This window comes from Phlebotomus papatasi, chromosome 1 (genome assembly GCF_024763615.1).
Source record: "Phlebotomus papatasi isolate M1 chromosome 1, Ppap_2.1, whole genome shotgun sequence".
In the NCBI taxonomy this organism is placed as follows: Eukaryota; Metazoa; Arthropoda; class Insecta; order Diptera; family Psychodidae; genus Phlebotomus; species Phlebotomus papatasi.
The window spans coordinates 41,360,773-41,613,871 of NC_077222.1; the positions used below are offsets into that span (position 1 = coordinate 41,360,773).

The 253,099-nt window shown below is 33.0% G+C and overlaps 3 protein-coding genes across 15 annotated transcripts; 1 reads left to right on the forward strand and 2 right to left on the reverse strand.

Annotated features, from left to right (window-relative positions):
* The first annotated feature begins 15,196 nt into the window (after positions 1-15,196).
* LOC129799756 (sex determination protein fruitless) lies at positions 15,197-220,876 on the forward strand. Of its 9 annotated transcripts, none has more exons than XM_055843954.1 (7): positions 15,197-15,920; positions 68,106-69,125; positions 161,977-162,127; positions 162,600-162,800; positions 169,264-169,578; positions 175,768-175,947; positions 177,005-177,752. In XM_055843954.1, the coding sequence occupies exons 3-7, from the start codon at positions 161,999-162,001 to the stop codon at positions 177,632-177,634; spliced, it is 1,455 nt and encodes a 484-aa protein (XP_055699929.1). In that variant the 5' UTR covers positions 15,197-15,920; positions 68,106-69,125; positions 161,977-161,998; the 3' UTR covers positions 177,635-177,752. The 9 variants fall into 9 exon arrangements, with proteins under 9 accessions (XP_055699929.1, XP_055699936.1, XP_055699933.1 ...); XM_055843958.1 differs by lacking the exons at positions 15,197-15,920; positions 68,106-69,125; positions 177,005-177,752 and adding exons at positions 127,367-127,666; positions 185,923-186,046; positions 215,865-220,876; XM_055843957.1 differs by lacking the exons at positions 15,197-15,920; positions 68,106-69,125; positions 177,005-177,752 and adding exons at positions 127,367-127,666; positions 185,923-186,046; positions 194,212-194,770.
* LOC129810293 (uncharacterized) lies at positions 88,894-92,912 on the reverse strand. Its single transcript, XM_055860700.1, has 2 exons — positions 89,014-92,912; positions 88,894-88,942 (listed from the first exon to the last, which is right to left on the reverse strand). Exon 1 carries the CDS (start codon positions 92,910-92,912, stop codon positions 89,520-89,522), a length of 3,393 nt encoding a protein of 1,130 aa, XP_055716675.1. The 3' UTR covers positions 88,894-88,942; positions 89,014-89,519.
* A 2,824-nt stretch (positions 220,877-223,700) lies between the features above and the next one.
* LOC129799758 (progestin and adipoQ receptor family member 4) lies at positions 223,701-251,617 on the reverse strand. 5 transcript variants are annotated; one of them, XM_055843964.1, is made up of 10 exons: positions 251,284-251,617; positions 246,540-246,670; positions 246,098-246,463; positions 240,144-240,254; positions 239,921-240,025; positions 231,998-232,101; positions 231,536-231,673; positions 231,426-231,456; positions 231,086-231,195; positions 223,701-225,491 (listed from the first exon to the last, which is right to left on the reverse strand). In XM_055843964.1, coding segments are annotated over exons 2-10 (1,074 nt in total). In that variant the 5' UTR covers positions 246,541-246,670; positions 251,284-251,617; the 3' UTR covers positions 223,701-225,383. The 5 variants fall into 5 exon arrangements, with proteins under 5 accessions (XP_055699939.1, XP_055699938.1, XP_055699940.1 ...); XM_055843963.1 differs by having other exon boundaries at positions 251,088-251,617; XM_055843965.1 differs by having other exon boundaries at positions 251,070-251,617.
* Positions 251,618-253,099: the final 1,482 nt, after the last annotated feature.

A 253,099-nucleotide genomic window follows, 5' to 3' on the forward strand; every position in this document is an offset into this window, starting at 1 on the left:
TTACCTTTTGAAATTTATAGAATACCAAATACTCGCCATAAACTCAATTTTTCTGTGTGTCTCGTCCCGATCCGTCCGTAATTCAAATGCATCTAATTTAAGAATGAAAACAAAATGAATATAGAAAGGTGCGGTAACCGGATCGTTTTCTGTAGAGTGCTACTTAAACGCTTGTTTTTGGACTGATGAAATTCTTTTTTACTTCTTCTAAATCCATAGAATTATCCGCTGTTTTATTAAAAAACATTACATGAAAAAATTTATCAAAAATATTAAAGAAAATTTATAAAATAATGATAATACCGACATAAGTTAGCATTAACTAAGTGGATCGCTTGTTCGCTAATTGGCTCAGATGGTCTTTTAATTGGATCACTTAATTTACAATAATATTCTCGAAAATGCTGAAACCATTCCGTGAGATCTTCAGCAGTAACCACAGCCCTTTTCAATGAGAAGGACTTTGGCTTGCACATGCTGAGCTCTGGATGACGCTCGAGAAAATTCTTGAACTAAGCATCTCCAGGCCTTTGTTCCTTTCCGATGGAATGCCAACCATCCGCACATCCCAGGATCGACATGACAAGTTCTTCTTCTTGTTCTTTTGTAAGCGTGGCGTCGTTGGCCTGCCATTGGGGCACTCTTCCGGGTATCTGCCAGACAATTTGTTGTACAATGTCGCCCATGGTACATCAAATGTTTTGGATGCATAGGTTATGTTAGAACCATATCGTACACACTTCAGGGCATTCTTTAGATCTTCCTTAGAATAAGGTTTGTTCTTAGACATTCCTTTGTTCGCTTCGGCATCTGACATAGTAAAACAGTGCTGAAAAATGCGATTCCCGGAAAAAAATAGATTTGCAAAGCGCCCATTTTAGAGCAAAATGTAAACAGCCACAAATTCACTAATTTATTTATAAAATATGATTATTTCATGAAAATAATTCACTCACCTTGTAGGAGAATGATTGCACTTCATTTTTAATTAAACCTTTGCATTTAAAATATTTTTTTCACAAGGAAAAAAAACAATAAATTTTTTCAATCAAGCTGTAGCTTAATGTTTCCTTATTTAAAATAAACAGCATCTAGGGTCGAAGGAACATGTATCGGCACTTTAAGAAATCGAATCGTGACCTATTGACACCCTATTTTCTATCATTTGGGATAGGAAATTTGAACATCTATCCTTACAGAAAAAGGAAGTTTAATGAAAAACCGTCATATTACTTGTATTTTATTAGACACAGTAGGAGAAAACGCGCTACCTTCGGACGAATCAAGTTTCGGACAATTCAATTTTTTCTCTATGTTCCTTATGGATTTCACCCATAGCTTTTTTCTGAAAGTTTGAGGCATTGGACTACCTATTAAACTACAATATTGAAATTGATCAAATTCACTTATAACACATTGAAAAAAAAAATGATTTGTGCGATGCATAAATCGTCCGAAAGTGCGCGATTTCCCCTAATTTTAATACTTTCACTAAATTGCCAAAATTGTCAAAATACTTCTGCAGTGTAACTATTTCAGAAAAGAATTTGTATCTTGGAATTCAAATTATGAAAGAAAATAAACGAAAATATTTATCAAAATTGAGGCGATGTCAAATTTTCCGTGCTTTAGTGCACAAACTCCGCGAAGTAATCAAAGAACAACATAATGTTTTTATACTTTTGTCGGGTTATTTTCTCTTCTTATTGAAGAACTAAATAAAATGAAAATTATTTCTTGGCTGCAAATTGGATATCGATTAATCAGGAATAAAAGATCTAAAATCGTTTATTATTCGTATAAAAGCCGTTAGCCTATAACTGTTTAAGGATTTCAACGAAATTTTAGTACTCTGTATCTACGGCCAATCTCTCCAATTCCAACGATAGTTTACATATCTTTCCAGCCCACCACACTTTATCTTTATCCTTAGGCGGATTCAGACTAGAGGTTTAGCCCAGTTCCCAAAATTTTCAAAATCCTCAATAGCGAGCAATTTTATTGCTTTTTGAGAATCTATAGGTTTCTTATCTTTAATAATACAATCCTAAGTTAAATTTTTCCAAAAAATCGTTATTGATAAGAAATTAGAGCAGTTAAGCCATATGGCTAAGTCTTAGGTCTGAAGCCCGTCTTACTGTAGCGAAATTAATCGGAGTTTATTTCTAATGTTTATGGTTTCGGCACACCTTTTATTAGATCACGAAAATTTTATAAAGCCTTATAAACCTTATTTATGTCTATCCTACTCTTTCGCACTCTTCTTCTTCTTCTTTTAAACATCACACTAAATTAAATTTAATTCAGACAATTTTTGAGACCGCAAGAGCAGGATAGACTTGTGCAAATCTTTTGAAAAAGAAAGAGAAGTAAATTTTGATTTCATGAAATTATTCAGAATCAAAAGGTGTGGTGAAAGCATTATGACTAATTTCTATCAATATATTTTCTTACGCAATGACCAGTGATAAACCTAGATAGGCTGAAATTATTTCCTTATGGCGCTGACACACCTTTTCAATTGAGTAAAATTCAATCGATTGAAATTTTACCTCTTATTCTTTCAAACTGAAATCAAATACAGCTGTCTCTTTCTGTCAAATGAAATTTCAAATTGAAATTGAAAATGAAATTGAAATTTCAATTTTCATTTAACAGAAAAAGACAAATATATCTTATTTCACTTTGAAAGAGCAAGAGGTAAAATTTCAATCGATTGAATTTCACTAAATTGAAAAGGTGTGCCAGCGCCATTAGACTTGCGTGGTTGCAATATGCGCGAAAATTCAATTGAGAATAGAATTTTGGGGTAAACGGATCGCGACTAGCCAATTTCATCCATTTTGGATGTCACAGGACGCTTTTGCTTGACGCGATTCTTTACCTCCAATATATAACTTCTCATAGCTAAACTCGCACCACAACTTGCGAGTAATAATTTGGGAAAGTTTGAGCCAGATCGAAAATCATGAGATATTTATAGTGAAAGCAATAGTTGTTATTATTAAGAATCGCACTAAAATAAGAAAGTATAAATCTCTTCACCAGGAATATTTTTGTTAAGAATGGTGTAATGTCGAAGAATTTATCGTTTTAATCAAAATAATCAATAGTTTTTAAATGGATCTGTTAAAATGTCTGAAATTTTCTCAATACCACCGCAAAGTTCGCCATATGCTAATAACGAGAACACGTTAGGGCAGCACTATTCTCTCCAAAAATTGGTCATTTTATAGATATATTTTAAATGTAAGACGAGGAGTAATGTAAATAGTCGAGAGATATTAACTTTTCAGCATTTGGTACAAATTATCAGTCACAGTTTAGTCAGAATGTCCTCATGGATGTTTAAGACTATAATTTTCATGCTGGAAAATTACACAATTTCCTCAAAAAATTTCCAACATTTCTGAGTAATCTTCCACATCAGTGAAATTGCAGAGAGAATCATCCTCCATTGAAAAAGTTTTCCAAAGCATTTTTTCTCATGTAAAAGTTGACTTTCAAGTGAAATTCGGGCAGTTATTTGTAAATGGAAAGTAAGACTTGATCCGGATGATCGTTTGGATTTAGAATGAGATGTGAGGGACTCTGTCTGAAGAGACGATTAAAAATGAGATAGAATTGTGACACTCTTGGAAGAAAAATTCATGATGTAAATTTCTTCCTCACTAGAATTTTTTTTTCATTTTATGGAGCATGTTGAGCTTATATTCAAATTCTATTAAGTGGTTGAAACTTGCTAGCAGTTTGCGTGAATCATTAATAACAGCACTACATGATTTAATCGCGCCCAGAGACAATTTCTCTCTAAAACCTCATTGTATAATATATGGGATTTGGTTGAGGATAATGATCGTGACGTATTGGTTCCCTATATAGATATTATGTACTCATACGTTTATGCAAAACTGTGTAAATGAAGGCGTTTGAGTAATAGAGTATGCTTGGTGTTTCAATACAAATTTTCCGAAAAAGCCCAGATAAGCTTATTGTAGCTGAGATTCTTTAAAAGCTACTTTGGATACTTGCAATTCAGAATACCTGTAATGAGTTGAATTTTGGAGAAAAAATCGCATTAGGGTGAGTGTGCCAAATTCCGGCCAGCTTGCAATTTCGGCCACCTTTTTTGTTCTTCGAATTTCCATTAACCTTTAGATTTTACGTACTCTAGAGATTATATAATGCAAAAGAATAACAAAAAATGTAGCTTCGACATACGAGATGACGTGAAAAAGATATTGGAAGAATTCCCGAAGGGCAAGGAACTATGAGAATGAAGGTGGCCGAAATAGGGCACCAAAGCTATGTCTATATTTTTATTCATTTTAAAATGTATTAAGAATGATTTTAGAGTAAATAAAGACGGTAAACTCTTTACAAGGTTCCAAGCAACACTCTTACAAAGGAAAGAATACAAAAAATCAATTTGTATTTAAAATATTACATGAGACTTTAAAAAAATTAAAATTTTACTTGAGACTTTGACGCTTGCATGCAACTATGCCGAAATTTGGCACACTTACCCTAAGTAAACCAATTTCGATAATCAAAACAGTTATAAAGGACTCTATACAATGCTTCTTCCCCAAAATTCAATTTATTATTTTTTTATTATTATTATTTATTTATTATCATCTCTCTATTTCTTTTTTGACCCCCGTGCGGCCATCGCCGTCTTAGCGTTGGTTCCAACCTACTCCGGGATGAAAACGATGGAAAATCCCTTCTCAGGTTGTATATTTTGTGATCATACATATGCAATCGAATTAATAAGTTTGGAGTAATATTCTGAATTACCAACACTCTCCAAATTAATATAAAAAATATGAGCTACTAACTAGCTAATTTAGTTTCCATAAAACAAAAACAATTAATAGTCATCGATATGCATCGGCGATAGCATCTGTTCAAGTGTAGCTCGGATCTGATATACAGTGAGTGTCAATAGTTCGTTGCCTAATGGATGTTTGAGAAATCAAGTGAAAAAAATGATAGAAAAAAATACTTTTCCAAAATTTTCTTTTTGCAGATGAGTTCCTTGTAATCCGTAGATATTATTTATAGTTTTCAAAAAAAATAATTAATTTTATTTCATATCAAAAATAATTATTTTCCAAAAGTTGGTCATTTTTGAAAAATCAAAAGTTTGTTGCCTCATTAAATAAACTAATTCAAAATGGTGAAAACGTGCAACCAACTTTATGTAAACCGGTTACATTTTGAGCTTTTGTCATTTGATAGGCAAATGGTGGATTTGTACATTTTTAAGGCTGTCAATGTTAAATATATAGGTGTAAGAGTGATGATAATTAACAAGAAAAAAATCAGTTTTTTGATAATTCATAATTTAGGTTATAATGTCAAATTACAAAAAGTTGAAAGGTGGGATATTGTCCAGAGATACTGCTGGAAGGAATCGGCGTCGCTTAATTGCCAAATTTTATGGAAATTCATGAAAAGTTATACATAAAATGGTCCAATATTATAGTTATGAGGCACGAGTACATCTGAAAAACGCTACTGGTAGACCCAGGGTTTCGACTCAGAAAGTCGATAACCGCATTCTAGGTATCTCTGATAGTAACCCCATGATGTTTGCTTCAAAAATTCAGAGTCGGCTGGTTACAGAAGGCATACAGGCTTCAAAACCAACCGCAATTTAATGAAAGTGGTAAGAATAATTACTTGGTTTGCAGGTTTCCATTGGTAAACAAAACCAATCTGGTTAAAAGGTTGTAAATTCACTTGGAGCATGCTAAAAACGTAAAAATACAACCTCTTACGCAGTTTGGTTTTGCTTACCAATGAAATCTTGCGAGCCAAGTACCTATTCTTATATTTTCTTTCATTTTGAGTTTGATGTTCGAAGCATTTGAAGCCTGTATGCCTTCTGTAACCAGCCGACTTTGAATTTTTGAAGCAAACATCATGGGGTTACTATCAGAGATACCTAGAATGCGGTTATCGAGTTTCTGAGTCGAAACCCTGGGTCTACCAGTAGCGTTTTTCAGATGTACTCGTGCCTCATAACTATAATATTTGACCATTTTATGTATAACTTTTCATGAATTTCCATAAAATTTGGCAATTAAGCGACGCCGATTCCTTCAACAGTATCTCTGGAAAATATCCCACCTTTCAACTTTTTGTAATTTCCCAATGTAACCTAGATTATGAATTATCAAAAAACTGATTATTTCTTGTTATTTATCATCACTCTTACACCTATATATTTACCATTGACAGCCTTAAAAATGTACAAATCCACCATTTGCCTCTCAAATGACATAAGCTTAAAATGTAACCGGTTTACATAAAGTTGGTTGCACGTTTTCACCATTTTGAATTAGTTTATTTAATGAGGCAACAAACTTTTGATTTTTCAAAAATGACCAACTTTTGGAAAATAATTATTTTTGATATGAAATAAAATTAATTATTTTTTTTGAAAACTATAAATAATATCTATGGATTACAAGGAACTCATCTGCAAAAAGAAAATTTTGGAAAAGTATTTTTTTCTATCATTTTTTTCACTTGATTTCTCAAACATCCATTAGGCAACAAACTATTGACACTCACTGTAAGTACATTGAGAGACTACAAAAAGTGATTCATTACTAGAAAAGTATTACATTATACTAAAATTTCATCGAAATGGTGATTTCCAGATACTCGTTATGGACTTTTCGGTTAGGGTACAACAAGTGAAAGCTGCAGCCTATCGTTTGGAAGTTTCAGTCTTAGATACAACATACTAAACTTCATTAAAATGCATTGCCTATCCAGGGACTTCAAGGTGATGAACTCCTTAAGGAAAACACAAATTCCTTTTTAACTAAGGCTTTTGTGCTTTATTGTTCTTTTGACTTATTCGGAGGGAATCCATCTCCTTGATGTGCTTGATTACTATCAAAGTCAGCATCTCCAACAGCGTATGTCTAGTTTTTGAATTTTTAAAATAATTTTTGGAAATCGGTTTTTCAGTTCTCGCGCCTATAGTCGGGTGGTCGTAGTGTTCTTAAAAGTTGTAGCGTTTTACAAGTGCTTTCCACATAACCCAAAGTCTGAATTCTGAAAATCAGAACGGAAATTTTTGTCCTTAAGATTAATTCTTAGACCCATTATAGTTTTGGGTCAAGGATCGGAAGGTATCAAGTTCTATTTCTAATCGAACGATCTTAGGTCCGTATTATCTACTCAGTTACTTAACTGGCGTTGCAATCAATTTCTGGTTCTGGCCTAATCCAGGAAAAATCGCCGCTCGAGCCTGTTACGGGCTACTGATCTTTAATTCCTCATCCTTAATGAGATGGCGCCCTAGGTTTATCGGAAACGGATCAAGCTAGTTTTCTTAAAGCATTGAGTGTGCTTATAAAAGCTTTTCAGGATGGGCTGTCTTGATTCTTGCAAATCGGATGATTAGCCTACCGGAGTTTATTGAGGCGTATTTGCTTGACGACACTTACCTCCCCTAGCTTCACCAACCCGCCGAAAATCCTGGGATCCCGAAAATCCCGGGTCCTCAAAAATCCCAGAAATCCCTGGAACCCGCGTGCTTTTTGATGTCGGGATCCCGAAATTCAGGATTAGTGAAATATTTAAATTCCGGAATCACGAAATTTAAAAAAATCCTAACGTTTTTGACGAATACGTTAAGATAGTTGGATTTGACATCACCATTCAATATTTTATCTTTACCGAAAACTGCTTGTTGGTATTTCGTTCTCTCTCCAGAAGCATTTGTACCACACAGAAACGGACAACCAGCCAGGCTACCGGAAAGTCGATTTATAGCGGGTATCATATTCGTTATCTATGAGTGTCGAAATATGTAAACACAAAGTTTTGGATCGATCTGGCGAGGTCGGTTTTCACCTGGTTCAACAGAAGCTGAGATTATGAAGAATTTCAGCTAAAATTTCTAATTTCTTCCAAAAAATATCCCTTTAGTGGCAATTTCTTTTTCTATGCATCACCCCATTTTCACTGCCATAGAGATTGTGTTGGTCAAAGGACAGAATTTATTGAATTGGCCTCAAGGCTTGTGCGTCCATCACAAGCCCTGCTAGTATTGATTACAGTTCACCATCCACAGCTTTCATCTCATGCTTCTATCCATTTCATTAAGATTGTAATAAACGCCCTGTGGAAGATTGTAAAATAATCTCTCGAGGATTTTCCTATCCATTCGCATTGGCACATTAAGCGGAAAGAGGAAAAGAAAAATAAAAGTAGTGCAGAATGTTTAATTTACATGTATGAACAAGTTAACCAAGAGCTTTTCTTTGTGAATCATTTGTGGAGGAAAATCTATCGCTCCACAATGTAATATCCCCGTTGGCTATTGCAATGCAATAAAATTATTCACGATTAATAACAAGATTGCATATTTTTTATGACAAACAATTATAAAGAAAGTTATTGCTCTTTTGCACAATATTTCATTCAATAACTCAATGTTAAATTTTCTATCTATTTTTTTTATTGTAGGGTTTATGGTTTAGATGATAGGAATCGATGACTATTCGGTTACGAATTTTAGATTTGTCAGCTCCAGATTATCCTCATGTCGTTAGAGTCTCGTATTCGTCCAGGGAATTATTGTAAATAATGCCAATACATTAGTGAAAACAAACCGCCTTAAGTGTTAAAGTTTGCATAAAAATGAGTTTCAATATGAAGATAGAAGTTACTCTGCTATTTGATCCAGAAAAAAATCAGGAGTCTTCCATGCTCCTGGATTATTACTTAAAAAACGTTACAAAAATTACTGTTTATTTCAAGAATATTACTGTTTGAACTCAAGGAGAGATCAGTTATATAATTCGCATTTTTTTCAATTTTTCACCACTCTGGAGCTTAAACGGTAATAGATATTAACGTTTGGTCTTCAGTGACCTCCAATAAAAAAATATTATTTCAAAATGTATGTTGTTTTCCTTTTCCCATTATACTCCCTTCCATTCTCTTCGAAACCATAAATTTTGGTTAATTTCAAAACAGAACTATATGTTTCTTTTATTTTAGGATATGTTTTAGAGGCAGTGTAGGTGAACATTTCGTCCATGCATACCTATGACCGGAAAGATCAATTACTTGGAAGGGCTCATTTTTTAACCCTTTCAGGACGAGAGGGTCAAAAACTAAGGGTCAGAAAAAATCACCTTTTCTGTCTTTTAGAGCAAAACCGAACTTTAGAAGGCCATAGAAAAAACTCATTTTTGGGTCACCGGTAACCCAATCTTTCTTAAAGGGTTAACCGATTTAGTTGAATTTGGATTTTTTGGAAAGGTATTGTAATTCCAAACCCGGCTATGTCAGTCCTAATAGCTAATGAATCGACATACACCCAAAAATCATGCGAAAAGTTAATCTACATAGCTCTATTCCGTGAGTTTGAGTATTCCGCAAAGTTGGGGCGCTTGGCCATTTTTTTAATAAATTATAAATTATTAATAATAAATTCTTTTTGCTTAATTCAATTGTCAATAAATTATTATTAATACCTATGTTGTATATGCGTATGTACTATATAAATAAATATCACTCTTTTAATAATATTTTCAATGAAACTTTGAAAAAGTCGCTTAGAAAGTAAATGAGGGATTAGAAATCCTAAAATTTAGGAGACTCATTAGAATAAACTTTTTAAGTTAAAACCTAATTCGAATAGTTAAAATCTAAAGATCGAAAAGTCAACTTGAAATCTTTATCGCGAGAATGTCTTACTCTATAGCGTGTTGTGCCTTGTCATTATTAAATATTATTCAAAATTTTAAAAATTACTAAATATAAAGTCTTGATTGTTTACTGGATTGTTTTTGTTTATACCTCTTTCTATTTGCTAGGCAAATCATATATGTTGTGAATTGTTGAATTTAACAATAGTATCAAATTAAATATGCTATTGTGAAATGAAAATAATTTTCCAATAATAGTGTAATTGGATTATATGACCAGTGAACAGTGTTTTCAGCCGTCTTATCAGGGACATTAGTCGTGAAGTCGTTGGTAGAAACAGATGAATTGAGAGAAATAAAATTTATTACTATTATTATCAGTAGGGTGGAATCACCACTTCACGCCAGTGCCCCAGTTCTCGCCACCTATATTGAAATCGCTATTTTTCACGATTTATGAAATAAATGAGCCGCAAAGTTATTTGTATTCTTATTGCTGCTACGTCTAGAGTCAAAAAATAACAATTGTTCGTTTTGTATTTAAAATTTTGAGCATTTTTTAGAGAAATATTTTAAGCAAGTGCATCGAATCCAATATTTCTTACCAAATATAACAAGTGCCATCAAATTTTCATCGAACAAAATTTACGTTTTTGGATAAATAATCTATCTGTTGCATATTTAATTGCATTCGTAGAATACATAAAATTTGTATTTAGTTTATTAATATTTCATTTAATATTATTTTTATGTAAAAATGAGGCATGGCGGAAAGTGGTAATGTTTTAAATTGATTTTACCACCTGTCGCCATTGCTTTTTAATATGCGACGCTAACTTCACTTCGTAGATTCTCAATTGTCAAATCTGATTTGTTTACTTTCTGCAATAGACCTATAATTTGATTTCTCAAATGAAAGTGAAGGAAAATCGTTTAAAGTGAGTAATAATAAGGTGGTCATGAGGAAAAAGAAATGCTGAATATATTCTTTGCATAATATTGCCCAAAATAATCGAGTTTGGACGTTTTCAAGAGGGTAGCGAGAAGTGGTTACAAAACTGGCGAAAAGTGGTAAAAAGTGGCGACGAAGTGGTTATTTTTGCATTGTTAATAAAAGACAGTTTTTTAAGTAGCCGGGCGTTAAATTGGAGTACTACTTTTTTGACGAATCTGGAGTCAATACATCTCAGTAATTTTGTGTCAAATTTGAGATATCTTATAATAAGGTGTCAAAAGTTATAATCAAATTAATTTCACATTTTTCTAAAAGTGGCGATAAGTGGTTACTCCACCCTATCCTTTTATAATTGTGGCAAAATAAAACAAAAAAAGATAGGAAAAATATAAGAAAAGTTTCTTTAGGGATAGATTGATATAGTTAACGTAGGATGATTTTTGTTTTGCATATATGTTCTTGGAACTACGTGAGTGAGAGAGGTGTGTGTATCACGGTCTCACACAGTTACATTGAAATTAAAAAAGAAAAAACAAATGTCAAACACACAATAGTTTCCGTCTTATGCCCAGCGCACAATACCTTTTGTTTGTATACATGTTTTCAAAATTTCCCATGAGAATGAGCGAGATGACTAGATCTAGATCTCACTCACTCTCATTGAAATGTCAAAAACATGTTTACTAAATAAAAGTTATTGTGCGTTGGGCATTAGGGACATTAATTTTCCTAGTGTGTAGAGGTCATTAGGCATTAAGAGCAAAATTACATAATTGATTATTATACTTTGAATGTATCAAGAGAGTTGAAAAACTTGAGAAAAATTACCACAGAGCCCCTCTTGTCTCTACATTTAATTTAAAACCTTATAAGTTTAGGTAATAACTGAATGTTTGCAAGAAAAGTTTAGAACAACAGTAAGAAAATTAAAGTATAAAGTTCGTGAAAGAAGTTTTTAAGGGTGGAAACTCGCACAACATCAATGCATGACCTCGTATACCCAACTGTCACTAAGGGTTTCTTGGTCACACATAAAACTGTAATGCAAAGTTATATCGTGACTAGTCTTTCCGTGTGACTTAATATGTCCCTAATTGCCAATCACTCCTCTAAAGCATTAATAGCATTTTAAGGGTGCTGCAAGTTTACGTGATAGAGTCCTTTTGCTGTAGCATCGATCGTGGGACGGAAATGCAACCCTGACAAACTTGGTACATACATGTACATCGAGTTGGTAAACAATCTTACAAATGCTTTGTGTAAATCACGTATAAAGGGAGACTTAATTAGGCGCGAAGAGAATTAGCGGTGAAATAGTACATTTTGTGAACTCACAGTGAAAATTGTTGGCGGAAAATTGTAACCATATGGTGACAATTCCTCATGTGGGGCCTCACCCTGACGCCCATATCGCGAACGCGTGCTGTGGCATCCCACATTTCGTCGTCATTCTGGGTTGGTGGAAATAGGGAAAAAGAGGAAAAAGTAACCCCCAAACCCTTGTCATGTGTCGTCAACGGCACCGCTGACGCCGTTCTGGTGGTAGCAACAAAACAGAAGCCCTAACCATCCTCACGGTACCATGGTGTGTGGTGGTACCCAAACCCGATATAGTGTGCTGGTTGGCTACCATGGATGTCTGTGTAAACGAGAGATCACTTCGGGACAACTTCGGCTACCATCTAGAATGCACTTCCGCCTCCCCAATGGTTGGCCTGGGTGGGTGGATGATTCGGTCCGGGATGGTGGTGCAAACCACACACAAGCTCATTCCTGTGTATGCTTCCATGAAAGTTTTACACACTCAGGCGTCCTACATTGTGGGAATGTCTGTCTGTGTGTAGGCTGCTACCACCCTTTTTGGCACCCCCCAACTTATAGCATTGTGTGCGTTTTGTGCAACCACCACGGCGCACATTGCCATGGTAAGTGACTACTTGGGTATGTGTGCAGTCTTTGGACACCCTCCACTGAAGGTAACCTGACAATTCTGTTGCATGTGTGCGGAAAATATGATACAGTTGCGATGAGTAACATTGCAACGGCTTGTAAAGAGATTTTCCCAGAAATTTTATAATTCTATTATAATGAAGGGTGTATTCAAAGAACATTTAAGTTGGATGTCATGTTTGTGTTATTCTCTGTGTATCCTTAAATTCCTAGGAATTAGGAATTCTCTTTCACATTACAATATATTACATGAATATGAAACATTTTAGAAAATGTAAAAGGAATGTAAATTAGTTATCCCCCAAAAGATTACATTATATCTTAAAAGAATTTTGGAAAATAAATGCGCGAAAAATTACGTCAAGCTATGCGTCTGTCAGAGTCGCAAGAGCATAAGTAGACATATAGGCCAAATAAGTTGGTAATGGGGACCTGGTAATGGGGACCTTTTCATAAGTCGACCTTATTGATTTGACCAGAGTATGAATTCTGTGATGCGTGAGTTACTCACGTGAGGAATTCACGCCTCTGAGATCAGCCTTAGTTAGCGTTTTGTAAAGCTATCGTAAGAGCTATACTGTAAAGCAGAGGCGTGCAAGAACTGTTGAAACCGAATAAACGTCAAATGAAACATGTACGTCAATGGTCAAAACGCTACTATTACAAACTTATTTTGACGTTAATTCGGTTTCAACGGTTTTTGCACACCTCTGCTGTAAAGTGTAATTCTTAGGTGCATTAAGTGTTTCACATGGTGATACTTAACATGAAAACTTAACGAAACTCTTACAGCCTCAGTGGATCAGTTGGTAGAGTAGTGTCTCTATGACTGTGAGGTCTCGGGTTCGAAACTCGGCAGCTGCAGATTTTTCAGCAGCCGTATCGAATTAGTCCAGTGAATGGATGAAAAAGTAATGCCTAATGCATTGACAATGAACCGCCTAAACAAGAGAGGCTGGAAGAGAAATGAGTTCGGCATAAAGAGATCTGTCGATACAAATACACATTCACTGCAACTGATCCAACAAAGGCTGGTCTGCCGCAATATAGAAACGGCACTGTATGTGTACCTTAGGCATACAGAAGCCGAGATATGGTGCTGGAGGACCGCCTTGGGGGTTAAGATAGAATGGAGTAATGGGGAGTGTATAATGGGTCCAAATAAGTGGCCTGGGTGCAGCGGAACCGATAAAGGTTAAAGCCGACCCATAGACAAATCTTAATCTTAACGAAACTCTTACAAAAGACGATCCAAAAGTCGTAAGTTTCTCACGTGAAAAACTCACGTATCTCAGAATTCATACCCAGGGCTCCAAAACACCATTAAAGCACCGGTCCTGTCGCACCACCCATTCAGGAAGGACAATAAAAGATCTATTCCAAATTCAAACAAAGATTTGAACTACAAGTGACCTGATAAGCTACAGTATTTGCCTGATTAACTTCCAGTCATTTCTTTCTGTACTGAACCTTGAAGCAATTCTTTCATGGAAACATTTTTTTCTCGAATGCAGAACAAATATTTTAGAAGCATATTTATTGTCCTTGTAGAGCGTATGGCCTATTCGACACATGTCAGCCCAGTCGACTGCCTTGACTCACCAATCCTAATGCTTTATTCCTTTGACACGCCCAACCTCTACCATTTTTATGGGTGCTGAAAGGTTGCTTTGGGGCTCTTATCGTTTCACTCTCATGACGGTTCACTCTCATAAAGTGAAAAATGCGTGGCACCTTCACTTCTCCAATTTCCCTCTAAGTTTATATTTTATTTAGGTGAGCGGTGAGCCCCATCAGGGCTTATATCCTAAAATTATTAGTTATGCACATTGAAGTCAGAGGGAATTGCTTAGAAGCAAAAAATTATTTTTCATTTCCAGTCCGCGGACTTATCAGTCAATTTGAATTGCTGAAATCTACTGGATGATTTCCATAAAAGCTCCTAAGCAAATCTTTAAGCTGTTCACATTTTTTAGACAAAAAGCTGTCATAAGAACTCGTGAGGAATCTCCCTAGAAACTGGAAAAAAATGGTGCAGTACTATGGCTTTTCCGTAGAAACTTCAATGAATGGAATTCGCTTGAATGTAACACGGATATTTCTAGATCTCAATGTGAAACCTACCATCCTCTTTTAGATTATTTCAAAACACGTTTAATGAGGATGCATATTTATAGCTCCTGTTGATTACAGCTGTTTTGGATACTGCTTCGGATTAATACCTATATGATTTCCAAATTTAAGGATCCGAATTCTTATGGGGATATATCCTAATTAAATTTTTGTAAAATAGTAAATGTGACAATTTTTTCAAACGGCACTGTAAGCCCTGCTGTGTATGCAATGCATCCTGCACAATCGTCTATCCCACTAGACTAACTGTGTAGATGGATATGCTTTTTATACGATGGAGAACTTCCACTTGTGCATGTAAATAGCATTGGGGTAATGCGGGTATTTGGGAGGTTTGGGAGGATGCAATGAAGGGGTAGCAAAAAGGGTGGAAGTTTTCCATGCATTCACCAATACATGCATCTATGCCATTCTCTAATAACTTTTGGGAAAATCATCATCGGGTTGGAAACAGAGTCAGTAATGTTGTTTTCAGTACAACGCGACATCTCTGACGGTGAGGACACAAAAGTGCTCCAATATCACCTTCAGGGAGAAGAGAGAGAAAACTCTTGTATATTTTCAATCACTATTGAGATAGCTGATAACACATTTCACACCATCCAGTTTCAACTTATTTTTTTCCGTCTGCCACAAGTCTAGAGTCTCAGCCAATTCGACATAGTTTTTCGTTCAATGTATATCACAAATGTGTTTTACTTTTGTCCTTTGGTTCATCGTTCAATTGAGCTTATTTAAAAGAAAATAGAGACTTTTCTGTTGATTTCTCTCTCTCTGCAATTCACGAGTGAAGCTCTGGCGTGTTTTTCAATTTTCGTGAATTCATGAACTATCACAAAAGAACTTTAGGAGAAAGGGTCGGTTGGCAAGAATAAGTCCAGGAAACACATTCCGACGCTGATGTTCTTGCCAAATGCATAGAATCCTCGTGTTATGTAACGAACCGGTTTCAAGGAAAACTCTCAAGAATTTCACACAAGACACTTTTCAGTTATCTCAAAGTCTTTAAAAGCATTTTTTTTTGGTGCACAAAATACACCGCAATGAACACTTAAGTGTTTTGATGAAGTGATTTAGAAGTGTTAACATTTTGGGCTGAATACACAACAAAAGACACTATATATTCGCGATACTTAGGCTCTGAGTGTTTGAAAATAATTTGCATACTACCCACCAGAAGATTTACTAGCATACAGGTAAGACAATAATTTTATTTAACTTATCGTCTACCAGCACAATGAATTTGCCACGGAAGACGAAATGCATAAAGTGGATTTTACATGAGTAATATTGATTGTTGAGAGAGCATGTGAAATTCACGGTGTTAGTCTCAAACATTTTCACACTGTATTTTGGTGTGATAATCTTCCATGGAAGACAAACAATTTTCACGCTGTGATATTTCATCCTTGCTAGCTCTCTTCAACTGTTGGAATTATCTCTATTTTTCCAATTACACTTAATCCACACATCCTCACCGCCATTAATATATAATTCACATGCCATTGAGAGGAATTTTAGCCGAGAATGCTTTAGCGTCATATTAGGTATACCTTAATTATCATAAATAGTGCCGATATTGGATATATGTGAAATATCCAAATTAATTGACAAAAAAATCTTATATACATTGGCACTGATTTGAAAATACAACTTTAAAAATTTCTCTTAAAGTTCTCATAATTTTCTTCTCAGTGATTTTCTTTTTGGCAACATTGTCTGACATGAAAGACTTCCGAAAGCCCTGAAGATATTGTGTTCGATGAGACAAAAGAATGGTACTTCATTTTGGGTTCGAGGACAACTGTTTATAAAAAAAAAAAAATATTGAAAATTACTACAATACCCAATAAATTTCCTGCAGAAATAGTCAATTTTCTCCTGTATTTGCTTGAATATTATTCATTTGGCATTCAGCTCATTAAACTCTAAGGAAAACTTATTTTATTTAGTGTTTGGTGCCATCTGAACCCATAAAACGCGGTTGTTGCAAAATGTAAAGAGCTTTTACAAGTGAAAGTTGAAGCCACAAAAGCTGTTTCAAATTACCAAATGTTTGCAAAATTCTATTTGATTTTGGTGCTCACTAAATAACTTTAGGAATTTAGTAAAATGTTCTTACACTCTATTTTACGTTAATTTTGAACTTAGACTAACCAAATACTTCAGATCTTTTTTTATAATTGACCGAGTTTAATGATTTACAAAAAAATTGCCTTTTCCCAAATTTACTTCTTCACTAAAAGAAACTCTTTAAATAACTAATTATCAAGGCAATCATCTCCCAGATGGACCCCTAAATAAAAAAAGATAACTAATACAACTAGTGAATATTGCAAAAGGTTTTTAAAGTTTCACCGTTATAAAATGAAATAAAATATGCTGGCACACATCCCACGTCGGAACTAGGCCTTCCTGTAATCCAGATTTCTTGATATGAATTGTTATTTTTTTGTTAGGGCTGGGATTGGGACTGTCAATTTAAAGCCCCATGGAATTAAATTCAGTCAAGCTCAATGGATGAAATTCGAACAAGCTGAATGTTAAAAAAATCCTGGTGATGTAAAGAAGATTTGAACTCGGAACACTTACATCTAGAAGCGCGTTTTCTACCATCCAATCCACTGAGTACTTAAAAAACATTTTTATATTGCTATATTTCTTTAATATTCGTGTCTCGATTTTAAGAAAAGAGGTTCTTGTTTTTGGCCAAGTGCTTTTGATTTCCCTTTGAATCCAGAAACTCCGTTTGCAGTTCAAAAATTAATTTAATTTATTAAGAAAACCACAACAAATAGGGTGCAACCCTCTTACAAATGTGTGGCAGTGAAAGAAGATAAAGATAATTAATAACCGATGGCACTGCAATGGTTTAAAAATTCAAATTTATTTTTTCAAAATCGGATTTATGTAAGTTACCAATTTTTCTTTTAGTATTGTTGAGTAATGTCCTAAACACACTTACGACTGAAGCAGAGAGACAATGTAACGTAATTATAATCAAAATAATGACTAGTTTACATTTCTGTCAGTTTCTAGCTGAATCTGCCTCTTGGCTTAAGCCGAGAAGCGACTTAGTGGGAAACTGATGCGAATTTCTTCTAATAATTATTTTGATTATAATCACGTTAAGCTGTCTCTTTTAGGTTAAGTCGTAGGTTTATCAAGAAATTGTGCAATTTTCTTGAGGTTTCTATTTATTAGTAAGGTATTGAGAGTCAAATTTTGAGAAATTTAAAGAACCTTTATCACGCTCAAGCAATCCAGTAAATTGTAATTTACTTCCAACACTTTCAGGGATTATCTGTAAAGCTTTTCCGCCATAAATTTCCTGGACAATACCTATTGATGAAATGTAATTGGGTATAGGGACACACTCAGAAGCCTTAAATTTACGCGGATACTATATTGCATTAGGATTAGAAACTATTGATTTCAGCAACTTATCCTCGTGAACCATTACTTTTACGAGCATTCCATTTTCCAGGAACTTTTAAATTCCAACGGATCCTTTAACAGAAAAATTTTTACCTTTGTTTATGCTTCAAGTTGTTTGAAATTGTGGAATAACCCCTGATTCTTCACTAAAAATATTAGGCACCAAAACATTTATTAAATTTTTTCACATTTAAAATCCAGTGATCTAGATTTTAATCAAAATTTCCTATATCCTTTCTTATACTTATTACTTTGATGCGTAAGTTGTAATAATATATTTAGGAGAATATTATACTTGTAGATAAGAAAAAAGAAATTTTAATAAAAATATGCTCTAATTTTTTAACGCTTTCTTCTAAACATTATCGTTATCAAAAAAAATTCAGAAGCACTCCTAATTGCATTCTTGCCATTGTATATGATTTTCCTCTCAATTCACTTTTTAGTTATTTCGGTTTAATGAAAAATATTGCATTTTGAAATGATAATCCGGTGATCGTCGGATGAGAGAGAAATCCGACCAGATTTAGGGCAGAATCACATTGACAATAAAATGCTTGCCGTGGCCTCACCGAATTTAAATTTCCTTATATTTATTTTCACCTAGTGCCACCGAGTACGAGATAAGGTAATACGGTAATCGAGAATTTGCGTAAAAATTTCAATGAAAATACGAAAATTAAAGAAATACGGTGAGCATTTTACTGTCAATGTGATTCTGCCCTTAAAGTTCTTTTCCCCATTTATTCAAAAATTTGGCTAAAAATGCTTGCATTACTTCCTGCAATTCTGTTTCCAAATAGAATTTACATGTATTCCCAATTGGCCTTCATTAAGAATCTCATCGATATAAGCCGAGCTTTAGGCTTATTATGGATTTACTATAAAATACATTTTTAATTGAAATAAGGTAAGATGTTCTCACTGTTTCAGATGGTCGAAGAAAAACACAAAGAAGTAGGGTGAAAGGAACGTCTATTGACACTTTAAGAACTCGCGTCAGCACCTATTGACACCCTACTCTGTATCATTTGGGATATGAACTTTGAACATCTCTGTTTATAGTAAAAGGTATATTACAGAAAAAACGTTATATTACTCATATTTTACTAGATACATAATTTTCAACATTTTGACAAAAGTGTCAATAGGGGTTCCCGGTCGAACAGACGTTCCTCCGACCCTAAGACTTTACATTCAAGAGTACTTCTTCGTTATTTTTTCCTTTTACCATCTAAAACTGTAAGGAAATCTTAAAGTTTCAAATTGTTAGCTTATCATCAATTATTGTTAATTACGTGATAATTATGTGTAAATCTCTTGGAAAAATTAAAAAAAAAATCACATTATTCGAAGATCTGAACGTTCGAAGGGAGACTACCTTCCTCTAGGTCTAGATAATAAAATTCAATACAAAACTAAAAGAGAAAATAGTATAAACCATATTGATTCTAGAGACAACTCATCTAGTTAAAAAAAATGTAATTTTCTGTGTCCTTTGACATGTGGAGTGGCAACATTTTTAAATAAAAAAAAACATTGCCTGTTTTTTAGTTACATTTACCAAGTTACTTTTTAAATAAACCCAAAATTAACTACACTAATGGCACTATTTATATAACAAAATTATTTTTTTCAAAACTTTTCTCTTTTTTAAAAATAATTTTATGCAATTAGGACTAGTAAAGGCAAATAAAATCGCATTATAGTGTGTTTTTGGATGTCATATCAAAAATTGTGTGTATTCATACAACTCCAATTAATATACTAATTTAATTATATTCAGGGATTAAACGTTTTTGGTGGGCAAAATATGATGTTTAGTTGAACGTAAATTTTATCACAAAATACTTTAAAAATCTGGAATATTAATACGACTGATAACTTCTTTCTTTATATTTTTATATCTGTTATTAGTCCCTTCACTGACTGAGAGAAATCCGAAAAAGTTAAAATAACATTCCGGAAATGTTTCTTTTACCCTGCAGTATTGATCCGAAATCGGTGTAAATATTATGCTTTTGATGTGTGTTAGGTGTTAAAGTTACACTTTTTCATATTAATTTTACCCGTAAAAAGGTGTATAATTAACACTAAAAAATGTTGATATATTTTTACGCCTAAAAAGTGTTAAGTTATGAGGAAAAAAGTTAATCGCACCCTCGTTTTTTTCTCAGTATTAGATTAGACGATAAGAGATAGAGACTTTGAGTATGTAGGGGACCCCTTCATAAGTTTCTCTTTTCAAATACAATATGTGCATTATTATTAATTAGTGATATTATAGCTTCTTGAAAAGAATTAATACTTCAGGAGAGGTTTGGGTTTAAATGGATTTAAGCTCGTTAGTTTAGTTCAAATAAAAAAATTGTACATAAACCGTAAACTTAAAAGAAAAGTACATTTGTACAAAAATTTTAAGTAATAAAATAATCTGAGAAGGACATTTTCTCCAAAACAGTCACTTTACAAGACATTTATAAAATTAATTTCACTTGTCTTCTAAAAAGTGTAAATTTTAATTTACTGGAAGCGGAATATAAATTAAATCATTTCTGACTTAATTAGCTTCAAAAAATTATGTACATTTTTACATATTTTTGCAGCAAGGAAAGGGTAGTGAAAAGAAGAATTCAGAGTACTAGCATAATTAATATATTTCCTCATAGAGACTATTAGAAAATCTTGTTAGGAAATGATGTGAGTTTATTAAATGAAAGGCTGTATTTTATTATGTAGGTTTATTTTTAAAGTGATAAAACAATTGTTCTCCCCAATTAAATTTAAAATTTATCGTTTTAATAGATATACCATTGTAAAATACCATGTGCCATTAAGTAAGACTGATCGGTTGCAATTTTAGTTTCCACACATTGTGTCAATATTTGGGGTGGGCGTGAGGTTATGAAAGTACCATTTTCACAAACATTTAGTGTGGTCAAACAGTTGGTGATAATTAATATTAGTAAGTTATGCCAAAGAGGTTAATAAATGGAGTTAAATGGAGCTGTTTTTGTATCATGCAAGTGTATTTACATATCTATCATATTGCAACATATTTTCCAAATGGTTTTCTTCCTAATTACCGATAAGGCTATTTTCAATGCATAATTTTACATAGTGTAAGTCAGATATATTATTTCATGTTAATGTTTTCCTAATACTCGTTATTTTTTTAAGGAAAGAGATTTAGGTTCCGTTGAAATACTTGAACTTTACAGTATAAGAAATATTATTTGTTTTAAGAGAAATCTTTGCAGCTTCGTACAGAAAATAAAGTCCGAGTTTCAAGATTTTATACCGTAGTAAAACAAAAACATGAATGAAAATGAAGTCTCATTTTGATGTGGAAGTGCTTGTTTTTTTTTCGAGTTTTTCGTGAAAAATGTTTGTTATCTTTCTAAGTTATATGAAGTATTCTAAAGAATCCATCGATTAGTCAAATATGCCAGAGCTGCTTGCGCAGTGTGGCCCAAAGCAGTGAAGAATTCCCAAATGCGGTGCTCAATACGTACTTTTCCAAAGCTGCAAAAGCCCAATTTTCCCGAGCTGCCAAAATAGTAGGGTTTGTGAGTTATTCACAGAAACACAAAAACAGCTCCCTTCGAGCAAAAGATTTTTATATAAATATAAACACTAATAACCCACTATAACTCGTAATAGTTGCTTTTTCCTAGAAGATACTTGAAATTCAGTAAAATATATACATAAAATACATAAAATATTACACATCAAAATTATAGTTTTTGTTTTAATTTTCACTTCTTGACCTTAGGGAACAAGCCCTAGGCTCCCATTTTTTTTTCAAAATATGTGAGGTGTTTGGCAAGCTATTAGATATACTAAAAATTTAGTGATTACGAGGCTTCCAATGGTATCAAGCATGGGCACTTTCCCTTATCTGTAGATCCTTCGCTACGTTTTAACTCAACTGAAAAAGGTGTTGTATAGAATTCTTTTATCATATACTAGAACATTTATTAAACACATTTGATTTTAAATACATAATTTAACAGATTAGGGTGTATTTGGGCAAATTCAGACAGGTGAAATGTTTTTTTAAGACTCCACGTTAATGAACTGTAATTGTGGTAACTTTAACTCAGATAATTTCTTTTGAGCATTGAGTGTTTGATAATGTGTTGCATATTTTTCACAGATTAATTTATAATTAAAGTCATGCATGCGTGAAATTAGCTCACCCTCCCCTATACCGGCATTAAAAGTCTTCGATTTATATCCATTGATATTTACTATACTTTATTGCACATGGTTTGGGACTGACAAACTCGACAAACTCATTACTTACATAATGACATAATATTACATTAAAACTCTCGCTCTTGATATGGCCTAGGCTCTTTACTAGATATTGTGATACACTATTATTGTTATCTATTGTTTGAAATAATGAGTATAAAATAAATATAGATTCTTTTGAACCAAGGATATATAATATATACAGTGGCGGCCAAAATAATAGAATCACTTTGCAAAGCTTATATATATTTTTTAACTTCTGTATTTTTTCCCCAATTTGCTGATTTAATTCTGAAAAATAATTCAAATTATTAGAATCGTAGAATAAGGATTGCTTTGGACGCTAGAGGTCACTATTTTACACAGGATACGTCAATATTGAAATTCAGTTCGTCCAAAAAGAAATGGAAAAGTGTCGTTTATGGTTTCTAAATATGAGTTTATTTAAACTTATTCGATATATAGACCACATTCTTTAATTTAAATAAAAGTGATCTTATCGTATTGTTCAAATCAAATTTCACTATTGACGTATTCTGTGAAAAACTGAGACCTCTAGCGGCCAAAACAATGCTTATTTGACGTAAGGTAATTATTTGAACATTTCTATATTAAAATTATCTCAATGAATTGGAATAAACAAAAATGCTAAATATGTAAAACAGTGGTCTTTGTGGAGCTGATTCTATTATTTTGGCCTCCACTGTATATATGCTGATATAGATATCTTTTATGATTTATCGAATGTTTTCCATAAAATTTTCTGTCCAGAAACAAGAGATCCTGAATAAATCGAAGCTAGCACTTTTTCGGTATTGTTCAATTAAATTTAATATCATTACTATAATAAAGATAGTGTATCTTGCATTACTAAGCAGTTTAACCTACAATTTAAATTACAATAATTGTATGAAATCGACGAATATTTGGAAACTAGTCTCTGACATGTTAATCTCAATGAAAGATGTTATCAATGAAATGCACAAGAAGAGATTAGATACTCTGTGAGGACTTATCAGAGAAATTCTACCACATTTCTCGTCGTTGAAATGAAGAAGGATAGCTCTTAATTTAGGTGGGTTTGTTGTTTATGAGATTGGTTCTTGTTTTTCATCAATGATAGCCCCTTGGTGTTTTTCATAGCAAAACAGTTGGATAAGTTAGAGGACGGAAATGGAAGAAAATTCACACAAAATGTGCATGCAAAAGGTGGTAAAATGCAGATGTATGTATGTAATCATGGGATGGTGTACAGAAATACTCCACCTTGTGCAAAAAAAAGCCATTCAGTTTGAGGCTGCACGAGCAGCAAAGCATCAAGGAAAAATGTTAATAAATTCGCTTTGCACAAGAGTCACACAGACTTGTCTTCCACTTTCTGAGGTGGATTTTTCCACCATAGAGGACGAAAAGATGTGACCACTTATGTAATTGTTGGAAATAATATGCATAGTGGTAATTTATTTGTAGTTGCATAAATAGTGACAGGTTTCTTTATGAATTTTAATATTAAATTGTCTGTTCTTGTGTGATTCTCTATAAATTAACTTCTCACGGCCGTAATTGAAATTTCGCACCGGAAATACTTCCTCTTATTGCCACCCCATCAAAAACAAACAACACAAATATTCCATTCTTTATATTCTACTTGTTCTCTTCTTAAATTATGAAAACAGAGTGAGGTTAGGAATAAATGTTCAAACAGGATACGATTATTACTCAGAAAATTCTGTATTTACTTCCGGGAAAAAGTTCAAATTTTTAATATCTTTATTTAGTTAGTTTGAAATATAGTTTTAGTTTGAAAGGCTTTGTATATATCTTAAATAAATGAGACTTGTTAGTCATCTAAAATAAGGAAAACTTATTCATCACCTTATTCAGTTGAATTTTTAAAATATTAATTTTCCTCAGAGTTCTCGGAGTCTCTAACAGGTTGTCAGAGATATGTATGGCCTGGTGTTGTTCTGATGAAACACAATGTCCTTATTATTGGCTAATTCTGGACGCTGTTCATCCAAGATTAAATATATTGGACGTTAAAAGTAGCACAGTAGATGATTTTCTTCCAAATCTTTTGGCAGTTACCCTTGGATTGGTATTCATTGGAGTTTCTTCGTGGGTCCTCGCTTTTAACCCTTTAAGGACGATTGGAACACCGGTGTCCCATAAAGAAAATAATTTTTCCTGACTACCTAAGTTATTTTTTCTTAATGTTTATACGTAATTGCAAAGGAGAAGGTTGAAGGAATCTAGGATATTTTCTGGAAGACTCCAGCTATTTGCTATATAGTAAATTTGTAAGCTCAAAAATGACGAATTTTTAAATTCTCATAATGAAAATAAATTTTAAATATTTTTTATACTTCCAATTTTTTTTAAGCAAAACCTTTTTGGGAAAAAAAACTACAATACTCAAACATAATATTTTTCATTAGATAGAAAATTATCATTCATTAGTATTGTCAAAAAAAATACTTAAATTTTTAGGCTATTTTTGTCCCTATCGTTCATAGAGACAAAAAATACACCAAATCAGACTCTATTGGCTTTTCGAAGGTCAGATATAAGACCTTTTACTGGATTTGTTCATTGGTTTAATTTTTATTGATGATTTTCGGTCCGCGAAAACTGTCTCGTCGTTAAAGGGTTAATCGGTTTCGAACAACATAATCTCAGATCATGTAATGGAAATGGTAAACCAGCTCTTAGCAAACAAAGAGAAAATTCGAATCTTTTGAACGTTCACTGTGTGCGAACTACGCCTACATTTCCCTATGATAATGTCATTTATCTTCACAATTGGTTTGTTGAGCTAGATTGCGTGAATTCTAGTTCCGTTTAAGAAGAGGAGAAAAAAGTCGTATATTTCAAAGGTACCCCAGTTCAAGGGTGCCCTATTTTCTCCTACCAAAAAAGCTAAAAACTTTATCTAAAAATGATAGTTTATCTGCTTTAAATTATCGAAATTAAATGATCTTGACTAATATGAAAAGGTCTCAGAACCACAACAATTTAATCCATGTGATACGTTCAGCACGTGACAACGCCTAGAGACCAAACGGATAGAATAAGAGACTTGGAATCTTTGGGGCACACTTATATAGATCGACCCAAGAAACGTTAACATGACCCTCGTTTTTCCCGCACTCCTCGCCTGCCCCTTCAAAACCAAGTTTATTGGGATTATTTGAAAACGCATCGTCCAATTTTTTCTTAGGTTGCCTAGCCGAATATTTCGTCCAATAAAATACTTTTAAGTCTTTCCTGATAACGGTTTTCCAAGACTAAATGCAAAAAAGCTTATACAGAGCGTTTTCTCAATCTAATGGTTCATCTTTGGATTTGTTAGAAAGGTCTTGGAATTTCAGATGAAGTCTAAATTAAGATTGTACCCAACCGATTACAAACCGTTTATTTATTCTTAAATATAATTTATTTTTATCATAAATTCAATTGTATTACACCTAAGGTATTAATGGAAGAACTTTTGAGTGATTTGAAATCGGTTCAAATCAGTCGTAAACCGGTAAACGGTAAATGACTTTCTGTAGTGTCTAAATTACAAATTCGAGCATTTCGCAAAGCGTAGGATGCTTCGGCACCTGATTTTTTAGACAACTGATATGGTACTTAAACATTCTGTTCAGCTCTTTCGTTTATTAGGTTGCTTTCAAATAATAACTCTTAAGACATCCTTAATCTATTCAAAGTACAAAAAGAAACAGAGTTGTAAAAAATTAAATTTGGTCTGAAAAATCACATTTAATTTTGCACTGCTTATTAACTTTTGTCTTTCGAAACATGTATAAGTAAAAAATTATTTTCTTACTCATATATTTTCTAAATACTTGAGCTTAAAGGATTAGGGTAAGTGTGCCAAATTTCGGCATAGTTGCATGCAAACGTCAAAGTCTCAAGTTTGAAATGTAATATTTTAAATTCAAATTGATTTTTTTTATTCTTTCTTCTTAAAGAGTGTTGCTTGGAACCTTGTAAATGGTTCACCGTCTTTATTTACTCTAAAATCATTCTTAATACATTTTAAAATAAAGAAAAATATAGACATAGCTTTGGTGCCCTATTTCGGCCACCTTCGTTCTCATAATTCCTTGGCCTTCGGGAATTCTTCTAATTCACGTCATCTCGTTTGTCGAAGCTACATTTTTTGTTATTCTTTTGCATTGTATAATCTCTAGAGTACGTAAAATCTAAAAGTTCATGGAAATTCGAAGAACAAAAAAAGTGGCCGAAATTGCAAGCTGGCCGGAATTTGTCACACTTACTCAAATACTGGTCTTCAGAGAGGTTTACAATATAATTTTATTAATACCAGCAGCACCAGCAGTTATTCGCGTCATTTAGATGTGCAGAGTTTAGTGTGTCGAACATTTTAACTGATTCTGCTTAGGGGGAATCGAGGTAAAATTACCCATAGGTAGGATTAGACTGATAACTGTTATAGTTTGTCTTAGAAACAATATTGAGCAAATCACTTATTTATTCAGAATAATTAAATTCTTCTCTACGGAAGGAAAAAAAATAATATGTGGTCTAAATCTGCCTCGGCCTCCTCCAAAAGAGTGATTAACAAGATTTCACACTGAACGATGAAGAATTTTGAAAAAAAAATGCGAATTCCGATTTTAGTAAACTCCATTTTAATGTTCGAACTTTACCGAGAGAGTAGTTTATATAATTCCTCGATGTTTTGACCCCCCTAAACTCTCCCCCTCTTACTTCCGGGGATTATTTCGACGCTTTCATTCCATACTATGCTATCTCAGAATGACAACATTTCAGGAGACGCTTGAAATTGGCGATTTCTATGCTGCGTGGGTAATTTTTTTTTTTTTTTTGAAAAAAATGGATTATCTCGTTACCCGGATGTCGGATGACCACAAAATTTTCACTAGTTGTAGATCTCGGAACAACATATTTTTCGGAGTAATAAAATACTAAGTTGACTTAGCATAGTATGGAATGGAGCCGTCTATTTGTCTAACCATATCTTCGCATTACAGACGATTTCTGAGGAATCGTCTATAAATCAGAAATAAGAAATCAGAGGTCAAACAGTTAGAGACAGCAACTTGAAACCTTCGGGGAATCCTGTATAAGTCCATTCAAGGACCATTAATATGACCTTTATTTCCCCTGCAAAGACATGTTTTTCTGTAAAATTAAATAAAATATTATTGCTTTCAATTGCGTTAGTTGTAGAATCCAAGAAAAATAGTGAAATAGGAAGGAATTTACTGTTGCAATGTGAAACATGTTGTTTAAATTATTGTACTTATAGAAAAATAATTTTCACTCTACCCACACAACTTAGTTGTATTAATAGAGAAATAATATTTTCCAGCACGTCTTATTGTGTTGAATGATTGAAAATCTTTCAATCTTCTTATGCAAACATATCGCTGATAAGTTTTTAAATGTTGTTTTTCACTCAATTCCTTCCAATTCCCTTATTTGTCTTTTTTCAAATCGCATTCAAACCAACTTGAGCTTTTTCACCATCTCAACCACTTTAAATCCCTTTCTGCAGTGTCTTCATTCTATTGTTGCATCTGAAATTTTTCTGCACACTAAGTATATATTTGCCACAATCAGTCAATAGAATGGCTGCAAGGAGTGAAAACAAGTGGAAAGCAGAAAACTTTGGCGCTTTTTTATGTTTCTTCCTCATTTTATATTCGAATTTATACGGCATTTGAGCAAAGGTTTCACAATTGGTTGATAAATGTTAAGAATATATTGATTTATGACTTGAAATCTAAAACCTTCATGTATCTTTTCTTTTAAGATATATTCTCTTCGAATTGTGTACAAATATTACTCAATTTCTAGTTAATTAGTTAACTTCTAGAAAGCTTGTAATGCTATAATTGCACTTTTCATGAAGTGTACTTTTTTATTTCTTATTCATTCCTGGGCTTAAAATCACCAAATAGCATGATGAAATTGCTAGGCCGATTAAAAAACAAGTTAAATACATAATTCTTAAAAAAAAAGTACTAGAATGACATATTCTTAGGAGGAATGGAGTATTTCATAACACTTTCGTTTTATCACATTAGGGTAAGATGAGATAATTTGAAATCATGTCTAATTTGGAACCTTGAGACTTCCTAACACTTTTAGATGACGAAAGGAAAAACAACAAAGAAGTACTCTTGAACAAAGTCTTGTACTTCTTTGCGCTTTCCTTTTTCTATTTGACTATCTGAAATAGTGAGGAAATCTCAGAATTCCAAAATAGATGCATGATTCCGAATTACCTCATCTTTCTCTGAAGCTGCAATTCTCGAATGTAAAGGCCCAAAAAGACTCAAGTTGATTCTCAAGACTTTGTCTGTAATATTTGGCTGCAAAGATTTATTACAAATTATCACACACGTAATCCTCTATTGCGAAATTTTATAGACTAAATATAATCGAGGATTAGCCTGAGTCTATATATGGGCCTTAGGATGATAAAATTTTAAGAGGATCCCACAGGCTAAAGAGGATCCCACCTTGAAAGAATCCGTAGTCTTTTGCCATTCGGTCAATGTTGTAAGGGTATTTCTTGAATAACAGATCAAAATCACGGATTATAGAATATTCTGATATTTTTTTCTGTTTGGCGTGAAAGCAAATTCAATTTTCCATGGTGGCGAAGTGTTATATAATATTCTTTATAGAGGTCAGATTTTGTATATGGTATGGTTCTATCTCATGGTCAATAGACCAGCGAGATAAATAAACATTAGAGTTGATAAATTACAAAGATAAAATGACCAGTAAATTGCCAAATTTTCAACTATTGTCAAGTAAAGTAGGGTACACACCGAAAGAAAATAATTCTGCAAGTTTGTGAAATAAAATCATACATTTTGCTCTCAAGTTGACGGGGAAAGATTGTATGGTTGTACTCCAGAATTCAATCTTCCCCGCGAAAACAATGTTTCGCAAGTAATACCTCATATCTTATCACGTATGAGACACAAGGACAATATTTGTTAAAAAGGATATTTTAATTTTGCACGAGCTCCCTGAAAATTTGATAGATTTATGATGAGCCTATCAGAACTCTCGTCGAGAATCGGTCAAGCTCTGCAGTTATGAGGGAGCTTGGCAGAAGTATTGTGAGGAAAGCCGATCTTAGTCGTTCGGCTAAATTATTATCGGTTTTCTAAGCTGTTTCATTCCTATTCTCACCTATGGCCATGAGATTTGGGTAATGACCGAAAAAGTAAGATCGCGAGTAGGGGAAAGTGCCCATGCTTGATAACATTGGAAACTTCGTAATGATTAAATTTTTCCTATGTTTCTCAATAAACTGGACTCCGCAATATATTTTAAAAACTGGCCAATTTCCCATAGTTTTTAAAATATGGTTGCGATGAGTTACATATAATATTGTGAAACATAGAAAATTTAGTCATTACGAAGCTTCCAATGGTATCAAGCATGGGCACTTTCCCCTCAACTGTATAAAAGCTCTCAACTGTATATGCAGCTTTGATTGGAGCTGATGACATCATGGATGATCGATGATTTTTTCAAAGAAACACCAGAAAAACGAGATACAAATTTAAAAATATCTAACGGACAAAATTAAAATAAAAAAAAGAAACCGTTCCTCAACCTCTGGACTGCCAAAGAGTTTAGTGCGAACAAAGAAGAGATCCCAGGAGCCTCTAACATTCCTATTAATTGTAAATTTGTTTCCAAAATAGTGAAAAAGTATTGTAGTATTGTTGAAAACGTGCCCCCACATTGTCCATATGCCCTGTACCTATAGTGTTGACGTTAATTGTTTTGAACGAATCTCAGGAGAGAAATATTAGACTCGAGTAAGTTGGGAAAAAAGAACTATGAAAAGTATGAATAAAGAATGGCTCTCTCTCTTTTGCTCCAGTCACTGGTGAAGGCTCGGAGCCTGAGCCGAAAGCTTTGAGAAAAGTTGATGAGTTTTCCTTGAGAGATCCCATTTCCCGACGACTTCCGGTTTCCCCATCAATATAGTTATCCTCACGTCGGTTTTTGCATCACAACTATTGTGAGGAGGCGTCGACCTCGATAGACAGACCTAGGACAAGGCGGCTGAGTCAAATTCAGGATCTTGCCTAGGAGCGTCTTGGGATCAAGCTCGAATATCTTCCTGAAGTGGCGGAGGATCGATAGGCGTGGGCTGTTAACCTTGATGACATAGGTCCGCGACCTCAATAACGGTTGAAAATGATGATGATGATATGATGAGTCTATACTTAAAGGAAATTTACCACTTTACAATTTTCCTGAATACCACTTCCCTCTATTTAAAAAAGAATGTACTTCTCAAACAATTTCTAGAAGTGGATATGATTAAAACTGCTGGGGCAAATTTAGTCAAGCTTTGGATAATCTGTAAGGTTTTATTCCTGTACGACTTTGAAGAAGATAATTTTTGTCTATCCTAACAAGAAAAGTACTTAAATTAAGTGTGTTAAAAATATTCCATAACCAAGGCTCAAATTTTCAATGGTTTTTTTTGTATATCCAAAATAAATTCTTGAATTTTTTAAAAACTTTATATGATTAAGGGGGTTCATGTTTCTGTTATCTTGCAAAATATCGGATTTTGAAATTTTCTCTTTGACAAGTTTTGTTCCATTATTCCCTACACTTATTTTTCAAGACACTTCTTCGCATTTTAGGTGGAGAGGCCAAATTCTCCATTCAGTAAATCAACAGTAAACGGCCGAAAATTTTGTCTGGTTACATTCGCCAAATTGCAGTCGTGACTTGAACAATTACAACACTAATTTCAGAACCTGTCTTGAACTTTAACAGAGGCTATAGCAGATTGGGCAACATTTTGATAAAAATCGTCAGTGAAAATGAGATTTGGTTAGTATTGGTACATAATCAAAACGGAAATAGAAAATTGTTAATTCTTAAAAAAAAAAAACAAAAAATATTACCGGCAAAGAAAAAGCTAAGGTGTTATGAAACATCGTGGAACTGTCAGTTTGATTTAAAGGGATTTCCGATTGCTTTTCACTAATCAAAATGGATTTTATTCACCAATATTGTTTTTTCTGCATTAGACAAGATCATGCAATGGTTTGTTATTGCTTCTTTTAACTAAACTTGTCGATCTGCTAACTTTGGACTTATAAGCTTGAATATTCTATAATGAGAACGTAGCATTATATCGTTGTGGAACTGCCTAAAACCCTAAAAAAACAGAGACAAAAAATATGCTAAAGAAAGTTGGAAAATATGGACTATTCATTACTTGATCAACAAAAGGTTACTTGGAAAATGTGTTAAAAGTTCGAAAAGAATGGAAAGGCACTAAAAAAGTGAAAAATAATTTTATTACCATTGTTTTTATTATATATAAATATTGATTACAATTAATACGAGGAAGACTTCAATTGCAATTGCCAAAAGAACTGCAGGCAACATTTTTATATACAGAAGTATACTTTATGTTTCAAAAGGGTTCGAATTACATCCTTTCTGGCAAGTTTTTGGCACTTGTCCCACATGGAAAGTTGTGCTGTATACATTGTACTCTGTTTGCTGTAAAACTTGGCAATATCTACACAATTCTGTATTATGTATATAACACAGTATGTGCCGAATTTTGCCTTACAAATTAAGGGGGTTATTTAACTTTGCAAATTTTTTGCTTAAATTATTACTATGATACAGAGAAACCATCGTTTGGCAAAAAGATTGATTTGATTTATTTTTTGTTTAAAGTCTGCCCATAAAGATCAAGTAAAAAGTACATAAACGTTGCTATACCTTTTGTTATGCTCCTTCAAAGTATTTTTTCAATCATTAAAGTCATTCTCACAAATTTTCACAAATTGACTTTTTGAAAAGAACAACACTTAATCATAATTCAGGAGAAAAGGGGTACAAACAATTTTCTAAATATAATTCCTTGCCAAGAAGAGCAGGACTATATAAAGGAAAACTTCTCTATCTCAAGTAATTCTTCCAAAATTAATCTGAAATACTTCGGTAGATCCGACTCCTAGGAGCTTTTCCTAAAACTAGAGGCTATTGATAATTTCTGCTTAGAATATTTTGTAACTTGAGAATTAACAGAAAGATTGATGTTAATAATCAATACTTTTACCACTTTTAAATACAGATTTCTAGAAAACAATTTTTTTTACTGCTTGAACTCCACAAAGAGAGCAGTATAATCCATTGATTTTGAGCTCTTTCGACTTTTTACTTACACCCTAAGGAGTCGTATTATGGTAAAATTTTGGAAATCTGAAGTTTTGTTTTGACTTTAAGCAGTTTGCCCGTTCGTCCGTCCGTCCGTCTATTCGCCCGTCTGTCTGTCCGTCTATCAGTCAGTCTGTCTGTCCGTTCGTCTGTCTGTCCGTCTGTCCGTCCGTCTATCCATCCTGTTATCACCAGCTCTAGAAGCCAAACGGTTGGAGATAGAGACTTGGGACCCTCGAGGACCCTCCCATAAGTCAACCCAAAGATCATTAACATGCCCCACATCTTCCCCCATCCTTCCCCTTCCTCTCTAAAATCATGTTTTTGGGCTTTTGTATCGTGTTTGGGCTCTTTGGAAATACGTTAGAATTTCTGACAAGAATGAACCGATGCAAATCGGTTCTGAACTGGTTCATCAATCAATTTTATTATTTCTCAGATATTTTTAGATATTCATGAAACCGCTAAGTTAAGTAGCCCCCTTATTTGTCTCATTATTATTGATTATACTAACATGGGAGTGTCCATGTCCAAAATATATTATCCATTCCCATTATTTCCTTCAAAAACATTTTTTTGGCAATTAGTGTGATTTCCTTTGCTTTTTTTGCAGAATTCTGTTGGTATTTTTTATATACAGTGGGTAACTGCTAATTGTGTACTTGAAATATGATTCGCTTTAAAAATCTTTATAAGTTTGATTACATGAATTATAAAGGCCAATGGAGGATTTCCAGAAAATGCCACTTGTAACACAATGAAACACAAAGAATTTCGTTTTTGTACTTATTTGTTAAATAATATTGTTTAATTAAGTCTTTTCATTAAAAAAGAGGAGAGAGACATTAAATGTAAATTCAAGAAATAATCCTTCAGCATTTTCCCGAAATTGAATTTTTCACAATGAAAAGGTTTTATATAACTTTCAGCTTCTTTTAGGGATGCTCTATAAAAATTCTCATGATAGGGAAATTACATTCTCTCGATTTTATAGGAAAACAATAATAATTAAATATGTTTCAAAATATTTTTAGCCATAATATATTTTACAATAAAAACAACATTCTCAATTAGATGATTAGATAGTAACAATTAAACTATTGTTTAGATTTATAGCCTGTATTGATACTTGAAATAATAAATCAACATAAAATATGTTTGACTGTTTAATACATTAATATAGAATAGCATTTACATTTACCACGAATTAAATTAAACGGTAATCAGTTTCATAAATTTAATAAAAACTTGTATAGGGAAAAGGGTTAAATATATGTTTCTATTTTACAAAATTAGAGGTTTATTTTTAAGCTAAATATATTTGAGATTATTTAAACAATTTTTACATTCAGTATTTTTTAAGTATAATTAATATCCTTATAATTTTGTAATAAGGCAACATAGAAAAATATAAATCCTGATTTAGCAAAAATTTTTCCGTATATTTTAACCCTTTAAGGACGATTGGGTCACCGGGTGACCCAAAAATGAAATTTTTTCTACGGCCATCTAAAGCTGTGTTTTGTCCTAAAGAGTGAGAAAAAACGTTTTTTGCTGACCCACAAATTTTGACCCTCTCGTCCTTAAAGGGTTAATAAGAAATTATTTTTAAATTCTGAGATTTATCACGAGCAATAATATTTATAAGTTTTAAAATTACTTCGCAAATAGCTCAAATTTATAATTTAAATGTGAAGTCCCTTATAGTTGTTTATATTTTGTTCTGAGTAATAAAAATTGGTTTGCAATGAATGACCTTATGATATTGAACTAAAGCGAAAAGGAAGGTCAGTAGATTGAAATCCTGCCGAAGGTTTACCAAATGTGTAAATGCCAAATAGCCAATTAATCTGCAATTTAGTCCCATACAATAAATTGTATCTTCACAACTGATATGCCAAAATAAAAATCTAATGATAAGAGCAGATAAGCTTATGGGTAGATTTGGGCAGGCAACCTCGAAATAAATGCAAAAACCAAGAATAAAGTCGAAAAAATTAAAATCAATGGTCGAACTGATAGGGTGAAGTGGGGCAACTTTGAAAGTGGGCATCTTTGAAATTCGAATTTTGCTTCTATGTTAAAATGGAACTGATCCATATCATAATGTAATTTAGCTTCTCAATCTATTTATGCAGCTAAATTATATCACGATAAGGCTCAATTTTATTTAAAAGTAGGTGAAAAATCCCAATTTCAAATGTTGTGCCCCACTTCCTCCTACTGAGTAGCAAGTATTCAAAAGTCGTCTAATAAAGAATCTTATCTGATGGGTTTATTAATGGTGATTGTCTATTTAAAAAAATATGGAAAATATAAAAAACATAAAAAAAGAAAAAAAGAATTTTATAGAAATTAGTTAATAAGCGCTAGAGACAGACTGGTCTATTTCTATATATAATAAGAGTCGGGGTACTTTGAAATGGTGTGGAGAGAATTCGAAAGGCCTCGATCTCAGATACTACATACTAAAATTTAATCGAAATTTATTAATAAACTCCAAAGATTTAGCTCACTCGAGTTATTTTTAGTTCAGTTCGAGTTAGGGTTTTATTTAAGGGTTCGGAAAAATTGACCTATTTTAGAAGCAATTCATTGGAAAGGTCGCGACTTAAAGTAAAACCTTCAAAATCGATCTCCCGATTTTAGCGCCATTGGCGATGATAGCAAAAAAGTGGGATGTTCTATGGTTTTACTGTTAATTAATATTTAATAAAAATTATAATTAATGATTGAATACCAACAATTACAAAATGGGTTATGTTTATTTGAGAATTCATTTCATTTGGATGCCTCTACTACTGGCCAACAGTTTCGAGGACAGCCTACGATCTATTAGCATATTTAAAATTCATCGAAATGAAAATAGGAATATAGAAATATTCCCAAAATATTGCTTTTTCAGTAACTCGACCCTCGTAATTTAAATCGAATTAAAGATGTAAAATACTAATCCGGACTTTAGAGTATTTGGTCAAACAAAGTTTAATTCCCTAAAATGTCCCTGACCTGAAATATAGGACGTACAAATATTAATTAAAACCATAAGTTCTTAACTTCTTAAAGTTTTCCTTAATCCTTAATAATTTTGTCATATCATTTTACCGAATAATAACTTAATTCACAGACTTTTTTGTTTCGTATTGTTCTTCTATTGAAATTTTTGTTCAGACTAATGAAAGTAGAGAAACAAGAGATAATCCCAAAAGAAGCTTATAGTACATGACTTACATAGCTCTTACTTGTAGCTTGCTACTAAATATGTAACAATAAAATGAGAAATGCACACTTCATTATCTGTATTCGATAATAAATCAATGGATTTCATTGTTTTTCGAACTAGTCCCTTTATAAATTCTAAAACAATCGAGACAATCCCTCACATTACATGCCGGTATCGTATCAGCACTATATTACATACACTGTAAAAATTAGAAGATATTTCGAATGATCGTTACAAACAATAATTCAATATGATGCTTTCAAAAAATAATATTTAACGAGAAAGTTAAAAAAATTAAATTTTTGCTATCTCTTATAGTTATCGGTTCGTTTCCAATCAAAGATTGAATTTTACATGATTTTATCATTTTCAAATTCAATGAAAAGTATTCAACTATGGAAATTTCACCTCGTTCTTGTACTGTGTACAGAAATAGGGGGAAGTAGGGCACCTTTAAAAGTGGTCCACTTTGAAATTGGGATTTTTCACCTATGTTTAAGTGGAACTGAGCCATATCAGAATGTAATTTAGCTTCTCAATCTGTTTGTGCAGCTAAATTATATTACGATAAGGCTAAATTTTATTTAAAAATAGGTGAAAAATCCCAATTTCAAAGGTGCCCCACTTTCAAAGGTGCCCCACTTTCAAAGGAGCCCCACTTACCCCTACAATGAAATTTAAACATTTTGATTTGAATGCTACTAAATAAAACTTTCTAAATAAAACATTTCAATTCCTTTTTCTATGGGTAATGTTCTGCACAAAAGTGAGCCAATTATGTTTTATACATCATTTCTGAGAATAGCCCAATATCAAATTTACAATAAAATTGATTAAATAGCTTATTAATCACAATTATACCGCATTCCATTGTTTTTAGCACGGTTAGAAATAATATAATAATTGTTGCAAAATCCAATTGGCAACACATAATTTGTTCTATATTGGTACACAAAGAGATATTTTTGAAAACTTTGTTTATCAAAATTAAAGCTTAATGACAAATAAATTTCAGTTATGGAAAATTAAACGTTATTCTTGATAAATAAATAAGGTATATATTTTATGATAAAAACACGAAACGAATTAGCAAAAAATGAAATTTCCTGGAATACGAAGTTTTCGGGATACGAGAAATATTAACAAAAGAATAAAACAAACACATTATTACAATATGTAAAATAGAATAAGTTTCCAAATCTCAATTGATTAATTTCATTGGTTCTAAAGCTCCGAATTTAATATCTTTCAGAAAAAGGGATCAACGCTTCATTTTTTCATTTCCCCCACCCCTTCTGCTTCTCTTCTAAAACCATGCTTTTTGTTTTTCTCAAAATTGGTCCAAGTTTTTTCAATGATTTTCGGATATGTTTTAGGGTTAATCTAGACGAATATGCCGTCCAAACATACCTATGACCGGAAAATTCCCCATTTCGAATTATTGAAGGTCAAATGTAAATTACCTTTAAGGGTTCATTTTTTAAACTATATGTGGTTAAATTTGGGTTTTTTGGAAAGTATTGAAATTACGATCCCGGATGCATCGGTCTTCATCGGTAATGAATCGATTAAGTACGGATTTTGATTTTTTTTTTTAGGAAATTATGATTTATTTGTCCTAAAGTTTGTTCACGAGCTAGAAGTCAAACGGACTTTTGATCTTCGATAACCCCTCCATACGGGGAAATGATCTCGGACGATCTTTTTATTTTTTCCCCTATCCCCCTCCAACCGCTCCAAAACCGGAAATATAAAGAAAATTATAAAAATCATTCATCAAATCGGGAATATGAAAATTCGTCACTTTTGAGCTTCAATATTTACTGTGTAGAAAATAATTGGAGATTTGTAGAAAATATTCTAGTTTTCTACAACCTTCTATTTCACGACCACGTACAAATATTAGAACGAAATAACTTTAGGTAGTCAGGAAAAATTATTTTCTCTATGGATCAAGGGTGACCCAATCGTCCTTAAAGGGTTAAGATATCGAATTATTTATTTTTTTATTATCTTGAAAAATGATGTAAAAGAAATATGCATTTTTTCTGCGTGATCCACGTAATTCCTTAAAGAAGAACATTTACTTTTGAAATAGAGGGAAATAGTTTTCAGCAAAGTTGGAAAGTAAATAGGTTTTCTATAACAGAGTTATGATTATAAACCTCTTGGGTCTTATGGCAGCCAGCGAAAAACTGAATTATCCATTTTGTGACTTTTAGCCCCAATTTTTGATGTATAGTGAATTACTTTTTTACTGAATGAAATTAAATTTTCACTGACAGAAAACATTGACAAAAGTAATTAATGGATTAATTGGTTGAAGTAGGGTATACAATTCAAATGATATATTTGGTAGGTTGACATTATAGGTAGTGTACATAATTTAATGTGATCATGGCTTGGTTACTAAAATAATTATACTGTGATGGTGCAATGATCCAAGAAGACATAGTGAAAACCCGATAAATACAAAGTGTAAACAAACACTGGGCAGATTAAGGCTGGGAACAAATCTCGGGTGTCATTACGTGTTTGTTGTGCCTGCAGACGGGCGTGTACTTGAGCATATAGCTTCCGAATTGGATAAATAACCCAAATTCTCCCATAGTCATCCCAGTACTATTTTACATGCACATCATATGGGTTTTGCCATCGAAATCCTGTCTGTGTCTCCAACCCATTCACTAAGTTCTGCCATCCTGTGCCAACAACACGCCGATGATATTGATCCATGTGAAGGATTTACTGAAAGAGTGCCAACAGTAAGGGGTGCATTGGGTGTTGTTGAGACAACTGCTGCCACTATCCGTACAGGATTACATTACTGAATCATTCCTATTACTTTGCGCCAAGAGGCAGAAGATGTCAGGATGGCGTGTCACGCTGGCCCGCAACTATAATGTGGTGGTGTATGAAAGAGAAATGACAAGGATTCAACTTCACCAACTTCACCTTTGGAACTGTATTCAGTTGGGTGGTTTTTAGCTCCGTTGGGAGGCAAAATTCAAGTTGAAAAGGAGAGAAAATGAGTTCTGTCGAGAATTATATTTCACTTTTTCCCCATCACCTCTATGAAATTCTCATTGAATCTTGTTCCAAGTACAAGCAGAACCAATACTCAAATATACCTACCCAAAAAAAAATCTCATCTTGCGGAAAATCTAATTTAAGCATTGAAATTAATTACCCAACACCACAGAGTGGGAGAAGTTATGAGAATTTTGTGAAAAGGATGCAAAAAAAGAATTTCTTTTTCTGTCGCGCGCGAAAACTTTTCCACCTTTACATCCTTGTACTTCATAATTATTTTGAGTAGCCTAATGAAAATGGAATGCAAAACGGGGCAAATTAATAAACATCACCAAGAACCATAACTGTAACTGCAGTTTTCACCTAATAACTGTATGAGAAACAAAATGTGATGTAGCTGATCTGAGAAGGTAGAGTTGAAAATATTGTGAGTGACTTAAAATGCTTAAAAATCATTGTAAAAAATACGTTAATATGTTTTTGTTCAAAAAGATTTGGTATTCAACTTCCGTCAAAAATTCATATTAACTGACGCACTCTTCATGCGAGTTTTCGCTTTTTTCGTAAGTTGTTACCCTCGAAATTATGGCCCAAGCCTTTTTGAATTATTTTTTAAATATGTTTTGGAAATTACTTAGGCAAACCTTTCATACACATATGACTTACATCACCAGACTACAACATCATTATTTTAAACCGCTTAGCCCTATTGGGGTCGCTGGCCCATGACATCCAAATTAGCAACCAACGCCTGTCGATCGTCCTCCACTTCAGGAGATGTTCGTATTCGATCTCAAGGCGCTCCAAGGCAAGATCCTGAATTTGATTCAGCCACCTAGTCCTAGGTCAGTCCCGAGGTCTACGCCTCCTCACAATAGCTTTCATAACTTTTTTTGGGGCAATACTATTACTAGAAAATTTGTTATTTAAATTTCTTGAAGACCAAAGTTTCTTGAGACCATATTTCTTAACGGACTTATTTGGATTTGACTTTTTTGATCTGCAAATATTATTTACTGAACCTTACATGTTCCCGAACTGGAGATCAAACGTGAAATATCTTCTTCCGGTCTTCGGTGACTCTTCTCATAAAGTGGGCATTATACCGTGCGTTATTTCCACCCTCCTATCACTTCTTTTTCCACGAGAATTCTTTTTTTTTATTCTGAGGTTTTAGATAGGCTAGAAGGGCGAGAATTACATTAATTTATACCTTTGACCGCATTATTCGAAATTTGGAGTCGTTAAAGCTGAGCTTTAATTTATTTCTAATTAACAATAGAACTACACTAAAAAAAATCCAATCCCTATGCATTTGAGCGTGTTGAAAAATCAATAAAATCTTTGATTATCTTGTCCATTTCTGAACCGATTTCAACGATTTTGACGGGTTATAAACAACGGTACAAAAACGTTTTTATGGATCTCAGTAATTTTTTAAATGTATTTTTACCCTGAGAATCATGTTCCTAAGTAAATGTTCTTGGACCAAAAAAGACCTTAGGATTTACTTGAAAAATTGGTGGTATAAATCCCATTTTAATTCAATTTTGATGTTCTTAACTTTTAGTTCGGATAACTGTTTTTTCATTGTTTTTCGAGGAGTAAATTTTTTAAAAATTTTTTTTAAAGAAAACTTCTAATAGCATTCTTTGACATTTTCTTGGAAATTCTTAATAAGCTTTCTGAAAAAAATCTATTTCTACAAGAAATTTTTATGAACTTAAATTACTTGTAAAGACGAAAACATTTCCACAAAAATTGCCTATAATATTTTCAAATGGACTTTTCTTGGCGAATTGCCATCTTTGTTTTATGACCAAAAATTGCCATACTAAGGATTCAAGTTGAATAATTTTACAGGGCTTATTTCTCAAGTAATTTGATAAGAATTCTTTTTAATTGAAACGCTTTGCAGTTTTCAATATAATTGCGATAGTTTGAAATGGTTGTAATATCGACTATTTAACTTTTATTATTAATTCAATTTAGGATACGATTATTTAATTTTGAGAGGGTTTTTAAATTTTCAATGAACTGATTTAAATCGGTAGTAAAACAGCGTTAATTCAAAAACCCGTAAATGAGTAACTGACAAGCCAGTTTACCCCATATTCATAAAGTATATTAAAAAAAAACAAGCTCCTGAGGCATCAACAGCAGTGATGTTTTATGGAAAAATGTTTACTATTCAAAGATTTTAAATATAAAAGGATATTTTATAAATTACTAATTACATAGAACAAATACAAGGTATTTCATACAGCTTAATATATAACCATGCTTTCATTAAACATTCTCGCGTCTTTGAGAAATGCAAAATTATTACATTGTATTTAATCTTTACAAATATCATTAAATAACACGAATATAGTTTCAAGAATTTCTATTTGAGTGTCTGAATGAGCTCCACACTTAAGAGTTTATTTATATACATGTATATTTTGAACGATTTCTGTCTGATGATTGTAGCAAAGGACGCATAAATAGAACCTTTTTGATTTCTTCTTCCAGATTTAATTAAAAAAATCGAGGAAGTTTATTTTGCATATACTTCCTTCTATAAATCTATGTAAATAAATTATGTATTATCGATATGCATATAATTCTCCCAATTTTCCTGATTTCCCCTTTGGCTCAAGTGCAACCACCGCAGAATCTCGCATGAGCGAGAAAGTGCGGTTTGGGTGATTGAAATAGTTGCAAGAAATAACACCCTCAAGAATTTCCATGTAACAGATTACATTTTCTGCAACTAAATAGGATGTTAATGATGGTTTCCGGGAATTGCAATAAATCCCATGCTGGAACATCTGGTTTGCCCCCATAAGTGCAAATTCTTACACCAGAAATTCCTTAAATCACACGCAATATTGCCTTGGCGAACTGTTTCCTAATGTACATATAATAGGGGATGCTTGGGTAGCTCTGAATATGGGCAATTTCAAATTCAAAAAACTGCACTTTTCATTAGTCACTTCACTGAGAAAAAAAGAGGGTGCGATTAACATTATTTCCTCATAACTTTAACACCTTTTAGGTGTAAAAATATATCAACATTTTTTAATGTTAATTTTACACCATTTAAGGGTAAAATTTAAATAGAAAAGGGTAACTTTAACCCCCAATACACCTAAAAAGGGTAATATTTACACCGAATTTGGATCAATAATGCAGGGTAAAATTAACTTTTCCGGAATGTTATTTTAACTTTTTCGGATTTCTCTCACTCAGTGTTTTTACTATCAAAAAAAAACTACCCAAAAAATTAAATGAAGGAAGTATATCGAAACTAAAAAATGGTGTTTGATAAGTAAAATTATGTGAGATATAATATTATATAATAATTTGATATTGCCTTGATTACCTAAAATAGGTATGCCTAGATGATCAAATGATAAAAAATTAAATTCTAAAATTATCCGCAGATCTAAGTGATTTAAAAACAAACTTTTAAGATAACAAATAAAAGATAAAAGATAAAAGTAATTTTTCCTAAAATTAGTGCAATTTTCTTAAAGGGATTTAGGGAGCGTATTTCTCAATGGCTCTAGGAAACACATTTGCCATTCTAACGAGGTCATATTTCAGTTCGTTGGAAAGGTCTTGGAATTTCTAAAATGTCTGAAGCCGTTCCAATCGCTTCTGAACCGGTTGATAACCGGTAACTATTCTTTACCCGAAAATTTATTTTATTACTCTAAGTTACTTTGGGCAATCTTTTGCGTTATTTATGAATCGGCTTAAATCGGTTGTGAACCGGTAAACGATAAATCATGCGAAAGTATTTTTGAGCTATAACATCTAAGACATGAATTCGAGCACTTTGCATAGTCTGGAACGCTTTGTCACCGCTTTTTCATATCTTTTTAAAAATTGGCATCAAATAATGCATGACACTAAAAGGTTACTCTACCCAATCTGTTACAGATATTTGTTGACAAATAGAAAAAGTATAATAACACTTTTTATTTCTCTTGAAAATTGAGTTATAATAATAACAATAAACATTTATTCATGCACCAAGCAAAGCCTTTTACATGGCACCATACGGACTATACACAAAATTTTTTCATTTTAGAATATAATCCGAAAAAGTTGTTACGCAGAAACAAAACATTTAGAGGTGACAAATATAAATAAGTTGATTTATATATTAACTTTACAGAATGTTTCTTTGCCTACCCTGGCTTACCTAGATAGTGAGCTCAGGAACATTTTATTAAAATTCAGTATTCTTAAAAAATCAAATCAGAATCGTATCATTCAAAATTGTGCGGTGCTGCCCCAGTTACCCCTTCTCCTACGTCCAAAGTCACTGAAGAAAACCTTAGAAATGAACTTGCAATTAGCTGTTCTTATTCGTACTAATTGCAACATGTGCAGTGCAATTAATAGTAGAGCTTGTTGAATGAGAGAAAATGTATTTTGTATGAGTGAGTAAATGTCAGTCAAAAACTTGGAACGCTTTTCATGTTTACTCTGCACTTTCTACCAAATTACACCACAATTCTTCTTATACGTGCAGTAAATAGTGGTCTGGAGATTTCTGGCAAAGTCCAGATTCATTGAAATTTTTTTGTAAATTGCATACTTTTTTTTGATTTTGATATGGAAGAACTTCTACTGGGATACATAAAGTGCATAAAGTATTACGGAATGGAAAACCCAGTAAAAATTTCAATTTATAAAATGAAATTTGAGATGGAAGCTTAATTTGAATGCCAAATGTTCACACACCCGATTTCTTGTAAAGCAACTAATAATTTATCCGAAGCTTGATGCAATTGAGCATAATATGTTAAGATCTTTTGATCAGTGTTTGTGCACAATTCTAGAGACGACAATCACTATGTAAAGTATGTACGTGCGCACCATATCCATCATCCATCCAGAAGGCAAACAGATTTCCATTTCCTTAATTTAATTGCATAGCATTAGAATTCTTAGGCTCACCGTCAATTACGTGCATGTAACTTATTTATGCTTTGCATATATCCTTACACTGAGAAGAAAAAAAAACAAAGAAACATAAAATATGGTTTTTGACCATACGTTTGGGAAAAAATTGGGATTAAGGGAAAGTTTGTTGGTAAATATTTTGTATATCAACAATTATCTCTTTTAAACAACTATGGTTAATGTTCGGAATTAAAATTGGGGTCCAGTCTTGATGAATGTTTTATTTTTTTCGTTTTATTTTCAATCTAAATTAAGTGCAAAATGGTGAAAGATAGAGACTTGGGACCTTCGGGGGACCACCCCCCATGAGTTGGCCCTGGGGCCATTAATATGTCTCTACTTTCCCCCCCGCCTCTTCCCTTCCCTTGAAAAATTCGTACGACATATTATCGACCTATCCTAAAAAACATGGTTGTGGCGGGGGTAAATGAGGGACATATTAATGGCCCCATGGCCAACTTATGGGGGGGGGGTCCCCGAAGGTTCCAAGTCCCTATCTCTAACCATTTAGCACTTAGATATCGGAACACATAGAAAACGAGGATGTTTTTTTAATTGGTCATTTTGCAAAATCAGAGCAATAAAAAATTACATATCGGTAATAACTGTTGATTCCTTGTGCATACTAAAAATTTAGAACAAATTCTAGCCTGCAATGTTAATCACAGTTCGATTTTTAGTAATGAACTATCTACCGGAGATTTTGAAAGGAGAAGAAAACGTGGAAAAGGACATCTTCAACACATCGATTCCTCAGCTTACCATCGACGTAAAATCCCCATATTATCCCTGAACATGGAGGATAGTTCATACATAAGATATTTGCAAATAACAAAAACATTCTCTGAAACCATTCCTTAATCCCTAGTTTTTACCCAAACGTACGACTTATTTCGGAACGTAGGGAATTAAACCTTTGACTTTCAATACTTCAAAGTTCAAACACTTCAAAATGGCGATTTTTCTGGTCATAGTTATGTTCGGACGAAAAGCTCAACTAGGCTACCTCTAAAAAACTTTCGAAAATTAAAAGGAAGTTGATACCTTTTACCCCTTAATCCCCAGATCGGTGACAAGTTTGCAAAAAAGCGGACTATAATAACTGCTCTTCCTGCTCTTTCATTGAGTTCGTGAAGTAAAATTAAGGGAAAATAAACCATCATGTTTGGAAAATTATTAAAACTGATTTTTCTCTCAGATTTCGACTGTTCAGCCCTGGACTTTTGATGTGCAGCAAATTTGTTGGCAAAACCCTTGATGGTAACTTAGGAAGAATTTTCTTGAGATCTGTCCATTGTGCTTCTTTAGAGTCAAAAAGAATCCAGAAAAGAATTTTTCGAAGCTCTTTTAAATATTGCCTCAGTGATGCAAAATCCGATGAGCGTCGGGGAAAGAAATTTTCATACAATTACTGGGACTTTTATATTAAAATTTGCCTAATTGCCAACTTGCACGAATTTCTAATAAAACGTTTACAATACTTTTTACACAATCTGAAAATGGATACTCAAAAAAAAGTTCGCACTGAACTGAGACTTTTTGCAAAGCATATACAGACTAAGGATATAATTGACTACAAATAGGATGCACATGGAAATTAGTTGGTATTTTCATTAAAATCTTCCACTATCTATGTTCTAAGTGTGTTTGTAAAACACGAGACAAGTTTGTATCTCATGTGTTTGCTTTATAATAAGAGTTAATTTGCATTATTTCACTTGGTGTCGTCTTTTTGGGGAAAGTCGCACCAGTTTCCATAATCCAGAGGATCTATTCAAAAGAGAGGAATGAATATTTATTGAGGAAAACACAATTCCAGTAATTCTCTATCAATTTTCTTATGCACCGTATTGAGATATGTTTTTTTTTACTTTACTCCCAACTTGAGCAAGTGAACCCTCTAATGCAGCTTAATGAAACATTTCATTATCTCAATTTGATCCTCAAAAAACAACTATAAGAGATACACTTTTTCTCTTTACACAAAACTTTCCATATTATAAGGAACTCCCAAAACACTCATGGCGACGGATGGTGACTATCAAAGTGAATCACTTTCAAAAATTATGTATACTGTTCAAGAGAGAATCAATTGGGTCCCTAAGTTGTACATGAAATGTGCTTATACTTAATATAATCCACAGTTTTTGATGGTTTCTAACTTTAGATTGCAGTAACTAAACAAGTTAATAAATATTAATTTATTCATAACAATCAGATCTGCTGTTATGCTGAAGATATTATTGATTTACCTCCGATCGAACTTATAAATCCAAAATTAGCTGACTAACGTATCAATTTTTGAAATTAGCTTGCGAATACTTTTGTCATTCGAAAGCTAATTTCAGAAATTGATACGTTAGATCAATCATAAAAAGATTCCCCAGAAAAGCTATGGAAGCTATTGTAAGAAGGCGTCGACCTCGAGACAGACCTAGGACAAGGTGGCTGAATCAGATTCAGAATCTTACCTTGTAACGCATTGGTATCAAACCCGAACATTTTCCTGAAGTGGCGGAGTATCGGCAAGCTGGACTGCTAATTTGGGTGTCATGGGTCTGCGACCCCAATAGGGATAAGCGGTTGAAAATAAGTGAATGAATAAATACTTTTATCATAAGGAACTGGGGTGATATGAAATGTGGGGTAATTGTATCTCTGTGATTTTTTAAATTAAATATTAAGCCAGGGGCCTCTAGACATTTCATTTTTCCATACGTTTATGCATAGAGGCACTGAAGACTATTGGCAAGTTTTTTCTTAAAGAGAATTGACTTATCAGTCTGATAATTCACTTTCGAAATTATGCATTAAAAGCTATCTAAAAATACATATTTCATAATGCTCGCCGAAATAATACAAGAACTACGAGCAAATTTGTTTAAGTCGCGGTGCAATAACTGCAAAATTTTTATAAGGCAAAGTGAAAAATATCTTCACTTTTTATTAGGCTTGGTGGGCCCCTGAATAGGCTTTAGAGGACTTGTTGTATAAGAATTCATGGATACTATACGGATCCTTGTCCACTGATGAAGTGGCAACATAAGTTCAAGTAGTGAAGAAATAAAAATCAGTGTTTACACTTCCCCAGTTACCCCTAGCTATTTAATAAATTACAAGAATAATTACCGAGTAAATCATGTTTTACAATTTTTTTTTCATAATTTTACTGCGGAAACAAAATTTCAATTTTTTTTTTGTATTTTTGTAATAATTTTAACATGTTGTAGGCTATTTTAAAAATCTTTTTAATACATATTTTTCTCATAAAAATCATCGACTTGTTGTTTACAATTATTTAAAAATATTTCATGTCACCAGAGCTCGTAATGGGTGCTAGCGTCACCATGGGTTCCGAGATTACGCACATTTTCGCGTAAATGGCTTAACCCTTTAAGGACGTTTTGGTAACCGGTGTCCCAAAAATGAAATTTTTTCTACGGCCATAGGGGAAATGCTCATAATTTTGTCCAGTTTCTTATTTTGGACACTTTAAGGATAACATTGGACACTAAAAATAAATTGATTAAAATGATGGATTTTTATTCCAATATTTGATGAATAATGAATTCTATCTAAATATTTGTTCTTTTTGGAAGATTTTAACACTAAATACGTTAAAATTTGAATATGATTTGAGTTGAAATTGCTTTGTTGAAAATTCAGTGTGAGCAATTGCTTACGAGAAATATGACAGAACTTCGTGGCTTACTTCAGTCTTATTTAGTTTTGGTGAAGTACTAACAAAGTTTGTTCGCTGTTTTTGAGTGATATTATTGAATATTCATTGAATATTGTGTTGATTCACGTTACTGATGATTTGTACATTTGACCTGAAGTGAGATTTGCCTTGTGAATTACATTTTTCGTGTGAAAAATGGGAAATTTTTTAAGACATTTACCAGTGAGGTGATACTCCTTATTTTGGACAGGTGTTTTTCTCACGAAATTTCGTGAAGTTTTAGCTTTTGTGATGACTAGGTTGGACAAATGCCTGGAGAAACAAAGGAGCATCATCTCTACGAAAGAGATTTAGCGAGAAATGCCTTGAAAGGCTCCCGGAAAGGTCAGGGAATGAGCGAATCCGCACGTACTTGGAGTATCGAAGTCAACTCACTTTAATGAATGATATGGAAAGTTTCCGGGCTTCTGTGACATTCTACGTTTCCCTTACATGAACAGGAAGAGGACTTGGTAAGATTGGTTCATCAAATGAAGAACAATGGGCATCCTATTGAGGCGGATTAGCTGTCCAAATTTACAGTCAAGTTGGCCAAATTAATAAACAAGTTGTCCAAAATAAGAGCCAAGGTCACCTCTACTTATCAATTCATTTTTAAACGTATTAAAACTAATTTTAATAAAAATAAGACGATAAATAGCTTGCTAAGTTTCTAAACAACCCCTCTGAAAAGAGAGTAACAAGAAATGTCAATTAGTATAGAAAATATCGCACTTCAAACTTGGAACTTCGATGCTTATAAGCAGACTGTCCAAAATTATGAGCACTTCCCCTACAAAGTTGTGTTTTGCTCTAAAAAGTCAGAAACGATTTTTTCTGACCCTCAATTTTTGACCTTTTCGTCCTTAAAGGGTTAATGTTCCCAGAACTTTTATATTCCTGCAGGAGATTGTTACAGGAATGCCGTAATTTATACAATACATTTTTGGCAAAATGTTTTTTGCCAATTTTGAGCATAAACTTTTCATAATATCTCCGTACCTTTTAGATCGGTAAAATTTCATGAAAGCAAAATTTTCTAATTTAATTTAAAGTATTTGAACACTAATACTACAATTAAAGCATTTGAGTTTATAAATATGTTTTTGGTTTTCGGTTTAAAAGATCGTTGCGAAACAGGAACAGAGTGGAAGATGTGACGTGCAAACATGTGAAACTGATAGATTGTTTGCTTATCAGACTCCAATGAATTCTCGCTGAACGATTTGAGGTATATGGCCAGGTTGGTGAGAAGTTTTAAAGAATGGCACGAAGTTGAGCAAAATTGTTTATTGGCAAATACTTGGCATTTTCTCTGCCACATTTTCCAACATGTGTTGAGACTATGTACAGAGTTACTTGTCCAAAATATCGTTCGTGATTCTCGTAATAATCACAAACACTAACTTTTCCACATATAGAAACATGTTCCTCAGATGGTTATTTTTTTCTACTTCTTCTTCATCTCATGGAATTTCACCTCAAATGTGCTAATATTTTTTCTTTCCTTTGCTAAATACAACATTTTCTCTCCCACTTGAACCACTGTATACCAATTCGCGGTAAACCACATTGTTTTCCACAAATCCCATTTGTACGTAGTCTTTGCTATTGAGATACTCCTTTTGGTGCATCAAAAGTATCGGGCTACATGAACGATGTTAAACAGTTGAGCCACATGAACTTTCTCTTCCCAACACTCCATCCTTCTCAACATTCCACTGAAATGGTCAAAATATTCTGCTGGTATACACATGAAGTTAGAAGAAGTGAACAAGCATGTTCGCGAACTAGAATTGATTTATGTGGCTAAGTGTTGGGCGGTAGGAGGACGTTGCTTACGTTGCTTACCATCCAAAATGAAAACTTTCCCAAATGCTCCATTGGCCACATGAAGTGTTAGTTCATGACCACAGGGGCAGCATCCACGTGAGATGCAAGGAGACTAAATAGTTTTGACTTTGATCTCATTGTCGGGTTTTATTGAGTGATTGGGAGGAATGAGCACAAGTGTTCACACGAGACTTGATGAGATTACATTCGACCAAACTGACAGAGTTGAAATTATCACCTGACAGATTAAATTGATTTAAAAAAAACAAGATGTATAAATATTTGGTATTTATAATGACTATGACAGCCTTCAATAATTTATTTAGTATATAATCAGGTGATAATTTTAGTCTTTGACTATCTACAAATACTATAAAAGGTGATCTATTATTCGCAATATTTACCGGGTGACTTTTACCCCCTCCAGTTCGCAAGCTTTTCTATAATTCTAATATTTGAGAACGGTTTTCATCCATCAGACATGGTAGATTGGATCGGTAAAGACCATCCTTAAGTTCTAGAAGTAAAGAAAAGCTTACGAACAGGAGGGTGTCAAAGTCACCCGCACTTACGGTATGTAGGTTTATGGTATAATTTTTGTTATAAAATCTAGTTGAACTAAGATTTACAAACATACAAAAATTTACGTAATATTTGGAGCTTTTAACTTTGGGAAAATTAAAGTTTTACCTATCTTCTTTCTGATAAAAAACTCAACAATTAATTAAATTTGGTAAGTAAGAGGATGAGTATGTTTGACTTCGATTCCCTTTTTGGAAATTACAAAATCTGTCTTGAAATTTCGATCGGTGTATCACCAAACGATTTGTGTGATATATATGTATATTTGAATCTAACGTTTGGATTTTGACTGATTGATTGTTTAAAATGTAGACTTTACCCAGAAAAAATGGTATAAATTGACTTAAAACATAAAATATGTTTTAACTTTAATAAATTTATACAAATAAAATAATCTTCACAATTTGCAAAGCTCTTTGAACTATTGAGCAGCTCAGAGAAAAAAACACTATTTTAATAGGGAAATGCATACGACTTAGATTTTTTTTTCTCTGAGCGCCTCTATTGATAAAAGACACCCCATCCTTAAAGGCCATATTACTGCGCATTTCAATTGTTACTCCGAGAAATTAAGGATCTTTTTAGATATGATTTTATTTCACAAGAAAATCAAATTTAATTACTAAAGTTTTGAAAACACATCTTAAACAATTTGTCCGAAATTTCCAAAAGGATGGTTTGAATGTGACATGAAATGAAAAACACTTTTCCCTCTGTTTACTTTCAATATTGCAGATATACACATTTCTTATTCACGGTGAATAATTCACCTTATGAAAGGTTGTATTTCCGTTGATTTTCACTGCATACTCATTAATAATTTACAAATTATGCCGAAAATTCAAGCAAAATACTTTGATATTTATTAGCAAATTCCATAAGAAACAGAAATAGAACACAGAAATAGAAAAGATAAACCCCGTGTTAAAGTTATGAAGTTCCTGCATTAATGGATTTTTCAAGTGCTTTTTGTGAGTCACTTTTTCATTGTAAAATTACACCATTTACTCTTTCAGTTAGGGGAATGTAGGCATGGTTCGCACAGAGTGAACTTTCAAACGATGTGAATTTTGCTGTTTGTAAGGATCTAACTTACAATTTCTCATCTCATTTCATGAACTTAATAATTATCTATCTTATGGCTAAGAAATGACGAACTAGCTCTTTGTAAACAAAGAGAAAATTTGCGTTGTTTGAAGGTTCACAAGTTAAATTAATTACTTTATAGTTTTGTGGTTTATTAAATTTTAAGAAAAAATGGGTGGACGAGTAGAGGAACCCCAGGCGGTCGAGTAGGGGCACTCTGATATCAAAGTAGCCGAATGGGTCGAATAGAGGAACACTTAGCATTTTTAAAACATTTTTTTTTCTAATTTTAAATTATATTATGGCTAAATGAAGTTCACAGTTAGATAGATAAATATCTATTCTATAGTTTTAGGTAAAAACCCTATCAATAAATACAAGTTATAACTGTTTTTTCATAAGTTTTTCACAAAATCTATACACAAGTGGTCGACATAGGGTACTTTACCTTACTTATCCGAAAGGTTTAGTCCGTTTTTATGCTCTGTTTCCCTTTTAAAAATGTACTCTACATCGTTTGCCCAGTAATATCAATATTTTCAATACAATGATAATGTTTAATTGAAATTAATTCAATGTTTAAACAGTTCTTCGCCTTTTTAAACTAGTTTTCTGGATTGTCCGTCGTTTATAAACTTATTCTCTGCTACATCATCTCTCACCTGTAATACTGATCCATAATTTAACGGAAAAATCATTACTAAAGACCTCCACAAATTCGGGTTTGGAACAGAGACTTAAGGCCTCTACACATTGCGACCAATTTTCGTCAAATTTGTATTTTTGATAGAAATTTGACCTTTCTATCTACAGTATTTTAGGCAATTTCGTTCAAAAAAGAAATTTTTGATGAAACTTATTTCCAATGTGTAGAGGCCTTTAGGGGTAGCACTGCAGCTTCGTACGGAAAATATGTTAATGTTTTTTAATCACACCTACTATAAGTAGATTTAGTCTTATGCCCAGCCCACAATAACTTTTGTTTTTAACATTTTAATGAGAGTAAATAAAACCTAAATCTAGTCATCTCGCTCACTCTCATAGGCAATTTTGAAAATATATTTACAAACAAAAGTTATTGTGCGTTTGGCATTAGTATTTGATTTAATAGAAGCTAAGCAAAAATATCTTATGAAGTCCCATTTTGATGTGGAAGTTTGTGTTTTCCTTTCGTGAAAATTGTTTAATATCCCAAATTGCTTGTTAACTTATTCAATGGAATCTCTGTATGGGTCAAATATTCCAGGACAGCGTGGACAGTATGAAGCAAAACAATGAGGAATACCCAAAGTCTGTGGTCAATAATTTTGACAGATGTTTTTGGGAAGCCGCAAACTTCAATTTTCCTGCGGTGTGAAATTGGGAATATTCGTAAATTTTCCCCCACCCACAAAAACGACCCCATGCGAGCAATAGATTTTCACGGTAAATATTAACCGCGACAAACCCTCTATAACTTCTGTAAACCCTGATGGGAAAATAAGGTTGTCACCCTTGAGAGAACTACTTGAGAGTGAACTGTCCACAGTGACTGATGTTCAGTCACTGATGTACTGGTATTAATTGTCACAAACTGAAGAGCACCATATAACAACCTTTAGCATCCGTCTTAAGATTGTAGATGTTGGACGTGTCAAAAATTTGGATTGGTGGGATACAACTGTCGACAGGGTTGACATGTGTCGAATAGGCCGCACGCTCTACACTTCTAATAACTGTTTTTTTTTTTTTTGAAAAGACACTTGAAATGTGAAAAAATGCATAAAATATTACACATCAAAATTGTAAATTAAGGCCCATTTTTTTGCTTTATGAACCCGGGAAAAAGGCCTAGGCCCCAAATTCGTCAGGAAATGTGAGGTTCTGGTATATCTAAGCCATGGATGAGATTCATTTAATAACTTAGAAAAAAAAAACTTTTGCTCAGTAGTACCATTACGAAGCTGCAAAACCTTCCCTAATATGCAGATGCCAATGCAGTTATATTTCAACAGGGAACTTTTGTTAGATTTTTATTTGGAAATTGTGAAAAATTATGGATGATTTTGCATATTAAATGATAAAACAATTTGAGAAGCTCTAAAGTTGAAATTTACGAATTTATAAGCACAATGTTTAGCTTCATGAGTTAAACTGCGAAACAACTTTAATTACTCCAACGTTCCAAATGCAACCAATATACAGTGTATAACATCGAATTCATGGCTTGAAACGTTCAAACAATTGTTTATCACTTAGCCAACCCTTTTAATTTAAGAGTCTCAATTTTCTCTCGTTTACTCTGCTATATACTCCTAAATACGAAAAATTTATTACTATAATCGGAAAGCAATTCAGAACGTTTTTGTCAATTTATCGCCAAGAGGCCTGGCAACAAATCTATTCTGCCTTTATCTTAATTGGTTTGACCCTGCAAATATCTCAATTCAATCTAGATGTACGTGATAATATTTTCTATCAACTCTACTTCTGTGTCATCTATTCAATGTGGCAATAGCTTATGTGTAAGAAAAAAGGAGGTAAATGCAATAAAAGAATTCAACAGTGAAAAAGAAATTTAGAGATTTTTTTTTCATATTCCTCGTTGCTTTTTTTCTTCACATTTTCCGGTATTGCGCTTCTACTTTTTGCCTTCAACTACGGTTTACCGTGGTGAAGGGTGGCTTTCTTTTACTGGCCAGCAATTGTGGGTGATATTGTGGGCGACTGCTGTTTATTTAATGTTTTCCCATTTTCCGCTCATTTCCCTTCTTCTCACGCTTACAATTGGTCGATGATGGCCAGACGGTAGAAGGTTGTTGGGGGTTGTTTGTATATGATATCTAAGCAATTCTCTATGCAATTGAACAATTTCTCGAAAAAGCCTCGACGTCATGGAAGTAGAAGGTTTTGATGCTTCAGTCATTTTATGTGACAAAGGAAAATTATTTAAGACAAACGAAAAAAAAGAATGTATATGCAATGAAAGTTTTAATAATTATTCGCATGTCTACTTATTTCAATTTTAAAGTTTATTAATATTACTTCGTTGTAAATTTCATATAATTACAATTTTCCACTATGAAATGATGATACTAATTGTTCTCGTTGCGTTACAGAAAACGTTTCATACAACTTTTGTCAAGTGTACTCAACAAACAAAATCATTGACTTGTACGTTCTCTACAATTTAAACATCATTATATGTTTTTCATGTTAAAACTAAACACGTAGTTTCTCTTTATAAAGATGATTATTCCCTTCTTTCATTCTGTATGAGTTGCATGAAAATTCGGGCAATGCTATTAAAAGTTATATATTTTTGATAGATATTTTAATCGGAATATTTATATGGGTTCGATAGTTGTAACTCGAACAGAGCATGATAGGGCAATGGGGTAATATTTCGGACAGCTGCATATCGACGGAACCATTCCAATATTTTAAGTCAATTTCTATCGAATTCTACCGTGAAAATTTCGTATTTCGGAGTTACGAGTACGACCTGTCAGTCCAACGAGGTCATATTTGGGCTCGCTGGAAAGGTCTTGAAATTTCTAACAATTATGAATCGGTTACCAATTATGAGCCGATTAGTAATTTTTGTCCGAAAATCAAGTGTATTAATTCAAAACAATTTAATGCCATCTTTCGAGTTGTTTCTGAATCGAATCCAATCGGTTGCGATCCGTTGAATGATAAATTATGCAGACGTATTTTTGAGACATTCCATAGAAGTAATGAATTCGAGCACTTCGCAAAGAATATAACGCTTATGCATCTCTTTTTTACTGACCATCCATTTCGTATTTTATTGCCAGAATTCTACAGATGGAGCAAAATAAGACACTCTCTGTAATATATTACATATTTCGACATTGTAATTTATTGTTTCTTCATAAGTTTCTTTTTTTCAGAAGTTTCTGTTTAATGTGAAATTATTCTTTAAACACTTTAAGACAATGTTTTGAGTAATATTACTTATCGGTTTATTGCAAACTATTCGACTTTATATAATTTATTTCTGTGTAACTGATATCTGAATTGCTCGCTCGAGAAAAATTATTTACATTAGTCCTTCAATGATGTAGTAAAATAGCCCAACAGTAGTAGAAATAAATTTTGTTACACTTTTCTCTTTTCGCAAAAAGTTACACAAAGTTTGAGCACGTAGTTAGTCACGGATAGTTCAGCATCAACTCGATTTTGATAATATTTTGCTTAATTTTCTCTCAATATTTGAATTCTAGGAGACAAATTTATGTCTTATACAGTTACTCTACTGATATAAATTGTTTTTGAAGACATTCAATGTAAAGAATTCAAATTCAGTGACCGCGATAAAACGCGTGTTTGATTAGCTTCCTTAAGTAATATATATTTCTGTTTTCACAATTAATCATCCATTAATTTATTAGGAACAAATTAGAAAATATGAATAGGGGAGACCGCGGCAGATTAGCCACCAATTTTTTTTGCCAAAAATTTGTGAAAAACATGTTTCAATCAGACTGAAGAATATTTCAATGAGTAAATAGGGAGTTAATCACTCTGAATAAGAACTAGTTTGCTCAATATCCTTTATACGGAAGACGTGGAAAAATTCAGTCCCTTACAAAACTATATTATTTGAATCTTAGTATTAAGGTTTTAAATACTGATGCTACCTATAGCTGAGTAAAGCCTTAACACTGAGGCCCCCTTACCAGGACCCTATTGGTGGAGTCCCTTCCCTGTTCGCGGGAAATTCAGGGAACACAAAAGGTTTTTTTTCTGGTAGTATAGATCTATTACCTATCGTGTGGGGTATTGCCTTACAGAAGACACTACCAATCAGTCAGTATAATATGGCCTGGAAGCGTTCGAATAGGGACACATAGCTGGGTCGCTGCAGGATCATTGGGCGTGATAAGCCTTATACAGGCTTCAGACCTAAGGCTCAGCCATATGGCTTAACTGCTCTAATTTCTTATCAATAACGATTTTGTAGAAAAATCTACCTTAAAATTGAATTATTCAAGATAAATAAACTATTAAGTTCTCAAAAAGCAATAACACTCGCTATTTAAGATTTTGATACCTTTGCGAACTAGGCTAAGCCTCTACTCTGAAGATCGCTTTAGTCTCCCTTAGAATTCTTTCAGAGCAAAAGCCCGACTGATTTATCATCGGTTGGAACTAATGAAGTTAGTTTAAAAAAAAGTTTAGCGGAATAAAGATATGGGGGTAGAAAACCAAAATCTAGATAATACCGGTATTTGGAGGGGTCATCGAAAGCTAGATGTCTATATCTGTTACTGCTTTACGATTGTTCCATTAATTTTATAGATAAATGGAAATTCAAAATCGATGGATTGCTCTTGCTTTGACTTCCTCCAATGAAATAGCAATATGTCTCGGATGATGGAGCCTTACCCTTTCAATGCCTCTTTTGTAGTGATTACGAAAGGATTGAGTTTATGAAAGCAATTAAATTCATTTGAATAATAAATCATTCAGAAAAATCTGTGCAAAGTTGAAAAATTAAAACGAACAAAGGGTATATACAAGAAATGGGAATAAAATTTAAATATCTCAATAGATTTCTTCAAGACAAAATGGACTGTCAGGAGAAAGTAAAGAGATAAAAAAATCTCGACAGAACTTCATAATTTCCCATCGCCGCAAAAGTGATGTTGAAGATGGAGAAGTGCTTGATATGTGAGAGATTGTGAAGCCAAGTCCAAGGAAAATGACAGAGGAAATGAGAGGAGAAAGCTTCAAGAAAAAAAAGAACTACGGAAACTCACATTTAGTTCGATATTAGCATAATTGAATGGGTTTTGACCTTTTTATGCATGCTGTCTTAATCTTTCTTCCTTCATTAGAAACCTTTTGCTTCAATGCATAATAACTTTTTTTTATAATCACCCTAACCGAACACAGACTGACCCCGACAAGTCGTTTACCACAAGTCATAACAATTTCTTTACTCTTGAGTTGACCAAAAAGAACCAAAAATGACAAAATCTAAAAGCAACCAACATTGTCCAAATTTAATATTTAACTACATGAATAAAGGTGCTCTTTAATATTAATTAAGAAGTAGAAGTGACTCTTGATTTCAAATTTAGTTTAAATTTTCTTTCGGTCAGAGATGATCTGTTTAAAAGTTTCTTCACATAATATAGGAGTATGCTTTGAAAACTTAAGAAAAGATAAAAATGACGCATTGTATGGATAAATGTAGCATTTACTTTTTGTAATAAGAAAAAATTACATGAGAGACAATTTAAGTTTCATCATGATGCTATTCCAAATGAAGAATTAACATTTTTACGACACTTTAGACTAAGATGGTGTAATTCGGAATAATCTCTAATTTCGAATTTTGAGATTTACTCACTGTTTCGGATAGTCAAAGAAAAAAAAACAAAACGATGAAGAGTATAAAACTTTACATTTGAGAGTACTTTTTCGTTGTTTTTATTTTTTTTGCCATCTAAAACTATAAACTAATCTCAAAGTTCCAAATTTTCTCATGATTCCAAATTACCCCATCTTACCCTACTGTCCTCAAGTGCTTATATATAGTCTACTTTTCCTTGTGTTGGCTGTCACGACTGTTTGCTGGTTTTAGAACAACGGCGAGAACTAAGGAAAAGAGTCAAGACAGGAACCAACACAAAAAGGCGATAATGCAGATGAATTTGAAAATAGTAAAGTGCTAAATAGTAAAGTGTGTCCGGGATAAAGATTTACCCTTTTTCATTTTTCATTGGAATAGCACCATTAATGGTGAAATTACGTCCAATTACGACAAATATGAATGTAAATTTGAAAAAATAAAAACGCATTTGGCCCTTTTAAAAATTTTAAAGTAATAGTTTTGTCAATAGATAATTTTCTAATTTAGCCTGAATAAATTTAACAATCAATTAGTCTGTTTGATGCACTTTTTTACTATTTTAGAGGCACAAAATATAATTTTGCTATAGTATAGTACTGTATTTGTGATTCCCGTGAATGAGCACGCTCCCTATCACACTGCTTATTATTCGTTCTAATATTCTTTGCGAATTCAAAGACTGTCAGGAAATACTGGAAATTGTAATTGTATGACAAATGCTTCACGAATTTCTCAAGAGTTGTCTTAAGGTAGAAAATTCATATTACATATACAGAAATTACACTTATAAAAATATAAGGCAATATAGAGATGTTTTTCTACATTTATTATAGGTTTCTTAATATAATCTAGAACATTCCACTCAAACTGCACTGTTTTAATAAGAGCTTCTGACTGATTTAGCCCTTGTTCTCCTCTATGTAATGGTACAAGTCACGTTACAATTCGTAGATTATTATTAATAGGATTCATAAAGGAGAAAATTCCCTGGATCTTGAAGTACCATTCTCTGGACCATCATCTCGGAGCAAAAACAGTGATAACCCCAGATAAAGTTTTGGTAGCCGGGATTCCATATTGATGACATCGACGATTTTGCAGTTTTTGAGTTCAAAAGCGCATCGAGTAATTTGATATAATTTAGAAAAATAGATAAAATGAGCTAGGCGTGATTCTTTATTCGTAAGGGAATTTGCCAAAAAAAAACAAACAGTTTAAATAACATTTTAGCAAAATCAAACACAACATTCTAGAATGTCACCGAAATGGGTAAAGGTGGTGTTTCGAAAATTTCTCATATGGAAATTCGAATCTCGACTTCACGATTAAAGTACTCTTAGTGGTGGCTGTATAAAAATATGATATTATTTTACCTTTAGTTGAGTTACAGGGAATCCTGGGTTATGCACTTTGAGATTATGTATTTATAATGGTGTTGTAAAAACACGATTTATGCGGATTTGCCTGCCATTTCTAGTTAATTATGAAACCATTTTTGATTTATTCCTAAATATATATAGGGGGAACTGGGTCAGTATTAAATATTAGGTAGTCGTAAATGCTGCGATTTTGGAATTAGATATCAGAATTCAGAGGACGTGATCTATATGAATTAATACACTGGTAAAAATAAAAGGATCAAATTGATCCAAATTTGATCTTTCAAATTTCAAACTATGAATGCGCATTTATTATATTAGAACATGTTAATTTGATCTCTCCTTTGCAAAGGGATCAAATTTGGATCAATTTGATCCTTTTATTTTTACCAGTGTATAGATATTATAAGATACAATACACATTATACATTATACATATATACAAGATACATTATAAGAGTGTTTACAACTGCCCCATGTTCGCTATTGCCCCAGTTTTCCCTAAATATTTTTGATGCGGCAAAAGCTTTTTTTTTAATGGATTATGGTTTTGAAAATTGACTAAAAAACTAGCTTCGAAAATGTTTTGCATTATTAAGGCGTTTTTGTAACTTATTTGAAAGAAAAAATCTGTGCGTATACAAATTTGCTGGGTGCATGCCATTTCTCACGCAGTGTTTTTTTTTGTCCTGAAAACATGCATTATCGCGGAACGCCCTGCATACACATACGCATTCGAAAATTTCATTTTGGACGCCACATATATTTAGTTATACGTGCTTTAGACCTGAGGCTTAGCCATTTGGCTTAAATCCTTTGATTCCTTATTAACCCTTTAACGACGAGACACTTTTTACGGACTGAAAATTAATAATAAAAATTAAACTGAGAAACATAATCAATGATAAGTCTTACATCTAACCTTGGAAAGTCCAACAGAGTCTGATTCGATGTATTTTGTGCTTCTGTGAACGATAGGGACAAAAATAGCCCAAAACTTTAAGCAATTTTTCTGACAATACCAATGAATAATATTTTTCGCTTTAATGAAAAATATTACGTATGAGTATTGTAGTTTTTATTGCCAAAAAGGTTTTGCTTAGAAAGAATTGGAAGTATAAAAAAAAATAAAATCAGTTATGAATTTGAGAATTTAAAAATTCGCCATTTTTTAGCTTAAATATTTACTACATAGCAAATAGCTAGAGACTTGCAAATAATATTCTAGATTCCTTCAACCTCCTACTTTTCAATTATCTACAGACATAAGAAAAAAATAACTGTAAGTAGTCAGGAAAAATTATTTTCTTTATGGGACACCGGTGTTCCAATCGTCCTTAAAGGGTTAAGCAAGATTTTTGAAGAAATTGTTGCTTCGGATTCGATATTCGGATTGGATTAAGTGAGATTTGCTCAAGGGAAATCTTACTTCAGGTCAAATGTACGAATAACTTCTTACGTGAATCAACACAATATTCAATGAATATTCAATAATATCACTCAAAAAAAGCGAAGAAACATTGTTAGTACTTCACCACAGCTAAATAAAATTGAAGTAAACATAAATTTCTGTCATATTTCTCGTATGCAATTGCTCAGACTGAATTTTCAACAAAGCAATTTCAACTCAAATCATATTCAAAATTTAACGTATTTAGTGTTAAAATCATCCAAAAAGAACAAATATTTAGATAGAATTTATTATTCATCAAATATTGGAATAAAAATCCATCATTTTAATCACTTTATTTTTAGTGTCCAATTTTATCCTCAAAGTGTCCAAAATAAGAAACTGGACAAAATTATGAGCCTTTACCATATATCTCTTTCTGTACTTTGTCCATATTACTATTACCATATTAGTGCTGTAGTATTACCATATTAGTACAGTGTATGTATTAGGACCAAGCAATAGCGAATATCGATTAAAAAAGAGATTCTTTAGTGGGCCGATTTGACGAAATTGACTATTTTACGATTGAGTAGAACATCAGTTAAAATTAAACTAAATTTTCGGAATAAACCGCTCTAATTCTATGTAAAATCTTTCCTAACTTTAAGAAGCTCTTCCTTGTTTTCCCAAAATGCTAATGTTTGTCGCCTGTAATTTGGTGGTTATAGAGAGAACTTTCACACTCTTTAGGTCCATTCTGGAACATGAATATGGGAGGGTGAGGCAGTTTCAGAGATTCATAAATTTCTTATGTTCAATTAGAGAGTTTTTTGGATTTTGAAAATAGTTTATGAATGAATTCCTAAGAGAATGCGTCAATTGTCCGAAACTTAATTTAAATTAAATTAAATTTGCAATTTTAATGGAAGGTGAAAAAGATTCTTTCGGAGAATATGAGACCAATCAAACGACTGAGAGTTTTATTCGGGCTACATTATCTGTCATCATGGCAAAAACTTTATCATCTTTTGTAATAGTTCTTATAGTCATTCAGTATACTTTCAATGTACCCTGACTTTTGGTGAATGCAAACTTACAAACTTTGCAAACATTCAATTCTTCCAGCTCTGTTAACTCCATCTCTATTTTTCCCGAAGTAAAGAGATTTTAAGTTTAGTGAGAAATTAATTTGAAATATCTCCTAAGTTAAGTTATTTCGACATTACAAAAATATTTTTTCCACCTCAGACATGGCAACGTCAAGGGAGGTTTCTCTGTTGAATGGAGATGCACTTTTTTGAGTTCAGTGTTCCACAAGAAAATTAATATGTTAAGACAAGAGAACACGACAAAGAAAAAAAGCGAGAAAAAGGATAACAAGTTGATGATAATAAAGTCAAGCGATAATAAATTGATTTATTTACACATGGTGCTTCCATGCAAAGGAACTCTTACCCAATCACAATCTCATCATCTCGTCAGACTATTTTTTAACACTCTAACCATCGATCGCTTACGGAATTTGTGTTTTGGATTTAAAAAGCACCATGTTGCAAAATTAATGTACTTTTAGGAGAACTGATATAAACAAATTAAATTGAAAGTGACATTTTTGATATGAATAACATGTCGGAAATTTTACAAAAACAATATTGATTTTGAAATTGTTAAAAATGTAAAAATAAGCCTTACGAATATTAATATGTAGATTATATTTTACATTTAGTCAGGTCCAGATGTCACACGGATTAGCAACTGCTGTATACTAGGCCAGTAAATTAACAATTATCGTAACTTTATAGGGAAATATACAGCTTAAACGATTTGCCGATTTTGATTACAAGTTACGACAATTTCATAAACTTAAATTTATTTTAAGGTCCTAATTATTTTTTTTTTCGATTTATATAGATTTACTTAATATAAGTGAATAACCTCGAATTTATTTAACCGTTTAAGGACGTTAGGTCATCCGTGACCCATAGAGAAAATAATTTTTCCTGACTCGCTAAAGTTATTTCTTTTTAATGAAAAAATGTGCGACATTTTCGGAATAGAGGGAGTATAATTTATTTAAATATGGTTCATATTCGTTTTAAAAATAAATTGTGAAAAAACACAATTCCATATTTTCCCATGACGACTATACGTAACAGATGTTAATTTGGTGATACACACTAAACTCGAGTAATGAGATATCTTGGAATAATAAAGGTGGGAGGTAATATTTTTTTTTATTTATTTATTTCGATGTACCGGGCTTTTATTTCCATTTTGTACATTGTTCGGTTTACAAATGTTTTATTCGGTTTACAATGTTTCGTGAAAAATGTCCATTCAGACGCTTCAATCATTTGCACCGGGCGGGACTCGAACTCACAATTGTGACAGTCGAGTCAGGGGTCACACCGCCCAAGAGCCGCACGCTCTTACCAATTGCACCACGGACCCCCTGGTAGGTAATAAAGGGGCCACAAAAATAGATATGAAATCACAGAGGCAGCCAAAATCCCGAAAACCAAAATCCCGAACGCCAAAATCCCCAAAGGGTAAAAATGTCGAAAACCAAAATTCCGAATGTTCAAAATCCTGAAAGAGATGAAATTATATGGAGGATAATCTATAGAATAATTTTCTAAGTCCAATTTTTAGGACGAAATAATTTTATATGAGATTTAGCCTTATTTTTATTCGAATTTTCCTTTCATAGTTTCCTTCTAAAGGAGGTATTTTGTTTTCCGAAAAACGAAATAATCGCTTTGGTTAGTTTGAAGATAAAATAGGATGCAATGTATTTGTCTTTTATACAGTGAATTTTTTTCAATGTCCGCTGATATTCTAAAAATTGTACTACAGGGCAGAGGCACTTTTATTTCTGCAGCTTCTCTCTTTCTTTAAGCGTCACACCATTTTAACCTGAAGTGATGCAATTTAACCAGAAAGTTTTCTGGTGGAATGAGTGTGATTGAAAGGCATGGAAGATGAAAAAAGGTACAAGGATGAATGGGAAAACATTTAGAGAAATATGCATAAAAAGACTGTAAGAACTTTGTGAATGAACTATATCTCTTGCAGGAAAATTCTCTTATAAAATCCACCGAGGGAATGCATGAAGATACGATCCTGTTTGTTTGTCATTGAATAGATATTGGGAAAGTTCGTGATTGAAATTTTTCAGTTGGTGCTTAAAAGAGAGACGTCGTGCTGAGGTGTTGGGTGAAGGAATTGTATGAAACGTGAGAAAAGAAAAGGGAAGATGAGACATTGTAAAACCGTAATCTGATTTAGAACTTGAGTTATCTATGAATTTCTTATCTCATTCCACCATTTTCCACATGCTGATATGCGAGATATGCAATGCCAAGAGAACGCAACTTTCGACCACAAGTGCTGATGGTTGAGAAAATACTCCCACGCTATCTCATTTTCCGCAAAACCTTCTCAACTTTCGACCTCCTTATACCCAGTGCTTAAATTAAACGGACTTTGTCGAAGTTTCTTCTTTCATTTATTGACACTGACTTTCTTGCGTATTAATCCTTCATATGACCAAATGAATTTCAAGAACCCTTTACTTCAGAGAAAATCCACTTTGCAGGTCGACTGAAAAGTTCTATAAGAGCGCGACTTTCATAAATAAACGGATACCAATTTTTAGCATCATAATTCGTATAAACTAATAAACTTCTTTAATGACCTCTACACGTTAAAGAAAATTATGTCCATATTGAAGAGTTTCTCCTTTACAAGCATAGGGAATTTACTTCAATATGCACTGGGAAAAAAAAGGGTCAAATTGACCCTTTTCCAAAGGATGGATCATATTTGACTCTTTGAAAGGGTCACCAGGTACCCTTCGAAAGGGTCACGGTTTTGACATCTATTTAATTCCGGAATAATCGAATAAAAAAAACAATGAAAAAGTGATCTTTGGTGTTCGCTCAGATGAGAGAAATATGATATCAGTAATAAGTTTACAATAAAACATGATTATTCGTGATAAATGTGCATACTAAATTTCAAGAGATACAAAAGTGAAGCTTTCAAAGGGTCAAATACGATCCATCCTTTTAAAAAGGGTCAATTTGACCCTTTTATTTTTACCAGTGTGGACATAAATTTGCCTAGTGTGTAGAGACCATTAGACATGCGAGATAGAGCAACATTGTTTATCGTCAATATTAATAGATGATATTTTTGAAAAAAAAAACTGTGACTTAAGATTAATAACTCGTCAGAACTTTAAAATTTAATGGTCACAATTGCAGTTTAAAACCAGTGATAAGCCCAGATAAGCTTATGGTAGCTGAGATTCTTTACAGGTGACCTCGGAATGCGTGCAACTCGGGGTGTTTGCAACTCGGAATGCGTGAAAATTCGATTGTGAGTTGAATTTTGGGGGTAAAAAATCGCTTAGTTAGTTAACACTTAGTTATGATGTGATTTTGCATTATTAAAAAGTTTTAGTGCAATTTACAATAAGTATGAGTATCTCAACTTCATATGTGTACGCAGATGAACAAAAAATCGTTGCATTTCAAATAGTTGGAGTCCGTTTTTCTTTACAATTCGGGTGACATTTCGGTCCCAAATGCCCGAATTTGAAAGAGTGTACTGTATGTGAATTGATGTTACAGTAGACTCTCTCTCAATCAGGCATATGGGGCAAAATGTCATCCAAAGTATCCATAGACTTGGACGTTAAAGCCATTGTAAATTCCATGAAAAGCGGTCAATTATAAAGGATCACGATAAAATAAGAGGAACTACGGCAAATTTTAGCAAATTTGCTACAAAATCAAGCGTGGAAATTATCAACAAAATTTTTCGCTCGATTGAAAAAGAGCCGATTGAGCGAGAGTCCACTGTAATTGAGAAAATATCGACTTGTCAAAATATAAGTCGAATAAGTCGATTTTTACAGAATTCATTTTTTTTTCATTTTTAGGATACTCCTTAATACGCTCTACTTTCCCTGTGAATATAATACCGAAGAGTTAATTATTCCCAAAGTTAGAGTTCTCAAATCTTAAAAATCCTATACTCAGCATGTGTATAATTTCAGCCTGAAATAACGCTCCTGTTAAGTTGGGCATTCATGACTTATTCGTTTTATATTCTGAGTCGTCGATATATGAATTAATTTGTAGAAAAATTAGAAAAATATAAAATTAAATTTTAATTTCCGCTCTTAAAACTTTTCAGTCAACCCACTGATGATAAACATGTCAACATTGATAAATAAAATATTATTTGTTTGAGCATTAATATGTTGGAAAAATATTGTGAGTTTTTCCACATTTCCGGATTATAAAGCTCTTTGTGTTCTACCTTCACCTTGAGACGGATGCTGCTTGGGTATTTTCTCTCCCACCACAATCCTTGGTTTGTTTTTTCTGCAGTTTTCCACGACCAACAACTATTACACACTTTTTAACTTTTCAACACGACCCCAACTCTTCCACAACAATTCTCCCTCAAGTCCTTGGATCCGTTTTGACTTATGTATAAAGTGTAGGAAGTTGCGTTTATTCTTGTACTTGATACAGCTTAAAGGGGACGCTCAGTGATTGCACATTTTGTGCACTGAAGTTTAGTACACAATTTGAAGCTGGTGCAAGGTGTAGACAGTGAAGCGCACTCATGGTTAAAATTATGTGAGTGAACAAAAGCTCTTCAGCAGGAGAGCTTTTGAGTAACTGATTATTTCAAGAGAGCCAAGCAAGTGTTGGATAATCTCGCCGTATTATGATCCATTCATTTGCATAGCGGTGGTAAATGGGCAGAATGAGATAATCTGCTATGTGGGAAAAAGCTCTGAAATGCCGCTAAAAAAAAACTCACGCGTTAAATGCTTCAAATAATAGAAGGGTTTTTATTCAAATAGAGAAATTTCTTATAAGATCTACTATCAATTGATTTTTCACACAATCAAAGTTGAAAAACGAATATCAAATAAAAGAAGAGTTGTTTTGAGCAACTTGAAAAGTTCTGTGTAATAATTACAGGATAATAAACTTACATAAGATATATGATAAACAGAATGTAAGTACCCTTTTATAGCTATGACATATCTTTTGTATTACTTCAAGTAATCACCAATGTCATTTTGTTGGGAAAATTTGTCTGAGAAGCATATTAACAGTAGTAAAACATTGAACGACGCTGGTTAATGAATACGGGTCTTAGACTGAAGGTTTAGGTCACTTCCTGAATGTCTCGAAAAACTAAAAAAAAAAGAAAAAGTGGTTTTTTCAAAATCAAATAGATCATTTTCCATTATCCAATCTTAAGTCGAAATTTTCCAAAGAAAAATTGTTTAAATATAGGACTATAAAAGATGATAATTTGGTTAAATTTTAAGTCAGAAGCTTATATTCCACATACACTTTCCTATAAGATTTATAGGTAGAATTTTTTACAAATTCATCTATAAAATTACAAACTTTTACTTCTGTAATTTTTCTAAAGAAAATTTTTCTTTAGAAAAGGAGGATCTCTCATGAAAGTTTCAATGCTGCTTGAAATGTAATGTCTGTGACATTAAGTTACAACAAAAGCGCCAGAAGTTTCAGTATCCTTTACTAACTTGGAGCTTTGTATTTTATCGTAAGAGTAACAGAATTTGCCGATTTAACCGTTTGTGGCCGGGTTAACAATTGTCAAATAGGTCGCACTATTGATCGATTTTGTATAAGATCTCAAAAATGCTATAGCAAATATTAACAAGAATGGGGCAATTTGTAACATTTTGAGTAGCATTAGTACGGGCTATTGTAAATGAAAAAAAATCAATTCATATATTTTGATAGTTAATTTAACATTCTACAGCTTAGTTACAGATCATTTTTTGCACTGGAATCGAGTTTAACGATTTCTAATTATTTTGGAAAGATTTTCTTAACTCTTTCCGAACCACAACATATCCAGCGAACGATTTTCAGTTAAACTCACTTTATTGTAAGTCTTAGTGGTCAAATATGATACTTTTGTAGAGAAAGAATTTTTTCCGCCTCTGGGAAATTGGAAAACTCATGGGTACTCTCATCCCCAAAAGAACGAAAAGAAGACAAACTTCAATTTTCCAAAAGCCAATAATATCAATTTTGTGAATTATTTTTGCATGTCAACTAACTCTTTTACAAGGTTGATCGCTAAAACAAGTAGAATTATTGACCAGTATCATCTGGGATGTCCAGGAAGTGGTCAAGAAGACACCAAATTCCTACTTGGCAACAGATACCTCAACATATTTCACACAATAACACTTTAACACACATTTCTTTCAACACAATGTTATTGTAGACACGTCAAGCTTTCTTAAGAGCTAAAAAAAAACATTCCCTGGACAATCAGAATTCACCAAAATCAGGAAGAATAGGAAAAACTTCCCTGAAAGCAATCTCCCTCGCAGCCAAATGTGAAAATTATCGGCCATATTGGGAAAAATGTCGCTCCCGCTTGGAATTTTGTTACAAGGTCTACCTCTAAGGTGACCTCTAGATTTTTGTGGACGAGAGTACCCATAAAGTTTGAACAAGTTTTTTTTGAAAATTTAAGAAAAAATTGTTTTTCGAATTTATGTAATCTGTAATCGTTAGTTATCATACTTATTGACCCCGAGAGGTTTTTCCTTATTCTACTCTAGAAATATCAAAAAAAAGTCACAATATCTGCGAGGAAGCAGAAAATCGAAAATTTACGATTTTTGATCAAAAATATCTAAGCTCAGGAGTTCATTAGGATCCTGCAAAAAATATCCTAGATTTGGACATCCTTATAGTTTGTAATTATCCAGAAGAATCGGATATTTATCGATGCCATAATACTGTTATATTTTTAACTAAAATTTGTGTGTGTTATCTCTCTATTTGCAGAGCTTGAGAAGAGTAAGTGATCGCATAGAATGATGACTACTCCGGACATCTTCGGCAGCCCCTTTCCGCCGTATAGGTGTCAGCCGTTGGCTGTACTTCCACCACGTGATGATAGTCCGCCAATGCCGGCACTTGACCTCAAACGCTATCCCAGCACTGAGGTTCCTCCGGCATCAACAACACCTGTCCGTTTACCTGAACGTGAAATGCCGATGCCGCACCTGCGTCCATCTTCGGCACAAACACCACCTAGGTAGGTTCTACCTCCTGGGCGCTAGCCAAATTAGCAGGACACAGTGCGACAGACCACATCTGCATCTCTCAGGAGAAAAGTCTGCAATCAACTTGTCTCGCTGTGTCTTATGTACAGAATGGCATGGGGAAGTAGTGCGCTCCCCTGCCTTATTTCCTCATCCACTGTGAAAACCCTGATCCAATCCGCCATCCCTGCGTGAGCAACAACCTAACATACAAATTTCTTAAACATAAATCTAACACCAGAAGGTTTCTTTCAAATTATAAGCATGCGTCATTCTCACTGTTTAAAAGAAATACGAGATCCAGGATATGAGCAAGTGATACAGTACAAAAATAAAGAAGTTTCCGAGTATGGAAAATCTACAAAGATTTTTCCTTTGCAAAAAAAGTAACCAAAAAAAAATTGCAATCGCGGAGTGTTCAATATATTGCTCCGATAGTAACTTTTGTATGCAATATAGAAAAATTTCTACCGCCAGAATAAGGAAGAAATGTAGAGCAACAGGAGCAAAAATATAATAGTAGAAGAGTAGAAAAGTTTGCTAATGAAAGTCGAATTAGATAAACAAGAAATGACTTGAAGAAATTCAAATAGAAATGCTTTTTGCCAGTAATACCTATTTATTGCAATAGTCGTAAAGAATCATTATATTTTCAATCAACATTTGCCACGATTAACATGCATTTGAACAAAAATAAATCTACAATCAACATTCATCAATAACGGCCACGTGCCTCGAAAGAAACACACTATGGAATTTGGTAAGTGCATTGTTAGAAGTAAGGCATTTTCCACTTTTCTGAAAAGTAGTACATTGTATCTGTATTCCGGTGACTTCCCATAAAAAGGAATTCTTTTCAATCTTGGGGCATGTTTGACTTGTACAAGATGCAAGCACACCCCTGATGCCCAAGGTCCTCACGGTCTCTGTATATCAAAAGGATTCTCCAGAAAATGGCCAAAGGTTTATATATATTGAAATGCAGCTTCCTGCAGAATTTTCACGAAACAATTTTGAACATTTCATGGAGGTGGAGGAAGGGAAAATCGCCGCCAAGCATAAAAGCACTCTCTTGAGATGGATGTAAAATGCCAAGAGTTGCGCCCAAGAATCATACAATAGGGGCTTGAGTGTAATTTTGGACGGTATCAAACGTACAACACCCCCGTATGTTTCAACGTTTTCGAGCCTCACCACCTTGCACTTGTACTTCATGATGCCACTGAATAATACATCACCATCTCGTATTCATTTAATATCATTTTCCAATGTGAATCTTCGTCAGATTCCCTCGCGAGTGAATCTTTCATCAAGACTGTGATCTTGAGATCCTCCTATTTTAACTTCCGATTTTCATCATGTTCTTCTAAATTTCTCTGCAGAAGCATTTACTGCAAAAGCATAATTGAATTAAATCTCGATGATTTTCTAGGAGAGTTACTGAAATCTTTATGAGTACAAAAGGTGAACAGTGCACCCGAAGAAATGAAAAGCCTTAAAGCAGTGGTATAGTTTTATTTTTGTTCTACAGGGAATTGATCAATTTATGTAATCTCTTAATTTCAAAGTAACACTTTGGTCCAATCACAGCAGAATTTTATTTCTGCTTCCACATGTTCATCACTGACCTTTGAACAATTTTTTTTGAGTGAAAACAAAAATATTCAAAAAATGAATATACATTTTTGGGCAGTAAATTATTCCATTTTGGTCAGTAAATAACGTAACATTAACGACAAATTGCTATTAACTTTAAACATTCCTGAGATATCAAAATATGATTTATAACTTCTCTATTTTCCAATTGCCAAGAATATTTTATTAGTTCTATGCATTGAGAATGTGTGAATCCCATTTTAATGACTTGCCGAAATTTTTTTTTTTTAAATATTTTTACTTTAAGTAACATTACACCCTACTCAAATTCCTCAAATATTTTCAAAAACGTAATGTAAACTTGTAGAATTTGGTTTGTATATTACAAACCATAACGGCCATTATTTGAACACCGTGAGCCATTTTCCTTCAAGAGAAGGGGGTTGACGAGGACATGGTTGGCCGAAAACAGTGCGAGTACGGATATTTGATCGAAAAAGTGAACGTGTTGAACTTCTGGTCCGAGGCTTTTAGGAGGCAATATTACTTTATTCCAAAGCTTAGAAGAGCAATCTAATGCAACGTTTATTTTTTTGTGCAACTCGTCCGTTAAATTTACTAAGTAGCATTATAAATGTCTCTGTTTGGAGTGGGCCAAAGTATAACAATTTATTTAAGATGTAAAATTCAAAAATTTGTCTTTTTACTATAGATCCTTCGGTTTTATATTGTTGCATATGCTAAAAAAAGAAATTTTCTGAAATTTAAGTTAATCGTTAAACATGACACTTCCATAAAGGGTGTGGTCTACTTTTTATTTGCTAACTCAAAGTGAGAGAAAGCGTGAGGGAGAGAAAATATAATAAAATCGTTTTTAAACTTTATTCAATATCGTTAAAATTGGGCTAGTGGGGAAATGGTAAAAGATATTAACTTTTGATTTTCGGAGACCCATTCATGAGTTGACATAACCCACTGCAACAATTTATTTCAGGTTAAAATATAAAATTTAAGAAGCATCTAGAGCTGAATATTTCGTCCGTATTTGCCATTTATAGTCCTCTCGAACCATCTCGCACCCTATATGAAATAAATATGAAAAACTCAAAGTTTATTAATTTCGTACGTAGATAGGGTAAAGTACACTCCCTTCGAACGTTCATGCCTTCGAATAATGTGAATTTCTTTTACTTTTCCTAAGAGACGTGCACATAATTATCAATAATTGATAATAAGCTAACTAATATTTAATAGAAATATGTAAGTCTCTTGGGAAAACTAAAAGAAAATTCACATTATTCGGAGGCATGAACGTTCGAAGGGAGTGTACTTTACCCTATATTCCCTGATGACCACTCCAAGAACTGCAGATTGAATATGAATTATAGAGTTATTTCAAGATCAAAGGTCGAAGTGTAATTAAATACGCGGTTCTCATCCAATTTTCAATTTTCTTATGGTTTTCTGATAATTTATGAACCAGCTTAAAGAGATAGTATATTAGAATGAGCTTAAAAGCTACGAGAAAAAATAATTCATAGATAAGTCTATTTCGTGATTAGGGAAGTTTATTTTAAGGGCAAAATTTTACAATAATCTATTCTTCAAATATTGAAAATTCGAGTATTAATATTTCAATTTGGTTTATTTGTTGAACGGGTGGATAGGGGGTGGGGGAATCTAAGAAGGACAACCCATAATTATTAATAGGAAGAATTTTCTATTTTCATAAAATAGAAAATGTAAATCAAACAGAATGATTGAATTAGGGGAATGTTGGAATGGTTCGCACAGTGTGAACCTTCAAACAACGCAAATTTTCTCTTTGTTGACAAAGAGCTAGTTTGTTATTTCTTAGCCATAAGATAGATAATTATTAAGTTCATGAGACGAGATGAGAAATGGTAAGCCATCTCTTTGTAAACAAAGAGAAAATTCACATCGTTTGAAGGTACACTCTGTGCGAACCATGCCTACATTCCCCTACAATATTATATTGATAATAACGTTGTATTATCATGAAGACAAATTTGTATGCAGAAAAGTTTTAGTGCTTAATTAGTAGATTCTTTGACAGTTTCTTGGAATTCAGTTCAAATATTCTACTTCATTGTTTAAAACAATTAATTTACTTAATATAAACAAGTTAGACAATGTAATTTCAACCAATATTTCACATAAATACGTTTAATTTTATAGGATAATGTAATATTCCTAGATGTATAACAATCTGTTTATAAGACTAATTTTGAAGTTGAGAAAAGAAAATTGATATTATCTCATTGCTTTACACACATACATAATTAACAAGAACTACAATATCATGTACGAGATACATTATGTTTTTGATGAAAACTTTATCATGTACGAAATTCTGGAAGTTATGCCATTTAATTTGTATATTGAATTTAATAGTGTGGTATACTAGCATATATTTTAAATGTACATGGGAACAAAGATGTGATTGTGGTTTTGCACAAAAAAAATCTTCCTAACATCTCTTAATATATTAAACTCTAAGAAAATTGTTAATCGATACAAGTGACAGTCAAATCATCTAATCTTATCCGGAGTGGAGATAGGAAAATTCCGGTCTCCGCCCTGGGTTGATCTCATTTTCATTGTGTACTCCAAACAAATGACTCATTGGGTTACGAGAGTTGTAGACAGTATTGTGCGTACAATTAAGCCGATAGCCCATATGTTGACCAAGAATAGTTGGTTAGTTATCGGATCATAATCGGTCAATACTAGTTCAAAACGTATTGCAAACGGTTCAATTCAGAACCCAAAATTGCCCATATTGAAACGATCTTTTTTATCCCTCTTCTCCCTTGAATATGGGTATGATTATAGGGGAAACAGGGCACCTTTAAACTGGGAAGCTGTGAGATTAAGCTTTTTTTCTTCAGCATTGAACATCAGACTCCGAACCTAAACGACGAAACGGCTTTTTCACTGGCTGTGTATGTATTCTTTGTAGAATAATACGTACAAAATGAAGATTGTCACATTTTTCAAATCCAATATTAAAAGCTCATGATTTTTAGGAAATAAAATCCATATCAAGCGCTCGTCAATTTAGGAATGTTAGTTCACTTCACCACCCTGCTTTTCAATAGAAAGAAGAAAATATTTATATAAAGAGTCAAAAGTATTTAATTTTTAAAGTATCGCACTGAGATTTAATAATTCTGTAGTGTTTTTCTTATCCAAAAACAATAATGTTCATTGTGAAATCTGCTAGAGAATAATAATTAATAGAGAGAAGCATTGAAAAGAACTCATTTTAACAATTAAATTTTCCACCTGTGCAATTTTCCTTAGAATTGTCCATGTAATTCAATTGCCATACGTATTATATATGCATTTACAGTTTTCCTTTGGTCTGTAGAGATATAAATATAATTCTACTTACATATTCCATGTGTCCCTTATAGTCATTCTCTTCTAGAGTACACTCGTGTTTTTTGCATTTTTTCATGCTCAGGGGGACGTGGCAAAACACTTATTAAATGTACAAATGAGCTCTGAGGGTGTTTGGATAAAGAGAAACTCTTTAAAATAGCAACGATGAACGGTTGCGAATGAGAACAAAAAAAAACAGACATGTTCCATTACAATTCTTCAAATGAATTTTTTCCACTGCATTCTCAACAACTTTCAGAAGGGTGCAAATCTACCATGGAGATTTCTGGGTGCAATCCTGCTTTTTTTTTGCACTTCTCGACCATAAAGTGGAATTTATATAGCTCAGTGATTGAAAGTGATTCAAAATCTTGGTTGGTAAATTGAGAGTGCATTTAAAACTTCTTTAATCGCTCTTCAACATCAATAATTTAGATTAAATTGCTGTAAAAGGAATTTATGCTATCGATGAGATTATCTTACGAAATGTTACATATACATTAATAGGAAAGTTGAGATGAAATCATTCAATTAATTCAGTAAGAAGAAAAAGCTAGAAAAAATAGGGACTGAAATAAAAATTTAGTAGGATTTTGGTAAATTTGTTATTTAAATTAAAACATTCAATATTCATCAATATTATATGAATTCATTCCTATATAAATGAAAATTATAATTATAAATTGGCATGAAAAGAAATAATTGAAATAATATTACGCGGAAAATGCGTTGTAATAACTCTCGGATGTAAAGTGGCAATTAAAAATTTCACAGCATTTAATTTTATTTTTTTTTTGTAGTAGTAGTGGTAATTTAATTTAATTTAATTTATTTATATGTTTTTGTATAAATTGTATATTGTTAATTTGGTACAGAAAGAATATTTCTCACGAGAATTATTATAATTTACTGAGAATACACGGTCAAGTGTGTTAATCTCTAAAATATTAAATGACCAACTTAATAATCCTACCTTTCATAATAATCCTTGTAAAATTTTATATCCCTTGTTAGGACTCAAAGCATTCCAAAATAAATACCTAATTCTCGTAACTCCATGATCACGAATACTTTTGTTTTAGTATGTTCTTTTCTAAAAACTTTCCCGTCGTCTGTTTGTTTGCTCTTTTATTTTAAGTAATTCCAAAATAGGGATATCATCTATTTGCATTTTCCAACAAAGGGTTTATATTTATATCGAATGAAAGTAAGCAACTTGGTGGAATGCCCTCACTAAATCCACCGACGTCAAATATTTTGAAACCCCCCTTTTTCACATTAGCCCTATTATCACGATTATCAGCTTTACAATGCCACCAAATTCGGGGTTGTTCAATTTAGATTGACAGATGTTTGCTAATTTAGTGATAAAAAGTAATACTTAGTCCACAAAACACGTTTAAATATACTAAAATAACATAAATGTAGTTGCTCATTCATTTAAAAAATGAACTTGAATTTAATAAATTAACATATTAAAATTGCTCATTAATTTCAATTTTTGCAGTCAAATAACCAGTCTTTTGAGCCAAATTGTTTCAATTAAATTTATTTACTTGTAATTAATATTATTTGTGGTCAAAAAAAAAAAATAGAATAAATACAATAAATGAAAAACTTGTTACAAGCCTTATTATCGGAAGTAATATCTTAATTCCTCCAAAGTGATATGGAGAAAACTGTTGTATCAGATAATCTCCAGCAGGGGTGATTTCACATAGATTTTCCAGGATCTATTTGTACTGCTCGAACTCTAAATAAGAGAGAGCTGTTATTTAATCCACTTTTTTTCAACTTGTGACACGGCTAGAGGCCAAACGGTAAGAAATATCAACTTCCAGTCTTCGACACCCCCCCTCCATAAGTCAACATTATCTAGAACAGTCGTTTTCTTCCCCCCTCCTCTCCCTCCAAAACCATGTTTTTTTTTGTTTATTTCGATAACGGCTCCAACGATTTCTTTTAATTTTCGAATATGTTTAGAGGTAGTCAAGATGCATATTTCGTCCTTGCACGCCTATGTTCGCAAACCATTTCGATATCGAATTTTCGAAGATCAAAGTTTAATAACTTTGGACGGCGTATTTTTCAACCGATTTGCTTAAATTAGGATTGGACTTAATCAATAGTGAATCGGTAATATATCCGTTAACTGGTACCTTTCTCAGATTTAATTTTTATTTGTTCTAAAACCTATTTTTCTTAAGAAATTTTTTATTTTGGATTTTTTTTAAATTTATCAATCAATGTAATCGGTCTTAAAGCGGTATCTACTCAAAAAATATCCGAAAAGATAATACACGAATGGCTCTTTCCACGGAATTCGTGCTCTTTCTCGTGAGTTCGAACACTCTGCAAAGATGGGACGCTTTGCCATCTCTTTTACTACTCGAACTGCACAGAGGGAGTAGTATATGTAATTTCTCGATTTTGAGTTGCGTACATACATATATACCTCGTAAAGGGTCATATTTTAAAAATCCGAAGTTTCGAGTTTTTTTTTTTGGTGTCACACTGTTTGCGCGTCTTGCTGTCACTAGCCCTATAAGCGAGATGGTTAGAGATAGAGACTTCGAATTTTCAAGGGATCCCCTCATTAATCGACCCAAAGCATGTTAATATCCTTATCATTTTTCCTTACCCCTCCATCTAAGACCTTCTTTGGTTTTATTTCTTCTTTGGGATTATTTGAAAAGGTGTCCTGCGATTTTTTTTTCATTTTTGGATGTCTTTTAGAGGTTGCCCAAGTGGACATTTCTTTCATATACGAAAATACCGTTGAATCTTTCCTAATAACGGGTTTTTAAGGACAAAGGTTAAGGAGGAGCGTAATTCTTAACCGAGTTTATTTCTTTAACGAATGGGCTCGTAAGGGTTTTAAAATTTCTGACAATTTTGAACCGTTTCCAATGGGTTATGAATTAGTAAAAAATCAGTTACTAACCGATAAGCAACTTTCGTTCGAAAGTCAATTGCATTGGTCGAATAACTTATTTTAGGAGTTCTTTTGAGTGATTTATGATGAATTGATTCAAATTGATAGTGAATCGGTAAACCGTAAATAATAGTCGAAGCTCGTAAAAAGGTAACCGTAAATATAGCGTTTCTTGATTAATTATTGATGGATTGATTATGTTATAAGTTCAAGTATTTCACAGAGCATGGACAGCTTTGCTACTCCTTTCTTATCTATAGGTCTTTGTTTTAGCTCAGAGGATCATTAAAACAAATAAGTGATTAACGATAGATATTTTATGTAATATCATATATGGTCTAGCAACCACGCAGATGAAATGGAAGTGAATATCTCTTTTCCTTGACTTTCGTGACCGATCTTCGAATATATTTTGTTTGGCTGTGATCGCTGAAAAATATGCCCTGTAGGAGAATTGTGTAACGAGAATGTCATATGACAAATTCTCGTGGTAAATTCGAAAGTAGAAAAACATTGAAGGCTAGTTAGCACCAAATGGCCTTCATTGAGTGATGTGTCTTACATTTCGAATAAGTTTTCTCAAAATTACTACAACAGATGTAACTAAGGGTATATCAGGGCTGTTAAAGAAATCACTCGTCAAGATCGATTGAGGAACGTAGCCGTTCGTGAGAAGCTGCTTCTTTGTGTTGAGATATCACAACTTCGATGGTACGGCCATGTTCAGCGCGTGAAGGAAGAAAAATTCCTCAAAAAAGCTATGCAAGCCATAGTGAGGCGCCCTCGACCTCGGGAGAGTCCTAGAACAAGGTGGCTGAATCAAAATCAGAATCTTGCCTTGGAGCGCTTTGAGATCGAACCCGAACATCTTCCTAAAGTGGAGGCGTTTACTGAAATTTACTAATTTTCCCTTTCTAAAAGGTGTGCTGGAGCCACTATCACCAAAATTCAACTTACAATCGAATTTCATCGCATTTTGAGTTGCTAGTTATAGTCTAGATTGGGATGTTGCCAAAAACTGCGGTGGGTCTCCTTTTGATTTCAAGAGCAAGCGAAGATATGAAGGGCAAAAGTTGAGAAAGAACGAAAGAACGCTATATCTTCGGTTCCATTTGACCAAATTTGAATTATGTTTTTTACACGAAAGGCTTCTACATTGAGCTATAATACCTACTTTTCTATAGGCATAAACTATATTCAATATATGAATAATTGTCATCTTAAATGCAATAAATATTCTGCTGAATATTATACTCTGTCTATTGGAAAAATATTTCTTTATTGGTAAACCTGATAAAATAGTTGCACGATAAAGTGTGCTTCAATTTACCGATGCTTCAAGTGAAATTCCTGCTAGTAATATCCTTCTTCTCACTGGTGGTAGAGTCGTTGAGTGCAATAAAGTTGCGTACTTCAGACGCATGTACATGCAATTTACAGTGTGAAAATTTATTGCATGTTCTTGGTGAGTTTTTCCAACGTGCCTTTTTGCCTTGCCATTGAGTGTTTGTATCGTTGGTGGCCCTTGTATACTCAATTCTCGAATCACATTTATCGATTTTCCACTTGGCATGCATTACATAATGCAATATGTGAGAAGTCCATAAAATCAGCAATCGGTGACGATCTTCGGATCGGAAACACCATTAATGTCAATAAATTTTCCAATGAGATTTACTTCAGTTTCCCATATTATGTATTCTTTTGGATGTGGGTAGTTTTTAAATGTTTTGGGCAGGGAAATATGTTGTGAATTTCTTCATTTCAATTCGATTGCTAGTATAAATGGATCGTATAAAAGAAAATCAAATAGAAAACCGCCATATTTTAAAGTTTAAAAAATGCGATATGGGTAAATGCAAACAGAACATGTATGTTATCACAAAAACCACAGGCAGTTATTATATCCATCCAATTTTTTTTTCCTCTGATATGCATTTTCACCAAAATAAAAATTTTGCTGAAAAGTATGGGAGGTGAATGGTGAACCTGGAAAAAGAAGCATTCACTAAACTATTTACCGTCTCGGGAAAAAATATCATACACTCTTTCCAATTTTACGTGGCTTTTGAAGCAAGGGTGGATGACTGAATAGAAAAAGGAAAACGAATTATAGCCCCCCAACTAAATAATATGTCAATCAAAATAACATATATTTATGTGAGCCAAAATAAAGAAATTATTTAGATAACGAATATATTTGTAAAACACGTATTTTCACAAGTTCCAACAACATTTATTCGACAGTTCCTAGGGATCCTTTTCTCAGTGTACATATTTAATAACAACCCTGATACCTGGCTATCTAAAACCACAATGGTGAATGCTTGTTAAGTCAATTTCTTTGTTTAAATCATATCCAGTATATAGTTCTATGTAAAAAGTTTCAATCCATACGGAGATATAATCAGAGAGTTTCTAAAGGGCCATTTAAAGTTGGAAAGATCCACTGACTGCACTGACTGTAGAATTATTAATTTTTTTTAAATCGAATACTCTTGTTACCTAAAAGTCTAATAATTACCAAATTTTCACCAATTTGCAGAGCTCAGTGTCTGGAATAACTATATCTGGAAATAAGCTATATTCTAAAACAGCTTATCGAGCTTATCATATTATGGAATGGAACTGTCGATATATGTTTCCGTAGTGCAGTTGATTTGCTATATTTAAAGCATATTTGGTATGTCAAAGTCTATTTATTATATTTTGATATTCCATGCATTTGACACCTACATTTTTCACTCCTATATTACAACTCTCTGGTTTGCCGAGTCATTTTCCGACAATTTCCATCTTTCTGGATTTATCTTGAGATACGAATGGTATATAAGAGTGTAAAAACCTATATAGTAAGCCTAGATCACCTTTCATAAAATAGATACTTTATGTAAGACAATTTAGAATGCTTACAAATTAATATTGATATAGGGGTAAATGGGGCACCTTTGAATTGGAACACATGTAAAATTGGGCTTCTTTCCTATTTTTAAATGGAAGTCAACCTTATAATGATATTGCTTAGCTCCATAAATCAATTGTGAAGCTAACCTACTTTATGATAAACCTCAATTCGTTTTAAAAAGAACTGATAAACCGCCCCAACTTTGCAAAGTGATAGAACTCACGAGAAGAGCTCTCCGTGAAATATCATTTCGCATAGTTTTTGAGGGTGGTTTACATCGATTAAATTAATTCACAAAATAAAAAAAATGACAAAGCGTCACAGGCTTTGCTAAGTGCTCGAACTTGTTACTTATATGCTATACTTCAAAAGTATTTTCGCATGATTTATCTTTTACCGGTTTCTAGCCGATTTGAACTGATTAATAATCTACTCAAAAGATCATCCAAAATAGCTTAAGAGCAATAAAGTTGATTAGGTAATCTCTAAAACATCCAAAAAATCAAAAATAAATCGCACGACGCGTTTTCGAGCAATCCTAAAAAGAAACCTGGTTTTACAGGAAAAAGGAAGGGTGAGGAGTAAATGAAGGGCGTCTTAACGATCTTTGGGTCGACTTATGGGGATATTAGATTTAAATTTTAAATCTAAATCTATGGGGGGTTCCCCGAAGGTCCCTAGTCGCTATCTCTTACTGTTTGGCCTCTAAAGCTGGCGACAACCGGACGGATTAGCCGCACAGACGGACAGACGGACAAACAGCGTAACGTCATCTTATGAAAAGTGGTTTCCGGGAGGTGGATGGTGGAAATTTTGAGGGGAGAAAAATCTAGGGATTATAATACGAGTATACTTTACTCTCTGTGGAGTACTAGCAGTAAAAAAATAAAAATAATAATTTTATAAAACCATTGATGATAGATTTATCTTAAGTTATATTTTGTGAGACTTTATTTGTCCTGTAGGTTACTAAAATCAGCTTAATAAGATCGGAACTATAATGTTTTAAATTATGTCAAATTTGATCCCTGTGTATCTATAGTTTGCAATTACACCACTTTTTGGTACCATCTCTACCTTAACAAGAACAGCGTAAGTAGCGGTAAATTTTTAAACTGGTTGCCAGATAGTTCTGAGAAGTATATTAAATAAATTAGAACTAGGGTCGAAGTAATACTTTTTCACACTTTAAGAACTTGTGTTGTGTCGTGACCTATTGGCGCCCTATTGTTTTATAGTATCCGGAATTAAATGATGTTTTCTTAATTTTCTCATATTGCTCAGCTGTAAAAAAGGTAAAGAAGGTCTAGATTAAGAGCTGGATTATTCTCATTATGCTCTTCAACGTGTTACACTTGATTTTAATTTCCAACGGTAACGCGTATCTTGGCACGAGGGTGCCACACTGTCTTGAGTGGCTTTTGATGGTTTAGGAAACTTTTCACCTTTTGAGAAAATTGTGATGTAATAAGGTTTTCGACACATTGTTAGTCCTAATAAAATTTGTGCCAGCACGTGGGAGTTAAGTTGCATTTTTTAATAAAATTTTCTCCTTGCATTGGCGGTTGAATATTAAATAGTTGAAGCCGTGCAAGTTACAGAATGTTTCTCAGCTAAAATTGCCTAAAATACATACGACAAATTGTAAAGTTTAGCAAACTTTTTTCAGAAATAATGTAGTTTATTTTTTTACAATGATCCTTAATGTTTTATTTAATTAGTCTGTATTTAGTCGACAGAAAATAGCTCCCGTTGGGTCCTTAAGTAATCTTCACAAGGTTTTGTGGTAAATCTGCATGTGGACATCCCAAATAGATATTTCCTGATACAACAATTTCCTCCGAATGACTTCGTAACTAGACGAGCTATCCTCTTTTAATACAGGAACATATTTTCAAAATTGTTATCTACTCCACATTATTTATTTTATTTTTAAACAAAAATAATTTTAATTACAAATGAAGAATGTTAGTGGAGTTAAGCTGAATAAGGGCTGCTTGATTGACTGTAACTGTAAGAATTAATCTCATGGTTTTTACTGACCAAAATTTAATACTTAACTGGTTAAATTAAACTTTTGCTGATTTATTTTTTAGTTTCTCACTTGGAGTTTGCATTTTAAGGTAACTATTTTTTAAGCATAAGATCGGCTTTTTCTGCCTGAATAAAACAAAGATTAAGAGTTTTGTAGTGGCAGTTCTTTCGTTCGATTTCGATTTCGGATTTCATTTACCTGTTCAAATTGAAGACTACAAATTTTTGCCAAAACTGTCTCACCTTGGTATGGGTCTATTTTAATGGGTTAATAAAAACAGTTTTACAATTTTAAATTTCGTCTGCCGAGCTAGAACGATATTTTGCAACTTTAGCGTCTATTTGGGAAGTTTTCATTAAATTTTAGGCTAACTTTTTAAATAAAACATAAGAGTTTTGTAGAGCATATGGCCTATTCGATACATGTCAACCCAGTCGACTGCCATAACCCACCAATTCTAATCCTTTATTTGACTCACTCATCCCCTACCATCCTAATGGGTGCTGAAAGGTTGCCTTAGGGCTCTTATTGTTAGGTAAGTGTCCTTAGTCTTCAGTAAGAGAGCATCAGTAGCCGTGGAGGGTTCACTCTCATTAAGAGAAAAATGGGTAACATCTTCAGTTCTCCAATTTTCCTTCAAGTTATAATTTTATTTAGGTGAACTCCATCAGGGCTCATAGTTTACATAATTTAAAAGCCCAGAATAGGGCATTTGAATTAAGTTACTCACAGCAAAAGAAAGCATAATAACCAATACAATTTGCATTGGCTGTAGCCTTCTTTATTATTACTTTAATAATAAGTTTAAGTTCATAGTATAATAATCCCGTAAAATTGTGAATAACAATGTTTCAAAACGCTGCAATAGGCTCCCAATTGGTCATTTCATTAAGAATTCAATTTTAGCATTTCTGAAATTCGCATTCCAAAATATTGTTTTTAAATTAAATTTTCCCATTTTAAAATACTGAAAAATATCTCATAAAACTAAATGACGCTAAAGAATGTATACAGAGCCTGATTGCAGGACAAAATTTACAATGGTAAATGGTCCAGTGAGGCAAAAAGCGCATAAGAGCAGATATTCATATATTAAAGCAATATTGACCTTTTGGTGCAACATTACAATCTCAGAAGATAAAAATAAATTATCTTAGTAGATTTTTGCGCAATGCTAACAGGGTTGTCCAATTCTGATGTCCTATAAAGTCTTTTTGAATTCTCTGATCAAGTGAAGAAAGGGATTTACAAACAAACAAATTAATTAATTTGATAGCTTAAGTGGTTGCATATGACCTTTTTTATCACTGAGAGAAATCCGAAAAAATTAAAATAACATTCCGGAAATGTTAATTTTACCCTGCATTTTATCCGAAATCGGTGTAAATATTATGCTTTTTAGGTGTATTAGGGGTTAAAGTTACCCTTTTTCATGTTAATTTTACACTTAAAAAGGTGTAAAATAACATTAAAAAATGTTGATATATTTTTACACTTAAAAAGTGTTAAAGTTATGAGGAAAAAAAGCTAACCGCACCCCCTTTTTCTCAGTGATTAAATATAAAACTTTGTCACACATTGTTCAATTTTGATAATTTTTCTAACTAAATAGAAGCCCTGATAAGGCTTCTAAAAAAGGAAATGAAAAAAGGAAATAGAAGATTTGAAAGTGCCACCCATTTTTCATTTCATGCGAGTGAGCCATCCACGGCGCCTGGTGCTCACTCACTGAAAACTGAGGACAGTTACCTAGCAATAAGAGCCCCAATGCAACCTTTCAGCACCCAAGGAAGGTAGGACTTGGGTGTGTCAAAGGAATAAAGGATTAGAGAATTGATGGCTCCACGACCGTCGACTGGGGTGACATGTATCGAATAGGTCGTAGGCTCTACACAAATGAAAAGTCTTTTAAAATGCTTGAAAATTTTTGATGCAAATAATATTTCTCTGTCTAACATAAGAATAAAAGATTTAATTAGCTTTTTCTTGGAAACAAGGTTGATATTAGCATTTTGAAAATTAAGAGTACCGAAAATGCTAAAGAATAAATCACAGATTTTGAACATTATCATTCTCAAAAATTGTTACTTGAATTATACTTATGAGTATTACTTAAGACCATTCTTATTTATATTTGACATTAGAATAATTTATTGTTGGAATGAACATTGAAATCTGCTCTACAATCATCTTAGAATATCCGAAGCTAGTTACTTTATTATTGTGATAAAATCATTAAAAATTTTGATTGATTTTTTTTCGATATAACTACAATGCTTTTGAAAGAAAAATCTAGAAAGTTTTAGTTGCATGCAGTTTTATAAAACATTGTGTGGAACTCAAATGAAAAGCTTTAGGATGCTACCAGTTTTAAACGACATAAATATTATATTAGTAATATATAATAGTAAAATAAATATTTTAGATCGACTCTTTCGAAAATATAGAAATTTTTGACAAAATACAATTTTATTAGAGGTATCTATACCAATAAGGAAAATTTAGTTTTTTCTCTCCTTTGGATTTTTTTTCTCGTCAATTTTATATTTAATAATAACTACAGATGGTATTAACTGGCAATGTGTCTTTAAATCCTTCTACCACTCTAATTCACTCGACTAAATGATAATTTGAAAGAATTTTAAATAGCACTTTTTTTTAGTTTCTTTTCTGGAAAAATATATTCTGTACTAGTTTTACGACACTCAGATTATACCACCTTGTACAACATTCGAATAAACGAAAAAACTCTTATAAAAATTTCATTGTTTGCATCGAACAGATATACGGTTTTTGTGTTAATTTTAAAACTTTACAGTATTTCACTTTTGAAAAAAAAATAACATTCATTGAGCTTTAGATGTAATGTAATATGTTTGAAATAAATCGTTGAAATTGAATCCAAATTAAGTCCTTAGTGGAAAATTCGACAATTGTATTCCCCTAAAACTGAATTATTCTATTATTTTTGGTAAAATGAATAACAATAAGGGTGACAAATACATTAGTATTTTCCAAACATATGAAAATTTGAAAACGAAATATTTGTCACATCACATAATACCTAGCTCATTTGTTTATGTAATATTACATGTTGTTGTTTACTGTTTACCAATATCTCACCACATTAATTCTGTTTGAAAATTGAAGTGTGACACTGAAATTAGAAAGATGTGAATTATTGGACAACAGATTGATGCTATATATGGTATCTCTTGTTGATATATCTACCTTAAGAAGTGCACCACAATCTCCTGTAATTTATGCATTGCAAGACTCATTTGAATTCAATTGCTCATTTGTGTCTTGCCAAGGATTTTCTCTATTTATTCCTCTTCCTTTTGCTGCAGTGCATTGTCCCTGATATAATTAAAAGATGGGGAAATGGAAGATGGGGATACAAAAATTACATAATCTCGTATACCCATTCAGTTAAGTTTACATATAAGACATTCACACTGTAAAGGCTTTAATTTGGTAAAATAAATTAGATAAGCTTTTGTATTAAACAGGAGTATTTGTCGTTGCATTCACTGGGATTTTGGGTAATTGAAGGTTTAGGACGTGCTTGAATGACAGTGTATATTCAGTCATTTAGCAGTCTGTGAAAGGGACAGGTTTGATCAATAGGACAGATAGGGTTGTATGGTATGACTCACAATGCGAACAAATTCAAATTCATTGTTTTTTTTAATCACATAATTTTGAATTTACTACCAAATAAATATAAATTGATAGAAAATACAAAGGCACAACTGCAATGTCCGTTTCTTTAACAAACAAAAATCATAATTGATTATAAAATGAATTCTAGTTTTTCAAAGTCGAAGTAATGTTCTAATTTTAAAATGTTCCTCTATTTTTAGAAAAAAAAATTACAAAAATTAGAACATTGCGAGAGAACATTCCATCAACAATCTTAACTTTTAATATTCCCTTTTATAGTTTTCCGTGGTAAATGAGCACTTTTAGACGGTAATTTGAAAATTATCCACCGTTTGAGCAATGATAGTTTAAAAATTAAAAACTATTCTTTTCTCAAAATTTGTTCGGTACAAGTTTATCAAATTTCATACCAAAGTTTTATTTTAAAAGTTTCTAAATACTATGTAAAAGGGGGTTCAATGATCATAAAATTCGAAACGGTAGGGTTGAAGGAACACCTCTTGGACCGAGAACACTTTTTGGAAGATTCGTCTACATTTTGAAATTTACTTCATGTATTTACCTCTTCCTTTAAAGGGAAGTTCTCATATTTCATATCTTAAATGGTACTGAATTAATAAGTCATGACACAAGTTTTTATAGTGTTAATAGGTTTTCATTTTACCCTATATTTTGTAACATAAATTTCTTAATTCTACGCAAAATACAGGGAAAGTCTTTGGGTTATGAAAGTTCAAAGTGAAGACTTTGAATCGGGATATCTTCAAGTTTTATCAAACGATCTTATTCAATGATTACTCAATTGAAAGGTCTCGTTACACTATAAAATTTCAGTGACGATAAATTCGGAAAAAAGACCGCAAGAGATACTGAAGGTCAATAATCTTAGAACAATGAGACAAAGGTTTTTAGTTTCGAACCTATCCAATCGTTACAAATGAAATTATAATATTTTTGTAAGTTGTATTCTATGATCATATAATTTGTTTATTAACACTAAACCTACCGACCGTTTTTGTCGTTTTTCTTAGAACTCTCGGTCAAATGATATACCGCGGTAGCGGTGGCAGCCAAAATCCCGAAAGCCAAAATCCCGAATTTTCAAAATCCTGAAAGGGATGAAATTATGTAGAGGAAAATGTTTAGAATCATGTCCTAAGGCACAGAAGATTTCCCTTTGCCTCCAGCAAGCGCGGATGATATCGTTGGAGCAGCTGTGACACTTTTAAGAATTCGGGATTTTGGCTTTCGGGATTTTGACCCATTCGGGATTTTGGCTTTCGGGATTTTTGCTTTCGGGATTTTGTCGTTCGAGATTTTGACCGGGCCCCCCGCGGTAACAACAAATACTCAACAAATTTTTCTTGGAAAAAATAAAAAAAAATAAAATTTAAAGACTGAAAAATATGTTACATGCATATTTAAGATATTCATAAATTTTGATAGCGATATTGTACCGTTTAAATATGTGTTCATTTTAAAAAGTTTTTAAACTGATCAGTTTGGCCGGTCTTAGTACGTTTAGTGTTAACTATCGCAAAGGACCCTTTTGTCGGTTTCAAGTCAGATAGTTGTATTGAAAGCCGTCTTTCTGTATGAGGGTTACTAGACAAAACTGTTAAGTGGAGTATCTCATATTCGCGATAGCGTTCCCTAAACCTTGTCCCATGCCGATTTTAAATTTTCTTACCTTGTCTCTGAAAGTTTTATAATAGAAAGATCCTCATTTTGTACTGGGGCTACTAGAATAAGTGATGCGAGAAACATATAAAATGCATGGTCAAAGAGCCTTCCTTAAGCCTCAATCCTGTGCTAAGTTTCACACCTCTTCGCAAAGATCAGAGTAAAATTATAAATGATGAAGGTCCTCACTTTGTATGGAGTGGAGGCTATTATAGAGGAAAGGGAGGGTAGTGGGAATTATATATGCATAAAAAGCTCAAGTCCTATACTAGCTCCATTCCAAATATCAGCAAGATCACTTGTGATGTTCTTGGGTAAATCCTGTATCTCGTCTACCGTTTAGCCTTGCGTCAGTATCTACCAAACGCCTCTACTCTTTTTTCTGGCGAAAGTTGTTTCACTTGAAATTACTACATTGGGGTAAAGTGGTACAAGTTGGACAGGGCTTTTTTTCTTGATAAATTTAGTGCTTCATTTTTATTTGCATATTTTTAATGCTTTAGTTTTATAATTTGGTTCCTTGTGCTTAAAAAAAATGTAGTACTGTATTTATTAAGAAAAAATCCCTGTCCAACTTGTACCGGCGAATTGTCCGACTTGTAACACTATGTCCAACTTGTATCACTTTACCCTACGTCCAGCAACTTCAACTCCAATTTGAAGATACATGCATTTCGAAGTGGTTAACGTAAGAATCACACGTAGAATGAGCTAATATAGGGTTATGTCTGGCTTTCATTTTGGATTATGTGCATTAAAATACAATGAGTCTATCGACTGCTCATTTCCAGATCAATATGTAGATTTTGTGTTTGGAATGCCTGTTTAAGTGTTGAAGCATATGGGTGTCCCATTTCACTCTAGTTAATTCGGATGTTTAATACCTGTAATCTTCCGAGAATTACAAGTAGCTTATAAATTCACATATACATCGTACATTTACATTAAATTAATCACCTCAAAGTTAGGGGACAATTTGTTGTATTGGTACCAAACAGTCCATGACTTTGGACCGCACTATTCTCTAAAATAACTACCAATTGGGGTGTTAAGGGTTGAAGGTGTTGTTGCTCGAGAGTTATTTGTTTGTTTTTCTGTTTATTTCTCTTGTCCATGATAGGAATTTGCTGTGATGTGCAAAATAGGTAATGCTACTGCTGGACACTTATAGAACATTGTTGTGTCTAAACACCTGCAGGAGTTGAAACTGGTTGAAAGTGAGTGAGTGTGAACTAAGAGAAATTTTGCCAAACACAATGGGTGAGAATGAAGACGAGTGTACCATATGAAATTGAGAGGGTGATATGTGTACTTGACACCTTGAAAAAGAACATTTCAATTATGTATGCTTCTGTAGGCACACTAGTCATTTGGACACTCATGTACATATTAATTAGTGATCCCATGGGAAGAATGTCCGACGTGGTTCCTGTGGGGTCTCACGTAAATGGTGTGCAAAGAAGTATCTTTGGAAGATGGAATTGACAGGTGGCTTTATTGCAAATTTACCCCACCAAACTTCCAAGACTTGCATCCCACAACGAAATTCAAACCCAATTTGAATTTCCATTTGCATTAGTGCGAGATGCATTTACAGGGAAGTCATGTTTTGTCATGCCCTTCCAGCCTGCCTCACAGTACCAAAATCCAAAATTGAATTAAGGGTTTTCCAATGGGAAACTTTAATAAGATTTTCCTGCTACAAATTTACCCAAGATATTCCCTTTATCGAAGATTGTTTATAATTATTGCACTTGGGAATGTTACCATGTGGAAATGCCTGTTAAAAGCTTCTTCTTGCCTTCAGGACTTTATTTCTACATCAAATGACTATACTCACTAAAATTTCTGCGAGAATTACGTTCGCAAAGTTTAAGATTTCGTGTTTAAATTTCTAACATGTTGGGAATTAACAAAATTATTAGCATGGATAAAAGAGAACTTGCGTGACACGGAGGCTGGTTTGAAATACCGCGATTTTTCACACATTCTTTGAGTTAATAAGGGAGTTGAGACATTAGTATTAAATTTTAGAAGTTTAACTTCATAACAATTTTAATGATAATTATGATAACACAACAATTATACTGCATCAAGGTATTTCATACATAGGAACTAGGACTTCTCACAAGCGACATTTATAAACAATACTTAGTAATTACTTGTTCATGGACGAGAAAAATATTGTCGATAAAACTAGTTGCAAAGCAGGTCTTTGAGTACAATTAGAACTACACTCAAAAAAATCCACGGTTAAATGGGTGTTGGGGACAAACCTGTGGGTGAAACAGGGAATGGTTAACCTCAATTCTCCCGCTTTCCGGAAGAGTTTTCCTCCAATGATTTTACCTGGGGATAGTACAAAGAGAGTTTAATTCTTCTTCTCTGTCTGAAATGTTGTCCTCAACTCAGTAAAATACCTGCAATTAGACACAGGGGGGTTAATCCTGCTTGAAAGGATCAACGATGGCCCTCCTGTGATGATGATACAGCCAAATAAAAAACACTCTTTAACTTATTTACAAGAATTTTATTAGTTTTTTGACCACTTGCTTTACACATGTACTTTTTCTCACTTGACACAAAGAGAGTTATGGCTCCACTTCCCCTACTGTATTGCCTGATGGGCAGTGTCGCTAAGTTCGCCGCTTTCGGCGCAATCAAATTAGAGTTCAAATTTTCAACTAGCGCTTTTCACGCAATATTGTATGAGCGTGCGCGAACATGCTCCCCAGCGCATAAGTAAAGTGAAGCTTCACTTATGCGTCTCCAATAAAAATTTAGTAGGAAGTGGAAGTAATCATTAAGGTTTTACAATGGTTCAATTCATTTGTGATACAAAATTTAAATTCAATTGAGTTACAATAATGTTTGAGATTTGAAATCTTGAGCTTTGAATTCGAAAAACAAAAAGTGAAAAATAAATTTATTCTGGATTTTCATCAAAAGGAAGTTTTACTAATTGAGAAATGGGTCGCTTAATAATTCCCGACGAAGTCTTTATCTCAACAACGCGAACCCTTTGATCGATCCCAGGAAATGTCTGAATCACCCTTCCCATTGGCCAAATCGTAGAGGGACTTTGGTCATTCTTTACCAAAACTAAGTCTCCCACTTTCAAATCCGCGTGACTCTTGCACCATTTAGCTCTCTGCTGCAGGTTGTGTAGATACTCCATCTTCCAGCGTCTTGACAAATCTTGAGAAATCTTCTGGCACAATTGCCATCTTTTGAGACATCCATACTTTTCAGTGCCAAGATCTGGATCCGGAATTTGGCAAAGTGGTCTTCCAATGAGAAATGATCCAGGCGTCAGCACGTTCAAGTCTTCCACGTTTTCGGTTACTGGAGTCAGCGGACGGCTATTCAGTACTGCCTCAATTTGAATTAGGAGGGTACTGAGCTCCTCGAACGTCATGATGACATTTCCAGCTATCCTCTTCAGGTGATACTTAAAAGACTTGACGGCGGCTTCCCATAAACCACCATGATGGGGGGCATATGGGGGCTGGAATCTCCACTCAATGCTCATCTCCTCACATTGCCTGGCAACCAGTTCCTGATGATCACTTGATTGTAGAAGTCTCTTCAATTCATTGTCAGCGCCGACGAATGTCCGACCGTTGTCTGAGTAAATGTGGGAAGGAATTCCTCTCCTTGCAACAAATCGTCTAAGAGCAGCGATGAAGTTGTCCGTGTGAAGAGATGACACCAATTCCAAATGGACTGCTCTCACAGACAAACAAACAAACACCGCCACATACGCCTTGTCAGTGGAGTCACGTCGGATGCCCTTACGGATCAAGAGAGGGCCTGCAAAGTCCAATCCCACTGCCATGAATGGTCTGACATGGGTTACACGATGTTCTGGTAAACTCCCCATGACCTGCTCCTGCACGCGTGGATTCGCTCTAGTACACACCATACACTCCCTCACTATCTTTCTGGTGGCATTTCGTCCGTCTATGGGCCAATACTTTTGACGAAGTGAAGAAAGTAGGAGCTGTGGACCAGCATGCAGCAATCTCTCATGTTCTTCTTTGATGATGAGTTTAGCCAGTGGGCTTTTGGGAATGATGATGGGATGTTTCACGTCCTTTGATTCATGTGAGAAATGAAGTCGGCCACCAACTCGCAGAATACACTTGTTGTCGAGAAATGGTTTTAACTTCAACAGATACCTCACCTTCGGATTTGACTCTAACTTGTTGAACTGGACTGCTCGTAGTCCCTCGGACAAATAAATGGATTGATTCCAACGAAGCATCAACAATTCTGCATCTGACAAATAATTGTTTAGTGGATAATCACTCACTTTCTTACTGCTCCTGGTTGTGCGTTTTGTGGTAGTTCCCCAAAATTGAACGATGGCTAGAACTTGAGCAAGTATGCGTTTCATCCTTTGGAATCTGCTACACCTTGTGATGAGATGCTCAAAAATTGAAGGATAGTCATCTACATCATCGGAACGCCCTTTGGACACTTCTACTCTGCTGGTTACACAGGAACCGACATCCAGTCGTGAACTAGCAACGAATGCTGGAGGCCATTGATCAGAAGACTGTGACAACCAACTGGGTCCATTCCACCATAATTCAGAATCAATAAGTTGTTGGGACCCTGCACCACGGGAAATCAAATCAGCTGGGTTTTCCTTAGTGGGTACGTGTCTCCACTGATGAGCTTCAGAAACCTTTAGGATGTCAGTTACTCTTCTCGTGACAAAGACTTCACGTTTCCCATGAGGAGAATGGATTTGATGCAACACCACTGTGGCATCACACCAGAAGAAACAGTGTTCAGCTTCCAAAGACGATGATACAGTCTTCACCAACGTGGCCGCCATGAGTGCTCCACACAGTTCTGCTTTCGGAATTGTGAATGTTGATGCATGTTTGCCCTGCTTCAGCGGAGTGATTTTTGATTTTGACGTCAAAAGCCGAGCTGAACGATTTCCGATAGCATCTTCACAAACCACATATACAGCGGCACCATAAGCATCTCCGCTGGCATCACTGAAGCCATGTATCTCCATACGAGTAGGAAATTGAATATTTGATATCCATCTGGGGATCTCCATAGATTCCAATGGGGCAAGATCTTCTCTGAACTGAATCCACCTTTCACGCAATTCAGCACTTCCCTCATCGTCTCTTGATCCAAGTTCTGAATCCCAATCCAACTTCAAGATCCATGTTTCTTGAAATATGAGCCTTGCCTGAGTAAGGATGGGGCCTAGGAGCCCGATGGGGTCGAATATGCGTGCCAACATTGACAGAATGCTTCTTTTTGTTATCTTCTCCGAGTGATCGACATTGATTTTGAACTGGAACATGTCAGTACGAGGACACCAAATCATTCCAAGAGTTTTTGTTTGTTGATCACTGATTGGGACTTCAGACAATGGAAGAATGTTTTCTGAAGTATGTTGCATGATCTCTGGAACATTGGAGTTGAATTTTGAAAGTTCCATTCCTCCAGACTTCAATACCTCTATGAGCTCATTTTTGATGATTTCCATGTGAGATACTGAAGGAGCGGACACAAGACAATCATCGATATAGAAATTGTTTTGAATTACCTGTGCCGCGGTCGCGTACTTTTCTCCTTCTTCCATAGCCAACTGTACTAAGGATCGTGTGGCTAGGTACGGGGACGATTTGACGCCAAAACAAACCGTGCGAAATCGAAGATCCTTCAACCTTTCATCTGGACTTTCTCTCCAAACGAAGCGTTGGAAGTCTCGGTGGGGTGGATAAAGAAGTGTCTGAAGATACATTTTAACTATATCACATGTAAGTGCAACAGCACCTACACGAAATCTCCAAAGCACTGAAACTAACTCTGGTTGCACCACCGGACCTACTTTTAAGACATCGTTCAGACTTAAACCTGATCGGGATCTCGATGAAGCATTGAACACTATTCGCACTTTTGTTGAAACAGCCTGTGACTTTACCACGCAGTGATGGGGAAAATAATAGCACTTCTCAGAGAGCTCCTCATAAGGCACAATCTCCACTATTCCCAAATCCAGATACTCCTTGATGATATTGTTGTACTGATCCTTAAGATTCTGGTCAGACTTCATCTTTTTTTCCAAGGAATAATATTGCTGAACAGCAGATGATCGATTATTCTCCAAAAGAGACAAGTTTTCCTTGAAGGGCAGCTGGACCATGTATCTGCCTGATTCAGTTCGCACTGTGGTGTTCTTGAACTGTTCCTCAGCTTCTATAGACTCTGACTTCTCAGAAGATGTTTGCGGAACACTATCAATTTCCCAAAATTGACGGAGTGATGAATCGAAACTCTCCATATTTGATGGGCCCAAAGCAGCGAAGCAAGCAGAGGTAGTAGGATTTGATGGAATAGAAAAGGATCCCACTACAAGCCAACCTAACTGACTTTCCCTCAAAGTTGGTAAACCAGGTCCTAGGTCATGAGAGCCACACATAATAAGGTTCCAAAATAGCTGACTTCCAATCAAAAGATCAATGGATTGCTTCTCATACCAATGGGGGTCAGCAAGTTGGAAATGTTGAGGTATGTGGATCGATGACACATCGAGAGTGACACTTGGTTGCTCCCCAATGATGTTTGGTAATACAAGACAATTTAGAGGGAGCACACTTTGATCATCCTCTGGTCGCACCTGAATGTATACTTCTACATATTTTTTGGCGACACGAGTAGCAGCTCCAATTCCTTCGACGACAAAATTGGTTGATTTGGTTCTCAGTTTCAGGAATTGGCAAAGTCTACTTGAAATGAAGTTAATTTGCGATCCAGAATCCAATAGAGCTCTGCACGGATGAAAAATACCCTCACTATTGCGGATCAGGACTATGGCCGTGGAAAGCAAAACATTGGACCCATTTGATGAAAAATTGGATTCGCATTTCTGCACAGATGTTGAAAGAGCAAGATGATTGAATGGAGCTCTTTGGGATGAGAAACTGTTCGACGACGAAGAACTTGATGGTTGAGAAAGGGTTCCTGAAGTCGACGGTTCCACCGGGACTCTAGACTGAGATGCATTCACAATGGCATCATGAAGGAGTCTGTTGTGTTTTTGTGAGCAGTGAGAGCAAGGATTGTAGGCACATACATTCAAAGCGTGGGATTCTGAGAGACAATTCTTGCACAGCTTCAATTTATTGACAACGTCTAATCTTGAAGAAGCAGGCATCTTGAGAAACTCTCGACACCGAAACAACTTGTGAGAGTGCTTGTTACAATGTTTGCACAAATCACCAGTGCCAGTGTTAGTAACACCACACTTCGCCTTGGGGGGCTTTTTATCATTGCCAGTGGAAGAGGGGGGAGCCTTGGAATTAGTAGCACCAAATCCTTCCAAGGTCTTGTACCTCTCCCTTAGAAATTTGGAGAAATTGTCCCATGTGGTTATTTTCCTCGAACTGTGACGAGACCACAATTGCTGCGTTTCATTGTCAAGTTTTTTCAGAATTAAATTTATTAACCACGGGTCTCGGTCAGTGATTTTGATAGCTTCAAGGGCTTGCAGAAGAGAAGACGAAGTTGTCTGCAATCGACGAATTTCTGCAGCTGAGGGTTTTACAATCGCGGGTTGATTTAGAAAGGAGTCGATATATGCATTGGCAATGGAGAATTCATCTTCATACTTTTCTTGTAACATTTCCCAAGCTATTTTATAATTCGCATTACAAATGGGCAAATTATCAATAACTTGATGAGGCTCCCCTTTTACCGAAGTTTTTAAATAATGCATTTTCTCGGCATTTGTCAAATTTACTTTACTATCAACTACCGCGATAAATATGTCTTGAAACGATTTCCATTCAGAATATAATCCAGTGAATTGGGGGATTTTCAATGGCTCAAGATGAGAATTATCAGAGATTTTAGGTGTGGATTGATCTTGAGGATTGTCAAGAGAAAGCTGTTGTCTGAGGGACTGTAATTCTTTTTGTTGATCTTTAATTAGACTTACGAATGCAGCTTGCTGAGTCTTGAGTTGTTCGGCGAACGAATTCATCACTTGAGAAAAGTCTGCTGACGTCTCAGGAGTGTTAATAGATGTTCTTCTATCAGCATTTTTGGCTTTTACCTCGGCGATGAGACGCGAAATCTTGGTAGAAACGTCATCAATGTCGGCTAAAAACGTCTGCAATTCGTCCTCTTCAGCTTTCAACATCTCTGGGAGTGCATTAGAGATTATGGCAGTCTGCACATCCTGGTACCTCCTCTCAATCCTTTCCGCGGTGTCCTTGAATGTCAACAAGTCCGTCAATGCATTCTCAGACTCCAACTCCTCTGGATCATCGATATATTTCTCCAGTTGTCGCTTCAAGACAGTCAGTTGCCCCTTGTAAGCTGCTCTACTCTGGGCACTGGCATTGATATTTGTATTGGCCATGATGCTTGAGGGCGATGAATGTGCGCCTAAGGTCTGCTGGTGTTAGGCGAAAGGACCAATTTAATGTTGGGGACAAACCTGTGGGTGAAACAGGGAATGGTTAACCTCAATTCTCCCGCTTTCCGGAAGAGTTTTCCTCCAATGATTTTACCTGGGGATAGTACAAAGAGAGTTTAATTCTTCTTCTCTGTCTGAAATGTTGTCCTCAACTCAGTAAAATACCTGCAATTAGACACAGGGGGGTTAATCCTGCTTGAAAGGATCAACGATGGCCCTCCTGTGATGATGATACAGCCAAATAAAAAACACTCTTTAACTTATTTACAAGAATTTTATTAGTTTTTTGACCACTTGCTTTACACATGTACTTTTTCTCACTTGACACAAAGAGAGTTATGGCTCCACTTCCCCTACTGTATTGCCTGATGGGCAGTGTCGCTAAGTTCGCCGCTTTCGGCGCAATCAAATTAGAGTTCAAATTTTCAACTAGCGCTTTTCACGCAATATTGTATGAGCGTGCGCGAACAATGGGTATGTAAAACAGGGTTTGTCTATCAAACTGATGCCAAACCCTGTTTCAACCTAAACGTGACAAGGTTTGACGTACAAGTATTTTTTAAACCCTGTTTCAACCAAACCCTGAAAAGGTAGAAAGTCAAATCCTGTTATGGATATTGATTTACCTTGCCGTCAGTAAACCTTGGCAGGAATGAAGACCAATCCTCGTCACGATTATATTTTAAACCCTGTTTTCGTCAAACCCTGGCAAGAGTAAACCATAATCCTTGTCAGGGGTATATTTTAAAACCTTTTTCTCAGTAAACCTTGGCAAGAATGAAGACCAATCCTCGCCATGTTTATACCTTAAACCCTGTTTCGTCAAACCCTGGAAGGAGTATGGCTTAACCCGTAACACGGGTTACACTCAATCCTTGTTTCCATCAACCCCTGGCAAGCGGAAAAACAACCCTTGTCATGAGTTTATTCAAATCTCGCCTCCTTCAACCCCTGGATGACTATTTTTAACCCTTGTTAAGATTAAAATCAAATTTACTTGTAAAATAATTAAATAAAACTAGAAATTCTTATTATAATATTTTGCATCACTAAGGAAATAAAAAGTAACGGCTAGAATAAAAAGTTTATACTTTAGTCGTTATTTTCTTATTTTCTCAGTGAAGAAAAATATTATAAAAGGAATTTCTAAGCCTTATTTAATTGTTTTACATGTAAATTTGACTTAAATTCTAACACAGATTGAAAAATGATCTCCAAGAAGTTTACTTAAGTGAGATTTGAATTTCTCATATACATACATCAGTGTAGAAGTATAAAAAAATTATAATTAGGTTAAGTAAACATTTAGAATTTATTACAATAAAATAGTACTTGTTTCTCTAACAATATATCATTATAATTCCTTATTTTACTATTAAATAATTACAATTTAACACAAATATAAGAATTTATAACTCCTAGTTATTTCATTACTTTAAACTTAATTATATTATTATTTTTTAAGGTATTATAAAAATATCTGTTATGCTTTTTTAAACAATATTGGCAAAAACTAGGGAGTAAATTTTACAACAGCATGAGAAAAGTTATTTTCAAAATAATTAAGCAAAAACTTAAGAAAATCTATCAAGAAAAATTGACAGTATTTGTTTACCTATATATTCTTTTTCAATATTTAATCTTATCTCAATGAAAAATAAATAAATATATCTAGATTACCTTAACAGCTTTATGGCGTCTACACACTAGTAGATTTTTTTTTAAATGCCTTTTTTAAAAAATTCTGACGTTTCTTCCTACAAGGATATGGGAAATTTGCTTTAAAAAGGCATTTTTAAAAAAAATTTCTACTAGTGTGTATACGCCAGCATGGGGTATACACCCTAGTAGAAATTTTTTGTAGTATTGGAACTTTAAAAAAAAGTATATACATATTCTTTGATAACAAAGTACAACATGTGAAGAATATTTTCTCATCTCAAAGCTTCAAGCCAGTGAGAAATTTTAGGATAGAGCCTTTACAAATTTATTTAAAGCCAATTGAGAAGCATCAACTGTAAAAGCTCTTTTTAAAATCTCAATTTGTGAGATTTATATGCAAATTTTTTCGAAAACTAATGCATCAATTTCATCAAAAATTTGCATACTTCTAGAGTCGATTGTTTAAAACTTAAACAAGGATTGTTTTTTTTCCTTGATCATACCTTATTTTGTACGGCGAAATGTAGTGTAAAATACGCCATTTTTTTTCTTTTAAATAATGCTATTGAAAACAAATTTCATGTTTTTAAACTTTCGTTGAAATATAACTTTTACTCAACTGCTAATAGCAAATATTTAGTTTTCTGATTTCAGAGAAAAATTATGTGAGTTATGTCTCCGAAAATCATTTTAAAAGATCAGCCTCTTAAAATTTGTAAATGAAAATTTTAGAAAATATTGTTCTAATGTTGTACTTTTATGTTTCAGAGTTGGATTTGAAGAAATATTCTTTATTATATTTAAAAAAAATTAAAGAGGGCATATTATTTGGTTTCTGAAACCTACGTAATTCCTGAAATTAATCAATCCTGCTTCAGCCTGCACCACTTCAAAGGATGTGTAAGCAGGACGGTGACAATTATTTTATTTTGCTTTTTCCACTGCTCCCTGGCGTGCTTCTGCTCTCTGCTCTTGAAATTTTAGGTAGAATTTCCATGTTTCAGTATGATCCTCTCGTTCGAACTTCTGCAAATCTGGAGTTCCGACATCTAAGAAAAAATGGTAACATAAACTAAAATTACAAAATTTATCTTAACCGTTTAGACATGTAGATAGATAGATAGATAGTTGTTTATTAATTAGCAAAAAATGAGGCTAAATCCCGTGGAAAATAGAAAACGTATAAAACGGTTAACTCGAGATTAAAAAAAGAAGTTAAAACGTAATCTTGACACAGTTTAAAATTCAAAAGTCTTTAGAATATTTTGTGGTGAACAGCATTTCACAGTTTTTTCACTAAAATCACGAGAAATTTTATCGATTTTTTTAGAAAATAAAGATAAAGATAAGAAAATAATAATTTTTAAAATTTCGTGAAAATCCCGTTAAAAATACAGAAAACGCCGCACTTGAACTTTGGATGCGCACACTTTGCACCAATACTAACCGTGGCAAGGATGAAAATCAACCCTTGAGAGATTAAAACAGGGTCAAGGTTAAAACAGGGGTAAAATCCTAATCTTGACACGGTTTAAAATTTAGGCGTACGGAAAATCCTCAGTGAACAGCATTTTCACGCTTTTTCCACTAACACCTTCAAGAATTTCACCGGTATTTTTCATGAAAATTAATTTCTCACTGTTTATTTAGGCATTGATGGTGGAAAATTGGGATAAATTCTGTGAAAACTTGAGGAAACGCCGCACAATGGCTTTAGACGCGCACACATTGCACCAATACTAACCGTGGCAAGGATGAAAATCAACCCTTGAGAGATTAAAACACGGTTAACTCAAGGTTAAAACAGGGGTAAAATCCTAATCTTGACAGGGTTTAAAATTTAGGCGTGCGGATAATCCTCAGTGAACAGAATTTTCACGCTTTTTCCACTAAAATCTTCAAGAATTTCACCGAGATTTTTTTAGAAAATATATTGCTCACCATTTATTTACACATTTACGGTAAAATTAACCCTAAATTCAGTGAAAATCTCATGAAAAAGAGAGAAAACTCCGCACTTTGATTCTTGACGCGCACGTTTGGTTACAAACTTGAAAAGAAAATTAAGCACCACTTACCACAGAACTTTTCACAATTTACTCTTCTTGTCGCTGATATGTCCCTGGGTGGTCACTGTGGGGGCTCATATTGAGCCCCAATCCCAGAAATGTCAACGCGAATGCCTCCATTCTTTGAGGCACACTGAACACTAAACACCATTCTTCTCTTACTGATTCCACTTGACAAGTTTACACGAGAAACCCTTAAATGCATTAAGAATCTCGCCATGATAGAAATTTAAAACCATTCAAACCTTGCGCAAGATTTAAACCGATGTGTTAAGGTTAATAGTCAAATCCTTCACTAAAAAAAGGAGTTAAAATTGTTGAAACAGGGTTAACTCATGTTTACAGTTTAAAACCTTTTTAAAATCAAACCGTGACTAACCCTGTTTATAGTCGATTTTAAACCTTGCCTCAAATAAGCTCTTTTCTGAGTGTACCTACTGTAATGCCAGAAAATTTCTTATGAATCAAGGGGATGTAAATCTGGATCATTTGCGTGAGCGCCCTACTATTAAACTTTGTAATATGTCCAAGGTCACAATACTTTTTGTCAGACTGTTACCTTGACTTATTATTAATCGTATCGGAAAACTTTGTTACAATGTAATTATATTATATTGCTGTTGTATTCCGTGATGGAAGAATCCGCAAGGTCCATGTGTAGGTAGACTGCCCAGGAGCGCCTTCCCGCAGTGTGGATGCTTCTTCCACGCTACCAGAGTTTTTGGGCAGAGGCGGTGCATTTTATTAAGTTTTATTACAATAAAAAAGTCTTTTCCTGACATTCGGTTACTTGCACCGGGTGGGACTCGAATTCACAATTTTGCGAGTCGCTTCAGAGATCTCATCCGCCCAAGGCCCAACTGTCTTGCCTATTGCGCCACTGAGATCCCTTGACTGATTAATAATATGTTCACTGAGAAAAAACGGGGGTGCGATTAACTTTTTTTCGTCATAATTTTAACACTTTTTAGGTAACATTTTTTAATGTTAATTTTACACCTCTGTAAGGGTAAAATTAACATGAAAATGGGTAACTTTAACCCCTAATACACCTAAAAAGCATAATATTTACACCGATTTCGGATCAATACTGCAGGGCAAAATAAACATTTCCGGAATGTTATTTTAACTTTTTCGAATTTCTCTCAGTGTTTGTATAAGTTTAATTTCCTGTTTTGTAATATTAACTAATTAATAAATATATCCAAGCTAAAACCAAATGATAGTAAAATCAGGCTAAATTTACACCATTTGATGTTCTCTAGGAGCATTTGATATTCGTGGTGACTTTTCCCCCTGTTGTTCATAAGCCTTTTTTAATTCCAAGGTATAGATCATTTTTAAGTGCAAGAATTAAAGAAAAGCTTACGAACAGAAGGGGAGGACAGTCACCCTCAGTGGCCAAAGGCATCCACACCTACGGTACTGTTTACGATAGTTTTACATCGATTTACGGATCACATCAAGACTTTCATAAAACAGTGTAGAATCACAAAAGTTTATTAAAAAAAAACAAATAATTCAATGTTTTATCACCCTTTAAACATATTAATGCTCGATCTCAAAGAATAGTCATATAATTCGCTTAACTTAGCAATAATTACAAAATGTCATTGGTTCACCGTTGTAAAGGAAACACCATGTCATAAGGGACACTGAATTTGCCTTCGTAAAGAATCTCAGCTTTTACAAACTAATATGGGCTTATCAATGATTTTGATTTCAAGTGTGACTTGAATTTTTGGTGGCAAAGAATCGCGCAGTGCAATGCAAATAAATTACAAAACGACAAAATAGATAAAATTACCTCGACGTGATTTATTTCCTCCATTTAGAATTTCTTCAATTCAGAATTAAATGCACATTCGGAATTACAAGTACTCCGGAATTGCTTCAAAAGAACTTCAGCTACAATGAGTTCATTTAGGTTTCACCTAATGAAAAAAATCACCTAATGAATATTCACGCGCAGTTAGGCAGATAAACCTAGCTTATAAGAAAATGAAGAATCTCAAAATTTTGCTTCCACAAGTGAAGAAAATCCGTTTACCCATTGTTCTGAAGAGTCCTTGACACTCACAAAGCACAGACTTTCAAGGGAAGAGCTATTAAAGTGAAATCTTTCAGTTAAGGAAAATTCTTTCAATATGAATCACATTTTATTGCTGCGAAGCACCACGGAGAGAGAGAGTAATGCACAATCCCTTTATTTTGAGTTATATATCTCGACCTCTAACCTTCTAAAGAATAATATTTTGACCGTACTTCTAAGATAAAAAAGAGTTCAGGAACGTCCTATGTTGTTTGTTTTCTCGTCCACCCGTTACCTTGGTAAAGTCAAAAAGTCTAAAAGTTTGAGATAGCAAATTTTGATTTTCTGGAGACCTTTCATTTTTCCTCCATCACTTCCCTAACTCACCAGAATATTTATACATTTTCTTAAAGACATCATGCGAAGGATTCGAGATTCTCATTTATAAACCTCAATTACCAAATTCGGTGAAATAGAATTAAGTTATCAATCGGTCAAATTCAATTTTAGGAAATTTGACCCTCTATATATCTGGTTCTAGCCTAGACTACAACATCCTAAAATTTGATCAAAATGTACAATGGCGTCTTTGGTCAAATTTGAAATAAATTTAAAAATAAACAAAGAAAAAATAAATAACTAATCCGTTTAAAAAAATATGTGAGTCCCTTGTAACTGAGGTCAGGCAATCAGATAGAAAAAGTTTTTTTAATAGATAACTCTAGAGCTAAAACATACTAAAGAGCTCTTTTGATGCCATAGGGGCCGAACTATAAAGAAAGCAAAAATAGTGGTTTCTAAAATGGTGGAAGAAAGAGCGGGGCTAGGAGGTCAATACACCAAAATACAATTTTCACAAATTGCCGAGCACCGATATTTTTCTTATTTTGGGAGTTATTAAGATCGAAAACCTAATATTTTTAAGGAGTCTATAATGGTGTCTACACACTAGAAGCAATTTTCGTCAAAAATTGCCTTTTTTAAAAATTCTGACGTTTCTGTCTGAAAGGGTAAATTTTCTTTAAAAAGGCATTTAAAAAAAAATTTTAAAAAGTGTGTAGAGGCCATAACGTCTAATTGTAGAATTATGTTTGATATATAAATAACCAATTGTAAGAAGTGGGGTATCTTTAATTCGGGTTCCTTTGAAATAGGGCTTTTCTTCAATTTTTAAATGAAGCTGAAACTTACCATAATGTAATTTATCTTAAAGGTCTCTACACATTTGGAGCAATTTTCGTCAAAAATTGCATTTTTGACAGAATTTCGACGTATCCACCTAATGGCCTCAACACACTACAGAAATTTATGTACATATTAAAGCAAATTCCCTACGTTTGTGTAAGGAAAACTCTTCAATATGGACATGAATTTTTTTAATTTGGTTGAAAATTGCAAATTACAAAAAGTTAAAAGGAGGGAAATTGTCCAGATTTACTGCCGGATTCAATCTTCGTCGTCAATTGTTTAATTTTATGGAAAATTTCTACAAAATATACATAAAAGCGCCAAAATATATGATGATAAGGTACGACCACATCTAAAAAATATTACTGGCAGACCTAAGGTTTCGACTCAAAAGGTCGATAACAGCATTATAAGTATCACTGATAGTGACTCTATGATGTCTGCTTCAAAAATTCGCAGTCAGTTGGTTACTGAGGACACAGGTCCCTACTGTCATAAAAATCAACTGAAAATGGTCAGAATATATGGGAGACAAGCAGTATTCCCAATATTTCATTGGTTAGCTAGTCTAATCTGGATAAATGGTTGTAGTTTTACTTGTTCAACATGTTTCAAGTAAATCTACGACCTTTTATTCAGATTGATCTTGTTTACCAATGGAATAATGCGAGCCACCCAAACATTCTTACCATTTTCTTTCAATATGGGCTTGTTTTTGTAACAGTAAGGACCTGTGTTCCTTCAGCAACTATCTTTCTTTCAATTTATGAAGCAGACATCATTGGGTCAGTATCAGAGATACTTATAATGCTGTTATCAACCCTCTGAGTCGATACCCTAGGTCTGCCAGTAGCGTTTTTCAGATATACTCGTACCTAAAAACTATAATATTTGAATATCTAACGACGTAGATTCATTCCAGCAGTATCTCTGGACGATTTCATACCCTTTAACACCTTTTAACTTGCCATTTTAAACTCAATTATGAATTATCGAAAAACAGATTGTTACTGCAGTTGCATGTTTTTGACCACTTTGAGTAACTTTTCAAATAAGGCAACAAACTTTTGATTTTTCAAAAATGACCAACTTTTGGAAAACAATAATTTTTTATATGAAATTAAATTAAATAATTTTTCCGAAATACATAAATAAGATCTACAAATTACAGACAACTAATTTTCGAAAAGAAAAATTTAAAATGTAATTTTTTCTATCGTTTTTTGCACCGGTTTCTCGAACATACATGAGGCAACAAACTTTTGACACCTACTGTATATATGTAGTGTCGACATGTGCTTATTCAACTGATTGATTATTTTAATTAACAACTAAATTTGTAAGTATAAATTTTTGAGGTATAGCATCGAAATCACAAATTCGAGCATTCGGAGAAACTTAGATGCTTTGATACTCAGATTAGCATAATTTTGTTTAAATAAAAATTCTCACATATTAAATTAGTGGATTACAATGGAAACTATATTTTTTAGATAACGGGAATCCTGACTTTCACATCTCATTCTATATATATCTATCTTATTTATTTATGCAACTATACCTACATATCAGGGACAGGCATTTCCCAACGGAGACACTGTGGTAGAGGAAAGTTTTGTAAAATTTCAAGGCGTAAGTGTCTCAGTGGATTTCACATCACAAATCGAAATTTAATCAAAAGTTTCATGAAAATTATAATTTATATGACATAGTGTATTTGGAAGAAACTATTGGTGCAAATGCTCTTTTCATCTGCATACGAGAGAAACTTTTTATGCAATTACATCTCTCGTCCCCAAAATATCTATTGCTGTTGTATTTACTGGTGTTGTCACTAATTTTGTGGTATTAACAGTAGCCTTTCTGTGTCAATGAAAATCCTCACACAAGATTACCCAATAATTCTATGAGATTTTTCCAGCTCGAACGAAACTATAATGGTTTTAACTTTTAAATGAATTCTAATAAAATTCCTTAATAAGAACACTTGATTGCATTGCATACCGTGATCAAGTATTGACCCTATTGTATGTATATTCAAGTTGATTTGAAAAATTCTAATACGTATCCTTAAAGTAATAAAAAACAATACTTGGTCAGAAGAACCTAAAGTTTAACAAAAATGTATCTGAATTGGATAAATATTCTATAGAGGGAAATAGGGCTACCTTGAGCTGTGGAGCTACATTGATATTCGACTTTTTCGAATATTGATATTTCTAAAGGAAACTGAGCTTTAACGTAATGTAGTGTATTGCCCTTATGTAGACTGGTTTCTTAACTCGATCGGTAGAGGAGACAGGAGTAGAATTAGCCAGCAAATGAAGCTTTTTTTTCGCGCATGATTTGTGAAAAAATGATAAAGTTTGTCTAATGTTTTTATGTTTCATAAGTAGCATTAAGATATTGGCTGTATAAAACCGTATAGTTCAGAGCTCTCAAATCCTTGGTTTTTTCTAGAGAGGATAATGAAAAAAGTATGACACATTGGCTACACCTGCCCCGGCCTGGGTAGATTTAGCCACTTTCGGGGTGCTATTTGCCACCAGCTTTCCAGACGAAATTTTAAAAACTGGAAATACCAAGTGTTATTTCACTTGATCCACTGAAGCCCACTGATACTAAATAACTTAAACCTAATGAAAAAGACTTTAGCCGACTTTTTTATGACATTTTTGTAATTGCGGCAAAATTGATGAAAATATCCTGAAAAAATCTATTTCACAAATTTTTCATCCGAATGGCAATATTGCTTGGAATATCAATAGTACTCTTTCATCTAACAATTATCCATGTATTAGTGAAAAATCATTGATAGTTTTATCCGGCCACGGAAGAGTGGCTACAACTGCCCCGAGGGCTGTTTTAGTGTTTTTCATCTTATATAAAAAATTGGATAATTATTATCCAAGTGAAAAATATTTTTTAATTAGGTTTATGAAACCAGAAACGAGGTAAAACTATGAAATCTTGACTACAAACTCAGAAAACCAAATGCTGGTCCAAAAACTGAAACATCAAAACTGCAGTTTTATACCCATTTTATAAAAATGCTTCTAAATTGTAGGATAACAGGATCAGACTTATAAATATTTCTGGGAATATGGGGATGTGTTCCTACTTTCATTAAAAAATACTTTGCTCAAGGTACATTTTAAGGGAACCGAAAAAAATCCACTGTCTACTTCTGCCCCTGGCTAATTGTACCCCGGTCTCCCCTACAGTTATTTATTCAATTTATTTATATTTGGTATAATATTCAGCGTGTGGTCTAACATTACTAGGTTAATTATTCACGAATCAGTGACAATTTGATAAAAATTGACCATAAAACACTCAAAAATTGACCACCAGTTGAATCGAGGAACCGGTCGACTTGAGGACACTTTACCTTAATTTAGCTCTGCAAAACAATTGTGGATCTAAGTAACATAATTATACACTCTTAGAAAAATATAGTCCCAACTACCTCATATACAGTTATGGAAAGTGTAAAATATAGTAAGCATACACCCATCCATATATTTAGCTAGGGTAACTATATGAAATAGTTGACCAATATTAGTTACAGTATCTTTATTTAGTTATCATAACTAAATTAGATTAGTAACGGGTACTATAACATATTAGTTAGAATAACTAAATATATGCGGTTGATACCCATCTTATTGACTATAATAGCTATATCATATTAGTTGTGGTTACTATATAGCTCAAAAAGGCTTCAACACAAAAACCCACTCTTTACTATTGAAAATTGTCAGAACTTTATGAAAAAATAGACCCATTTATTTCCATTAGTTGTGAGAACTAAGAGGAATTAGTGATCAATATTAGTTGGGATATCGATTTCATTTAATTAGCACAAGCAAATATATTATATGAAACCATTATGAAATAATTGCTGCAACTTATTTACGTAAATATTGCCTTATGTTCTCAATACTAATAAATTTATTATGAGTAAAATCTTTTAAGATTATAAAAACTATTTTAAATAGATTTGATAATAATCACCCGATCAACTAATTTTCATTAGTAATGATGTCTAAACTTTTCTAACAGTGTAAGGCCCAGTTTCTTTTAGAAATATGCGAGAAAGTCGTATATCAATACAGCCCCACCTTCCCCTATATCTGTTAATTTTGCTCATAGAAAATTGAATTAAAAATTTTTTAAGCAGAAATTTGACCTATGTTCCCCTACCAAAAGCTCTTTATATTTAATTATATTTTTGTACAAATTTACAACGCTAGACATTTTTATCAAATAGCCGAAATTTTATTCCAATTGATAAAAAAACCCAATAAAATTTAATATTTCACACTAGATTCGTAATTAATGTAATTTTAAAAAAAATCCTTTATTCGAATTATACTGTTTCCAGCAATCGCTTTTCATCAATTAACTTCAATAATTTCACAATATTCTTTTTTAATTTGAATATTCTCTGGGTCGTCGCGCTCAATTTCCAATGTACATAACAAAGAAGCGAAATATCTACTACTATCTGTAGTTTAATTATATCCAAAAAGCAAATTTTTGTTGTGTTTTTTATATTATTTTGAAAATATGAATTCATTTCATTTCAGCCAATATAGGCTTATGGGTTCATCTTAAAATCATATTTTGGCAAAGTATAACCAAATTTATATTTTATTGTAGATTTTGTTATATTTTTCGAAGCAAATTACCAGTACAACAAAATTTTCGCCTGGAAATATAATTATATTTTGTAATTTTTGTTTTTATTAATATATAGGGGGAGTGAGGCATCATTGAGCTGTGTCTGCATTGATATACAATATTTTTTTGTATATTTCTAAAGAAAGCTGGGCGATACCACAATTTAATTTAATACCATGATTGTTTCATAGATTTAAAATACATTACGTTAAAGCCCTGTTTCCTTAAGATATATGCGAAAAAACATCATGTATCAATGTAGCCTTAGTTGAAGTAGTAGCCCCACTTTTCCCTATACTCTTGTCTTGATTGAGTATTAGGTAGAGTGGGCGGCATGTATTGTACTGTAACTTTTCTAGAACGGTTTATGTTTTAAGTTTTGAACTTCAAAATGAAATTTGTTATGGGAGACCGGGGCAGATTAGCCACCAAATTATTTTTTTTCCTTATAACTTATGGAAAATATATTGGATTCCGACTGATAAATATTTCAATGAATAGGGAGGAGGGAGGTAATTACCCGGAATAAATGGTAATTGGCTCAGTATTCTTTCTAGAGAAATCTAATATTACTCGACCGTCTAGTACTATCCATGGCTAATTCTGTCCCGGTTTCTCCTAGTATATACACTGGGAGAAGTTTTAGTGTTACTGGAACGCGAAATAAGTGTAATAAAACTGTAAATCCAAAACGAGATTCAATCAACCCTCAGATAAGGGTTGGGATTACACTCCATGGCTTGTTCTAACACTCACTGAGGTTATTCACAAGCTTCATAGAGTATAATGACCTAGATAAACTTACCACTTAAGCTCAGAGATGGCTTAGTGTAAATTGTAATCAAAATAATGATCAGGTCATAATTCCATTAGTTTCTGACTAAACCGTTTCTAGGCTTTAGCAGAGAAACGCCTTAGTTAGTGGAAAACTGATGGGAATTTAGTATTTAGTCAAATCATTATTTTGATTATAACTGCTTTAAACCGCATCTCTGCTAAAGTTGTAAATGTGTCTAGGGCGTAAGGATGAAAGGCTTATTTCAATTAAGGGCAGAGTTGTATCTTGCAATGCCAAATTTCCTTGAAATTCATCTTGAAAATCCATAATCAAATGTGAATCTGTAACAGCGTACCGGGTTCTCGTAATAAGGGCTATTATAATGTACCACCAGGAGCCTTAATTACATACGCTTTGTAAAATTTTGAGTGAAGTAAACTATAAAGGTTGTACAGATTTAACGAAAACCCTCAACCGTACTAAGCTCTCTACCTTATAAAATAGCTTTTGATAAATCTGTTCACTTTTCGCTTGAGTGTGCTCCAACATTTGACTCCTCAATGGGATTTATATTATTGTTGTAAATTTTTAAATAGCTCCAAGATTGTCGTTAAGCGGTGCTGTTATAGTTGAAAATCCCACCCTCGTGGGTGAACACAAGACACTGCATCCGGTGAAATGTTGGAAAGTAGGGTAGGTGGAAGCATGTAAATCACCTGCTAATGGAAGCGTGATATTATTGAACAAAAGACTCTTTTCCCATGAGGATTTACATCATTTACCAATATTTAATTTGACAGTACAAGTATCACAAAGTGCAGTGGGTGTATATAAACTTAAAATTATAATTTATTGAATATTCGAGAAGCAGATGACAATATTCTTGCATATTTTGACGAGATTTGTAAACTTTTACAATGGCACCGTTGCTTCGCGTTGTCATCGATTTCATGCTTTGTTGATGTGGAAATTCCCAGAAGTGGGTGCATCTTGAAAACCCACCATTTCCCAGTCTTCTTTTATCAACAATTTCACCCGATTCTTTCCTCGCGACGAGTAAATAAAATGTGGTTCAGTGGCTCCACTTTGACTGGACGAGAAAAGCTCTCCAGTTAAAGCTTAGAGGAATTTCACATAATGTGACATTCAAGTTTTCCTACTTTTACTCCCATTTCTTCCATTCTAAAAGTATGAAGAAATTTTCTCTGCAAGAAACGATAAGACCTTTGACTTGAAAAACAAAGATACTGCTGTAAAATCTGTTCAATCTTGCATATTTATCTAACTAAGTAAATTGATTAGCTACTGATTACAAAATTTTCTTTACAAAAAGTTTGATACTTTATACAATAGGACACTTCTTGCGATTTTGCATTAATAAATTCTTTACATTATTGTTCGAAATGTTTCCATTTTTATGTGTCTACTCCTTCGGGTATCATATTGTTAAAATAATGTTTACCAGAAAATTTGATAAAAGAGTGTTCAGAACAGAAATACTTCGCGTATTGATCGAACTTGTATATTTCAACCGACTGAATGAATAAGGTTGTTCAACAGTCCAATACATATTATTATACGCATTAGGCGAAGTCCCTTTACAATGCGTATGTTTTTATGTTTAGAGATTTACGACTAAACTAAATAATATATAACCCCATGACCAACTCAAAAAAAAACGTAGAATTAAATACAATTGAATTTTGAATAAAAATTAAATGGAATAGCATACAAGCTTTATAAGGATGCTCGAACTCAATAATAGACTGCCTTACTAAGTATATCTACTCAGTAAATTGTCTTTTCCGATCATTCTTCTGTCCGGCTCTCCAATCGCTTTTAAAAGGGAACCGGAATGAGATATTGACAAGGGGTTGTTATGGCGTTATCACACTTGCACATTAAAATTTTAATGTGATTCACATTAATTGTCACTTGTGAGCGTCCAAATATGTTATTTGTGTCTTTGAGTCACTTAATATTTGGGGTTTTTCTATTTATTGATAAAGAAGTGGACTTGGCCTGCAAAAATAAGTTTAAATTTACCTAAAGCATAAATATTTTTCACATTAAAAAATTAAAGAGAAAATCGCATTAATGCTATAAATCAATTTATATCAAATTTTGCGGGCCAAGTCTACCTTTTTATCAATAAATAGATCAAATTTTGAATATAAAATGATCCAAACACACAAATTACACATTTGGACTCTCACCAGCGACAATTAATGTGAATCATATTAAAATTTTAATATGCAAGTGTGATAACACAGTTAGGAAAGGTTGTATATTGTTTGGATGACATAAGATGACGATGTCAGATCCATTTTCAACCCCATAACGTCATTTACAATTCCCTTAAAATTTGTGATATGATCGGTTATTTAGTTCTACTTGACGGATTATGACCAGGGTTTGGATCCAAACGTTGTATGAAGCCAAGAAGTGAATAAATCCAAGCAGAGGTCACAATCAGTGTTTAAATTCCCTCAAAATTTCTTTTCTCATAAACAAAGCCCCAGTGGCATCTATCATCCTTCAAATTTAGTATGACTCCGATTCCCTGACCCTGACCCGTCCTATAAAGGATCAAAAATAAATTTTAAAATGACCATAACTCCCATTTTAATCGTCAGAATTTGATAGCCTTGAATGATATAAATAAGTCTCAGAGTAATGCAACTCCATGCATCTACTTCATCGAGCAATTTTATAGAAAATCTATTTTCAAAAATTAGACATAAAATATCTCGAAATATCCATTTTCTATTTTGGCAAGATTTTATTGTTTTTCTATCTGTAGTCGAAGTCTTTTCAACAAAAGTCCGAATCCTCCTGACTCTTTCTAATTGTACCCTGATCCTAACGTTGAAATGAACCAGACTTATCTTTCGTGTTTATTAAACGATTTTTATATTTTTTTTCCTTTTTTTGTTGGTAATCTGTATTTAAACTAATTTAAAATAAACTATGGCCAGTAATAAGTCCAAATAAGCTTATCGTAGCTGAGGTTCCTTACAAGTGACCTCGGACTGCTTGCGACTCGGAATACTTGCTATTCAGAATGCGTCAAAGTAGATTGTGAGGTGAGTTGAATTTTTGGGGTAGAAGTTTCTGCTGAACCAATTAGGGTAAGTGTGCCAAATTCCGGCCAGCTCATAATTTCGGCCACATTTTTTGTTCCTCGAATTTCAATGAATTTTTAGTTTTTGCGTACTCTAGAAATAATACAATGCAAAAAATAACGAAAATTGTCGATTAGACGAACAAGATGATTTGAAAAAGACATTCGAAGAATTCCGGAAGGGCAAGGAACTATGAAAATGAAAGTGGCCGAAATATGGCACCAATGTTATGTCAACATTTTTATTCATTTTAGAACGTATTAAGAATTAATTTAGAGAAAATAAAGACGATAGACTGTCTACAAGGTTCCAAGGAACACTCCTAACAAAAAAGTAACAAATAAATTCAATTTGTATTAAAAATATTACATTTCAAACTTGAGATTTTGGCGCTTGCATGCAACTATGCCGAAATTTGGCACACTTACCCAATATCCATTTAGTTTAGATCGTCAAGCTTACTTTACTCCGTGCAATTCTTTACTGCTTAAAATTCACTTATTCCGAATAGCAAATACTCCGCATTGGAAGTTCTTCAAGATCCTTACAGGTGACTGCTATCATAAGTTTTGTCTGGTTTTTTTTGGATCTATACGGGCCAATTACCATTTTAAACTTTATTTTATTTAAACTAGAACGTACTCATAAACTTAATTCGAACTATTCTTAATATAGGGTGTTGTAAAATAAGAAGAATTGCGGAAGTTAATTCCTCCATCAAGATTACAGCGGTCATAATTTGAAAATCGTGCGTCACTTCCCATCTCTAGAACGGTACCGCATAAGAGTGTTCATGGTGAGAGGGAGGCAGTCTTGGGAAGGCCACGAAGAAAGGAGTATCGAGCTCCGTGTTCTGGGACTTGGGATATGGATAATTAGATTTCCCAAAGCCCAGGACAATTATTTGACATTAAAAAATTGTAATAAGGAATGAATAGTTATTATATACCTCCTCGTGCATCATATCCTCGCCGACTCGCCCGCTGCATCCAGGCCTCCATTTGGGTCCCTTATGCATCCCCTTTAACGGTTATCCCTTACGGGTCTTGTGTATTGAGTATTAAGCCAGCCAGTCCTTCACTGAGAGAAATCTGAAAAAGTTAACATTCCGGAAATGTTAATTTTACCATGCAGTATTGATCCAAAATCGGTGTAAATATTACCCTTCTTAGGTGTATTGGGGGTTAAAGTTACCCTTTTTCATGTTAATTTTATCCTTAAAAAGGTGTAAAATTAACATTAAAAAATCTTGATATATTTTTACACCTAAAAAGTGTTAAAGTTATGAGGGAAAAAAGTTAATCGCACCCTCTTTTTTTCTCAGTGTTCGGATAAATTCCATTAGACGAGCCGGCTTCATATCATTCCAGTCCAGTACCATATACATACATAAGATAGGAGTTTAATTGAATTCTTCACAATATTTTCCACAAAAAGAAAAAAAAAACATTTCGAAAATTATGTTAAAAATACTTTTATCACTTTTTTATACATTTTTTTACGCTGACCTCATTTAAAGCAATGTTAAACCAAAGAGTAAAGTCAATAATAGTGCGAAAATATTTCACCTAAAAAATCTGAGCATGAAGGGATTGAAGATAGCAAATGTTTACTGTGCACTCCCAGAAAAAAATATCCATAAACGGATTCCCTCCGGATATATTACACTCCTGAGAATATTATTCCATGTGCAATGGGCGAATTTTGGCATGAATTTTTAACGATAATGCACACAATTTCACAAATTGCTCACAATATTAACAAAAGGGCGGAAAAATTACGGTGAGGTGGATTAATGCTATCCAGGAAATGAGGTAAAATTTTTGTTTGTTTCTATCAATTATGCATTGTGTTTCATTTCCAAATTACACGTTTCATCACGATATACCACAAAAATTTGCCTACGTCAATCTATGCATGTAATGGAAAAATTACTACATTTCAATGTTGTACTTTTTTTTACCCAGTAATTCTATTATGCTGTGAAAGTGAGCTAATTTCTAAATTTTTAAATAAAAATCACACAGATTTTAAAAAGTTATTTTGAATTTCATAGAAGAATTCAAAAGGAATATCTAATACTTGTTTATTGTTAGTTGGATTGCATTAAAAATTAATTTCAATTTTCATGAGAAATTTACAGCTATACATCATCCGCTTTAGTAGAAGATTAAAATTTCATTTGTATATGAACTGATTCCGGATATTGAATGACTAATAAGAGGTAGTAACATTTGCGAAATTATATATAAAAATCCTTCATGTAAGCCCTTGGTTGAATACTATCTTCCTGATTTGGTACAAATATTTGATATTCTAGGATAATGTAAATTATTTTAATAGTCCTGTATAATTGGCCTGAAAAACCAAATAGATTTCCCTAATCATAGTGTACGTATCATAACTAATCAAAAACTCATTACCTCAGGCTCTGGCTCAAATTTAAGTATATTATAGTTACATCAATTGCAGGTACTTTACCGATTCATTACCGTTTAAGTCTGATGCATCCGAGTTATAAATTTTAAAATTTGTCAAAAAATCCAAATATAAGCAAATCGGTTAAAAAATAGGCCCTCCAAAGTAATTATACTTTGACCTTCGAAAATTCGATATCGAAATTATTTTTGAGCATAGGGGTTTAAGTACGAAATATTCGCCTTGAATACCTGCAAAACATATTCGAAAATAATAAAAAAAAAAATCTAGGACCCGTTTTCGAAATAATAAAAAACATATGGTTTTGGAGGGAATGGAGGGGAAGGTGGGAAAAAGAAAAAAAAGATTGTCTTAGATAATGTTGTCTTATGGGGGGTCGTTGAAGACCTGCAGTCTATATCTCTTATTGTTTGCTCTCTAGCCGTGTCAGAAGTTGAAAAAAGTTGATCTCTCTTCGAGTTTGAGCAGTAATAATAATAACAGTAATGCAGAGTGAGTACAGTGAGCAAAGTCCCAATAGAGGCGAAACTATGTAAGAAGGGCGAACCCTGTTTGTTTGACATAAAATAGGCTGTAATGGGGCAGTTTCAGGCAATTAAAGTTTTTTGAAGATATTTTTAAATGTTTATGAAATGAACTAATTAAACTAAGTTCAACACTAGGTATAGGTATGGGAAAATTCACAGCACAAATGACATATTTAAATTTACGACTTCCAAGTTTTGTATTTTCCCCAGTGACAATCAGATCATCTAATTTTCTTGTCAGTGGAAATAGAAATTTTTTGGTCTCCACCCAAGGGTAATCTAAAGATCTATCGTATCCTAGATGAGTCCTCGAGCAATTGATATACACTACAAGCTCTGTTTGACTTGCAATATGACCTTAATCAATTTCATTGTGCACTTTAATCAAACGATTACACTCGAAATTACGTCGCAACCGTTGCGAGATTCGGAGACGGTATCGTGCGTACAATGTGGTCAGCCCATGGTGAAGGATAGATGATTAGTTATCGTTTCATAACCGATCAATACCGGCTCAGAACCTATTGTAGACGGTACATTCCAGAGCCCAAACAATTCACCTTTTTGGGTTAATATTTAAAACGGTTAGACAGACGAACGAATAGATAGATGGATGGATCGACAGACGGACAGACGCATAAACAGTTTGACGCCATTTTTCAGTAATCGTCAAAATTGCGAAGATATGTTGAGAAAAGTGGACCCTGAGGGGTGTAAGGTGGAAATTTTGGGGGGTGAAAAAAATCGAGGGAGTTATATACTGCTTTCTCCGTGGAGTTCGAGCAGTGAAATAGGTCTGTATAACGGAAATTGTTCTTATACATACCTATTTTATGCAAAAAAAATTCTAGGCTGAACGGACTTACACTCTACCCACACCATCCACTTCATACTACCATCTTAATTGAATTTCTTTGGGGTATATCAATACCAATTATGTATCCGTACGTGTCGCATATTGATATCATTGACTCCAAAATCTAGGAAACGAACAGTTATTGATATTTATGTCAAGTCTTTCAGTTTTCCCGGTTCTTCGCCATACATCAATCTCAGAATCATTAACATAACAACATCCACAATATTGTTTCCGGGTATATACACATACAGGGTGGCTGAAAAAAAAATGCAACAAACTAAGACGCTGCATTATCTTCATTATTTGTTTAACTTTTTCGAAATAAAAACAAAATGGTAGAAAATACATATAAATTTTATGATATTATCGGTTTTGTTCAATACGAGCTTATTTTGATTTTAAGATGGTCCGTGGTGCAACTGGTAAAAGCGTTCGGCTCTTGGGCGACGTGACCTCAGACTCGACTGTAACAGTTGTGTTGAGGCTATGTCCTGAATTAGGAGATTATAAAAATGAGCAGTTTTCGAGATTTAATTTATTTTTTTGAAAACAAAGAAACAGACAATCTTCTTAAAATTTAGGTGAAATTTTTAACAAACTCACATATTTTCGTATATGTTTATACATATTTGAATTGCTTAAGTTTTTTTTTTTCGAGAAAAAGATATTGCAAAATTGCGGACTAGAGCCTCGTCAAAGCCGTTCCTAATTGGCGGGAAATGTACAACTCGTAATTTTTATCTGAAAAATTAAATTTAAAAAAAAACATTTTAATAAGTAAGTTTCATATGTAGTTATGCTGTAAGCTAATCTGAAGAAAAACATGAAATCGGAACTGTTTATCAGGTTTTCTTTTAATAAGAATCTTTTGGGCAAAAAGTTGACTCTAACATTCTATAAAAGATTGAAAAAAAAGGTTTTGAACAATTTTTTTAGTTCAACCAAAAGAGAACTTAAAAATAAAGAGAATAAGCCATCATTCGTTTAATACGGTCCATTAGTTTTTCTTAATCTTTCCTGCTAATTCCATAAGAAATTTTAATAGTGAGAAGAGGAGAGAACGCGCTTCAAAGTCTTGGATATTCGCCCGAACGCTTGCAAATCAGCTTACCGCTCCATTACTTTCGTTCGTGTATCTTCGGAAATATTTCGAATTGGTTTTTGAAATTTTTATGATATATTCTTAGATAGCTTATCTATCAATTTAATCAAGAAAAAAATACAGACATTTTTTGACCCGGTAATTTAGAATACAGCCTTGAACTGGTTTTAATCGATTACAAAACATACCATTACGAAGCTGTAATAAACTGAAAATTAATTGTAAATTCAAAATTCAATTTCTTACACTGAGAAAAAAATGGCAGACCGATTAACTTTTCTTCCTCATAATTTTAACACTTTTTAGGTGTAAAAATATATCAACATTTTTTAATGTTAATTTTACACCTTTTTAGGGGTAAAATTAACATGAAAAAGGGTAACTTTAACCCCCAATATAAGCATAATATTTACACCGTTTTAGGATTAATACTGCAGGGTAAAATAAACATTTCCGGAATGTTATTTTAACTTTTTCGGATTCCTTTCAGTGTACCATTCTAAGTACATTGGGTTGGTTCAGAAACAATTGGCCGTACGGTTTAACTTGCTTGTAAAGGGGAAAATGGTGAAACGAGAAAAAAAATGATAAATGTATAGAACTTCACGATGTACTCGAGATGTCGTGACTATGATTCTTGGCCTTTATTCATCCAGCACCAACTTTATTCATCCAAAACTATGAATACGAAACAAATTTTCAGGGCGTAACATCCAACACATGAGTTTTGAGCATTTATATGCGATGTTTATTTGGCCACCCCTTTTATCAGCAATGTAAATATTATATATTTTTCAGTTTGCGTACGTTATGTTGAAATTAGAATCGAAAACATTTCGTGTTTTTGGTGCTTAGTGTTGGAAAACTGGATGGAATTTGGATTAAAATTGGGGACTAAGCATCTAAAATTTCAAGTGTATTAAAACAATAATTATCCTTTAATAAAATGTAAATTGTGTATAATTTGGAATTCATATACGAGTGTTATACAAGTATAGTGTTAGCTTATAAGCTAACTTAGTTAAATAAAATTATTCAATCATTTATATTTTGGCAAAAGAATCTTGGGGAGTTTCCTGCCAAAAAAGATTCTTTATGGTTTGACATTTTGGGGAATGGGTGAATATTTTGTAAATTCGGGAATTTGTAAAATTTACAACTAAGAAAAAAAAGGTATTTTGGATATTGTGCCGCATTATGAAGCCATAATTTGATGCTTAAGCTGAAGGCAGGATGACATTTATGACCCCTAAAATTGCCATGTGGATCACTCTATGCATCTTGGGCGTCTGTGCATCTCTGAAGAGAGCTTTCAGCCCCAGCATCTAGCGTGGCAGACGACAGTATACACAACAACAACAATTGTTAGTTGAGTGGGAAGAGTTTCTTGAAGCATGTGTAGGTTGTGAAGCAGTTTTCCATCGTTGTCTGGTGTCGCGTTGTGAATGTTAATGAAACGCGAAGTAGTGGAAATTTTCCAATGAGGGCGGAAGATGCTGGCTGAGGAATTTGAGAAAGATGGACTCTTGGTTTGTTTGCCAGAGTGCCTCGGAGTCACACAGCAAACACAGTCGTAATTGCACGGATCAAGTGGACTCATTTGAGAGTCTCTTGGTTCCTCTTCCCGTACCTCCCCATGCCTTGCGGGACATGATAGTAATTCGCACTTCCACAGACCACACTTGTATCAAATCATTTTTGAGATGATGATACATATGTTCATCTAATGACCTCCAGTCTGGAGTATTTAAAGCCTTTAGATATATTTATGCGTGCATTTCACATTCCTAAAATTTAATAGTTTCACGGACATTATTCAGGAGTGTTAAAAGACAAGTCATGCGATATTGAACTATAAATTTGTACCTCAATGTCCACATCTGTTTATTTACATCAACGTATAACGAACGAGTGGAAATCCATCAATATGTAGCACAAAAATACCAAACTATTTGGTTTTGCGAGGTTAAAAAGTTTAGTCTTACTTTGCACATATATGTATATATATTTAAAATTGTTTTACAAAACTTTCATGAAATTCCACAACTTTGAGGCTGCACTCTTGGTATAAAGCTTGTTTACAGCGATACAGAAAGTCATCATTTACTACTAAGTATCGTAAATATCACTTGAATAAAAACAAATATTTTATTATTTTATCCATTTCATCCAAAACTTTTAAAAGCATTTTAAAATAAAATTTAGAAAATAAGACTCCACTCACTAATTCGACTAAGAATTTATAAATACTAAGAAATATCATGAGTGGAAATCCCAAGACTAGTTGTTACAATTTTCCATTATCTCCCTACAGAATCTTAGCGCTCCCGGCTATGTAAGGGTTTCCTTTCAAAGTTTTCTGCTCCTTAGGCTCAATGTTTAGTAACTCTTTGGACATTCTCTGAGCTAGCATTCAGCAGATATGTTCAAATTAGATGATTTGAATTCTCATGCTAGCCATATAGTCTTTGTCATTATAAGTACTCCAACTTCATGATTCATTTAGATAATGGTTGCAATCGTTGTAATTATACAGAAAATTAAATTAAATTAGAAAATTTAGTGATTAAAACAACCACATTGGTTAGTAAATTATTTCAAAATCTAGTGACAAGGCTAGATCAGCTTTTTGTATATTAGATTTTTGGAAAATACTCCTTGTAATAAATAGCTCCCAAAGCTAAATAGGTCTAGGCTATATCAACGCTAGCTAGATAGGCCTACCAGAGCAACGACCATTTTAATCGATAGATGGCTAGAAGTAGGTGATATCAGACCCACCCCCTCCCCCCCCCACACCTTCCGCCATTTTGGCAATGCGAAATTTTATTTTCTCAATAACTACTCTGCCTCTATGGCATCAATCGATCTCAAATTTAAATAAGTTATAGGTAGATCTAAAAGACCTTCCGCTTAAAAAAATTTAAGTAACCAGTTCCAATTGTCAGAATTTGAAAAAAATTGGTATTTTGGAAAGCTTTCGTGGAGTACTACTACCTTTCTGACAACCCAACTTCATCAGATTTAATCGAACATTAGATTAATCGAAAAATCGATTTTCGAAATTTAGTTTTCGAATATTTTGTAGACCATATTTGTCTTTAAATTTAAGTATGTTGTAGCAGAATTCGAAAACTTTCTAACGGTGGATCGCACTCCTCTCTCGATGTTCCCTGATCTAAGCTTGGCTTTAACCAAAAATGTCCTGACCGGACTATATTTTCGGTGTTTATAAAGCGATTTCGATGAAATTTTAGTAATATTGTATCTGACATCGAGATCTTTCTAACGATGGGTTAGAACTGTAAACCGACCTTTAGTACAGTAGACTCTCCCTAATTCGGCTCTTTTAAGATCGGGATACTTTTTAATTCGGGCAGCAGTCATATTTGAAAAAAGTTTGTTGACATTTCTCAAGTTTGATCTTGATAATTGAATGAAGGAAATATGCTTAAATTTGCATTGGTTTGCCTTAGTTATGATGTGATTTTGCATTATTAAGGAATTTTTATGACATTAACAATAAATATGAGTAAATAAACTTAATGAGTGTGAAGATGAATAAAAAAAAGTCATTGCATTTCAAAAACTTTGTCGCCCGAATTTCTCTCAAATTCGGGTGACATTTAGGTCCCAAATGCCTGAATTTGAGAGAGTCTACTATATATCCAAATAGACGGGGACGGGACTCTATCTCTACTGCCCTATTACCCCCTAATATCTAGTGCACAATAACTTTTGTTTGTAAATATGTTTTTAAAATTTCCTATTAGAGTGGATGAAATGTAGATCCATCCAGTCATCTTGTTCTCTATCATAGGAATTTTTGAAAACTTACAAACAAAAGTTATTGTGCATCTGGCATAATATCAAATAATCTTAGAGGGTTTTTATTATAATTTCAGTTAATTATGAAGTTTTCTTTCTTAACCGTGAATTTCTTCCCTTATCTTGAAGTTCTTCAGCGGTCCAACTCGTTGGAAAGAGCATCGTGTTCACCAATTCAATAATTTCGCGAAGTGTCTTTCAAGAATGTTTTTTTTTGTATTATTCAGCAGTTGACAACTAATTTGAATAATTTTTTAAATAACTCGAAAGATCTTCAGAAATAGCTTAAGAGCAAAAAATTTAATTTCGATTAAAAAATAATTGTCATATGACATTAAATGGGATATAGAATTTAGTATTGTCATTACTCTATTCTTTTCTAAAAGTATTTTAAACCTCAAAACATAATTTAACGGTGACTTTATCATGAGTTATTTAGTATGACTGATGCTTTATCTGCCATAATAATACCTTGGCTATCGATTTTCAATTAATTCTAAATTTCAGTTGTATTAAAAGAGACATACATATGCATTTCAACTCAGCTAATAGGACAATTGCAATGACAAATCTGTAATTTTAGTTCCGTCCTAACTTAATTAAATCATTTTTTTTTAATTTAATGCTAGGTTTAGGTTTCAGTAAGAATTGTGCAATGATTATTTAATTTTCAATGTTCAAAATAATTCATGCAAAAGGGAAATAAAATCAATTTGAGAATATTGTTTTCTCAAGCACATATTCAGAATATAATAAGCCTTTATTGTTGGATCATATACAACATACAATTCATTGTGGAATATTGATATCAATAGCATATTTTTCATAAAACCCTCAATCGTCGCGTGATTAAGGGATATGCTTTTTGAGTGTAACTTAATCATGGCATTATTGTTTGACTGTTTATGTCGTTTATATTGATTTATACAAAATTCACAAACTGAAATAAAATAGCCAGAAAATGCTTTTGTTTATTTTTTTTTAATCACTGATACGTTTATTTTTTAATATTTTGTGTTTAGTGGAATTCCAATAAGAACAGTTATAAAATGGCAGATGATTTTATTTGGAACTAAATAAAAGAAAAGTCGTTGCAAATTTCTTATTATACGAAATCTCCAGAAAAGTCAATGAGATAGCAAAGTATCTAAGCTAACTTTTTAAATTTAAATATACAGAAAATGACGGTAGTTTCATCTTGAATAGTTTTATAGTAAAATCATTTAGTGAAGTCAAACTACTAGCACCACTAGGACTATAAAAGTTACTGATTTTAGTGGACGTTTCGAGTGGCTAACATACAGCTTTATGTTTTAGTAATATAAACATATTAATCCTTTCCTCTGAAAATATTGCGAAATACGAAACTGCCCCACTCTCTCCTACATCCTTAACTACAGTTCTAAAGTGAATTATGTACAAATCAGATATTCTGAGTTTATTCATATTAGACAAAAGGCTGACCTAGGGCTTATAATTAATTTAATATTTTCACAATATTCCAGTCGAGAAAAAGAGAAAACGGCTCGTTAAGGGCATAAAACAGAGCTTTCATGTAGGATTACTAGAAATAAATAACATAAGACTAAGCTGAATAAATTGATAAAATGTAATATGAATAGAGGATCACTATGTATAGGACATTGGATTTATAGGACATAGTAAAGGTCCCTAGTTCAATCGACGAACCACGCCCAGACCTTAGAAAAAAGATTGTTGAGCTGGTGTAACATAACTAATTAAGCACAACAAAACTTCATAAAGGGAGCGTTAAAGAACATCATTCATAGAAGAAGATGATTCTCCTTGGTTAATTGGATAATTCTTCCAATACGAGAATAATTCGAAACGAACGAACATTTCGCTCAACACAATTAATATTACTACGAAAGAATACCTATGCACACGTTTCATTACACCTCATTTGTATACTCTTTTGTGGATTATATCAGCGTCACGTTTTACGTGTACACCAAATAGTAACAATATATAGGGTAATGGGGTAATATTTTGGTCAACTTGCAATATCGGCCACTTGAGTGAAATATCGGACATTGCAACGAATCTGATCAAAATAACGGAATAATCTTCAAATGGAATGGTGTTGAATTTCAAAATATTTATTCCTCTTAGAAAACGTTAATATATAAATCCATCCGATTTTAAATTTGAATGTTCCATTGAAAATATTCGAAACAAAGTGTTCGATATTACTCAAAGAAATGTCTATCTATACAGTAGATTATCTCAAATTTGGGCTTTTGGGACTGAAATGTCATCCAAATTATTAAAAAAAAATCGAGCGTGAAACTGTTTAAAATCTAACGTTTTTCCCAGGAAATTAATCGAAAAATTTTCATTAATGAAAAATAATAATATAATGAAGAAAAACATGACTTTTTAAGCTTATATATGTCACTCGACAATGATAACCAAATTATAAAAAATATCAGCAAAGTTTTGTTTTAATGTAACTGCCTTTAATGTAACTTAAACTTACTAACGAGAGTCCACTATACACTGGTAAAAATAAAAGGGTCACTTGGGATCCTTTCAAAAGGGTCACGGCTTAAAAGAGTCATTTTCATCAAAGAAAAAGGGTGAAATTGATCATTCATTAAAGGATGCCTTCAGGGACCCATTGAAAGGATCACATGCAGTGACCCTTTCAAAGGTTCCTTGATTCGATCTTTTCAAAAAGGTCGACATTCTTCATGATTTTCCAGCCAAATTATTAAAGAAAAATAGTCCAAAAAGTATTTTCTGTGTTTGCTCAACAGAAATATAAAGCTAAACACCAAAATTTGTGTACTGCACTTCTTTTATATAGAGAAAATTGCGTGAAAAAAAAATCATTGAAATAAGACCCTTTCAAAAGGTTCAAAAATTTGACCCTTTTAATTTGATCAATTCTTGTGCGATTTTTTCATGAATTCTTCTACGTCATTTAAATAAAAAAAGCAGACGAAAATGTTTTTCGAGGATTTACTCGAGCGATAAAATATTGCTGCAAATGAAAATTTATTAGTTTTTGCATTGTGTCATGAGATATTATTGATTGAAATTCACATCAGAAAGTGAACATTTGAACATTTGAAAGGGTCACTTGAATTGCCTATTGACCGTTCGAGGTTTTCCTCTCCCACCACTATGTCAAAAGTCACGCCACCTCCATACGTCAGTCAGTGTCAAACAACGCGCAATAAGAGTCGGCAGTGAAAAAAATTATTCAGTTCGAGTGACAAAATTAGTGGCTCAAGTGATATTGGAGGTAAGTAAAAGTGATTATCGATGGAGAAATGAAAGAAAATTTAAGGAAAAAGTGTAAAATTGTGCGGCAATTGACTAGAAACAACACAGTTGAGTGGAATACAGAAACATGAAATGACACGAAATAGACGCTATGTTTTGTGTTTTGCTGTGAAAATTATTAGCTTTATTGTAGGAAAAACCTCCGTGTTTATCAGTCATCATCCTAAATTGATCGAAACCCAAAGGATATTGACTGATAAACGCGGTGCAATTGAGAAAAAATGCAAACAAAAAAAATCTTGTTGAGGGAATCCGGAGATGTGAAATGAATATTCCCGGAAACCCTTGCGCTGTGTATTTTAATTGTTTTGTTTTCTTTTTAGATCATTCCAGGTGAATTCAGAGATTATTTTCATCACTTCTGATTATCACCATTATCACTGATATCCAGGGATTATCAGGGTAAGTTTCTTTTTAGTTTTCTTTCAACTGTTGGGATTCTTTCTCAATCACAGCTATTGTAATACTGCGACTTGACCGGGCGGATTCCAATTCTCTCTCAATTGGACATTTGAGGCAAAATGCCATCCGAATTATCGAGAGGTTTATGCGTAAAAGCCCAATTATAAAGAATTACGATAAAAATAAGAGGAATTACAGCGAATTTGAGCAAACTGCTTTTTTTTTTAGCCATATTGCTCACTATCATAGGCAATTGTGAAAACATGTTGAGTAAAACAAAAGCTATTGTGTGTTGTAAGCATGTATTCAAAATTTTCTTTAAGAGTGAGCGAGATGACTATATATAGGTCTCACATACACTCAATGAAATGTAAAAAACATACTTACTAAACAAAAATTATTGTGCGTTAGACATAAGTTTTGCGAATTATTTTGATTAACGCTACATGAAAAAAAAAATATATATATATATATAATATATATATTATTTAAAATTTAAAGTTATTTCCTAAAAATAAACATTAAAATTTTCTCTCAATAATATTAAAATGAATAACTAATAATTAAATATTATATACATAAAATAAATAAATATACGGATAAATAAATAAATAAAAAATACAGAAAGCCACACGGAAAAACTAAAATAAAATTACCTCACATATTAACGACTGTATTTCATTTACATTTTTGTATAATAATTATAATTTCAGCTACTTTTGGACTTCGAGTCAAAATATGGATCTAAAAATGTCCGTTCAAGTCTCACAGCAATGTTGGGAAATATTGATCAAGAGTACAAGATGCTTCCGGAAAACAGAAAGAAAAATAATAATGAATATATTGAGGGTAACTCAGTTGAAAAATTTACATAATATTTTTTTTAATCCACGTTTTTCTTTTTTCTAGAATGGCCCCCAACAATTCGAGGATTTCTCAAAATTCTCTCCTTCTTCCCTCCGGTAAATACAGACAAAGAAAACAAAAGGGCGACTATTAAACAATCTCTTCAATCCTTCCTGATGTTATATCCACTGGGAACCCCCCCGTCTGAGATTATCACAGAAATTAATAACACTGGACCAGAGATTCAACTCTTCGCAGAGGGCGGAAATAAAAAGTCAATCTCCAATTTTTACGTGAAAGTCGACAACACAATCTTAAAAGTTAAAGCTGTCGACTTCATCGATGCTTTTGATTTTTATTTCAAAATTTATTTTTCTTTAAATATTGAGTATAAGAAATGTCATGTTTCTTTCTTTAAGTTCTTCCAAAAATATGTATATAAAATTGAAATCGAAAAAGTCTCACCAACAATGAAGAATTTGGCAATACGCCTACGATAGGATTAAAAAAACAACAAGATAAAAAACTTCGATTTAAAAAAAAGGACTTTATTTACAATTAAAAAAATATTCATTTTTTTCAGTAAAATAAAATTTGGAAAAATGACAAATTGTCTTTTTATTTTTATATTCAAGGAGAAGCTCGAATTACACAATGGTATAATTCGCAAAAAATACAACTTTTGCAGCAGATTTTATTCCTCTTAAAATTATTTTAAGGAGATAAATGCTCTACCAAAATATTTTTACAATTCCAGAACCTTATTTCGAAAAAGAAAAGAAAAATGTGAGTAATGATATATTGTTAAAAGTGACCATATTAAAAGTTCCATTTAACCTATTTAAAAGCGTCATTAGATGACCCTTTTGAAAAGGATCCCCAAAGTGACTCTTTCAAAGTCTCAAAATTTGACCCTTTCGCAAATGGTCAATTTGATCTTTCAAAGACAGATCAAATTGAACAATTTGAAATGGTGGATCGTATTTGACCCCCCAAAAGGATCGCGAAAGGGTCAATTTGACACTTTTTTTTTTACCAGTGTATTCTTATTGATTTTTAAATGTATTAAGAACAATATTTGTGAAATATAATTATGGCCAAGGGTCAGGGTCTTGGACAGGGTTGTAAGAAACACTATTGAAAAAGAAATTTCATTAAAAGGGTGGCAGAGCATTACAGGTTTTGTGAACTGTTCGAACTCGTGACTTTAGATGCTATATCTCAAAAATACTTTCGCATCATTTGCTGTTTACGGGTTCTCAACCTATTTAAACCGAATTATAAATCACTCAAAAAATCGTTCAAAATAACTTGAAATTCAAATTATAATTGAAATTCGGAAAATAAATTAGTTATCGGTTATAAGCAAGGTTATGAGAAGGTCCATAATCGATGCATAACTAGTAGAATCGGTTCAGGCTTATCAGGAATTTCAATATCTTTCCAATGAGCCGAAACATGATACCATTCGGTAGAGAAATGTGCCCCTCCCTAGAGCCTTTTATACCTTTGACCTTGAAAATTTTTTTTATTAAGAATGATTCGAGGGTTTTTCATATATGGATAAAATTTCCGCATAGGCAACCTCTAAAACGTGCTTGAAAATTATAAAATTGCACAACGCGTTTTCAAGCAATCCCAGAAAAACATGGTTTTTGGCGTGAAATGTCTTTTTTATTTCGTAGGGGAGACTGGGGCAAAAAGTCACAAAACGGATATTTTATTTTTTTACAAGCTACTCGAGCGCTTCGAAAATTTGTAATTAGCGCAGTTTTATAGGAAATTTACCGCTCTACAACTTTGTGAAAGTAATATTCGTCTATTTTGTAAGGAAATACGTTTATCGAGCCAATTTCTAAAAGGTAATTTTGTAACTATTCTCAAAAATGCTGGGGCAAATAGTACCAGACATTGGGTATTATCATATTTTGATTCGCTTCATTGCAGGCTTCCGTAAATTTGAAAAAAATACCTAGAGATCATATTTTCATAGAAAATTTATTTATTCATCTACACCTTTGTAAAACACCGTTTAATCTGCGAGAAAGGTGAGAAAACGAGAAAAGCACTTTTTAAGCTATTTTAGAAAAACACACAAAAGATTGCAAATCGTTTGACCACGGCAAACAACAAGCGGTGAGACATGATAATGACGTTTTTTTTTCGCCGTGAGACATCAGAAATTGCTTCGCTTTTTTGTTAATTTTTGCTTTATACCTTTTGTTACTTTTTACCCCAAGTGGCCATTTTTAATAAAAGGATTTCTGGAGAAAAGAACTTTTGTGAAATTCTAAAATAGATAGCGGATTCGTATTCAAAGAATCCAAATTATTTAGAAAATATTCACCAGTACATTAATTTTTGGAAAATAAGTAAATAATTGTTATCTTCTGCAAGGAAAATATTTCAAAAAACAGGGCTAAAAATTGCGATATTTTTTATTTTCTAAATTCCTTGTTCGAATTCTAAGAAACTTATGTTATTGAAGAAGGTCTATGGAGGCTATCTATAGAAAAAAATTTGAGCCGCTATCTTTTTTACCTTGAAAGATATTGAATTTAGAATTTTTCGATTTGTGACTTTTTGCCCCAGTCTCCCCTATATATTATATAAAAAAATTTCAAACTTAGGATTTTGATTCTCATATCCGACATGTCCGAAACTTGGCATAGCTCCCCTAGCATATTTTCCCACAAAAATTTTTGCGGAAAGCTCTAGGTATAATATTTCATAAATTGCCGGAAATATTTCATCACCCTTATCTCGTTTAACAATAGGCTAAGCACCACGAGTACAACACAGAATTTTAATTTTTTTTAATATACTTGAAAATCCACGAATTTTCCTCATCTGGCATTTTGGGAATAACATTTAGAGAACCGGAAGTGGTGGTATGTGGACTTGTTGTCAGAATAAGGGCAAAATAAATAGTAATAGAGAAAAAAATCGAATCATTTTGGCAAGAATATTGTGGAGATATATTGGGGAGGAAAATCTGTAAAATGAATAAAATAGCAAAGCATAAGATAGGTAGCCAATCAACTAACCACAAAATATATTACTTCACTATTTGCTGCAATTGCCAATGGATTGAAAATTTGTGCATGAATCTTCAGTGAAGAATTATTACACAGTCATTTATTTGGCCATAGTTGTGGGTATATGGAAAAATTTGTAAGAGGAAAAAGCTGAAAAGGGGCGTGAATAATATATTGAATCACTTATTTGAGTGAAAATCTTCTCAAAAACAATAAATCTTCTGTAGGGAAACATGTGATGAGAATTTGCGCGCGCTTTTTCTAGCCTCACTTTAATGCCTACACGTGAGCTTTCCGGAGCGGGAGACTATTGAGTGGAATGGGGGATCACGATGTGGAAAATGCTGTGAGCCCGAGTGTCTGTCATAAGTGGTCAAAAGTCGACCCGATAGTATCTTCGTGTCCATCCGATTGTGGAATCTAATCACATTTCGCACAAGAGAACGCAAATAGTGTATACAAGTGGGGGGATACTGTGCAAAAATTTTTCGCACCGATTTAAAACATAATATTTTCCACACAGCAACCACCCTCTCTGACTGGGGAGTGAATTGGAGGGTTTGCATTTTGGGGCTGGGGTGTGATATACATTGAAGTATAGTGACTTTCTGGTGAAAAATTTATGAGATAAAATAAGTTATTTGAAGGAGATTTGCTGTGACCAATACTGTACATGCATGCCACTCGCCATCTAGACTCACACATGCGAAAGCTTCCCAAAAGTAAGTTCTGTGATGGCAAATATATTTTCGCAAGAGGTGAGTTTCTCAAAGATTTTCACGACTTTTCCACCCAAATTCACCCAGAGCCCATACCGTGTGGGTGGAATGAGTGAATGACCGGTGATTAGTGCTGTATTGCGACCTTGTGAATATCTCACCAGCTTTTTGCCAAGAATCTACTTAGTCGCCAAGTGGGCCTCTCTTCACCTACTCCCCTCCAAATCCCCGTGCCGATCTCATCGGCACATGAACAGCCCATCTAAACTTCAACTTTTCCAACTCAATCACCCTTCCGCCCTATGACACCCCACCGTAATTGCAACTTTCAAGGTATACCATCATCCCACCAAAGCCCCAGCCCCATCAGGGCTCTCATATCTCATTCACTCATACATACACTAAGGCCCCAAACCCATTTGCTTGTATTTGAAGAAATTCCACTGTGGCACATTTCGCGATAGCAGGTAGAATGACGTTGATTGTCCAGGTTCAGCCCTTGGTCTTCTTCCTCAATTTATTGCTCGATTCCACGTAACATCAAAATTCCACAGTCCCTACCATTACTAAAGGCTTAAGGGCAATTGCTCTAAAAGTTTGCATCATCATTTTTATGACCACGACAACTCAAATACAAAAAAAAAATGCCCAGAGATTAGAAAAAAAATCTCATTATGATGAGCGCGATATTCAGCATTTCAGTGAAATTTTTAAAAAGTTTTACAATGTTGAGTGTCAGATTTCATTCTGGGCATTCTGGGAGCTGAGCATGCAGAAATTTCACAGTTTAATAGATTGAAATGTTATCAAGAATCTCGTTTTTCACTCTGATGCTTTCTGCTTCTTCATTCTCCATCCATTCTATATAGAATCTTCTGCCTAATTTTTTTTGTTAAAGTATATGAACAATTTTCAAAAAGGTGAATGATTAAGCATGGTATTCTATTAACAAATTAATTTTTTAACGGTCCTTTTAACTGAAATTTGGATTAGAAATCGAATTTTTTGTTTTGTTTGTCGGGTTTGTCAAATTTTCGTCGTTCTCTTAGCGGTCAAAACTTCCTTAACCCTTTAAGGACGATTGGAACACCGGTGTCCCATAAAGAAAAGTATTTTTTCCTGACTACCTAATGTTATTTTTTTCTTCTGTCTGTACATAATTGTAAAGTAGAAGGTTGAAGGAATCTAGAATATTTTTTGCAAGTCTGTAGCTATTTGCTATGTATTAAATATAATTAATGCTATGTATTAAATATAAAAATAGCGAATTTTTAAATTCTCAAATTCATAATTTATTTTATTTATTTTTATACTTCCATTTTTTTAAGCAAAACCCTTTTAGCAATAAAAACTACAATACTCATACGTAATATTTTTTATTTAAGCAAAAATATCCATTGGTATTGTCAAAAAAATTACCTTAATTTTTGTGCTATTTTTGTCCCTATTGTTCATAGAAGCACAAAATACACCGAATCAGACTCTCTTGGACTTTCCAAGTTTAGATGTAAGACTTATCATTGATTATGTTTCTCAGTTTAATTTTTATTGTTGATTTTCAGTCCGTAAGAAGTGTCTCGTCGTTAAAGGGTTAACTAAATATTTCACGTAAATTCTAAAACAACATAAATTAATTACAAACTGTTTCTTATAATTCACATAAGTGAAAAGATCATTATAAAGGTCCTATAATATTGCTAGCTTATGAGAATATTTTTGGTCTGAACTTTTTAATTCAAAATCTTTTCATATCAGTTGCTTAACAGATGGTACGGACTCTATGATTTTCAATAGGTCTTGCTCGTTTTTCGAGGATATTATCGCTACAAAATAGACATGTTATCACACGCCATCCTTATGGTTTTTTTTTTTTAAATGTACTAATAAGAAAATTAAACAATACTGGGAAATTTAGATAAATAGATATGGTGTCTTTTATATAAGTCTTGTTTAAGTCCTTCGCAAGAAATCGGTCTTTGACGTCAACATCCTACAACGTATTGTTTCTAATATAAAACAAGCCAAACTTTTTCTTTATTAAAACTTTAAAAAGAACTTGTTAAGAATCTCTTATATTGTTCAGCTACGGAACAATCGAGATAGAAGACATTAAAACTAATGGTTTCTACACACTAGAGAAATTCATGTCCATATTCCAGAGTTTTTCCTCACAAGCGTAGGTAATTTACTTCAATATGGACATTAATATCTCTAGTATGTAGAGCCCATAACGGTAAAAAGATAGAGATTCAGTAGATAGAGATTTTCTAATGAGAGACAGAGATTAAAGATTTTCGACAGACCCTCCTATAAGACGACTCCATGACTTTTAACATGCCCCTTATTCTCTCCCACCTTCCTCAAGTGATTCCTCAAAATTGCTTCGTGCGATGTTTTTTTTTTAATTTTCGGATGTTAGATCCAAGCGGACATTTCGTCCATCAACAAAAATACCCGTTGAATCAATCCTAATAATAATTGTGAGTACGAGCCCCGCCCGGTGCAAAGATCTGAATGTTTAGAAAAAGACATTTTCACTGTGATATAACGTAATAAAAATGCATCGCCTCTGCCAAAAAAAAAAAAAAAAAACTCCGGAAGCATGGAAGAAGCATTCACATCACGGGGAAGGCGCTCCTGGGCGGTCTACACATGGACTTAGCGGATTCTTCCAACATGGGATACAACAGCAGCAATATAACATGATTACATTGTAACAAGTATTCCGACGCGATTAATAATAATAATAATCCTAATAACGACTTTTCAAGGTCAAAGGTTAAAAAAGGCCCTAGAGAACATTTTTCTCAACTCTAGAGCCTCTAGAGAACGTTTTGGGCCTATGAAAAAGCTCTTAAAAACGATAATGAACCGTTTATGTATCGATAATTAATTTTATTCGAAATTCAAGCTTCTAATTTAAACTCCTAATTTAACCTATTTTAGGCGATCTTTTGAGTGAATTATCAATTGGTTCAAAGTGAATCGGTAAAAGGTATATGATGCGAAAGTATTTTTGAGGTATAACATCTAAGTCACGAGTTCGAACATTTCGCAAAGCATGGGACGCTTTGCCAACCCTTTTAATTAAAAGTGTTCCCATTTGGAACAAGTTCTAAATTAGGCTATTAATTTCTAACGGTATATTTGGGTCTCACAGAGATATTGATATTATGGAAATGATAGATACAAAAGGCACTATATCGAGCCTGATTATCAATTATCAAATTTACAATCTACAATTTTGAGAAGCTTTATTAGGTGTGAGTCTTACATAATAACACCTATCTTAAGACTTAATGGACATAATAGAACCTTGATCATGATGTACTATAAATTTTATTTACTATTTTAATCTGAGATTCATTACAATCTTAGTTTTTATAACATTATGTGCAAGATGAGTCTCTTTGTAATTCCCTCCCAGGTGACGTACAGCACTACAGGTAATGAAGAGACATTTCCAAACATTCCTAGCAGTTGTTAGGATCTCATTCTCACTTTTTTTCTTTTTCCAAACTTTTTCTAATTTTCCTTGTTTTTGATTAATATTTGACACGTATTTGGTAGCGAGTTAAACAAAATTTGTTGTGATTTTTTTTTATAAATAAAAGGAACTTTAAATACAGGCTTCTGCACATTGTGAAACATTTACGTTTATGATTCGGCATTTTGAAGTAAGTCGCTTTTGATTTATTAAAATAATTTGCTCATTTCAAAATGCTAAATTTTGACATTAAATGACAATGCGTATAACAGAATTTAAAGCACAAAAAGAATTTGGAAAAAAGTATCAAAACCAAATATCTAACGTCTTTGCACGTTACATTTATAATTAACCTTTTATTTACGATTAAAGCACCAGTATCCCAAATTTTTTTCCTACGACCAAAGTCATGTTTCGCTCTAAAAAGTCAGAAAAAGTTATTTTTACCACCGATTTTGGACTCTTTCATCCTTAAAGAGTTAATGAGATTTTCAAGGACATTTAAAATCGGTAATTGTTTAATATTTTGAAGTCATAGTGTAGAAGTCAGTTCTTTTATAAAATGGTAGCTGTCATAATTTTTTAAAATTCACGAGTTAATTCCTTTTACTAGAAGGGAATGGAGAGGGGAGAATTCGTGGCGAGAGTCAGGCAGTCTTGGTCGGAGCGTAGAAGAGGATGCTTCGGGCTCCGTGCCCTGAGTCTGATAAGGTGGATAATGGCATATCCCAAGGCCCAGGGCAACAATAGTACATGTAAACTTTATTTTTTTTTCTGTGTATTCTATCCGCGTATCAAAGGAAATATTATCCTTAGAGCTCTTAGACAGGGGTCAAGGATGAGATATGAATCTACTACCCGTTCCCTCATTCAACTAGATCTAGTATCTCGTCTGCATGTGCTCATACCGCTCATGCCCTTCCAAGTCCACGTTTAATCACTAACTAACTGTCTCTATTAGCGATCAATCCTAAAGTCCAGGGGAATCAAACCCTAAGACCGGCTTCAGACTGGAGGTTTAGCCTAGTTCCCGAAGGTCTCAAAAATCTAAATAGTAAGCAATTTCAATGATTTTTCAAAATCTAATGGATAATTTGCCCTTAATACCCAATTCTAAACAACAATTTCTTAAAAAATCGTGCTTGATAAGGAATTAGAAGAGTTAAGCCAGATGGCTAAGCCATAGGTCTGAAGCCCGTATAATGCCCTAGACACACTTACGACTTAAGCCGACAGATGGCTTAACGTAATTATAATCAAAATAATTATAAGACTACCTGCCCATTAGTTGCTCACTAAGCCGTCTCTCAGCTACCCTAAGGGCTTTGACAGACCTGAAGATTAGCCGAGAGACGGCTTAGCGTAATTATATTAGAAATAAAGGTTAAACTACATTTCCATCATTTTCCACTAAGTCGTCTCTAGACTTAAGTCGTAAGTGTGGCTAGGGCATAAGTCTGTATAGGGCATAAACCACGTATGCATACAAGAGGGAACTAGATTGGTATAATGCTATGAAGTTATCCCATCACAACAAAGTTGCATAGAAGTATTTACCGCTTATTTTTGTCTCATAAACTATATGTTAATTTTATTTTTGTACTACTATAGATATTTTAAGGATTCAGTTAAAATTCATACATTTAAGGCTAAAAAGAACGGTTGGTGCAAATTTAAACAAAAGAAAAAACAAACCAGATTTCAGCTGGAGACAAAAGAAAGTGGGAAAGAGAAAGAAACCATCACACAATAAAATCATAATTTCACAAAACCTAATAACATATTTTTTACATTAGAGTAAGGCAAAGCTTAATTTTAAGGATTAGTATTACATAGTTTAAGGGTGGGAGCAAAACTCTTAATGTTTGGTTTGTGTTCAGCGATTTTAAACACTTTTTGTTAGACATTTTTGAGTTTATCCGTTCAAAATGTCGAAAAGTTTGATAAACTTTTTGAAACGCACATAAGAGTGAACGACATTACTATAAGTAGATTTCACTAACTTTCACTGAAATGTCAAAAATATGTTTACAAAGCAAAAGTGATTGTACGTTGGGCATTACATAATCTACGTAGCGTATCATCTTCAATATATGATAATCGAATTTTATTTCGATTTTAAAATATTCCCAAACCTATATTTTTCGATTTTGATCTTAATCTGGAGCTAAGAAATGAGATCATATTATGTGCAATTATTTTAAAAGGTCTGAATTGGTCATTTTCTAAGATTATCAGGGTCTAGATAAATATGCACTGGTGGCAGAAATAAAGAAAAAAATATTGGAATAAAATACCAATGTATTTTTTCAGTGTAAAGTGGATATATTTTGCGATATTTAAAGTGCAACAATCTAATGCACAAATTATAGTCTAACAAAACTATCTACAACATTAAAATGGCTAATTAGTCGTTCAAATGCTTTTACAAAAAAGTTCCTAAGTGCTCACAGGTTCATTTATTTGGACAGGTAACGTCAGCAATCATGCATAATTTTAATTGCTTAAGTACATCATGTTAATCGAGCTTTTAGCCGCAAAAATTTACTAAAATTTTGTGTTTGTGTGTGTGTGTTAAAAACGGGGCCTGACATATTATGCAAACAAAAATTCACTTATGAAAACACATCCAAGGTCTTGGCAGAATTTTTTTTTTGACTGTGCTTTGTAACCCAATAGTTCGCAGAAATTTTTATCACTGAAGTACGGCAATTTCCAAAATGATTGAAGAAAGTTCTGAAACAGTTTTATTTAGTGGCGGATGTAGGACATTTCTTCTCTTGATATAACTGGGCTTGACTGTTGGGTTGACGCTTGATCTAAAATGCAAAGTAAATGCAGCGCAGTGTGAATCCGCTTTCCTAACAGTGGAAAATTTGGTAAAATTCGTACAAATTTTAGTATAGATACTGGTTTCGAAAACAGCTCTAATTTATTCTATGCCATTCAAAATTTCACCACATTTGATCACGTGAATTGAAGGATTAATATGCGTTTGGCATTAAGAATGGGAGCAAATGTTCCTCTTGGTAATTTTAAGCAAATTTAAACTACATGATGACAATGTATCATACCATCTTCTTGCATGGAGTTTCCTTACGACACAGATTAATTCTTAAATATACAATTGTGAACCAAAATACTTGATGAATAGTTAATGGAGATATGCAGTGGAAACAAATAAGTGATACATGGTGAAATCCAACAGGGATTTATAATTTTTTTCTCCATTTGATGAGGCAAATGTTTAGAATAACAGCAAGAAGCAACGGCCACTGTCAAATGATGGTGAGATTTATTTCCATGGAGGCGGTTTTTGAGTACAAGTCGTAAATGGTGAAAATGTTTAGATGCAACAAGTTGCTTGGATGATTGAAAATAAAATAGATGAGAATGTAATACTCCTCCGAAGAGTGTCCGGTATGGTGAGTTCCGCAGTGGCGGAAGATCAAGTGGTAGAGGGCAGGTATGGAGATTCACGGCTTGCAGATGAAATCTCTCCCGTGTTTCTTGCAACTCTTAACGGAACACAGTGGAAGAACAGTTAAATTGAAAAGGCGCGCGCCAACCATCGTTCTTAGTCCATGCTCCAAAGTGGATGATGGAGAAGAGATTGGTAATTTGTCTCTTGAGCGGGTTTTCTTGCCCAAGAAATGCCCAACATTATATGATGGCACTGCGCGGCGTGGAGGGTGATCGTAAAGTAGCTGGGAAAAAGACCTCCTGGTTGGGATGCATATAAGGGGGCCCATAGTATAACGTATTAGATCTTCTACCGCACATAACTTTAATGGCTTATTATACACTAGTAAGAGAGAGAGGAAATTTTTAACCAGGAGGATAGAAGATTTTTGCCAAACTTGTTTCGCACAAAACAGTTGGTCATAGCCTCAAGCGATCGTAAGTTGATCTTTTTTCCCATTCAATATACTATCTTTATTATTGTAATTGTATGAAAGGGGACAACAAGGGGAGAGAGATACACCGTGATTTTACAATCTTAACGCATCACCTCAATCTTCAATTCGACATAGTTCAAATTGGGCTACTTAAAAAAAATACGATTCGCATACGGGCCTAACTCATCATTCTGAACATGATCATCTAATATTTTTATTACTATTACTAATAGTCGTATTGAGAATTCCGATTCATCCATTCAACATTCCTTCAATTGGAATTATTAAATTTACTCATTTGGATTTCCTGCACTCAACCGTAGATACAAGATAAATCGCTCATCAGCCCTTATATAATTACATTATGTCATAAAAACGACTATCTAGGTGCATTTTGAAATACTGGAAAGCTATTTAATATTGTCCTGTTGGATTTAAATCTGGAGCTTTTGTGTCTAAAACTTCGTCCATTAAGTTACAGTGGTTGGAAAAATTGTCCGAATGTTTTACAATTCTCTATGAGAGATTGAAACGATTTAACACATTTTCCACTACAGTCTAGGTTCATATTTTGGGCAAGAGCATTTTTTAGTAAAATATTCTACTTTGGTCAGTAAAAAACTGTCAAGTAAGATGACATTTAGTTTGCTCTTTGGAAACAATATTTGACTATTATCATTTACTGAAAATGCAATATTTAACATTAACACATAATGATCAATAGAAATTCAATTTGGTCAGTAATATTTCCGGCACACCTTCTAGGTCAGGAAGATTACATAAAGCCAAAATTCGCATCCCTTTTTTCTTAAAAGTTCTGCATTATGTCTGTGTTACTTTTTCATACTCTTTTTGCACATCACACCAAATTAAATTCAATTCAGCCCAATTTTGTGTTCGAAAGAATGGGATACACTTATGCAAATCTTTTGAGAAAGAAAGAGACGGAAAATTTGATTTCATAAATTTCTACCGACCTAAAAGCTGTGTCGAAGGCATAAAAAAATCTACTTTAGCAAGTAAAAAACACATCGATTTTGGTCAGTAGAAGTTCAAAGTTGATTATCAAAAGTACCAAACTTGGTCAGTAAAATTGCAAATTCAGTAATGGCTCCGGCACACCTTTTAGATTAGGAAAATTTCATGGAATCGAAATTCACTTCCCTTTCTTTTCCAAAAGTATTTCACATATTTGGCCTACTCTTCTGCATTCTTCTTATTTTTTTTAACGTCATGACGAAATCAATTTAGTTCAATTCAATTTTAAGTGCACAGGAATTCAACAGACATATGCAAAATGTTTGAGGGATAAAGCATTTTTGATATGTGAAATAGACAATTTGGCCAATAAAAAAAATCAAAATAGTCAGTTGTTATGTCATAATGAGCAGTAAAAAATCAGTTTTGACAGTAAATAAATCAGATTTTCAGTAGAAAATCAATTTTAATTAATAGAAAATAGAATATAATTATGAAAAAAATCAAATTTGTCTAGTAAAAAGTCAATTTTGGGCAGTAAAAATATTCAATTTTAGGCAGTAAAAAATCTATGTTGATCGATATAAAATAGAATTCGATCACTAAAACAGTCGAATTTGGTCAATCATTCAGAGATCTATCGCCTAAAAATGAAGCAATGAGCTTTCGTGGTCAATTAGTAATTGAAACCTTTCAGACATTTGCCGTTCCTTTCCTATTATCGCCACACATTTTTTGGCAAAATTTGTTTTGCTAACAATTCACTAAGAACCACTAAAATATCCAAGAAATATCCCTCCTTGGTAACCCACTACATATTTATTCGCCATTGCTTACAGTTTATTAATTGTCAGACACCTCAACGGCAATTCACCGTCAGGGTGCCACATGCAAATCTGATCTGCATTTTTTAGTGAAATTGAATAGTCGAAATTCATGGACCTAATTTGTCACAACAAATTAAACTTGGATCTGTGCGACAGTGCGAAAGAGTGAAATAGAAATATACAACATGTTTCAGAAAGAAAGAGATGGAAATTTCGATCGCGTGAAATTCTCTCGATCTAAAAGGTATGCCGAGGGCATTAGCAGTAAAAAAAAATCCTCTTTTAGCAGATCAGCTAATCTGGTACTTGGATAAAGTGTTTCTGAAAAAAATTAAATTTTCGGTCATTTTTTTTTCAACAAATAATTAGAATGGATAACCCGAATGATGCCACTCACTACCCCATTTGATGCCACCATGAATAAATGGGTATGTCTAATTAAGACTAATTAAGTTATCAGCGCCGGTCCCCGTTCAAAAAATTACGATATAATTGAAACAATTTTGCTAGCCACTGTATTTAGTTGTCTCCTTTTGATATCGTGTATGTGGTATCACGTGATTGAAGATGTATAACAAATATTTTGCAATATTGAAATTATCGTGATCTCTCCCTGATGATCATTAATGAATCAGCAATAAAACCAGTACGATCGAACGTCCTTACATCCGATCACCCTCTTTCATAGTCTACTTCCTCTTTTGTCGTACTGACTTTGAGAAGACGAAAAAAAAGCTTTTCCAACAATCGTAACAATAATATAGATGACTTATTGATCGTCTCAATAGTGTTCAGAAGACATGTGAATGTGTATATGCTTGAACGAACAGTAAGCCAAAAGACGATCATATAGCATACAAATTGCCGTATTGCTTCAACATAACTGATAATACTTGGATTGATAGATAAAAACCTATTGGTTTCTTATTGGTTGAAATAAGCTTGGCGGTTTGCGAGATGGGAATTGCAAAAGGGAAGGTTGGAGAGGTATAGCTGTAACAAAACAACTAAGAGAAAAAAAACAGCAGAACTGTTGATCGCGATCTTGTGCCCAAAGCTCAATGGCTAAAGGCGAAAAAAATGGCCAAAATTTTGTCGATTGCTCAATGGATCGCAGAATTTATATTGCATGAAATTATTATTTCGCAACACATACTAGCAAAGGAGCTTGCCTATACAATTGGGCATTGTCTCTAAATTAGTAGTAGTGCGTAGCCCGTAGGTACAAACGCCGCGATCACTGATCATGATCGCGAAGTTCTCCGCAAATGCCAACGCGAACGTGCGGCTGTGTTTTGCGAATTTGCTCCCATGTGAGAATGTATTTTTGTGGGTAATAGAGTGAGTGAGATGGCAAAGATCGTCTCTCTTTGCTGAGGGTCTTTTTGAGCATTAGGTTTGAGATCATATGTACGTGTGTGGTGCTATTTTTTCGCCGATCGCGATTCTTGCGCGAAATACGCCAAGTGTGTGCGCGAGGAAATTTTTGCAAGAATGTGTGCGAATCTCGGCTAAACACGTATGCGAATATTATTTTGGAAGTCTGTCGTTTCAATTCTGCGTTGAGTCAATTGAGTCTATCGCGAACCACCATTCACTTGACTTGTGTCTTGTAGGACGACGTTTGGGACAGAAAATCCCAATATAGTGTGAAATAATGTTTCGTTCGTGTAACTCTATTTACATCCATAGATACTGTAGTTATTGCTTTTAAGAATTTTTTTTTGTTTTTTTTCGTTCAGAATTTGGAGTTGTACCTTGAGTTTTGGTTATTTTTTCGTCGTCATTTTGGATTGTCTTTCCCTATTTCCTGGCTAATGTCTATTTTATAAATTCATCTGTGTGAAAAAAATTTTAAATTAAAACTTAATCACTCGGTGTACTTTAATTTTTCACTTTTTCTTTTCTATCCCCCAAAATAAAAACAAAAAAAAAGTACCACGCAAGAAGTGCCCCCTGTCTTTCATCTGGAAAATTTTCAATTAGCAAAAGAGATAGACAGAGGGGAGGTGGGGAGCGAAAGAGTGAGATAGGGAACTTGTGTGGAGAGTAGTTGGCAAAAATTGAATGTGATCAGTGACGATGATGTAAGGAGGATCGCACAGAAAAATTGTGCGAGTAAATATATATATATAAATTTAAATTGATCAATTTTGAGCAAAGTGATCGTAACAATTTATAAAGAAAAAAGTGACGTGATCGTGTGCAATACAAGCTTCCAACAAATTTTGAGGGCGTCTCAGTCATTTGCAAAATTGCCAAATTCCAAGTCTAACTGTGTGAGTATATCCCATCTTGTATATGTGTGTTGAAATTGTGTGTGTATGTGTGTTTTGGGATTTTTTTTCCTCAGCAATTGACTAGCTTTTTCGGCTATTTTCAATTTTTCGAATTATATTATTTGGGCATGATCGCGTGTGCGTGATCGTGTGATAAAATTTTCAAGTCACAAGTGTTGAGCGATCTTTGAATGTATGCGTGAAGATTGTCCACAAAATGTTCATACAAAATCGCGATCGAGTGCGATCGAGTAGGGAAAAAACGCCGATTATACCGCACTTAAGCTATCGACTAAGGCAACCTATTACTGCCAATATGGACTTGGGAGGAGAGGCTTTACTCAGTTTTGAAATTTTTGCAAATGTGGTTATTGAGAGTTTCGCGATCCGCGAGAGGAATTTTTATCATCATCTTTGATCGTCAATGTGTGGCACACAATAAAATTTATAGGTACACATTTTATAATATACAACAGTCCAGCAGATCCAATGTTATGCATATATATATATATATATATATATATATATATATATACATAAATTGAAGGTGGGTCTAATAACGGGTTTCGATCGAGCTTTGAAAATCTTTTGTCCGTGTGGTTTTGCTCGCAAAATTGAATATTATATATTTATTAACAGATCTCCAACCACATTTTAAGATTCTACGATTGTGTGCAAGGGATAAAATGTATATGGTGGCCTTTATAGTGAGATATAGAGAGAGAGAAGTAAATATAAAAAAAAGAAGAAGAAAAAAATTGCGAGATCTCATGAAAATTTGAAATGATCACCAGAGGCGTTGAATAAAAATAAATTTTTTCTTCCCAAAAATCACTATCAAGCATGATGATCGTATGATGATCGGTAATCGAGAGGGTTGAAGAAGGGAAAGATCGCGCCGAGTGAAAGGAATTTGGCGAGAAAGATCACGCATTTAGCGAAAAGACCATCGTGAATTGCGATTATTTATTGGATGTGGGTGTAAAACGTCTTGGCGAAGACGTTTAAAAAAGAGAAGTAAAGATCACTGAAGAAATAAAGGAGAAGTTACGAAGTGAGGAGCAAAGAAATAAAATTAAAATAAAAAAAAAATAACACGAGATGACGATTGTAGGTACTAGTACAGAAAATTTTTCAGTGTATAAATGGGAAGACAGATCACGTATAATATTTGCCTTTTTCCATCTATGTGTTTGGTGGGACGGAGAATGTATGAACGCGCGCGACTCACCTTTTCAGGGTCAAATTGTTATTAAAAGCACAAATTGGAAATTTTTGGACTATTTGTGAAAAAGGTATATAGTAAGGCCATGTAACTCCGACGATTGCAAAACTCGGACGCCGCGACCGATTTAACTCCGATACATCCACTTAAAATATAATTTATATTTTTATTTCTGTAATTAATTACTGAAGTATCATATTATAACTATTCTACTTTAAGAAAAACCAAAAATTATATTTTTATCGGTTTAATAAGTGGGTAAGAGAAATATTTTTTAAGCTCGGGTCAGCTGGGTTGTGTACTAAAAATTTAATTTCTGAGAAAATTTTGCTGTTGACAGCTCGTCGCTGGAAAAAGTTTAGTGTTTTTTCTATATAATAAAACATTATTTGCAATCAAAATTATTAATAAAAGTTAGTGTAGTTATTGATCTACAAGGTGAGTAAGAGTTTATTGATAATATAAATAATTCATACAGAAATAAGTGATTTTTGTGAATGTTTACATTTCGATGTATGTCGGATGCGGTGAAAGTCAATGTTTTGGTTCAGAATTTGCATTGTTCAGGACTCTTTTTCTGTTTCAGATGCCAAAGGGAACAAAAGAAAAGACCTATAAGGACAAGCCCGACTCTAAGGAAGGTATTAGGAATGCCTTGCAGTGTGTACGAGATGGTTCTACCATAGCATATGCATCCAAAATATTTAATGTCCCAAGAACAACACTGCACAACAAATTGACCGGCAAATACCCAGAGGAGTGCCCCAATGGCAGGCCAACAATTCTTTCAAAAGAACAGGAAAAAGAACTTGTCAAATGGATCCTGGGATGTGCGGATGGCTGGCATCCCATCGGGAAGGAACAAGTTCTGGACAGCGTTAAACTCATCTGTGAGGTCTACAAAATTCCAAACCATTTTACAGCTGGAAGACCCGGAGACGTTTAGTTCAGGAATTTTCTTAAGCGTCATCCAGAGCTCAGCATGCGCAAGCCAAAATCCTTCTCATTGGAAAGAGCTACTGTTACTGCTGAAGACCTCACGGAATGGTTTCAGAATTGTCTTGGGTATTTCACAGAACACAACCTTCTGAGCATTTCACCAGACCGTGTTTTTAATTGCGACGAAAGTGCCTTCTTTTTGACACCGGAAGATGGAAATGTCCTGTCCAGGAGAGGTTCACGTGTAGTTCCATCTCTTAAAAATTCAGGACCGAAGCAATGTATCACAGTACTCCTCAGGGTGTCAGCTACTGGCGAACTTGCTCCTCCAATGGCTGTTCATAAAACTGACATTACTCCAAAAATTGCCATTCACAACGCAGAAGGATGGAAAATGGGAACGTCACCACAGAGTAGAGATGTGCGCCAAGCCGATTTTAGCCGCTCGGCGCGAGCCGCCGCGATTTTTGCTTAGCCGCCGCCGCCAAAAATTTTTAATGCGCGCCGCGGCGAATTTTGTTTATATTTCAATTCAATTAAGTAATTTTTCTGACAATAACCATAATAAACAATTTTCATTCTTATGAAAAAAATGTATAGTTAGGATAGTTAGTAATTATACTATCTATTGTCAAGAAGCTTTTGCTTAAAAAAATTTGGATATAAGGTAAAGTATCCTGGAGTCGATCGCCTCTCGAGTAGACCACCCTGGGGTCCTCAAGTCGACCGGTGGAAATATTTATTTAATTTATTTGCATTTACAATAATATTTAGCGAATGATTTAACATCATAGGGCCAATTATTTCATAATTAATTCAAATCAGTGAAAATATCATAGAAATTGACCATAAAACCCTGAAAAAAATCATAAAAATACGGAGCGTTAAAGTATTTCTTAAAAAAAAAATCGCAATTTTTCATCAAATTATGGCATACTTTTTGATATTCTTGACTTTTTTCTTAAGGAATTATTTCAATTATTACCCTTACAGATTACTGGAGAATTCAAATTGTTACTTGTGCAAAAATTTTACTTCCATGACTAAGTTGAAGATTAATTTTATATATTAAAATTGAAAGTGCATTTCAAATAAATTGTTCCTCAATTCGACCGGTCGACGAATCATAGCAAGTGAAGCTTTTTTCACTTGAACGTTGTTCTATACTTCCGAATGAATTCATAAAAGTGAGTTTCCCTATTTATTTTATTGATTAACTAAATTTTAAGTGCTATTCATGATGTATTAAACAAGCCAAAGTTAAATCAGTGACTTTTTAGTTTTGTGATTTGTTTAATTTTAAGAAAAATTGGTGGTCGAGTAGAGGAACCCCAGGCGGTCGAGGAGGAATACTGATATTGAAGTGGTCGAGTAGAGGAACACTTCGCACTTTTAAAACATTTTAACTTTTCCTAATGTAAAATTATATTATGACTAAATGAAGTTAACAATTAGATAAGAATCTATTCTATAGTTTTAGGCAAAAACCCTATCAAAAAACACAAATTATAACTGTTTTTTCATAATTTTTTCACAAAATCTATCCTTAAGTGGTCGACATAGGATACTTTACCTTATTATAAAAAATAATAATAATAAAAATCATTCATCAATGCGGTAGTTTGAAAATTATTCACTTTTGTGCTGCAATATTTACTAAATAGCAAATGGCTGAACATTTGCAAAAATATTATGGATTCCTACAACTTTTTACTTTACGATTACGTATAAACATTAAAAAAAATAACTTTAGTATGAGCTCTTTCTTGTATTGATACTGTACAAACGAGCAGTAAAACATCAAGTTTGAGAAGTGACTAAATTTACAACTTTTAAAAGCAGTAGAATTTTCATGAAAGTTTCGATCTTTATGGATAGAAAAATTAAATCCATTTTTGGAAATATTTGTATTTTTTACTTATCAAATTTAATTTTTTGCTGACCAAATAATTTTAATAGTAATAGTAATATTATTAGTAATATTATTTATCATTGATTACGTTCACCAGTTTAATTTTTATTGATGATTTTCGGTTCGTGAAAAGTGTCCCGTCGTTAAAGGGTTAAGATTTTAAACATTTTTTTTTAAAATAATGTTTTAATCAAGTGCATCGAATTCAACATTTCTTACCAAATATTTCAACTGTTATCAAATTTTCATCGAGAAATATTTTTGTTTGTAGATAAACAATTTTTCTATTGGATATTGAATTTAAGTTTATAATTCCAGATAAAATTATTTTCATTTTTACGTGTCTACGGATTTCAAAAATTTTTGTTAATATTTTTATTTGAATCTGTCTTTTTGTAAAATCATCAAAAGTTGTGCCTAAAGTTGACAGATTGTTTTCTATCTGTTTTGTTGTTACTATTTTTTTTTAAATAGATTTCCATGATTAGTAATTCTAGCAAGAAAAAAATTTGAGGAAAATCGATAATTTATGTGGATTGTAATCGAAAAATATTAAGGAAAAAAGTCTGGCGCGCCTAGCTGAGCCGCAGCCGATTGCTTTAGCTGGCGCGCCGGCGCGCAGCCAGCCGCCGACAATTTTTAAATGTTAGCCGCCGCCGCCGAAATTTCTCGGCGCACATCTCTACCACAGAGTGGCTGGATGGATGGGCCACTTTTCTATGCTGGTCTTTATTTCCCGAAAATTGTTTTCCAACATTCAGAGGAGTCCATTATCAATAACCAGCACGATCAGGCCACCGACAATAATCCTTCAAATGATCCAGTCATCCCTGGAAACCAACTCTCTGCAACTTCTGAGACTCAACCGATCTTCGACACACTAAAACAATGCTATTTCTGGCCAGGAGAAATTCCAAAACGTCGTCAGAAGAAGAGGGTCAAAGCCAGCAATGTCAATCACCAGTATATTGTATCTTCTGAGGAAATTATCGCGGAACAGGAGGAAAAATTGAGGCAGGATTTACAAAAAAAGAAAGAAATTGCTGAACGGAAGTTGACCAGAGAGAGGAACAAAAAAATAAGGGCAGAAGAAAAGGAGATAAAACTAAAGGAGAAACACATGGTAAAGGAAAAGGCTCAAATGCCAATTGAAGCTGAAAAGAAAAAACGTGGAAGGAAGTCAGTCAAGAAAACCGAGAAAAATCAAAGAATTGAGTGCAATCTTAAAATAAATAAAAATATATATAATTAAATAATAAATTAATGAAATGAATTGATGGAATAAAACTCCAAAAAAATGTTTTTGAAATAATATCTTCTCATTTTTATGCATTAAACTTTTCCTTAAAATGAGCATCCGAGTTTGATCGAATTCAACGGAGTTACATAAAAGCGTCGCAGTAACATTCTTGCGCATATATTAATATTATCGTAATTTTATTAATTTTCATCAATATTATTGCTAAAATTCTATTTCTATTATGATTCTAAATTAAACAAAGAATAATTCTATTGATTTGGAATGGGGAAAAAATATTTCATCAGTCCAAAAACAAGCATTAAAGTCGCACTCTATGAAAAGTATCCGGATTACCTCTCTTTACTATATATTAGATTAGTGGGATTTGAGATGGGTGCCAACAACGACACAAAACCCATGGATCGACATATACAGTTTTTTTTTTTTTGGTGAGAAAAGAAGATCGTTTGATGCTTAAGGAATGAAACCGGTTACCTTAGGCTTGCGCTATTTCTGTATGTTATTTAATATTTTGCAGTTCCTGTTTGTTTTCTCTCAATTCTTTTCTTCATCTCCTCTGTGTGATCTTCAATTGGCTACTTTTCACCCTTGTTCCCTCCTCTTTGGATTCTTGCATCTTGCACCAGCAAGATGGCTCAGATCCGTTAAACTAAGCAAAATAATCAAACAGGATAAGTTTTATAGATGCTGCCACACGGGCAACATGTAAACCCGTAGGGAGGGTAAGGTAAAGGGTGGGCAGAGGTGACTGATCAACTGTACAAATTAAAATCATGTTTCATGATATTTCACGCAATCACCGGGAAATATTTTCATAAAAACCCATTAAGAAAACGTGTTAGAGGTGGATTGAAGGTACACGGTGAATCATACAATACAACAAGTGTCTTTTCCATTTGAGAATAAAACTTAGGTGACTTTTGTGAGAAAATGCGCAAACTTGGAAGATTGGATGAGTGACTTTGAACTACGGTGTGATCGTAGATCTACTCGTTATTACAAATGTGTACTGAGTTGAGCTATAAAAGTATAAACCCTATGACTCCATAATGACTTTCTGGGTTTTAACTCTTGTTCTGTTTGGTGGACCGCTGAATGTGATTTTATATGCTTATATATCTCAGAAACCTCTTGATTGAGATCAGGTTCAAATGGTGCGAAGATAACTTAGAATGATCGCACTTGCAATTTATAGGGTCCACCATAAAATTTTGAAGAAAATCTGGCTTTAAGATGATAGTCAGATAAGCACTTTTTATCACTTTAACCCTTTAAGGTCCAATGGGGTCAATGGTGATCTGAACACAGAAAGCAATTTTGAAAAGTGTTCTAAAATTGACCGGTTCCTTAACTCTATCAGTAGGATTATTTATTCACTTTATTTATATTTGCTATAAATTTATTTATAAAAATTTTATTTATGGTAAATTTATTTATATTTACCATGTGGTCTAATATTAAATAGATCAACCACGATCAACCATTGAAAATCTATCATTGGAGTCGAGTTGAGGAACCGGTTAACTTTAGGGCATTTTACCTTATTTCCAGAAGAGAGACTCCATTGATTGATCCCTTGATTGAAATGCATTGAGTAGAAGTTGTTCTATAAATGGACCCCTAATAAAGATAAAAGAAATGCTTTGTCTCTTTTTATATCTAGGAAAATTTTCAAAATTTTTTTTGGATATCCCATTAATTTTCAATCACTTATCCACACCGGAGTCACGGGCATTGCGGGTTTAACACACTCAGGTTTGAAACCCACCCTGAAGAACCTTCGCTAATTTAGGAAAATGTTTGGGATCAATTTCAAGATGATCCCAGGCAAGATTCTGAATTCGCTTCATCCACCTCATACTAAGGTTGCCCTGAGGTCAACGTCTTTTTAAAATAGATTGCATAATTTTTCTTGATTGTCTATCAATAACTACTCTAATATGAGCTTTAGACATAATGTTTAGCCATGTAAAATCTCTAATTTCTTATCAGGCAAGAGTTTCCGAAAAAATTAACTTAGAATTCTGTATTAAGGGAAAATGATTTGATTTTGAGATTTTAGTAACTGGGCTAAACTTCCAATACGAAGTCCGTGTAGGGGTTATGCGATGATCGAAACGAAGCCAGTGGCGCTAGCTGGTGACTGTTAGGGTCTTGGCAGACCTGAGGATTAGCCGAGAGACGGCTTAGCGTAATTTTATTAGAAATAATGGTTAGACATCATTTCCATCTTTTTCCACTAAGTCGTCTCTCGGCTTAAGTCGTAAGTGTGTCTAGGGCATTAGATTACGAGTGGATCGGTTTGAAGCTTATGGTTGCGCGAAACTACCACATTATAAAAATTTAATAAATAAGGAAAGACTCGTCGAAGTTTTCCTGATTCTTTTAGTTTTGCTACTCTCACACACAAATATTGGTACAAGAAATCTAGAAGCAATACCTTCCTTTTCAAGATAATCAGAAAGTTCCCGGTTCTTTTTCCCCTGGTTTTTGGAGTAGTATTTACTTAATTGTGTTTTATTTCTCTTCAGAAGTATACGCTTAAGGGCAGAATCACATTGTCAATGAAATCCTCACCGTCACCGTCAAAGCTCACCGTATTTCGTTAATTTACGAATTTTCATTGATATTCTTACGCAAATTCTCAATTACCTTGTTACCTTATCTCATACTCGGTGGCACTAGGTGAAAATAATATAAGAAAACTGAAGAAATAAAACGAAAATGCGATAAACGGTGAGCAAAAACATTGTACGAAAAACTGTAGCAAAAAAAATCTAGTTTTTTTGCTCACCGTTTATCGCATTTTCGTTTTATTTATTCAATTTTCTTATACCATTTTTACCTAGTGCCACCGAGTATGCGATAAGGTAATACGGTAATTGAAAATTTACGTATGAATTGCATTGAATATGCGTAAATCAACGAAATACGGTGAGCATTTTACTGTCAATGTGATTCTACCCTAAATGTGTATATCTCTCTGCAGGAAACATTTTACTCAAATCACTAAAATCAAAGCTACAGTGAAGCCATAATTCTTTTGAATTTATTTCCAATGAATCTTTAGATATCAAGACTGAGGAAGAAAATAATGCTAGAGGTTCAATGGGACCTAGAACTGCATTCGGGAATTTAATAGGAGTTTTAAAACTTCTTTAATAACATCAAAAATTAGTAAAAGAATTGTGGAGAACCCTGTATATTTCTAAGTGGTGGTTTCCCAAATTTATGTCGCGTCTTTTGATCATTTAACACTTTTTGGATTTTCAGTCCCAAGATTATAAAATGGACTATTTAAATATGCTTCTGCTGTTGACGAACAAATACTTGAAATCCATAGTTTTTATTGGAATTTGGTTGGCCATTAAATGCTTGAGAATTATACAACGAATGTTGGGCCAATCACATTTACGGCTTGTACGGTGATTTCTAAGTTGTTCTGCCAACAGATAAACTCAAAATATTTTTGGGAATTTTATTTATATATTATATTATATTATTACATATTTAGTATTACAAGTATAATATTATGTATATATTTTTAAATGTATTAGGATTTTATCTATAAGATGGTTGCCCCATATACGCCATTTACTATTATATTTTTAATATAATATTCTATCCTGACTAAAACACCGGCAGACTGAAGTTAGCTTTAGTTAAATTTTAAAATTCAAATTATACTGCGATATATATGTAATTTATAAAAGTTTTAATTTTGCTTACAGATTTTAGATGTCATAGGATTACCCTATTCCTTGAAATATCATATCTCAGTTAATTTATATTTGTTGTGTCTTAGGTTAGTCGTATCTAAACCACAGAAAGGTCATTATTTTATTCGTACAATTCTACTTTGAATAAATACATACAAAATCTTGGTCAATCAAACCACAAAGCTAAGTTTACGATTAAGCCCTACCCCTCCAAAATGATCAATTCACTTTTGCGTTCAAATGTGATCCTTTCACGCGAGATTTTCTTATATACATTATTTGTATGTTGATTGAGTGTTTAAACAGTGTGAGAAAGAGATAAAATATACATACCTACATCTAATATCTGATCTGAATTCACTGAAAAGGTCAAACCATATTAGTCCATTTAGCAAAAATCTATTGCGATTGCTCATCAAAATGGCTATATCTTTTTGGATGGTGATTTATTCAATTTGCAAAGACTAAAACAAATTTTAGCATATTTTGTAAATTTCTTGACGCTTTCTTTTTTTTTCTTCCCAAGACAAGATATGATCATTTTAGCGCGCGCAAAATTTGGCCCGGTGATTGGGAAAATGTTAGCATATTGGTTTGGGACCTTTTGCATATCATTAAAAAATTGCATATTTAAATTGATTGAACTTTTGTGTGATTTATGTAAATGGTTTTTTCCGCAACATTGGCCTCTCATCTTCATTTTCTTTTCTCCCTCTTTCCCAGTCTTCTTTTTATTTTCTTATTTTTTTTTTGCTCTCTAAAAAGGTGGGATAAGATTTCATGCAATTTTACATAAAATATCTCTTGGAATATTGGAGTGCGATTAAAATCGATTGACTTGTTTTATGCATATTAGTGACTATTTGAAATGGGATTTTTGGACAGTATGTGAGATCTCTTCTAGCACCCAATCACGGTGGGTAACTTTCAAAAAAAAAAAAAAGAAGTGGTCAAGAAAATTTGCAAATGCACGATTTTTATTTAGTGACGGTTTTTTTTGGTATCTTCTGTCCCATTCCCTCTTTCGTAAACTTCGCAAATCTTTTCCTGTGCCTTTTGGGTGTGTTTGCGAAACTTTGGAGAAATCCACGTACTATTAGGTATTTTTAGATACAACCACAGGCATATGGTGAGGGACCATTTTTGCTAATATATATAAAATTTACACAAAGCTATATGTGCAATTTTCGCGAAATAAATATATCGAAACGGAGAAGACTATCTTGGCGGGCCCAACAGACTCCGTGCGCATCAATTTAATTTTGGGCGTCCTATACAACATTTTCGCATTATGTTTGACTTTGGCGCTTTTGAGGGAGTTTTTGAGTGTGTTAGTGGTTTTGAGAGGAAGTCGCGGGGTCTGCCGAGGGAGTCATATGAGGGTCCGCGGGGGCCTTTTGACATTGTGCTGTAAATGGAAGAACGTCTTGTTAGGCGAATTGTGCGCATGGTGACTGAGCTTAAGGCAATAACAGGGTAACACAACTGAATTGCACTGGTTGTTTTTTTTTAAATAATGTTTACTTTACAAATCAAATGGGCTAGTGATGTAATGATAAGGGCTTTCGGCTTTTGAGTGGCGAGCCCTCTGGTTCGACTGTCAGAGTTGTGATTTCGGGTCTTGCTTGGTGTTAAAGATAAAGCGTCTGAAGGGATATTTTTCACGTATTAGGGTCGAATGAACACCTCTTCGACAGGGAAGCCCTAGTGACACTTTCGTCCAAATGTTGAAATTTATTTAATGTATCTAATAAAATGTAATCGATCATGCCAAAAGGCTAACCGTACTATTTCAATAGACTAATATATTAGTCTCAACTACTCTAATTTTTACGTTAAATTTTGTATTAAAAATAATGCTTCCGCAAGGTTTTAAAAAATATAACTGCTCTTTGAGATCGAGGAATAATTATTAACGTGTTTAGAAATTAGAGATATTCGGCAACAGGATTAGACTTCTAGTCTAAATATCATGTCTGTGAGAATCGAATAATCCCGATAAGCCCTATACTTGCTAACAGCCTAACTCAACGGGAATTTGGTCATATGGAATGCATTGATATCAGCTATTTATCCATTGAGATGACCTACCTTCGTGTGTTGAGGTGGGATAATATCATGATATTACCACATGAACTCCCCTCTTGTACGCATACATAACTCATACAGGCTTTAGACCTAAGGCCTAGCCATATTACTTAACTTCTCTAATTTCTTATTAGTTAAGATTTTTTGGAAAATTTTGACTGAGGTTTGGATTATTTAGAACAAATGATCCATTAGATTTTTAAAATCCTATAAATTTGGTTGTTATTTAAGATATTGGTACATTTGGGAACTATGGGTTATATCGGTTATATCCGTAGTCTGAAGACTGCTTTAGGGTATAATACCCTGAACTTTAGCGACGATTGCAAGTAGAAAGAATTAGCGACTAGACGTAGACTTGGAAGGATATGCACGTGTACGCGTGCAAACCAGAGGAAAGGTCTGATTAAAAGGGCAGAATGGGTGGTAGGTTCATATCTCGCCCGTTGTACGGGCTTCAGACTTAAGTCATATGGCCTAACTTCTCTAGTTGCTACATCAGCAGAGTTTTTTTTTTAATTCAACTTAGGAATTGGATTATTAAAAGTAAATAAGATATTAGATTCTGGAAATGCAATAAAATTGTCTGCTTTTTGGGATTTTCAGACCTTTCTGAATTTGGCTAAAGTTCTAATCAGAAGACCACTATAACCCCTTTATAAGAGCTCTAACGATTCTTATAATTTATTTGATACGCAGGTAGACAATTCTAAAAAATTACACTAATAAAACTTGAAATTTTGAAGTAAAACTTAAAAAAATCCGGGCGATAGTTCTAACCATAAATTTTTCTTATCTCGATCTAAAATCTTACTATATTAATTGTATGAAATCAATAAATGAAGAAAGCTTTCTATATGTGGAACTGTACAATTAGTAAAAAGTTAAATTTGATTCGCCAAAAATTTAATTTAATCAGTATTCAAATAATTCAAATAAAAAATAAAGAACAGTAATATTTACTCAAGATTTTGTAAAGAGACAATAAAGAGGTTTTGATTGTTCTTGCAACCACCTTAGATCTTCATTACATAATATAGATCCATTATTATAAGGACTCGAGTTTTTTACAAATCAAAATTTTATATTTTACTCATCTCATTTAAATTTTTATCACTCATTTTTTGCACTAAAAAACATTAAGATACAAACCGGTGCTCAGTTCACTTGTTTCATCCTGTAAATCGCATATTTTAGGCCAAATGATGATGAAGGAGTTTCTGAAGCTCAAATATAGAGAACACAGACGACCACCAGAGAGATTTTTTTCTCAATGTCGGTCCAGATGTTTTGGGGCAAAAAGTTTCCTAGGGGGAAAAAAGAAGATAGTTGTTGAAGTGAAAGAGGGAGAAAATTGAGATGAGAAAATGAGTTGTTGGGCAAAAAGTGATCTACAAAGTACCACAATGGTAATTATACTTTGTAAGACCTAAAAATAATACATTTCAACTTGTGAATTTTGGTATTTTAAATAATAAATTTTGCTGTGTGTGCAAAGTGTGAGCAATAAAAGTCATTTTTTAATGCTCCCTGTGACGGTGTATGAAAAGAAATGAACTCTTTCTCCTCAACTTGCCATACACACGGTTTTTAATGGGTTTCAGTATTTTTTTTTATTCCACAACGAGGGGCAAAGTGAGTGATTGGAAGGACTGATGTGTAAATATTTGCACATAACAAAAAAAATCCCATAATTTCGGTTATTTTTTCTTCCATATGTATGTAGTTTTTGAGCTTTATTAATAAATATAAAAAGTGAAAATTCCTAATGTTATAGCGGTTGATGATTTTTTTTTTTGGCAAACTTATTATATACATATATATCTTTTGCACATTTCTACCTTCAATGTACAACTCAATTAAAATTTATTACGATTCATGGGTGTAGTAATAATACTGATTGTTAATTTATATTGCTTATTGCCATTTTCTTCCCATGCTTCTCGGTCTGTTCGGTTGAAGATTGGGTGAAGGGAGAAACTTATTGCTGGCACATTTGGTCAAAAAGGCGCGGATTTTGGTCAGATTGTGTGGGCGATGGCTTGGAAGCCATGTAAGCAAAAGAAGATGCCAAAGATATTTTCTCAATAAAGTAAAAAAAAAAAACGGCTCTTGAGCAAAACGTTTGCTCTCAAAGAAATTTAAACCATCAGGAAATTTTCTTTTAGGGCCGTTATTGCAAACATATGGCACAATACGGGATCAACTACATACTGAAGAAAATCGCTTTACAGAGTGCTCACCCATATCTCACAACGTAATTTTATCTCCATAAATTTGAATGGCAAGATAGTAACGAATCTCAAACACTGATAAAAAAAAGATCTGGGAGAAATGTGAGATTTGCAAATCGTGTCATGTGCAAATGTACAACGACATGCGCGATGTATAGATATTTTATAGGGCTTTATCGCTTGGAAAATTGATAAGAATTAAAATCTAGAGTGGTTTATGGGGTTAGGAAGGGACTAAGGGTTATCATTTGAGATGTTAACTCTACAGCAGATATGCGGTACACAACGGCACAGCATTAATTTCCGTAATTAAAAAGACCGCTTTTACCTTTTAAAGACTAACCTAATACGAAAATTCAATTAAATTATTAAATTAGTATTTTTCTTGGAACAACTTTCTTATATCACTGTTCAAGAAATTTTTTTGTAGCAAATATAAATAAATTGGTAAATTTTCATATCTGATGGATCCAATTAACCCATCAAGAACGGGAAAGAGATCTGCTGCATGGCTCTAATTTCTTGAGTATAAATTAGTTATCTCGGCTATTCTCACTATTATCTGGTGATAAGATCCAGAAAAATAATAATTTATGACTTCTAGTTTCCGAAATATTCGACACCGGAGGAAAAATAGGTTAGGGGATGATGGAGCAGTTTCAGACAGCTGAGGTTTTTTTTAAAACTTATTTGACAAATGTTATCATTTTCTCCTTAAAACCAAAATAGAATTTTCCGCAATTTGGCGAGAAGCTCATATTAAATGGAAGAGACATATTCGGGAATTTAATATAAATGTACTATAGAAGGGACTGAGGTAGAATTAGATAGAAATGAAATTTTTCTTTGCTTTTAATTTACGGAAAATGTGTTTCAATAAGACTGATTAATATTTCAAAGAATAGAGAGTAGTTTGCTTAATATTCTTTCTAAGTAAACTATAACACTATTAACACCATTCAGCCCCGGTCTCTCCTAGTCAGATAAAATTCCTTACAATATCAGCTAACATCATCTACAATCTTTTGTAAATACTTAGGTTTTCACTAACGAGAATTTATATATTTTACTAATCAACAAATATTTTATTTGAATTCCACGAAGAATTTTCTCTACTTTTAGTTCTACACTACGACCCTAATAGTATCAAAGAATAAAAATTTTAAACACTAACATACATTTGTAAAATTCTATGGTAATTGTAAGACTTTTAAACAACTTTTGTAAGCCAGGAACATGAGACAACTTCACTAAGAGGAATCCGAAAAAGTTAAAATAACAATTCGGAAATGTTTATTTTACCCTGCAGTATTGATCCGAAATCGGTGTAAATATTATGCTTTTTAGGTGTATTAGGGCTTAAAGTTACACTTTTTCAAGTTAATTTTACCCTTGAAAAGGTGTAAAATTAACATTAAAAAATGTTGATATATTTTTACACCTATAAAGTGTTTGTTATGAGATGAGGAAAAAAAGTTAAACGCACCCCTGTTTTTTTCTCAGTGTTTGAACTAGTAAATTAGTTGCTACGCATATTATTTATTACAGGTCATAACTTATAAAACTGAAAGAAAATAAGAATTCGACGCGTTGACTGTATTCGAATCGTATTGTTTTAGATCGTTTAGATTGTCGGAGCATGTCACACCCAATCCTCAATTTATTCCTACTTTTTTATATTTCGCCTCTTCACCTTGCAAGGACCTATATTTTTTCAAATTTTGAAATTATATAGTTTTGAGTTTTTGACATCGCACTGTTTGTCCATCTGATGCATCCAGTTTTTCATCAAACTTACGCTAGAGATAATAATTTAAAATCTACGGGTTATACTTGAATTGAAAAATTTGTTGATTGAAATTATTGGTCAATGGGGTCGATGGCATAAATAGAAAACCTCATGAAATCCTGCAAATTTTCAAAACATTACAATTTCGGTAGTATCACTCTTGGTTCTAAAATCGACACAACAATTTTTGAAATTTCAGTGTCGTGTGTCTTTGAATGTCAATTTCCGATTTTAATGAAAATTTTGAAATGTTTATAAATGTCTCAATCTTTTCAAGAAATATCACTATCTTCTTAGTCTGACTCGATTAAACGGTATCATCGAACTGATTTCAATGAGTCTTTTTTTCTAAATGTTTTTGCTTTTATTTAAAAGATTATTTTAAAAAAATACAACTATGATATGCTCATTTAAGGTTAGGTAGCTGAGATTATTTACAGACAACCAGGGAATGTTTAAAAACTCGTCAGCAAACCGTTCCGTAACGACTTTGAGGCATTTTATTTTTTCAAAAAAATACCTATATTAAACTATAGACACAAAAATTGAAAATCCTATGTCATACTGTGGGAGTTAAAGGGTTAACTCAATTATCAAAATATTATCTGTATAATTTGCGTGTCCACTAACGTAAGCAATTTTCTTCACTGGAGGTAAACAAAGGACCTGAATAATTTCCAAAATTACCATTGCAGAGAACAAGGTCAAGGCTTGTAGTATCATTAAATCCTGTATCATAACTATCATATTTCGAAAATGATTTGTATTAGCCAATAAATTGAACCTTATATATCTTGTGATTATATAATAATTGTAATGTTTGCACAAAAGCAAGATGATAAAGGCGTTTGATTGTGATTATGCCACCAACAACCTGTGCTGTGCCAAGTAATTTCCCTAAGTTATTGTTACATCTTATACATGATGTATGAGGGTACAATCACATTTAGGATTATTGCGCTTTACATCACAAGGTTGGCTTTATTGCTGAAGACTTTACAAGTAGTGTAAGAAGAGTTTGAAGAACTTTGCAATGCTGTATTGGACTATGGGGAAATAATCCTAAAGATTAAGGACGTTGTTCGCGTCAGAGTTTTATGGTTTTCTTTTATTATAGTTTCCATATTTTCACTTATACATTATTGTACTTTACCTTGAGCAATGCTGGTGGTTAACATTAAATATGTATATCTATATAAATAATGTTTGAAGATGATGTATTGAGATATGAAGGTCCGTGACAATTTTCTATGGGTATTAAGAATAACGTGATTCTTGAAGATTTTAATAGTTTTAGACTTTCAAATTCTAGCAATAGGGGTCTGAACTGTTAATTCTATTGCCTGGCATTGGTCTTAATTGTCCAAGAAAGTTTCCTTAAATATGGTAATTTGAGTTTCCCTTTATGGTGTACTGCATAAGCCTTGCATGACGCCCTAATCTAAAGTAAAATCTTCTAAAACGACAATTATTGTGCTTCCAAAAGGATGAGACAATGGTGCAGAAATGTGCGTGGGAGGGGCAATAAAGGAAGCCACGATGATCTTGTTGGGTTAGACTGCCCTGAATAAATTCAGAGTGTGAGCAACACATGAGCAATCTTATACGGAGCACTGTATTGACTTCAACCACTCGCGCATCAAGATTGTTTACTTACGAGCCAAAACGGCGCAAGATAGGACAAACATATACCACTGTCGACCCGCTAATTTTATTTAATTCACGTACTGTTCGGCATCGTCGAGAATACACAATATCGCGCGAATTCCATGTTGAGCGGCGAAATTCTGCGTGTTAGTTTGGGAGAAGTTCTCATTCCTACAATGTGCCACGTTTAGCGCGCATGTGTATCCAACTAATATTTCTTTTTTCGTAACCCAACTGAGACAAGGCGTTCGCGCATTTTATTCTACAAACACACCGCATTTGCATTAAATGATATTTTGTATGGCTGAAATGAGAATGAGGTCCAAGTGCCATCTTAATCCCTCGGTGTTGTCAACGTGGACCGGGTTGGAAGTGGAGGGAGGATGGGGACGTGGGGTTGATCATAAGAACTCTGGCGTCTCAGGGCGATTCTCTGCAAGATTTTTTTATGCTTGTCAATTTGTGGACAGTCTTACAATTGTGACACAAACACTGCTTCTCGCTTATGCTTCTTATGCCAATATGCATTAGAATTGGTGTTGGTGACTATTTGATGAATGCTGTAAACTAACAATACTGTCCTAAATTCGCAAACAGTACATCTAAACTAGACTGCTGACCTTCAAGTTGGTGATTTTTTTTCGCTAATTTTAAAAGCAAATTTTTCACAATCCACTGTGGATGTGTATCTGAATTGAATAATATATATAGATATTTTTTGGATGGAACTTTATGAAGCGACATGGTCCTCGGATCGCGTTTTTTTTGTGCCTCGTGTCTTTACTTCTTCATTCAAAAAGATGACGTTCTTTTTTTTGCCTTCTCTCTCTATCTTAAGGCACTCTTCTCCATAAATGAATTTATTTAAAGCTGAGGGAATAGTGAGGCATTGTCTATGTATTTGATTTCCTAGGAAAAAAAACCATAGAAGGTGAAGTAAAAAGATTGCAAATTTGGGCTCTTACTTTTTTACCTGTAAATGCTAAAAAGCTCTTTTAGAGTGTTGGCTACAGGTTGTTCCAATGCAGGTATTACCTGATATGATACAATATTGAGTAAAAAGCATTTGGTATGAGTAACTTTCAATGTGAACTAATGTCCAGGCTACAAATATTTATGTTTTGTAAACATTTATTTGGTATTTCAGCAAGAGAGTGAAATTTGACTTACACAAAATACACACAATGTGTTCGACAGTTCTAAACCTTTGAGTAAAAGCTCTGGCAGTTTCTTAATTCACGTTTTGTATTAATTTCATTTCAATTCATCTTATGCCCTAGACACACTTATGATTTAAGCGGAGAGATAGCTTAACGTAACTATATTCAAAATAATTATTAGACTTAATTTCAATCAGTCTCTTACTAACTAAGCCGTTTCTAGGCTTAAACCGAGAGATACATTAGTCAGAAACTTACGGAAATATGGGCTGATCATCATTTTGATTATAATTATGTTAAGCTCTTTTTTGGGTTTGCCCTTTATACCCTTTAAGGACGATTGGGTCACCTGTGACCCAAAAATGAAATTTTTCTTACAGCCTTCTAAAGCTGTATTTTGCTCTAAAAAGTTTGAAAAAATGATTTTTTCTGACCCTCGATTTTTGACCTTCTCGTCCTTAAAGGATTAAGGATGAGTGGGATACTGATGTTCCAAAAACAAAAAAGAATTTTGACTCTAAAAAGTTATTTTGTATTCTTCTAAATAGGTCGAAAAATTAGTTTTTATTTTTGGGACATCGGTGTTCCATTCATCCTTAAAGGGTTAAGTCGGAAGTGTATCCTAGGGCATTATATGAATCTGCCGCCATTTATCTGAAACGATCACTTTAAGAAAACTGGGGAAATCTGACTGAATTATGAATTATATATACCATTATATTTTATACAATTTATTTTATACGTTTGACAATGAACGAAAATGACATTAGCATTACCAATCGCTGCGTAAAAATCGTACAGCAAGCGTAAGAACTTTGGAAGAGAAATAATTATTTACCAGTGAAACAAACGTTGTCAGACTACAAGATTTGCAAACTTTCCGTTAGAAGGAATCTAGTAAAGCTTTATATATATCATAAAGCTCATTATATTAAATTAAAAAGGTTTCATATTTCCTTTTGGGTTGAATTCACTCTATCTTCCTTCGTAATAAAAAAAAAATAATAAAAAACGTAATAAAAAACTTTTTAAAATCAATATTAAAATTTAAGTTTATTTGTGTTTGTATATGTATTTGGAAAATTCCTTTAATTCTTTAAGGACGAGAGGGTTAGAAATTGGAGGTCAGAAAAAACACTTTTTTCTGATATTTTACAGCAAAACATAAATTTAAATAGCCACAGGACAAATTTTGTTTTTGGATCCCCGGTGAGTCAATCATCCTTAAAGGGTTAAGCTCCAATTATTTAGGAGGATGTACAGTAGTTTCACATAGCTCAAGTATAATTTCAAGTATAAAAATATGAGTAAAAGCACAAGAGCCTGAATGCAATTTAATTATATTCATTTCTCAGAGAAATGTTCAAATAATTTGAGGTGCATTAGACTACCCCAAACTCTCCTAATTGGGGAGATTAATCCTAATTAATAGGGGTAGATTAGCCAGGGATAGAATTAGACAGTGGGATATTATTAGATCGTCTTGGAAGGAATAATGAGCAAGTCACCTATTTATTCAGAATAAACTTCTCTCTATCTAACTATTTATTAATCAGTCTGATACAAACAATTCTTCACAAAATTGCCTGCAAAGAATAATTCCATTTGCATATTTTGTTTCATTTTTATTACAAACAATCATATATTTTTAAATATTATCATATCTGGTATTTTCTGGAATTCTATTGTATCTCTTACATTTTGTATATTCGGAACAAAATAGTTATTTTAATTTAAATTAAATGAAAATTTAAATTTGATACTTTCGGCAAAAAGAAAATATATCAGATTTTTTTATAATTTTCATTACATGCAATAATAAAATTTTAATAAGAAAATACTTCTGCGTCTTCAGTCTGTGTAATTAATAAAGCTTCATGGTTTCGCCAGGAATGCTTTCATTTTCAAGAAGAATAACAGTTACCCACTACATTCGTGGAATTTTTACTGCTCAAACTCTACCAATAGAACAAAAAATACTCTATATTCCTTCGATTTTGAACGTCCTGAAGTTAAGGATTGTGTTTTGGTAGAATTTTCTAAATCTGAAGTTTTGGTTTTATTGACGTCATACGATCAGACCTACCGTGAAAAAATGATTAGAGTTAGCGACATGGGACCTTCGGAAACCCCTTTACTCCTAATAAATCGACCAATGGCCACAAACCTGTCCTTTATTCTCCTCCTACTTCCTTCTTTCCTCTTTAAAGTTGACTTTACGGACATTATATCTATAGTGGATATTACCTCTAAATCATTCCTTATTGCAATTTTTCACGGTCAAAGAATTAAAAGATTCTAAACCGAGTATTTCTAAACCGCACTAGGTCATGTTAAGGCTCGTTGGAAAGGTTTTGAAGTGTTTCACAAGTCTAAATCAGTATTAGTACAGTTATGTCAATTATGAAGTTTGGAAAGAAAGAGGGTGTGATTGATACTATCGAAAGCTTTTGAAAAATCTAAAAGAATTAAAAGCGCAAACTGCCTTCGGTCGAACCCGGTACAGTTACAGTAGTGCTGTGCAATTTGCGAAAACTTGATTGAAAATTCGACAGTAAATCTATTTGGTCAAGATATACCTCAATTTGGATCTTAAGAAGATGCTCAAATGGCTTAAACCGGATTCAGATCTGACGCTTAAGCCGGCTTCAGATCTAAGGTTTAGGTAAACTGCTTAACTTCTTCCAAGATTAAATTGTTCAGAAAATTTTTACTTAAGATTGAATATTAAGGGCAAATGATACATTAGATTTTGAAAAACTATTAAAATTGTTTGTTATTTAGGATTTCGAGACCTTCAAGAACTGGGCTAAGCCTCCAGTCTGAAACTCGTATTAGCCATTTGGCTTAAATCCTCTAATTCCTTTTCAAGCAAGATTTTTGAGAAAATTGTTGCTCCGGATTGGATATTAAAGGCAAATTATCCATTAGATTTTGAGAAATCAACGGAATTGTTTGTTATTTAGATTTTTTAGGTTTTCGAGAACTGAGCTAAATCTTTAGTCTGAAGCCGGTATTAGACAGCCAAGGTACAGTGGACTCCCTCAAATTCGGGCATTTGGAACCGAAATGTCACCCGAATCAGAGAGAAATTCCGGCAATAAACTTTTTGGAATGCAACGATTTTTTGTTCATCTGTATGCACATATTAAGTTTATATATACTCATATTTTATTGTAAATTTCATGAAAATCCCTTAAAAATGCAAAATAACATCAAAACCAAAACAAATCATGCCAAATTCAAGGATATTTGCTTCATTCGATAATCATAATCAAACTTGAAAACTGTCAACAAACTTTTTTCGAATTTAACTGCCCTCGAATTAAAAAGTAGCCCGATCTTAAAAGAACCGAATTAGCGAGAGTCTACTGTAAAATGATAATGGAACGAAAGTCACTGGGTACTGAAGGTCTTGCAGGTTTTGGGAATTATTGAATAAATGTCAAAAGAACACTAATCTGGCAAATGGTATACGTTTGTATTAACCAACATATTTTTTTAAATATTTTTTTTTAATAAAAAAAATAATGAATTACTTGAACGATGCACACTGATTGATTTAGATAATAACACTGATGTGAGTAGTGGAAAAAACGAATTGATATATTTATGCTAGAAGAGATTCCTTCTGCGTGAAATGAAGGGTTAAATAAAATTAAAATTGGGAAAAGTTAATAGTATAATTCTAAGTAAGTTTTTCAATTGGTGGAACTCGAAATAGAGAGCTTCACTCTTCTTGAGGTGCCTGTTATTAACTCGCGACTTTACTGTAAAATTTATATTAGTAGACGCTGGTTCTACTAACCAGTTATTTTCAAATTTAAATAATTTTACTGCAATTTTAAATATAAAAGCTTTAAGTCAATTTGCATTGCAAATTTCCCAAATAAATATTTTTAAAGAAAAATTATAATATTAACATCTTGAATTTATTAAGTTAACAAATTGGTCAGTAAGAAGTCACATTGGTCACATTTAGACTGTTGGTAAAAAAAATCAATTTTTGTCAGTAAGAACCTAAAAAGGCCTAAAAGCCTCTTTAAATCAGTCTGATGAAACAAAAATGGTTCATATCTTCTTCATTTTCCCTTTATCAAGAATATATCACTGTTTTTGGGAATGTAACGTTTATGATTTCCTTCTTATTTACACGTTAACCAAAACTAATTTTACTATCTAATTTTTATCAAAACACTCTCTTAATTTGCTGTTGTAGTCAAAAAATATATATCTTAACTATTTGCAATGAAAATGAAAGATAGTTTCTGAGATTTTACTAACGAATAAAAATTTTAGTCATATAAGTGTTATAATAAGGCTGTGTAATATATAATATATATATCAGATTAATCTTTTAATATTTAATATAGTCGCTCATTTATTAATATTATTAAATGAAATTAAAAAAGGCTTTGGCAAATTTATTTAACAAAATACTTTTTGTCATATTTCAACTATTCTCCTATTCATTTGGGAGACCTTTTTTGAGACAATCTTCCTGGGTCACCCTGTTCATAAAACTTTGAGTGTTAATGAAGGTTTTTTTGCCTCTTCCATGTGTGTTCTCCGACGCGAATAGAAAAAGACAGATATGACAGTATGTTGCAAAATTTTAGAATAAATTTATTTTCTAGATGCTCATTTTTTCGCAAACACCTCGCCCATGTATAAGCGCCAAAAGGTTTTTGCAGGTGGAACTGGACATGGTCAATAAAAAATTAGTCTTTCTACCTTGATACAATCCGTGTGCAAAACTTTCCATTAGGTTTTTTTTTTTTGGTAAAATAGTCGAGGAGTGATATTAATGAAAAGTTTTGCACTTTCAATGACAAACTAATAAATTTTCTTATTGTCTATTTCTCGTAGATACACCACTGACCAAGGCAATATGGACCAGCAGTTCTGTCTTCGCTGGAATAATCATCCGACCAACTTGACTGGCGTGCTGACTTCTTTGCTCCAGAGGGAGGCCCTCTGTGATGTTACATTGGCATGCGATGGTGGTGAAATTGTCAAGGTATTTATTTTATTACACTGCAATTACTGAAATAATTATCTTTTTTTTGATAAGTTCATCCCTCTTGAGTGTCATAAAACATGTTCGCGAATTTCTTTTAGTATATAGTGCAAAATGTAGGAAAAAACAAAGAACAGAAATTATATAGTACCGAGTCTTAATGTTTTCGTCACCGGTTCCTAATTTAATTATACTATTATACTATTAGTATCAAAAAATTACCTTAATAGAAGAAAAGACAGACAGATATTGACGTCAATCGATATGTGGAGCTAGAAACCTTGGGCAACGCGTTAAAAAGATTCAAAAACTTGCTTTTTGCTCCATCTCACTCTCGCCTACATCACCATCAATGTCTTCTCACTTTGTCTTGTCTTGGGAGACACAATATTCTAAGATGTAAAAAAAAAAAATTCTTGGTGTCATTGAAAAGAAAATGCAAATAAGTAACCTTTTCCTTCACCATTTTCAGGCACATCAGACCATCCTGTCAGCATGCAGTCCATATTTTGAAAGCATTTTCCTGCAGAACTCTCATCCGCATCCAATAATATATTTGAAAGATGTTAGATACTCAGAGATGCGCTCACTCCTTGATTTCATGTACAAGGGTGAGGTGAACGTTGGCCAAAGATCGTTACCGACATTTCTAAAGACAGCCGAAAGTTTACAGGTAATACAAGTGATTGCTTTCATAATAATTTTTTCCCATAATTCTGCCAGCATCTAAATTGTTGTTTAGTGTCAGAATTCAGCATAATTCTCACAATTACATCCCAGCGGTAGCACATATAAGTCCAATTAAAGCTTCTTTCCTGAGAATTGGCAGAGAAATGATCGAAAATTAGTATTAGAGTTGAAATGAATTATTAAAAGTTTTTTCTCTAGATGGAATTTAAAAAAAAAATCCGAAAATGCCTTTCGTAATTTTGACATAAAAATCTAAAATTAAAAAAAAAAACAAAAATCACATTGAACTGCAAAACATTAAATATTTTACTTACTTAATATTAAAGTGCTATAACTCAAGCCACAAGTTTACTTTGGGTGAAACAGAAGGTTCATTTTTTTTTTGCTTTCGCGTCATTTTTGCTCCCTTCTTTACAATAAAGAAAGAGGATCATAAATTTTAAAGTAAACCACCTAAAGTAAATTTCTTGTTAGAGTTATGTCCTTGGAATATTAAATGAATAATATTGTGAATGTGTCACTCTGCGTTAAAATCCTAAAACTTCGCTATAAAATCTGTTTATTATCCTAATATGGCAATTTCGAATACGAAAAGATTACAATGGTCTTTTTATAAAATATTATAATTTTTGAAATTATATTTAACACTGAGAAAAAAAGAGGGTGCGATTAACTTTTTTTCCTCATAACTTTAACACTTTTTAGGTGTAAAAATATATCAACATTTTTTAATGTTAATTTTACACCATTTTAAGGGTAAAATTAACATGAAAAAGGGTACCTTTAACCCCCAATACACCTAAAAAGGGTAATATTTACACTGATTTCGGATCAATACTGCAGGGTAAAATTAACATTTCCGAAATGTTATTTTAACTTTTTCGGATTTCTCTCAGTGAAGGTATAATGGGGTAACTTGGGAACTTTGAGATTTACTTACTGCCAATTGCGAATATTGATATTAACTTACTGTTTTCCTTGTGGAAACAAAATATAAAAAAAACTACAAAGAAAAGCTATTCCTTTTCTTCTCGCCTGTCTTTTTTTTATTTCGTAGTCTTCCTTATCTCTTTACCCATCTGAAACCTCAATTGGTTCAAATCGGAAATTATTCCAAATTAACCCATTTTACCCTACTCTATAAATAAACTTAAAAAGCTTTCAAGCAAAATTTTAACAAGCAATATTTGCCGCTAAGTATTTTTAATAGAGCAAAATTCTATGCAGAAAAAAAGCCTTTAGTTTTCATTAGGTCTAACTTTATTAGGGGTTATTATTTATTCATTTACAATATTATTTATTAAGAGTTAGGGTAAGTGTTCCAAATTTCGGCATAGTTGCATATAAGCACCGAAGTCCTAAGTTTGACGTGCAATATTTTTAATTCATATTGATATTTTTTGTTACTTCCTTTTCGGGAAGGTTGTGTGGAACCTTGAAAACTAGTTTATCATCTTTGTTTTCTTTAAATCACTTCCTAAAATGTTGAAAAATTAATAATAATATGGACATTGTTTTGGGTAGTATTCCGGCCATTTTGAGTGAAATACCGGCCACCTTTTTTCTGACCACCTTTTGTGACGCAACGGATGGAAAATTTCAAAACGTCAAACGGAACGAGTGTAATATTTAGTTTAATATGTTTATATGACCCACAAGCCCTGAGATCTTCCGTGTTATTTGTCCTGAAGACCTGAAGAGTAGCATTTCAAATTTGCGCGCAGATTCCCGTAGCAATTTGCCCTTCCTGAACTCTTCCAAGGCCTTTTCCACATAATGTTTTTCATAGAAATGATGTTTTTTCTCTGGACATTGTAGAACTCAGGAATTTAAAAAAAAAAAAACATAAAATAAATAAGAAATTTAAGAAAGCAAAAGATGTTGCCGTAATATCCAACACTACCTCACCGGAGAGATGCTCACAAAGTATATACTTTTTTACGCGAAATACAGAATCCAGCTGGGAAATTTTACCCGAAATTTAAAGATTGATTCACTATTAACGTAAACAGAAACAATCTTTAATGAAAACTAATCAATTTTCATGAAAAACACAGAAGGAAAATCTTTTGAACTTCACCATAAATCGTAAGACTGCTAGAAACACAATCGATCTGTCACATTTTTTGTAAGACTCTTTCCACACTGAGGTTTTACAACGCAATTTAAATTTAAATTATACCTAAAATTTAATAGGTCTTAGTATTAACACATCCTAAGATGAATAAATATTTAAACGCAAAATGAATTCATTGACTATTCGAAGATAACATACATAATTTTAATTAATTAATTTCCATGGCCGAAATTGCACTCAAAGTGGTCGAAATTAGAAGCTGGCCGAAATTTGCCACACTTCCCCTATGTGTTAAAATGCATATATACCCAGGCTGATCAGATTTAACCCAAACTGTCATCCATCAAGGGCTTAAAATCATCCATTAGAAGTCTTTTGCATAAACTGCCTTTATATAATTGTCTACTGCAAAATTTAACGCTAAATATTTTCGAGGATCAGCCTGAGTTCTATTTGGGCCTTTAGGACCACAAAGACTCATGCTGACCTATGAGAATATTTTGCCCATAAAGGATCTATCCCAAATTATTACACACTGAGGTCTTACACTGAGAGAAATCCGAAAAAGTTAAAATAACATTCCGGAAATGTTAATTTTACCCTGAATTATTGATCCGAAATCTGTGTAAATATTACCCTTTTTAGGTGTATTAGGGGTGAAATTAACCCTTTTTCATGTTAATTTTACCCTTAAAAAAGTGTAAAATTAACATTAAAAAATGTTGATATATTTTTACACCTAAAAAGTGTTAAAGTTACGAGGAAAAAGAGTTAATCGCACTCTCTTTTTTCTCTCAGTGTAGGAACATCAATTAGAGATCCTGTGCATAAATTTCCCTCACTTAATCCTTTAGGGTGGAATCACCACTGTTCGCCAGTGCCCCACTTCTCGCCACTTATATTGAAATCGCTATTTTTCACGATTTATGAAATAAATGGGCCGCAAAGTTACTTGTATTTTTATTGCTGCTACACTGAGAGAAATCCGAAAAAGTTAAAAAATCGTTCCGGAAATGTTAATTTTACTCTGCAGTATTGATCCAAAATCGGTGTAAATATTACCCTTTTTAGGTGTTTAGGGGTTAAAGGTACCCTTTTTCATGTTAATTTTACACTTAAAAGGTGTAAAATTAACATTAAAAAATGTTGATATATTTTTACACATAAAAAGTGTTAAATTTCTGAGCAAAAAATGTTAATCGCACCCTCTTTTTTTCTCAGTGTACGTATGGAGTCGAAAAACACTCATTTTTGTTTTGAATTTAAATATTTCAGCATTTTTTAAAGGAATATTTTGAAAAAGTGCATCGAATCCAATATTTCTTACCAAATATAGTAAGTGTCATGAAACTTTTATCGAACAAAATTTCCGATTTTGAATCAATAATTTTTCTATTGAACACTTAATTACATTCGACAAATATATAGAATTTGTATTTAGTTAGTTAATATTTCATTTTATATTATTTTTTATGTAAAAATGAGGCATGGCGGAAAGTGGTAATATTCTAAAATTGATTCACCACCTGTCGCCATCTCTTTTCAATAGGCGACGCTAACTTCACTTCATAGATTTTTAGTTGTCAAATCTACTTTGTTTACTTTCTGCAATAGTCTAATAATTTGATTTCTCAAATAAAAAATGAAGAAAAATCATTTAATGTGAGTAATAAGAAATGCTGAATGTATTCTTTGCATAATATTGTTCAAAATAATCGAGTTTGAACTTTTCCAAGTGGGTGGCGAGAAGTGGTTACATAACTGGCGAAAAGTGGTGAAAAGTCGAGACGAAGTGATTATTTTTGCATTGTTAATAAAAATCAGTTTTTTATGTACTCCCGCGTTAAATTGTAGGACAATTGTTTTGAAGAATCAGGAGCCAATATATCTAAGTAGCTTTGTGTCAAATTTGAGTTATCTGATAATAAGGGATCAAAAGTTATAATACAATTAATTTCACTTTTTCCTGAAAGTGGCGATAAGTGGTTACTCCACCCTAATATATTTAATATTTTAATAAGATAATTTTTCTTCTCTGCTTAAAAGAAAGGATAGTGTCTCGGATTAGTACAAAATGGAGTATTCTACGAGATAATTGATTTTGATCATGGCTACATTTTCGATCAACCAGGCAATCGACAAACGAAATAGACAGTACCCAGTGTTTGTGATTTTGTGACTTAGTTTTTGTGAATTTGTGACTAGTTACATTTAAGAATTTTATCTCCATATCGAAAAATACGATGCAGTTTTTAAAAGCTTATTTAATGAGTTTAAGCCTCAGGGATTTAGGGGAAACTGGGGTACCACCAAACACTTTTGAAAGATGCGATTTTGACTGAATTTCCTAAGAAAACTGTGAGTTTTAGAAAAATGTTGCTTACCCCATGTTATAGCCTTGGGTATAGCCTGCTTATTAATGTATACAAGGCTGATGTAAAACAATTCAATTTTCCGTAAAAAGGAAAATTGTGTCATCATGCATTTTTCGCTTTTTTCCAACCACCCGGGGTACCACCAAACACTTTCTGGGGCACCAAAAAACACCGCTTTTTCTCACCTATTGAAGTTATTTTGGGCATTCACAACAACTCTTAATTATAAAGAATGTATTGAAAATGTAAATAATTCTCAAAAAAGCACTGCAAAATTTAGAATGAGTGACCAAAATAGCAAAAAACTAAAGCACTGCACACCGAACATATTTTTCAATGGATTTTTCATCATTTTGACAACATTCGACTTCTGAATGGAAAGCAGCGCCACTAAAATCGTGGCAAACACTATACCTAAAGTTCAAATTTTGCGCGCTCTTCTGATTATTTGTAATAAAATCGAGAAATCATTCGTCAATCTTTGATTAAAATCATTTAAGAATCATTAAGAATCATTTAATGCAAAATTGGGTTCTCGAAACTATATTTCTCTTGAGTCTTAATTGAAAATCCCATGAAAGGGATATGCATGTCAGAAATCGAACAGAGAGGGAGATGAAGAGTGAGAAAGATAAGAGGAAAAATTTTGCCATTCATGCTACGCTCGCGACATCTGCAATTGTGAGAAATTTGCTTGTTTGTTGGTGCCCCAAACTCTGTTTTGTGATGGATTTTATATTCTTTTAAAAAAATGTGAACATTAATTTCATTAGTAGACACATAAATATTATCCCAAAACATGTAGGAAAGTACTGGTGCAGTGAAATTTGATGTAACTTATTTCAGTTTTATTTTCCAGGTAGATATATAATTGACTAAAATTATCAAAATCTCGCAATTTTGCGAAAAAAGATTCTTATTTCTAAACTACTTGAACTCTGTGGATCATTCTTTTTCTGGACAAGCATCCCTATAGTATCTATGATTTCATGTAAGTCTCATTCTCTGAAATCTTATACTTATTTAAAAAATCGCAGTGTTTGGTGGTACCCCTGTTTGGTGGTGCCCCAGTTTCCCCTATTTAAGATTTGAGAGAATTGTCTGGGATACCGTCTATAACATCTATAAGAACGCAACATTTTTTTTTTAGAAAATAGAGTGATTGACTTCATTTAAAACTTAAAAAAAATGGATTATAACTTCAAATGTAAAGAATATGACATTCAATGTAATATTTATAATGGAATTTGTAAAAATTCATTTTTACCTTTATCTGTCATTTATTTATCAAATAGAACTTTATAACATCTTTGGGTTTTGGGTTTTTAGGATTGGAGACAAAAGATATTTTTTGGTGGATTTTTTTCACGATCTAATCCAACAAATTATCCACTAAGAGATTTACATGGAAATTTACTTTATCTTTAATTAAAATTGTAAATGAGGAAATTTCAATAGATTTGTAAATTTACATATCGTTCTTAGTAATCTGTCGTAAGGCTTAGTAATTGCTAGAAGCAGTAGAACAGAAATCTCACGTGTGCCATCACTTCTAATTAATTACCAAAGTCAATTTAGTCACATTATTTATTGGGGCTCTCAGGGCACAACATTTAAGCAACATTAAATATTGCAGAGAAATTATAACCGTTTAGTGCTTTGGACATCTTTAGTGAAAGAGAGAGAAAGAGGGATCATTGTCCACTAAAATTGATGGGCGTACCGTTGAAGATTGCGACAAGTTGCGATGGAGAAAATGACATACATATTGGCGAATAATTAAGTGATGATAGACAGTTGAACTGCTTGATGATTTTAACGGACACTTTTTTTTGTGTGTGCACAATTAATTGACATTAAATTAGAATAGATGTCTTTTATCTTTTATCCTCAATCTATGGATGTTAGGCAACTCTGACCATTTAGTGATACTAATGATGAGTATTGTTGATTAGCATGGGATTTTTTCTTCTTTTTGTATTGTTCCGGTGCAGGTACGCGGTTTGACCGACAACAACAATATCAACTACCGACCAGAGAGCGACAGGGATCGCGATTCAGAAACGAATGCGAGTGGTGCTATGAAACATTATGATAAAACAGAACGGGACAGAGATCGCGACCGGGAGCGGCTGGACCGCGATCGTGAGGAGAATTCGGAGAGTAAAGACCGCGATAGGGAGACACCTGTGGATCACCTGAGCAGCAGCAGCAGGAGCAGCAAGCGGAAACGTGAAAATTCATTAAACTGTGATAATTCAATGCGTGGCGCCAGTGTCCAAGAAAGGCATTATTCTCAGGATTCTCAGGTGAGTTTCATTGTGTATCTTCCCTCTAATAATAATAAGCACATTATTATAGACAATATCTCTCTCTAAAATTCACAAATTTTCCCTCTCATATTCGCCTCGGCACTGCAATCAAAAATCAATCAGTGTGGCTCAATTGCGATATATATCTTCTCTGTTTAATGGCAAATTGAGAGCATCAAGTGGCAAACTTTGCCACACACATACACTTACAGACTTTTCAGATGAATTTTTGGCCATGAACAAAAATGTCTATTTCATTACAATAATTCATCATTTATTAATTACAATGTAGCGCGCGCGCGAAATTCACTATACCCGAACCGTTATAACCGTAAATGCAGTTTTCTCCGTATTTGATTCCAACAGTCCACAGCTCACACCGGTGAGAAAAATCTTCCAGCATCCACACAGAGTGGTCAATGATGACGCCAGAGGGGAACGAGTTTTGTGATTTCTTGGGTTGGAAAAGACAAAAAAAAATCAATTTTACACATTGATGAATGTTGACGTTTTTTTATTCGTTTCTGTGCCAAAAATACCCATATCATAGTGACTTTTTTTTGAATCTTTTAATAGTCAATCTTTTTTTTTTTGGAGAAAGTTGCGATTAGGTCAGCTTCTTTTTGCCCTCAGCGACCGTATATGCTCTAAACTGGAGTTTTGCTTCGAGAGCATCTTCATGGTTCATAAAAGAAAAGAATAGAGATTTCAATCGCTCTTTTGATTCGGTTTTTTTTTATAATATCTTTTATTACTGCCTGCCAAAACTACTCTGGGGCAAACTAATGATATCGAAATCAATAGGCTCTCGTATTATTACTATAATCGCCCGTTCTGGAGTTTTACTGTTTCTTTAGTTTTAATTAGCGCTTGGAATTTAAATTGGCATCTTATATAGATAGTTCAAATTGTAAATTTAGAATTGAAAGTTTTTCAGTTAACATCAATTTTAAGTTCACCTTTGACCAATGTAAATATTGATTATTTTACATACTTCAATAACTCTCATTCTTATTATATTGTAAAGTTCGCGTTTTGCAGCATTAAAATATTTGAGTTCTTTCACAGAGAGTAAAAATCTAGGAAAATTGTAAAAGACATTGAAACTTAAAAGAATTGTATACAATTGTATAAATGAGAAAAAAGAGGGTGCGATTAACTTTTTTTCCTAATAACTTTAACACTTTTTAGGTGTAAAAATATACCAATATTTTTAATGTTAATTTTACACCTTTTTAAGGGTAAAATTAACATGAAAATAGGTTACTTTAACCCCCAATACACCCAAAAAGGGTAATATTTACACCGATTTTGTGTACACTGTGTACACTGAGAGAAATCCGAAAAAGTTAAAATAACATTCCGGAAATGTTAATTTTACCCTGCAGTATTGATCTGAAAACGATGTAAATATTACCCTTTTTAGGTGTATTATGGGTTAAAGTTACCCTTCTTTCATGTTGATTTTACCCTTAAAAGGTGTAAAATTAACATTAAAAAATGTTGATGTATTTTTACACCCAAAAAGTGTTAAAGTAATGACGAAAAAATGTTAATCGCATCCTCTTTTTTTCTCAGTGTAGGATTAAGTAATTAATAACGGATGGATAATGTTTGGTTCAAAATTATCCTTCATGAAAGTTTTCAAACTAATAGAAGTATTTTATAAACTTGAATTTCACAATGATGAATACCTCTATTACGAAAAAGGTTAAAGATTGAACCCTTAAGTGGTAATTTGGTCACCGATATCTAAAAAAAAACCTGCACTGAATTAAAGGCTAATACAACCTCATTTATCACAAGGTTACAGAATTTACAATATTTAAAGGTTAAACAGTCATCGAGATCAGCTTTAAAATTAAATAAAACCCTAATAATTTTTAGAGGAAACACGGCTATTTTGAGCGGGTTCCGGTCAAAATCTCGAAAGCCAAAATCTTGAAAGTCAAAATCCCGAACACCAAAATCCCGATAGCTAAAATCCGGAAGGAGCCAAAATCTCGAAAGCCAAAATCTCGATTTCCTAAAAGTATCATAGCTATTCCCACGATTGCTCCCGCGCTTACTTACGCAAAGGGAAATCTTCTGTGTCTTAGGAAATTATTCTAAACATTTTCCTCCATATAATTTCATCCCTTTAAGGAGTTTGAACATTCGGAATTTTGGCTGCCTCCGATTTTGAGCTTTGGGCCTTAATTGCTATACATAATTTTCACGTATATTTAAGGGAAGCAGAGTGGCTGTGCCTTGAAATTATTTTATTCAGTTTCACAATCATTTTGCAGAGCTAAATTCAGTTGCGTTAACATTAACCCCTTATGAACGAATCGTACAACAAAAAGAAAACCATTTTTTAACGGTTTTGGAGGAATTTTCTTTTCGGTCTAATAGGTTGTAGCAGATTGTGAACGGAAAATTAGACCTTCCTTGACTTTTTCTCTTTAATTCTTCACGACGTTTCGAGGATGGATGTCCTCTTCATCAGGTCTACAAAGCATTTTTAACAATTTTAAGAATTTTTTTTTGATAATTTTGTTACATTTCATTTTTCTCATTCTTACTTCGAATATGGAGGAAAAATCACGTACAGGTGGGAAATTCTGCTGCTGCAATGCACTTGAACTTATTTTACAAATCTTCACTCTGAAGTTCACCATCTTATCAAACTAAATTATCAAAAACAAAAAATTATCATTAGACAAAAATTACCACAAAATTCTTAAAATTGTTAAAAATGATTTTGTAGACCTGATGAAGAGGACATCCATCCTCGAAACGTCACCGATGTCCTACTCGTCTTCTTAGTGTTATAGCTCAAATTCCTTTAGAAATATGCAAAAAAAAATCTTATAACACCGCTCCCTGTGGGCTTTAATTGTTATGCGAATTTTTTACATATTTTTAGTTGAAGCTGCGTCTTACAACAAATTTCAGTTAAATTACATTACGGTAAAGCCCTTTTCCCTTTAGAAATATGCGAAAGGTCTTCTATTTGGGTCTAAATTTGGCGCTATAAAATGAAAGTTCTATATTGGAGAATAAGAATCAGACTTTATAAAGACTGCTATCAAGATTTAACCCTTCCAGATCTATCTCAGAATTCAGGAGATAATAATAATACTTCAAAATTTATTAAAATTATACTTTTATTGAAAATATTCTTCAAAAATGGTTTAGTGGAGATTATTCAATTACTGGATGTGTGTTTTTAAACGGGTGTTGGCCAAAAATCCCGAAAGGGTAAAAATTCCGAAAACCAAAATTCTGAAAGTCCAAAACCAGATTAAAAAGTCGAGATTTCGAATAGCTAAAATCCAGAATGGATCCAAATCCCGAAAAGTCAAAATTCCGAAAAAGCCAAAATCCCAAATGGTTAAAATCATGAAAAGGACAAAATTATATAGAGGATAATCTATGGAATAATTTTCCAAAAAACAGAAAATGTCAAGAATTGTGGTTTCGGGCTATTCAGGATTTGGGCCCTGTTGGATCTTTTGGGATTTTGGGGTTAGACATTTTATCCTTTTCAGGATTTTGGCTTTTCAAAATTTTGGATTTTCGGGATATTAGATTATTTGGGATATTGGCTATTCGGGATTTTGGCTTTCGGGATTTTGACTGGGTTCTGTTTCTGAAAAAGTTATTAACTATTTTTTTTTAAACTGGCCTACAATAAACCGAAAACGAACAAAATTTTATTAATTTTCAAAGAAACAAATTTTCAAGAATTACACCATTTTAAAATTGTAAACGACCTCGGCAATAATTTTTTCGAAAAAATCGCCGATATTTCTTTCTAAACCAGAAATATAAGTTTACGGTAAGCTAAATCCATAACACGAAAATTTCCGAATTATCTCAATTGCTGCTTTTAGAAAACAATTTTTTATCTATTATTTAATGAGAAATGTAATTTTAAAGTTATTTTTCAAGATCATTTTTTGGAAAGAAACGTCTCTGCGATGGTTTAGAAAAGGTAGATAAGGCAAACTGTACGCAGTTTAGAAATTGTGGCTTTTAGTATAAATTTCTTCTACTAATTTGACATTGACTAGTAAATTTTTGATAAGAGAATTTCTGGAGATAGATCTCTTTGGTAAAGTAATTCATTATTTGTAGAAAACATATTGAGCGAAATTGAAATTTTCTGTAAGAAAATAGGACTCAAAATGCTACTAATTTAATACTTTGAACTCTAAAAGACGTCAATTAAGCTATTTTATGATAAAAAAATTATGGTGCTATTCCAATAAAAAATGAACATGATTATTTTAGCACTTTACTGTTCCTAAGTGCTTCTGCATTATCGACTTTTTTCTGTTGATTCCTGTCTAGCCAATTTTCCCCAGTTTTCACCATGTTGCAAAACCACTAAAAAGTCGCGACAGAAATCAATACAAAGAAAAGTCGATAATGTAGAAGCTCATGAGAACAGTAAAGTGCTAATAAAAAAACATGTTCATTTTTCATTGGAATAGCATAATTAAATCTTTACTTTTTTGCTCTTGGAAGATTAATTTTGAAGTTTTTAGATTGCTACATTTTGTCCTACGCTCCCTTGTTAGTTGGCTATTTTAGCAGTCCGTACGAAACCAGTATTAACGGTGAAATATTTATATCCACCAGGAATTTTTCAAACTACTTCCTTGTGAATATAAATTGATGAGAAAAAAAATAAACATTTATAGAAGTACATTGTGTCTCTGTATGACGCAATTAAAAAGCAGCAAAAAATGTTAATTAACAAAAAATTTTGATAACTAGGTTGTTTATTTGAATAAATAAATACATATATATGACAATTCAAAAAATGATAATTGCGATTTTCGGAAGTGGTTGTTGAAAGTACTAGGTAGAGACAAGGAGGAACTGCCAATATTTAGTGTTATTCGCGGACTAGGGGAGGGTGGAGCAGTTTGACGCAGAAGAACATTTTTTGAGGACTCATTTACAGTGCTGTCTCTCTATATGCAATATGCACACTCTCTATATGCACAGCTTTTATGTCGGTTGCATTCAAAATCAATTTGTTTACATTTTGACAAAGTAATAAAGAAAATTATTTTCTTGGTAACTAATTTTTCTTGTTTTTAATTTTCTCAATTTTATTTTTCCTGTCTCATATTATATTTAAAATAACACGGGAAATTCTAGAAGAATAAAAAATGATAATTTATTAAAAGAAAGAAAAAAACCGTTGGGAATTTCAAAAAAAGTTGTGCATATTCAGAGAGAGAACTGTCAAAAAAAGTACCCAAACTGTGCATATAGAGAGGCAGCACTGTACTAATCGAATATGAATCATATTCGAAGTAACTATGCTTTGTTAGCTTCTCTTGAGTATTGACTATTTGAAAATATAAAAAACAGCTTCTAATAATTATTTTTCATTTAAAAAATGTTTATTTTTGAAATGCTTGCGTAAAACTACCCCATCCTCCACTAAATTAACTTTTACGTTCAAAGATTTCAAGTTTAAATTTTTTATGAGTTAGAGAGAGCCAGTAAGGTGGTATTTAAATCAGTTTAGATCGTTTATAGGTCGGTGAAAAAAACAATCTGCAAAAGAACGTTGCCATCGTTCTGCTGTAGAATTTGTAACATGCTTTTTTTTAGCATTTTACTCTTTACTGTTCTCAAGTGCTTCTGCATTATCGACTTTTTTCTGTTGATTCATGTCTCGACTATTTTCCTCAATCCTTGCCGTGGTTTAAAAATCATTATAGAAAGTCGCAACAGGAACCAACACAAAGAAGAGTCGATAATGTAGAAGCACTTGAAAACAGTCACAAACTAAAAAGAAACATGTTTTCATTGAAATAGCACCATAACTCAACATTCAATTTTACTTTCTATTACCCTTTTTGTACCTCCAGGAAAATCATATCTTAAAGGCATTTATTGTTAAAAGTTAATAAAAAAAAATTGTGTAGATTTTCTTGAGTGGAAAAAAATTCAAGAACATCGTAAAAGTCGTCCTTCTTTTAAAAGCTCAACGGGAGGGCTTTATAGTAACGTGAAAATTAAACATTATGACACTCTTTAAATTGAAATATATATCGCAATATAGTCACACTTATGTTAAGTCCTTTTTTTGTAATTTCACATAACATGAGATAAAAGGGCACTTTGGAGTACACATAATTCATGTATTTCCTGTCTTTTAACGCCCATGTTCTGCAGGCATCGTCGCATAGTAGTTATAAATCCAGTCCATTGCCAAAATTAAATCCCCTGGAAGGAGAAGACACACGCCGAAATTCACCAGCGTTAAATGCCAGCGGCGCCAATCAATCAGTTAGCATTAAACAAGAATTACCTGATATGGGCCATCATCCTGGTTTACCACCAGAATTACTTCCGGTGAGTTATTCCCTTTTACCTCAAAAATCATATATATGGCTAGTCAACCAACATCATAACACCCGTATACCAAGTACTGCCCCTCCCTCCCCCCACTGCCGCTTTGTCTTGGACATTGCACAATTAACACTCTTGTGTATGCTGTTGATCTTGATAATGTAATGTTGAGGCGAGAACAGGGATCAATTCCTTTTGATGGATGCAAGAGTTGTCTTCTTTGACTTTGTTTTTTATTTTTGTACATAAATCATCTTATTTTATTATTGATTTATCTTAAGGTTTTTTCTTTGGACCGGTTCGGTGGTTCAATATTTATTTTATCTTATTTATTTTTTTCATGTTTTTAGTAAGAAAAAAATTGATTTCATCTCTACCACAAAACGTTATTTGACAGTCTAATGCTCTAACACAACATTTTCTTTTTTTTTCTCTTGTATATTTTCTGTAAGGAGCAATATATAGAGTGAGATATTTATATTGAAGGGTGTCTCAGGAAATTTTCTTCTTGTAAACAAAGAGAAAGGTTAAAGTGTGAGAGAGAGAGAGAGAAAGAGAAAATATGCGGAAATGCAATGAAAATGAAGAAGAAGGGACTTCACCACCACTTGTTTTGCTGTGACTCCCAATGGAGTCGTCCAGCAACAGAGAATATGCCAAAAATACACACAACACAGTTTTTCCACGTCAATTTTCTGTGGCGAAAGCAGAAAAATAAATGAGAAGGATGAAGGATTTAGTTATTTTTTTTTATCTTCGTACTTGCTATAGAGAAAATCTTTGCTAGATAAATACTTGCAAATTTCTTGACAGCTGCAAGGATTAAATCTGATAAAGAAATTTCTTTGACTAAAATATTGAGAAAAAGAAATGATAAATAAATAAATAAAATCAATTAAAATTAAAATTGATTTTGTGTGTGAAACATCGACCGTGAAAAAGAAAAAATCTAAGTAGAAGCAATTTGAAAGATGAAAATTAAGTGATTTCTTTTCTTGGAGAGATGAGATTTTGGCCTCTCAGCAATTTAAGTCCTTCCCTTCTTGATTTATTTTAACAGAAAACTGTGGGGTGGCTCACTAGGCAGGGTACTATTCCACAACACACACAACACCAACCTCATTTACCTCCACTTATTGGTTTTCCACACCAACAACAGCAGCCACAGCATTCCCAAAGGGAGTCACCCGTGCAGACGAAGAGCCCTTGGCCACCGACTTCTGACCCATCCACTGTCAGTAGTACCCTACAGATGTATCTGCTGACCCAACAGGGTTGCAGCTCAGTGCAGGATAGTACAAGTCTACGGCAAATTGTGGCTCGATATCCGGACAACACTGACCGCCATGATACGGTCACACGCTCCTCGAGTCCTCAACAGCGTCCGGCTCAGGGTGGGACTACAGTTACAAGTCGCAAGGGTGGTAGATTCAGACCTAATTGGCTGGATCAGTTCAGTTGGCTGCAATTTGACGAGCAGAATAACATTATGTTCTGTACGTATTGTCGAAAGTGGTGCAACGATATCCCTGACATACGGACATCCTTCGTGGAGGGTAACTCCAACTTCCGCCTCGAGATTGTCAACCATCACGATAAATGCAAGGCACACAGAATGTGTAGGGAACGTGAAGCACAAGAACGCAACAATGGACGCGATGATGATGGTGGAGCCTTTGGCAAAACCTGATCAATTCCCTTTCACGCGTGAACTTCCTTCTTCTTCATTGCATTGTTAAATAACAGAAAATTTCCAAAAAAAAAACTCTGAATTTCAAATAATAATAAAAAAATGAACTTTGAAGTGCTAGAGGTGCTTACTTATTACACTAACGGCGTTATCACATTTGCACATTAAAATTTTAATGTTATTCACATTAATTGTCACTTGTGGGCGTCCAAATATGTTATTTGTGTCTTTGAGCCACTTAATATTATATTTAGGGTTTTTCTATTTATTGATAAATAAGTGGACTTGGCCTGCAAAAATAAGTTTAAATTTACCTAAACCATAAATATTTTTCACATTAAAAAATTAATGAGAAAATCACATTAATTTTTCGCATTAATGCTATAAATCAATTTATATCAAATTTTGCGGGCCAAGTCTACCTTTTTATCAACAAATAGATCAAATTTTGAATATAAAATGATTCAAACACACAAATTACACATTTGGACTCTCACCAGCGACAATTAATGTGAATCATATTACAATTTTAATGTGCAAGTGTGATAACACAGTAATGACCTCTGCACATTGTAAGAAATTTTTTAAATAAATCACGTCAAAATACTTCAATTTGACGAAAATTTCTTACAATGCGTAGAGGCCACAAAGGGCAGATAATATGACTGGAAGTGGTGGAAAAATATTGAAAATTTTTCAAAAACAAAATTGTAGGAATTCCTAATGGCCTCTACACACTAGAGAAATTCATGTTCGCATTTGTCAGTTTCTCCTGTGCAGAAAAAAAAATTTCTTAAAATTGTTCGTAAATGTTTGTGAATACCTATTGGGGACTTACGAAATTCTTGTAAATCGTATAGAACCTACAAACAATTTCGTGAAAGTTTGTACTGTTTTCACAAACATTTTTCGTAAAATGATCATTTGACGAGCACTTTTTTTGTGCTTTTACAAACTTTTGTTCGTAAATGTTCGTAAACACACAAAAAAAATTCGTAACATTTTTATATTTGTTCGTAAAGTTTTGCCAGACAAACAAAAAGTTACGAACAAATGTTTGTAAAAGAACAAAAAATGCTCGTCAAGTGATTATGTTACAATGTTTGTGAAAAAGTACAAAACTTTACGAACTTTTTAGTAGCTTTCGAGTGGTAACTGACGTTATGTAGAATTTTAAAGATTCAGGGAGATCACCTCCTTCCGGGCGCGTCAGTGGCGTTTCTCTTTTCAGGGACACGAAAAACACACAGGATTCTTTGCCAAAGCTTTCGACGCTGCAGTGAGCCTTCCTGAGTGTGGTCAAACTGTGATATTGTCTGTGAAAATTGTCTTTAAAATATCTCCACTACTCCTAATGAGGGTACACAGGGAATTTTGGGATATCTCTGCAGAGATTCAGGGAATTTTGGGATATTTCTGCAGAGATATCCCAAAATTCCCTATGTACCCTCATTAGGAGTAGTGGAGATATTTTTAAGACTATTTTCAGAGACAATATCACAGTTTGACCACTGAGGAAGGCGCACTGCAGCGTCGAAAGCTTTGGCAAATAATCCTGTGTGTTTTTCGTGTCCCTGAAAAAAGAAACGCCACTGACGCGCCCGGAAGGAGGTGATCTCCCTGAATCTTTAAAATTTTTAGTAGCTTATACGATTTACGAGCATTTCCGAAATCTTCAGGGGTAATTAATAAACATTACGAACAATTTTACAAAATATTTTTTTCTGCGCACAAAAACGTAAGCAGTTCTTCGGCATGGACATAATTTTCTCTAGTGTGTAGAGGCTATAGGAAGTATCACAAGGAATGAGTGTATCCATTATTCCTCAAGACTACACATACTTTTCAAAACGTTTAACATTTTCGAATGTTTTGGATGGAATTCAGTGGAACTTTCGTATTACTCGAAGCTGGATAAAAAGAAAGAAATAATCCTTTGATTTTATTCTAATCATAAAATTGAGCTTCTTATGGCTTTTATTTCCTCTAGGGAAATTTATGTCCCTATTGAAGTAAATTCCCTACGTTTATCTAGGAGAAACTCTTCAATATGGACATAAATTTCTCTGGTGTGTAGAGGCCAATAGGAATGCCAAATATGGGCATAAATTTCTCAGAAGTGTAGAGGTCATTACTATCTAATGGCCCCATACACTCCCTATTCCTACACACTGAGAAGTCTGCTCATATTTAACGAAGAAATATTTCACAGTTCTAAGTTGCTTCATTATCCCAAATTACCTGTTAACTCAAATTAACAGAAGAATCACTTAAAAAATATAATTTTAACACTGTTTTTTAAATAACGGATATATTATCCCTTGTTTACGTTTTTTTTTTTTGACAACTTGTGAGATTCTGTCGAAGACTTGCCATTTTTAGCTGAGTATTTTTTGTCATAACGTTGAACAAAGTGAATTTATTTTATAAAGTAATGCTTACTCTAATTTTTTTAATATCTATTTTTATCAACATTTACCCATAAACTTCTACATCAAATCTATGGCCAAATTCGACTGACATCTTGATATATATTTTGTAATCTAAAAAGACTATATTTCAACATCTGAGTCCTTAAAAAACAAAAAAGTTCAAAGGAAAAAAATGAAATACTTTTTTTTCTTGAATTTCTGTCTATAAAGGCCTCTGCACATTGGGAGCAATTTTCTTCAAAAAATTGCGTTTTTGAAGGAAATTGCTTGCAGTGAAAAAACTTTTTTTTTTGACAAAATATTTGTGGGGAAATTCGAATTCAATAAATTAGTACTGAGTACCTTTTTTTAGCTTCAAGGGTTGAATAATCATTCGTAGTGAACCGTGAGAGGCAAATTGGCGCCGATTTGATATTAAAAATCGGCAGATTGGCGATTATTGCAAAATACCGGAAAATCTACGCGCGAATATAATACGAGTCACACATTTGTCTATTCCCCGATCTGTAATCTCTACAAAATTTAACTCACATTGACTCAATATTTATTTTGGAATAATTAGTCTGCTGATCTAAGATAATCAAAAATATAAGTCGTATAATATGTCTTGTTTAGAATCAAGAATTTAGTGGAGATTTATGTAAATTTCGTTTACCTGATCGTTCATTACTAAATGAGTCTTTAGAGACCAAACCAAAGGGTTTAAGTCTGCCAGTCAAACTCGCTGAAACTTCTGAAATTTGATATTGGAATTTCAAATTACGCGATTTTGAGATTTCCTGTCAAAAAATCACATAATTTTGCCACTCACGTTTCACTTAAAAATTTATTAAGACTTTATTCAATCCTTTTTCAAAGATATCGATTTGGAGCCTTTGGGGAATCCTTCGATATGCTTTATTTTTATTCCATTTGGTGGCTTCCTTAGAGCAAAGATTTAAGAAATCGCAAAAGCGTATTATTCAATCGACTAAGGATAAGTTTAAATTGATTTGAAATTGGGGAACATTTGGATAGATGTGACAAAATGGGTATTTATTTTAATGAGAGACTTCAAATGAGTAGATTTTTATAGAAACTGTGCTTGAGGGAATTTTATCAGCCCATTCTAAAACTTCATTAAATGTCAATTTCACAATAACTTCACAGGGAAATGTGATTTTCGGGCCATTTTGCGAAGATTATCCAAAATTCTGGAATAAATATTGACAGGCATGGAGTATTTTTTTGTTTCTCTAGTGTCGCAAACCAGTTTTCTATATTTTATTTTTTTTTTTAAATTATATTTCAAAATCATATTTTTGGCAAGAGAATTTTCTTCGCTGGTTTATGCTTTGGACACACTTACGGCTTAAGCCTAGAGCCGGCTTAATACAATTGTAATCAAAGTAATGATCAGATTACATTATGATCAGTTTCTGAATAATCTGTCTTTCGTCTTAAGCCATAAAACGTCATAGTTAGTAGAGAACTCATTGGAATTTAGTCAAATCATTATTTTGATTATAATTACATTAAGCCGACTCTCAGTTTAAGTCGGAAGTGATCTAAGGCATTAGAAAAGGCAGAAAAGACTAATTGGACATAAAGTGTTAGATTTGTCTTTAGCATATATCTAAATAGCCCTGTAGACATTTCGGAAAGTCTCACTAATGCATAGATTTTGGAAAATAAGTGAGTCAAAATAATATCTTTCGTAACGAAGAAGATTGACAATCTCAAAATCCCAAGACCAAATTATATTACAGAAGAAACTCTTACATAAATTTTGTAACATATTTTGGCAATTTCTTAAGTGATTTCTGAGTTATTTTAAATCGGTTAGGAATGTAATGCCCAACGCATAATAACTTTTATTTTGTAAACATATTTTCAAAATTCCCTATGAGAGATAGCGAGATAACTAGATCTCGGTTTCATTCACTCTTATTGAAATATTAAAAATGTGTTTACAAAACAAAAGTTATTGTGCGCTGGGCATAACAGAGCACAATAACTTTTATTACTAAATATGTTTTCAAAATTTCCCATGAGAATGAGCGAGATGACTAGATATAGATCTCACTCACTCTCATTGAAATGTTAAACAAAAGTTATTGTGCGTTGGGCATAATTCCCAACGCACAATAACTTTTGTTTTGTAAACATGTTTTTGACATTTCAGTGAGAGTCATTGAGATCTAGATCTAGTCATCTCGCTCACTCTCATAGGAAATATCGAAAACATATTTACAAATAGACGTTATTGTGCGCTGAGCATAATGCCCAACGCACAATAACTTTTGTTTTGTAAACATGTTTTTGACATTTCAGTGTGAGTGAGTGAAACCTAGATCTAGTCATCTCGCTCACTCTCATAGGAAATTTTGAAAACATGTTTACAAACAAAAGTTATTGTGCGTTGGGCATAAATCAGTAAAAAATATGCATGAGTTTTTGTTGCTGTATTATTAATACTTTTAATTAGTTTTATTTTTATTCTTACAGATTTTTAATATTGTTTATATTGAATATTAAAAAAAATAAACCAAAGACATATTTTAAACTTAAATATTGAATCACTTTTCTTAAGTCACAAAATTAATTTATTTCTTGCTGTTTAAGGTACTTTAAGCTTTTTCTGTAGTTCAGTTTTGGGGAATGCATTTTAAATAAAGTTTTAGACAATTGGATTTAAAAATTTTGAACTTCACTTTTGGTTAATGAAAAGGAAACATGACTGAAAATTTCAGCTAAAATATTTAATTGTAACATTCACATGTTAACTTTATTGATAATAAGATTTGAAAGTTTACTCCACTGATTTCTTTTCCTATCACCACGAAAAGCTTGACATGTCAGAAAGCACTACTCTATGCACTACAAATTTCCGACTGAAGTTTAATATTCCCAAGTTACCTCCGGAGATGAGCGTTTGAGGAGAAATCTTTAATTGATTCTGAAATGAAAGGAGTGTACACAGTAGTTATCTTGCAAATACTTGGGGATGGAATTTTTTCCCAGGGAAAAGCATAGATTTCTATATCCCAGGGTTTGCAGCAGAAACTGCTAAAAAAGATTTGAGTAAGAAATCTAAATGAAAAAGAAACTTTCAGGCGTGAAGAAGAGAAGTGAGTGAAAAGTTGTGATTGACGAAGTGATTTTTACGCAATTAGAAAGTTATCTGAATTATTTTTGTACTTTCTTATTGCAACAATATTTTTGCAGAAATTACAAGAATTGCAAAAGAATGGGAAATAGAAATACCCTACAAAAGTTTGAACTTTGATGTTATAAGAAATATATACATATTAAGGGGTATCTCAATTATTGTGAATGTCGATAGTAAGGCATCTGTATCGTTTGTACAAGAAATGTTTCAAAAGAGAATTGCAATGAAATTTCAATTCAATAGATTTGAGAATATGTATGTAAAAGAAAGTGTTTTCTTTGTTGTCCTCAAGCTTCCAAGGTTCTTAGGAGATATACCATGAGTTGTTTTTTTTCATGTTCTTAATCTACTCCTTGGCTGTTCTGCAAAGTTGTACAAAAAGAGTTTCAACAACATTTATAGGAATTTTCAGAGAAATCACATACCGCGAATATTCTGCATATTATTGTTGTAGCAAACTCAATAAGAAGTAGGGTCGAAGGTACACCAATTGGCAGTTTAAAAAATCATATACTGACCTATTGGCACTCTAATTTCTACCACTTGGGATAAGAACTTTGCACTCTTGTCCTTATAGGGAGGCATTGATGAATGGAAAAATGTCATACGGTTTATATTTTATTAAATACATTAAATAAATCTCAACATTTTGGTGAAATTGTCAATAAGTGTTCCATGCCGATCAAGTGTTTTTTCCATCTTAAAAGAAAAAACTAAACGGTTCCTGAATTTGAAACATGAAAGCTCAAGAAGTTGTTGAAAATTTTGCGCTTTTATAACCAGCGCACAATAACTTTTGTTTGTAAACATGTTTTGGAAATTTCCCATGAGAATGAGCGAGATGACAAGATCTTACTAAACAAAAGATATTTACTAAACAAAAGTTATTGTGCGTTGGACATTATTCGCTATTCCTCTGATGATTAGATGAATTGAGAGCTGATGATTCCGCTCTCGATTCTTTCATTACCCTAAAATTCCCACTTTCGACTCCCTGGGGACCACTTTTCTCGAAAAATCTTCGCGTTGCAGGCAATTTCGGAGGAATAATGGTACGCTGTTTGTCCGTTTGTTCGTCTGTTCGGCTGTAAATCCGGCCGTCACCACGCCTAGAGCCAAACGGTTAGAGATAGTGACTTTGGACCTTCAGGGGACCCCCCTATAAGTCGATCCTGTAGGGGAATTCTGTAACAATATGACAATGTCATATGACAAATTTTCGTAGTAAATTTGAGAACCTGACAACATTAAAGCCCAGTGAGTATCGAATGGCCATTGTAACGAGCTTTATTAAGCTCTGAGTAACTGATATGAATCTGATTTTCGATTAATTTTTCCGAATTTACTACATAAAAGTTTTTAAATTTGTCATATGACATTGTCATATCGTTATAGAATTCCTCTCCTGGTACCATGAATATGCCCCTCATTTTCCTCGTATCCCCTTCCATAACAAATCCATTTTCTGGGGGGGGGGGTATTGTTCGAAAAGACATCGTGCAATTTTGTTTTTCATTCTTGGACGTATTTAGGAGGTTACATTGGCGAACATTCGTCCAAATACGAAATACTATTGAATTATTCCTTATAATGATTTTTCAAGGTCAAGGGTTAAAAAGGTTCTAGAGAGCGTATTTCTCAACCGAATAGTAACACATTTGGGCTCGTTGGAAAGGTCTTGCAATTCTTGACAAGCCTAAACCATTTGCAATCCGATAATGAAACGGTTCATAACCGATAACTAATTTTTATTCAAAATTCAATTACGATATTTCGATGTTTTGATTGATTTATAAATTGATTCGAATCCATTGATAACCGGTCAACGGTAAATAATGCAAAAGTACTTCTGAGGTATAACATTTAAGTTATGAATTCGAGCACTTCGCAAAGCCTGAGTCGCCTTTTTACCTCATTTTACTTCTGTTAAATCAATTTCTTAATCAAATAGAGCATTTCGAGAATATGGTCCTCTTGTATACACGGAACTAGCCTTAAATACCATGACAAATCTTTGACTCTCGTTAAGAACTGGATTAAAAATTGAAAACTTGATTAATTTATGGATAAAACGTTGGATTTGGCCCACAAAAAAAAATTAAAAATTTAAATAGCTTATGATTTCTTTTTAAAACTGGAGTGAGATGGAGTATTTTGGAAACGTGTCTATTTTGGAATTTTTAGATATTCTCAGGTTTTCAGGTGGTCCAAGAGCAAAAATATTTTGAAGAAGTACAAGATTTTACATTCGAGAGTACTTCACCGTAGTTTTTTCTATTTGCCTTCTAAAACTGGTAGGAAATCTCAAAGTTCCGTATTTGACATGATTTCAAATTACCCCACCTTACTCTAATTTAGTTTTACCACTAAATCAACTTTCCTGAACCAAGTTAGGTTTTTTAATTTTTTTTATGATATTAGGGTAAAGCCTGTTTGTATTCGTAGAATGCTTATAAAAAATTTCTTAGAAATCCACGAGGCTTTTTAGCAGTAAGATCCATAAAATTTGTAGAAAACCTCGATGAAAATTTAATGTGATTCTTGTGCTATTTGGCTGTAGTGCCAAGAAGGGTATTGTATTCAATTCTTTAAGAATATTGATGCAATGCCGTCAAAATACCTTGATCTCTGGTCTTGTGCTCTATGACTCGTTTGTTGTCGAAGGAAATTGAAGGGAAGTTTAATGTTTGTCGGCCTTTTTGCAGCCCACTTCAATGTCCCTGCATCCTGAGGATATGACAAGTCTACTTCCGGCTCATGGACTACAAGTGGAGACCTCGGAAAATGACTCGCAGCATCCTCAAATGGACCACAGTGATAATATCGATGGTGAGTGTTGCTTAATTAGTCCTGTAGTTTCTTTCACTTTTCTCTATTCACTATTTATAAGACAAATACTTTTAAGGAGATGAGAAAAAGACTAACTATCCATATTGAAGTCCCCCTTTATCCACTCTGGTATTTTTTTTAAAGAAAAGAAGAGAAAAAAAAATATTCCAAGAGAAGTGTATTATTATTAAAAGAGCAAGAAAGAAAGCATAGAAATGGGAAATTTGCTTAATGTTCTTCCTAACTCGGAACTGACAATAAAATTTCCTGCTATTTTTTTTCCAACGTATGTAATTTATATATGTATATTTTAGAAAATATTTAATTTAGTTTTTAATAGTTCTTCGTAAGCTTATATGTTTTTACAGGTTTTGTTTATTTACTATATATATTTTTTGTATAATTTTAAAAGGATTTTATTTTATTTTATTATTTTCTTTTTACAATATTTACAACATTAAAAAAGTTGTGCTTTTTTTTAGTAATTTTTTTTGTTTAGATGTCTTGTCTTGAGTATAATACATTAACTTGACGTCGCAAAGACAGGCATATAAAATAAAATAAAAGTGAAGTATAATTGAAAAAATTAATTAAATCAATCAATACACTTGAGAAGAGTATTAATTAGCAAATTCGTGTGGGTGTTTTTGGATAGTTAATGTAATTTTGTACATTCTACCAACTGAAATGGTGATGAGGAAAAGATTATAAGAGAGTCAATTTATTTTGTTCTTATTTCATATTATTTAAGAAATAACTTGGCACGCAATCAATTGGCTCTCACTTATTTTTTTTTGGTTGTAATTTATTTAGGCAAAAAGTACTATGCTTAGGAAGGGTCCATGAGAAAAAAAAGATTATTTTGCTTCTCCTGTAGATTTATTGCAAATTATTAACTTTGTTTTATTTTCATCTTCTACTTTTTTTTGGCTCATTATAAATTAATATATTTGCCTTAGTGCTCTCTTACTGTGGCTTTATTTATCTTATTTACCTGGAAGGTGCATTGAGTTTATACTCTACACTTACATCACACATTTTGCACATTTATCATACTATCATCACAGGAAAATACTTATTCTTGGTGCCAAAAAAAAAACAACATGGCGAGAAATTTGGATTTTTCTCACTTTTTCACTTAATGTGTTCAAAGTAAAATGTTTTCGCCCAACCAAAAAAAAATCCAGAATTGTCGTCTTTCTGTATTATTTTATTTGCATGAAGCATGGACTCTTTTGTCATTTATTTTATACCAGAAAAATATTTATTATTCAACTACAAAAAAAAATAACTAAGAAGAACTAGGAAAAACAAAATCTTTTAAACTAAATTGTGTTTTTTCCCTTTACCAAACTCCATATAATAATTTCATTATTTATTCATCATTAAGAGAAGATGAATTAAAATAAATAAAAAGGAATTGTAGAAAAAATGCAATTGAAATTGAAAGTCCTACGTAAATGAATATATTTCCGACAGAGAGAGATTTCGTATTCTCACTTTCATAAACAAGCGCGAATAACAACAAAATTGTGGTGAAAGAAAAAGCATTTAAAATTTATTTTATTGTGATAAATTGAATGAATTTGGTGAAATGACAACTGACTGAAAGACAATGCCTCACCAATAATATTTTTCATTTTATTCTCATTGAAGCATTTCAATGCCCGTTTTATATAATCCAAAATTTATGAATGATTTTTGAGACAGGTGGCTAATAGTAGATTGCCTAAAATCTCATACTAGATTAGATACTTCTTCACACAAGACGAGAAAAAAAACAGTTTATCACTGAATGAGAAATTACATTTTTCGCAAAAATATTTCCCTTTGAGGAAGAATTTATTAAACGTACCACCAGTGTTTGTTCATTAGTAAATTTTAAACGATGAAACCTTTTAAATTAAACTTGCATTAAGTACTTAGTACAATGCAGAAGATATTTACAGCGGAAATTAACTAATTGTGATATTTACTAAAAATGCAACATGACTTTAATGGAAGCAAAATTTGTGAGCGAAAATTTAGATGCCACCAGCTAATTCGTCTTTCCTGGGGACTTATATAGTTAAAATAGAAATAATTTGAAAAATTGTAGAAGAAGTTGCTGAAACTGATATTAGGAACAATGAGATTATTTTCGTTCAATTGTATCATAAATATAATTTAATGTGCGCTTTTTCTTTGTATACATATCTTATGTTTTTGATGAAGAAGTTTTCGTTGAATATTTTAGTCAATTAATTAGATCGTTCGTCAGAATTGCAATTAATTTTATTTTTGCCATTAATATTGATGAAAAGATATTCATAAAATGTCTTATAAAAAAAGAGTTAATATATTAAAAGGTTAAATAATTTTATTACCCTTAATTCAACCTCCGAATTTTATAATACTGTAGATTGCTGTTTATGTCGTTGAGTTTGTGTTTTAAATTAAAGAGAGCAATAGATTAAAAATATAATTCATTAGATTATAATTGCCATATAAGCATTTTTTAATTTTTTAATTATCTTTTTGGAAAAACCATTTCCATTTTTTCGTTTATTTTTTATTTATTTTCTGAACTTATAATTTGTTACAGTATGTTTTATTATTATATCAATATGACCAAAGATCACTAAACTTTGAAATAAATATTTTACATACATAGATAAAAGATATATTGAAATATATCACTTTGCAATGTGACAGTACGCGGCTTTGAACTTGAGTACAGAGAACAATTTCGTTTAGAAGAGGAATTAAGTGGTGCTTATAATCTTCAAAAGTTTTAGGAATACTTAAATAAAAAAATCTATTTTTTAAACTTATTTTTATGGCCATTCGCATTTAGAGTTCGCACAAGGAAAAATATATTTTTATTTCTCGTTTCGTCCGCGTGATAGCTGTAGTATTTCCTATTCGAATTTCGAAGTTTTTAGAATGTTAATATGTATCAGTTTTCTCCTGCTTGTAAGAGAAATCAAGGCAACGAGGCTTTTCTGTCCCTATTAATCTCTTTATAATCTAAATATCATTGAATAAAGCTTTTGACAGCCTTTACTGTGGTTATTTGGGTTATTTCTATTTTTTTTAGAACTATACCCGAATTTTGAAAAGGCCTTGGAATTTCTGACAGATCTTAACGGATTCTAACCTCTTATGAATCGATTATGAATCGATAGCCGATTTTTATTCGAATATCTATCATGGTAATCCTAAAATACATTAGGAGATCTTTTAAGTGAATCGTCGGTTTAAATCGGTTAATCACGGTATATCATGCGAAATAACTTTTGAGGTAGAGGAAATGGGACACTTTTGAATTGACGTACTTTTGATTTAAGATAAAGTACCCTTACTCGACCGGGTTCCTCTATTCGACCGGTGGGTCAATTTTTGAATATTTGATGGTGAATTTCATCAATTTCTATGAATTTGTCACTGATACGTATTATTTAAAGAATAATTGACCTATTAATGTTAGATCATACACAAAATATTATAGCAAATATAATTAAATTGAATAAATAAATCTACCGGTCGAATAGAGGAACCGGTCGAATAAAGGGTACTTTACCTTACACTGGTAAAAAAAATGGATCAAATTGATCCTAATTTCGATCATCTTTTTGCAAAGGATGGATCAAATTTCGAACTCTGAATGCACATTTATCATAATAGAACATGTTAATTTGATCCATCTTTTGCAAAAGAATCAATTTGATCCTTTTATTTTTACCAGTGTAGGATTTGTTCTTCTGTTTTTAAATTAAACTGAACTATACCATGATATAATTCAGCTCGTCAAACCAAGTGTGATGCTCAGTCAGTTACATTGTAATAGCCTCAATTTATTTTAGAAATAGAGGAAAAGCCCAATTTCAAAGTTACCCCAATTCAAAGGTGTATCACCTACCCCTATAGCATCTAAGGCACGATTTCGACTATTTCGCAAAACATGGAACGCATTGCCACTTTTTTTAGTTAGAAAATTCGAAATTCTGTTTGAAGTTTTTGAATATAGAGCAAGATGGAGTAATTCGGAATCATTTCTATTTGGAAATTTTGAGATTTTATCACTGTTTCAGATGGCCAAAGAGAAAAAGAAAGCCACGAAGAAGTACAGGACTTTACATTCGAGAATACTACTTCGTTGTTTTTTTTTCCCTTTTTCCAATCTAAAACTTGTAGAAAATCTCAAAATTTCAAATTAGATATGATTCCAAATTACTTTATCTCACGCTAAACAGCATTTCGTGCATATTGATAGTTGTGTACCGTTTACGGCCTCTACACACTAGAGAAAAATATGTCCATATTGAATAGTTTTCCCTACACAAGAACACGGAATTTGCTTCAATATGGACATATATTTCTCCAGTGTGTAGAGGCCATTCGAGACGGTTTAAATAATCACTGAGAAAAAAAGAGGGTGCGATTACCTTTTTTTCCTCATAACTTTAACATATTTTAGGTGTAAAAATATATCAGCATTTTTTAATGTTAATTTTACACCCTTTTAAGGGTAAAATTAACATGAAAAAGGGTAATTTTAACCCCCAATACACCTAAAAAGGGTAATATTTACACCTATTTTGGATCAATTCTGCAGGGTAAAATTAGCATTTCCGTAATGTTATTTTAACTTTTTCGAATTTCTCTCAAGTGATCAAACTCCGACCGTGAGCGCACAGAAAACATCAGATTACTGTACCAAGTAAATTTACGTTATTCTACATTCTTAAATGTGTAGACAAAATGAGTTTATCTTGGTTTTAGAACATGGCACAGTTTCAAAAAGGAATTGTTGCCCTTATTCGTTTATATGGACAATTGGATCATAACCCAAATAAATTTTTTAAGGAATATATGGTTTAAAATATGACAAAACGTAAATTTTTTCTTCTTATGATATGATAGATAGGTTTCCAATTAGAATATTTTGATGTAATTCATTGCTTACAACTTTGCCAAAGACCATTTTCCTCTATATAGATGGAAAATGTGTTTTTCAGAACACTTTCTCTAAAAGTTGATTTTGGGGTGGTATCGTGAATAAATTTCGTAGAATGCTCGAATTTGGACGTTAAATGCAATAAGCCATAAAAATTTGTTATTTATGATTTAAAGCAATTTAGTTTCACGGAGCGATTACAACCGTATACAACTGATTTAAACCGCATCCCTCTGGCTACCGCTATGAACTCTTTTTATAAATGAAGCGACACCAAATCGTTAGATATTTCTAATAAAATTACCAAAACGTCAGAAAGAGCAATAGTGTTACTAGTAGTAAACTTAAATAAATTGTTATTGGATCCAAATGAATTGGCATTCGTTATTTTTTTCAGCTTGTCGCTCCACATTTCGATAGACTATCTTTTAGGGAATCGTTTAACAAGTTGAATGATTGTCACCCAATAAAATTCGTTCTATATGTCGCTTTTTGTCACTGGATAATTAAAAAAGTATTTCAATTTTTATTTTGTTAAAGGCAAGCGAAGCATTGATCAAAATGACACGGTTAAAAATTTACAATGATTATCGTATGCAATGTAATGCGTAGCGCACAATAACTTTTGCTTGTAAACATGTTTTGAAGGTTCCTATGAGAGGGAGTGAGATCTAGATCTATTCGTCTCGCTCACTCTCACAAGCAGTTTCGAAAACATGTTTACAAAACAAAAGTTATTGTGTTGGACATAATTCTCACGATTATCATGATTATCATAGTAATAATTCCCTTAATTATCGTATTCCAGTAGTTCTTTTATTAACTGAAAGTTAAACTTCACTATGATTATCGTTTGAAATTAGTTGTTAAAACGTTAAAAACAATGTGAATTTTTCTTGTGTTTTCAAAAGAGAAAACGACAATCGTGGTAATATTCTACTTCTGAATAAAGAAATAACTTTATCTTACAATAAATATATTACTCTCATTATACAAGATAATTGTAGTAATTGGTTGTACAGTGGAAGATTATTATGATTATCTATTTTATTTTAGGGAATTAAACCAATGAAATTTTAATTAATTAATTTTTACTCTATGCCGTTGTTTTATTGGTTGAAGAAAGTCAGTTTATGAACAGAGTTAAGAGAGGCTTAGCATTGAATTCATGAGGTCGAGTATACTTCGATGGAAACTTTTGTTGTGCTTTATAATTTAAAGCTGTGTTAAAGTAGAATTATATTGAGCTTCAATTTGAGGATTTAATTAAAGTAAATTTTCTTGTACTTTTTGTATTTCAAACTTGCGGTTTCTGTTTTATTTTTCAGTTTGTCTGTAAAATATAAGTGCCCAAAATTAGTTTAGAAGGAGAAACTGGGGCACCACCAAACATGGGGTAGCACCAAACACTGCGAGTTTTTAATCATATATCCAACTTCAGTAAACAAGAATTATAGAAATTTAGAGGCATTATAGGGATGCTTGATTACTGAAGAAATGGTATAGATAGTCCAAGTAGTTCAGAAATAAAAATAAGTGTTTAGTGCTACCCCGCGTTTGGTGTTGCCCCAGTTTCGCCTACTTAATTTTGTAGTTATAAAGCGTAACTTGATATTAATCCCATAAGGGTTTCAAAATAGAGATTTAGGTTGGATTCTGAAGATCTCGAAATCCTAAATAATATGCATTTTATTTATTTTTTTAATACCTCTTCCCAAATATAAGTCTTCTAAAGGCCTGAATAGATTTGGGCTGATAACCTTGAGAACATTTGGCCTATACAATTTGTCGGTAAATGATAAGCTTAAACTATCGTACACAGAGGGTTTAGGATTAAGAATTAGGTTTTTTTTGCATATATTCTTTTGACTGTTCGTTTAACACTAAATCAGTCTGGGTCTTTGGTCTTTAAGTCAAATAACCTAGACAGACTTACGGCTTAAGTCCAGAGACGGCTTAGCAGGAAACTATCTTTGGTTTATTTTTAGTGATTTATTTCACTTCCAAAAACGCCGACGCGTACATTTATTGGCATGGCACATCATCTACTGACTGACAATTCATTTGTTATCCCGGTTATTCAGGTTTCTTCGCGGCAGTGCTGCCAACTGATACAACACGGGTATAATTTTATCATTATTTTGATGAAAATAAATTGAATGGAATTGAAATGTCATCTTATCATTATTTTGATTATACACACGGCTCTTCGTTATCCGGCTGACTGGAAGACAAAATGACATTTAGGTTTTTTGAATGATCATCGGTTTTTATATTTTGTGCTGTGTGAATTTATTTTCTGTCTGATAAAGAACAAAAGAATTTTCTTCATGGTGTGCTTATGTTTCATTTTTTATCACAATTATTTATTAAAAACTTCAATACAATGATAATAATACTTTAATTCACATTGGAGAAACTTCATGTTTAGTAAAAATAATTTTGAATACATCAACAGCCAGTATTTGGCAGTTGTCGCCCGGATAACGAAGAGCTGTGTGTAATTACATTAAGCCGTCTCTCGGTTTAAGCCCTAGGTCAGTCCAGCACATGAGTCAAAGTTATTTTTTTCAAAAATTTTGCCTGAAAAATTAGGGAGGATAAGTCATATAGCTACGCCTTAAATCTGAAGACTGTGATAGTGTTTTGAAGTATTTACTTAACATGAGTTTGCCCAACCTCGCTCACATAAACTCTTACACATACGCTCAAAATTCTTAAAGCTCAAGTTAAAGCCCTGAATCTGTCACTTGCAAAAATGACTCATTTGAAGTTACAGGGGCATAACTCTAGCTCCAAGTTTGCTTTTGGGTGGGACAGTGTAAGTTTCTTGCTGTTTTTCTTATTCTTAGAGAGTAGAGAAATAGTGAGAGGAATTTTTAAAGCTGTATTACATAGAAGAAATTTAGTTGGTAGAGTTATGCCCCTGTAATATCATATGAGTGAGATGTTTTAGTAGATGTGCGTAGTTGTTACATAGTGTGCAAGAACCATAATGCCAGAATTTGTTTTATAAAAAAAATCCAATAGATGCGGGAAGATTTGGGAAGTAGGATATATGCAGGAAACTTTGTGTCCCACTTAGGGGATGTAATAGAGTTGTGAGGGTAGGCCATATAGTGCGTGAGTGGTTCGGTGGGTGTGTGTTGCGTGGGCGTTGATGCGTGCTAGAGTGTGTGAGCGTGGTGAGGCGCTCCGTGACGCCATGTTGCCCTGTATGTTGCAGGTGGGCGCAACATATTGCAGCCGCTGATGGTGGCGTCACGTGGTCACCACAACATCCACCCACCGCCGCCCCCGGGGCCGACCCACCAGGTAACATCAGCAGGGCATCAGGGGCACCTGGTCAGCCAGCACCACAGCCACCCAGCCGAGGGCCATGGCGAGAATGGGGGTGGCGGTCATCCGGTGGGTAGCGTCGTGGGCGCTTCGGTACCGACCCGCCGTGATCACAACATTGACTACTCCACCCTGTTTGTCCAGCTGTCGGGCACCTTTCCCACCTTGTACCGATGCGTGAGTTGCCACAAGACGGTCTCCAACCGCTGGCACCATGCCAACATCCACCGACCGCAGAGTCACGAGTGTCCCGTCTGTGGGCAAAAGTTCACGCGGCGTGACAATATGAAAGCTCACTGCAAGATAAAGCACGCGGAGATAAAAGATCGCTTCTTTAGTCACTACGTACATATGTGATCGATCTACTTGTAACATTCAAAGTAAACATTTAACTGTAGCCATTGTCTCTCGAAAAAAAAAAGATTAAAAAATCTAACAAAAAAAAAGAAGAGAAACATTAAAGAAACCAAAAAATAAACATGTTATATTGTAGATGTCATAGAAAATCTACTAGAGATTCTTCAGACTAAAGAGCCATATTGTATAGCCATAAAAGATGTATAGACATTATTTTATCATATATTGCTGTGGCAACAAAAAGTTTTTTTTTCCCCGGAACGAAAAATCGCGTTGTACTGAGGAATGTCTTATTTTTCAAGAGGAAATGTAACACCCCACTTATGGTTAGAGTAACTATATTTCAAACTGACAACTAGCGAGCATTAAAAATTAATTGTTAATATAGAGATGCAAAAAAGTAGAGAAACATTTTTGAAGCTAGTGCTCGTGCTATTTCAAGCTATGTATAATATACCATTTTGTGAGGAAAAAAAACAACAATATTTTTTCGCCATTGGGTCTGCAGTGTGAAAGAATTGTGGTGAGATTGAGGGTGTGTGTGAGAGGAAAATTTAAATTTTTCAGTGAAATCGTGAGGGAGGGAAAATTGTTTAAAAAAAAAACCCTTAAAGTATTTTTTACATGGAGCGGCAGTTTGAGTGCACAGTGGCCACAATGTTGTTCGGAAAATGAGATTTTTTTTTGTCATTATCCACTTACAAAGAAATAGTCTCTTGAAATATTTTGGCCTCATTGTGTTTTCTGATTGGTTAAAGCTTAAAAGCTTTCGAAACTTTAGCCAATAAAAACTCAATGGGATCAAAATATTTTATTGGATTCATTTATACATGTACGTATTGCTTATGTGCTAGGTGATTATTGTAATTCCATCGAATTTAAAGAGAGAAGAATACTATGCAATCTATAGATTTCAATTCCGCATCACCCGAAATGTTATATTTTGTCGAAATTCTAAAATTGTGGCTTCGAAAAAAAAAATAATTTGAGAATGGATTACAATTTTCCTTTTGTACATTATCGAGCTGGAGGCCAAATGGTAAGAGATATCGATTTCCAATCTTTAATAGCTTACGCTAATTAATTGATATTTTTGAGAAACGTTTTTCTCACCCTACACTGTCATCTCCAAAACTATGATTGTGATTTATTTCAAACGACATGAAATTCACCACAGGACTGTATCGGGTTCAACCTGTAATAAATTCGTATAGGGGAGACTGGGGCACATGTAAACATATTCAATAGATGCGAATTTGAGGTGATTTTCCAAGGACACCGTGATTTTTTGGAAAATATTTCTTAGCTCATGTTTTACCCTTGGGTATAGGCAATTCGTCGAGGGTAATGCGGATGCTGGAAAACAATTGAGTTTTCCATAAAAATAAAATTTGTGTCCCTGTGCATTTTTCTCTTTTCACAAAATACCTGGGGTAGAAGTAACCACTTTCTGGGGAGGATGTAAACACCTTTTTTCCCACCCTTGAAATTAACTGTGCACCACTCTCGATTATTTTAATTACTTAAGAGATATATAAAGACTGTATATTTTTCAAAAAATCACGACACTTTTTACAAAGAATAATTAAAATAGCAAAAAAACTAAAAGCATGCATATCAAAGACATTTTTCAATGGATTTTCCCCATATTTTGACATCATGTGACTTTTTATTGAACACAGCGTCACCAATTTTTTTCGTAATCTATGAATTATAGATATTTCGCATGAAGGTCAATTTCCCGCTCTTTTACCTACTCATTTTGTGAAATTGAAATTGCCTGGTTACATCTACCCCAAATGCTGTTTTCTGACCAATTATTAATTCTTTTGAAATAATGAGAATCTCAATTTCTCTAGTAAATACATTAATATAATCCTAAAAGATGTAGGAAAGAACTGGTATTGCTACATTTCGATTATTTTACACAATTTTTAATTTCCAGGTGGAAATCCAAATGATCAAAATAATCGAAATATCAACATTTTCAGGAAAATGATTTTTATTTTTAAAGTATATTAGGATTTTATTGACCAATTTATCTGTGGACATACATCCCCATGGTATCTATGAATGCTTATCGGTTTTATCCTCTGGAGTCTTAAAATTATTGAAAAAAATCACAGTGTTTACAACTACCCCAGATTACTACTGCCCCAGTTCCCCCTAAGTAGGAGAGACTCGGAGTTTTCATAGAACTAGAGTTTTTTTGTTATAAGATTTATTTATCAATCGTTTATAAATTTGCATGAACTAACTAATGTCCTAGACTAGACACACATACGACTTAAACCAGGAGGGTGACATTAGCACTGAAAAGTGCGACCAATTTCAGTGTAAATTTTTCCCCGTTTTCGAACACATTTCACGGGATATCTCCAAAACTACGTAGGTTGCCTATTTGGGGTTTTCGGTTGCCTATTCAATATTAAGTAGGCTTTAATTTTGTGTTTGTATTTTTAGCTAATTCATTCCACAATAACAGAAAACAGCTAATAAACCTGGAATTTTTATCGGCACGCTAGAAACATATGGGAAAGATAGGAAACGTCTTGCCCCTGACTTAAGCAGGGTAACATGACTTAACAGCTTAACGTAATTATAATCAAAATGATGATCATATTACATTTCCATCAGTTTCTGACTAATCCGTCTCTCGACTTAAGGCGAGAAACGGTTTAATTAGTGGGAAATTGATATATTTTCAAAGCTACTCAAATCAAAACTACCGTAACCTCCCCTACCTACCCCGCGGCGAAGTGTTTTTTTTTAATATATGGGGCTATTTGAAGCCAACTCGCAAATGGATCGGAAACTCAGTTTATACTTCTCAGACCAACGAAATATTTAGACAGAAATATAGTATATTTATCCCTCTTTACAAGGACCAGAGTCTTGTACACAAAGCTCACTTCAATTTTGACATACATAGTGTAACGGTCACGAGTGCAGAAAAATTTCCATTCGCACTTGTATGTGAAAGTAAGAAATTGGCTTCAACTTTGAAGGCCACTCGCCGGGGACTAGTCCCCTACCTGTAATTGAACTCATTATTAATTCAAATTCAATCACCTGTTTTCGATTTTCGGCTGATTTTTAGATGCTTAATGTAGCAGTTGAAATCGGTAGTAAACCGATATGGAATAAGATTTAGAATTCCGGCCAATGGACAACGGAGACAATTTCGAGTTCGGAATTTCGCAAATATTAGCTTTCGGTAGATTTTCTTAAAACTTTAATTCAATTCAATAATCTTCAAAATAGTCTAGTATTACTCAAACTCTAAACTATCACTAGATTTTATCAAAATCTGAACTTACAAATTGGTTTGTCCGGACACCAGGAACAATTACTTAATGGCAAAATCTTCTTTTCCCATTATTTTTCTACGTGAATGAATTATTATTAATATGTAGGTCTAGGTATACTTTTTGCTCTATACAGAATTTTTTTATAAGTAGAAATTCAGCTATCCTACTCACTTTCATGCAATGAACACTAAAGGGAATCAGATAGAAGGTTTTAATGGAATATAAACAATTTTCTATAATTTTTTAAATTTGTTTTTAATGTGATTTAAATGGAATTTTGTTTTTTGATAAAAAAATTTTTGAAAAGATATTTTTATCGTATAAATCAGGATAGGACAAATTTAAGCACTGTGAACTCTATAGCATACTCCAATTAAGGAATTTTATATTAATTAGCTGACGTGATGCTCTTTTCAAACATAAAAAAATATTGCAGAATTTTTAAAAGCGAAATAATTAAAATGATCTTTCATCAATTAGGGGTTGCTATTTTTCTCAAACAAAAGTTGATGACAACTGATAAACAAGTATTTTGGATAGAAATAAAGATAAGAGTTGTTATAGGATAATAGGATTGTTATACATGATCTGGTGATTGAGAAAAATCCGAAGATCGGAAATGTCTAATCGTATGTCCTTTCTGTTTGTAATCAATTCAAACAGATTTTCATTTATTTTCTCAAAATTATATTTATCAAAGTTTATCGCTACTAATTTCTAAAGATTTTTTTTTATTAAATATTCGAGTATCTTAAAATCTAAATTGATAATACCGTTAGTGATCATTAATAGTTTTAGAAATAAAATATGTGGGGCCCTATATTATAATAAAACATTTGCAGAATTAACCCTTGAAAAGGCTCCTTTTTTAACTGATATTAACTCCGGATAATTATAAAAATAATACTCCAGTCATATAAATGAGTTTTCGTTGAGAAATTAAAGTGCTTTCATTTTATCTAACTGTTCAAGAAAGTTTGTTTAATAAATAATTAAATAAACCGCGATTGTTTTGCCAAAACAATTACATTATGCAATGACGATGTTGAGTGTGGAGGTTCTCAGTTTTCATTCATTATATCTAGAGAATTGTTAGTCATTTGAATATCTTTAATGTTTTTTCTAATAGAACTTTAAAACTGAACCCAAAAAAATGATCATTAAACCAAAAAGTAGTAAAAATGTTTTACATAGTTTCGGGCGCACAAGCAAATTGCATTTTTGTAAATGGTTAGATTACAGTAACAAAAAAATCCATAGGAAGCTGAACATAAATAAATTATTGAAAACTATTGCATAAATAATGTTAATCGGTGATAAAGCTATAACCAGTAATTACTTAGGTTTTTTTGAATTATCAGTTCTCTTGATTTGGCCCCTATATCTACAGCATATATAACACTTAACAAACTAAAGGCAACTTTCGTCAAAAATTGCCTTTAAAGAAAAAAGAAGATTTGACGTTTCTGCCTACAATAAAACAGACAATTTCTTTAAAAAATATTTTTTTAATGGCTCCTAATGTGTAGACGCCTTTACACAGAAAAAATATTTCGTAAAATTGTTCGTAAATGTTTTTGAATTCCCATTGGGGACTTACATAATGCTCGTAAATTATTGTACTAAAAAATTCGTAGAAGTTTGCGCTTTTTCACAAAAAAATAATAATAATAATGCTGGCACAACATTCCATGAAGGAACTAGGCTTTCACGCATGGGGATTTCTAGACACGTATTATTGTTTTTTTTTATACGGGATGAGATTGTCAGTCCCATGATCTGTGGAATCAAGTACAGTGATGCTCACTGGATGCAATTTAAACACCTTTAACGCCAGAAAAATTCCTGGCAACCTAAAGGGGATTCGACCCCGAGACACTTGCAGTGTAAACGGAGTGCTCTACTATCACTTGACAAATGTTTGTTAATAAACAAAAAAAGGTCGTCGAGGGATCATGTTACGAACAATGATGGTGAAAAAAGAACAAACTTCTACGAACTTTTTTGTGGGTTATACAATTTACGTTCCTAACGTAAGTCTACAAAATGATCCAAACATTTACGAACAATTTTGCAAAAAAATTTTTTCTGTGTAGGGAAAAAATCTGTTGGTGCAAATCTTTTTGCTTTTCCAGAAAAAAACAAAATTGTATAGATAAAACGTAAAGATTTTGACTTTGACAGTAGTAGGGGCATGTGGCCTACCTTTGAATATTTCAATTTTTCAAAAGAAAAAATTCTATTCGATAAACTGTAGTTTATTAACACTGTGAACTATTTTCTATTAACCTCAATTTATTGAAATAGAATTTTTTGTTTAAGAAAGGAGGAAGTAGGGCGCCTTTGAATTGGGGCAGCTTTGAAATTGGGCTCTTTTTTCCTATTTATAAACGGAATTTAAACTTATAGTGATGTATTTTAGCTTCACAAATGGTTTATGAAGCTTTATTTTACAATGGCAAGGCCCAGTTTTATTTAAAAATAAGCAAAAAAGCTCTAGCTACTCCAATTCAAAGGTATCCCACTTCTCCCTAATGGTGTCTACACACTAGAAGCAATTTCCGTCAAAAATTACTTTTAAAAAAAATCTGCCGTTTCGGCCTACAAGGATAGGAGAAATTTTCTTTAAAAAGGCATTTTTAAAAGAAATTGCTCCTAGTGTGTAGAGCCCATAAGAGAAAATTATAATATTCAAAGCGTGGTGAATTCAAAGGCAGATCAGTTTTCCCTTATCACCTATATAGGAAAAGAAAATTTTTTTTTTAACAATAGCATGAGTTAATTATTTTCAATAAATTGAATCTTTTAGTATGTATTTCTCTTGAATATTGACTGAGATTGGGTTCTTCCCTTATAATTTTGAATGAAAACCGTCCTGATAGAATTAACCCTTTAAGGGCGATTGGAACACCGGTGTCCCATAAAGAAAATTATTTTTCCTGACTACATAAAGTTATTTTTTTTCTTATGTTTGTACGTAATTGCAAAGTAGAAGGTTGAAGGAATCTAGGATATTTTTTGCAAGTCTCTAGCTATTTGCTATACAGTACATTTTTAAGCTAAAAAATTACGAATTTTTAAATTCTCATCTTGAAAGTTAATTTTAATTATTTTTTATACTTCCAATTTTTTTAAAAGCAAAACCGCTTTGGAAAAATAAACTACAATACTCAAACATAATATTTTTCATTATAGTGAAAATTATCATTCATTGTTATTGTCAGAAAAATTACTTCAATTTTTAGGCCATTTTTGTCCCTATCGGTCATAGAGGTAAAAAATACACCGAATCAGTCTCAGTTGGATTTTCTAAGGCTAGATGTAAGACTTTTTACTGATTTTGTCTATCGGTTTCATTTTTATCGCGTATTTTCGATCCGCGCAAACTGTTTTGTCGTTAAAGGGTTAAAGAAGTATGGTCATAATTCCTCATACTATGGAATTATTAACGAGATGTCTTTTATACACAATTTAATCCCAATGTGAGCTCTTAAAGGGAATTGTAATCTAGGTTTTTATGCGGAAAAAAATATTACACAATTCGGATTATAGAAATTATTATTGGAGATAAACCCAGATAAACACTATTCTTCTATTAAAGTTCATATAGTATTTTCTGTGTGAAATGTTTTAAGCTGATACAATTTTTGTGGTAACTGCCGCTCCATTTACAAAAAAAAAACTCTAGGGTTGCATTGTTATAGCCACAAAAGCCAAAGATTATTATTTTTATTTATGCTGCTTGTCTCTTAGTCCAACAAAACACCGAAAATTCAATCAAAATTTCTCCTCTTTTTGTCTTTACACCTGCTGAAATGACTTTATTTAATTCTTTTTTTGTGCAAAATTCAGGGCATATATTGCATGTAAATTATTATTTTATGTTCAAAAATCGTTTTGTTCCTTCTGATTTTTCTTGATTGCATGCCCAAAGAAACCTGAAGAATTTCCTTTTTCTGACATTCTTCAGTCAATTTTCTTTAATTCATTTCTGTCTTTATTTGTATTTTTGGCAAAATCAAATTCCGTATCGTTTTGATATTTCTTTCAAAATATTCACATTGATTATGCAAATTGTGCTGTCATATTTGCCTATCATTTCCAAGGTTTGTCCTTTTGCTGGAAAACAAATTTCACCCACCTGTGAGGATAAAAAATTTAATACTAAATGTTATCATAACTTGTGAAAAAATTTCAATGGTTAATCTTTCATGTGTTTCATTCTGTTTTATTTGAAAATAAAAAAATCTGGGATGAGTTGTATGAGATTGAGCTTTTTTTGGAGGGTACAATCATTAAAAGGAAATAAATTTCGTTAAACAATAAATAAGTTGTGTTTAATGGACTTACAATTACATGGAACAATAATTATGGTATATTTTTTTTGCACAAAAAAGTTTTATGAATTATAATCTAGTCGAGAAAAAAAACTTTTTCACCGACAATAGAGTGAGTGAAATAAATAAAAGATTTTCCATATTTTTACGTACCGTGAAAAAAATTCCTGTATTGCTAATTGATTTCGTTGACTTGAAAAGTACTTTTACATCAGGATTTAATATATTTTTATATGGAGGTACAGGAGGGAGAAATTAAAACACAATTTTATAATTTTGAATATTTTTGAAATTTTTAATTAATAAAATCTACAAATACATACGCATTTTGGCTCAGTAGTTGTTTTCTTATTTTTTTATCGTGTTCTTCCCTTTTCTTTATTATTACAATAAATTTTTCAACAGAACTTACCACCATAGCAATTAACAATAACATTTCTTTTTGTGTACCATATGTCAGGAGAATTATATGGTTTCCTATTGGTGCTGGTTGGTTAATTGTTTACATTACAAACAAAAATAAAAATCGAAAGATCTCTAGACATAATAATTTTATCTCTCACGAATGACTTCTAAATTCTCGATGCATTTTTTCTTGTAATTATTTCTTTCACATGGGTTTTGTGTGATTAATTGCTGTATTGTTTGTATTTTATTTATTTATCAAACTTTCTCTTATCTATGTCAATAACATTTTACAATAATTTATTTCTATGTTACTGGAATGATGAGTTTCTCTATTAATATTATTAGTTGATAAAATAAATTAGATCTCTTGAGGATGATACTGTTTGAGAATAACATCACACCTTTGTTGCCATATTACATATTTAGTAAGGATTAAAGAATTTGCAAATAGGACAAAAAGAATAATAAAAGAGTTTAAAAGTTGAGTGGAAACTTGTGGTTAGGATGGAGGAAAAAGACCTAAAGGAGGAAGGATGAGAGGGTCGTCTATATATATAAAAAAAAAATAGAAGAAGAATTGTTAAAAGAGGCCATGTAAAAAGTTGCAAGAAACTAAAACACATTATGGAGCTTAAAGAAAAGGATGTTTTTTTTTTAATCTTCTTAGGAGAATTGTACGTAGCTTAGTGATATGATTTAAAAAAAAAAGAAAAGAAATTAATATGTTGAACATGGAAGATTATAATAATAGTAATAATACTAATTAACGACTTATTAATAATAGTGTAATATAAACTATATGGATACTATGACATTTATTGGATAATTTTTGCTTACATTGGTTCATGATGTTTAGGCAATGGATTACCATTATTTATTCTTACCTTACATAATTACTTATTATCATATATCTAAAACAACAACAAAAAATTAGAAAACAAAAATCAATAATTTTACATTAAAAAAAAATCCCTAATTTCTTAATTTTTTTGGCATTTCCCTCTCTTTGCTATATAAAAATCAAATGCAGCAAATCCCCAACTAAAAGCAAAAAAAAAAAACAAAAACCTCTGAAAAAACTATAACACAAACTCTTCTCTGTTTTTGCCCAAATTGGTGATCGAAATCTCGCGTATTGTGTGTTGCAGGCTCAAAGGCCTGGCACATGCGGCTGACATTCGAGCGGCTATCCGGTGGCTGCAACCTGCACCGGTGCAAGCTGTGCGGCAAAGTCGTCACGCACATTAGAAACCACTATCATGTACACTTTCCTGGACGATTTGAGTGTCCACTGTGCCGTGCCACGTACACCAGGAGTGACAATTTGCGCACACACTGCAAGTTTAAGCATCCCATGTTCAATCCGGACACGAGGAAATTTGAGAACCTCATGGCGGCAGCTGCTGTGAATGCGCTGAGCGCCGCGGCGGCACAGCAGCAACTGCAGCAGCAGCAACAGGCGGCGGCGGCACAGCTGCAACAGTCAACGGCCACGACGTCTCAAAGTGGAGCCGGCGGCGGAGGTGGTGGGACACCAAGTGACTGATACAATTGCACACGTGACGCTGGGGACGGTGCACAATTCTGGAATCTCGACCATCAACACTACCACCACCATCACAGCCTCCTCATGCATCGTACGCGACGTGCCAAGAGTGCCGCCGACGTCTTTGCCGCCGGTGATGACAACACTGTCCTGCAGATCAATTGAAAAAGGGCGCGCACATGGGGCGGCCGAAGCTCTCAACACCTGGAGGATACTGGGATGATTCCCAAAAATTATGCAAGGAAGATTTTTCTGACTACCATTAACAAAAACCCGAGAATTTATCAAACCAGGCCGCAAGACCACCAACCACCCAAAATCTCCCCCCAAAATCTAACCACAACTCCCCCAAAAGAAAAGAAATTGTGCTCTTTTGTCATTTAACTATAGGTTCCTGCACAGAAAACAATTTCACAACACTGTAAATATGCTAACCTATCCTTCCTAGTGAATACATGTAACTTGAAATATTTCTAGAAGAAATATCAAATAGTAGAATAATAGTCAAGAATCCAGATGAAAATTGTAAATGAATGACTGGGGTGGTATAATTGAAACATTCCGATTGATTAAATCCGGAAAGCTTTGTTATATTTCGTTTTATTCGTGGTGAAACTGCGTTTGATTAATTATCCTTTAAAAGAAAATTGAAAAGTTTTCTTTATGCCTTCGAAAAATTCATATATTTGTTCCAATGAAATATTTAATCCCGTCGCGCTATTTGATTGGCTGAAACTTTGACAGCTTTCAAGCTCTGTCCAATCGGAGAATGGGACGGTACCAAAATATTTTAAGTTTAAGCAATGAAATATTTAATACCATGTCTTAAATGAGAAAAAGTCTAGTTTGTTGGCTATTTTTCAAGCTGTAATACATTATCTCCCAAGTAATAGTCAACATTGGTAAAATTTGGTGATCTAACTGTGTTATCGCACTTGCACATTAAAATTTTAATATGATTCACATTAATTGTCGCTGGTAAGAGTCCAAATGTGTAATTTGTTTGTTTGAATCATTTTATATTCAAAATTTGATCTATTTGTTGATAAAAAGGTAGACTTGGCTCGCAAAATTTGATATAAATTGATTTATAGCATTAATGCGAAAAATTAATGTGATTTTCTCATTAATTTTTTAATGTGAAAAATATTTATGCTTTAGGTAAATTTAAACTTATTTTTGCAGGCCAAGTCCACTTCTTTATCAATAAATAGAAAAACCCCAAATATTAAGTGACTCAAAGACACAAGTAACATATTTGGACGCCCACAAGCGACAATTAATGTGAATCACATTAAAATTTTAATGTGCAAGTGTGATAACGCCGTAACATTGGTCTTTGTTAAGGTAAGCGAAGCATGTATCGACCAAGAAGGTTGAATCGTCACCAAAAAAAAAATATATATTTTTTTTGAAAATTATTTATTGCTTTTTATTAATTGTTTTTTTCCTGCAAAATCTTTTGCTTTAGTTGCTAATGGAACACATGTTACAAAAGACAATTAGTATAAAGCAGCGAATAATTTTCAAAAAAAATTATTTTATTTTAGGGTTACGATTCAATCTACATACGCAATCCTGCTTCACTTACCTTAATATTTTCAGATTATTAGGCCTCTTTAATAATCTTATTATAAAAAGAATAAATTCTGGAAAAGCGATTAGCAAAGACACTTTAATATTTTTCCGATAAGCCGAGACACATACCATAAAAGTAAAAATTTGCGCTAAAAGTGCAATGGAATACTTTAATATTTTCGCTACACAGGGTTTTGTTTGATAATTGCTAAAATTTTACTTTTGGTAAGGGGAGGTGGGGCTTCATTGAGCTGTGGGGCTAGATTGTTATACGACTTTTTCGCCTATTTCTAAATGAAGCTGGTCATTACAATTATTTTATTTAGATTCACAATTATTTTGTGTGAATGAATTACATCATGTTAAAACCCAGATTCGTTTAGAAATATGCGAAAAAATCGTATAACAATGTAGCCCAACAGCTCAAAGTAGCCCAATCTCCCCCTATTTAAGTTTTAAAAAAAATAGATTTTTGAGAGTTTTTGAACTTAAGTTCTATTTCATGTATTTTGTGTATAAAGAGCGTCAGTCGATTAAAACGAATCCTAGGTGGAAGGCAGGTACTTCTCCAATCTCAACTGTGATTAAAATTGAGAAATGGGCGTCACTTGTTCTGATTAAGTCTCTTTGTAATAAAAAAAAAATATTGTGTTTCCCACGTAATTGGTTTATGTCTCAGCTAACTATATTTTTAGCTTTGGTGGTTGATGTTTGTTAGACCATTGAATAACTGTGTAATCTCAAATATTTTTAAAGTAACTTGAAGAATTTTCTGAAAATTTAAACAAACTAAATCGGATATTTAACTTTATGAATTACGTTATACGAAAATTAAAATAAATAAATTAGCGTTCAAGCTAAATGAGATTTAATGCAGTTCTTGGAATTTGTCGAATTTCTGCTCTAATTGCATTTGACAACATTTTCAACAAACAAGACACGTGCAAAATTACGTAAAATAGTGTCCCTTTAAGAATTGTAGACTTTTCTCAAATTATATAAAGGCAAATGTTTCGTATTTAAATTTCATTTAATTAGTTTAATCGCAAATTTCCTCTTTTCCAGAGTCTTGTATTAGGAGACTTTACAAAGTTAAATAGATTCCAAAATTTAGATAATAGGATAACTGTACCAAATATCGGCCAGCTTGCAATTTCGGTCACTTTTTTTGTTCCTCAAATTTTTCTTTAATTTTTGTTTTTTTTCGTACACTAGAGATTATAGAATGCAAAAATTAACAAAAATGTCTCTTCGACAAACAAGATGTTGTGATAAAGTCTTTGTAAGAATTCCGGAACAGCAAGGTACTATTAAAATTAAGGTGGCCGAAATATTATCCAAAGTTATGTCTATATTTTTATTAATTTTAAAATATCATATTAAAAGTGATTTTAGAGAAAACCAAAACGATAAACTGTCTACGAGGGCCCAATCAAGACTCCTTAGAAAGAAGTAAAAAAAATCAATTTTTATTAAAAATATTATATTTCAATTCTTAAGACTTTGGCGTTTGCATGTAATTATGCCAAATTTTGGTACAGTTACACCAACATCTAATATTAATCAATTTGGCACAAAACTTAAATTTCAATCTACAATTAAATTATAATTTAGTTTTATAATTCAGTCAATTCAAAATAAAATTTTGTAGTTTGTTGAGAGCATGTTAATTGCTTATAGATTACAAAAAATTTCATATTAAAAAATTTTAATTAGGAATAACACGAAAAACTCATCTTTTTGATATTACTTTTTATTTGATTTTGTATAGTTTAATTATTTTATCTTTATGTTTTTATAATTTTAAAAAATATTCGTTGGAACAAGTCTTCCACCAAAATGTTGCTATTTGAGCATTATCCACATGTAATTAAATAAGATATTCTGATTTGTGAAATCTTTGAATTGAATGCTTTTTAGTCTTAACCAATCAATAAAGCGGTGAAACTTAAATATTTTGTATAATTAAATATTTTAGCTTCATTGTGTTTTCTGATTGGCCAATGCTTTAAAACCTTTCAAGCTTCATCCAATCAGAGAAGCGATTGATGTGAATTATTTTTTAGGGTTAAATATTTTATTCCAATTATAGTGGTTTAACTCATTTTGGACGGTAATGCCCTAGACACTTTTACGGCTTAAATCGAGAGACGACTTAACGTAATTACAATCAAAATAATGATTTGACTAAATTCCCATCAGTTTCCCAGTAACTAAGCCGTTTCTCGGTTTAAACTAAGAGGCGGATTAGTTAGAAATAGTTAAGTCGTCTATCGGGTTAAGTCGTAAGCGTGTCTAGAGCATAACATATTCTGCAGTTTCAGGATTTTTTTATCAAACATATCTTTAGTTTCGGAACTAATACGGTTCTTGCAATTACTGACCTTTGGTCTTTTTTTAAGTTTGTAGTGATTCACAAAAGTCGTTTTTTTTAACAATTCTAAATTGCGCAAAAGACAAGTTTTTACAGAAAATCCTTAGTCACTGAGAAAAAAGGGGGTGCGATTAACTTTTTTTCCTCATAATTTTAACACTTTATAGGTGTAAAAATATATCAACACTTTTTATCAGGGGCCTCTCGACATTTCATTTTTCCATACGTTTTTGCATAGAGGCACTGAAGACTATTGGCAAGTTTTTTCCTAAAGAGAATTGACTTATCAGTCTGATATATTTCAAAATTGTGCATTAAAAGCTATCTAAAAATACATATTTCATAATGCTCGCCGAAATAATACAAGAATTACGAGCAAATTTGTTTAAGTCGCGGTGCAATAGCTGCAAAATTTTTACAAGAAAAAGTGAAAAATATCTTCACTTTTTATTAGGCTTTTTATGTAAATTTTACACCTTTTCAAGGGTAAAATTAACATGAAAAGGGTAACTTTAACCCCTAATGCACCTAAAAAGCATAATATTTACACCGATTTCGGATCAATACTGCAGGGTATAATAAACATTTCCGCAATGTTATTTTAACTTTTTCAGATTTCTCTCAGTGATTCTATTTGGGTTTCAGGGTCTCAAAAGATGCACAAAAATTAAGCTTTGAAAACTTTCAAGCTTTAATTAAACAGAGAAGTCATGGAACTGAAATTTATAATAGAATTTCATGTTTTTGTTCCATAGTGTTTTTTTGTAAGCTTTCGAGCTTCATCCAATCAGAAAAATGATTGAAAAAGAAATAGTAGACGTAAATATTTTAAATAAATATTTAGTTCTATGTGGATAATGCTTTATTGAAATAATATCTGGTCAATATCTGGTCGTAATTATAATATTTTACGAAATATTTAGACCGGTTGAGGTCGCTTAACCTATTCCAATCTGAATGTTTGTTAGTCATACCACCCCTGCATTGTCCGCAGCATCCCCATGAGGATGTTTCAATGGGAAGCACTGTAAAATAATCACTATTAGGGGACTTTTTTGGTCTTATAGGGAAAATGTGAGAAATTATTTCTTACTTCTCCTCTACTGAATACATATTTTTTTCTGAAAACATTTTACAATCATTTCAATTCTTATATATTTTTTGGCCAATTTTTTTTCTGGAAACATCTTATGTTCTCCATGTAGAGCATAATTTATATATAGATATATTTTTGCCAGAATTTTAAGTGAAGCGATATGTTGATGATTAACATTTTTTTTTGTAATTCAGACCTCTATTGCAAATAATAATTTATATAATATTTCTTTTTTTATTATATAAAAAAGTTTAACTGTAGAGATGAAGAGTAATTGTTACTATTTTCTATATATTCTAATAATTATACAATTTAAAGAAAAAAAATATTTATATACAAGAAAACATTAACGGTAGGCATATTCGATCATATTGAGATACAATAGTTGACGATTTTTTTTATTAATCTTTTTTTGTTAAGTAAAAACTCGTCTGTAAGACGATTGCAATAACACGAAACGGGATTTTTTTTTAGAGTAAACTAATTTTTTTTGATAGGTTTTAGTAGATTCACTTTATTTTTTTTCATTTTTTTTTTAACTAAATGTAATAGACAGTACCTTAAACAATTTTTTCAGCAATTATAAAACACACATAAATACCTACAGAGAATAACTAAATGCAATATTAACTCAAAAGGAATTATGTATTACTGATTGATAGAAGAAGAAAAAAAAACATAGTGAATTTTCATAGTAAGGTGCAAACAATATCGAGACATGTAGCAACACATTCTGCAAATTTTAGATGAAAAAAAAAACAAAAAACAAATTAAAATGACTTAGCCAGAAAATCGGATTTTTGGAGATTTGAGAGATGAAGAAAATTGATTAATTTAGGCACTCATTTTTTTGATTTTTTCGGCCGCTGTGGTGCAAATTTTATTTAGAAAAAAAAAGAAAATATTACCTTTCGGATTTTTTCCAAAAAAAAAAAAACGTAAGAGATATAAGGCGAGGAATTGTGGGACGTGATAAGGATGGAAAATGTGTTGTTAGGGTTAGTTGACTATTTTTTTTTGAATTACATAATTCATTTTTAAGCAGAAACATAAAGATGTGATAGCAAAGGTATGGTGCTAAACCCAAATATTAAGAAGCAAAAGAAAAAATTGTGTAAACTAAAAGGAGAAAAAAAATGAATATGGAACAAAGTATGAAAGATTTATTCATAGAGATATTAATTGATTTTAAACTATAAATTCATTGATACAATAACGTCTCTTTGTTTTTTTATTAAATTAAATTCTAATCGAACCGAACGTGCAATAAATAATACTAGTTAATATGTAATGTAATAAAATTAAAAGATGAAGAAAAAATCAATGTGAAGGATATTGAATGAGATGGAAACCGATCGTGAGATACAGTTGAAAGTCGGTAGAAGCAGTTCCCCAATTGAAAAGAAATACGATGTTGATGAAAGTAATAACCAAACGTAACCTAAATAAAAGATGATGAATAAAAAAAAATTACTCTAATCTTTTAACCATAATGATTATTGATAGCAATTAATTCATTGTAATTGATTAAAATATCTACCTGATTTTTGCGTTATAATTTTTGTCTAATTGTTTTTTATATTATATAATATATTTTCTTATTATTTTTTTCTTGTTTTCACTGAAAATGAAGAAAGAGAGATAAATCAGAGATGAAGTACTGTAGATTTTAAGAGAGATTACAATTTGAAACAACATTTGTGAATATACATTTTGATGTGAAATAATAATAACTATTTATTTAGAAGGACTATAACGAAGGAAGGATACATACTTTCGAAATAGAATACCAACAAATTATTGAAGAAAACAAACAAAATACAATAAATTGGTTGCGGTGAAATATTAAAAAAAAAGTCGTGCTTTATGATCAATTCAGAAAAAAACTAAAAATAACTCCGGATATTTGAAAAAAAGAAAACTAGAAGATTTTTTTTCAATTTTTTAGCACTTCAATTAATGGTATTTAAAATTATGAAGAAAAGATTTTTTTTCAGAGATATTTTCAAAAACAAAAAAAGTTACATTTAAGTAGATTTTATTTTCTCAAAATATTTCTGTGCATTTAATTGTTGTATTTATCATGTAAAAGAGAAAACAAAACGCAAACATTTTCAAAAAGAAATTTGTAGAGCTCAAGTGAACCTTTTGGAAAATTATAGAAAAAGTAAAATTGTACAATTGAAATTTTGACTTTGGATTATATATTTTTTTTTTATCTGAAAACGGAAAAAATTAAGTTTGTAACAAGAAAAAGAAACTGAGCGAAAAAGATAAGATGAAATTAGTGAATTGAGGAAATATTTTTTTTAATTATTATAAATTATATTGATGAGAAAAAGAAGAAAATTAAATAATGTAAATCTATATAACTTCATTATTATTAATTATATATTTGCCTGCATTTTGCTTGGTTTGTATTTTGCTTGCGATATAATTATTACAATTATTATCATTATTATTATTGACAAAAAAACCCGTATTTATTTTATTTTTCTACTTTGTTATCTTTTCACTTTATTTCTCATTTTCTGTAATTTTTTTTCATCTTATTTTAGTCTTTTTTACATCAATTCTTTTACACTGTCTGATTTTGTTCACAGTGAGAAATATTTTCTTGACATCCAGTCACACATTTTTTTACAAAAATAAGAAGAAAATAGGATTAGGTTTGAAAAATTTATTGAATTCCTGAAAATTTCAATCATCTTAGTGAAAAAAAATCAAAGATGAGAACTCTTCCAGATATTTCTCTAGATTTTCACTTTTATATTTTTTTATTTTTTTCATTCGATTCATTTATTTTTCTTCTGTTGCAATCACCCTCCGGTATGATTTTTCTTTTCGCATTTTCCTGCCTATTGAGCATCACAAAAGAGACAAGAGTTTTTTTTTTAAATAAACTGGAAAATTTCTATTTGGTTAGGTCAGTGAATTTGTGAGAGGCAAGACTTTAGGAAAATGGAAAATCTGTATGCTTAAAGACAAGCAAATTGAAGATCTTATTTAGACAAATGCCACATAATACACCAACCAGAAATAAATACCAATTGACAAAAAAAAAGAATTATAGCCAGAAAACAAACAGTTGGTAATTGTTTGCAGACCTTAAATCTTGGAGGATCGCTCAACTTTTTGAGAAGATCAACTCAATCGATGAACGTCGGCGCTGTCTGCTGTGCGGAAAAATCGTGTGCAACGTTCGCAATCATTATTACGTCCATTTCCCGGGAAAATATTCGTGCTCGCTGTGCCCCGCCGTTTATACACGCAGCGATACACTCTTGATGCACGCCAGATCCAAGCATCCGGATCAGGGTCTCTGAACACAGACAAATCACCTCGATCGTTTGTCCGTTCCTAAACTTCGACGTAACCCTCGATCCCGCTTGATTTCACAGAGCATTTCACACTTGAACTTTGACTTTTGTCTTGATCTCTCTGGGCTGTGTCTGATTGATGGATTCAGAGGATCAGGGATGCAGGAAAAAAACTGTTGAGATTATTGCATTATAGATAGATGAGATTAAGGAAATGTCCTTTCTTATATTAATATGAATATAATCTAGTAAAAAAGAAAATTACCAAAAACACTTATTGGATATTTTGCCTATATATACTTGCCTGAAATGCTTTTTGATGTATTTTTGATATAAGATCGCTACATTACTTTTAATATATCTCTATTTATGTGATGAAAACACTACACGCATACAGACTACTTCAACCCATGGGTCATGGTTAGTTTTCATTTGAGAGGTAGGGGTCGTTGCTACACTAAAGCTTGAACTTCAAGCTTGGGTAAGCCTTGCTTTAAAGTTGAGCCCAATGGAATTCTCTGTCGAAAAACTATAGAACCTATTTAGTTTTAATTATTCTGATTGGTGAAACTTAGATTTTTGGATTCTTCTTCCTCAATTCTGAGATAAAACTTGAAGCTTAAAATCTTTTAAAATAAAATTTAAAATAAGATTATGGGGATAGCAAGGAACGTGCGTCCTTTGAAAAAATATTAAAGAAAAAAAAGAAGATTTTAAAAGTCTGATTTGTATTTTACGATTAACAACTTTAAAATATTGGATTTTTACAGCTCTTAACTTGAGGTATAATAATTCTTAACAACTTTATTCCTTGTCACCTTAATTATGAGACAAATGCTAAAGCTTTAAAACTTTAAAGCGGTTTTCAAGAGCTGATTCATACCCCTCTATTGCGGTTTGAAGCTTAGTGCTAAGCCTTTAAATCGGTCTTTAAAAACTAATTAGAATTCTTCAACAAAAATTCTAATTCAAGCTTCAGACCTAAGGTTTAGTCATATGGCTTATCTCTGAGGAGTATTTGACTTAGGATTGAATATGAAGGACAAATGATCCATTTTGTTCCGAAAAACCACTAAAATTTGTTATAATTTAGGATTTGGTGATTTTAGAGAAGTATATTAAACCTTCAGTCTGAGATCCGTTTAAGCCTTCATATTATGAAATGAAGCAAGCAGATCAAGAGAACACTTTATACCTGTTGATAGAATGAAAAATTTAACCTGATGGAGCATCAAAATTTTAAAATTTATATTAATCTTTCATTTTCTCTTTATCTCAGAAATGAGGGAAATATTTTCAGTATTCGCCATTGAAGTAAAGTACTATACGGGTTTCAAACCTAGGGGTTATTAAAACTGATCAACTGCGGCTTTTGCCAATAAGAGAGATTTTTGAGAAACATGTATCATATTAATCGTTCTCAGTTATAATTCAAATAAACTTTAAAAAGCACTGCAATTGTTGGTTGTGTCGAATTTTCAAACCTTCGGAAACTGGGCTAAACCATTTGTCTGAATGAAAACTTTTTTCTGAATAAAATTCAGCTATCGGTTCCGATGTGGACCCTCATCAACCTTAAGGACAAGAAAATTTCATAAAACCAATTAAATTTCATTCTTGTCTCTTTCTCAAATATAAAGCATAGGGTAAGTGTGCCAAATTTCGACATAGTTGCATGCAAGCGTCAAAGTCTAAATGAAATGTAATATTTGAAATTCAAATTGATTTTTTTTAATTCTTTCTATTTAAAGAGTGTTTCTTGGAACCTTGTAAAGAGTTTACCGTCTTTATTTACTCTAAAATTATTCTTAATACATTTTAAAATGAATAAAAATATAGACATAGCTTTGGTGCCCTATTTCGGCCACCTTCATTCTCATAGTTCTTTGCCCTTCGGGAATTCTTCCAATATCTTTTTCACGTCATCTCGTTTGTCGAAGCTTCATTTTTTGTTATTCTTTTGCATTGTATACTCTCTAGAGTACGTAAAATCTAAAAGTTCATGGAAATTCGAGGAACAAAAAAGGTGGCCGAAATTGCAAGCTGGCCGGAATTTGGCACACTTACCCTATGTCAAGCTCAAACTTTTGCACTCTTCCTGTCGTAAATATTGCAAACAATAATTTAGATTTGAGTTCAGGATAGACATGTGCAATACTTGGAAAAAATGGATGAAAATTTTGATTTTATGAAATTTTCCTGATTCTGAATGATGTCCCGATTGCAGTTTCAATTATATTATAAAAAACCAAAAATATCTTTTAAGAAATTTAAGGTTTAAAAAATCGGCTCAGCTGTTGTGAAGTTGGTAACATGTTACTTCTTCAGCTTTAAAAAGTTTGACAGTGAATAATTAAATTTCTTTATCTCAGTATGTTATTTTGGCTTTAAAAATGTATGTAGTTGTATCTTTGGGTTGCCTACTTGTAGACCGATTTGAACTCAAGCTTTATAAAAAATTCTAAGCCTTAGGGCTCCATGCTCAAAGATCTTAAGATCTGTAATTAAGTCAAGCTTGACAGTATATCTCAGTCTTCTTCATTTTACTTTAGCTGCTCTTCTAATATGTCTTTCAGACTGGTAGATTAACCCAGTTTCTAAATATTTTTAAACTTCTTAAGAACAAGCAAATCCAGTGAATTTTAGGGTTGAAAATTTAGGCTTTGAGTCACAATGTTTTTAAAAATCTCGCGTGGTTTAATGTCTTTAAAATTCAATCCTATTGTTAGGCCTAAGGTCTGAAAACTATTTGGCTCAAAGTAAATTATTCTTGGTGTTCAGAACTTATCAAGTGTCAGACCAAAGTTCAAAGCTTGGGTAAATTGAAATTCTAAAAACAACCTGACCTTAAGATTGAAAACCAACCGATATCCCATGGGACTTCTGTAAAGATGATTTAGTTAATTTTTTGAATTATTCCATTTTATTATTTTATGTGATGTTATATAGACAAGATATGCTAAAAACAAAAGATGATCGAAATAATGGAGAGGAATAGCATTAGCCAGATAAGAGAGAAAGAGAGAGAGAGAGTAAATGATGTAAAAGTATCAAGTGATGTGAGGAGGAGATTTTCAGTGTTATGGTGCTGCTATGGGGGTTGTTCCCCATTGTAAACCACACACAAAAAAAAAAAAGAAAAAAAAATCCCTTTGCCTTCTTCTGTTGTCTTCTACCGGGCTGATAGGCCACTGGTGTGCTTGTTGGTTGCAGGGCCGGGGGGGCATCGTCCACCTCCACCACTTCCACCGCCGCCACACCTCCATCATCATGGACAGCACAGCAGTGGAGACGGAGAGTCAAAGCATCCACTGGTGCCAAGTCGATCGCGTTGTGGCGATGGCGGCAGCAGTCGCGCCAGTCCCATCATGGGCGTCGTCGCCGCTGCCCTCCAGCACCATCAGCACCACCAGCATCAGATGTCCTACCACAATATGTTCTCGCCCACGAGAGAGCTGGCCGGCACCATGTGGCGATGTCGAACGTGCGGCAAGGAGGTCACCAACAGGTGGCATCACTTCCATTCGCACACAGCCCAACGGAGCATGTGCCCCTACTGCCCGGCCACTTACAGTCGCATCGACACACTACGCTCCCACCTCAGAGTAAAGCATCCCGATCGTCTGATCAAGAACTAGGACATGAGGAGCTACACGGTGCATTCAGTGCCCATAGTCAGGACACATCCCAAGACTGCGCCGTGAATCGAATACACACACCCAAATTGTGATCACACTTGATCATCCCGGACACACGATCGAGCGATCCCCTACAACACCAAGATACACTTGATCGCAACACTACAACTCCTTTTCCAACTTTTCCTCATATTTTTTTCCACTAAATATTCCCAATCATCCTGGAGATCCCGAAAAAGTCAACGTATTCAGTAATACCGTACGGCATCTGCCTGATCTTTTTCATAACTCTACCAACGATGATTGTTTTCTGCCAAAAATTACAAATCCATGAAAATTTTGTATAGACACCTATGTGGAGAAATGTTGATTAGATTGTGAAGCTTCAGTGTAAACCCTATCCCAAAAGCTTTTCTTCCATCCTGTACATAGATTCCCTTGCAGACACTGTTGTAGGTTTTCTAGTAAAAGGCTTAGGTCAAGCAAGATTTGGAAGTGATAGATTACAATGAAAACCACTTGTGGTTTTTAGTAGATTTTATTACAGACATAAACCTTTAGTTTCTGCATGAAATCGAAAAGACCTACACCAAGGTTCAAATTATTGCTGCAGGCTCTTAACTGTGCAACCTAGTTGAGCTTCAGATTTGTTCAAAAGATAGCAATCTACCCTAAAAGATCAGTAAGAGAAAAAAAAATCGAAGATCACTTTTTGAAAGCCAGAGAATAAGCATTTGAATTCTTGCCAATTCTACAAGGAGACCCATGTTCGAACTTTGAAGTTTCAACAGTGGCCATTTTCACATTGTAGTGAAGATGATCAATGTAACAAAGTTTCTAATTGATATTTCTGCCTTATTTACATCACTAAATCATTAGGCAATTCCTTTAGAAACCTTTCAGTTCTATTATCCAGCATTAAAGACATTTTGTCCAAATGGAGTGCCATTTATTTTTTAGCCAAGACACTTTTAGATAACTGAACTACTTAACTTTGATGAGAGTTAAATCAAACTTGTGAATTTCATAGTGTAACTCAAATTTATTATAATTCCTAACATAATAATTTGAGGAACTTTTCTAAGAACATCTTATGTTGAGATATTGCAGAAATACTTATAATTTTACGAAGAAATTGCATACTTGAAATTAATTTTGAATTTTCGAGATTTAAAGGCAATTTGTTTAAATATAATCGGATTTTCTTTTAGCCGAGACACTTTTAGATACCAAACTAAAACTGTATGTGCGGTTAGGCTTTTTATATAATCCACATGGTAATTTTCACTTTTCTGTGAGAAAAATCGCAATTCATCACAATTCTCCGCAGACATTTAATTTGAATACTCAAAATTAAATTTTAATTTGTGAACATCAGTGACCTTTTTAAAAGCACTTTAGTCGAGACATTTTTATACGATCTACGACTGTGAGTGGCAAAGAGTCCCATTCAGATTCTCCATTATAAATGTTCTTTGGGGAGACAAGCAGAGAGTACGTACTGAGAAAGTAGAGGATCACAATAACACTTATATCATTACGGAAGATTAATTTTCAATGTTACACATCACAGTCTATGTTCTAAAGGGAGTGTCTCGACTGTGGAACTTATTCATTACGTTGCCCTCAGAGTGCCAATTACAGATCACGCACTAAGCGGAAGTGAATCCAATAGATACTTGCATTGTTGATGAGAACATTTTATGTTTAATGTTCCACACTATAGTCTAAATTACGAGGGACCTTGTCGAGTGTGGAAGTCATTTTTAAGTACTTGATCGATAGAAAGCCACAGTAGAAACATCTACTAAATGAGAACTAGACTATTCGTCACTGTGACTGGGGACAAGATTTGCACTTTTCAATTTTCCACACTACAGTATAATTTCCACAGGAGTTTTTCGAGTGTGGAATCCATTAAAATGCTTAAGCGGAAGAGAACAAGAGGAATCACTAAATGAAAACTAGTCCACTCGTCATTTAAACTTGTGATTAAATTCACAATTTTCAATGTTCCACACCACGGTATAATTTCCACGGCAGCATATCAAGTGTGGAACTCATTTCAATGTTTTAACTCCAGTTTCAATCTTCAAACTCTAGTTAAACTCTAGTTTGAACTCTTGAACACTTAAATATGGTGGTTAGATTTTCGATTATATGATCCATATTACCGTTTTAGACTCAACCTAGGTGTCTCGAATGTGGAACTTGTTCAACTCCTAGATCTTAGAATTTTAAGTTTTTGTTTTTTTTTGTAATTTTTTTTAACGGAAATATTATTTTAATTCTTACCGACAGACATTGTCGGCCAGAGTTGTGCGCTTGTCTTTAAAGTGATTTACATTTATCAAATTTTGGGTAGAAATTTTGGAGTGTGTCTTGGCTAACTAAGAAGTTTTGTATTAGAAGATATCACAGCTTGAGTCTTTTACTAGAAAACAAAAACCACCAAGAGTGTCAGATGACCATCACCACCAGAATAGTCCGCAGAGCTTATCAATTTTTTTAAGCTTTAATGATATAAGATGTAGTATATAAAAGTCCACAGTCCTATAAGAATCAATGTGCTATTTATTCAAGGTGAAAAAAAGAAATGAAACATTTTTAAATATAAGACACAGAATTCTTGCAGTATTTATATTCCCACTTGTCCTTAATCAAATTTTTTTTTCGAAGAAAGCATTGCAATATTTAGAAGTGGAGAAAAAGTCTAATTAGAAATAATCTTGTCCACCAAATGTGTAAATTTTTCTCAATATTAATGTAAATGTTAGATGGATTTCAAGAAGAATCAAACAAAGTTTAAACGGTTTCAAAAGAAAAGTGAGAGAAGAATATTATTATCGAGAATTATATACATTTTATTAGCTCCTCTCCCCATCACTGATAAAGAGTGAAAATAAAATAGAATTTAGATGAAAGAAAAACAAAAGACATAATCAAGTTGATGTAAAACTTCAAATTTTTTTCTTACTTGCATTGCACACATCTAAAGTAGTTGAGATGAAAAAAAAAATCAATTATATTGTATCAAGTTAGACTGTAAGGATGTAAGACGGAGTTGTATTCATTGAAGTCTGTACAGTTCTGCGTTGAATTTTCGGTTATTTTCATAATGTCAAAAGTATCATGACTAAAGTAGCTTTGTTGGAGCTAAAACTTGGTGCATAAAATAGATTCTAAATGAGCTTTCATTGAGCTTTTATGTTAAATTCAAAAAAAAGAGGAAAAAAAAGAAAATTAGGTGTTTTATTTCGCAACTTTTTTTCAGCATCACATTATTTTTTATTATACTTTTTTTTTCTTTTGAATTAAACAGTTTTTGTGTTCATTTAAGTGCTTTAATACAAGAAATATATCGCAGCTTTTATTTTAAAGTATATAAGACTTCTTTAGTCAATTTCATAAGACTCCGTCTGTAGAAAAATAAATAATTGATAAAGTAAAAAGAAAAAAAAATATTTACAAGTAATGAAACTATACACGTTTTGGTGTAACATTTTTATGTGATATTCAATGAAAATGGAATGTACCTAAGCAAAATTAAAAAAAAAGCTAATTAGAAAATTAAAGAAAATTAACCCCAATGTTTGAATGCAAAAAAAAACATACCAATTGGACAAAACAATAGACAACTAAAGTCTAGTAACTTACGGTACCATTCATTTTCCCTCCATATTATAGGAAGAAAAAAAAAAGAAACAACGTAGATTGAATTTCTTTCGAGGCAAGATGATTAAAATAAAAATTGTTAGTGTAAATATAGTATTTGTGAAAGAAAATTATAAACTGGAGAAATGTGGATCAATGATTTAGATGACCAGAAACACAAGAAACGAAACAAGATGTAAAATCTACAATGTGAATCATCATAAGACGCTGTATATATTTTTGTACAAATTTAATTTGGATGACCTATGAGAAGATACATACTTTTTGATAATGATTTATTAGTTGATAGAGACTGGGAGATGATAGGATTTGAAGTAAAAAAAAAAATGAAAAGAAAATACACTAAAAAAAGTCTACGTTATTCTTTAAATTCAAACATTTTTTCTTGTAATGAGCAAAAATGAGTATGAAATCAAAAATCCAGCCAAGTTGAAATCAAAGTTTTTTGTCTAAAAAAAAAATGAAAAATAGCATCTAAGATTTCAAACATTAAACTTATCAAGTCAGACAACATCAAAATATTCATATTAATATAAAAAAAAATCTTAGCATTGAACTTTACCAAAAAAAAACAAAAGAAAAAACGAAAACATTGAAGATAATTTGAAAAAAAAAGCAAGCGCAACTTGTGGAGATATTGAAACAAGTATTTATCAAATTAATAAGGCATTAAACAGAATAGCAGCTAAAACATAGATGTTCATCAAAAATTATCCAATGAGGAAAGTCTTAAACAAGTATAATTAACTATGCAAGTACCAAAATATCTACATACTTTTATTCATGTTTAACAAGAAAAAAAAATCAAAAGAGAATTGAGATGTGGAGAACATATTTAAAGAAAAAAAAAACAACTTTTAAAGCAGCATTCTTCGTGTGTAGAAAAGTAATATATTTGTGAAATTGCAAAAGTATCTCAACAGTGTTTTTCATTGGTTTCAACTCTTGTGGCTAAACAAATGAACTGTACGCAAGTATCATGAAATATAAAAGTTATTTTAACTGCAGGTAAGTTGTTTTTGTACTCGTAATTATTTTTTAAAGGACTTCTGTCACGAATACTTTAGAATTCACAAAATTATTCTAAATTACTTAACTGTAAGTTGAGAATTTATGAAGAATTTGATAGCTTTCAATGAGCTTTTCATCCAAGATACTCTTCACGAGTTTTCGTCGTAAAGTTTCCCTTTGATTTTGTATCAATATAATATATTGTAGGATATTCAGGATATTATCCTGAGCCTCTTATCTCAGCCATAGCTAAGATTCAACCCTCTCAATCCAATGAGATACAAAGGATTAAAGTATTCGAGTTTCGACTGAGAATTTTGAGCTTTTTTGTTAAAAGCCTTTAGCAAAGCTTTTCGTTTTAGGTCTCATTTGAGTCTTGTCTCCAAATTTCTCCAGTTCGTATTATAACTACGTCCATTTTATCCTGAGCTTTTGATGCGTACTAAACTTTTGACTAGGACTTACCAGTTCCGTTTAGACTTTTTGAGAGCCTCAACAGAGTTTTTCAAATGTCTCCTAACTTGTGTCTTCGCTCAAAATCTCTCCATTTCGTACTATAACTTCATCCATTTTATCCTGAACTTTTGATGTGTACTAAAATTTTGACAAGGATTCATTGGTTTCGTGGTAAAGCTTGAGCTTTCGAAAGTCGCAGCAAAGTTTCTCAAATGTCTCCTAACTTGTGTCTTCGCTAAAAATCTTTCCATTTCGTGCTATTACTTCCTCCACTTTATCCTGAACTTTTTATGTGTACTAAACTTTTGACAAGGATTCATTGATTTCGTGGTAAAGCTTGAGCTTTCGAAAGTCGCAGCAAAGTTTCTCAAATGTCTCCTAACTTGTGTCTTCGCTAAAAATCTGTCCATTTCGTGCTATTACTTCCTCCACTTCATCCTGAACTTTTTATGTGCACTAAACTTTTGACAAGGATTCATTGGTTTCGTGGTAAAGCTTGCGCTTTCGAAAGTCGCAGCAAAGTTTCTCAAATGTCTCCTAACTTGTGTCTTCGCTAAAAATCTTTCCATTTCGTGCTATTACTTCATCCATTTTATCCTGAACTTTTGATGTGTACTAAACTTTTGACAAGGATTCATTGGTTTCGTGATAAAAGCTTGAGCTTTCGAAAGCCGCAGCAAAGTTTTTCAAATGTCTCCTAACTTGTGTCTTCGCTAAAAATCTTTCCATTTCGTGCTATTACTTCCTCCACTTTATCCTGAACTTTTTATGTGTACTAAACTTTTGACAAGGATTCATTGGTTTCGTGGTAAAGCTTGAGCTTTCGAAAGCCGCAGCAAAGTTTTTCAAATGTCTCCTAACTTGTGTCTTCGCTCAAAATCTCTCCATTTCGTACTATAACTTCATCCATTTTATCCTGAACTTTTGATGTGTACTAAACTTTTGACAAGGATTCATTGGTTTCGTGGTAAAGCTTGAGCTTTCGAAAGCCGCAGCAAAGTTTTTCAAATGTCTCCTAACTTGTGTCTTCGCTAAAAATCTTTCCATTTCATGCTATAACTTCTTTTTATCCTGAGCTTTTGATGTGTACTAAACTTTTGACAAGGATTTATTGGTTTCGTGGCAAAGTTTGAACTTTCAAAAGCCGCAGCAGACCCAAACAGCACAAAATAACTTAACCAGAAATTATCGTTGTGCCAACGTTAAAAAAACGGTTATTTCAACCAAATACGTTATGAAAACGTTATCTAACAGTTAAATAGCCAAGATGTGCTGCTTGGGGAGTTTTCAAATGTCTCCTAACTTGTGTCTTCGCTCAAAATCTCTCCATTTTGTGTTGTAACTTCACCCATTTTATCCTGAACTTTTGATATGTACTAAACTTTTGACTAGGACTTACCAGTTCCGTTTGGACTTTTGAAAGCCTCAACAGAGTTTTTCAAATGTCTCCTAACTTGTGTCTTCGCTCAAAATCTCTCCATTTGTGCTGTAACTTCACCCATTTTATCCTGAGCTTTTGATGTGTACTAAACTTTTGACAAGGATTTATTGGTTTCGTGATAAAGTTTAGGCTTTAGAAAGTCTCGGCAGAGTTTCCCATTTGTCTCCTAAATTGAGAATTTGCTATAAACCTTTCCTGAGCTTTTGAAGTGTACTGAATTGTTGACTAAGATTTGCCCATTCAGCGGTACATTTTGACCATTTGAGAGCCTCAGCTGGGTTTCTTAAATGCCTTTTAACTTGAGACTTTGCTCTAAATCTCTCCATTTCGTGTTATAACTGTATCGATTTTATCCTAAGCTTTTGAAGTGTAGTAAAATTTCAAATATAATTTACTTGTTCCGATGAATATTTTGAGCTTTTGAAAGCCTGCTTCTCAAATGCCTTTTAACTTCAGTCTTCGTTCTAAATCTCTCCTTTTAGTGTTATGACTGTATGTCTCAAAGCTTTTGTACTAAACTTTTAGATTTAACGGTACAGTTGTATATTGTTATCCTTTGTGGTGGATATTTTCAGCAAAGCTTTTCATATTCTAATTTGAAGCATAGGTCTAAAGCTCATAGTTTCATTTTACAGTTGCATCCAGTTTATCCTGAGCTTTCACTGTGTACTAAATTTTTTATCTAAGATTAAATAGTTCTTTTATTACAGTTAAGGTTTTATGGTGAATACTTATCATATTTATTGCTTAATTTACCACGAAGTACATTGTTCTGAACTTTGAGAGCTTCTGAGGTGAAATTGATAGCAAGAATCAAATAAAATGACCTTTTTTCTGTAAAAGTTTAAATTTTTATTCGTTATTTATCAGCAGAAGTTATTTATAAAATCACTTTCACAGGAAATTCTGAAGCAATAAAATTATTAATTGATGGCTCTTCGTAAGCAACTAGCACTTTCAAATTGAGTAAAAAGCCCTATATTATGTATATGTTATCAAGGTATATTGCTTTAATACTATACTATTAAGTCAGTTTTTTTTTCATGAGAAAAATTTGGTCAAATATTTCCCTCTATGTAAGTTTTACGAGAAAATATGCAAAATAGTTGATATTTTAGAATTTACTGAGAGTTCAATGTCCTCTGAAAAAATGCCACATGTGTGATCAATTTGCATTTGGAAAGTTTTAGAGAATTCGAGAAACATAAACACTTAATGGAGTGAATTTTTGGATACCATTTGTGTATTTGCAAAATTATTTAGTTTTGATGAGGAAAGTTTTTTGTTGATTTAGGCCCAGAAAATTTTTCTCCTAACGTTAGTTTTGAACTATCTAGAGAGAATTCATCTATTAGGAAACATTTTACACATTATTATTAGATTTCAATTTATTATTTCTACAGAGCTGCTTTTGTCTCGTCCTTAATTGACCCTCAATGAGGATATCTATTTATTCTTCACATCCCTTCCAATTTATTCATTTAGCTTTGTTTTTGTTCATTAATCTGTGGAAAAAGATAGTGACAATTTGTAGAGAACTGACGGTAGATTGGAGAAAAATTTGTTATCTTTTTTTTTTATTTATTTCGAATGAGATAAAAATATTTATATAGAGAATAAATTAAATAAAGCAAAGTAAAGTGAAAAAAGCACCTAATTGTTGTATGTAAAAGCCAAAGCACTCAGGTGCTTCTTTTTAATAAATCCACCTTCACTTACTCCCCATTATATAACCTCATTTCTTATTTATTGTGGTTTTCTATATGTATAAATAGTTTTTTTTTTCTTCTAATTCAATGGCACGTGAGTTTATATTCTGATTCTCAGACATTAAATCTGGTTTAGATTCCTTTTATGTGCTAAGACCATTTTCGCTACAAATTTCTTCATTGTCACTACGACTTTCTATCCCTTTCATTATTTTTGTTTTCATTAAAATAATATTCCATACATCCTTATTATATGCAGCAAGAAATTGAATTTGTAATAAAATAGAGAATTCTTTTTTTTTGTATAGATTATTTATATGTACAAGGAAATATCGGAGAAATTTCTCCATCTCTTTGTCTCTTTCAAATATGAAATTTTTCAACAAGTATCGTTTAGTGAAATTTTTATTTATCATAGTCGTGTGTTAAAAACTTTTTATTTAAAATCCAAATATTATTATGTCCACTTTTATCCAACAGAAAAAGAAGATATATTTTCAAAGTGGGAAACCAGAGGCAACAAACAGTGGCTTTTTGTGTTTTTATTTTCTGTTTTTTTTTGGATCGTAACGTATAACATTTTGAGAGAGAATGTAAAAGAGCTCTAAACTTTTACATTGCAAACATTTTCCTAATTTATTTATATACTCATTCATTTTATATACTCATATTATTCCCTGTCATTTTAACCATTATCTCAATAATTTTATCTAGTTAAATTAATTCTATTCATCATTCTGAAAATAAAACCCAAATTTCGCGAAACTTTACGATAGTCCTCTATAAGTTTTCTAATAACCCGTCACAACTCCATGTGGGGCTGTTCGTTGAGGAGCGGACTAATACTGGCATCTGTTCCATTATCTGAACACTTTGTCTTTGACATCCAATCCAGATCCGAGACGGTGGCCTGAAAAAAAATTAAATTACAAGAATATTTCATGTGGGTTTTATTACACTAGCTCAAGGGGAAAATAAATTGATAGAACAGTGTAACGACAATGTAAAATTGTTTATTATTTTATGGGACAAACAAAAAAGAGAAGAATGAAACACAAGCTGGAGATTTTCGGTAGAAATCCTACATCTTTAAAATGAAGAGATGTGCGTCCATAATTCATAATCAGATCTACATGGGATTACAATATCTCCAAATTACATTAAATTTATGTAAATCTGATAGGAAGCCTTGTTTTTGTCATTTACTCTAAAACGTATGAAAGAGAGTCAGATTGAACGAATTATTAACAAACAACCCACTCTCAAAAATTCTTGTTAATCTAGAAGAAAACGATGACTGTTCCAATTAACGGAAAGCATGAATTGTGTCTCAATACACAAAAATGTTTATCATGATTGCTTTTAAATTAATAATCTATTTAGAATTTACTTTCAGTTCTTTTTTTACGTTTACCGATTTAAAATCGATTTATAACCGATTTAAATCCAATCATAGATCATTCTTAAAGATATCTGAAATTTAAAAATTGATCGACAATGCAAAACCGGTTCATCTGAGAAAATCCAAAACCGGTCTAATGAATATAAACTTTGCTTAATCGACTAAGATAAATTTTTCTTTCACGGGTTATTAATAGGGGGTTTAGCCCAGTTCCCGAAGGTTTCATAATCTTAAATAACAAATAATTTTATCGGATTTTGAGAATCCTATACGGATCATTTATCCGTAATAATAATATCAAGTCAACATTTTTCAAAAAATCTTCTCTGAGAGAAGAATTTAAAGAAGTTAAGCGATACGGCTAAGCCTTAGGTCTGAAGCTCGTATTACACGGTTTTCAGACTGGAGGTTTAGCCAAGTTTCCGAAGTTTTCGAAAATTGAAATTCTTTAAAAGCAATTTGAATAATTTCTCAAGATTCAATAGATTATTTTGTTCTTTATATCCAATCCCAAAGAAACTAGAGAAGTGAAGCTTTATGACTATAACTTGGACGTGAAGCCCATATTAGGACTTGTTTAATAACCTTTGACAACTGAGAAGAATTCTTAATGGTCTCTATTAACAATTTATTTATCTTTATTAATAATTATTCAAAGGAATATTATAATTTATTCATTCACTTCTTTTCAACCGCTTATCCCTAAAACCCTTATTGCCTGTGCGGGGAAGCCGATTTTACATGAGCAACTAAATGCGTAAAAGTCCCCAACACGACTTGGGAAATTTTACACAAAAAATGCTAAAAAAAAGAACAAATTTTAAAAAAGGAAAATCACTTTAAATTTAAATTTCGAATATTATAATCAAAATTCAAAAATTTATATGAATTCGTCAATTGACCAACTCAACCTTATTGAAAGTTTATGAAAAATATATTGGTAATTAATTTTTCAATACTATTTGTAATTGACGAGCACCCTTTTGACAAATTTATAACAATAACTTTTTGCATTTAGAAGGACATATTTCCAACAAACTTTAATCAACAAACACCCACCCGTTAAAGGGTTAAAGTTGGTCAATTGACGAATTCATATAATTTTTTGAATTTTGATTATAATATTCGAAATTTAAATTTAAAGTGATTTTCCTTTTTTAAAATTTGTTCTTTTTTTTAGCATTTTTTGTGTAAAATTTCTCAAGTCGTGTTGGGGTTTGTTTAACCTTTAAATTAACCTTTCTAATTTCTAATGTTTGTATAATGGTTTTTTTTTTTACTTTCGGCAGAAAATCCTGAAAATATTAAATATATTATTGATTTTTGGAAATATAATTTTAAAAAGAAAATATCTAGAAAGTCTTGAATAATTTATTTATAATAGTGCGCAAATATTAGCTTTACATTAGATTTTTTAAATTTTTCATGTCTTTTACAAAAAGATATATCTCGAATTCTTTTCCGTTTCATTGACTAGTTTTTACTCATTTACTTAAACCGATTATATTTTTTTTCAAAATATTACTCAAGATTAAAAAAAAAAGTTTTTTATAGACCAATATTAAAATTCCAAATAATCGAGTTCAGAATTATTTCATTCATGCGTATTTTTTATAAACAGTTATATTTTTTTCACAACCCTTGATTAAGTGGAATAATTGTAGGCTTTGATATTTTCTAAGATTATCACATTTTACAAAATTATTTATTCATTTTAGAAGATGAACGTGAAAAAACGTGTATTAAACAACCCTGCATGCCTTTATTAAAATGTGGGAGGTACATCACCGGAATGTTCAAGAATAAAAATTTTGTACAACTGAAATTGATATCATAAGAAAATTATACCATTAGGATCTTTTTACAGAGTTTAAGGAAGGAAGGCAATTTATCACACACCAAATGACTTAGTAGAAAGAGCTTTAAGCTGTAACATCTGAAAGAGTCATTTTTTCCTTCTTCATTAGTCTCACAATGCGAATGATAAATCGGAATAGACCACAAAAGTAGCGGTTGAGTAATTTTTTCGTATCGGCAGTAATTTCCTTCAGAACCACAGCTCAATAATCTACTGAGAATGTCTTTTTTTTCTTTTCCTCAATCACTGCTGCAAAGTGAGGGAAAAAATATTTAGGGAAGAACAGGGTTACATTGACCCATTGTATTTTATAACAGTGACTTTGAATTTATTTTAGAGTAATGATATTTTATAAGGGAATAAATTTAGATATCTTCAAGATTCTTAAATATTTGTCATTGGGTGAATTTAAATAAAGCTGTTTTACGTTGCCTTTAGACTATTAATATAGAATCTTGTAACACTCAAAAACTGTTAATTAAAAATTAAAAAACTGGATATATTCCATTTCTGTGCTCTAAAAATACCATATGGGGGAAAGTGCCCATGCTTCATACGATCCGAAGCTTTATAATGACTAATTTTTTTTCTATTTTTCTCAACAAATTTTATTATGAAACATGGGAAAAATTTAATTATTACAGAGCTTGGGATCGTACGAAGCATCGGCACTTTACCCTATTATTGTCATTGAATTAAAAAGTTTCCTTCTGAGAGATTACACCTATACAAATACGTCCTACTCTAAATATGATCTTTATACAAAATGGGAAAAGATTAAGTACGTGCAACTCAATTACTCCGTAGCTTCCTGAGTAACACAAGGTAAGGTGCGTAAAGTGTTATACATATTGTTTATTTTTTTGCATTTAACAAGTTGTTCTTCAAGTATTTAAGGCATTGGAATTAATCAGGTATTTATTAATTGGTTAACAGTACTTAATAATTGAAATACTGCAAATACGTGGAGTTTAACCCTTTAAGGACGATTGGAACACCGGTGTCCCATAAAAAAAAATAATTTTTCCTGACTACCTAAAGTTATTTTTTCTTATGTCTGTACATAATTGTAAAGTAGAAGGTTGAAGGAATCTATTATATTTTTTGCAAGTCTCTAGCTATTTGCTATGTAGTAAATATTTAAGCTCAAAAATGGCGAATTTTTAAATTCTCAAATTCATAATTGATTTTATTTATTTTTTATACTTACAATTTTTTTTAAGCAAAACCCTTTTGGCGATAAAAACTACAATACTCATACGTAATATTTTTCATTAAAGCGAAAAATATTATTCATTGGTATTGTCAGAAAAATTACCTTAATTTTTGGGTTATTTTTATCCCTATCGTTCATAGAAGCACAAAATACACCGAATCAGACTCTGTTGGACTTTCCAAGGTTAGATGTAAGACTTAAGTGTAAGAGTCTCGTCGTTAAAGGGTTAACTTTGAACTACCAGTGGATCTCCAAATTGCAGTAGATTTGTAATTAAAAATATGTAACATCAGCCCATTTAATTTAATTTCACAATTCGTTTAATATCTTTTGTTAAATAATTTGGCCATAAAAATAGGAAGATTTAGAGCCCAAATAGCCTTAGGCTAATCCTCAAGAATATTTAGCCTGTAAAAATTGTAGTTTAGCCTGAAAGGATTACAGAAGTCAGTTCTTCTAAAGTCAGTTCTTCTATAAAGTTGTAACGCTTATAATTTTTAAAATTCACGAGTTAATTCCCTTTCCCTTCACTAGAAGGGAATGGAGAGGACAGCATTCGTAGGAAAAACCAGAGAGGTTGGAAGAACCACGGAAGGGTGAGCGTCGGGCTCCGAGTTCTGGGTCTCAGGAAGGACATGGATTTAGTTGTATCAGGGCTCGGATCAACAATTATGTAAAGAAAATTTATGCAAAGAACCTATAAAATCGGATCCTAAGCTTTCAAGTGTATGGCAATTTGGGATAAATCTCTACTGCCAAGTTTTACATTCTAAATAATCTCGAAGATCAGTCGTTAAAGTATGTTTGGGGCCTTAGGAGAAAGAGTAAAACAGCTTAAAGTATTTAAAGTCCCATGGCAAGACATATAATTTGCCTTATGTTTTTAAATTTAAATCTCTGCTAATAAACTATAAAATACACGTTCCCGCAAATTTGGTAAATTTACAACAATAAGTAAAGTGTAAAATAGAAAGTCTACAAGACTGTTTATTTTATCCAAGACACATTTCCGGGGAATTATATTAGACAATTAGGATACTTTTTCCCAAAATTGAATTACCAGAGAAGGTTTTTTGAAACTCACTGGTGCAGAGCACTAAAGAACTCGGATTTTGAAATACCCTCACGAATGTTTTTTGAAATGCATAGTTTTGAAGTCTCTTTTAAGTGATCATTCCTGACAAAAAAAAATAACTTTCAACTGTTATAATACACCGAATCATATCTTGGCTAAAGTGAATAGGCTGGCAAACTTGCAATTTTATTTCGAAACATTATTGGTAAGTGTGTTGAGTCTCTTATCAGCAAACTTTTGAAACCAAAAACTCTTTGTTATGGCCCCAGTACACCTTTTAGATCGGTAAAATTTCATGTAACCGAAATTCACATCCCTTTCTTTCCCAAATGTTCTGCATATCGATGTTTCATTCTTTCTCATTCAAAATTCGATTGAATTAAATTTAATTTGGTGTGACATTCAAAAGAAAAAGAAGAGTCCTAAAGACTAGGATAGACATATGCAAAATGTTTGAGAAAGAAAGGGATGTGAATTTCGATCCCATGAAATTTTCCCGATCTAAAAGGTGTGCTACCGCCATTACATTCAAATTTAAAAATCCTCCTTACGATTTCTGAAGAAAAAATGGGACAACAAGTTTACTAGTCGCACAGTGAATATTAATATTGTTACTATAGATTTCGAAAAGATCTTAGATATATTTCCCTTTTTTATTTTTTTATTTGCTATATTTGATTAATAGCTGATTCTTAAAGGCAAAGGTTTTCGAAAATATTTTGAATATAACAGTTTTTGAGCGGAGAATTTTTGCATCAAAAAAGGTAAAAATGAACAATGATGGTAAAGCTCTCAGTGTAGAATTTATTTTTCGAAAAGCAAAGCTCTAATCATAATACTCTCGTTCAAATGTTCTTTGAATAAGACGGTGATTTTTAAATTAAAATCAAGAATGTGTTTCATGTAGCTCTACTTTCCCCTATGGAAAATTACGAGATGTGTCTGTGTTTTACCTGATGCATTGAGTACACGGCCAGGACCACAAGGACGTGCATGATGTTGTGGGAGTTTAAGTAGAGATCCACACTGCCGGGAAACCACTTTTCGGGAATATGAAGTGCTCCTAATTGAGTAAGTTTTCCACGTGAAATGAGAAAGACAGATTTTAATTTAGTCAGTAGAAATTACACTGAATAGCAAAAGTGTTGAAACTTGTACAGTAATAACATTAGGTTTAAAATAGAAATTGGCGCTTGCTTAATATTGTACATTATACTACTTTTTAGTACTTTCTTTACGACATATGAGGTAATTTGTATAGATGTTCATTCATTTAATATCTGTTCTAATTACCGATCATTCCGCCAAGAGCTGAGACAGCGTCCTGTTTGTGGAGCATGTTAAAGCGGGGATGGTAGGAGTTAGACACAATGACACAGGTAATTTTGGGCAATTAATTTCACCTGGAGAAAGACATGGGTGAGAGCGGCCGGATTTCCGCCAGCAAGCTTCAGGGTGCGCAACATTGTCAGGAGCACCCTCATCATGAAGGGCAGCAAAAAGCACAGGCGTCTCTGCCACGGTGAGAGTGCCGTCATTGCCTGAAAATAGAATTAATCTTTTCATTTGTGCCTCTCGATTAGCCGCACCAAAAAAACGTAAAAATATCCGTCACTAAGGAATCTCCATAAATTTTACAATATTTGCTATTTCTTTTTATTTCCAAGTGAAGAACAAATTCTCAATAATGTAAAATTACAATCCGATGAATAAAAAAAAAGCATTAATTTTTGAGCCACATAAAACGCCCATTTGTTGTGGGGAGAAAAAGCTCAGGAAGAAAATAACGCATAATATACAACAATTTACTTCTTATGTCGCTTCTTCTGAACCCTCATTTGTGCTTATATTTACGGTGACTCTACCTTGTACAGTCCCCAGAGGCTCAGCATACAATAAGCCAATATTAACGACCACTTTAGTTTCCAACCGAGGCAGAATACTGTCGCCGTCACCATCGGTAGAGCGCCTGAAAAAAAAAGAAAGTATTAGGCACAGGAAGAAAGGCTCACAAGAAGGGAAACAATCATCCACCAATAATCGAAATTACACAATCCATTTGATAGTTATAGGAACACGCATAAAAAAAAAACAATAAAGAGCCGAAAAAAGTATCATGAAAAGTTGGTTGAAATTTTGAATAAATAATTTTTTCAGTCGTTAGAGGCCCTTTTTGCTTCAATATTCCATTAATGTGTGATATTTCTCGATATATCGCTGTATTTTTTGCACTAAGAAGCTTTCTTTTTTATCTCGCCCACATCACAGTAGAATCGACATATTCATGTTAAATTTTGAACGAATTATAAATCGATTCGTATTTTTGTTCATATTAGTAGAAACATTTGTGTGCCAAAATCTGTAAAAATCTTTCACAATCCCAAGTCTACGCTGGTACAATCTCAACTAAATTCTTCATATAGTGCTCGAACTTTCAAAAGTACTGACTGAGTTACTGATAATGTATATTGGTTTTGATTAGGTACTCATAAAGAAAGTTATAGTCGGTATAGAAAGCAATAAAATTGGAAAAGAAAAGAAAACAGATTGTTAAAGCATCACAGTTTTGCGGAATTTTCGAACTCATAATAAATATGTCCCAGAAGTATCTAGTTTTATTTGACTGTCTTGCGCTTCTATTGCAAAGTCTTTTCTATTGACTCAGTTTTAATACAGTCACAACAGTTTTAAACCGATTTATAGTACAAATCACTCGAAAAATATAATAGTTTAAAAATACAGTATAGGGTAAGTGTGCAAAATTCCGGCCAGCTTGCAATTTCGGCCACCTTTTTTGTTTCTAGAATTTACATGAACTTTTAGATTTTACGTACTCTAGAAATTATACATTGCAAAAGAATAACAAAAAATGTAGCTTCGAAAAACGAGATGACGTGAAAAAGATATTGGAAGAATTCCCGAAGGGCAAGGAACTATGAGAATGAAGGTGGCCGAAATAGGGCACCAAAGCTATGTCTATATTTTTATTCATTTTAAAATGTATTAAGTATGATTCTAGAGTAAATAAAGACGGTAAACTCTTTTCAAGGTTCCAAGCAACACTCTTTCAGAAGAAAGAATAAAAAAATCAATTTGCATTTAAAATATTACATTTCAAACTTGAGACTTTGACGCTTGCATGCAACTATGCCGAAATTTGGCACACTTACCCATGTGAGTAACTTTGGCCTCCGGGATTGACTTTACGTTAGATTTTCTTGAATTCCAGGACTTAAGAATGGTCTTATCCTATTAAATACAGTAGATCGGTTCACTAAAGACCGTCCGTAGGGGGCAAATTCACCAGTATCTACGGTAATACGATTGATTTTTATCATCACCATAATTTTAAACCGTTTATCTTCACTGGTGTCGCGAGCCCACGTCATCTACTTTACCAGCCCACACCTGTTGATCTTCCGCCACTTTAAGAAGATGTTCGGGTTCGATCTCAAGGCGCTCCAAGGCAAGATCCTGAATTTGATTCATCCACCTTGTCCTAGGCACCTACACAAGGCTTGTATATTTTTTTTGGGAATCTTTGATTTTTTATAAAATTTAATTGTCGGTTTATAACCTGTAACACTGAGAAAAAAAAGAGGGTGCGATTAACTTTTTTTCCTCATAACTTTAACACTTTTTGGTGTACAAATATATCAACATTTTTAATGTTAATTTTACACCTTCTGAGGGTAAAATCAACATGAAAAATGATAACTTTAACCCCAATACACCTAAAAAGGGTAATATTTACACCGATTTCGGATCAATACTGCAGGGTAAAATTAACATTTCCGGAATGTTATTTTAACTTTTTCGGATTTCTCTCAGTGTAACCGATTCAATCCTAGTTCAAAATAACCAGAAATAAAACTACTCATTCAGAATCGGTTCAGTCTTATCAAAAATTTCTAGACCTTATTAATGAATCTAAGTTTAGCCCAATCGGTTAAGAAATATGATTTCTAAAGCCTTTTAAACTTTTGACCTTGAACCCGTTATCATGTTCTTTTTTCTAGATCTCTATCAAGAAAACAAAAGAAAATCACTAATTTTTTTGATATTTTGAAATTTTATTCATGGGTGTTAATTTTTAACAACATAAACTTCCCTAATCATATGATTTTTAAGAAAATATCAGAGTGTTTGTCCGTCTGTTTATAAGGGTGTATCTCCGAATGTATGAAGAGCTATAGGGGAAAGGGTTATAGATACTGGCTTTGGGACCTCGTGAGACTTCCTTAGAAGATTTATTTCTTCTTAAAAATCTTGGTTCCTAGAATATCACGAAAATGCATTGTGTTTTTTCATTATTCGATACATTTTGCCTATTTTGTAGATTGTTAAGTTAGTCTATGGATATTTTGTCCATACATGAAAATACGTTGAATCATTCTTAATTAAGTAGGGGAGACTGGGGCAAAAAGTCACAAATCGAAAATTTCAAAATTCAATATCTTCCAAGATAAATAAGATAGCGGCTTCATTTTTTTCCATGGATAGCTTCTATAGACCTTTTTCGATGTTGTATGTTTCTTAGAATTCGAACAAGGAATTTAGAAAACAAAAAAATATCAAAATTTTTGGCCCTATTTTTGAAATATTTTCCTTGAAGAATATATCAATTATTACCCACTTATTATTCAAAATTTATGCACTGATGATTATTTCCTAAACGACTTCGATTCTTTGAATACAAAGCCGCTATCTATTTTTGAATTTTACAAAAATTCTTCTCTCAATAAATCTTTTTATTAAGAACGACAACTTGGGGTAAAAAGTAACAAAAGGGATGGAGCAAAAAGTAAGAAAAACTGAAGCAATTTTTATGTCTCACGGCGAAAAAACGTCAATGTCATGTGTCGCCGATTGTTTGCATTGGTCAAACGATTTGCAGTCTTTTGTGTGTTTTTTTTTTCTAAAATAGCTTGAAAAGCGTTATTATCGTTCAGATAGAGAAAACGGTGTTTTACAAACGTGTAGAGTAATAAATTTCCTATGAAAATATGTTATCTATGATTTTTTTTAATTTACGGAATCCCGTAACAAAGCGAATTAAAATGTGATAACATCCCATGCCTGATACTATTTGCCTCAGCATTTTTGAGAATGGTCACAAAATTACGTTTTATAAAACGGCTTGATAAATGTATTTCCTTACAAAATAGAGGAAAATTACTTTCACAAAGTTGTAGAGCGGTAAATTTCCTATAAAACTGAGCTAATTAGAAATTTCTGGAGCGTTCGAGTAGTTTGAAAAAAATATATCTGTTTTGTTACTTTTTGCCCCAGTCTCCCCTATGGTTTGACTGACGTGCTCTAGTGATGAAAACATGTTTTTGGGTGGCATAGAAAGATTCAGAAAGAAAATCCCAAAGAGAATGGCGAGTCGACATAGGAGACCTGAAGTCGATATCTCAAACCGTTTATATTCTAGATCTAGATTAATAACAGATAAGATAAGCAAAGAAATTAGACAAATACCGTTACTTTATCGGCATTTTATTGATTGAACTTTGCAGAGAGAGTAATATTCAAAGATTTAGACTCAAAATATATGAGCTTCTTGGGGTGCTCATACATAAAGTGAAGATATAGCTGTATCAAAAAATCGAAGGATTTATTTACCGTATATTGTTCTTTGTTTGAGTTCAAGCAATAAAAAGTTGAAGCCGACACGGAGGAAATAAAATTTAAGGAAATTATTCACAATGTTAACTTCTGAGCCCTGAAATACGCTTAGAACTGTTAAACTGTGCTCATGCGGAAAATAAATTGAAGTTCATCTAAAATTTAGAAAAATGTTTCTTTTTTACAGTTTTTGAGAAAGAAACTTTATTAAGACATTTTACCTGTTAGGCTTCAAGACTGTAATTCAAAATTTTAGCAAAAATTTAAGAGATTAACAAATTAATCATATCTGTGTCTACTTAAGTTAGGGATATTTTCGAACTTGTTTGCTATGAAAATTTTAGGTCGAAAAATAACGACAGAACAGAATAAAAACGAGTATTTATTCTGTACTTTACAATGTGTTTTTGATTTTTTTTAGATCTTCGAATGATATGACTACTCACTCTTTGAGTTCGAGCAGTAAAATGTCTTATAGAAAAATAAAATTTTAAGAAACATGTGACATAGGGTGGCGGGATTACTTGTGGCATGTCTTATAGCTTTATGGTACTTCTGGACTCGTTGAAATTTGTTCCAGAAAATGATTCCGAAAATCAAAACAAAATGTGATGTGCTATTAAAATACATAAAATATTCTTAATATTGAGGTTTTCCAAAATAGGTTTGTGACATTGTAAAGTTTTTTGCAAAGAGGCCATGGCCATATAAGTAAAGACAGAGCCCACAAGTAATGCAGCCAAGGAATGTATGTATCTGCTGATTTTTTTTTTAAATGGAATTTCAAAAAAAAGTTGGAAAAGTTGGATTTTCCAAGAAGAAATTTAAAAAAAAAACTTTTTTTGAGAAAACAAAAACAAAACGAAAAAACTTAGTACATCTGTTATATTTTGTCAATCAGACTTTCTGTAAGCACATATATATTATTAAAAAATTAATAATTTATTATTGATATTAAATCAACTTTCATAGCTTTCATAAAATCAACAAAGCAGATAATACAGTTTTGAAACCCAAAAGTTTTGTGAGCATGTAAGTATTTTCCCATGTTAAATATATTTTTATCCCTATCTAAATTTTATCCTTCTCACAGACCTTTATTTTTTTTTTAATTTTCCACATATTTTATATCTTTATCTCAGGATATATTGAAAAGGTCACTTAATACGTAATTGAATATAACTTTTTGTGTCAATACTCCATAACGTTAAATTGTAGCTTTCCATGGATTTCTGGAAGCTTTTATAGGATTTGCAGAATCAATGAGATGAATTGCCTTCTGCTGGGATGTTTCAATACTTTTCTCAATAATAAATTTTTCGGGTACAGGACGGGTATAGAAGGAGATTTTAGTTAGGGTTCTCAATCAAATTGATTTTACGTACGGTATGTAATCCATTGATAATATAGTAAATAATATGTGAACATTCTAACATTTCACTGACTATAAAATCTTGGAGTTTTGGGATAATTGGATTAGACAAGCTATCAGCAGAATTCCAAAAGTTTCCATTAGAAGTGCACATTCAAGAGAGAATGGATAGAGTCAGAGAATGTAAGTACATTTTAATTATTCATGACTTTATTATCTCTTTCATGGAGTATCGAAGAAATGTGTGGAATATTCATAGAGTTGATTATATGGTAGACTTACGAAGTAATTTCAGGTATATCTGTTATGGATACTGATTGCTACAGAGAATATCAATAAATTTACATTGTTGCATTGAATGAACTCACAAATTGGCTATCTTCATAACTCTGATATAAAAGAAAATCGTTTAAACCATTTTTAATACATCTTATAGATTCTAAAAAACCCTTTTGTCAAAGGATGATGGAGAGCAAAATCAAGGTTAGTAAGTGATTTCGACAGGTAGATTTATAGGTATACCAGAGATCTATAACTTTTAACCATTAGATCTCTATCTCACAAAAAAATAACGTAATTTTATATATGTGATGAAAATAAGTTAAATTGAATTGATCTCAGTGGGGATCTCAGTGGCGCAATAGGCAAGACTGTTGGGTCTTGGGTGGAGAGATCTCTGACTCGACTCTCAAACTTGTGAGTTTGAGTCCCGCCCGGTCCAGGAAATGCCAGGAAAAGACATTTTCACTGTGATAAAACGTAATATGCATGTACCGCCTCTGCTTAAATAGAACTCTGGGAATATGGAAGAAGCATCCACACTGCGGGGAAGGCGCTCCTGGGCGGTCTACACATGGACTTAGCAGATTCTTCTACCACATGTAAGGCCTGATGGAGCTCATCTAAATAGAATTACAAACTTATAAAGGGGAAATGGGAAACTTAGGTTGCCATATTTATTTCAACTTCCTGAGAGTGAACTGCCCACGGCGACTGATGTTCACTCACTGAAGTACTTGATGTTAATTGCCGTAAGCAACAAGAGGACCATATAACAACCTTCAGCACCCGCATTGGGATGGTAGGCGTTGGGCGTGTGAAAGGAACAAAGGATTTGGATTGAAGGGATGCAGCCGTCGAGAGGGTTGACATGCGTCGAATAGGCCGTACGCTCTACACACGAAATACAACAGCAAATATAATTAGATTGTAAATAAGTATTCCGATAGATTAATAAAAACTCAAGATCTTGCAAATCTGCTCTACGCTTCTTAGCTTCCGTCTATAGGGGAAAGTGCCCATGCTTCATACAATCACAAGATTCGTAATGACTAAATTTGTCTTATGTTTCTCAATAAATGTTACTCCGCAATGTGGTTTGAAACCTGAACACTTTCCCCTAGTTTTAAAAATATGGAAACGATGAGTTACATTTATTGTGAAACATAGGAAAATTTTAGTCGTTACGAAACTTGGGATCTTACGAAGCATAGGCACTCTTACCGTCTAAGTAGCTTCTTAATTTTTTTTTGTATATTGTTATATACAATTTAAACAATAAAAAATCATCGATTTCTTTTTAACTTGTAATTCAGGGTCCTCGCCTCAATTTACCGGTGACCCAAAAATGAAACTTTGCCTACAGCCTTCTAAATTTGTATTTTGTTCTAAAAAGTTAGAAAAAATGATTTTTTCTGACCCTCAATTTTTTACCTTCTCGTCCTTAAAGGGTTAAAGAGCAATTATAATGTGGTCGGAATAGTATGAGCTTCGTAACTTTGATTTTCGAACAGGAAATATTTCAGCCTTTGGCTTTCGAATCTGATCTTCGAATATCTATTCTCTTGGGGAACCGGTTATACTCTAGAATTTTATTTCTCTTTCCATTGTATTCGATCAATAAAAGGTCTCTGAGGCTCTATTTTCCCTCTTGAGGGTTATCTGAAAATTTGTTCTGGCATAAAATATTTTAATTATTTTTTAATTGAGAGGCAGTGGAATATCTCCGGAAGATGTGGGCAAAAAATAGGAAACTGGAGAAGTTTTTTTTAGCAGAGTACCTATCAGTATTCTGAATGCGAATGTTTAATGAACCATAAGAGATGGTTCTAAAATATACGCATCTCACATACGTGTTCGGCACTTCAAATTACCACCATAAAGTACGTCAAATGTTATGCTAGTTAATTCCTTGTTTAACTACATAATTAATTAGGCATTGGGCATTAGGAAAAGGGTGCAACTTTCCACAAAAACTGTTAAGCTTGGGATGAAAATTTTCCGGGTAAATCTTTTAGAGAGGTGAATCATAATTTGAGATTTTCATGCAAGAGGGAAATGGTTTCTTTTTGGTAAAAAGGTATATTCAAAATTATTAATGGTGTTAACCAATAATTATGAAATTAAATATTAAAACACTTTTGAAATAGAGCCATTACTGTCAGGCACTCATATATTACAATTTCACTTTTCTTATCTGAGAGCTTAAAATATATTTAAGAATTTTAAGTAATTATTTAGGCAATAAAAGCTAATAAAAACAATATAGGACAATTGATTTAACAAGGCTACTTTTAAAATATTCTACGAAACTTTCGCGTGAGTGATAAAATTATTCACGACTGAATATTGTTTGGAAACTATAAATAATGAAATATAGTATAAAATAAACTGAAATAATTGGAATTTTGTGAATAGTCAACGTTTACGCAATTTCCGAAAAAAAAATCACTGGTGATACATGAACGTGAATTTCGGTATATGACCTACTAGTGTAGGAACTTACCAAAACTTTGACTAATCCAGATGCCTAACATATCCAATTGGAGTAACTTGTAGTAGATGCACTCACCCTTTTCCAGATTCATGAACAAATGATAAACGAAACTCCCTGAAAATATGTGAAATAAATATATCTCGGTATTTAAATTTTATTAAAGCTTATTAAATTTATATGATTAATATTTTTTTATAAAAAACTAGTATTTTAATATTTTAAAGGATTTTACCAATCCATGGACAAACAGCTCCGATGATGTGGCACCAGGAGAGAAATCGAAAATCATTTTCCCAAGGCATCAATGCTGGAACTATAGCCAAGATGTATACAATTGGAATGCCTGAAAAATCATAATAAAATATTATTTGAACACTTCTGCGGATTCTGTATAATGCAAATTAAAATACATTTAGTATAGTTAAATGTGCACCATAACTTCATATTTATCACGTTTATTATCCTTCTTTAGCCAATTCCCATCCCACAAATTTCTCCATTGTTAATTGTGTTGATAATGCAATTTGGAGCATGATTTATTTTCCATTTCATCAATATCGATTTTCATTTAACGGTCATTGATTTTTCTCCAACTGCTGTTATCCATTTTTACTCCTGTTTCCTCCTCAATTGACCAATTACGTGGCTATTAAAATTTGCATTGTGCTTGGTCGTCAAACAATGGCCTTAACAATTTACAAATGGCAAAAGCAGCGAAAACAATAAAAGTGTGGTAGGATTGAGGAAGGATTCATTTAATGGCTCATTTTCCAAGCATGATTCAAACAGGTTAAATTAGATTATAACGAGTTCTGATAGCCTCTAATAAATTATTATATTCAATTTTATGAAAGTAATAAAATTACTATATGATTGGTGGCTTTCATTCAGAAGTTCTGATAACCCAATAACACTGAATTAAATATGCAGAAGGATTATTATTTTTAACAATCTCACCTATTATAATCATCAAAAATTTTCTTGTCCTCCGATCGCGCTCAAACTTTACCAAAATGTGTTTTCCGTCTGTCTGTATGTACCGCTGCTATTTGGAGCTTAATGACTCCGAAACTAAGGCAGATAATGATTTGCGGTTTTCCGGAAAGGTTATATATAGGGTGAAAATTACAACTTGATGAATTGACTTTCCGCCCCTCACCCAACCATCTGCTATTTTTAAGATTTTCTTTTTTGTTTTTTTTTCAATAATTCGGTCCATATGGCATCGAAAGGGCTCAAATTTTAGTATGTTTTAGCTGGGTCTTGGAGTTTTCGATAAAAAAAAACTTAAGGCCCACCGACCCCCCATGACTCTGACTGTAAGTGATCAATTTTGTTTTTCTTAACCTTGTAAGGACGTGTGGGACAACGGGGTCCTAAAAATAAAAACCATTTTTTTGAATATAAAAAATAATTTTGTCTTCTAAATAGTCCGAAAAAAATCGAAAAAATAGGTGTTTGTTTTTGGAACACCACCGATGTCCCATTCGTCCTAAAGCAGAGGCGTGCAAAAACCGTTGAAACCAAATAAACGTCAAATGAAACATGTACGTCAATGGTCAAAAAGCTACCAGAACAAACTTGCACACTTCTGTCCTAAAAAAGCCTTAAAATGGCTCTAGCTCCGAATCTAAATCTAATCTCCGAATAACCTAATTAGGATAAGTAAGGCCATTTTAGATAGATATCGTAAAATGCCACAACTCTTTTTAAGATCAGAAGTTTGTAAGACCACCACTAGGGGCACTATTATTAAAAAGAAAATTATCTAAGTTTAATAACTCAAGTTCTACACCATGCATGGACAAAGAAAAAACTTATTGACCGAATGAAATAAATAAATATGGAAAAACTTGCCGGGTAGATTTCAATAGTGTTTTCAGATGGGAAACTCCATAAAGGTTAAAATGGTTAAAGGTTAAAAAGGCTAAAGAGAGTTTAACCTACTATTTAACTATTTTACTGACCAAATTAATTTTTTTTTCTGACTAAAATTATTACTAATCCAATTTTTTTTGTAATTTTTGACAAACGTGATTTTTACTAATTAAAATTGACTATTAACTGACCAAATATAACTTTTAGTGACAAATGTGTTTTTTAGCAAATTTTATTTTTTATTTATAGTTTTCATTGATTTTTTTATAGCACAAATTAACTATATAGAACACTAACCACACATCTTTATTCCTATGACAATTTGGACATCAACGTTATCAAACGTTATTCGTACAAAGTTTCCATGCTCTAGCAAGTTTTATTTATTAATATGAGAGTTTTTTATTTAAATTTTCATATTTCGATGAGCTATTATACTTCTATGAATAAGAAAATAGATGCAATAACAACCCTTTTGATTTGAAATAAAATTGTAAAAAAATATGAGACATTGCGTGACATTATATGGTGTGCATAGTGAAATTCAAAGTGGCATTTCTTCCACCATCCCCAAGAGCGGGAACTTCCCTATAAATCACTTCCCGGAACACATTAATTGTAATGCAAAGTGTTGGAGGGTATTTCTACCGCGACAGACACTGGTGTCCTTGGAAAGTGCGAAGTTCACCTTTTGGTCGCCAAATGGTAAGGTTCTCAAAATGAATTATTACACAATGTTAAAATCTACGCCCCGTAGATTCATTGTCAGAAGAATTTTAACCCCCTTTTTTACCCATTGCGTGATTTTTGGCAGCCATAATGGTGCTTCATTAAATATTGACCACTTTGTGTGAGGTGGACGATGTGCTTTGCTGATGAGCTTTTGGCCCAGATTAACCTCATTGGAGCACTATAGCATTTGCCAGGAAATAATGGAAAAGTGGAAAATTAAAACATGAAAGTAGAAAAGTATCTTTTTCAGTTCGATTGGTAGCATTCATCTTTCAATTCAATTCAAGCTCATTTTATTTCCTCTCTTTGACTTTGTCATTCTATCCTAAATAAAGTATGCCCAGTATGTCTCTCTGTGGTAACGAATTTACTTGAAGGTGAGATTTTTGTATTACTTGAATGGGATACCCCGTATCATTAGGCTGGAAGGGATTCACAAAAATTGCTCATGTTTATTGCTTGAATTCCACAGTTAGACAGAGATACAGAGACACAGAGCAATTTAATTTAAATAATCCTTCGATTTATCAACCCCTCAAAATTTATTTACACCCCCTTCTCCCAGGTTACAAATTTGATCTTCCGAAACAAACAATTTGCGAAATTACGGTATTTGTCATTTTTACTATAAAATCTGTCCAATCATCCGGCCAGGTGACAAATTCTTAAAACTAGAAACTTTTGATAATTGAAGTTGACTTCATTAACATAATCCACTTCTTCCATCTTTCTTCATTTACTACTGCTCGAACTCAAAGAGAGAGCATTTTATAATCCGCTTTTTCCAACTTTTCACCGTTATAGAGTTTAAACGATAAAGGATATCAACTTCCGGTCTTTGGTGACCCCAATAAAAAAACATTATCTCCAGACGTTTTTATCCCTTCCCGCCTCACTCCCACCATCCCCTCTAAAACCATGTTTTTTAGATTTTATCAAAAGTGTCCCAAGCTTTTCTAATGATTTTCGGATATAGTTTAAAGGCAATACAGATGAACATTTCGTTCAAACATACATAACCGAAAAATTTACCATTTTGAATTATTGAAAGTCAAAGGTCAACCACTTTGGAGGGCCCATTTTCCAACCGACTTGGTTGAATTTGGATTTTTTGGACAGGTATTGAAATTTCAAACCTGGCTACATCAGTCTTCATCGGTAATGAACTGGTTAAGTATCGATTTTGAATAATTTATTTCGGAAATTTTTTAAATTTGTTCTTAAGTTTGTTCTTAAGTTTGTTCTTAAGTTTGTTCCCGAACTAGAGGTCAAACAATAAGAAATATCGACTTCCAGTCTTCGATGAACATCAATAAAAAAACAATATCTCTAGATGTTTTATTCGCCCTCTCCATCCCCCCTGCTATTCCCTCCATAACCATGATTTTTTAATTTTTCTCAAAATTAGCCCAAGCTTTTTCAATGATTTTCAGATATGCTTTAGAGGTAGTCCAGGCGAACATTTCGTCCAAACATAACTATGATCAGAAAATTCGCCATTTTGAATTATATAATATAATAATGAAGGTCAAATGTCAGTCATTTTGGAGAGCAATTTTTAAACGATTTGGTTAAATTCAGATTTTTTGGAAAGGTATTAAAATTTCGAACGCGACTGCATCGGTCTTCATCGGTAATGAATCGGATAAGTATTCCTATTTGGTTTATTTTTCTCGAATATATTGCGCGTAAGCGTTACTAATGTCAAGAATGTTCTAAAATACACACTTCTCCCAGTCAATTTTATAATTCAGAATAGTTTTACGATTTGTGAATGAATTTAATCATTAATAAACCTCTATATACCCAAAAAATGTTCTAAAAGATTCGGATAGCTTTATCTCTTGTGTTCGAGAATTCCACAAACTTGGGACGCTTTGTTTATAATCACGTTCTAAGAGTTTTTTTTTTTATTTTAAGGTTTTAAAGATAAGTTAGATGAACTTCTTGCTCTTAAAAAACAACGAAATTAAATCATTGTTTCTTTAAAGGTTTGTTTTTTAAAGATTTAAAGAGAGCATATTTTTATCAATCGTTTGAAACAATTTTTAATTTACTGGAAATATTCATACTTCCATAATAAATGTAAACTATTCTGAAAAAAATGTCTTGTCAAAAATTAACAAGAAAAGTTTGTGAAATGGATGTTATTCCATACAGGATATGGAAAAGTTTTGTCAAATCAGCAGCCAACTGAATATTGTTAAAAGTTTGTCAAAAGGATGTTTTTCCATATAAAATGTGAGAAAATGTTTTGTCAAACTGGCATACAACTCCTTTTGACAAAATTTGAACAAAATCCACTTGTCCATTTAACAAGATAGTTTTTTTCAGAGTAGTTTCAAACGGTTTCGGGGATAAGTAAATTGTTCCCAGTTCCAAGAACTGTACCCTATTTTGAGCAAAATAATTCAAACCCTTTGTTGATATTTCATTTGAACGAAGATCAAAAAGCTCTATTTTCGCTTTTTCTTTTAATAGCTTTTAAAAAAATATTCTATTCACATTCTTATGCATTGAAAACAGTATTTAAAGATTATTTCCTCCTCCTTCAAAATTTCGAAAATTCAACTATTGAGAATTGATTTTTAAAAATCCTTTTGGATGAGAAACCATTCTCGCAGTTATGAAAATAAGTTAATAGATTTGCTCGAAATCGTAAAAAACAAATTTTTTTATTGACAGATGAGTAATAGCTTAAAATCATACCATGCATTTTCAAGAATTTAAACATAAAAAAAAATTATGAGTATTTCTATCGATATTATATTTCTCTGAGTTTAAAATTGTTAAAAAAAATTATTCAGTTATTTAGTCGGCAATTTTTTGAATGAAAGCTGTACTATAAAAAATATACTTCAGATCCCAATGATTAATAATATGCAAATATTAAATTTTCACATGCCATGTGTGTTTTCTTAGTTAATTTCGAATATAGTTTAAAATTAGGCTTTGAGGAAAAAATTAAACCTATTCACAAATTCCTTTAAATTACACCTAAAATTGGCTTCCAAAATTAATTAATATGCTTATTCATTACAAGGATTATTCAATATTATAAAATTTATCAGTTTCTTAAATTATATTTTAACAAATTATTTTTTTTACCGTAAAACGTCAATAGCACAATATTTTCATTATCTTTAGATCTTCCGGTGTTCCTCAGAGGATAGTCTATTTCTCAAACCCAAAAGGATTTAATTTTAATTTTCTTCACAGCCTTCGACTCTTGCAATGGGTCTTCTTCAGTTGGTCAATTAGAATCTTTTAATAAATGCTTTGACGAACACCGGAAGAACTGAAGATAATACACAACTATGTCAGATACAAAATGTTTGATAATATTTTCAATTAGAACTATCGATATTTTGCTGAAGAAATTTTTCATGGTGTGCATTGTCGCAAAGCCTTGGTGCAGAAGTATGGATATAGGAAAAGGGAGAAATTTGGGGTGAAAGATGAGTCGAATTGGATAGTGTTCTCTCTGCAACGAGAGTAGTTCTGGGGGTGGTTGGAGGGTAAGGACGTTAGAAATTTAGTGCTATTGGGGTGTCGTGCCAAAGGGAAATAACTCACCGTGTGTTAGGATGTTAATGGTCTCGTTGTGCCAGTAAAAGAGGCTGTACATGCAACCTCTGACAGTTTGGAGCGGTCGATAGCCGGTGAGGACGTAGGGATTGAACTGCAGATGCTGAGGCATATCTGCCCAGCTAAGCAATTCAGGATCCTGGCGCTCAGGCAAACGCTCTAGCAGTCTCATGGGGCTCGCTACGGGGTCACAGGGCGTGACTGATGCCGTTGGAGTCGCAAATATCACTGAAGACTGGACACTACCTACGGAATTGCTACTACAACTACTCGATGTACTGGAACCATTAACCACCGATGATGACATTTTTTCATTCCCTTCCAACAACGTTATTGTCTCACGAGGATTCGCCACTGTTTAATGAGGGGATTGTGTAAAAAAATTATTATCTGGAATCAAAGATGTTCCTTATGTTTTTTTTTCACTCACTACTTTTATCACAATTTGAATTTCCTTCTTTTATTTGTCGCTTAACGAATTGTGTTGATAAAAAAACAATTACTCTCGAGGATCTTCGGTCCTTAGAGTTGTTTTAATCTCCTTTGCATTATTGTTGGCTCCTAGAGTTGATTATTAGAATCACTATCAAAGATTTTATTGATACAAAGAAAAACGAACAAAATTTATTTCAGGATCATTTTGGATAGTGGGAAAGAATATTTAGAAATGAATAAACTTTTTCCTATTCCTTAATTTTTCGCACTTTAATTCCTTATCTAACAATTTTTCAACTTAATGGAGAGTTTTTTTCATGTATCTTCCTTCAGTCACATTCAACTGATGAAGGAGAGAAGATAAATTGCGTGGGGATGTCTGAATGAAACAATTGGAGAATGTCTTATAAAAGCTTCGGGTGAAAATGAATAGCATTTTACTTGAAATCCATCTAGTGAACACCACATTGTGTGGAAAAGAATGAATGGGTAAACCTTGACCTGACCATCAAGTACGACTCTCCGGAAGTATTAGGATGCCACCCAGCATGGAAACCTGCCGCGAAAGCAGCCACAAAAGCTGCCACGCGAAAGCAATCCCCGCACGCAACAAGAGGGAAACTTCTGAAACGATCGTGTCTATATCCCTGGGCCAAGTGTCACCCCTAATGTCTGTCCCATGCTGTGGCTAATAAATTTACTCCCGTCTGGTCCCGAGGGAGTAAACAAATTCAACATGGTATTTGTGTATGGAAGGAATTTAATTAAAGATGTAATCTGTAATTAAACTTGAGGACGACTGCGGCCCCCAAGATCAATTATAAGCACATTGCAATCTGCATAGGATTCTCCCGTTTGATTGGCCTCAATTGAAATTGTGTCAAAAGCACATTGGAATTTTCACTCTGCAACCCGAATGCGAAAGCTCTCTATGTCTATCTCAGTCTCGCCGCGCGTGCAAATGGGGCAATTTTTAGGGGTTTATCAATTTGGAAAATTACTAACAATAATATACAATAATTCGAAAACGCTAAGAAAGACATCAACTTGTGGTTTTCTGCAAAAGTTATCGGGTAGAAAAATGCAGTGTGATGCATCAATTTCCAACCATATGAGACTTTGAAAACTATTTGCTTTGTCTTTTCAATAACTCTACCATCTTGTCCTGCTCCCGTGGTCTGGATTGGGATCAAATATTAAAATGCTTTTATAACATGGCTTAATGAAAAACAAAGCTTAATCTTTATATAAATACATTGCAATTTTTTCCCATGAAATTATTAAGGAAAGTGAAGCTCACTGAATGCAATTCGAAATTCGAACACATAGAGGCCGAATGCAAAGTCGAGTTTTTTTTTAATCGACATAAATACAATTTTAATTAATTAAAATTGACAATGGGTCAGGTAAAATTGACAGTGGGTGATACCTCAAGATGAAAATAAATGAATACATACATAAAATAGATTTAGAGGTACCGGTCAGAATCTGAAAAACCATAATCCCGAAAAGGTCAAAATCCCTATATCCAAAATCTTTAATTTAAAAGAGTGTCATAGGAACTCCCGCGATTGCACTTACACTTACTGGAGGCAATTAGCTGAGATTCTCTACAATCTCATGTGGCGAAAATTTTCATATACGTATACACGTTTTGATTCTAATAGATCGCAAATATTATACCCACCAAAAACCGATTTTCGTGCCCGTTTATCCGTCCGGCCGATTTTACGTAGTACGTTTCTGACTAGAAAACAGAAAGGTGGTTTTCGGCAAAAGGGAAATATCAGATGGACGACTCCATATATGGTGATAACTCAGCCCCTATGACATGAATTGGTCTAAAATTTTAGTATGTTATAGTTGGGCCTAAGAGCTTTCGATAAAAATAGGCCCAGTTGGCCTCCCTGGTTCGAGCGAGAAGACATCAATTATTGTATTTCCAAATGGCCATATCTACGGTTCCATTTAACAGAATTTTACAAAAATTAATGATTTGGAAAGCTCTCACTAAATGCTACAAATCTTTGAATAACCCATTTTCATCTGATTGATTTGAAGATCCAATTAATTAAAAAATCGATTTTCGAAAATTCGACGTTGAATATTTCGGGACCTCCATTTTATATTTTGATGAATTTTTTTATGTTGTACCTGAGGTCGAGAGCTTTCCAAAGATGGGTTGCACTTTATCCTCGTCCTACCCTCCTGATCTGAGCTATAAATGAAAATAACTTGAGCAGACCATGTTCTTTTTGTTTATGAATTGATTTTGATAAAATTTTAGTTATCTGAGATCGAGATCTTTCTAACGATGGATTCCATCCGTCCCTACTTCACCCCACTGTACCCCAACCACATCTATATCCAAATGAACCGAATTCTATCTATCTCTTATGTTTTTATTAACTGATTTCAATGAACTTTTTCTTTGTTTGGGCTTTTGTGCTCAAACTATTTAAAAAAGAAAATTATCAGCTATAGACCCAGATAAGCTTGAATTTTATGGTTAAAAAATCGCATCGAACTAATTTTATCCATTTCGGCCGCCATGAACAGTTTGCTCGACGCAATTCTTTGATCCAACTCTTCTTTAATTCGGGGATCTCAGTGGCGCAATGGGCAAGACCGTTGGGCCTTGGGTGGATGAGATATCTGACTCGACTCTCACAGTTGTGAGTTCGAGTCCCGCCCGGTGCAAGCAACTGAATATATCAGGAAAAGGCATTTTCACTGTGACAAAACGTAACATAATGCACCGCCTTATCCAGAAAACTCTGGGGGCACGGAAGAATCATCCACATTGCGGGGAAGGCGCTCCTGAGCGGTCTACAATGGACTTAGCACATTCTTCCAATACTGGGGTATACGACTTTGCAGTTTTTCGAGTCATAAGCACTCCGAGGTTACCTATAAAGAATCTTAGCTACCATATTCTGTGTTTTGGGGAATTATTCAGTGCTATTTCCATCCATTCAGAATTTTGACCATCCGGGGTTTTGGACCTTTCGGGATTATGGTTTTTTCGGGATCGTGGCTGCCACAGAATTATAGATATCGTGCAACCCAGTCATTATAAGCTCATAAAGAAAATTTTCCAATTTTTAAAGTCAAATATCTCAACATCATTTGCATGAATTAGGATAAAAATTTAGTGTGTTATAGCTGATCATCTTCCAGACTGAACCCCTGGGACTTGTTTGACATGTTTTACTAGAACTAGGTAAACTAGAAGTGGCAGTAATCTGACTCTGTTATCACACTTGCACATTAAAATTTTAATATGATTCACATTAATTGTCGCTGGTGAGAGTCCAAATGTGTAATTTGTGTGTTTGAATCATTTTATATTCAAAATTTGATCTATTTGTTGATAAAGAGGTAGACTTGGCCCGCAAAATTTGATATAAATTGATTTATATCATTAATGCGAAAAATTAATGCGATTTTCTCTTTAATTTTTTAATGTGAAAAATATTTATGCTTTAGGTAAATTTAAACTTATTTTTGCAGGCCAAGTCCACTTCATTATCAATAAATAGAAAAACCCCAAATATTAAGTGACTCAAAGACACAAATAACATATTTGGACGCCCACAAGCGACAATTAATGTGAATTACATTAAAATTTTAATGTGCAAGTGTGATAACGCCAGATAATCAGAGTAACAGATGTGTGTCGATTAACCAATCAGAGTGGTACGTCGGCATCGATCAGTTTGAATTAGATGATGCATGCCGATAAGAGCGATCGATCGGCACAAACAAGCTCAGATCAACTGCAATTATGGATAAGAGTAACACTGATTAAAGTGTCAACCGATTAAAGTGAGACATTTGCTCTGATTAAAGCCGATTAATGAATCATAGTGACATATTGGCGCCGATTAATTGATCAGGAGTGGCACATTAGCGCCGATCAGGTCGATCTGTCACTCACAGGTCACACGCAAATCGTACTTGTTGAATCTTTAACTAAATCCCATATGGGTTTAAGAGTGGTAAGCCACAAACTATAAATATTAATTCAAAGAATTAACTGGAATAAGAAATTCCTTTTTAATGCAGTTCCAAAAATAAATTGATAAACCCCTGAATTTTCTAAAAGGAGAGAAACGGTGAGGTGAGAGAAGGTCGTACAAATTTTCTCAACGAAGAACTCGAAAGGGCTTTTTTTACTTAGAGCTTTCTAGTTGGATAACACAATCTTTTACACTTTTTTGGGTCATCACCAACTTGAACCGCTTCAACTACAATCCTCTTCTATTAGGCAACTCCTAAAAAAAGCGTAGGCTCAAAAAATGACGAAAGACTCCTCGCACTCCTAAAGCAATTAGTGAATGTGAGAGGATATGGCATTTTGGGTTATGCGTGGATTGGGGTATTCTATAGAGAAATCGTATAAAATTTTCCTATTTTTGTGATTGCAACAATCACGAGTTGCCACGGTATATGATTGCACTATTTATACAGCATTGGGGAAAAGGATGGGTTTGGTGGAATGGATGATTTCTTTATGTAATACATAGATATAGAGCCCCACTTATTTACTGGCCCTCAACGGCGTTTTCACGTGACGGTGCCCGAGAGTTTGCGCATTTAGCCGCCTTTTTTGCACTTGGCCCCAAAAGGGTGGAATGCAGAGGGGTAGCACAGAAAGCTTCTCGTCCTTTTAGGCTCGATGGCAGAGAGGCACAGAATGCCAGTGAAAAAAAAACTTTCTTGCAACTTTCACTCACATTTAAGCACTTTTGATTTACACAGAACTGGAAGGAAAAAGCACCATTCCTGGAGTTCTGTGTGCTCCGTTTTGCACTAATTGAGGACTCCCATAGGTTCACATTTTTTTTCAAGGGAGGAATGGATTATTCGTCACTGGAGTCAGAACTTCAGGCCGATGTGCACCAGAGAATTGCCCCGGAAAAAAACGGTGTAACTTTTACCACCGAAAATATGACCACAATTTTGCTTATTATTTGACCCTTGGGCCCCACTTTCGCCTGGTCACCGAATAGGAAGCATCACGGCTTTGGGGCAACCGTTTTCATCGACCGACTCGGAGTGACTGAGGGAAAACCTGGGGTTTTGCGAACCGACGACGAAATTCGCAAATCACGACGACGACGGAGCGACGCTCCTTTTCTCCTTTTCATCAAAAAATACTTCCTTCCAATTCCACGTCCTTTTGACTCTTTCGACCGTTACACAATATAATTCTTTGTGCTGGTTCATTCTTCTTTTTTTTTGTCATCAGCCTAGTTGATGGTTGTTTGGTAAGAGAAGAAATTTTGATTTCTTGTTATACATAAACTTTGATAAAGTACTTTTTTTAATACTCTTTGTTGTTCAAAGTAGTTCCGGAAAAGTTTTCAGTTAACAAACTAACAAAAAAACATTTTTCGCTCACTGAATGTACATAGGAATCTAATTAGGAATATGAAAATCAATTCTTAAAAATTATTATAATTTAAAATATTAAAATTTATAATTAAAAGCGATGGCAAAGCGTCTCATGCTTTGCAAAGTAAAACACGTGACTTCTGCCCTAGACACATTTATGACTTAAGCCGAGAGACGACTTAGTGAAAAATTATGGAAATGTAGTTTAACTCGGCTAATCCTCAGGTATATCAAGGCCCTTGGATGCTATATCTCAAAAGCACTTTCGCATCATATACCTACCTATATTATTTAAATTCTTTATTGGTTCAGTTCATTCACTGGGCAATTTCTTCTTAAGTTTACCAGTTCACAAACGATTTATAAATCACTCAAAACATTGCCTAAAATAGCTTGGGAGTAATATAATTTAATTTCGGATTAATATTAGTTACCAGTTAAGAATCGGCACATTACTGGTACTTCAACCGGTCCATTACTGGTTCAAAACCGATTAAAGTCGGTTTAATCTTGTAAGGAATTCAAAGACCGTTCCAAAAAGCGCAATCAGGACCTCATTCGGTTAAGAAATATGCTCTGGTAGAGGCTTTTTAACCTTTGACATTGAAATGTTGTTATTAGGAATGATTCAAGGTTATTTTTGTATGTGGACGAAATATCCGACTACAGTGCCCGCTCTCTAATCCAGATCGCCGTAATCCGGACGAGTTACCGACGGTTACATTTAAAATAATTTTGAGGTCATGTATGCATGTGTGTTCAGCAATGAAAATGAATTTATTGTTTAATAAACGAAGTATAATAGCATAGGATTCTCTAATTACGTCTTTTTAATCTTTTTTTTTAAAACTTTTATTCTATTTCTACAAAAAAAACTTGTATTATATTTGCGAGACGTTGAACAAATTCAAAAAATCCATCCGGATTACATAGCGGACATCTGTCATATTGTCTCCCAATCATCCGGATTACAAAGCGGGCACTGTATTTTATAAAATATCGCACGACGCGTTTTCGAGCAATCCCAAAAACATGGTTTTTGAGGAGAAAAGGAGGAGTGGTAGAAGATAAAGAACAGAATAATGATATAGTCCTCGATCGACTTATTGAGGAGAGCACTAACTAAAGGTCTCAGAACTTCGTCTCTAAGCGTGT

Excerpts from the sequence above, each read along its gene's own strand:
- LOC129810293 (XM_055860700.1), bottom strand. The coding sequence starts at position 92,912 with ATGGAGAGTTTCGATTCATCACTCCGTCAATTTTGGGAAATTGATAGT.
- LOC129799756 (XM_055843954.1), top strand. The coding sequence starts at position 161,999 with ATGGACCAGCAGTTCTGTCTTCGCTGGAATAATCATCCGACCAACTTG. Across the intron at positions 162,128-162,599 it reads ATGGTGGTGAAATTGTCAAG|GCACATCAGACCATCCTGTC; the intron begins GTATTTATTTTA and ends CACCATTTTCAG. Across the intron at positions 175,948-177,004 it reads TACCACCAGAATTACTTCCG|AAAACTGTGGGGTGGCTCAC; the intron begins GTGAGTTATTCC and ends TTATTTTAACAG.
- LOC129799758 (XM_055843964.1), bottom strand. Across the intron at positions 240,255-246,097 it reads CATTAACATCCTAACACACG|GCATTCCAATTGTATACATC; the intron begins GTGAGTTATTTC and ends ATGATTTTTCAG. Across the intron at positions 231,196-231,425 it reads AGCTCTTGGCGGAATGATCG|GAGCACTTCATATTCCCGAA; the intron begins GTAATTAGAACA and ends TTACTCAATTAG.